Source organism: Haemaphysalis longicornis, unplaced genomic scaffold, assembly GCF_048455015.1.
Source record: "Haemaphysalis longicornis isolate Haplotype H1 unplaced genomic scaffold, Haemaphysalis longicornis Haplotype H1 scaffold_1, whole genome shotgun sequence".
In the NCBI taxonomy this organism is placed as follows: domain Eukaryota; kingdom Metazoa; phylum Arthropoda; class Arachnida; order Ixodida; family Ixodidae; genus Haemaphysalis; species Haemaphysalis longicornis.
In genome coordinates, this window is record NW_027526203.1 from 458,528,803 (window position 1) to 458,815,146 (window position 286,344).

The 286,344-nt window shown below is 47.5% G+C and overlaps 8 protein-coding genes across 17 annotated transcripts; 5 read left to right on the forward strand and 3 right to left on the reverse strand.

The window, feature by feature from the left end:
• Positions 1–25,067: 25,067 nt before the first annotated feature.
• Positions 25,068–77,114, forward strand: LOC144156112 (lateral signaling target protein 2 homolog). Of its 2 annotated transcripts, XM_077687935.1 has the most exons (16): positions 25,068–25,188; positions 26,357–26,591; positions 61,634–61,657; positions 64,066–64,212; positions 64,268–64,399; positions 65,446–65,595; positions 66,349–66,401; positions 66,482–66,571; positions 66,985–67,074; positions 67,139–67,240; positions 67,747–68,424; positions 68,511–68,671; positions 71,072–71,190; positions 73,041–73,224; positions 76,310–76,413; positions 76,480–77,114. In XM_077687935.1, the coding sequence occupies exons 2-16, from the start codon at positions 26,556–26,558 to the stop codon at positions 76,612–76,614; spliced, it is 2,205 nt and encodes a 734-aa protein (XP_077544061.1). In that variant the 5' UTR covers positions 25,068–25,188; positions 26,357–26,555; the 3' UTR covers positions 76,615–77,114. The 2 variants fall into 2 exon arrangements, with proteins under 2 accessions (XP_077544061.1, XP_077544062.1); XM_077687936.1 differs by lacking the exon at positions 61,634–61,657 and having other exon boundaries at positions 25,071–25,188.
• On the reverse strand, positions 77,047–131,040 carry Mms19 (MMS19 nucleotide excision repair protein). Of its 4 annotated transcripts, none has more exons than XM_077687931.1 (27): positions 130,818–131,040; positions 130,346–130,394; positions 130,177–130,280; positions 130,020–130,108; positions 127,589–127,733; positions 125,661–125,789; positions 122,869–122,933; positions 122,082–122,243; positions 118,570–118,647; positions 118,381–118,470; positions 115,531–115,570; positions 115,337–115,470; positions 108,341–108,425; positions 107,442–107,564; positions 105,166–105,373; positions 101,121–101,212; positions 100,898–101,017; positions 100,004–100,223; positions 99,884–99,938; positions 98,478–98,783; positions 96,205–96,279; positions 93,481–93,589; positions 92,867–92,949; positions 90,326–90,484; positions 85,436–85,596; positions 78,566–78,667; positions 77,047–77,221 (listed from the first exon to the last, which is right to left on the reverse strand). In XM_077687931.1, exons 1-27 carry the CDS (start codon positions 130,900–130,902, stop codon positions 77,191–77,193), a joined length of 3,099 nt encoding a protein of 1,032 aa, XP_077544057.1. In that variant the 5' UTR covers positions 130,903–131,040; the 3' UTR covers positions 77,047–77,190. The 4 variants fall into 4 exon arrangements, with proteins under 4 accessions (XP_077544057.1, XP_077544059.1, XP_077544058.1 ...); XM_077687933.1 differs by lacking the exon at positions 130,818–131,040 and adding an exon at positions 130,621–130,693; XM_077687932.1 differs by lacking the exon at positions 78,566–78,667.
• Positions 131,041–131,128: 88 nt separating this feature from the next.
• Positions 131,129–144,253, forward strand: LOC144156113 (ubiquitin domain-containing protein 2). Of its 2 annotated transcripts, none has more exons than XM_077687938.1 (3): positions 131,129–131,505; positions 132,224–132,451; positions 143,107–144,253. In XM_077687938.1, the coding sequence occupies exons 1-3, from the start codon at positions 131,424–131,426 to the stop codon at positions 143,478–143,480; spliced, it is 684 nt and encodes a 227-aa protein (XP_077544064.1). In that variant the 5' UTR covers positions 131,129–131,423; the 3' UTR covers positions 143,481–144,253. The 2 variants fall into 2 exon arrangements, with proteins under 2 accessions (XP_077544064.1, XP_077544063.1); XM_077687937.1 differs by having other exon boundaries at positions 131,153–131,505; positions 132,215–132,451.
• Positions 144,254–154,168: 9,915 nt separating this feature from the next.
• LOC144156114 (adipose-secreted signaling protein) lies at positions 154,169–165,044 on the forward strand. Of its 2 annotated transcripts, none has more exons than XM_077687939.1 (6): positions 154,169–154,341; positions 154,768–154,846; positions 154,984–155,096; positions 157,125–157,254; positions 163,331–163,459; positions 164,498–165,044. In XM_077687939.1, exons 1-6 carry the CDS (start codon positions 154,318–154,320, stop codon positions 164,596–164,598), a joined length of 576 nt encoding a protein of 191 aa, XP_077544065.1. In that variant the 5' UTR covers positions 154,169–154,317; the 3' UTR covers positions 164,599–165,044. The 2 variants fall into 2 exon arrangements, with proteins under 2 accessions (XP_077544065.1, XP_077544066.1); XM_077687940.1 differs by having other exon boundaries at positions 154,179–154,425.
• Positions 165,045–171,546: 6,502 nt separating this feature from the next.
• LOC144156115 (uncharacterized) lies at positions 171,547–178,137 on the reverse strand. Its single transcript, XM_077687941.1, has 4 exons — positions 177,864–178,137; positions 177,311–177,485; positions 174,594–174,775; positions 171,547–172,203 (listed from the first exon to the last, which is right to left on the reverse strand). Exons 1-4 carry the CDS (start codon positions 178,014–178,016, stop codon positions 172,009–172,011), a joined length of 705 nt encoding a protein of 234 aa, XP_077544067.1. The 5' UTR covers positions 178,017–178,137; the 3' UTR covers positions 171,547–172,008.
• A 30,925-nt stretch (positions 178,138–209,062) lies between these two features.
• LOC144156119 (uncharacterized) lies at positions 209,063–212,634 on the forward strand. Its single transcript, XM_077687947.1, has 3 exons — positions 209,063–209,234; positions 210,072–210,292; positions 211,571–212,634. Exons 2-3 carry the CDS (start codon positions 210,091–210,093, stop codon positions 211,897–211,899), a joined length of 531 nt encoding a protein of 176 aa, XP_077544073.1. The 5' UTR covers positions 209,063–209,234; positions 210,072–210,090; the 3' UTR covers positions 211,900–212,634.
• Positions 212,635–226,658: 14,024 nt separating this feature from the next.
• On the reverse strand, positions 226,659–247,112 carry LOC144156117 (BRISC complex subunit Abraxas 2-like). Of its 3 annotated transcripts, none has more exons than XM_077687946.1 (9): positions 247,046–247,112; positions 241,426–241,514; positions 241,269–241,359; positions 241,076–241,176; positions 240,209–240,408; positions 234,411–234,554; positions 229,007–229,070; positions 228,589–228,691; positions 226,659–226,836 (listed from the first exon to the last, which is right to left on the reverse strand). In XM_077687946.1, the coding sequence occupies exons 2-9, from the start codon at positions 241,504–241,506 to the stop codon at positions 226,784–226,786; spliced, it is 837 nt and encodes a 278-aa protein (XP_077544072.1). In that variant the 5' UTR covers positions 241,507–241,514; positions 247,046–247,112; the 3' UTR covers positions 226,659–226,783. The 3 variants fall into 3 exon arrangements, with proteins under 3 accessions (XP_077544072.1, XP_077544070.1, XP_077544071.1); XM_077687944.1 differs by lacking the exon at positions 247,046–247,112 and adding an exon at positions 241,782–241,943; XM_077687945.1 differs by lacking the exon at positions 247,046–247,112 and adding an exon at positions 241,667–241,782.
• Hex-a (Hexokinase A) lies at positions 242,109–278,593 on the forward strand. 2 transcript variants are annotated; one of them, XM_077687943.1, is made up of 10 exons: positions 242,112–242,289; positions 255,841–255,979; positions 261,565–261,727; positions 262,302–262,441; positions 265,996–266,211; positions 267,414–267,513; positions 267,731–267,923; positions 268,028–268,186; positions 269,323–269,596; positions 276,617–278,593. In XM_077687943.1, the coding sequence occupies exons 3-10, from the start codon at positions 261,574–261,576 to the stop codon at positions 276,713–276,715; spliced, it is 1,335 nt and encodes a 444-aa protein (XP_077544069.1). In that variant the 5' UTR covers positions 242,112–242,289; positions 255,841–255,979; positions 261,565–261,573; the 3' UTR covers positions 276,716–278,593. The 2 variants fall into 2 exon arrangements, with proteins under 2 accessions (XP_077544068.1, XP_077544069.1); XM_077687942.1 differs by lacking the exon at positions 255,841–255,979 and having other exon boundaries at positions 242,109–242,289.
• Positions 278,594–286,344: the final 7,751 nt, after the last annotated feature.

Below are 286,344 nucleotides of genomic sequence, written 5' to 3' on the forward strand. Positions count from 1 at the left end.
GCGAGTTAACAGCGCGCTGTAGTCTCGCTCGAATCACACGCTGGTTGCGGCCTGAGAACCAAATGCATATATCGTCTGCGTACATTGAGATTTTCACCGACTGCGGCAGACATCTCTCAAGACCAACCAAGGAGAGGTTAAAAAGAGTTGGGCTCAGGACGCCGCCCTGGGGAACACCGCGGGTAACATTGTGCGATGACGTCTCGCCATCTGCTACGCGCATGTAGATTCTTCTGCCGGAGAGGTAATCACAGATCCAATTGTACATGCGTCCCGAAATACCTGCGGTCTATTGCTCTGGGCTATCCTGCCTCGGCTAAGGTGGCTGGAATGGGAAGATGTGAAAACCGGCTGCCCGAAGCTGGCTCACTTGCGCGTGCCTCCCGCGTGGCTGCGCTGTAGGTATCGGCGTGGTTCTGCAGGGAAGGGGCGCGGGAGCGCGCAATCAACTAGAAAAGGGGGTGAAGGAACTTCGGGCGCTGTACCCACATGTGCAGGTCGTCGTGAGCACAGTACCCGAGATCATCGGGAGAAGGGTGCATGTGGAAAGAGAAGTTGTAGCGGTGAACCGAGACATTCGGGAGCTGGGAAAGGAGCTGAGTTTCACTGTCGTAGACAACATCAACAGGGATGTCCGATGGGTGGGCCGGGAAAGGGCGTTCCAGCGTGACGGAGTTCATTTCAGCGGGCAGGTGAGAGCAGCCATCGGAAGACGACACGCGGCGCGAACTGTGGCTTTTTTAGGGGGACCACAGGCCTTTGCGAAGATGGCGTAGACAAATGCAAGGAGCAAATGGAGATAGCTGGGTCGGTGAAGAATTGGTGCAGGCAAACGAAAAAGACGACGACGGGTGTAAAGAAGAGAGGGGGAAAACTGAAGATCGCATACATAAACATGCAGGGTGGCAGGAAAAGAGAGAAGTGGATGGAGATTAGTAAGCAGCTAGAAGATGAAGATATCCAGGTATACGCTGTGACCGCGACGCACCTACGGGACTTGGAAGAACCTCCGGTAATCGGAGAGTATGTATGGGAAGGTTGTAACAGGACGGCTGGATTGAGAAAAGGCGGAGGGGTAGGTATGCTTATACGGCAGGAGGCTAATTGAAAGAGAGTGAAAGAAGTCTGTAAAGAACATGTGTGGGTGAAAGGGATAGTTGAGGGTAGGGAGATGGCTTTAGGGGTGTCGTACCTGTGGACGGGTAAGGATAGAAAGAACAAAAAGCAAAAAAATTCCCGCGCCTTCCCGCGAGGGGAACACGAGTAAATGCAGAGCATTGGGGCCTCAGTACTGATTGAAGGCAGTGTTGCTTCCATCGCTTCTTCCGTGATGCTGGAGTAGCAGACACGAGTAAACGTGGGCACGAGCGTCAACCAAGGAAGGAAGGAGCAACGCAGTGACTGAAACACGAGCGACCGCTAGCCGCTATATTTGCAGCGCGCGCAGTAGAGAGAGAGAGAGAGAACAACATTTATTGAAAGCCTGCAATTAGGAGCGAGCCCAGTAGGGGCGAGCCTCTAAGACGCGGCCACGACGTCGTGCCGGCGTGCTCTTTCTGCCGCTGCCAGACCGCACGCCCCGAGTTCCGAGAGGCGTCCCGTACCCGTGGGTGCGATAGGCAGCTGGCGTTCGAGAGCCGCCTGCACTTGCTGGACGGCCAGGTGTTGGGTGCTGTAGTCCGACGAGGTCATCGCGTTCGTAATGTTTGGGGGAAGCTGCGTTTGTGTGGCAGCCTCCCGCGGGTTCAGTTCACAGTTCCACAGGATGTGGGCTGTAGTTGCTTTGGCACTCGCGCACAATCGGCACACATCTCCCCCCCCCCCCCCCCCCTTCCGTACTGCTCTCCCTCTACTGCGCGCGCACATCTGTCTCGAAGTATACGAGACAGATGTGCGCGCGCAGTAGAGGGAGAGCAGTACGGAAGGGGGGGGGGGGGGGAGAGCGCGCATGCGCAAGCAGCGCGCGCCCTTCCACGCCCCACCGCGCTGCTATCACGCACCTGTTACGCCGAGACCGCGACGGAGCGAACGGGCTGACTACGACGCATGCGCGCGCCAGCTGCTGTTGAGAGAGAGGAGGGAAGGAGAGGCGCACCTGCTGCGGACGCGGAACTGTTGACACCGTCCGACGCAGGAACAGGCGAGGCTAAGAAATGCTCTGCATTTAAAAACTGGTGGAGTGTCTAAAAAAGGACATCGAGGATTCGAAACGTTCCGGAGAGGTACTATTGGTAGGGGACATGAACGCCGCCCACATTGAAGATCTAGACGGGCACACAAACTTCAACGGAAATCTAATGCTAGATATGTGTGAGTACCAAAAGCTGATCATAGTAAATAGGGAACAAAAATTCGAGGGTCAAATCACGTGGGAGTGTGGTAGGAGACAGTCGAGTATTGACTACTGCCTTATTTCAGAGGGACTTTATGAATGGTTGGATGGAATGAGCATAGATGAGGAAGGGGGCCACAGTCTGGGCAGTGACCACAAGCGTATAAACCTGAGTTTTTGGGAAACTGGGGGGGGGGGGGGGGGGCGAAAAAACAGGTCGACCGGGGCAGCGCACAAAGTTAAACAGCAAACAAATTGCGGTTATAGCCAAAAGCATAGAGGCTGACATAGAAAAATCCTGGAGAAGAATGGGAATATGACAGGCTCATCAAAACTATGCAGGAAAAAATAGTCAAGGCAGAGAGGGCCAATCGATGGGGAGGAAGGAAAACACCCAAAAACTGGTGGAACGAAGAAATCAAGGAGATGATAGAGAGGCGTAAACAGGTGTCTAGAGAGCACAGGCATGCCAAGAGGATGGGGAGACATCAGGAGGAGGTGGACCTAAAATGGGAGCAATATAACAAATGACACAGGAAGTGCAACAATTAGTGCAGGAGAAAATAAAGGGGACAGCGAGCGATGGGTAGAGCGAATACGAGGTAGGGGTAGAGACGCGCCGAAAAGGTTTTGGAACCATGTGCAGGCATTAGGAAAACGCGCGAGTCCCACAGAAGGTGGTACTATAGAAAATGAGCAGGGACAGATGCTCAAGGGAGAGGAAGCATTGGCATACCTACACAAAATCATCACGTAGAAGTTCGGTAAGGTGGATGAAGAGGCCCCGCAGCGACACAGAGATGTCGCGACGGGTAGGCCGGAATGTCTGGAGATAGAGGGGGACAAGCTGAAATGGGAAAAAGCAGAGGAAAAGGTCCCCAAAAATACCGCGGTAGGCACGGATGGGATACCGATGGATTTGATTAACCATCATCATCATCACCAGCCTATCTACGCCCACTGCAGGGCAAAGGCCTCTCCCATTATTTTCCAATTATCTCGGTCCTGTGCCAACTGTGACCAATTTATCCCCGCAAACTTCTTGATCTAATCTGCCCATCTAACTTTCTGCCGCCCCCTGCAACGCTTGCCTTCTCTAGGGATCCACTCTGTTACCCTTAATGACCAGCGGTTATCTTGCCTTCGCATTACATGCCCTGCCCACGTCCATTTCTTCTTCTTAATTTCTACTAATATGTCTTTAACACCAGTTTGCTCCCTGACCCACTCCGCTCTCTTCTTGTCCCTTAATGTTACACCTATCATTTTCCGCTCCATTGCGCGCTGAGTCGCTCTCAGTTTAAGTTGAACCCTCTTAGTGAGCCTCCAAGTTTCTGCCCCGTAGGTGAGTACCGGTAAGATGCAGCTGTCATACACTTTCTTCTTCAGCGACAATGGTAGGCTGCTATTCATTATCTGAGAATGTCTGCCATATGCACCCCACCCCATTCTGATCCTTCTAATTATCTCTGCCTCATGGGCTGTGCTGTCCCAAGGTTATTGATCATTACTTTAGTTTTCTGCATATTAGTTTTCAGGCCCACGGTTCTCCTGTGTTCGCCCAGTGCGGAAAGCATGCTTTGCAATTCGTCCCCCGAGTTGCTTAGCAAGGCAACGTCATCAGCAAATCTGAGGTTACTGAGGTATTCTCCATTAACCCTTACTCCCACCTGTTCCCAATCCAACGTTCTGAATACTTCTTGTAAGCATGCTGTGAATAACATTGGAGAGATTGTGTCTCCTTGTCTGACACCCTTCCTTATAGGTATTTTACTGCTCTCCCTATGGAGGATGATGGTAGCTGTAGACCCATTGTAGATATCCTCTAGTATTCTTACATAATGCTCATCTACCCCCTGGTTCCGTAATGCCTGAATGTCTGCTTAACCAGTTAATTAACCAGTTAGGACCAAGAGCAAGGGAAAGCTACTACAAGCCACCAGAACAAGGACAGAAGAAAAGGCAATACCGGCCACGTGGCAAATGAGCAGGATGAACTTAGTGTACAAGGGCAAAGGAGTCAGGACAAACCCGAGCTCGTATAGGCCAGTAACCGTCACGTCAGTGCTGTACAGGTTAGCAATGCAGGCAGTGAAGTTCGAACTAGAACAGTGGGTAGAAAGAAATAGAATATTAGGGGAACTTCAAAATGGGTTTCGAAAGGACAGAAGACTAGACGACAACTTATTTGTGGTAAGCAAATGCATAGAGGTGGCGAAGATGTAAAACCGACCTTTGTGGTTAGCCTTTCCCGACATTAAAGCGGCGTATGATAATGTAGACAGGGAGCGGCTATGGAGTATCCTGGAGGACGATGTAGAGGGGGCAGAATTCATTAGCTTACTCAGGGAGCTATACCGGGAGAACCAAGTGCAAATAGCGTGGGAGGGGATAACAGACAATAGGCCTACAAGGGTTTGAAACAAGGATGTCCTCTCTCTCCACTGCTGTTCATGATCTACATGGCGGGGTTAGAAAGGAAGCTAGAAGTCAGTACGCTGGGGTTCCACTTATCATACATGATAAACGGGCAGGTGGTGGAACGACGGGTTCCGGGACTAATGTATGCAGACGACATATTGTTAATGGCGGACAACCGGATAAGTATGCGGGGCTTGATGGATATATGCGGTGAAGAAGCGACGCACCTAGGGCTATCCTTTAGCAGAGAAAAATCGGGGATCATGGTCTTTAACGACGGCGCGGAGCACAAAACAGTATCAGTGCAGCAAGTAGAAATACCATTGGTGAAAGAGTTTAAATATTTAGGAGTATGGCTGAACGACAGCGAAGATTACACGCACGCGCGTGAGGCTCACCTTAAGACGAGAGGAAGACGGAACGCGGCTATAATGAAGCATATATCCCTCTGGGGATACAGCAAATAAATGTGGTAAGGGGAGTCTGGAAAGGGGACATGGTACCAGGATTAACTTTCGCAAATTCGGCTCTGTGCATGAAACCAGAGACCCAAGCGGGCCTGGAGGTAAATCAAAGGGCGGTAGCAGATTGGCCCTAGGGGCCCCCCACAGCAAAACTACAAATGAAGCGATACGGGGGGATATGGGCTGGTCGTCTTTCGAGGCGAGGGAGGCGCAGAACAAGATAAAGTTTGAGGGACGACTTCGTGACATGGAGGATGAAAAATGGGCCGCGAGGGTGTTTAGGTACCTGTATAAGAGGAGCATGGACACGCGGTGGAGACGGAGGACCAGACAGCTGACCAAGCGGTACGGAAAGTCGGTAGGGGAAAGTGGGGTTTACACAACAGTTAAAAAGCAGGTAAAGGCAGCAGAGACGACAAAGTGGGCACAGAGAATGGAAGCGAAAAAAACCCTGGAGACTTATAGGGCAGAGAGACGGGAAATTAAGAAGGAGGGATTCTATGGCAATACGAGAGACAGTGCATTGCTCTTCGAGGCACGGGAGGGGTGCCTGAGAACCGGGGCATACACGGGTAGCCACAGGCAGCAGGATGAAACATGTGCATGCTGCGACAGTGATCGGGAAACTATAGACCATATTGTCAGGGGCTGCACAGAGATACGACCACCGCGGGGTTAGGTGGAAACGACGCTGGCGGAGGCTTTGGGATTTGGGGCGAGGGGGAACCTCAACTTCAAGGCCATAGAGGGGACGAAGAGGCGACTGGAGTGGTGGTGGAGGAAAAGTAGGGAAGGGATTGGGTACGGAGGTGGAGTAATCATAAGGATGAGAATCTAGAACAGCGAGGGGAGAAAAAAAGGGGGTGGGAGCGATGAGTTTAAAACAGGGAAGAGGGGGAGATGGGAGGGAGGAAGGAAATCTATTAGCAAAGTGCAGTATTGGGCGAGTTGGTTATCCATCATTACTAAACAGCGCAACAAAAACACGGACTATAGCTGAGGTACACAGGACGAGCGCAGCGCTCGTCCTGTGTACCTCAGCTATAGTCCGTGTTTTTGTTGCGCTGTTTAGTAATGACAAATCTATTAGGTTAGCTGGGAGTAGGGCAAGTAAGCGTAATAAAACAGGCAAGTCTGTTGCTGACAACCGACGTCCCGATTTAAAGGGAGAGCCACTAATCATCATCATAATCGGTATTGGACCCTGGGTAAAGTGATGAATTAACTTTGCGGTGGTCAACCTGAACCGGGACCTGGACCGTGCAGGTCTCAACGGGGCGTTTTTGTACGACGTGATCGCCTAGCGGAACCTATAGGGCGGCGACTGGCGGCCCTAGCAGTACCTTTTTTAGGGCGGCCCCGAGCGTTCACCAAGGTCGACTGAGTGGAGGAGGTAGCGAAAAGCAGGGAGGAGGGGGCACAGATGCACGGCGGCGGGTATATGTAATTAAAATTAGCTATATAAACATGCAAGGCGGACACAAGCAGGAAAAATAGATGGAGGTACAATCCCAACTCGAAAAGGAAGAAATTGACGTGTACGCCCTGAGTGAAACCCACCTGAGATATATGGATGAGCCACCAGTGATGGACAACTACCTGTGGGTGGGGTGCGACAGGGCGGCAGGAGAGAGGAAAGGGGTGGGGCAGGCATGTTGATCAGACCAGGAGGGAATTTGCAAAGGGAGAATCAGGGCTGTGAGGAGCACTTATTGGTTTGTGGTACGATGGGTGGAAAAAAGACACCGCTGAGAGTGGCCTATCTGTGGAGGAGGAAAGACGCGAGGGGACAAAATAAAGAGTGGGTATACTACCTCAGCAAGGACATAAGCAAATTCAAATAATCCGGCGAGGTGACATCAGTGGGAGACTTTAAGCCCACATCGAGGATCTAGATGGACATACACATTATAACGGCGCCCTAGTTCTAGATATGTGTGAAGAACAGCAGCTGGTGATAGTCAACCGGGAGCATAAATGCGGCGGGTAGATAAGGTATACGGCCTAGTATCAGAGCACACGAACGGGTGGCTGAACCAGATGACGATAGACGAAGAAAGAAAAAGCAGCCAGCTGCGTAGCGACCATAAGTGTATAATCCTGAAATTTGAAAGTGAAAGGGCTAGCAGGAAACAACCGAGGCCGGGCACCTGAAATTAGGCGAGAAACACATAGCAGACATCGTCAATAGCATCGAAAGGGAATTAGAGGCCCAGCCCACGAAAGTATGGGAATATGACGAGCTGGTGAGTTGCATGCAAAAAGAAATAAACAAAGTAAGGAATAAAAACACCTGGAGGGGTAAAAGAAAAGCACGAAGCTGTTGGGACACGGAAATCAAACTGGCTATAGAAGAGCGACAATGGGCTTCTAGATTGCACAGAAAGGCAAAGAATGGGGTACCAGGAAGAAGAGGTGCAGTTACGGTTGCGCAGGTACCAAGAAAAGAAATGAGAGGTGCAAAACTAGTACAAGCGAAAATTAAAAGTGCGAGTGAAAGATGGGTATCAGGTATACGTAAGAACGATAAAAGCGCCCCCCCCCCAAAAAAAAAAAAAAAAACTGGAATCATTTAAAAGCATTGGGAACGATGACTAAAGAGGTGCAGACTCAGATACAGGACGGTGACGGTAACGTTCTCCTGAGACAGCGCATTAAGGTACCTACGTGGAGTCATAGCAAATACTTTTGGCCAAACAAGCGAGATATCTGCTAACCGGAAACGGGTGGCCAATAGGAGCATTACAGATGAAAAAATTAATATGGAATTGTTGGACTGGAAAAAGGCAGAACACAATGTTCCTAAAAATACGGCAACAGGACCGGACGAAATCCCAATAGAGCTTATCAACCAGTTGGGACCAACGGGAAAGGCGCACTTGCATAAAGCCATCGAACGCGCCATAAAATCTGAGAGAATTCCAATTTAATGGCGCGAAAGCAGAATGAGTTTGATCTATATAAATGAAAGGGAGAGAAGGACAAGGTTAGCTCATACAGGCCGATTACAGTGACGTCAGTGCTCTATAGACTAGCTGTACAAGCCATCAAGTGGAGAGTAACGGTATTTTAGGGGAACTGCAAAATTTATTTCGGCCTGGTCGGCGCTTAGAAGACAACATTTTTGTATTAACCCAGACCATCGAAATTTTGGCAGCAAGGGGCAGACCAACATGGCTTGTTTCTGGGCATAAAGGGAGCCTATGACAACGTACATAGGGGATTTTTGTGGCATGTGCTGGAAGAAGAGGAGATTGGATTACAATTTGTAGGGCTGCTCAGCGCAATATATGAGGATAACAACTTCGCTCTCACTCTCCTTCGCGTCTGGAAGCACTGCGAAAGCTACAGCTATCGCCAGCACGGAGCGGCACTGCGTACAAGGCGCATATTACGTGGGTGTACGGGTGCAGAGCCCGTGTACATTCGAAGATGTTTGAAACAGGGGTGCCCCCTTTCGCCATTGCTGTTCACACTTTACATTAGAGGGATGGAACAACGATTGCAGGAGAGTGGATTAGGCTTTGACTTGTATACCGAAGCAATGGAGAGCTGGTGGAGCAACGGATCCCGGGATTGATGTACGCGGACAATATAGTGTTGCTGGCAGATAACGCGGAATACCTACAAAAACTGGCCGACATTTGTGGTGATGAGGCAACGTATACCTAGGCCTACATTTTAACCCACAGAAATCTTGAGTCATGGTGTTTAACGAGGAAGCTAATGCAGTGCCAGTAAGGATTCAACAGGAAGTCATACCATTAGTAAATCAGTACAAATACTTGGGTATCTGACTTAATGAAGAAAAAGGCTACCTGAATGCCCATGAAAAACTCCTCAAAATGAAAGGGAGACGAAACGCAGCAGTAATGAAACACAGAGCACTTTGGGGATTCAATAAGTACGAGCTAGTACGAGGCATTTGGAAAGGGGCAATGGTACCGGCGCTCACGTTCTCTAATGCCGTATTATGCTTAAAGTCAGATATCCTGTTGGGACTGGGGGTTATAACCAAAAGGCAGTCGGCAGATTAGCACCGGGAGCTCACTTGTAGTAAGACTACGAATGAGGCGGTACAAGACGATACGGGTTGGGCTTCATTTGAAGCGAGGGAAGCGCAAAGTAAAATACGTTTTGAGGAGCGGCTTAGACATTTAGGTGAGAAGAAGTGGGCAGCCAGAGTGCACAGGTACCTGTACTTTAAAAGTGTGGACACCAAATGGCGGAAGAGGACGCGAAAGCTGGCTACTAAATATAACTTGACCACGGCAAAAAAAAAAAAAATGGCTGTGGATTAACTCAGATATGCCTGGGTGTGCGTAGCGAGAGGTACGGTTAGCGTTATTGTTTAGCTTGGTTTTCTGTATGGTTACATCTCTATCACTTAGCTTCGTACGTCTGAGTGTTTAGGTTTGGTTGTTATACCTCTCGTTAAGTTACTGTTCAATACGCCGAGCACGTTCTTCTGTTCCCGCAGCTCGTTACCTCCTCCTGGTTTAATTCCATCGTTAATCCGTGGCCCTGGCACGAGATGCTGAACTAGACGACGAGCCATCCTCATCTGAATCCACTCGCCTGGCCGCTTCGTACTTACGACGCTTCTCGAGGCTTGCGGCTCGTTTTTCCTCCGTCTCCTCTGCTCGCTGCCTCATCTTGGTTCGTTGCGACGATGAAGCCTGGCTTCTTTCAGTCTCTCATTTTTCAGTCTCTCAGTCTCTCATTCAGACTCATTTTTCTTATCTGACGACGAATCCCACCGAGCCGCCCCTTCTCTTCTGTTGTTGCAACGCGGTTTCACTATGCTCCTCCTCTGAAGCCATGCCAGATGGCACGGCGAGCGGCGCTGCCAGCGGCGGCGGTTGCTAGGCGACCGCTCAGCTCGCGGTGCGACCACCGGCCACAGCGAAACGGCGAGAATACGGCTATTGTAGCTCTCGCTACAATAAACAATGAGGAGCAGTTAAAAAGAAAGTGAAGGAAACAGAGACGCTCATATATGGGGAGAGGATGGAAAAGAAGGAACCATTGGGAATCTATAAAGCAAGCAAACAAGAGATCCGGAAAGAGAACTTTTATGACAACAATATAGGAAGCGCATTGCTCTTTGAGGCCCGGGCTGGCTGCTTGAAAACTAGAACTATACATGAGCAAATATTCGCCCAGGATGAGACGTGTGGGATGTGGCAGGGATAATGAAACTATCGACCACGTAGTAATAGAATGTCAAAAGATTCAGCTAGCTAGAATTGGGAGGAAAGTCCTGCTTAGCGTCACTAAATAAAGGCTTATTTAGTAACGCTAGTCCTGCTCCCTGAGGCAGTGGGCTTCGCAGTTGATGGAAGCATTAACTGGCCAGCAGTAGGTATTACCAGAGTCCGGAGTATTCGTGGAAACAGGGGCCGGAGTATTCGTGGAAAAAAAGCAGGAAAGAAGTCGATAAAGGGTCATCACAACCAGAGATAGCGGCAGGGCAGAATTAAAAAGAAATACGAGTTGTGGGTTAACTAAATTTATAAAAAGACTAAGATAGGCGAGATGGCGCATGCAGTCACCCGGTTCAAATGGGGACCATTGATCATCATCATCATCATCTGCAAGAACGGCGTCTGCTGCGCCGCAGCACGGATGCGGCGATCCTGGCCGCACCGCTGCCGTGTTTCAGAGCATTAACTTTTTTCCCACGCTCTTCAGGCCGCCTAATGTGTAACCTATGTGCTATTTCGTCAGCGGTAATTATACTGAGCTTGCTTCTGAGCATTATACCCAGAGAAACTGCGTATTTTTGCATCAATAGAGAGTTTTAGCAGTCCGTCTGTTCCGTCCTGTACGTAGTTACCGGGTTGACCGGGACGCGACTGCGCCTGCGTGCGCGGAAGGGCGAGAAAGAAGGGAGAGGAGGCGCCCCCCACCGTGGTGAATGCGCGGACATGGCGAAGGCCGGCCCGCGGAACTAATACCCCTACCGCGACGAATGCCCAAGTGCCCAGACGGGTCCCGGTCAACACGGTAACTACGCACACGACGGAACATACGGACTGCTAAAACTCTCTAATCTTTGCGAACCAAGCGGAGTAGAACGCTTCTCGGCGGGGGAGGCCCTCACTTTAAACAAAAGAAGTTGGATAGAGGTTTGGTAAGGTGTACCTGTATTCCATGCAATATTACAGGGTCTCATTGGGGAAAGTGGTGGGCCCAGGTCTCGGTATGAAGGCTTCGAGAAGTGAACTACAGTAATCCTCTGTTAGCGTACTTGGCGCATAATGCAAATTCTACCTTCAATGTGTGTATTTTTACAAGCAACATACTTTAAGCGTTAATAAAGAAGTGAAACAAGTTCGTGGAAACCATTTTATTTGCAGATATTTACACCTACAAAATATTTGCACATTTTACAAAATATTTAGATATATATTTACAACTGAAGCAACAATGCACTTTTTCTTGAGCGCTTTTAAACTTCCAAGATATTCACAAAGCAATGTTAATTTACATGACACAGCCTCTTGCATTTCTTCAGCCCCTTCAGCCTCTTGAATTTCTTGGCATTTTCTTCTTGGTTTAGGCTCTTTAGCAGGGAATAAATTTTGGCAATGGAAAAAAAAAAATCGCGTGACTCAGTTTGTCAAAGAAACTTGCAGCCGATATGTCGCACATCATGCATGTTACGCAGAATTCCAGGTACTACATTAGCATGTTTCATCTTGTTTCATTTTAATACAATACGAGCGTTTGAATTGATTGTTGAAAGAAGCGCGGATTGCTAACGGATAAAAAAACAAAAACAAAAATTCAACTCATAAAAACATCTAAATATTTTATGAGGCACGTAGTTACAGAGGGTTATTCAGAGTGTATCAAAACAGCGTTACTGTACCGGTGTGCGCGGGGCCGCTGCGCTCCGCGAATTCTGGCGCGGAGATGTGGCGAGAATCGGAGACGTCCGGCGCATGCGCACTGACCGCACGAGGTGAGAGAAACTGCTCTGTCGTCTGCTACGGCCAACGCTACGGCCAGAGTCTTGCTACGGCTGTGGTCCCTAGAAGTATGAGTATGGTGGCTTCTAGCCACCGTAATATGAGCTAGTCTGCCGTCCGCGCGCCTTGTCGTGTCCGCGCCGCTGATGCGGGGGGCGCTGCGAGCGCGCGCAGCGAGCGGACGCATGGCACATCGGCTCCGTCAATTTTTGACAGGAGCCAAGGACCATTCGACCGGACCCTTTCAATACTGCGTCCTCCGGACCCAGCAAGTTACCCGGACCACGAAGACATCTCCTTTTGTCAAGGTGGGCCAACTTGACATCGAATTCGAGCGACGGTTCCGCCCCGCCCTATGGCGCCAACGCATAGCCTCATGGCTAGGCCGACGCCTGGCCACGGAGAAACCACCGCTCCTGTAAACACGGCTGTCTCTCCCTCTCAACGCGGCTACGACCCCGAGGAAATGGCATGGTCGACCATCTCGCTCGCCGGGGAAGACGTTTCGGCAGCGGCGGAGCCCCTCCGCAACGAAAATTTGTTCCGGCTCGTGGAGAGACGCTCTCAACGACGGAAAGACAAAATGGCGGCGGCCACTGCCCAAGATGCTCCCGGCAAGCAGCTATCAAAGCAGCAAGCTCCTGCCTCGCGCAGGGAAAAGGAGCCAGCCAAACCAGCATGGAAACCCAAGCCTCTTCCGAAATTTCACCCGGACGACTTTGTGGTTGTCTTAAAGCCACGAAGCGCTGTGGAACTCGGAGCCATTTTCCAACCTGGTGAGCTTGGTCTCTCTCTGCGCACTTACCTCGGCGCGCAGTTAGCTGCAGACTTTAGCTTTGTGCTCTCCCGAGAGCAAAACCTTATTCTCGCAAGCACCCAGAACGCCTACGTGGCCGACCGCATTCTTGGGGACTTCGTGATCAAATCTGCGAAAGGAGATGTGCCCCTCCGTGGCCACCTCAAACAAGGCGACGAAGAGGTTAGCTATGGCGTCGTCTCCATAGCTAATCATGAGACTTCAGAAACACTGAAGGGTAGTATCCAATGGAGGCAGGGTACTATCCTTGATATTCGAAAATTCGGAACGTCCAACAGGGCCCGACTCACCTTCGCCGGGAAGGTGAAGCCACGGACTGCGTTATACAATTCAGAGATAATCACTGTCCGACCCTACCTCCGGACCATCCCGGCCTGCGGCTTGTGTGGCACCGTGGGACACAGGGCGGACACATGCCCCAACCCAAACCAAGATCGTTGTGGTCTGTGTGGCCAACACGCGCCTTTTGTGGAGGGGATGCGGGCCCCTCATGAGTGCAACGCAAAGTGTGCGGTGTGTGGTGGCGGCCACGCCACAAACTCAAGAGACTGTGCGGCGAAATACCGCACGCTCACCAAACTGGACGCCCGGAAAGGCAATAACAAGAACCCAGCGGGGAAGCCGGCGAAACGTCAGCCGGCACACATCACTGGCAGCAGCGGTGACTCACCACGGCGCAGTGACGTCAACTCGACGCGGGCGGCACCCAGCGGGCGTGCCGAAAAGCAAGGAGCAGCGGCACCACCACCGCCCCCACACGGCGGCCAAGGGAACCCAAGCCGCTCCCAGCAGCAGCAAACCGAAAGGCAAAGCCCTGGTAACTCCTGGGCAGACATAGTCAAGCATGGCAAGGAGGGCAGCACGAGCACGGGTGCCTCCACCTCCACCTCTCCTCCCTCCTCCCCCTCCTGCTCAGCGGCTGACTCTGAGCTCCTCAACCTAGTGGCATCTCTCAAGGCACAAAACGAGATGCTTTTAGCCAAAATTGAAGCTATTGAAAATCAATCTACTCCGCCTCCACAGTCTTCCCCGCATGCAGAAGTCATGGAGAGCGAGGCGGCGGCGCCGGCGACTCTGGAATCTTCCATTAACGCCCTTGAGACCCGCCTTGAAACCAAATTTGCAGACATGATGAGCGAGTTGGGAAGTCAACTCTTGTCTAAGATCACTAAACAATTTCATGCCCAGATTAACGCTCAAGTAGCGGAGGCCCTTCCCAACATGCTTGCCCGGGCTGCGCGCAAAGGTAACCTGAAGGATATATCTGGCCGCCCAAGCAAATTTTCTCGTCGTTTGATCATTCTAGATGACGAAGAGGACAGTAGCTCCCTTTCTGGGACGGAGGTACAAGCCAGTGAGCTGGCTCCGGAGCTACAGCCCACTCAGTCGTAATTCTCAAAATCGAAAATGGCGGGACAACCTCCATATAGGCAATCCCTCAAATCTAAATTGACCTCCCCCACCCTAATAACCCAATGGAACTGTCGGGGGCTCCGGTCCCGTACCAAGCGGGCCGAACTCCGAATGTACATTTCAACTTTTGAGCAATTGCCCGCCGTGGTAGCCCTTCAGGAGCCAGGAAAGGGTGCCAGGTTAACAAATTATACGACGTTCCAACAGGACCCCTCATCTTGTCTGTGCGTTCATAAGAACTATACTGCCACCATAGTCAACCTCGACCTACAACTTGAGTACTCATACGTAATGGTGACTCTCCTCCCCATCCGCAAATCAGATCCACCGTTACATATCCTTAACGTGTACTGTACCCCAAAACTGCGTAATATTTCATTCTCGGACCTCTTTAGCCGCGCGCTTAGAGCTGCTGGTAAGGACCCTCTTCTGATTGTGGGTGACTTCAACGCCCCCAGTCGGGTTTGGGGATACCATCGTGAAGAGAAGCGTGGGCGCAAACTGTCGGAACTTGCGTCGACGCTGGGCCTCACTCTTCACACCGATCCAGTCCACCCAACTCGGATAGGAAATTCTGTGACACGAGATACGTGTCCAGATTTGACCTTTACCCGCAACATTCAGTATGCAGAGTGGATCAACACCGAGGAAAACCTCGGTAGCGATCACTGCATTTTGAACATAACAATCCGAACGAAACCATTTGCAAAATCAATATCGCAGGCCCGGCTACCAGATTGGCCGAAATTTAGGCTTAATTACAACAACGCAACACCAATACTCGAGCGAGGCTACGACAAGTGGTCCCAAGACCTGGTTAGTAACCTTCACTCCACTGAAACCAAAATTCAGCTCTCAGAGGCGGTCTCGGACGTGGACAACCACCTCCTCCACATCTGGGAAGCGCGGAATCGCCTTGTTCGTCGATGGCGCCGACAAAAGCGTAACCGCAAACTTAAAGCCCGAATCGCCGAGCTCACCCAGACGGCGGCCGAATATGCGGCCCAACTCGCGGACGCCAACTGGGTGAATAGATGCAACACGGCAGCGCGCCAGATGTCCGGCAAAAATACTTGGCGGCTATTTCGCGCGCTCATAGACCCAACGCAGACCCGCATCGAAACTCAAAAACATCTACAAAGGGCAATTCATAGCTTCCAGGGCAATACAACTCAGCTGGCGCACAAGTTAAGGGACCAATACTTGTTCTCCACACAGGACACCCGCGGATCGGCGTACTCCTATGCAGGTTCGGAGAACGTTGAGCTGGATCGACCGTTCGAGCTTTTCAAGCTGCGGAAGGCCCTGGCTAAAATGAAACGTGGCACCGCTCCGGGTCGGGACAAAATTACTGTCAAAATGCTAGCTAACCTTCCTGACCCGGCATATGAATCACTATTAGCTTACATCAACTCAGTTTGGTCAGGGGAAGCGCCACTCCCCATAGAATGGAAGACCGCCCTGGTCACATTTATCCCAAAAGCTGGCAAAGCCGTGAGCACGGACAGCCTTCGCCCCATTTCTCTCACATCATGTGTGGGCAAACTGATGGAGACCATGGTACGGGATCGGTTGTCGGAGTTCATGGAGAACCAATCTATTTTTTCAGAATCAATGCACGGGTTCCGCCCACATGGATCCGCGCAGGACATTCTGCTTCAACTTAATCGGGATATCCTAGACCCCGTCGAATGCCCCCACAACGACAAGGTCGTACTCGCCTTGGACTTAAAGGGGGCATTTGATAATGTAACTCATGAGGCAATTCTAACACACTTATCACAAACCGGATGCGGCTTGAGAGCGTTCGAATACATTCGGCAGTTCTTAACCGATAGACAATCTTACATCCGTATACAGGATAAGGAACACGGCCCTTTCCCGTTAGGAACTAGAGGCACACCACAAGGTGCAGTGCTGTCTCCTCTATTATTCAACCTGGCCATGATGCACCTGCCGGCTCGGCTGGCTGATGTTCCCGGTATACAACATGCGTTGTATGCTGACGACATCACCATCTGGGCCACGCAGGGCTCACTAGGAGACATTGAGGCGAGCCTGCAGCAAGCCGCGCGCATAGTCGAACGCTATGCCCGCCAGTGCGGCCTCCAATGCTCTTCCTCCAAATCAGAATTCGTGCACATACGCCCCTCGCCAAAGTGCACGGCCAAAATCGAACTCTCGCTGGAGACAGGACCAATCCCTGAACAGAAAGAAGTCCGGGTACTGGGGCTTTTTATTAATCAAAACAGACGGTCAGACACTACACTTACCAAACTCCGTAAGGTGGGAGATCAGGTAGGCCGCATGGTCCGCCGGGTCTCAAACAAACGCGGAGGGCTACGGTGCAAGGATGCCTTGCGGCTGGCACATGCATTTGTAACCAGTAGAATCTTATATTCTACTCCATACCTCCACCTACGGAAGCAAGACGAGGATGCACTTGAAGTCATCCTCCGCAAAATTGTAAAGCGGGCCCTCGACCTCCCCGTGAACACCTCAAACCAGCGCCTTCTGGGCCTGGGCATGGTGAACACGTTTCGTGAGCTCCGGGAGGCCCACCTCGCAAATCAGTACACTCGTCTCTCAAATACGGTAGCGGGTCGCCGCCTATTAGCCCGCTTACACATCCAACACACCACCATCACGGAAGATCGCGTTCAACTCCCATTCGAGTGGAGATGCGCCCTCCATGTTCGCCCTCTTCCAAGCAACATGACTAAAGAAGACCATAATGGCCGGCGCCTGGCGCGGGCGGAAGCCCTGGCCCGCCAATATGGATCGAAAACCGGCGTGTTTTACGTGGACGCCTCCGGCCCACACCATGGGGGATGGTATACAGCTGCTGTCGTCCACGAGAACCGAATAGTTAACGGGCTCACTTTCCGAGCCCGGTACATAACACACGCGGAGGAAGTCGCCATTGCACTGGCAGCTCGCCACCCCACATCGCAAACTATCATCTCCGACTCACGAGGGGCCTGTCGGAACATAGAAAACGGCTGTGTGGCGTACCTAGCGTACCGACTGTTGAAACATACCGACTATCAAGGGAACCCCGCAACCCGCCGTATAGTCTGGGCTCCTGCTCACATGGGACTAGAAGGGAATGAGGCAGCCGACGCCGCCGCCCGCGCGCTCTCTTACCGGGCATTCCCACTCGACTCCACCGAACAGGGAGACCTCGAATTCAATCCGGTATATTCCTTCCGAGAAATCATTCAGTATTATCAATCCGACCACAGCCTTTATCCACGCCCGTGTAAAGGCTTAAGTAAGGCGGAGGAGCGGCTTCTACTCCGACTTTACACAAACACCATGCTGTGCCCGGCAGCTCTCAAACACTTCGATCCCGCCTTTTCCGGCAGCTGCACGCACTGTGGGGAGAAGTCTTCGGACACCTACCACATGGTGTGGGCCTGCCCCTCCAATCCTGCCATACCCCCTATCCCTAACCCAACACGGGAGGACTGGGAGGCGACCCTGCTTGCATGCTCTGACCTTCAGGCCCAAAAGGCCCTGGTCGGACGGGCCCAGGCAGCGGCCGACGCCAATGGGGTTCCGTACTAGAGACCTCCACCTAGTATTTGTAAGGGTCGCCCCCTTAAGGAGTGGTCCCTGCATACCTCTCATGTATTTTCATTAACATACATAATAAATGTTTTTACCACCACCACCACCGCTGATGCACGCACAGCGCGGCGCAAAGGGCGCTGCAAGCAATCGGAGCGTAAAACTCCCTCCTTCTCCGCTGCCCTCCTCTTTTTTCTCTCCCCTCACCCTCTGCGCCGCGGTCCCTTCCTTTAAAGCGGGGCCGCCATTTTTGTTGACTTCCTCAGAGCAGACGCCCTCGCAACGCTTCGGGCCGCTCGCTGCAGTTTTTCGTGCAATTTGCTCTTGTTTTCGCGCCGCAATCGCTCTTTGGTAGCATTAATAGTATTTCTAGAGCCCCGTTTTACCAACACGCATTAAGTGAGGCTGTTTTGCTGTATATTTTTGTCTAGAAGGGGATATTTGCGGGGTGGATGCCGCGGGCGCATACGGGCAGCGCGGTGTTTGTTTACGTGTGCGGCATGCTCAGGATTGCTCGTGAACGCAAAATGATCGAACGGGGACGTTTCAAACTGCTCTGTTACATAGTATTTCTAAAGCCCCGTATAACCAACACGCCCTAAGTGAGGCTGATTTGTTGTATATTTTTGTGTAGAAGGGGATATTTGCGGGATGGATGCCGCTGGCGCGTACGGACAGCGCGGGGTTTGTTTACGTGTGCGGCACGCTCAGGATAGTTCGTGAACGCGAAAGGATCGAACGTGGACGTTTCAAATTGCTCTGTTACAGTAATTCCGTTCTTGCATTTGCGTGATTTGTTGTGGTCGTGCAAGCGCTGCACAGAGGGCTTGCGCATGGTTCGCGGTGACCTTGGTTCGCGGCAGTTCGAGCGCTGCGCTGGCTTTTTTGCTAAGGTCCCTCGGAGCGCCCGATTGGCGGGAGCGTGAGCGGCCGCCGGCCGTCCAGTGCCGCGCGCTACTGCCGCGGAGAGCGGGCGCGCATGGGGGTTTGACGGCCAGTTAGAGCGGTGAAATCCAGCGGCTCGGGGTACATCAGCTCACAATAGAAGCTGCGATAGAACTACTATAGGACCTTTTAATTTCGGCGGCCCAAATTTTTCGCCAATCGGGCTACGGAGCCTAGGCCATTTGCGGACGCTTACCTTCGCGAGTGAGACCGAAGGATGAAACCGCAGCAACGAGATTAGCTGTTTCGTTACCACGGCTGGAACCATTATTTCGCGCATTGTTGAGACAGTGAGATCCGTTTCAGGAAAGCCCGGTGGCGCCACACGCAGTGTTTGTGCTTATTGTGAAAACTACGTGGTTATCCCTGGACGTCATGTGTTGAAGGTGGTCTGCATGTACCCGTCCTGGCTGACTCGAGAAAAAAGAAAAAAGAATAGAATGCACGTCAGCATAGAGAGTCGCCATGACGCGGAAGTCACTACCTGGTCTCCGACGTTTCCTTCTACACTGCAGACCGAAGGGCCCGCTTGCTTATCCCGCCACGGTGGCACGGCGTGTCAGAAAATTTTGTAAAGCCCGTGCACGAACACCCGCCAATCGCCTTTGCGCACACAAACTACACATTTTATGCGAGACACCGCCAAAACAAGTGCACTGTGAGCCGCCGATAATGGGTGCACCGCCGGCTGGCAAGGTGCAGTGCGCGCACCACGAAACAGCCGCGTCGGCGGATTGCCTCGAAAGCGCGTCATCCCTATTTCATATTTGCCGCGCTTTCGAGGCGCTTTTTCAAAGAAAGTGCTACGAGTTGTGCCGCGCCTCCGCCAGATGGCGCCAGGGGTCCCGTGACCGACAGAAGACGCAGTGAAACATCCCCCTCGCGAGGGGCACGATCAAATGCAGAGCATTTCCGGGGGCGCACGACGTTAAGTAGTTTGCGTTACGTTAATGTTGTTGCACTTGTGGCAACTGCTGACGAGAGAGCGCTCGTCAGCAGTAATTTGATAAGGCGCGTTCGTAGCGTACCATTCTGTGTCGGCTTTGTGGCGCAGTGGGTAGAGCCACAGCCTCCTTTATAACGGCTTGTGCCTGCTCAGTGCCAGAAATTCCGCCGTTCTCTCTGGTGGCGCCCTAATCCCAGGTTGTCCTGTGTTGGCGAGGGCACAGTAAACATTTGTCTACACACCTGGCAACAATGAGTGGTTTAAAAAGAAGTTGTCAAGACCCTTTGTAAACAAAAAAACGGGTTGTATAAAGGTGACTCTGGCTCTGAAATTCACGAGGCCAGAAATAAAACCACCTAGCTAGGGTGACACTAGAACTTAACAGTGTAGTTATAAAACAGATGATCTTTCTCGGGCTATCTTCTTCGTTCGTAAATAATTTAACGCAAAAATTTTTTTCTCCGTTTCCCTCGATTCTGCCAGAAATTTTACGGGTGAGTTTACTAGTGGGTTTGTGACCCACTGGGAATTGATCGGTTATTCGGTATGTGATTGGTGAGGTAAGAATGAATGTACCGGGGAGAAGTAGCGAGAGAAACAAGCTAAGTGCATGCTGAATGTTTATCCTAAGTTTATATAGGGGCTCTCAAATACTGAGCATCGCCTTGAGCTAAAGATTGAAGTCGTCATTCTTTGTGCAGCAGCCAGGCATTGCCGATTACCGCGTCGTCAATATATCTACTACATGCGCGATGGCAACATTTCCTGGAGCCGCAGCGACGGAGAAATAGGGAAGGGATGGAGGAGGGTGGGCGCGTACCTTTTCTGGGACCCTAAAACGTATTAGCCGCAGAACAAGACTTAATGGACTCGTAAGTAAAAAAAGGGAGCTCAACTGTTTGGACTTCTTGAAACAAAATTTAATTAGTATGACTCAATAATCACTAAACATCGAATCTAGAATCATTATTTTTCACTTATCAACTTGTCACTTATCAGCGGGAGAAAAGTTAACTGGCTCTTATCGCAGTGACAACCATTAGGTCATGCATACATTTTGTTAGAAACTGCCGTAGCGAACCCAAAAGGGCGAGCGTGCAGGCGGAAACAGTACATTGAACGCAGTTTAGTAGGTTTGCGACGCCACCTATAAAGCTTCGGTCTTTAATACTGGCTCATGAAGTTCAAGCTCGCCGTTTTGCGGACTTTTGTAGCTGGAAGACGCCTTCGTGTAGCAGACGACGCCGAGGTGCGTTTCAGTTCACCTCCGCCTGAAACAGTAGTTCGCATCGGCATGGCCATCGAAAAACCTGGGAACTTGGCGCCCCCACAGTGAACGGGCTTCGGGGCGATAGAGCAGGCACAGTAGGTTATATAGGAGGCTATGGTAGAGCACCATGTACATTGCGTTCCGCCCGCAGGGTCGAGGGATCGAAACCGGCCGCCGGATAGTTCTTTTTTTTTTTATAGTAGGGAGGGGTTCGGTGCGGACTACGGACGTCAACGCGGGTGACATCGTGAGTTACTGAAATGCTCTGCATTTAAAAAAAAAAAGCTGTAGTGAAATGCTTTACCAAAAAACATGTTCCTAAATACTTCTTGCCGAGCCCTCCTACTTCCCCTAGGGAGGGGGGGGGGGGGGGGGGTAAAGCAAGGCATATGGTCATTGAAATAAATAAGCCTTAAGAGCTTGTGTTTTTAATTTCAAACAGCCGCAAGTAAAATGATTGGCCATAACACAGATGTTCTCCCTTGTTGTTTTCCCTGCGTGCGTCTCGCGATTCACTCCGAGTATGCGGGCGATAAAAAAGAAAAAAAGAAAGCCCTGTGTAATGAAGAATACAAGCGCAGTTACTGTTTGGCAGCCTGATTCTAGTGAAAAAGTTTCCCGCACTCTTCAAGGTAGCGAATTTTCCAAATCGTGGAATTCACAAAAATTACAGGCGCGCAAAATAGAAGCTAGTACCACAGTTTCTGTCTGTTGATTGAAAGGGCCAAAAAGATCATATGCGTGCGTACATTCCTATTACTTTTATTCGCCATTTACATTTAACAGATATTCCCAACTGAGGAGGCAGCGTTCTACGTGCGATGGGGCCTAATTAATGAACGATGCAAATTGGTCAGATTCCGTTCAAGCTTCAAAGCATATACAGTAATCCCTCGTTATAACGAAGTCAGCAGGACGGCGAAAAATTTTGTTATAAGCGGTATTTCGATATAAGCAACCGCTCGAGAAGAGCTTAAGCAATTGAGCTTTAATTGCACCACAACTGTAAGGAACCACAACACAATGTATTCAGAGAAGAACAACTTTATTCGGGTGCAAAAAGGGAATTGAGTTTTGGCTGTTTCGAGTTTTTGTCGGGCACGAGCAACCCCATCTCTGATTTGACCAGCAATGCATGAGGCCGTGGTCGTCGCCCATAAAAGTGGCAGTGGCTGTGGCCAATTTATAGGGAGGCGTGCGGGCGTCACGGAATGATACGCGAATTTCGCGCTGGAAACCGCCGCAAATGCCGTGGCTATATAGTCTAGGGTTGTGCTTGTTGCGCTCAAAAAACGATTACCCGCTCACTCTGGGCACACAGCGCAATCATGAAAACTGACGGTTTTCGCTCTAGAGGCTTAGCATGATCACTGGGCAAATTTTCCTCGAGGTGTGCAGCCGTGAAGTTTGCAAAACAAGCGCTTTTCGGCGTTCCCTCGTCAACGACACTGCTAATTCTACGGTTCGAGTGTCGATGTTCGCACACCGTCACGCCCACGCCATTGTCCAATGTCTAGGAACAAAATTTAAGGACCGTACCACGCAGTTGGACCGTTTGTCTAAAGTCGGTTGACGCAAATCGAGCATGAACTGACTCCAGAAAATCGCCCGGGGAAAGACCAGCTTGCGTTGACCGGCCATGTTGACCGCCGCCACTGGGCGGCGCCTCCGCTCGACACTTCGCTCTAAGCGGGTCAGGCTCTTCGAGCGCTTCGAGTAATGCGGCCTAAAAAGCATGCGTTTGGGTTGGGACCAGAATAAATTTCGAATAAAGCGATATTTCGAATAAAGCGATCTCGTTATAACGAGGGAATACTGTATTTGACTCCCAAGCAAAGAGAAGTGAGGATGGCTCCAAAGCGCATAAAAAAAATATGAAGCGCCCACACACAACACAAATATTTTCACGCGCTATATATCCACGAGGTCGCGGGTTCGATTCCGGGCCATGGCGGCCGCTTTTCTGATGGAGGCGAAAAGCAAAAACGCCTGTGTGTACGTGATTTCGGCGCATATTAAAGATCCCCAGGTGGTAAACATTAATCCGAAGCCCTCTACTACGGCGCGCCTCATCGTCTGCGTTGCGTCGGCGCGTTAAACCCTACAATCAATCAATTATATATCCACGGCAGTGTACGGCGGGGGTATACACAAAAACGTTTCTTTGTTAGGTAACTTAGTCGAAATACCGCGTGATGTGCCCCAGCTAGCAAAAGATTCCGTGCCGACAGTGTTTCCGATGCCCTTCAGAATGTGTCAAAACCTTTTCCCTTGAAGATGATATCGAGGATAGAGCGCAGTGACACGATTCCATGGTTTGGCGGCTCGATCGTTCTTAGTTCGCAGAAAACGTACTGGCATTAATTCATGCTTCGGTAACAAACTCTTCGTATTCGTAGGAACCAATTTATTTGGCTAATCTGTTTTGTAGAGGACGAAAATGCGCCCTTAAAATCGGCTGAAAGCGCCCATACCTACGAATGCAGCACAGCGAAGCGCCGTCCGCTGCACTGCTAGAGTGTACTAAAACCTTCTAGTACACTCTAGCACTGCTCCCCACGCCGACACTGGCCGGCCGCGCTCCGACTGCGTGCAGCGCCGCCGCTGCATGCATCACGGAAGAGCCCCCTTCGCGGCCGCCGGACGGCACACTAGCAAGCATTTCTAGGGACCATACTACGGCGCTTCGCCATCCTTCGACTCTCGAGTGCAGTTATACCACACGAGTAAGAAATAATCAATACAGGGCTGTGGGCTGATTGTTGATCGTGTAACAGTGCCTGCAAATTTTTCTTTACTTATGTTGTTGAAGAGGAGTTCTCTTACAAAAGAAAAAAAAAGAGCACAAATTACGTATACCACAGATGTCTAGACGTTCTTCCAGGCCTTCCTTTGTACGCTTTTCTTTTAGGCCAACTTTAACTGACATTGATGAAGAATGATCGTGGGTGAAGTCTTTTTAATGAACCAAATGTCAATGAAGTCTTTTTAATGAACCAAACATGTATATTGCTATAATTGTCTAAACATGTATAATGTATAATGAACCACCGCGGGAAAGGGGTTTCTATGGGACGGGTCATGAGAACCTTCGTCCCACTCGAAAAAAAATCCTGGCTACGCGCCTGGTGACGGCCGCCAGCCCGTCGACTGCACCGGCGTCTCTACTTACCGCGCCTCAGAGCCTTCGATACTACTCACCGAGGCGCCGATTGCTCCCCTAGCGGCAGGCCGCAAAATGGGACCTCGGCGGGAAAGAGCGCTGCTGCACCTTACATTCCAGCCACTCGAGTCACTCTACCTCGGCCGTGAAGTGGGCAGAGGGCGCTACATGACGAGTAAACCGTAGCGCAAGAGGCTTATACATAGAGAAATATGGCTTATACACGGAACATAGGTGAGGTGCGGGCATCGCCTATGGCGTCCATAGCCTAGGTGCTGATTTGAAAAGATAGATAAGATTGTTATTTACCTTAATCGTATGTTATGGCTGTCCTCATCTAGTTTGCCAGTGACAACTTTGTTTAAGCCATTCAAACAGTAGCTTCAACAGCTGACAGCGCTGAATTGTTATTCTCAAACCAGAGAGGCTCCGAGACGATAATGAGGTCCTGAATAAGCAACACATTATGCCTTGATGTTCAGCTCTAGTCGCTCTAGACCTAAGATATGGCGATTGCCGATGAAGGGGACTGTAGTGGCGACTAAATGACAACCATGATAGCGGTGACAGTTTTGTCAGCATTCTTAGCCGCACCCTTAATTAAGGATTTCAACCGTGAGTCGTGACCTACTACTAATTATCGAACGTACCAAACCTACTATTTTTTACTTGTTTAACAGGTCGCTTCTGCATTAATTCCTTGTATCCTTTTTTATTGTTTTTATGACATAGAGTAACTAGAGTTACGTCATGATGACGCATATCCGGCATAAAACGGACCCGGAAGCTTTGGGCAAGGATAACGCGCATGCGTCACTTTTCTCGCTCTTCGTGAGCGCGAGCTGCGAGCACTGCGAGCTACGCCAGGCCACAGAACAGGGAGGATTTTAGAGAAGCAAAGGTCTAGCTTTGCCTGTAGTGCCAGAAAAAGCGTAGTGGCGGCGTCGTGAACTACCCAGTACGCCCGCTTGATGGCGCTGTAAACACGGCTTTGTAAACATGGCGGATGCTTTTTGCACAGGCCGCTTGAGCTCCTTAATAACATGGCTGCCCTCGCACGGCGGCCGCCGGCTCGCTGCTCCACGGCCGGACTCGACTCTCCTCCTCCCGCGCGCGAAAGGGGCGTCGAGTCCGGCCGTGGCTGCTCCTGCTGGCTCCTGGCTGGCACGCTGGTCGCGTGTTTACTTGCGCCGCGCTAGTGAAGTGATGTTACGCCAGGTGACCAGATGGCCTCGACTGGCACAGACCACAGTGAGCAGCAAGTGAGAACAAATCGTTTATTGACATCCGCAAGTTTACAGAGGCCAGGACATCATTTCATTTCGATCGCTGCAATTGTACGTCGCTTTCGTGACAACATTTTTTTTTTTTGCCATAACAACTCGTTCACTTGCACTAAGATTTCGAACGAAGGGCACAAATGAAGTATTGACGGCGACAACGGTTTCCTTTGCACCGTCTTTCTAGCGGAGTGCATAACACTCACCTTCTGTTTGAAGAATCGAATATTCTGGCCTCGACAGCTGCCTTCCGATGCGGAATTTCCCACATTTGTCATTCCACAAGCACTCAATTCTCGTGTTTTGCCAGTCCTCTCAACAACTGATGGACGCAAAAGCACATAACAGCAATAACAGTCACGAAACCGGTGCTCCGCGCACATTGAAACGGTCGGCCGTTGCAGCGGTTTCAATTTGAATTGGCGGCTTTGTGGTTGCGAATTCAGAAACAAGGTGGTGCACCAGTCGGCTGTTCGTAAAAAGTTGCGTACATTTTTGCTCAACGGATGTTTGATGCGGAACTTGTTAATAGTATTTTTAAATAACACATTGTAAGCGAACTGTGTGGGCTCTTTGAGTCACGGAATGAATGTTTTGTATTCTATACCAAAAGTAACATTTTGCCTGCGCCGTCTGGTGGGCTTGATGGTCGAAAACAGCGCTTTAGGTTGGTCAAGGTTGGTCACGTGGGGCGTCGATTTTTACGCCGCCTATAGGGAAGACAGGGAACGTCCAAGCTTGCGAGCCCTGGCCAGGCCAGTGCCAGTGCTGCCAGAGCCTCAGAGCTGCTGGGCAGTGCTGTGGTGGCCGCGTGCGGGCGTGCCTGGACGTTGTGACGGAATCGAGCCGGGGTGTTTTTCTGGTTGGCGTCGGCTGTGGTAATAGCTGTTATGATTTCCGTCAGTCTTGTGGGTTAAGTCAACACGGATCAGCAACAGAACGTCACGCCGCACGATGAATTCTCTGAGGAAGTGGCTGTACAGACCGAAGGTGAGCGTTTTAGGCTTAATTCTTGGTGCACTTATCGTCTGCAGTTGCCTCCGGGGGCATCTGCATCTCTTTATCCTAAAAAAAAAAAAAGACACGGTGAACCATGGTTGTCGAAAAAAGAAAAAAAGAACGGTAATCGAATTGTGGAGGTTTTTGTGGCTGTGCCATTACAGCAACTAGAACAAAATCATTTCACTAGTTCAGTTTAAACGCTTAGTTTAGCGTGGTCGTCCAGTCGAATGCATTTCTCTGTCGCGCGGCAATATATGGTTGCTGCTGTGGTTTCACCAGGGCTGTCCGCACTGCTGGTGTCACTAGTCAGGTTGAACGATTCCCCCCGCGCGACCGTACCACGCTTGTTATAGCGCTGAGCCACGATTGTTCGCCGTTGCATCCCTATGCGTCATTCACACCCATTTGCTTTCGCAAGCTCTTGTGCAAGGACCTATTCAAATCGCTCGGCCGCGATATCCGGAAAATGTAGTTTTCGACATTGGCCTGGGTGCTGCGCCAACGCAGGATGCGCGGCCTTATTCTCAGTCGCGCTTCAGCGCGTTCGGCCAATCGCTTCAGCGGAGATAGCTGATGTAGTCCCGCGGATAGAATTCGCTGTATGCAAAACTGCGACTACACTTAGCACTTACACTTCAAGATGACATTTAGTGCTCACCTTCAGGATGACATTTAGTCATATGCTTATGGACTGAGGTCTTGGCTGCATGGTTAAAGCAAGCATGGATACTGTGGTCCGCCTGCAAACACCGCGCGAAACGTCAATGGTGTCTCTTCGGAGCAGCGGTGTCTGACGGTGCCCGATTAGATGTCAGCACCATGTATTTTACTTTTCCACGTGCATAAAAAGAAGCCACTTCGACGCACGCTGAATTTTATTCGCAACTTTGACACCAACAACTGAAGTTGGCGCATAAATTCGCCTGCGTCTGAGCGGTCTTTTGAGGTTCCAAAACACACAAATTCCGGACGCCAAAAGTATTCGTTGCAAGCGTGCGTTGGTTGCAGCGGCCTTTCGGACGCTCGAAACCCATAAACGCGATATGACAAAGCGAGCCAGCGGTCGCCTTCCGTGTTTTCAAGGAAGTGGTCGCGAGGAAATTCGGGGGGGTCGACGAGTGCGCGCTGTCCTCCTTCGAGGGATGCGAGCGCACCGCTCATTGGCACAGTTCTTCTTTTTCCCTTCGTTCGAACATTACCCTGGCTCATTTTCTTTTGACCAGGCACACTTGACTGATCACAGGCGTGCACGAGTGGAGGAAAGTGCGGTTTTCTGCGGCGGAAACACGCTGGCGAGGAAACCATTTAAGCTTCAGTTTTATTTGTCGGCTGCACCTGGAAGTGTCAAATGTCAGCCAACCCGAGGAACACCAAGGATCGAACAAACGTGAACACCTACAAAAGTGGCACAACACATTGCTGTCATTTCTGCTCATCTTCGTTGAGGAGCAGCTCTTGTGCAAGTTATAATACACCCACTAACACAGATTTGAGCCATTCTACAGTAATGTAAGCCGTGACATAATCGTGATGTTCTTCGTCTTTGTCCTACATCATTTCTGAGGTCCTCTCGGAAGCAGGAAAGACAAAAGTTACTGCCTCATGGGCACCCATCTACAGGTTATGGCCACTTTGCCTTGACTTCCTTACGGTGCAGCAGAAAAACTGAAATATAGTGGTGGCTTTTCGTTAGTCTTGGGCATTTGACAGAGCTTTCTCTGCACTAGGCGTGTGAGGCCTCACACAGGGCCTGGGTGGATGAGAGCTCTGTCAACATGCTGAATGTTTACTTCCACTCTAATTTAAGCTTGTGCAAAGCCATGATATAGTTGTTGGCAATTGGTGTAAACTGCAAGGAATGTCACATTACTTCCGCGATCATTACAGGGTAAGATTAGCGTCCAGTGGAGATTGTGGGCCCATTTCTTAATGCATCAGTTTTCAATGGTCTTTAAAACATAGCGAGTAGAGCACGAGTTTTGCAATCACAATTGTAGGTGCAAGCCTAGTTTCACATATACGTGGAGAAACGTAGAATATGGAATGTAGCATGATCATGTCAACCATGGCGGCGTATAAGCGAATGCACAGTCAACATTTCTGACCATTAGCATTGGTTTATGCTGCCATGCATGTTCTCATTTTCGTCACTCGACTACAAGATAACACTGATATAGTTACACTTAGAAACGTGGGTGCCAACTGAATTGCATTGAAAAGCTAGGCGCGAAATGTCTGAGAACCAGTTTCTCTCGCCGATTCTTCCTTGTCAGGGGCAGTTCTGAGACCATTATGAACCTGTTGATGCCCATGGCCGGATTAAGGTCTCTGCCATGGACTTTTTCTTTCGTGAGCAGCTTAATATATTATTTGCACCCGAGTGTTCAATATTCACCTTAGCATGGCCCCACTTCTAACTTTGACCCTTAGCACCCAATGTTTCTCATGTGGTTATCTTTCCTTTGCCTAGCGTGGCATGTGCAACTCTATTTTACATTTAATTTGGAATCTTTGCCACAGGTAGAAACATAATGGGGTTGTTGGGCTTTTAGCAATTGATGAAGTGAGGTGGCGCATAGCCTGTACGTGCGCACAGTGAGGAGGTCAGTAGAGCCGATTTTACTGGCCATCATTTGAATTCTATGTTTTAACACCTACGATGTTAAGAGAAATTCAAGACTTTTTATGGGTGTTATAGGAGTTGTATGTTCATTTCACACTATAAATGTGTTTATATGGTGGCTATGAGCTTCTGACAGCAGCTGTCATTGTTACTGAATGTGGGTACTTGGGAATATTATGTTGACACTGCAGCCATTAGGGAGTGGAGAAATTATGTTCAGTGGTTCCATTATGATCTGTAGTGTATTTTGTTGTCTATGAGTGTTTAAAAGCTCCGTAAATAGATTGTAATTCGCTGAAAACACAGATTATGGGACAGAGTGTACAGTACTCGGGCCAATTTGTGGCTTACCGCATCATGGCAGCAGTGCAAATCCTTTATAGACCCTTGCATGCTACAGCTTGTTTTCTTGCATGAAAACTTGTAGAGCTAGAAAACAGCTTGTTCTTGTTTGTTCAGCAATGTGCACCAAGTGTGCCCATTATCTTGTCAAATTCCAAAGCCCAAAAACCTTTCTGAATTAGTTTTTTTTTTATGCATATAAATTAATCTCAAAGCAAGAATCCACTACTGTTCTCAATAGCTACCCCTCAAGTAGAGCCAGTCTGTCATCTTATTTATTATGTTTTTTCTGTTGAAATCTCAATCCTCCCTGCTGAATCGTGCATCACACCGAACATGAAACTGCTGGTGTTAAACCTGTGTACTGGCGCGTCACCTCCGTACATTAGAAAGAAGCATGTTGGAATACCTGCGGTATTATATATTTTCAATCCATTGCAACTTAAGCAGCAGAATGTGCTTATGGCAACTACACAGAAATGTACCTATCAATGCAAATGTTTGGTAATCTAGAATAATTCGTGGGCATTCACCATCTGGAGGATTCAAGGTTTTTTTTTTTTGTTTTTTTAAGGTTAATTATAAGCTTGGCATGCTAAAAAATATCAGGTGGGGTTCATTATGGGCAAAAATACTGGTCCATTTCTAGTTTTTGGATTTGATGCCCTGTCGTTGTGGACAAACTTTTCACAGGGTTAGGCTAGCTTATTTAGTGGCTCTAGGTTAGGCTTTCTTCCCTTGATTGCCATGTTCAAGGTAACTTTGTGATCCAATATGTATTAGGCTCTGTAAAAACCAGTTGTATAAAAATAACTGTTCTGACGATGCTGCTGATTGTTTCAATCCCTACACACCTTTGTTACGTTGCAAATACTTAGATAAGGTTAGTTCAATGTACTTGCAATGCATCAAAACGCATAAGAATTGTCATAATTTCTGGAAATTCTCTCAAATCTGTAGTCGTTAGGTCGTTTTTAACTATGAGGGATGACATCAATGCTTCCAACCATATGGTAAATGTTTAACGATATTCTTTTCTGCCTGCAGCCTTGAGATGTCTCATCTTACATCTTTTGCTAGATAAGGAAGTGCATGACAAGGTGTCTGCTGGGTTCCTGCACTATTGGCATTTCTACAATAGAGAGAAGGGTGGTAGCTATAGCAAGATTGAAAGGCTGAAGCTGCATGCCTGAGGCATTCATTATTAATCTCCCACAACTTTTGTTTAAAACCAGCCTTGTGGCACTGCTTATGTGGTGGTCCTCAATGCCTCCCCTTGTTTCAATCCCTGTTCATATAGAGGCATTTGATTTTAGGCTTGATGTAGCCAAGATTCACATTAGGCCTCTCGCAGGCAAAATATATTGCTAGGTGTGCACGAGGATTGTGTACCATAGTTCGTACAACCCCTTTGAACCTAGAATACCTTTAATTCTTGAAAATCTATTTTAGGCATTCTGGGAAGCCGTCTTATTCGTACGATATTCAGTCATACCTAGTTCAGTGTGCTGAAATGAACTGAACATTGCAGGTAATGCAACCAATTTCGGGTCCTAATAATCAACGTGGATTATTTCTTAGCGCCTAATTTCGCCTTGTTCACGTTCTTTGTCTACTAAGCTGTATAATTCATGTACAACAACTTCCCCCAAAAGAGGTACTTTTGTAGACTTAAACTGTGGCAGCTTGACAGGATCATCCTGCTTGCACAAGAAAGATGGCTCTGAGCACTTTGACATGATCACCTATATTTAAGAAGACTGAAGTACTCTCACATGGAGGAGGTTTTGGGTGTTGTGTAGTGCTTGTGGTGGATTTCGTAAAACATAATTGTTTTTATTCTTATTGGAACAATTAGAACGATTACTGCTGCTCGTTAGCCAAGTCATGTCATTGTTGGAAAAAAGCAATGAAGGAGCAGCAAAGATAGGCTGTATCAATCAACAGAAAGTCAAGAACACAGCAGCTATTTCACACAGGGCATGCTGTCACGTCAAAAGTCGCGGTGTCAGGCGTCCTGGCGGTGAACGAGATAAAGCCATTGGCACATCTAGAAAAGTGACAATAAGGGGCAATAAGTGACAAAAAGTGATAAGTGATAACATGCATCTCTGTTTGAAACAAGAATGTGCCTCCCGAAAAGAAATGTTGAAGTGTGTAGAGGCTGCAAGAGACAAGCAGCAAGGCAGCAAAAAAAAAAGGGGGGGGGGGGACCCTCTAATTTCTCTGTAAAGCAATAGCCCTCTGAAGAAACCTTGGAATTTTCTCATGATCACCCTTGAAATTCTAGTATTGGTCTGACATTTCAGGTTGCATGTTTTTTAGCAACCTCTGTTTTGTGGACACGTTGTACTTATTTGGTATGTCGAGTAGCTGCCGGTTGTGAAATGGAGCATATACACAGGCCCTTGTGCATCTCAGAGCCGTGTGCGCAGCAAATCCTATCTGTATTTGCAACAGCGTTGTTTGTGGCTTGAAATAAATCGATTGGTTTAGCAGTTGAATATGTTCATCTCGACAGTGGCTTCAGACTGTTTTAACCGCGCCGGATGCTTGTGAAATGAGGAGGGCCATGTGTAGACTGGAGATGGAGAGGATGTACTACGCTATGAAGCGTGTTGGCGTTCCAAAATCGCGTCGCCCTCGCTTGTTGCAAAAGCTATTCAAGAGATTCAAGCGACGAATGCAGGTATGTGCCGCGGGACCAAACCATTGTCTGCAGCGCTTCCATGCAGTTGCGCGCACGAGTCGGCCTCCGTCTGCAGGCGAATGAGATGACTAATGGCTGCTCAGCGTCGCTCGTCGGCTGCGGACACAGCGTCGTGTTTTTTATAGCTTTTATCTCATTTCGTCGGAGCAAAAAAAAAATCCCAAATAAATGCACTTTTAGGCTCGGCAAACTCCGACAGGACCTCCTGAAACCACGCAAGACATTTCACACACCACGCATAGTGAGCGCTCTTGGAAGATCAACGCCTGTACGAGGAGAGTGAAAGGACACTGAAGTGAATTCGTCAAGCTCCTGTTTTTGCTTGCACTGCGTAGAATGGCTCAAATAAACGCACTTTTCATCGTTTATCCGTTCGATAAGACGGTATTTATTTTATAAAGCCGGAAAGAAGAAAAACCGCCATGCGTTGTTTGCGGCGGCCGCACCAACGTTGTGACGTCAATACAAAGTGCTACGTGGTTGGACGATGCCCAAGATTATAATTCAAACCAGTTTCGGTTCTGTGAAACAACATGCTTGGCATCCGACGTTATCGTTGGATGGGCATTCTTAATATCTCAGTTATCATCAGACCGCTCTTTTACCATGTTGTCGGCTGTAAAATGCGTCAGATAAGCCTACCAGCACGGCTTGGAATCCTAACAATCACTAGCCGAGACCGGAGACGCTCAACTGCGATGCGCTTTTCCCCCACCTTTGGAGCTTGCCTGGCTCGTGTCTGTATTACCTGTATTGTAAGAGGCGTGTTCGCACCAGGCCAAGGGTCAGCTGATTCGGGACTGTTCCCGCAAGCAGTCAGTACTAATGGCAACCCCACGCCAACGAGAACTCGCCAGCGCGTCAGTGTCAGTCTGCGCGCGAACTGCGAACTCGTTCGCGGAGGAATGAACGTTACAGCGAAAAAATGGTGAATTTAGTGTAGAAAACATTGCCCCAAAACAAATAAATCACTTCGAAAATAATAAAAAAACATGCGCTTTTGGTATTCCAACTTGCGAATTGCAAAACAATGTACCTAGTGCTCCAGACCACTCGGCCATTAATAAGTCAGCGCTCTCAGCGGTGGAAATATAAAGTATATAATATATAGGCAATTTACATTTTTATTTTGTTTTAGCCTTCCAAGCACGAGCGCTATTCAAGAATGTCATTTCTTGAATAGCGCTCGTGCTGCTGACCGCTGTGCTAGTTCACCCAGGGCAAAGCGTGCTTCCCGCACGCTGGTTTTGCACTGTACGGCGAAAGCTTCGGTTGATTTTAATTCCTTAGTACCTATGTTAACTTCGCTGGCTCTTCTCCGCTTTCAATTGGCTTTCGGTTTTTCTACTAGCGTACCGTCAGCGAAGCGTCGCATGTGCGCTTGTGTGGAGCGACTCGGACTTAAAGCTTGATCTAACAAACTAAAAGCACATTCTTCCTGGCACAAACGTGCCGTGGCTTAGTTTCAACTGAGCGAATGAATTGCGACGTCCCTCCGGCCGCCGGCTGACCAAACTCCTGGCCGACTGATTCTGTCGGAGGGTCGGCAGTCAAGCCAAGCCATCTTGTTTTGGCGTCATACGGAACGTCATAGGAAATCGGCAAGGGGGATGCGGAGAGGAGGACCGCATTTTCGAATTGATATTTTCGAATTGAAGTAGCCTAGACGCAGCGAGAGTGGTTGAAAGTTGAAACATGGCCTCGAGGCCCCAGACTGCAATTTTCGCTAGTAATCCCGCAATGTTTACAAATAACTTCAGTGACCCTTTAAGTTTTGGTAAACTACATTTATGTTGCCGTCGTCGTAGGTGATGCGCGCGGCTTCGCTCTCCAACCACCGTACTGTGGGAAGGAAAGAGAGCGCCGCGCGTATTTCTAACCACGCATACAGTTCGCTTCAATCAACAATAAAGCACGAAGCACGTCTCACTCCGATGATGGTGGATACGGCACTCGTTAACATGGAAGCGTGCAGCGATTGTATAAGTTGCTGCGGCGACATCCACTTTCGGCACAGGGGTACGTGAGTACCCGCACCCGTATACAGTACATTTGTAACCAAATTGCATTTTGCGATAGCGCAGTATACAACACACGGTGTGGCGTCAGAACACTTAATCGTATAAAACAGGACCTGCATAGGAGGATATTTCATTTGTACTGGGATGTCACCATGTGAAAGCAACGCATCGTTCAATTTCTGGGGACCCGCCGTGGTGGCTCAGCGGCTAAGGCGTTGTGCTGCTGAGCACGCACGAGGACGCGGGTTCGATTCCCGGACGCTGCGGCCACTTTTCTGATGGAGGCGAAGAGCGAAAGTGCCCGTCTGTACGAGATTTCGGCGCACGTTAAAGATCCCCAGGTGGTCAAAATTAATCCGGAGCCCACCACTACGGCGCGCCTCGTCGCCTGCGTTGCGTCGGCGCGTTCAGTCTATTTCTGGGTTTTTACGCGCCGTAGTAGCATGAGGGTTCCGGGTCATTTCCCACACCTGACGATATTTAACTTTCGCCGAAATCTTGACACACGGGCGTTTTGGCTTTTCGGCTCCATTAGAAAAACAACCGCCGCGGCCGGGATCGAACGCGTATCTTTTTGCGCAGCAACGCCACGCCTTACGAGCCACCGCGGCGGGGGACAACGCATAGGGAACGTCAATATTAGTAGCAGCGCTTAAGGAACTGGAGCGTTTAAGTTTTGGTTAACTACGTTCATTTTTCCTTGGTCGGTAATGGCCACAGCTTCGCTCTCCAACTACCTTCGCAATATAGAATGGAGGCCAAGTTTTTTTTTTTTTGCTTTTTTTGTTTAACACTTTTAAAAAAGTACGCATTCGATTGTCGCGCTTTGTGCGCGCGTGTCAAAGCTTGTTAGTTTTGAAGGCGCCGATGCTGATACTGAGTGAATATCGCGCGGTAACCGACTTCACCGTTGCCGTTTTAGTTAATCGGCTGGTTCTGCTTTGATGTGTTCCATTATGTAATTCATTCCTATTGTACCATTGTGATAGTAGTGCCATATACAGTGCACTTTGTACTCAACGGTCGCCAGAGTTGTTGGTCGTAAATATGAAGTCTTAGTAATTTATTTTTTATACAAAATACCCCTAAAGGCCCTCGCGCACGATTTTCTGATGGAGGCGAAAAACGAAAACGCCCGTGTGTTCGAGGTTTCGGCGCACGGTAAAGGTCCCCAGGTGGTCAAAATCGAATCCGGAGCCCTCCACTACGGCGCGTGCCTCATCGCCTGAGTAGCGTCGGCGTGTTGAACCGCACAGTCAAATCAATCAACTCTTCACGGAGGAAGGTATCAGAGCGGGTGGGTGACACAGCAGAAAGAAATTAATTCACCGTGGAAAAAAACTAAAAATAACAGTTTATTCGTTAAATCAATGTTAAATTTTCTTTCGCTGTCATGGTTGTCATGCTTTGTCTTATTTCAGTGCTTCCGCACGTTGTCCTTGCCATTTAGGTTCCTCTCCTGTTCTTTGAAAATATTATGAAGCTCCTGGGGGCTTTGAGGCCTATGCTCGATGTGTTCTGTCTCAACTGCACATACTGATTATTATGTAAATAGGGAGTTTCAAATGTCTAGCAACACCGGCTTCATATTGTTTTTTTTTTATCCTGCTTGAAAAGCTGCTTTGAAGAGATTTTTTTGTCTTGGCGATTTGATCGATTAACTATCGAGTAATTTACTAGTGGCCCATTGTCCGGTTCTCGGTAATGCCACTGGTAACCGATTTGTCACTGTGGCCGAAAATTTTGGAGACTCCTGGCATGTATCGCAGAGCGTTACACGTGTTACAGAACGTTAACGCAACATGATGCAGGTTTGCGGGGATCCACGTTTTGAACGGTTTGTTTTCTAGTTTAGTGGTAAAGGCTATTCTTTTAATTTTATTAGTGTGATTTTTCCTCTGTGGGACTGGATTCGCTCAGCGCGGCGCGTGCAAGTTGCTCAAAGTGCCCCCCAGTTTATCTCCGTGAGAAGTCGGGGTCTCGGAACAGTCTGACAGGGCAGCGCGGTGATAGTGAGCCTACGAACGTGACGCCGGAATGTACAGTCGGTAAAACGCTTGTCTATAACAGCGATTTCAACTTCAACCAGCTACATCCGAAAACTGCCGAAACATACTCGTTCCAAACATGTCGGAGGCAAAAGCGAAGGGCTAAGACTTCAGAATTCCGCAGTAGTTTTATTCAAATCTCGCTCCGGCGGGGCAGGATAGGGCTGAGAGCACGAAAGCTGTGTTATAGACAAGCCTTTTACCGACTGTACGTGTCAGGCAACTGAAGTTCACCCCGGCTCTCAGCCTGAAAAGTTCGCGACTATCGTTGTCAGAACAGGCCCTTCTAGTCGCACACTTCTGCGAAATGGGCGTTTAGAGCAGGGTGTGATAACGGGTACTTTCATAGCAAGTGAAAACGATATCGGCGAAAACGGTTCCATGTGGCCGGCACATGGAGGTGACGCGATGGGAAATTGGCGTGCTCCGATGGAAATGCCGTCAACGCGTTTCCGCGACGCCAGAGTTTCGGGGAACAACGCCACGGTTGCGCAAATTTCTTTTTACATGCTGCAGCAGCCTCCGTCAACTTTCACTTCGTGGTTGCAATTCTTTTCGAAATGTTGTCCGCGCAGGTTACAATGGATTGCGCTTTGTTTTGCTATTAGTATTAATTAAGGTCGGTATTAGTGGATCAGGCTAGAGAAGACATGGTTGCAGACGTCGGCCGCGATGAAAAATCACAATTTGACGTCTTGCGCGCCGAAGCTACAGCTGGGCTGTTGGGGGCGTAGCGGAGGGCTGCGGATTAAGCAGCAGTCCGCCCCTGCGGGTCTATGTATACGCGCTTTTTTGGCTTTCTCTTCTACCAGAAGAGCTTTCTCTTATGCGGCGAGACTGCGTGAACGCCATTTCCCGCCGAGTCCGTCTCCTTTTCCTCTCTGTCTTGGCCAATATTCGGCCTTAGCGCTAGGTAAGCTTAACGCTGGGTTTTAAACTATATGCTCGCGCATTGAAACGGCTGCCGCGGCCTGGAGGGTACTCAATCTCAGCAGCACAACGCCGACGCCACGGAGCCACCGCGGCGAGTAAATAATAGCGATGGCTGTTTTTCTTTTTGTTTTTTTTTTGTCCGCAGAAGCTGTTCTGTTTTTATGGAAGCGAGATACAAAAACTACTCCCTCCTGTGCAATATTTCGCCGAGCGGGCCCGTTGTCTTTCTCCAGGTGGAGGATTTGGAGTGTAGTTTGTCGTCAGGGTTAGGAGAGTTAACTCAGGTGAATACTTTCGGCACTCCTGGAAAAAGACCATACCGAGGCCGGGATGTACGTCTGAAGTTAGTGAATTTGTAAGGGCCATTGAACGTTTGGCGTTAACGAAAAAGACGCACGCAAAAGTTTGCGACTAGAGGTGCGAATCGCGATAGGATATATTTTGGGGGGATTCAAAGGTTGCAGAGTTTTGGGAGCGCTGTGGTGCGTTCGAAAAAAGATAAAGAAACCCGAGTATAATTACCCCCAGGAAATGGGCCATATGAGGCCGTCCTGGTTTCCTGTGAAGTCACTAAAGTGGCCGCGTATAGTTTCCTGGTCGAAACGGATGTGTGCATTCCGATATAGTTACGCGGGTGTAGTACAGAATGGTCTTGCGAATGTTTTAACATTATTTTTGAACTTTCAAGGTGTAAATGAAGTTGCAGCGAGAAGACAAGGCACAACTTGCGCACACACTGCATGATTTCATGCGGGTGGAGGCCCGTTCGTCATATGGCGTTTTGTCACGGCCGATTTGTAATAGGCCATTTGGTCACATGATCATTCGCCATAGGGCAGTCCGTCACGTGGGAGCGGGAAAACAAAACTCGTTTTTATTTCGTGTTTATTCTGATTTCTGAAAACGAAAGAAATAAAAATATAGTCTTCAGTGAGGTACAATGAGCCGCGATCTGCATTGCTAGCCTTCATTGCTCAGTTTGTTTGGCTGTCTGCGAGACAAGTCCTTCGTGCAAACCTGATTGTGCCTACGCCGCCCTGTGCCCAGTCTGCCATCTCTGGTGGCCGTTTTCCCGCCGCTCTATTCTTTCTTCTTTCGGAGTCGCTTTCAGGGGTCGGCAGCGTGGTTGAATGGAGGCACCGCGCAATGGCCCATTGGCTTGGCAATGTGTGTCACTGCACATGCGTTTGTTTTCTTGTCTTAGCTTCGACTTACGATTTTTCGTGTTCGCGAACGCTGACCGCAAGGAACTTCATAAGTCCATTCAGCGAGGGTCAGGGTCCTTTGTGTGTACAAGCCTTTCATGCTTTGGCAAATACCACAGCAGACGTAGCTTAATTTGCTTTATTGCCTGCGTTTGCTCCTCATATGGAACCACTCTTTCTCTTTCTTTAAAGCCGAAAAGAAAGACTAGCAAAAGCGTTCGTTCGCAGAGAGTTGAATGTGTAAAACCAGTCATTGAAAAGGGCCTATACATTTGTTGCGTGTACCATCTGTAGAGCGTTTGTTCGAGACGCTGTTTCAAGTAAACACCCGCATGCAACTGTGAAACCTTCAGTTCGCAAATAAAAAGGAAATTTGGAGCTTCTTCACGGGCCTATCTTAGGTGTGAAGTGCCTTCGAACTCGACCGCCACTGGTTCCAAAGCGAGGATCAGAACCGCTGGGCTTCCCATCAAAGCACAATTGCGGGGTTTTGTGTACAATGTTTCTGGGGGGGGGGGGGGGCAGGGCAGGAAATGGGAGAATAATTCTACATGGTGTGTAGAATTTCTGGAGTGGAACCAACAACGGCAGAAGGCTAGGTAGATATGGATGGTCACCTTGCCTTTAAACACGCCCATACCAACACAGCACAGGTCACGGCGGTGATTGGCTATGGATGTGGGCCAGTGGGTGGATTGGCTGTACGACGGTCACCTGGCAACAAACATGCCAAGATACTTACGCCAGGAATATTCTGAAAGTGAATAACTTCTGCTCATGTGGTCCCAGTAGTGCACGCTTGTTTGTTCCCTTCCCTGCTACCCCCGGATGAGTCGTCGCAGTTCATGCGCTCAACAACTTTCCCTCGGTGAGAGTTCGCTGGCATTTTTTCGAAATTGTTATGGCAGTTGCCGGCGGAAGCGCTCTCAACAGCTTGTGACTGGTCTGTAGTTAAATGGAATCTGCGTCAGTCCGCGCGGGGGCCAGGGATAAATCGATGCTGGAGCAGCTGCTTTGCACCCTTCAAAAACACTTTTTTTTGCTTCATTGTTTTTCTCGTCCTCCTTACTGCTGAGTATATTTTGTTTGGGTGCCTGAAAATCTGAAGCAGCTCCTAACTGCTGTCCCTACGAGTTCCTTTTGTAGCAGGGGCGGAATTTGTACGCCCATTGAGATTGGTCCTAGATTGAAAATACAAGGTCGAATGCGGGCTGATTTTTTTCCCCTCTTAATCACGTGATGATTAAAATAAGGAATTCCAAGGTTCAGATTTACACGTACAAGTTTGGCCCAGTTGGTTATTCACCGAAAAAAATATATACAAACGAAGCACGCGTGAGCGTACTGCTACACAGGCGAACGGATTCAGTTTGTAGAGACATGTTTCGGAAGGTTCCCGTTGAAAATAACGGCCTACGAACTAGCTAATGACATTTCGGTAATTTAGCGCACCCTGCGGTACGTAATTTGAAATACTATACTCATGGCGTGTAGAAAATCTTCAAATCAAGTGACGCCGCACTTGTTTTTGATTGATTGTAGGGTTTAACGCGCCGCGCAACGCAGGCGATGAGGCGCGCCGTAGCGGAGGGCTCCGGATTAATTTTGACCAACTGGGGATCTTTAACGCGCGCCGAAATCTCGTACACACTTGCGTGCACCTGTTTTTCAAAGTAAGACGAGTCATTGGAATATTTCGGGGCGCCCCTAACATAAGACGGTGCCAATGTTCATTTTACTGCGTCCAAGCACGTTTTTCGCCAAGCTTTCCGGGTAATTTTCCGTCTGCTGGGTGTTTTTTCACGTTGCGAAGATAGCCTCCGCGGGCGCAGATAATGTGCACAGCGTAGAGATGCGTCATTGTGCGGGCCGGCTTTGTTTTCGGCGCTGTGCAAAGTGCCCGAGGCAACTGGGGCGGGTGTTTTTTTAGTGGTATCTATTTTTCAGATTATCGTCCATAGCCCGTTAACCGATTATTTAAATCGAGCGAATTATCCCGTTTAATTCATTACAGCTCAATAAGACAGACTGCGCGACTGCCAAGAAGGCATTAGCTAGCATTGTTCCCATAGAGTGCCGAATATTTCTATTTAAAACTTCGTGTATGGTGCACGATTAGGCGCGCACCCAGGATGTCGCGTTACTTGTGCCCTCGAATCGTCATTACCGTCTCACCACAAGATTGGGTTTTCTTGTGGTTAGAAAGGTAATTAGAGAATATTAAATCTGATTATTTTTCTGAAAGCGGTTATTGTGGAAAGGTTTTCACTACCGAATCGCGGAGCAATAAAAACCAAAATGCAGCTGTTCCGATGGAAGTACTTTGTTGGCTAAGACGTTGCGCAATTGAGCACGAGGTCGCGGGTTCGAGCCTCTGCAGGCCCGATTAAGGCGGGAAGTTTTCCTGTTGCCATTCGAAATTATGTGCGCGAGGATGCCCTTTAGAGCAAGCATGGATTCGTTTCACACGCTCGACGGAATCGGTAGTGTTTTAGAGTTTCGGACTATTTCATTGTGCATTGTCTATTGTATAAGGTATCGTTGGTTGCTGATGTCTCGCAGAAAGCGCTGACGATCTTGGCTGCATGTGGGCAATAACTGGGGACTGTTTCGATATACACGTTTTTTTTTAACACTGCCTTTTACTTAAAAAAAAAAGAGAGAGAAAACGGGGGAGTTATGAGGCGCGCCGTAGGGGAAGATGCAGATTAAAGGGACACTGAAGTGAATTTGTTAAGCTCCCGTTTTTGCTTGCACTGTGTAGACTGGCTCAAATTAAGACACAATTCATCGTTTATCCGGTTGACAAATCGGTAATTATTTTACAAAGCGCGAAAGAAGAAAAACTACTATGCGCGGTTTGCGGCGGCCGCACCAACTAAAGGCTGTGACGTCAGCAGGGGGGGGGGGGCACCGTGATTGGACGATGCCCAAGGTTAGCAATCAAAAGTTTCGGTTTCGGTTTTGGTTCTGTAAAACAACATGCTTGACATCTGATGGCGTTGTTGGATGGGCATTCTCGATTTCTCAATTATCGCCGTACCGTTCTTCTGCCATGTTGTCGGCTGTCAAATGTCTAAGATAAACCTCCCAGGGCGGCTTGGAATCGTAGAAATCACTAGACGAGGCCTACGCAGTGGATGAACGCCCTCCGCGTCACCGCAGGCTCTCAAATGCCATGCGCTTTTCCCGCATATTCGAAGCTTGCCTCACTCATGTCTGTTCGTAAAAAGCTAGTTCGCACCAGGCCAAGGGTGTGCTGATTCAGGCCTGGGCCCACTGCCCGCAAGCAGTCGGTGCTTGTGGCAACAGCACGCCAACGAGAACTCGCTAGCGCGTCATTGTCAGTATGCGCACGTTCTGCGATCTCGCTCGTGGAGCAGTGAACGTTACGGCCCAAAAATGGTGAACTCAGTTCAGAAAACATCGGCCGCATACGAAAAAATCAACTTACAAAAAAAAATACATGTACCCCCGGGGATTCGAACTTGCGACTTTCAAAACAAATTCCAGCGCCTCAGAACGTTAGGCCACGAGCCGGCGATGGCCGGTTTGGATATATAAGGTTTATAATGTATGACCAGTTTACACTTTTATTTATTTTAAGCATTTTAAGTACTTTATGTGACTATTTGTTGTATATCACTCCGGCAGTAAGTGTCCCCCAAACTTCCACAATATCTAACGTCTAGCAATTGCATTTCTTTGACGGAAAAGCGTTCGCAGATGTGCGGTCGTGCTGCTGACCGCTGTGCTTGTTTACCCAGCGCAAAAAGTGCTTCCTGCTCCCTAGTTTTGCGCTGTACGGTAAAAGTTTCAGGTGATTTTATTTTCTTAGTACCTATATTGACTTCGCTGACTCTTCTCCCGCCTTCAATTGACCTTAGATTTTCCTACTAGCGTAAAGTCAGCGAAGCGTCGCATGTGCACTTGTGCGGCGCTTGTGTGGAGCGACCCGGACTCTGAGTTTGACACAGTGTACAAACTAACAAAGTAAGGAAAGGCACATTCTTTCATTCACAAAGGTGTTGTGGCTTAGTTTCAATTGAGCGAGCGAATAGCGACGACCCGTCGGCGGCCGGCGGACGAAACGCTGGGCCGACTGACTCGATCGGTAGGTCGGCTGGTCGGCGAACCGTGCAGTAGCGCAGCCATTTTCCAGCTCATCTCCTGCTGACGTCACACGAAAACGCCACAGAAAATGGGCGAGCGTAAAGAGAGGAGGACAGCATTTTCGAATTGATTTTTCTACTAAATAAATTCGCGTAAACGCGGCCAGAGTGGTCGAAACAATGCCTACGGACTCCGAACTACAATTTGCGCTAGTAATCCCGCAATGTTTACAAATCACTTCAGTGTCCCTTTAATTTGGATAGCCTGCGAAATTTTGACGTGCACCGAAATTTCGATACACACGTGTTTTCGTTTCCCGTGCACACATGCATGCGCACTCGCGTGCGTGTTGTCTCAGAGTTAATTAGTTCGGCGCAAAATCGTTCTTGCAATGGAAGCGCTGCTGAGGTGCCGATCGCCATGGATTGCAGGGGAATTCAGCGAGATCGTTGTGTCCGTGTTGCCATTTCGTTGTTGAAGTGTTGTTAGGGGCGTGAGCAGAGATATGTCGAGAGGCTGCTGGATTGTGAAATTCGCCGCCAGCGCCATATGCTCGACAGGTAACACTCCTGATGCTCGCGGTCTGGCGGGCTCAATTTTATTTGAACCATGGAGCCGCCAGCCGCATGACGCCGGTATCCTTCGAGACGAGCATGTTTCCGTCTAATCGCCCTTGAGTCGTGGCGCTGAAATTGCGTGAACAGCGTGTTAAGATTTCGACCTCGATCGGCCGACCCGTCGGCGTATGACGTCAGCAGCTGGGCCACACCTGCTGTTGCGTCAGCGTTGATTGCGCCGCGCGTCCTTTCCGGAAGTCGCGTGAAAGTGATACGTAGCTGCGGCAATCAAGAACATAGTCGACGTAAGGCGTAATAGGACCCTCGTGCGGAAGTCGGCCGCCGCGGGCTACGTCGGCAGGGGTGCATATCCACCCGGCAGGAAGGGCGGGTACACCTTTTAAGTGTCGTCACCCAATGGGCCATTGCGACTTTGCGGTAGAATGAAAAAGGCTGCGCTTTTAAGGATTTAGTGCACGAAATGGCACCGAAAGTAGCTGGAGGAGGTGATATATATACCGCCAGCCCGTTTTTACGTTTCGCCTTTAGAAGGCGTGTGAAAAATGTGAGCATGTCGTCGAAATGTTTTGCCACGTGCCCCTCGTTGCCTAGAGCCACTAAATAAAGCTACGCTTGATCTAGTGGCTCTATCGATGACGATGATGATGATGATGCTTAGTGGCTTCCCCTTTGTAACGGGGTGACGTTGCACAGCGGCCTTAGTCGCAACGCCACTGTACAATCACCTCGCCAAAAATACAAAATAAAAAGAAAATACTTTTACGAAATTTTTGTGCTAGTCTGACTTCTTTGCTCGCATGTCTTCCCAGATTGTTCTCTGCTCTTTTCCCACCAACATTCTAACCTTCTTTTACTAACCTCTACTGCTGTCCAATTCACTTTTCCGCTAACCTTAAAGCCAAGGGCCTCCGGAAGCTGGATGGCTCCCTCACTGAGGACTGGACGGTTACTTTTGCACTCCGTTACAATGTGTCGCATGGTTTCTGGCTCCTTTCCGCAGCCTGCGCATAGTTCTTCCTGTACCAGCTCGCGGATAAGCGGTTTTGTCCGCAAGCAACCCGCCCGGGCTTCCCGATCCTGTAGATATCTAAGGACTTCTTCGCATCCATCCTCTTTTTCCAGGTCGTTGTCTTTGATTCTTTCACTTCATTTTTTATTGCCTTGGTCGTTTCCCCTCACTTCCAGGTTTCATATACTTTGTCCTGAGCCTTCTGGTTCTTTTCTTCCTCTGTGTGTCCACGCTTTTCATGTGAAGATACCGTAACACTTTGGCCGCCCATCTCTGGTCATCAATATTTCTAAGTCGTTCTTCAAAACATATTTTGCTCTGTGCTTCTCTCACTTCGAAGGATGCCCATCCCATGTCTCCCTGCACTGCCTCATTTGTTGTTTTACTGTGTGCTCCTAATGCCAATCGACCTACCACCCTCTGATTTACATCCAGCCCTGATTGAATCTCTGATTTGACCCACACTGCTGCGTTTGAAAAGGTGAGTGCTGGTACCATTACTCCCTTCGAGATTCCTCTCACTACTTCATGTCTGTTATATCCCCACAGTGCTCTGTGCTTTATGATTGAGGCGTTTCTTTCGCCTCTCATCGTTGCCAAAGCGAGGGCGCCCCCTGGATATTGGCAAATGGTGGCAGACAGGAGACACGGTGTCGAGCACGCAGCATAACAGGTTGGGGCGACCTTGTTAGGAAGGAGAGAGCCGGTTTGTTTTCACTGCCGGGCGGAATTAGCGGTCTGGCGGAGCAGAAAACGCACTGAGGGGTTTGCCGAACCGTCGCGCGCCAGAGCACGCCTCGGGCATGTACTGGGTGATGTTTTTATAAGCTTTCGCTCAGTGCGCAGGATCGGAGCCGGTAAACAAGCCGCCTGTCGTCGGAGTTTGCCCCCGTGTGCGGTCGACTGTGCTTAATCTCTCGCTGTTCGCGGTGTCGGACCGGCAGGCGTGCTGGTGCTGTTCGAGGTCCGGGAGTCCGATAAGCGCGCTGCAGCGTCGCGCAGTCGGTGTAAACAGGCTGCGGTGTACGCCTGTCCGTCTGTGTTCGCGGCCACATACGGCTCCCTGGGCAGCTTCACTGTGGCTGCGACGTGCAGACAACGGGGTTCGTTTCCTGTTTGACAAGAGTTGGTCGAAACCGAACGTGACATCGGGCGTATTCTATGTATGCGCGCTTTCCCCTCCAACCACTCCTGATCGAGCGTGAAGAGCAGATGAATAGCCGTTTTCCTTGCTGGGGAGAGGACGTTAATTGTTCCGCTGTCGCTGTGTATCTCGCAAGGTGTCCCTCTTTCGTTACAAGCGGGATGGTGTCCCGTGCGGGACGCAGGAATTATGACGGTGGTGGGCCATTATAATTTCAGCCGTACGTCATGCTCTGTTACATAAAACCATGTGTACCGCGTGAAGCTTGGCCAATGAAACAAGGTGGTCAAAAGTAATCCGGAGCCCTCCACTACGGCGCGCCTCATAACCCGCGTAGTTTCGGTCTATGAAACCCCATAATCAAGCAATGCATCAGCTTCTTTACCAAGGTTTAGCGGTTAAAACTGTTTTTTTTTTAAACTATGTTCGCGCATCGAGGACGTTATATTGTCTCAGTGGTATACGTAATAGATACTTGTCTTTTCGGTGGAAGCAGCTAGTGGGGAATACCGGTACATGCCAACAGTGTCGAAATATGCGGCACAGGATCGGGAACCACTGAGCCTTCTGAGTACGCTCCCCGAAGCATTCTTTGCACACGTTCTTCAAACTTATCGCGCAAGACAAGTGTTTCAGATATATTCTTATCCCAGCCAAGCTTCCTAAACAATTTTGGAGAGAGAGTGGCTCCTTGTCTAACGCCCTTCCTGCTGGGGAACTTCTCTTACGAATGACTGTCCGCACATCCCTTGTATATGTCCTTCAAGAGCTAATGTTCGTGTTTTGTCTCCGTGGTCTCCCAACGCTTCCGTTATGTACCTGCTGAATAAAAAAAAGAAACTTCTTTCGTAATCCATAAATGCTATTTACCTGTTTGATGCATAAATTAATACCTGTTAGCCTTTCACAAATTCAGCGTTTTCCCTCGGTTGTTGGAAATATATGGGTTCGCCTACGCGGTTAACTCCATTGCCTTGTTGAACAGCCTATGTAATTCTCAAGCTGTTTGATGTCACGCTTCTTGTGAATTTGGTTGGAGTTCGTCGAGGCTGGCTAGCGGTACCTCTAATGTCCTGGGGCATTCTGAGGTTGTATTTTTGCAAGATTTCCTGTATCTCCACCGTCCTTTGCTGCATTCTCGGTTGGTTGTTCCGCCGTCTCGTGCTGCTATCCACCATGAGCAGTAAACTCACAACCCGGTTGGATGATTGTCATATTGGGGCCAGCCACAAAACTCGGCCGTAAAAATGTTACTTTCCCTTCGGAATACATGAATCAATGATCGAGTTCTAGGCCCCCCCCCCCCCCCCCCCTTTTTTTTTTTGTCGAGTTGCTTTGGAAGTACGCTTTTGACCCTTCAGTGCTACCGGTTTTGGGTCATTTTCGTTCTTTGAAATGGTTTAAGGCTGTCTCAGTGGGATGTAGGACAATTTTGTCCCGGACAGAACGGTCCTTGACAATGTGGTCCCAAGGATATCCGTCGACCCCATAAAAGTCGTCGATATCTGTAGCGATTGCTTTTTAGGTGAATCTTGGGAATGTTTTAGTATTAGTTTTGAAGCTTCAACGTGTTAAATGAAGGTGCAGCAAGATGGGCAAGGCATTTCGTCATGTATATACTGCACGTTTTCTTGCGGGTGTTGGCCCTTCGGCGTTTTGTCATTGTCCGATTTTTCATAGGTCATTTGGTCACATAGGAAACTTCGGCATATTGGCGCGAAAGAAGTTTGTTTTTATGGCATATTGGCGCGAAAGAAGTTTGTTTTTATTTCACGATTATTTTTATTTTTTAGGAGGCAAATAGTCTTGAGTGAGATACAATGAGCCGCTATCCGACGTCGCTCGTATTCGGTTACACTGTGCTGGCATGTACTATTGCTGAGGAAAACATTTCGTGACTGCTACTACAGTCCTGTAATTAACGTTAGCATTTCTTATGGACGAATGTGGAATGGCTCATGATTGCACGTGACTTATAAAAACGTTTATTTGTCAAAATTCTTGCAGGCTCAATGCAGCGTCCATTCGTTAACCACTTATACGAGTTTAGGCAGCCGTGGAGAACGCCAAGTCTGGAGAGGTAGTGGCCTGAAGTGTCGCCAGTCCGGCTGTAGGAAGTGATTCGCGCCGTGTTTCGTGACGGAGAGGGCTTTTACCCTGGGTGTAGCGCAGTCGACCACGTCAATGCGCCAACAAGGCCGGAGGAGCACAGGAGGCAAACAATGCAGCGAGGAGAGCCAAAAGACGAAGAAGGGAAAGCCGAGAGACGCAAACACGCCATAAGACCAAGAAAGGCAGTCGAAGAAATAGATGCAAACACGGTGTAGTGGTGAAGGCGTTGATAATCATGTATCGCCAGGGGAAGCCATCATGCTTTCGGTTTCAATGAAGTAGACTCAAGTGCGCCGAGGACATTTTTTTTTTCTTTTTTCGGCTGGTACCCAAACTTTCTAGTGTCACTAGACTAGATAAGGGTACAGCTCGATTAAAGCAGGCGTGTTCCCTCTTGTGGGAACTGCGTGACCCACACTCTCTGAAGCGGCTCGCACAAGCACCCATAGAAAAATGCCGGATAAAAGGAAGCGCGAATGCAACTAAGGGGGAACGCGAAGCTAAGTCCAGCACCAAGCGAAGCAACCCAGAAGCGAGTGGACCCTATTTATTTGATGGTCATCACGGTGGTAGCGCGATTCCTACGTCACGTGTAATGTAAGGTGGTGTGGTGTTCGTCCGCTGGGGAGGCGCAATCGGGTAGACGTCGGCTTCATAACGCGAGAGACCGAGCTCCAATTCCGACCACGGGAAGCGTTTTAATTTTTCTTCACTTCACCCACGGTCATTATCATCGTCGGAGAAAGTTGGCTTTCCTGCAGTGTGTTTTGGGTGGTCTACAGACGTCAGTGAGAGGCTGGAAGCTTCGCTTTTAAAAGAGAAATAGGAACGCTCACGAAAGGCTTTCCCGCAAATGGGGTATGCGCACTGTGTTGATGGACACGAGGTGAACTTAGCTGCTCCATTGTGAGGAGTACGAAAGGTAGAAAGCATTGAATCGTATGAACGTTTCATTGACGTCTTCACACGCTCTCCATCACGTTTCCTTTGATGGACGTGCAGTTTCTGAAAGACGCCTTGATCTGCTGTGTGAGCTTCAGGCGCGCTAAAAGATTACCGGGACCAGCATTCCCCAGATCTCCAGCAGTGGATATGAGCCCCAAGACCGGTCTCGTTTTCCCTTTTCTGCGCGAAGCGGGTGCAACAGTGAACTGTACCCACGGCCGCTCCATCCCTCCCCCCCCCCCCCCCCCCCCTGCTCTCCCCCCCGTGGCTGTACCTATCCAGGACATTTATGCCGTAAAAAGACATACGATGAAAATTTATGCCGCAAAAAGACGTGACATATACTGCTTCGCAGCAAAAGAAACTACCGGCTTTGTGCGGTGTGTGGAACAAGTTTCCCGGCAGCATCGATGTACCAGTAGGAAATTGCTTCTCGGGCTTCAGGAAGAATCGCATACCGGTAATGGACGTACGAGTCGTCGCCTGCTTCGTCTCTTCCGGCGTTTCGCATTGCCAGCCCTGACAGGATGCACATCCTGCGCGCATGGCGGCGGCCTTCCTTTGGTCGCTGCACGCAGAGCCTGTGTCGGCGCTTCTGTCCAGCGGAGCTGGGTTGCACGTTCGCCCACCAGCCCGCGCGCGCGCGGGTGCACTCTTGCCATCTCGCGATCGTGGCATGCGTGGCGGCGATTCGGGTTTCCTCCTCTCTGCGTGATCGCAAGGGGCCGATTTGCACGGCGGTCGGTTACGCGTGCGCTGACTAGCCGGTCGTTGCGTGGAAGTAGGCCTCCTCGTGACCACGTGGGCACCGCTGGCGTGTCCCTTGGCGGTGGAGCATTCCGGTGTTGCCGGCGGGGTTGGCGGTGCCGCACCACCACTACTGGACATGTGGGCAATCGCTGAGTGGGCATCCGCTGCCTTCCCATGCATCGGTGGCTGCTGCGATGGGGACGTGCTTCGTGCTGAAAACAGCGTTGCCGCCAAAATGCCTACAGTTGTCAGTGCCATCTGCTATCGCATAGGCCACAGCAACTTTTTGTTGTGTGAGCAGTAGATGGGACATGAAGGCAAAATCGACACGGCTCTGTCATTTCGATCTGTCAACAGAGCGAGCGATAGAAGAGCGCCGGCCGACAGAGCCTTCGAAACTGTGCCGACGTTGCCAGGGTGACGTCAAGTCGAAGCGCGGCGTGCCGTTTGCCCAAATAGGAACAAGGCTTTCGCATCGGGCCGAGCCTTCAGTTCGCGAGGGGGAGGGACTCGCGAACGAGTACCCATACTAAATCTGAACTCCCTCAAGTCGCATCGACTTCCATTAAAGCGGAGCTTTCTGTGCCTCACTGATGGCGATGCAGTTAGCCTAGATGCACTGCAGCAAAGCCACCACCCTTACACAACGGCTTTATACAAAGAAAAAAAAAAAGCAAACGCTTCCCGTTGTCGGAATCGAACCCTGCTGCCTCGCGTTATGAAGCCGACGTCTATCCAATTGCGCCATCATCCCATTCGGATCGCTCAGCCTTTCCTTTGGGTTCGTTGCGCGGGCGTTGGCTTTGGACTTTGGCTGAGTTGAAGTGGACTTTGGCTTTGGACATTGGGAGCGTGTATTTTGGATTTTGATTTGACTCAGTTTGCATAGAGAAAGGTTCGATTCTAACCGTCTAAAGAAGGGGCTTCAATTATTTCGTACTCAATCTGTACTCACTGATATGCACCATCAGTCTCTACCCAGTCAGCGTTCACTCGCTTGTCCTCGTGCTCAATATGTAGTGCTCACTTTTACCCATCAAATTGTTTCTAATTTGCACGCGAACTTAAGGACTTGTATTTACGGGCTGTACTAATTCTGTAGCCTCGGCTAATAAGCGTCTAACCACTAGAATTTGTGCACCGACTACACTCGGGCAGGGGCTGCTAAGAAAAGTTGGGACGATTGCGGATCTTTTCTTTTTCTTTGTAGTCAACTTCAGACGATCAGAGTAAACAAGCCTATTAGCATGCGTAAACACCGTCAAGTCAGCAATCTATCTTCAAATCTGCTTGTCCGCCTCCTCCAAACAAGAAAACTTTCTGAGGGGCAGTGGGAGGTTAGCCGATACACAATCGTATACAAGCAGCGTGGGCAACCACCGCGAGTAATTCTGCTACATGGAGCAGTGGCTGTCTACAACGAGCGCGAGTTCATCGCGTGAGGGCGCTGTATTAAGCTATAGGCCTAATATTTCTTTACTTCGCTTTCTATATACAGGGTGTTGCGACGATAACTGGAACACTTTAAAAATTTTTCCTGAGCGATCCGCCGCGCTCTGTTCGCGCTCAAACTTCACACAAAGGTCGCATTTTGTGGTCTATTTTGTTTGAAACCGGGAACAACAACGGTACTTACCTGTTTATTCTGAAAATAAATAAAAACGATTTTCGCCTATGGGAAAATGGCCGCTGATTTGGACGTGCGAGCCAGCGCAAGTTGATGTTGGAACGACGGAACCACCTGCAGAGTGAAACGCATGTTTGGGATTCACGTACGGAGCCAAATGGTGCAGCAGACGATCAGAAAATGCACCTAGAAATGAGCTAACAGACGATCAGAAAACCCGGTTTTCTGGCTCGCACGTCCAAATCGCCGCCATTTTCCCATAGGCGAAAATCGTTTTTATTTATTTTCAGAATAAACAGGTAACTACCGTTGTTGTTCCCGGTGTCAAACAAAATAGACCACAAAATGCGACCTTTGTGTGAAGTTTGAGCGTGAACAGAGCGGCGGATCGCTCAGGAAAAATTTTTTAAAGTGTTCCAGTTATCGTCGCAACACACTGTATAGTATACAGACTCGACTCCCGTCAGTACGAAGTCCACGAGGATCGCAAAAAACTTCGAATTAACCGAACTTCCACAGAAGCAAAAACAAAGGACGGCATTTTTATTAGTTCGCAACACGTCTGCCTTCTTGGTTTCGTTCAGAATCTCGACTTTCGTCGCCAAGTCGAGAGTACGACACGGAAAGTGCCATGATGTTGAGGCAGCGCTTAAATCGCAGCCTGAAGTGTCCACAAACTGCTCCCACGGCGCTGTGCGCAACAAAGTTGCTTGAGGACCTCGAGAGAGAGACTTGCGTACGCTGGCACGAGTCTGCCGCTTTACCAACTGTGTGCTGCCTCAGTGCGATGGCGCTGACATCAGTACATGCCACGGCGCTGCTTTCAATTCTATCGAGAAATGACGGTCACCTCGGTGCTTTTTATTCGAATAACTTCTAATTTACCGATACACAGTGAGTTTTAGCTTCGAATTATCGAGCAATTTCTGCCTTTGGATTGCGTGTAAAATTGCCGGATCCATCACACAACTTCTATATAACCGGAAATTCCAATTAAGCGACTTTGAATTATCGAGAATCGGCCGTATATTTTTTTCTGTGACGTGCGATGATTGCCACATTTGGCAGTCAGTTCCCAAATTGGGTTGACTTTTTATTTGATTTTTCTTCTACGGATATCTACATTTACAATATTATAACGGTTTAATGACCTAACTTGGCTAACTACTCATTTTTGTGCCCATACAGGGCGTTACGCTGTTCGCGTTTGGGTACTCAGCAAATAATTCTTGCGCGTAACATCTCTGAAAGAAGTATACAGCATGTTGCAACTTAGACAGGTGCTTTATTAAATTCATAGTTTACAAATGCTATTTAATCGCGATGAAATTGTCTTAGTATATACGATTGGGCCAAATTAGCTGTGCTAATGTGCTAATCGATGGCAGGGTTGGTTGCCAGATCATCCACCGAGACACAGCGATCGACTCAACCAACCAGCACCCACCGATGACCCTAACACCCCAGTGGTCTGTGCGGTCAGTTCAGTAGTTAATGTTTCATTGCTCCCTTCAATTCCGGAATTCTTCCCAGCTTCGCACTAGGTGTGAGCCACTCCTTTGAACGCGGTCGAAGCATCCGGCTGCCACCCGTGGAAGCCGGGTTTCATTGCCGCCGCTGACATGGTGTTCGCCGGCTTTCTCCACGGAGTAGTTTTGGAAGTGCAGAGAAACGGCGCTGCCTTTTCGCGCAGACATTTAAGACAACCTAGCGGCGTGATGCAGCGCCACGCTCCCATGGGCCGGCCGTTCGATGGAGCGTTAGCTGGGGTTCAGGCAACCTCAGTGTTCGTGAGTAGTTTCATTTTGAGAGAACGCACGCCGCCTACTCCTAGCGCCCGGAAGGACTTGTCCAGCGCGCGAGGGAACGGCGTTCGAGGAGCCTGCGCTCCTCGAACGCCGATATTGTGGACAAAGAGTGCGTAGTCATCACGCCAAGTTTTATCCGGCTGGCCAAGTTTTAAACGGTCTTAAAAGGCGTCGCCATGCCGCAGTTGGAACAGGGCTTGTCGGCGGCGTTTCGGTGAACAGGTTTCCTGCCCTCACAAGCAGCGCCCTTCAGGCACGTTTTGGGGGGCTAACCCGAGACGGCATCTCTTGGTGTCCTGTACTGAGCCTTGGCGGCGGGTTTTAACCCTGCGGGGCCTGCTGCATGCATGCAGTCGCGTCGATTGGCTGCGGAGGATGCTCGCCATGCTGCGTGCTGGTGTGCACGCGTGTGTCGAGAGCCGCGCTCATCCAAGCGTGCATGGCGTCGTGTGCGGGTGGAACGCCCCGCAGCGAGAGCTTGGCGGTTTGGCGCGTGCAGTCATGATTAGCTTTCGAGGTGATGTACTTTACCCTTCACCTGCAGTTTGCGGCCAAGTAGAGCCGGTGCACAATAAAGCCCACGAAGGCGAACGGGGAGGTTGCGGGCTTCCGGTGACGTCAGCTTTTGCAGACGTCGTTGCAGGCAGGTGCGCTACGCAGAGTCGCGTGACCGTCATGGAGGATGTTGCTAGGCGCTCTCGTTTTCAATGATTGAATCAGCGTTACCTCAGCTGCGTCGCTACTTGACGCTACCCGGAAATGATAGCGAATGGGCGTGCGGTTAACGGTTCAAGCGCCGCCTGTAAGGTGCAACTGCGTTAAAACACTTTGATGAAAGCACAACATTAGCTCGCTGTGGCGAGAAATGTTTGCTTAAATGTGAACAGCAACGTCACTGGCTTGGGCCAAGAGTTGGGATGGCGATAGTTAACGAAGGCGCAATTGGTGCTCGTGGCAAGTATAAGCACAGAAAAAAGACAACGGTCGATAATATATATGTAGTCAAAAAAGTGTGGAGATGAAAGCACCCGAAACAAAAGAAAGGGGCGTCTGTGGTAAAAGAGCGGAAGTTCCGGGTCGTGAGCTCCGACGACACGATCTCGAATGCGTAACCACCTCCGTCTGCCTGGACGCAGTTACGTCGACGGAGCTGCAGTCAAGTATAGCCCCGTAATTGTGTGCTGTCGGTCTTTCGGGAATTCGTTTAACCCACTCTGTTTAGTCGGTTTCGAGGGGGCTTCTGTGAAGCACTGAGGCACTGGTCTCCGCTCCAGCGCCGTATGCCTGGTGGTCCTGCTTGGGATTGAGGCTGCCGTAGGTCACGTGACAGCTTACTGTCATTCGTTCTGTTTTTGCAGTGAGCAGCTGTTAAATTGGGTGGGGGGTGTGGGGGGTGGAATGCTGTGAGTTGAGGGTCGGCACTCGAGAGTCCGGGACTGACGCAGTCTGGCGATTTTCCCCCTCTGTATTCCCATGAAATCTCCGTCTCCGAGGTAGTCCTTTCGCTACCTGCTGTCTATGCATGACTAATAACTGGAAAATGTTCACTTTGTAATGCCTTCCCCCCGCCCCTAACTGAGCTTCTGTTAACAGCGACAATAGCGCTTGCTTTTAGGGCACGTTTTTCACTTGCATGAGTAATCGCTGCGGCGGCGACTTTCATGGGCCTTTATTCTTAATATTCCGTGGCCTTTGTCTAGTCATGGGAAGCAAATGACGTCGTCTGCCTGTGCGATATTTCTTGGTTTTGCGCCTAAGTTGGTGGGGAGCTTTTTTTTCCCCTCCAATTTTGCGTTTCCATACGATTGCTAGGATACGGTTGCCCGACTAGGACAGAGCAGTTTATTTTCCTCTCCACGGTAACCGCACCGCTAGTTTGCAGCGCAGTTCTGTTATGTGGCCGAAGTGCAGACAGCGGTTTTTGTAGGCGTAAAGGAACACGCAACTCGGCTTGCCTTTGCGTGCAGGTCTGGTTTTGTTCTCATAGTTGACGCTGTGTGGAAAGTGCTGCTGAGTCAGCGCATGCTTCTGGCCGTTTCCGTGCAGGTGTGCCCCCGTTGGGAAAGCCAGGCGAAGTTTCGCCACTTGGCTGACGCATACGGGGCGAGCAATTTCAAAGTGCCATCTGCTCGCCGTTTGGCTGCGACCTTGGCACTGCGAACCTGTTCGACGCTGTCTCGCATGTGGCTGTGCTGCTTCCGGTCCACTTGCGTAATTTGCAGCCACCGACGAGTCGTGCGCAGCAATGTATCCTGCGGTCTCCTGAAGAGGCTGCAAGTGGGTCAGTGCGAGGTGACGGAAACGCACGGGACGTCTCTCGGAGTCGTTAGCGCCTTTGCTGTGCCATCGGCAGTCGATGGGCTGGAGTGGCCGAGGTTCGGTTATCGTAGAAGGCCACGCAAGTGCAGTATTTCGGCACATTGTGGGGGGCACAATCGCCCCTTTGTTCCGACGCCCCCGACCCCGGCCGATACTTGGCACGGACAGTTTCCCGCTGGAAAGAGAGAGATGGTGGAAGTATGTGGCCATCCAGTATGCCCCACGTGCTCAACGGGTGGTGTTCGGATTTTGAGTGGTAGGCGTCGTCTGACCCAAGGACAAACCTCGTGAGGGGAGCAGATTGTTTTACAGAGCTGGTTAAGGGAAATGCGGCCTTCGCAGTCCTACTCACGTTCCTTCCGCGGGGCGCCGTGGGGGCTTCGAAAAGCTCTTTCCGGCTTCGGCCGTACGAGTGCGACGCCTTCCAAAGCTCTCGCCAATTCACTGTGCGTGGCTGAACGAAACAAGACGTGCTGCCTGGTTTGCGGGGTCAGTAGGCGCGTGGCCCGAAAGGTCGCAGGCCGCATTTCCCGCGGGACCTGCTTTGGGAGGAAATGGATGCCGAAGGCTTTCTCTAATCTCGCTGCTTCGGCGAGGCCCTCAAGGTCGTGACCCGGGCGGAGGAGCCGAACAGGTACTGCCGCCGCCAGCCTTGGTCGGCGTCACCCGGTGCACGTGTCGGGAAGAGGGGGCCCCGTTGCGTCACGACGGAGTGTTGCGCAGTCCTCCCTCGCCCGAGATCCGTGCATTTTATCTGGTCCGAGTCGTTTTCGAAACGGCCCCGTAACCGCCGGGGGCGCTGATTGCGCGCAGCAGCCAAGGTTGCTGCACTGGGCGGCCTGCTGGCAGATGCCGGGGGTGGCCAGGCTCCTGCCGGCTGCTCCAATTTCCCCCCTGCTAGGCGGGGACTCTTGGCGCAGCGCCAGTCTCGGTGTTTTTCTAGCGGGTATTCACCCGTTGTGCCAGACTCACTTCCTGGGAGGAATAAACCTTGTTTTTGACAGCCCTTCTCGTGCCTCCCAGTCGGTGTGCGCACCTGCCCAATTGTTCACCCGGCTCCAAGGATGTGCTGAGTTTTGTACCGCGGCGCCACATACCTTCTTGTGTCTGGCTTGTTGTGGTGTCGCAAATCGTTCGATTCGAATAAAATCTGATGCTGGTGAGCACGACGATGCGGGCACGGTCACGGCCGCGGCGGCCTTTTTACTGATGGAGGGGCGAAAAGCGAAAAAGGCCGTGCGTCGAGGTTTCGCCGCAGACTCCCACTGCGGGGGCAGGTGCAGTCTCAGCGAGTAAGGCCCCAATTTGAAAATTCTTCGACGATTATCCGGCTTCGAACCGTCGCCGAAAGGAGTAGACTGGCGCTGCTATTATTTACACTGGGCTGGTGGTGCGCCAGTCTCTGTCGCACGCAGCCTGCCGCAACGGGCCTGCTCGTGTTCCGCTCGCGAGCGTTGCCCGCTCTGGAAGGGGAGGGAGGGGGGCCGGTTGGCCCGCTTTCGGAGTTCTACTGACCTGGCGCCTAGCGCTGCACAAGGTCGCAGTGGTCCGCTTGTCACGGGCCCGTTCCACGCTACCGGCTGTCCCCCGCAGGAGCCCCGTTTACTTCCACGCCTTCGGCAGCACTTCCGGATCGCGTTAGCAGCGCTGTCGGCGTAGCACTTGCTGCAAGGCCCGAACCCGCCGCGGCGCCTCAGTGGTTGAGGCGGCGGGCTGCTGGAAGCTGAGAACGGAAACGTCCTGCCCTATGTCCGATAGACGGGCGCGCTTCATAGGCCTGGCGCAGTTTCGGCCGTAAAGCCCTAATTTGAACTTTGGCTTAAAGGAGCCATGAAGAGAAAACACAAGTTTGGTTCATTAAAAGAATGCCTAGTTAGAATCATACTGACACCACTTTTAACGTAGACTTCGCTCAAATAAGCTACATAATTAGGAAAAAGGGGAATTGCCATGCGACCCACTAGCTTATTTCCCGCAACAGAACCTATGATGTCATACCAGACAGCTCTGCAATTGGCGGAGGGCGGCAAAAGCAAACGCAAATTAGGCAGAGCTTATAAGCTTGCCGAACGAGCTATTTGCGCTTAAATTTAGGGTACATTCTTTTTAAAGCCCTAAGAATGGTGGGACAAACAGTGGAAGTTACAAAAGCACACGTAACATAGAAGTACCGATGGCGTACTGCTGTTGGTACTGCGTGCACTATGCTTGGTTTAGCTGCACAGGACTGCGGGACTTTGGGGTTGTTTCAGGCGACACTGGCCGATTGACGCAAGTGACAATGTCTTACGTGACCGTATTTGTCGAGCGAGCACCATGTTTCACGAAACGATTGTCTCCATGAACAAAACAAGCCAGGTACAAATATCATTATATGTACACAAACCAAAGGCAGAAAACGGCTTTCCACGGTGTGGTGGCGCCATCTAGGTTAACTAACGGGAAACAAGGCCCTATGATGTCATTGCAGACCACGACAACGCACGATTTAGCGGGTAAATCAAAATTTTAACTTAAATTAATAAATTTCTCAGTGAATAAAGCATCGTTTGCATTCGGACAAGTGCTGGGGGCACTATAAAATATGAAATCGTTCGAATAACACAAACTTGTGTTTTGTCTTCATGGCTCCTTTAATATGTGGTAACAAAACGATTTTCTGTTTTACAATCCTCTGGAAAACTAAATTTTTGTCGGGGGAAAAAAATCCACTGAATTGCTCAGTAAAGCCCACTCGAGAAAATATTCAGAACTGTGCGTAAAGACGTCAAAAATTCTGCTTCACTGCTCTGGAGTGTTTGCTGGCAGCCTCTAGTACAGTGAAGCCTTATTTGAATTAGTGTTACTTTGAGTTGTGCAAGCTTTACTAACACCTGTGCCAGATGGCTGTTGAATCTTACATGGAGGTGACAGGTGGCGTCACACATCCAAGGCAATAAAATATAAACAAATCATAAAAAGACTGTTGCTATCGCAACAGCTCTTTACTTAGTCCTGTATTAATTCACTAAAAGGACCTAAAGCTTGATTTTTAACCAGTGTGACAGCTGCTTGCACCTTCAAGCAGTAGTGCAAGTGTTCAGTCTGCCAGCAGTGTGCACATGGGAATGTAAATTGGGGTGCACTAAGGCTTTATTCTGAACTTGGAAAGTATTTTGAATTCATTGTAACGTTCTGTATTTTTACTTTGTTTGTTTGTTTGCACCCTGAAAACGAGGCTGGCCATTTGGCGGCTGTGTGGTCAGTGACAGTTTCAAGTGTTCCATCCACTCTGTCGATGTCAAGCACTATCAAATGTGCAGTCGTTGTCGAAATAGCACGGTGTCAACACCCGACCACCATTCAGTTCGACAGCCTTTGGTTGCAATGACCATTGGGGCACTGGTATAAAGCTTTTTTACTACAACCATACAGGATGAAATGAGTGAGAGACAGACACACTGGTCGTTAACGCAAGTAAGGCCGACATGACACAAGAAAGAGGACACAGACGGGCACTTCAGTGTCCCCTTTTTTGTCATTTTTACTCCATAACATAACCAAATAAATATAAACATGCCCAACAGCCAAAAAACACACATTTCTTTTACACAGGGGCTGTTATATGGCATAATAATCTGATGCTCAAAAAGCTTTCAACTATAGTTTTTTTCTTTTTGCTGGGATTTTTAATGGCAGAGCTGTTTAGGCCGAGGTTTGTCCATCCATGGCTCCAAAGAACCTTGAAGCCTTAAGAAAAAAAAGGGAGGGGGTAAGGGAGGTTCCGGGAATCGAACCCGGGATATTTATGCGGAGAAACCGGCAACCTAACCACTGGGCCGCCCCAAAGGCCCAAGGGGTATGTGGTTAGCAGCGGCAGGGAACGCTAACATGTAGCCAATTGGAAAGAGAGAAAAAAATGCTTCCTGTTGTTGGAATCGAACCTGGGTCCTTCACAGTATGAAACCGGCGTCCATCCGATTGAGCTATTGTCACTTTCCGGGCACACAGCATTTCCTTTGTGTTCATAGCGTGGGCGTTGGCTTTGGACTTGGTCGTGAGGTCGCGTGCTAATGCGGTCCACTTTGGGCGAGGTGTGAAAGTCTGCAGACGAAACGATCCGGGCCTGCCAGTCATGGAGAACTTTCAGCGGCAAGTACGGAAATAAATGTGAGGTGCAACAGCCGGGGCTCCGACGAAGGGAGAGGGGCCGCCAGCTCTGCGGTTTCTCCAGCCTTGCACCACTAGTGCCAGCTGCACCAATTTTTTCTACATTCTTTAGCCACAGCTGGTTTGTTCTTGGACATGCTGCAGCACTGTGGCATCGAAGAAATGTTGTGTTGAAGCTATCATATTTTCAATTCATTCAAGCAGCATCTTGGTATTTGACCTGCCTCTGCAGAATATTTGCACATATTTGCACACATTCAGAGGATATATGCCTTTTCAACACTGCAGTTTGCAAAGCACAAAAGTGTCGCTTTTAGGAAATTTTCCTGTTGGTTTGACACACGATTGGGGATGTAGTCCTAATAAAATCAATGCTTAGCCTGGGGGCTTGTTCCTAAAAATAGTTGTTCATTTGATCTGCAGTGTGTGTGAGGCTGCTGTAGCTGAATCAAAGGCTCACAGGTGAATTTTTGCATGAGCACAAGACCACTGCTAACCATCCTGTTTATTGATTTATTCAGGCTACCACATTCGCACAGACTGGTTACTAAATTCGCCATGTTAGGCTGGTTTTCATGCTTGCTCTTCCACATGTTCAGTATGCTGCTGCATTTTCTGCAAAATTTCTGGCAAGGCTCTTGGAAGCAGCGTTTCACTATCATCTTTTCAGGTTGAGGAAAACTTGCCGCAAGCACACTCAAGTTTAACATATATAGAACTTAACAGAAACTTCAGTAAGAAGCACTATTCCTGTTGTAATGATGCTTCCGCTTCTAGTATAGTACCTTTTTTTTTTTTTCCTTGAAAAAAAAGCACATGCCCAAAATACAGGTTTTGTAGAAGCTTTGCCACCTATTTAGGATAGGGAATGCTTCTTTGTCATATCTACAGAGGTTACCATAAATATATTCGAAAATTCTGAGACACTTTTGGTAAGGTAGCTCTTAAGTAGGTAGATAAAATTTTTAGCCTTGGTCTATACCAAGCCTAATGTACTCGTACTTCTAGCAAACTTTAACACACGACGAAGAAAGCAAAGACGAAACATTCGCTAGTCAGTAACCAACTCACCCAACTCTCCGCTTTAACTATACCAAGCCATTCAAATGCAAGGCCATGGCTCCACAAACATGGGCACACAAGGCAAGGAGAGCTTAAAGGGGCCATGAAGGCAAAATGCAAGTTTAGTTCATTTGAAAGATTGTCTCATTTAGAATAAGTCACCACTTTTAATGCGAACTTCACTAAAATAAGCTGTATAATGGGAAAATACAGAATAGGCATGCGACACCCTACTACTTTTCCGCACTGAACTCGTGACGTATTACGGGCAGCTCATTGTGATTAGCTGAGGCTGGCAAAATTCAACGCATATTTAACAGGAACCAATAAGGACATTATTATTAAAAAGAATGAGCTATTTGACCTTAAATTTAGTGAAGCTTATTTTATAGCAGTAAGGATGGTGGGGTGAAAGTTTCGAACACGTAGCACCATTGCTTACAATGTACCCTGTGCCGGCTGAAGCTGCGTAGCTGCCGGTGCGTTGGGCTTCTCTGACATGAAACTGGCCCAGTGGCATAAGCGACGTTTCCACTTGCGTGACCCTGCTTGTTGAGCATACCGAATTTTTCACGAATGATCACTATCAACCATAACAAAAGTAAGCCAGTTGCAAATCCGTTCAGTGAGTGCAGACAGCGGGTCATTGAGCAGTATCGCCCTGCCATCTATGAAAGCAGACAGTAAACAAGGCAACAATTTAGACATATCGCCATTCGCAGCAGCCATAGTAACATTCGTTTTAGGCACATTCCCTGAATACATCATCACTGATGCCAAGAAGCATGATTTAGCGGGAGAATTGAAAATCTGGCTTAAAATGTGTGATTTCTCCGTTAATAAAGCATTGTTTGCTGCCGGAAAAGCGTTGGGGGCACTGTAAAACACCAAATCTTTCAAATAAAACAAACTTGTATTTTCAGTCTTTTTGGTCCCTTGGCTTGCAAGAATTGAAGAATTGAGTGACATCTGGGCTAAGATGAGAATAAGGAAGGGGCTTGCTGGCGGGTCAAGACTATGTTTATGGAAAAATTTGATCCATTGCATGTAAACTTTTTAGTGAAAAATTTAAGGGCAAAATAAACTCAGGAACCCACGGAGCGTGTTGAAAGTAGAGAAATTTAAGCTTGTGTTATAATGCAGAGGTGTGGCACATCCATATTTACCGTGGCTATTTACATGCCTGGTTTTGGAACATTTCTTTTTATAACTAGAGCAGTTTTTTGCAATAGTACATACTTTTCTCACCTGCACCAGCTCTAGCGGATAGCCGTACTATTTGCACCAAACTGTGCTAATGGCCACTGGCTGTAGTATGTTGCAACTAGGCATTGAGGGACAAACAATTTCCGCCATGCCTGTGTCTCCTCCAGTTGTTTTCAAGTTGCTTGAGAATTGCGTTTACACAAAAGTTACACATCTGGTCGGTTCTATCATTGCTATATAACCAAGAACTTTGCGTGTGGCACTACGAAATGAAAGCAGACTTATGTGGGCACCTATGATGATGGTTATGCGTATTGCCCTTTCAGGTTAAGAAACCATCCACCATACTCGTAAGTATTGGTGATATTAAGGTGATCATGAAAACAATATCCTTGTTTCATTTAAATGAGGTAGCCTCACCTGACGTCATTCCGGTCCTGAAGGATGCCGTTCTCACTTCAAGAAAAAGCTCTCGTATAAATGTTCAAACATTTCAGCGTCAGCAGTGACATCATTGGTGAGGTACCAGAAACAGAGCAATCAGTGTCAATTCCGCACTAGTGTCAAGAGAGTGTGATAAATGGAATCGGGAATGTCAGTTGTATTGTCAGTGCCTACCAGTCGTACAAACTGAACCCAGTGCTGGGTGTTACAGGTGGGTGTTAGAGACGCCATAATGAGAAATATCTTGAGCCTACGCCACCTTGGAAAAAGGTGTCTTGTGTCAGAGCTGATCTGTAGCACTCTTTGGCGTCGAAATTAGGCACTTTGATGCCTAAAAGCTTTTGTTACTTTCGAAAATGGTGTTGGTAGCTCTTTGAACCCTTTCTTATGCATTTGCCTTCCTTTTACAATGAACTGTTTTTCGGCGCATGCACACTGATATAGGCGTGCCATTTTTGTTTTGCCTGATTGTCACCTGGTCTGGCACTCCTCACCCAGCCCATTGTTCAGTTCCCCCTTTCTCACCCTTTTGTCGTCGTTAAGTGCATATTGTCGCCGTCGCCATAAATACCTTAGTTGAGTGCCAGCACTCGTGTTGTGTACTTCCTCCGTTTGTCCCCATTATTCACGCTGTTTTTTTTTTTTCCAACCAACCGAATTTTTATACCCTACTCCTTTGACATGGTCCTAATATTTCCCATGGTTTTCCAGTTTTATGTGCTCACCGAAAGGCAAGATTGGGTGCCTTGTAGAACTAATCTGCACAGTCACAAATTTTATCACTTATTTTGGGTCAGTTATGCATTAGAACTAAATCTCAACCAAATGCTATGCACTGAGTGCATTGATGTTATCAGTTCTGGTGGTGCACATAAAGTAGACTCACAGAAGCCCACAGCAGTACTCAGCTGTCCACCTGGCTTACAGTAGCGTGGCAACTGGTGTCTTTGCTAGCAGCAGGGCTCATCAGGGGGTGATTCTTTGCCCCATACCGGTATGCTGGTGGAAGGATTTTAGTTCTGTGGGAGCCATTTCGAGGAAGTTTTTGTGGAGTCCAAGATGAGGAAGTTGCAAGAAATGGCTTTTGTACCCGTGGTGTTTGCGTTGTTGTTCCCCATGATGTTTACCAGCTTGCCAACTCTGTCGTGGGGTACTCTTTATTGGGGAAGCTAATGAGATGAATTGATACTACCCCCACCTTTTTTTCATAGGCACTTCTGCCTTTGCAGTTTAAAATGCCACCCCCCCCTCCCCTCCATTTCTGGCCTGAAGTAGTGCGAGGCAAAGTGCCCTGACGTCTTCTCAACTTCTCTGCCCATTACTGAAGTGCACACGTGGCCACACAATGTGCCATAAAGCTGTGGTTGTGCCTTTGTGTCAGTCATCGAAGGCGCTGGTATCCAGACACTGACCATATCCCCCCTCACCCCTCCCTACAAGCAACAGGAAAGAGAGCAATGGACAGCGGCAACTGATTGAACATATTAATACGGCAGGTTGTGGTGCCCTGACTGAGGGTTTCAACTTTGTAATATCGATAAAGTTCTACTCACTCACGCCAGTACAGTTGACTTTCTACCCGCATTGTCTACAGTTCACGAGACTTCCTTTCAAAAATTTGCGGAAAAAAAAGCGTACTGTGAAGTTGAAGGGTTTTGTAGTAATTTGCATCATTGCAGTATTATGGTACTTTCATTTGTGCGCGTTGAAACTGCATAAAAAACATCTCAGAGGTTCAACAATTTTATTTATGGAAATCGCTGTATTGTGTGTTTTGGTAATCAGCCTGGCGGCGTGCAGGAGCCACCAAAATTATAAAGACTGACTGTAAACAGCGAAGGGCTCTGTAATCAGTGCCAATGTGGCCGTGTTGTGCTCGTGTTTAAGGAGCCAGATTTCAGCACTGTTTAGATTCTAAAAGCGGTTGCTTCCCAGCGAAAGTAAAAACTGGGTTTTAAGAAAAATAATTGGAGCTCAACCGGTATGCAGATGCCTGCAACTATGGTTGCCACATTTCTGTGATGCAGCTTGTACTGGATGAGTAAACTGGTTTTACATCATTCCTATGCCGGCTGTTAGGCTTTGCTGTCAGTATACCAGGTGTTTCTATGGGTGCATTAGTGCAATATTTAGTATTTTCTTGTATTTACCAAGTCCTTTGTGTGATGTGGTCAACTTAAAGTAGAATAATTGTGTCCCAAGTTTTTATTTCTTGCTGGCTTCATTTCATTGGCTTGCTGCAATTTTCTTTTATATGCATGCTTGGTGTTGCACATTCACACTGGATAAAATGCCCGTTCTTCTTTCGTTGCAGAAGGAGGATAATTCAGCCCTTGCACAGTTCTACTGGGCTGACCAGGAACTCAACCTTGTGGCCACTGAGCTAGACAGCTTTGATGGCCGAAAGGACCCGGATCGATGCTCTGCACTGATCAACCAGCTTCGTGTCTGCCAGGACAGGGTAAGGCCCTCACACCTCCCAAGGCATGCAGGCTCTCACCAGTCTCTGTTTCTAGGTTTTGGGTATCTGCCATGACATCATGGATGAAGCCATACCGGATTCTCGGGCAGACCGCGACTTCCGTGCCAAGTTTCCCGACGATGTGCTGCAAGAAAACATGTCCGGCCTTCTGTGGTTTGGCGCTGAGGTACGATAGTAGGAATGTTTGCATGTCAAGTTTCGCAGTTATCTAGAGGGGAATGTGGCACTGCAATCGTCCACCACCGTGTGTGGATTCAATTAGCCCTTTAAAGCACTACACATTGGGTTACTGGGTTTCTTCTACAATGTTGCCTGTTTCGTATGATAAGTGCAGGGATCAAACCTGCAGTACCTACAATGGTTTGGGCATAGGTAAAAGGCATGTTCTGCATGCATTTAGTTCAAGTCTACATTGAGGGGCGCCTCCCCGCACCTACCCACCTTCCACTGTGAGTAATGTTGCTCCATTCGAAGGAGCCGATTTCATAGGGAGAAAGCGTGCACTTTTGTACAGGCCAGTAAAAAAGTGCAGTGCATCACACTGTCGTGCAGGGATCAGTATTGCAGAGCTTAACAACTTATTGTTCACCGGCCGCTCATGAAGTCCAGTATTTCAGAAAGCAGTTGGCACATATGAACAACGTTCCTACTTGCAGTACAACAGGATGCTGCTTCCAAGGGCCCCGTTTGTGCTCAAATAATAATGTCTCATCGCTACCAGTTTGAGATTTGGTGGCAGGGTTGGGTAAACTACACTGACTGAAATCTTTTCAGTTTTCTTTTATCATTTTTCACAGATGTAATTAACATAGAATATAGAAAAGCACTTTGGTGGAACATATACCGCAAATGTTGCATTGGCTTGCTAGACTGTTGAAAACGTGGGGCCACTTATAAACTTTGTTTTTGTAAGTTGCGCATTCTAACCTTAACGGGGTGCTTGGAGTAAAGGGGGCACAGGCATTATAAGCAATGCAGCCTTTTACAGTGGCAATTAAGAGAGGGGGGGTGGGTTAAAAGTGAGCAAATAATTAGTGCATTCATGGGATTTTTTTTTTTTTTTTTGAGCTGAAGCAACTGGAATCCACCATTACTTGCGATTCCCACATCAGTGTAGACACTAGTGCCACTCCCCCCCCCCCCCCCCTAGGCAATTGCAAAAGCGGTATTGTTTGTAGTAATCAAGGTGTAAATATTCTGTCCTAATTGCAGTGCCTGGCTGCCGGCTCAAACATCATGAACCGAGATTTGGAGAGTGCACAGATGCGGCCTCTAGCAAGGGCACTCACGAGATCTTTGGATAACGTCCGCTGCCTTTTACGGGAACAGTGCCTTCGCAATCCACACGAGTACCCTGAGAAGGTGGGTATGCCGGTGTGGCAGTGATATCGCATGAGAGAGTGTGCTTTTTCTGTGTTAGCTGACCATCAGAGCAGCAGATAAACTGTTTATTGCATACATTAAACATACTTTGACAAAAGACGAGCAGAGTACAATGGCACCACAGACATCATGTTCTGTGGTTTCACAACGTGCTCACATTACAGGTTTAAATGTTTCATTGTAAAAAATTAGTGGTACTGCATTAAGTATGCCATTGACTTTTATTGACATTGATTGAGTCTATTTAGCGTCAAGTGAAGTGGCAGGCAGCTTTATGTATTGTCAGTGGTAGCCACTTCCACCCGATTTGCGCCTTCCTGCATCTCAAAGGAAGTGAAAATAAAGAAAGTTTATGTGCTTTGAGTCTAAGCCCATGTTGCAACTTCAAGCACCTGGTGTTAAACAATATAGGTGCTCATAATGTATAGATTTGGAATAAAGGACCTAGTGCAGTAGTTCTCACACATGGCCCCGCAAAGGTCTCCTCTTTCCTCCGCTTTTCTCTGGTTCCTGTGTTGCAAAGCAAAACAAATGCGGTGTGTAACAATCAGCCCGCAGTGGTGCTTGTGTTCACCTGTATTTCTGCGAGGACAAAATGGGCACTTGGTAAATAAAATCTACTGAACACCAGAAGGCTTCACGAGAATAGATAAATTTCAACATTGTTGGTGTTTTTGTGGCGCATATTGGCATGCTTGGTTGACAGACCTTTTTTTTTTTTCTTTTTTGCAGCTGAAAGAGGCTCTAAAGACGTTTGACAGGCTTTTTGCTGAATTCGAATTGAGGTAATGTCTTATCGTGTATTTTGAGAGAGAAAAAAAATAATCTGTTCTTTGCCCTAAACCCTTCTTGTTTAACTTTTCAGCTATGTGAGTGCTATGGTGCCAGTGAAGTCTGCCAAGGAGTACCACTTGCAGCAGCAAGTTGTGGTGCTGTTCTCTGAAACCTTGCAAAGGTGTGTCCTTGTGAAGCAACAAAGATTTGTTTACTTTATTTTCAGGAGCGTGGGTTTTGTGCAGCCTTCTGCACGCAGTTACAAAGGCTGCAGTGGGGGGGGGGGGGGGGGGGGGGGGGGCTAAAGTACCACTGCTAGGAATGCTGTTTCCATGCAAAAGCAGTTGTGGGACCACATGAAAAAGACTGTGCCTGACATGCATAGTGCTTCACCCTGCCTTTTTTAATTAAGCTGTACCATCTAGTCTAACAGCTTTAAGTGTGGGCACTTTTTTCTGTCATCGTCGAATGCAAAATCTGAGTGTTATTTTCATAAACTTTTTCTTTACCATGCAAGACCGCCTTTTGCCTCTTGGGACTGTTGGCCAAAGTGCTTTGCATGTTTCACCACCTTTTGTTGTGCCTTACTTTCAGAGCACTCAAGGTGAGGCTGGTGCCCCAGGAGATGGTGGACACCTATGACCCAGCACTCATGTTCACCATTCCAAGGCTTGCAATTGTGGCGTAAGTGATTGATATCAAGCTTTTTCTACTCCAAAAGGGACTAATGACATTCTCTGCTTACCAGTGGGCTGTTGCTATTTCCCGACGGGCCCTTGAACGTTGACAAGGATTCTTCAAGCCTTTCCGAGTTGTTCCGGCCATTCTACAGTCTTCTATGCAAAATTCGGTAGGTTGTAATTTCTCCCTTGTGTATTTAGTTGCACGCTATGCCTACTTTAAAAATAAAGTAGTTTAAAACAACTTTTTTTTTTCTGCAAAAGCCTAATTTCTGCACATTGACAACTAAAAAAGTCCTCCCCCCCCCTCCCTATGCAAGCCCCATTCTTTTGAATACAGCGGGCAGCAGTTTTAGTTGCAGATCACCTGCAGAATGTTAGAGACAAGTTTCAAAGCTGTTGTGAATGAGAAACTGGCATTGTTTGGGCATGCTAGGCGTCGGCAGGGGGTTGCAAAAGGGGAACTTGCCCCCCACGTTTGACCCCTTCAAGACAACATCCTGCCGATGCCCATGATGCTAGGTATGAATTTTTGATTGAACGCCGCTTCAATTCACGTCTTGATTTTAACAACTTTGTTGTTTTGGAATTTACCTGTACTGGTTGGTGCACTTAAAACATATGGACACGGCACTTCATGTTGCATTTATTTCACTTTTGTAATTTTTCTTTCTAGTGAGCTGCTGTGGACTTTGTCAAGAGAAGAGCTCTGGCTCCTGGAGAAAACCTTATGTCAGCTCGAAGAGCCCAAGAAGACCTCAATAGCTTCTGAGAAGTGCCCGTTTAGTGCCGACGAAGCACTGGACTCTGACGTGTACATCAATCTTTTCTACCGCAACTATAATGGCTGCAAGCAGTTCATCGAAGACTTCTACAATCACAACTTTGTGCCCCCTTCGGACAGTGAGGCCACCGTGCCGTTCCAGAAGCGCCTTCGGAGGCTTGGAATTGATCCGAGGGACCTGCTGCCCTCCAAGCGCTGCAGCCCCTTGGCCCAAGGGGTGGTTGTGGCCTCGCAGAGCCCATCGCGGCACTCCTCTCTGCCACCCCTGCTCGAGCAGCCGAGTGCAGCGGACAGTGACAGCAGTGCAAGCTACGATTCGGACGACAGCGCACTCTCCGAGAACTGGTGGCCCCTTTTCAGTGACACTCTGCAGCCGTCTGCCGATGCACTGGGCGAACAGCCGAGGCAGGGCTCGCGGTTGCTGGCGACACCCTCCAAGGTGGCCAGTGCTTCGGACAGGGCACCCGTCGTTCCACAGATTCGACGTCTGCAGAGTGAAGAGCTGCCATCGCCCTGTTTGAGCTGCAAAAGTCTGACCAGCCTGTCAAGTACCGACTGGGATTGCATCAGGTATGCTGATCTTCAGTGGCGCACTCCTGTGGGAAATGGTCTGATCTTCTGCTTGTGTGGGGTTCTGTTCCACTTTCATGCCTTAGTTACCAAAGCACCGACACCAGTTCCTACAACTCGGGCTGCCATAATGACGAGGAACTTGCCCTGGCCCTGCAGGCCGTGGAAGTGGCACTGCGCAACGAGGCTCGCTCTCGGTTCAAGAGCAGCGACGATCTTATCCACCGGCTCTTTGTGGGCATTTCTGGTGAGTTGCGGGTCCCATGTGCATAGCTGCCAGCTTTCTAAAGCAGCTTCGCTTTAATCGTGATGCAAGAGTATAGAACTTGAGCGAAAATTTAACTTCAAAATGGGGCAGTCAGTGCTTGGCTGCGGACGCCGTATTTCTGATGGAACCAAAAAACAAAATGTGCGTGTGCGGTTGCCACACTAAAGAACCCGAGGTGGTCGGTGGGTTCTTTATAAATTCAGAAATATTTTTCTTTTAGTTTTACACAGTTATTACCCATCAAGTTAACTAGCTTTATAAGAATTTGGACATACCCGCCGTGGTGGCTCAGTGGCTAAGGCGTTGCGCTGCTGAGCACGAGGTTGCGGGTTCGATTCCCGGCCACGGCGGCCGCTTTTCTGATGGAAGCAAAAAGCAAAAACGCCTGTGTGTACGAGATTTCGGCGCACGTTAAAGATCCCCAGGTGGTCAGAATTAATCCGGAGCCCTCTACTACGGCGTGCCTCATCGCATGCGTTGCGTCAGCGCGTTAAACCCTACAATCAATGAATCAAGAATTTGGACATAATCTATTTCATTTGCCACGACTGCAGTGAAAAGACAATGGCTTGCTCAGATGGTTTCACCAGTGCATTTGTATTGATACCAGCTGTTTTAGAATACCGCAAACATGCACTCAACCCGACTGCCCAGCGTGTGGCCTCATGGGGGTGGGAGAAGGGTTGCCTGATCAGGTTATTGAATGCCGAATTTTGGAGGCATTCAATGAAGTAAGAATGCATGGATTGGAAGTAGTGTTATGCACAGAGGACAACACTACTACTAAATACGTCTTGGAGACGTGCCCTCCAGTTAGTAGCCACGAGAAAAAATTGTGCAGATGCCTTTGTAGGTAAAATACAGCTCTTCACAAAAGAAGCAAATTTAACCCATTAAAGGAGCCATGAAGAGAAAATGCAAGTTGGTTTTATTCGAAAGATTTCGTGTTTTATAGTGCCCCCAGCGCTTGTCCGGATACAAACGGTGCTTTATTTACTGAGAAATTAAACACTTTAGGTTAAAATTTTGATTTTCCCGCTCAATCGTGCGTTTTCGTGGTCCCAAATGACATCACAGGAACCGACCGCTCTGCAGCCTAGAGTACCTTCATTCACGCATCCGCCGTACAGGGTAGAGACACGTATACGCTGGCGCCGCCATTTTCGGTTGCTCGCTCGCCGCCGAAGCAAGTCATTGTGTCAAAACCGCGCTAAAATTATCGCCGCAACGCGGTTTACTGAAGAAGTTTGAATCATATTGTCTGTTTCGCGTTGCTAGGTCTCGTGGGAAACGAAAAGAATAACGCGTTGAGCCCGTTGGCCCAATTGCGGCGGCACGGGACCGTTCAAAGGTTGTCTCCACCCTGTACAGCGGTGTTGGTTTGTTCCCGCGTTTCTTTACGTTCCGTAACCTAGATGGTGCCACCATACCGTGGCAAGCGTTTGGTTTGTTTTTGCCCGCATTTAAACCTGGCTTGTTTTTGTTCTGGGAGAAAATATTCGTTCCCTGAAACAGTGCTCGCTCGACAAATGGGATCACGTAAGACACCGTTGCTTGCGTCAATCGGCCAGTGTCGTCTGAGACAACCCCAAGCACCGTAGTGCTGTGCAGCTGAATCAAGCATGCTGTGCGCAGTACGAACAGCAGAACGCATCAGTACTTCTATGTTTACATGTGCTTTCGTAACTTCCACTGTTTGTCCCATCATTCTTATTGCTTTGTAAAGAATGTGCCCTAAATTTAAGCGCAAATCGCTCGTTCGTCTAGTTTGTAAGCTCTACCTAATTTGCGTCTGCTTCTGCCAGCCTCCGCCAATCGCAGAGCTTAGCTCATGTGACATCATAGGTTTTGTTGCGGGAAATGAGCTGGTGGGTCGCATGACCATTCCCGTTTTTCCTAATTATGTAGCTTATTTGAGCGAAGTTTACGTTAAAAGTGGTGTCAGTATGATTCTAACGAGACAATCTTTTGAATGAACCAAACTTGTGTTTTCTCTTCATGGCTCCTTTAAATAGCTGTATTTTTATCCCGAAAAAGTTTGATGGATGTGACAAAAGGCATTCCATTACAGGCACAATAAATTTATCCATCTGTCTTTCTTGTAGAGTTGTTTCATCCTTTATTTGATAGCAAATGGTGCTTTAAATGAGGTCAATAGATCATTTGAAAGTTCTGCTAAGCTGGGGCTTAGAATGGGAAAAATTTGTTGTTATAGCCTCCTTGACTTTTTTCACAGGAGCCAACTATTTGTTGTCCTTTTGTGACACATTTGCTGATGGAGGATCTGACCTTTAACAGCTGTCGATGCTTATAGGCTGTCTTTGTTGGTCGAAGCGAGGACCCAGTTATGATGGAACTGCGCATTTGCTGTTTTTCAAGGTGTGGCCGACCAGCTGCAGACCAATTTTGCTGGTGAGATGAGGAACATCCTGAAGTGTGTGTTTGAAATGAACAGCTCTTCCAAGCAAGAACTCCCCACCCCTCCTCCGGAAGCAGAGGTGGGTTTGCGTTCGACTCCTGACTCTTGTGGTACTGCTTGGCTTGCTCGCACAGGTCCATGATGGGGGTGTGCTAGCGTGTTCCATGACAGCATGGGTCTCACTCCGATTCTTGTAATCATTCTGCATGTTTCCTGTTCTGATCATGTCCTTTGCTCTCTGATGAGACAAAGCCATTGCATCTGAAAACAAATGCTGTTTCCAGAACAAGGGCTTTGTACCTCTCGGTGACACTAAATTAAGGGATCTGCATGTGTGAAGAGGTGTTAGTCTTGGCCTTATTTTTTTTTCTTTTGGTTTCTCAAGAGCACATTGGCACAGTTCTAGAAGTGTTGGCGAAGTAATTACATATTTGAATGTAACTTCATGTTGAAGGATTTCTTGGTTTTTGGAACTGATTTATGCCCAGGCAAGTGTTTGGCAAATGATCAAAGTATCACCAGTGCCTGTTTGTCTTTCGCACGTATCATTCAAAGCACAGGTATCCATGGTGCTCATGACTGTAACTGACAGCATTGCAGCTGCTGCGCTCTGCTCCAAGTTGCTCCAAAATCCTGGTGGCTTTTTAGTCATGACCATAAAGGCAGACAAAAAGAGGCCACTTCTGGAGGAAGTGAATATGAAAGTTCTAGTAGCACATCAGTGATACGATCGTGTCTGGTATGACCTAAGTACATCTTCTATACTGGGCTAAATTTCAAGTATTTTGGCATTAGGATGGATGATGTATATGAATCAGTGAGGGCTTCTTTTGGTCCTAGGTTATTGCTTTAACTTGAGATTTAATGCAGTGTGCCATATTTGACCACTACCACAACTCGCACTATTTCATTACAACTGTACCTAATTAGTAACTGCAGCTTTAAAATGAGCAAAGTGTAGCTGCCGCTTTCGCACTCATTAGTAGGCCAGGATGGGGTCAGTGAAAACAGTTGAACAAATTTTGGTAAACAAACATCATTTGCACTGGTTAGCTCAAAATCATTGCGAATATTAGAGTAATTCTGTATCATTCCTCTCAACTTTCCTTACTAATGACCCCCCACAGTCATTCCTCTTCGCACTTGGGCCTAAAGTGCACTGTTTGTGCCCTCTCCTCCCAAATAACGAGACCCTATGTCAGCCACAAAAATATAACTCCTCCGCACTGTTTACTTGCATGCTTGTCTCCTCCAGCTTCTGGCAGTGGAGTATCCGATATGCAATTGCCTTCAACGCAACTGTGCGACTTCAGAGAGTGAGATTGGGAAAATGATTGCATTACTACGTATGTAGGAAAACTCCGTATAAGCAAGTGGAATCTTGTTAGTGCAGTGTTGGTGCCTTTGTTTTCAAAAAGTACAAATTCTAGCTGAAAACTTTTCTCTGCTGCTGTTAATTTTCATTAGCTTCTTAATTACATTTTGGAGAACGTCATGATCTTTAGTAGTGCTTGCATGACAGTTTAAATTACCCACATTTTCCTGCACCAAAAGCTGAAAAGTTTTCTCTGAATCGTAATTTCGCCTCCTAAAAACTGCTTCATGCCCCTCATTGTTTGTTCCACCACCGAGCTAAATGCACATAAGCTAGGCTATAACAGTGCTTGCTGATGTAGCAGTTCTGCACTGCAGCCATTTCAGCATGACGATTTTGCAGTGATTTGAAGCAGTGCATCCGAATCCAGTCTACTCGGGATGTGGCTGTTTGTGGACTCCTCACATTTCACATGCCTTGTCTTTCTGCTGGTCCTGTGCTTTGTTTAAATGCTGCCCAACAGTCTATTACCGTGCAAGCGCTGTGGTTCATTCAGGTGGCACTGGCCAGGCGAGTGTTGTGAGGGCCCCAAAAAACCTTTCTCCCTCTGGCAGATCCCAGCCGAGAGGAGTGGTGCGGCAGAGCGCTCCCTCTTCTCACTTTCTTTCTTGGATGCGGTGGAAATTGAGGATGAAGAGGGCCAACACACCAGCTCTGGCCGCCGCTCAGTGGACAGTGCCCAGGAGGTTTTGCCTGATGACGTCTCTCTGGAGCTCTCCTCCGAGTCTGGACACGGAGGTAAGCTGGAGGTGTACTCCAGGGCTGTTTACATGAATGTCAGTGTGTTTCACATGGTGTACTAGGTTGCTGACAGCCCAAATCGCATTGGAGTGTCAAAGGTGAAGCTCCATGGAGTGAATTTTGACAAAAGTGACATGTGTCCTGCTTCGTTGACGTCACCCTCCATGCAATGAAAAGGCAGCAAACACCACTGGGTGAAGAAGCATGCATATGCTGAGAAGTGAGCCGTGATTGGAGGATACCTTCGGTCACACCTCCAGTCTGCAGTGAATGCTGCCACGCTGCTGAAGTACTAGCCTGGGTAGATTACCAGCCAACAGCCTTTCTTTTTGATGCCTGCCATGTAGTGGCAGCTGCCAGCCGTCATTCGGTACTTCTTTGCAAATTTTTGCATGCACGGGGTAAGCCCAACTTGACCGAACACACATTGAGGCCTTCCAGTGCCTTCTTTTTGCCTGTTACGATGCACTGCATGTTTGGGGCTTCTGTTGAGTGGCAAATATTGTTTGACATCGGTTACCGGTAATTTCTCCAGGTCTTTGTGTGCTCGGAATGAAGAATTGTCTCCATAAGCATTGAAGTGGGCACTTTTTCATATGGTACTGAAAAAGACTGCGTTTGCACATTTGACATTAATCCAGTGTGGAGTAACACACTTCCTTGGGTGTGTCTTGGGGTGAAGGTAGTGTTGCACATCTGATTATCCAGACGTAAGACTGGGGCCTGGTGTCTTGTTCCATTTTTCTTCAGCCAGTTGGCATTAAAAAAAAAAAAGGTGTTATTCTCTCTCTCTCTCGGCAATTATGAATGCTAAGGTGAGGCTTAGCTGTACGATACTGATAAAGGTGGAAACCTATGGGGTGGCACCATAAGAGCGAGGTGTGTTTTCAGCATATCTGCCAGCAAAAGTTGTAGGTGGCTGCTTATTAGTGATGTGAATTGTTCCTCGTGTGTGCATTTTGTGCCCCTGTGTTGTAACAGCACAGATGAGGTTTGCAGAAACCAGCTTAGGTTGACACTAAGGAAGGGACTGAACCTGTGTAAAGTGCACCCTGAAATTGCGTTTTCCCCGCAAGAGGGATCACGGTTAAAACTAATGTTGACAATGTACTTCTAATATTAATGTGGATTTCAATGTCTTGTAGTGCTAGCTGTTGTGCAGCAGGTCTTATATACAATAGTAAATGAAATTAATTACTGTAGACTGTTATCAACTTAGATGACCGTTGCAATATGGCTTAGTGGCTAAGACATTGTGCTACGGTGTACAAAGTTGTTTATTTGATTTCTGGCCATAGCAGCAGCTTCTATGATTGTGGTGAAAGCAAACTGCCTGCACGAAGGTTTGGTACATGCCGCTGAAAGAGCACAAGATAGTCAAAACAAATTAGTAGCTCTCCACTAAACTGCACCTACCACAGCCTAGGACGAGCCTCTGTTGTAGCTTTTGTATTAAAGATTACAAAAAACCGTGTGATCTGGTCATGGAAGCATTGCAAAACGAGGACATGGAGATTTACACAATACTTCACTTAAAAAGCAACATTATAAAGGGCATTTTATGAGCAGAGAAAATCTCCTGGAAGTTGGTTACTTGCTGCTTAAAACTAAAAAGCTTGGTTAGAACATTCTTGAGATATGTGGGGGTCAGGTGCATTGAAAACGCCCAAATATTCAGCAGCTGATGAATGCACGCTTTCAGTGGTCATGTAAGGTAAGAGGCAGTCACTTTGGGTCTTGCAAAGCATAGGCAAAAGACAGATGACGCACGGTTTGCTTTAACCAAACAGCTGGGTAAAAAGCAGATAACTACTCAGAGTGATGACAGAAACTGACATAAAATAGCAGTGGCTGGAAGCTGCAGGGAAGAGCCTGCATTTGGCATCTTGCCTCTGGCAAAGATTATTATGTTTCTCCTTCCATAATGTTCAGCCAGAAGCACATTGCACTCTGTAGAACTAGTTGAGCCCTTCCACTAAAACACTAAAATCTTCACATTCAGTTCTAGTTCTTGCTTAGTTGTGATGTGTGGTGGTGACCAGTAGTCAACTGCATAATGTGAATGTTGAAGCCAAGCTTCATCCATAAAAACTAAAAATGCTTCAAAAATCAATTTTGTAAGTCATTCTGCTTTAACTTAAACACAACTTTTGGATTCCGTTCTCCCACCACAAACTAGCTTCTCAATGTGAAGTGCTTATAGGTCCAGTTCATTTATTTGAAGGCATTACAAAGCCACCCTACCACAGTTACGTCCTTGTGTTTGCTGTCCATGCTCAGTGTGTTCAAAAAGGATGATAGTGAACTAAGTTTTTGTTACAGCATGAAAGATTGGACCATGTGCATGTTTTTGGTGTTCATTTGTCAGCAGTGCACAACTAGTAGTAAGACAGCTCAAATTGTGAGTGAGCCAGCACTGCTTTTCATCTTCTTGCCAGGCTTGTTCTTGACATGTTTGCAAACACTTGCGTACACAATTGTGACATAAAATGAGGGCTGTTCGCACTAGCTGTATTTGTTTTCATAAATTTCTAGCTTATCAGAGGGCTGTTTATATGGAGTTTGGAAGAAAAGCATTTGTTCCAATTCCTTCCTTTGTTGTGCCTATTTGAAAACTGACTTTTACACTTGCACAATGGATGCAAACAGCTGGGCTTTTAGCAAGATGCTAGCTTGCATCTATATTAAGGGAGTCTGTACTTCAACTACAGTTTGAGACATATTCTTGGTTAGTACCTGCCTAATCAGCATCTATTTCACAACAAAAAATTGTTCGTGTATGTCCACATATCCATAGCAGTATTCGGACCAACTGCCAGGTTTCGTAAATGTGTGTTGTCAAATTATTTATTTGCAGGGTACTGCCGACCTTTAGTACAAAGTCCTTGCCAGGAGGGGACAGTAAAAAGACAAAAAAAAAAAAAGCATTCTAACGAGTTTCAGCAGCTTCTTGAAATGAGCGTAAACATGTTGAATTGTGTATGATGGCCCAAATCAGCTCGGCACTTTGTTGTGGCTGACAGTAATGTGTGGATTGGCAGAGCATAGATGGGCCTTAGCCAAGCACCCTTGCAATGCCCAGGTAACCCAGTGTGGATGCCGGATGAGGTGACTGCCAACTGCATGGACTGCAATGCCCACTTCACCCTGCTCCGCCGAAGGCACCACTGCCGCCGCTGCGGAAAGGTGGGTGGCTCCCTGCCGTGGGCGGGCAGCAGCAGTGTGGCCTGACCGCTGGCGGGTGTTGTGCAGATCTTCTGTGCCCGCTGCAGCGCCCATTCCATCACGCTGCCCCGGTACGGCCACTACAAGCCCGTGCGCGTCTGCAACTCGTGCTTCATCTGCCGCGTCACTTCTGTGGTCGAAGAGCTGGTCCACGGCTGTTGACCTCTGCGCTTCAGCTGTGCCAGCTCACCCTGGTGTGCAAGGGGCCTGTGATGAGAACCTGCCAAGTACTGCTACACACCTGCCATTAGCCGTGCTTGAGTCGGTGTGTCCAACACGTTCATACTGCAGCAGTCGTGGAAGTTTTCTAGTCTTGTATTAACCGTGTACTAACGCTAGTGCTGACGAAATAGACAACTTTCGCAGTTGAAAGGCAGTGCGTGCTGTTGTGTGTGTGTGTGTGTGCGCATGTGTGTAGCCCCCCTTCTTTCTGCTAGAAGATACGGAAGGCTTTCATTTTGTAAGTGGAATTTGTGCCAAAGCTTTACATTGCATTCCCCCTTCCCCCTTGAAAACATCTTTTTGTTGTTGTAAAATAGCTTAGGTGTGCTTTATTTTTACACATTATGAATGAATGAATGAAAACAAATTAGGTCGCAATTGAAGCCCAACATTGTTCTTTGTAGTTGAAATTTAGTGACATAAAAGGTGTTATGCAATCACATTGACTTCTTGTGTGCACTGGACGTTGTCTTGGCTGTACTGCAGCAAGATGTGCTCTCTGGTGGGTAGCAGACGTCACACGCCGACAGGCTCTCCAATCAAATGCCTGCAGATTGAAATATAAGACATCAGTCAGCAAATTAAATTGCTTTTGATACTTCAATATGCATTATGAATTAAGGCTATAATGTCATAACTTTTAAAACAAACAGTCATTTTTTTTTTTCCTCTTCACTGGGAATACCTTGGGAAGACTTGCTCCTTGCATCGCACATAGTTGCATACTGTAGCATGTTCGAACAAAAGTGATGTACAAAGTTGTTGCATTCCTTTATAGAACTCCATAGCAAATAACTTAATAGCATAGCAAAAAATAAATTAAGGCTTTCGTGAGCCAGCACAGGTCTCATTTGACACTTGTGCATCTTCTACATGTGGCCACTCTTTGAGCCTTTGAAGGTAGCATCAGACAACTGAATACAACGAATGGGAGCTTGGAAGACTGTGATGGGCCCTGTTCATGGCTTCTTCTCGTGCCACATCCCAAATACTCCAGAACTGAATGTGCAAATAAAGTTTGTAACTGTAAGCCACCATAGAATGCAGGTAAGCATTGAGCAACTCTAGCAACCAGTCCAAACACCAGGCAGCACTGGACTACATTGCAGCGATCCCATTTGCATAGGTGCCCCAGTGTGGTTGCATATAATCTGAACATCCCCTTGAAAAACTGTGCAAGGTAAGTGTTCGTTTGGGAAAATCGTTCTGCCATTACCAGTAGTTTATATCCTCCAAGGGCTGAAGTTGAGCATATCTAGAAGTGAACTGCAGTGTGGGTCTTAATCAAGGAAGCTCTGAAAAGATTTTGCTGTGGCTAGATATCTATCATCGATGCGAATGTTTATATGCGAAGCCGAGTGGTTTGGGGCATGCAGTACACCAGTCTGGCCATTTCCAGGGATAAACAAACCCTGGACCCTTGTACAGGCAGGAGAAAACGAGCACCCCAATACAGGAAGGCACATTTGCCTCCGCTCCATCGTAAATGCCTGGAAATTATTCCTTTGCACTCTGCAACATGGGCTCTCAATGTCATCTGTACAAGCATTTCATTTCATAATACAGTCGAACCTTGTTATAAGAGACATGGATGGCTGCCCTATCTTTCCCATTAAATTGACCACTTTTATAACAGACATCGGATGTAGAAGACAGTTGGTTCTAAGGGACAAGTCATCCTTGAACTTTAATCAACAATCTCGCTTGTAACAGACATTTTAACTTCAGATGCAGTGCCACCAGTCACTAATTGCAGTTGCTTCCATTGTGGAAACACAGGCGGACGACAGACGCCTGCAGTCACTATTTATTTTAACTTCAGCAAACGCACAGTGGTTCAGTCAGCTATGAAATGACGATGAGAAGCCCTGCCAATGGAAATGCAACTTACAGAAGTGGTTGAAGCTTGCTGCCATCCCTTGAAGCGCGACTGCACATGCGGGCTCTCCCATTCGCGTAGCTCCCAATCAAGAAGCATCGCAGATGTTGAGTCCTGCAAGCGTAATGAATAGCCTGAGCACATAGCGGAAGAAGCTGTGCGCCCTGGCTATTCAACAGGCTTGTGAACTCAACATCTACGATTCATCTTCCACAAACAGTGAAAGGAAAGAAAGCTTGTCGAATCGGTTGTAAAAAAGCAGTGTAAATACAGTCCTGAAGCAAACAAAGATTCAGAACTGTTTCATAAATTCTGGGCACCAAACATAAATTAGAATGAATCTTTTGCAACATGCTGTAGTGTTCTTTTGAGCTTATTTTAGTCGTACGGTGCCCACATTGAACTAAGGTCCGATTAGTAAGTGAAAACATGGTTCCCTGCTTTTAAGAGACATCTCGTATGAGACAGAAACTGCTCCCCGGTACATGTCTCTTATAAAGGGGTTCAACTGTAGTGGCAACCCACAACTGACTTGCTATAGGGTGAGAAAAAAAAAGTCCTGTGAAGTAAGAAATGAAAAGATCTGTAATTCAATTGAGTGGCCTTTAATTTAATTAGCCTTTAATTTGGTGCTACCCAAAGCAGTTTCAGCTTTTGTTCAATGGTAAGCGACGATTGTTTTTTTAGAAATAAAGTTATCATTGCTCTCTTGGTTCCCTTTCATGTTTGTGTAACGCAGCCCACACATTGTGAAGGGCTGCATATAATTTAACTTTCGTTACCGCGAGAAATTGACCAATTTTGAGGGGTCTAACAAAAAGTTTTTCTGTGCTATACATACTGGTTAGGCACACATTGCAGTGACATAAAATGCAGATTATTCCACGCGCTTTCCAACGACATCAGTTTTAATAATGTTTTCATAAATAATGATTGCGAAAAAAATTATCAAAATCAAAATTTTTGTCCAGGCGTCGAAGAAAATAAAAAATGGGAAGTTGTGTATAATATACCACCACTAGTAGAAAAAATTTAGAATATACATTTTGTAGGTAAACATTTCAAAAACCCGTCCTAGAAAAAAGATTGCGTTGCACGGTACAATTTGTCCGATATAAAAGAAAATGTTAGCACGCGGGGTGCCCGTGCCTTGCGGTGAAGCCCAACCTCTATTTCAAATATTGCTATTTTGGATGGTTCTCTAGAAGAAATCTGGTGGTTTGACATCATTAAAAACCCCAATTAGCCTTCACGTGATTTATAAACACTTTGTCAATGATTATGACCAACACAATATTGAAGGCAAGCAAGCTATGCGAAAAAATCCGCTTGGAGTTGAAAACCAAACTTTGTGGTGGATGCGTGACGTTCTGATCATCGCTTATCAGTCAGAACTTTAATTTGCGGTTTATTATCATGTTCTGATTCGCTCTGGTAGCCCTGCTAGCAGGAATAAGGTACGATGCGCTAGAATCGTGCCCAGGAAGCTTTCACCAAGCCACCGTCGTGCTATGAAGAGAGTTCAGCATTGCAAGCCTACTACGTTGCAGCGCCACCTAACAATTTTGAAAAGAAACAATTACAAGGCTGTTGGAGACTTTGTCAGAATAGACAGCTCTACTAAGAAGCGACACTAGACTTCCGGAAATACCCTCAGACAAAACCGAAACTGGCCGGTGAGCAGCTGGCGGTGTTCAAGGCCGATTGGTAGCGTTCTCCTCGTCTGAACTGATATCCGCCGACTCGGTGTTATCTTTTGACTTTCACCTGAAGCTGTAATCACAGAAGTAAGGCGTGGGTTAAGTGGAAGCACGAGCGGCACGCCCGTTTCGAGGCACAGTAGTGGGCAACGGAGGCGCCATGGCAAATGAGCTTGTAGTTGGGTAACTGCGTAGTAGCACCAAATATGAATTTCGCAACGCAAAAACAAAACCGAAACTGTTGGAAACTGGCTGAAAATGCCAGGCACACTTGCTAGGCATGCGAGGGACCATCAGAAATAAGATTTGCCAGAATAAAGCTATCCTTTCTCCGAACCAAAGATCACTAGTGAATAGCTGGTGTCATTTTCAAGTAATTATCACCTCTCAACGCTGTCGGATTACAAAGCTGACAACATTATTTGGTACTTGACTTGCCAGGAGCCTTTTAACAAAAAAAAAATTATGGTAATGCAGCCTAACCACGAGCGGCATGTGTTTTTGTCAAGTGCAGCGGCCACGCCCCCTTCCTCAAAAACACACGCACCTCCCCTCGCAAAAAACGCTGTCAAAAAATCTGAATGTCGCCTGAGCGGGAAAATTTTAACTGATTCTAAAAGGGCAGTGCCTAGAATAACCACTGGCCGCATTAGGTGTACGAGAAACGAGTACGACGTGTCGAAATAGGCAATATAAATCATCCATCACCGGTGATCGATTTGAATAGGCGTGGTAACGAAAGAGTTAAAGCATTTGCAGCCAAGGAGGCACTGCTACCTAGAAGAAGCAATAGAAATGACCCGAGCAATTTCCCAGTGCAGCGGCGGACTGCCAGACACTTCGTTTAGCCTAATGCACCAGTAATTTTGGAGTTTTGCTGCTGGTTGTTGTATACTGTCGCACAGTGAAGGAGACAAAGTTCTCGTAGAAATAAACTTTTATTGAAGCGAACTTTGCCGTCAAGTAGTACCATACTGTAGTGTGTTCTTTTCTGCAAATTTATCTGTTGTGCTCTCGTTACAAGAAACATCGAATTAGGTCAAGAACATTTCTAATTAAACAAGAACACCATAATGACGGCAAAACATTTTTCAATTAAATAAGATGGCTCGTGTGGTATACAAAACAACCTGAAGGAAATGCACTTCGTTTCAAACACAGATAACAAAACACATAAGTAAACAAAAGGCAAGGTTCATGGCAATACAAATAGTCTGTCAGTAAAAAGGGTCCACTCTCTTAAGTCTTCTAATGGTACGTATGACTACAGGCTGAATTTTTAGGCATTAAAAAAGCGCGCTGTTAGGGTTTCCATCTGCCTTGTTTTTGACCGGCCTAACCAGTTTTTTAGACAGCAGGCCGGTTGCCGATCTGTACTGTGGGGACCCTTGTTTCCCTACGCCTCGCCTGCACGTTTTCGCGAGCCGGGAGCTGCCATTTTGGGCAGCCGGCGCGTCACGCAAGTCTTGACCTCTTCGTGACCCCATGCGACGTGCCGAACCGGCTTGCCGCGAACGTGTGCGCAAGGGAAGGAGGACCAGTTTGTCACCTTCCTTTGCGCCACCCTCTCCCCTAGCGCCGGGAGACCTCCTCTCCCCCCCGAGCGCCGGGTGACCTCCTCTCTCCCCCTCCGAGCCGACCTGTGGGATGCGCGAATGTTCCTCGAAGACTCTGCTGAGAGATTCTGCCCTGATCGGTCGCACGGGATGCCTCCCCTGCTCCTGCGGCGGTGATGACGGATATCGAGGTCTGAGTCCCGCGGCTTCGGTGGCTCAGTGGCTAAGGCGTTGCGCTGCTGAGCACGAGGTCGCGGGTTCGATTCCCGGCCGCGGCGGCCGCTTTTCTGATGGAGGCGAAAAGCAAAAACGCCCGTGTGTGCGAGATTTCGGCGCACGTTAAAGATCCCCAGGTGGTCAAAATTAATCCGGAGCCCTCCACTACGGCGCGCCTCATCGCCTGCGTTGCGTCGGCGCGTTAAACCCCCACAATCAATCAATCAATCAATCGAGTCCCGCGGCTTGAGCGAGCGACAGGAGCCACTGTCTCCCCGCAAGCGATAGTCATGTTGTCTGGTATATGCCCTGTATCTGCCAGGCAATAAAGCCTCACTTTGGATTGCCGGAGGCTGTCTACCGCATGCGAGTACCCGAACCCGTGCGTGAGTCTTCGGATTCCACAGCGTTCGGCGCGTAGCGTTCTCTAGTGAAGCTAGCCGGGGTCCTCTGCTATCCCGTACATTAGCCCACAGTACTTAGGGACACTAGAGGGTTACGGTGCCGAGAATCTAAATACACCATTCTCGCAACTAGTAGTTGTTCAATAAGGCAGAAAGCACCCCAGCGTAAACGTCGTTTCTCTCACCCTTTCATTTTTCCGTGATGTAGCCAAAGTCTCCAAGCCATGGCCAACTACGGCAACATTTCTCTTGTGAGGAGACTGGCTTGCACTTTTATGATTTTTCGCCCGTAAACATAGAAGCACTAGTGCTTACAGCGCACACTATGCTGGCCGAAGTTGCACAGCCGTCAAGTTTGCTCCACTTGTCTGACACGCCACTGGCCAAATGGCATAAGTGCCATGAGCATACGTTATTTTTCATGAATGATTACTATCAACTGTAAAAAAAGTAAGCCGTGTAAAAATCTGGTCACCAAAACAAAAAAGTGTGCGGACAGTGGTTCTTCAGCGGTATCGTTATGCCATCTATGAAGGCACATGGTAACCAGGCTGACAAAAAATGTTTTTGCCATTGGCGGCAGCCTCAGTCAACTTACTAACTTTTGTATGATAAACCTGCCCCGGATATGTCATTGCTGACATCACGAAAAACAATGATAAACCTGCCCCGGATATGTCATTGCTGACATCACGAAAAACAATGTGCTGGGAGAATTGAAATTATGATGCCACACCAAATCGCGGCTGCTATTCACTGCGAGGTCACTGTGGCTGCCCAGGTGACGCGGGTACAGGTGAGCCAAACTGCACCTGTTCAGGGCGCCCACTTAAACTACATGGCGGCAGCGGCAGCAGTGCAGCCCTGAACAAGAAAAGCACTACCCAGCCTCGCGAGCTGACCTCTCCAAACGACGCGGCCAGTGATGCTGCTTTGCGCTCACCTGTGGGCACCCCATTGTGAAGCAGCCAGCTCAACTGATAAGAGTGCTGTGTTCATTGGGCAGACACAATGGAGCCAGTTGTGTTCAGCATGTAGAGTAGACTGTCTCTCGTCCTCTTTGAACACGGCATTAGAGAATGAACAGATGGTGCTCTGCATTCAAACCTCTCATCAAGTACAGTGGTTTGTGTCAATATTTATTTCAGGGAGCAGCTCCTATGCTTCCAGTTGCACTGGTGCTTGTTGCCTGCCCCACAGTATCGCAGTAACAATGTGCTGCCTCAAATTTACGCACATCAGCACTGGGGCCTTCCTTGTACACCCATATTTTTATCACGGCATGCTCTCTCTGCATGTGGACCAGATGGCACACAAAAGTAGCTGCCTTAAAAAAGCACGAGCCTAAATAGAATTTTTCTCCAGCATTATTTATTTAATTACAGTTGAACCCCTTTATAAGAGATGTAACGGGGAGCAGTTTGTCTAATATTAGAGAGGTCTATTATAAGCATGGTACCACATTTTCACTTTCAATGTGGGCACCGTACAACTAAAATAAGCTCAAAAGAATGCTACAGCATGTTGCAAAAGATTTATCCTTATCCTAATTTATCTTTTGCCTCCAGAATTTATGAAATAGTTCTGCATCTTTGTTTGCTTCGTGACTGTATTTACACTGTTTTTTACAACAGATTCTGCAAGCTTTCTTTTCTTTCACTGTTTGTGGAAGAAGAATCCTAAATGTCAAGTTCACAAGCCTGATGAATAGCCAGAGCGCACAGCTTCCTTTGACCCGATTTAGGGGAAATCCCCAAGGTGGAGTTAGTTTCTGTGAAGGACAATTTGACATCCACCTCAATGCAGCCGTACGGCTACAAAGTAAAGCTGTACAGCTTTCTCAGAAACTTCGTAGTTGAAGAAAAATTCGTCCTCGTCGGTAGCCATATGGCTGCATTGAGGGGGATGTCAAATTTTCCTTCGCACAGCTTCTTCCACTGTATACTCTGGCTATTCATCACGCTTGCAGGACTCAACATTTGCGATGCTTCTTGAATGGGAGCTACGCGATTGAGAGAGCCCACTGCGCACTCTTGGTATTCTTGGCTTGTGCAGAAGCCCGCATGCACGTTCGCACTTGTATGCATGGCGGTAAGCTTTAACCACTTCTGTACATTCCATTTCCATTGTCAGGGCTTCTCGTCATCATTTCATAGCTGACTGACCCACTGTGTGTTCGCTGAAGTTATGAATAGTGACTGCAGCTGTCTGTCGTCCCCTTTGATTCCACAACGGACACAACTGCAGTTAGTGACTGGTGGCACCACATCTGAAGTTAAAATGTCTGTTACAAGTGAAATTGTTGATCGAAACTCAAGGATAACCTACATCCAATCTTATACATCTAATGTCTGTTACAAAGAGGTCAATTTAATGGGAAAGACAGGGTAGCCATCCATGTGGGTGAATAGTGTCTCTTATACCCGATTTCATCCATGCCACGAGGTTCAACTGTAAATATTTATGTAAAAAAAAATAAGAGTAAGTTGGGTTATTTTTACATCAAACTAATCTTATGCTTTAAAAATGTAAGAAACAGCGCAAAGGACAGGACGTAGAGTAGAAGACAAAACACGCCCTCTACTCTACGTCCCGTCCTTTGCGCTGTTTCTTACATTTTTAAACATGCACCAACCAGCCCACTTGCTCCCCGTTCTAAGATAATCTTATGCAGCACTCGAAAGCTAGCATGCAAGTTTGTCTGTAGGCTGTTTTCTTTTAGCACATGCTTTTGGCATAACTCAAAATAGCCTCACGGCCTTTTTAGTGGATGAATTTCCAATGGCAGCTTTTATTTTCCCACATACGGCTGACTCCTGGCAATCCAGTTGCCCTCATAATTTTATGTATCTACAAAGGTGTCCCATCATAAGGGTATAGGCTCTCCTCTGATTTAAACAAATTTCTACAGTCCTGCCAGGATCAAAAGCACGGCATGCTCTCCACGCACAAACCAATCCTGTCACGGTTTCCATGGCATTACTGCGTCCCCGTCAATGCACGTACCATGCTAGAGACGCCTGAGCAGCCGCTTGTCGCACGAGCCGCTTGTGGTCGGCCGTGCACTCTGCCAAGCCGCGCAGAACCTGCTGGCGGTAGGGCAGGAGCTCCTTCTGTTCAACGCTGGAGAGGCCGAGCAAGCACTGCAGAGCTGACTGACGCACACCCTGCAGCCAGAAAATGGGACAACAACAATTGGCTGCTGCCTACGCAGTGTAGTAGTAGTAGCCAGCACCTCCCGCAAGCCCAAATGTAGGGTCAGTAAGTTTATTTTAAACCCCTCTAAATGTTTCAGATGTCAGGCTGGATGTCAGTTGAACATTTTGCCCCAATCAAACTGCAAGTTGTAATCAATTAGCCACTTCTGTTGAGTTACAAAAATAGTGCTTATTAAAAGAAGAACGAAACTACATGGTTTTTACTATATTACACTATCGACACGCAGAAGTTGAAATCATTTTAGACATTGGCAGACAATTAGCCCGGTCTGCAGAGACGAAAAAAAACAAACAAAAAACAACCACTTCATATTTTCCAGCAGCTTGTTACTGGGCCAGTTCAGTCATTCTGCACAGATTGCATGGCACTGAGATGGTGGTGCGCATATTGCCATTTCTGTACCTGGCATGATTGGTGCAGGAAAAAGCTCACCACCATTATATGGGATCTGAATAATAGCCTTCCGAGAGTGTTATTTCCAAGAGTGGTGATGTGTACGAACGTGCATATGTATTGGTGCCGTTGGTGAGCTTGCGTTTACTAATAAAAATGAAACAGCCACCGTTCTTTCCACAACTGCAAGCTTAATGTTTTCATTGCTAGATTCTCTGAACACATTGTCAGACAATTATGCTGCTCAGTACATATTTCATGCTGGTTCACATGATAAAAATTCAGGGGCTTTCAAGGACCACACTGTTTATTAGAAATCTAAGTAAAACTGATGTTCATGGGAAGATGGAGGCTTGATATGATGGAAAATCATAAAAAAAAAAAAAAAGGAACTATGCTGCAGCCAACGTTTTAACAGGGGGACTTGTGCCACACTGAAAATGCTTATCCGGATAGTATACAGTCGAACACGGGTATATCGAACACGGGTATATCGAATTATTGTCTATATCGAACACATAAATTATCCCCTCGAAAATTCTGCGTAACAGTATAGGAATTCGTACGTTTATATCGAACAGTATTTTTCTCAACATTGGGTATATCGAACACCACGTGATCTGCAAGGTGCTCTTTGGCAGTCGCTTAGCGGGCGTAATCGCGCCTTCGCCGAACCCGACAGGGTCAGAAGCCCGAAACGCTCGGAAAATGTGACGGGGTGAGGTAGGGATGCCCCGACGGCGCTCCGACTGCATACGTTCTTCGAAATGAGGAACAGCTCCTTTTTTTAGGCTTCGTAAGTTCGCAGGCTTGCCGAAAAGATTTTTTTCTCTCTCTCTCTGGGTCTGTCTTCCCCCGATGTCGCCGCGAAAAAGGGAAGAGCAGGAAGGAATGGACCTCTCCCGGGGTACGTCACGCGGCGGCCGTGATGTCACGGAAAGCGCATGTGCTGGGAGTGGCCGGGAGGGTGGTTGGCAAAACATTCGGACCGGCGCGCGGGGCGTATGCAGTGAGGCTGCATTAAACGCGCGCAAAAGTGAAGTTTTTGTTTACGTGTTGGCTTTTCTGATGCCGGTGGGCTGCTGTGCTCTTGGCTACGCAAATTTTGCGAGCAAAATCAGCGGCATCAGACTATTCAGAGTCCCCAAAGAGGTAAATTCGGCGTGTATTGTGGATGCGCGCAATGTGCCGAAGACGCTGGTAGCCAAAGCAGCGACATAGTCTGCTCTTACTCGTAGCAACATTTCCCATTCTCGAACTTCACCTGTTCTCTAAAGCGCAGTCATACCGTCTACATTGGCAGTCCGCGCTGATTAGTGTCATGAAATGATACCGTTTATCAACCATCTGCTATCATGCAGCACCAGCAGAAATTTGGTCAAGTGAAATAGTGCCGGGGGTAGGGGGCAGACAGAAATTTTCTTGCTGCGAAATATTGTCATGTTTTGAGGAGGTAGAGCACTGTATTAAAAACACAATGAATGCCTAACCTGCTTAGGCGACGCGAAATAAATGTTTCGACGAGGGATCCGTGATAGCCGCCTGCCGCCTGATCGACAACGACAAGTTTCGTCTTTTGTTATGGGGGGATCTGTTCACGATAGCCACCTGCCGCCTGATCGACAACGACAAGTTTCGTCTTTTGTTATGGGGGGATCTGTTCAAGACGAACGAAATTCATTGCTTGTAAGTGCAATAAATTTTTACCTTGATCAATTATATTCTGCCTTGAGGATGCGGCAAAACAGAGATGCTTGCCGTGCTCACATGTAGCATCGTGCCTTCAGCGCGAGATGGGCCGCTCACGCGACTCGAAAAAACTCGCAAAATGTGTTTGCCCTTAGCGAACAGACTCAGTGAATGTATTCATTTGTTGCGGTCTCCCGACGCTGGCGTATGCAGCGGGCGTACAAGGACACTAACTTTAACTATCATGAAATAATGACTACCGAAAATTATTTCAGTGCACTGTCGCAAGATATACGCACTAACCATATGTGGCTGCTATGTTACTCTCACAATGACGATGAACCGTTTCGAGATTTCACTGGGGAAAAAAGTAACAAAACAATCGGTCAATCTCGTAGAGAACAACATCATCGCGATATTTTTATTGGAATAATTTTTGCCTTTTGCTCTTCATATTTTTGTTTCGCTGCTGCTTATTTTACTTTTTAATCCTTTCATGCTTTACCTTTCCTTTTTCCCCTAGACATGAAATCATCGTGTGTCTGTCTCCGGGCGACGCAAAGAGACCAAGAACAGGGAGCGTTTACGCTGCCTGAGGCACCACGCTTAGCTTAAGCGGACCTCAAAAGCAACAATAAATTAGCTTTCCTTGGTATGTGTCCGAACACAAAGAATCTTAAAAAACATTCTTGGAATGCGTCGCAACAGCACCAACCTTCAGAATGACTAGTTTAGGCTGTTCTGTCGCGCACTGATTATCTGAAAGCGTCGCCCTTCAGTTGACCGTACGGTAAACGAAAGTGTTGCGGAGGTTGTAGATGCGGAAAGCTACATGGAGGTGCGACGGCCACAGCTAGAATAGCTAGACCCCCACCTGCAATGTGGGCGGCCAGTGACGGCCCGAACCAACGGCACATCGTTCCTTTCGGGCGCCGCGCGACCAGGCCGGGCCCCCGGCGCAGGAGCGTTCTGCCAACCGCCACCGCACTTCGCGGCCGCCAGCGTGCGCCACCCGTCGCGCACATGCGCTTCGTGACGTCACGTTGTTTACATACAGGGAGAGGTCCATTGGCGCTGCTGGCCTCCTCCTTCTTTGCATTTTGCTGTTGTTGCTCTTTCGCGAGTTGTCCCGCACCTTCCGTAGATCGCTGTTTCTCTCGGAGGTGACCATCGCGAGCGTTTTTTGGAGACCGTTCAGAGAGCCTTGGAATCGTTACCATCAAAGTTCTTGTGTTGCGTGCGCGTTGCTCTTCTTTTCCGTGCGTGTTATTGGTGCATGGTGTGCGAAGGCGCAGCGGACTGCTGGAATTTTCGAGTAGTGCAGGCGTCGTGTACGTGTATCACGACACGTGTGACTGGCTGGTGGTGAACCGACGCGGAAGCATTGGCCGCTACAACTGCAGCCAGCGTAGAGAAGCGCAAGAACCTGGACTAGCGGCAAAGCTGAAAGCCATTCAGCGGGTTGAGGCGGGAGGGAAAAAGTCGATGTAGTGTCTGCCGACGACTTCATGAACGCTGACAGCAATGTTCAGGCTCTTTCGAGCCTCGGTGACGAGAATATCGTAGCTGCGGTCGCAGTAACCCAGGCCGATAGCTCGAGTGGCAAAGAGCGTCCGGACCAGGAGGCGGCTACGCGATCGTACTCCGCCGGTGAAGTGGCGGCTGTGTTCAGCTTCATTCGCCGTTGTTGCGGCGACATGGAAGGAACTGGGCTGTCGCACCTGGGCAGCTTTGAGAAGATCGAGACCAGCGTCTTGAATTTTATTTCCACGACGAAGAAGCAGGCCAAGATCACCGTTTTTTTTTTCACGCAAATAAAGCATCCTATTGCGTCGTGAGTGCGGAATTAGTTGGCATACTTGAATGCGCCGATCGGTAAGTGATCGTCCACCACAGGTGAGGTCTTAAAGCCCATATTTTTTGTATCGAATTTTCTATATATCGAACTATTCCGCGATCCCCTTGGAGTTCGATATATCCGTGTTCGACTGTAACTCCAACAAACACTTATGAGAAATTATCAGAAACTGTCCCTGGAGCCACTGTTCTAACAGGGGGACTTGTCTTCCGACAAGTTTTTTTGTCAGAACAGTGGCTCCAGGGACAATTTCTGATAATTTCTCATAAGAGTTTGTTGGAGTTATACTATCCGGATAAGCATTTTCAGTGTGGCACAAATGCAAACTTTGATTCACTAACGAGGATCACCCAAACAATGAGCACTCACTCAGTCCTAGCCTGATGTTGTTTTTATGCTTATTAAAAGGGGAAACTCAAGAAATTTAAGGTTTTTCAAGGCTCTGTAAAAATTTGAGGACTCCCAAGGTCTTTAAAACAAGCTTTCCAAATTCCGGGTTTTCCAGGACAAGCACAACCCCAGTCAATAAAGCGATTTACTTCAGAAAAAATGGAAATTATCTCAAACTCACGTAGAATTTCACTTGGTTCATTTGGCTCACATAAGATAAGCTGATTACGTGGTTAAAAACGGCACTGAGAGCACTAATCACTTAATTGGAAGGTTGATCACTGTAGTACAACCCAACTGGCTCTCACCGCAAGAATGTGTTGCCAAGCTCTGTGCTTTGGGCTTACCAGTGGGGAAGGTGGCCTTGCAAGCCGTAGAAGCTGCCCCAAGACTGAGTCAAGGCACGACACCATCAGGCTCACATTTTCAGTAAGGCAGGGCAGCACGCTGTCTCCAATCACAGATTCTTCAGCACTACTCAGGGCACTCACCAAGATTGGCAGGACCTGTGCAACACGCATTGATGGAGGAAATATAGCAAGCACCCTGGGCTGTTTTATCAATGCTGCAAGAACTGCCTGAAGGACATATTACCGGGTTTGCACTTCATTTGTTTGTTTGTGCAATATTTAAGGAGAATGAACGCAAGAGGAGAAAGTTCCTTGCAAACCACAACCTATCACTACATGCTGGTTTCCCATCCAAAGACCAGGCAGAATCCATTCTTTGCCTTTTAAATTTTGTTATTTTCTTTTCTTTAGTATCGACTCCAGCAAACGTTTTTTCCCTCCTCTTCCTCCTCCTCATAACCCTCCTTCTAACCCCATTTCTCCTTCACATGGACACAAAAGGTGAATAACTTAAAATTACACCTTATGTAGCTCTTTCTGCTTTTGGTTTAAACAATGCCTAGTTGGTTTAGGAACAAATAATTAAATATGGCATTTGAATATCCCATTTCTCTCACTTCTTTCACGACGTAAAAGAGTGCATCACAAAAGCTAGCCAGGAGCCTGTCTCTGAGAAGACTGAGCCAATGTAGTGCTGCCCACTGGGAGAGGGTCTACAAAATGTCCACACGATTGGTCAGCATGGCGATCAGTGAAGCAGGAGTAGCCGTGTAACGGATTGTGCTAGATCTTGTGACTTATGCCGCTGGCTGTCTTATGCACACCTCGACCTAAAGAGAGAGGCTGCTGCCATGTCAAGTGGACACTGAAGGCAACTAGCAAGTTTGTCCTGAATACAAGTTTGCCATAACCCACTCAGCGTTTATTCGGCAACTTCAATTGCTGAGAAATTCCAAATTACAACAAAGCATTGCCCTTGCCAATTTCCCTCAGGGATGGCACAAAGGCTTGCTGCCGCTGTTGGTGTCACGATAGACCTGAAGGCAGTGCTAGGCACAGTGGCAACTGAATGCCAGGCTAGGCAGACCCGTTGGTTTGGGTCAAAGCAGTCGTGCACTCCCAAATCTCCTCGTCCTTTGTGCTGCCCCAGTCTACAAATTAAGGTCCGCTATAAAGATTGATGTCTGACTTGAGAAGAGAGGACTGAGTCCACAGGAAAATTCTCATACAATGCACCGCTTGCGCATCTGACATCACCCACTGCGCACACGTGCAAAGACAGTGTTGACATTTATTATGTTGGAAGGAAAGAAGGGTTCACTGGAGGGGAAGGAGGTAAATAATACAAGTATTTACTTGGTGCTTTTCTGATACATGACCGAGTTGTCCTTCTTTCAGCATATGCACTCGCATCTGCTTGAAGGTCATTCATGCTAATGTTTTTGTTTTTTTTTTTGCTCAAACACCAAGTGTCTGCGCCATAATTGTCTTTTTTATCATCTCATTTAACTGTGGTTATGCCAGTTATTTCAACCACCATGTCCCCCCCAGGTTCCTCATGACCACAGAGACACATTTCCCCACATTACTGCACAAGAGCAAAGCTGGTCTGCATTATAATTCTGAAATTCGTTGCAGGAGGCGCTAGTAGTTAGCTCACTTGAAATGAACTACATGTGAAACTTATGACATCCTGCTTAGTTTAGTAGGCTAAAGGTGTTTGACAGACTTCCACTTTTTGCCAGACCGCATCCCTTTGCATGCAGTCAACGTACTGACTGCCCCCCTTTGTCTGCTATGCAGAGTAACGTCATTAGGCACTCTGGCACGCCTTGCGACTATATTTAGGAAGCAGTTGGCAAGGTTTCCTTAACCCTTACAACCATGATTTCTTTTTTCCGAGCAAAAAAATCTTTTCTGCGTGTCTTCCCAAATTCTAGGACCCCATGAGCCTAAAAACAAAAAATAGCACTTGTAGCACGAGTATTGACAGATGACAAATATGGCATATAACTAGGGCATCTGGCAATTAAAACTAGTACAAAAAAATACTTTTTGCATGTTTTCTTGAATTTTAGGACCCCATGAACCTACACGCAAGAAATTGAGCATGTAGTGCAAGTATTTACAGATTTACAAGCATAGCATTAAAATGAGGACTTTAGTTTTTTTTTAGATGGCACATTGCCAGTCTTGTCTTCAATGGAGCTTCATTTTGTAGCGTCCAGCTCCCATGAAATGCGACAATGGTGATGTCCATCGCAATAGGTATCCCTCAAGAACTACCTCTGCCAGGGCCAAAAGAGTGAAATGAGAATTTCTCTGTAATGGAAGCGTCATTTTGCACCAAACAAAACTGCAGTGAGTTATGAACTGCCAAACCTTTCAAACAAGGCAAAGTTGCATGTTGTATTCATGATACCTTTGGAGTAGCCAGGCTAGAGCTTACAAAGGAGCAAATTCGAACCGATTGCTTTAGAATTTTGAGCAAGACTTTGTAGTTGAGGCATATTTTAGCGTCAGCCCCTCATAACTCACCTTATCAATGTAGCTGCTCACCACTGGTTTCGGAACGTAGGCCAGCTGACCGCACAGGGCCATTAGGAAGTTGTCCTTCACAGCTTGCAATCATGGAACGAAACGAGGTCACATTCTGTTTGAGCTGCCCCCCCTCTCCCCTTAAAGGGGTGGTGAAGAGAAAATTCATTTGCTGCTTCTTAATTTTATATGACTGAACAACCTCGAGGAACACAAATCCAAAACACTTTCACAATTCATTGTTTATGGAATTTAGGAGACGCCTTTGAAAGGCTCGTTTTGAGGCGCATCGCAAGCGACCATGCAATATCGTCGGTTGGCCGCACAACTAGCAGTGACGTCATTTTAAGAACGTTCAAGAGTTAAATGATATTGTTTAACAGGCAAGGGTGAACTATGACTGGCTCCTTAACACGACATACTTCACGAGCTGAGGGGGAAAGGCTCGGTTAAACCGGAACTGCATTTTCTTACCTATTTGCCGATCTCGTAGAACGAAACGGCTATGCATAGTTTGTTTATCAAGGTTCCACAGTTCTAAATACTCACATAACACAATTTTTAAAAAAATCTCTTCACAACCCCTTTAACAAGCTGAAATGTCTGATCCCCACCTTTGATTGTGGCGCTGTTGAAGCCTTCAATGAGGAAGTCCACTGTTTCCACAAAGAAGCGCTGCTGGTACATTAGCTGCACCGTGCAGTGGCCTTCCACTGTCAGCACCTGGAGAGGCCGAGAAGGCAAGTCACCATTCATTGCATATGCCTGGACATCCTCCTTGCGAGCTGCACCATAACAGGTGTGCCAGGTTTCCCAGGAACAAAAAACATTCAGGCTCCAGTTCTTATAAGTGCTGTGTGCGTGGTAATACCATGACCAGCGTGGTCAATTTGTGGGGTTTCATTATGAAATAATCCCTTTTTTAGTACGCATAGATTCAAAGGTGCCAACCTTTTTAGTCACCCTATGTAAATGAATGTAGAACAACACAACTAAATAGGGCAGTTGCACTGCTGAGTGCTGCTTCCATGATGCAAAAGAAATGTGGCTACTAAAAGCTCTTGCTCTAGGCAGGTGTTACAATATATCAAATTATTTGTAACATAAATTCATTCATAGCTCTCTCTCTCTCTCTCTCTCTCTCTCTCTCTATATATATATATATATATATATATATATATATATATATATATATATATATATATCTATATAGAAGGTCCCCTTCTCCCCGTGTAGTCTGAATGGCGCTGGCGACCACCCTCAAGCGTCAGATACAGTTGTAGTAAATATAAATGCCCCAGAAAGTGAAGGAGAACACAGTCGCCCAGATAGCCGAATTGGTAAGGCATTCGAGATCTAATCAAAAGGTGTGGGTTCGGTCCCCACTCTGGGCGCGTGTTTTTCTTTCTTTCTCACGTAATTAGTAAAAAAAAATAATGTAACGTCACTAACGGTAAACAATAGTCTAACCATTCCCCTATGCCTTCTTTGGCATTGTAGACTGCGGGCATTTCTCTCTCTCTCTCTCTCTCTCTCTCTCTCTCTCTCTCTCTCTCTCTCTCTCTCTCTCTCTCTGTGTGTGTGTGTGTGTGTGTGTGTGTGTGTGTGTGTGTGTGTGTGTGTGTGTGTGTGCGCGTGCGTGCGTGCGTGCGTGCGTGCGTGCGTGCGTGCGTGCGTGCGTGTGTGCGCGCGCGCGCGCGCGTGCGTGCGTGTGTATATATACAGTCGAACACGGATATATCGAACACTGGTATATCGAATTATTGTCTATATCGAACTCATAAATTATCCCCTTGAAAATTCTGTGTAAAATTATAGGAATTCGTACGTCTATATCGAACCGCATTCTTCCCGACATTGGGTATATCGAACGCCGCGCGAGCTGGAAGGTGCTCTTCGGCGGTCGCTGCACCCCCGATTGAGGTTTAGGAGGATATGGAGGAATGCGCGGGCATGGCGAAGACTAGCTCGCGGAACTAATCCTCCCCTACCGGAACGAATTTGCGCTTGCCCAGTCGGGGCCCCCGCTACCGGCCGCCGTAGCGTTAGCGGACGGAGCCCAGTATGCTAAATCTCTCTAGGCACACAAGCCTGAACGCTCGGAAAATGTGATAGTGCGAGGTAGGGATGCCCCGAATGCGCACGTCATTTTTTTTTGCGGCTGCGTACGTTCCCCGGCTTGCCGAAAAAGAGTTTTGTTTTCTCTCTCCCTGGGTCTGTCTTCCCCCGATGTCATCTCGAGAAAGGGAATATGGAACGAAGGCGCTGGCGGCCTCCTCCTTCTTTTGCATTTGCTGCTGTTGCTGCTGTTTGACAAGTGTACGTTGTCCCGCACCTTTCGGAGATCACTGTTTCTCTTGGAGATGACCATCGCGAGCGCTTTGTTGGAGTCCGTTCAGAGAGCCTTGGAATTCTTACCTTCAAAGTTCTTGCAGTACGTGCGCGCTGTTCTTCTTTTGCGTGCGTGTTGTGCATGGTGTGCGAAGGCACAGCGTACTGCTGGAATTTTCTAGTTGTGCAGCCTCGAGAAGATGGAGACCAGCGTCTTTAATTTCATTTCCAGGACGAAGAAGCAGGCCAAGATCAGCGATTTTTTTCACGGAAATAAAGGGTCCTGTTGCGTCGTGAGTGCGGAATTATTGTCATTCTTGAATGCGACGATCGGTAAGTGATCGTCCGCCATAGGCGAGGTCTCAGAGCCCATATTTTTTTATATCGAATTTTTCATATATCGAACTATTTCGCGATCCCCTTGGAGTTCGATATATTCGTGCTCGACTGTGTCTGTGTGTGTGTGTGTGTGTGTGTGTGTGTGTGTGTATATATATATATATATATATATATATATATATATATATATATATATATATATATATATATATATATATATATATATATATATATATATATATATATATATATATATATATATATATATATATATATATATATATATATCTCGAAAATAACACCAGTACCATTTAGGAAAGTCACAAAACTTTTTCCTTGAGAAGCGCAATATGGCTGCCACACTGTGCTTCCTTCTGCCCTTGGCTGTGGAGCAAGGCACACAGTCCTGCATTCGTCTACACAAATAAAAATAAATGGAAGGCAATAATGAGCAGGCCGAGTCGCAATCAAAAGGTTCGCAGGCCGCATGCAGCCCGTGAGCCGCCTGTTAGGGACCCCTGATATAGGGTAAACCCTGGCAGCATACACACTTCCATGAGGAGGTCAAGCATTCAACACACTCGGTCAAAGTCGCAAGCCACCTTACTGGACCTTTAACGTGCACGAAAACCCATGCACATCAAAGTGTCCACATTTTTTTTCCTCACCGATGGTTGCAAGATTTCTTGGAAGCCTGCAGCTGCACGCCTTCCCACTTTTTCATCCTTCAGAAGCTCCTCCAGCTGTAATAAAAGATGTTTCCTTACTGTGCTATATAATTCAATAACTTGCAGTGAACTCCAAAAAGGTTAGCTGCAATCTACATACTACATAAAATATCTTACAGTTGGGCTGTGTTCAAATATAAATGTGCATTTTTTAAAGCTCCAACCTACACAACATAAAGAAAAGTTATGGTATCTCTGCTCAAGGGCATTGCAATGGAATAATAATAAAAAAAATACTGCTTCACTTAGTCTAACTAAATTTAATAAATTTCACTGAAGGACTCTTGATTTTGGCAAATTTATGCTTCATGTTTGTATTGCTTTTGATGTGTATTTCACTCAGGAAACAGCTAAGCGGCAGCCACCAAGTGTTATAAATAAAAACAACTGCACGTGCATTTTAGATGGTACTATACAAATGTTGTGCACGGTCATGTGAAAACAATGAAAATCTATTTATAGTAGCAATTGAAGATACTGCGCCACTTGCCACAGAGCACACAGCGTCACCTGCAATGCGATGTGAGCAATGGCGACTGCAAACAAAAGCTTGATGGAGCTCCTCCAAGGCCTGATCAAGAACTTCACCGTATTTTTTGTTTTGTTTTGTTTTGGCTCACCCTTTGCACCTTTCAGTCATGAAAAATTCATTAAAACTTATCCTAGCCATATTCATGTTTAACATACTGCAAGTGTAACTTGCCAAGAATATGCCAAATAATAAAGTGAATCAAGGTACACGCTTTACACAAGGTTTTGAACCTTCTTTTGCTTGCACCCCCTCATCACTGTTGAAAACCACGCCACTGCAACTAAGGGATGCTGCCTTTTTATGTTTTCTATGTAATGTTCTCCATATGGTCTTCATATGTTCTGTAACGTTCCTCATATGTTTCGATTTCCATCAAATGTTAGGCCTTTATGCGCAAGTTCTTCCAAATGTTCTATACTGGTGAACACCAAATTTATCCTCGCTTCTTAATGCCAGCATCGCACATACAAAAAAAGCCAGCACACTAGAGCCAGCTGTCAATGTTCCTGATCACCCCTGTGACCAACTGTGCACGTCTTCAACAACTTCTCCAAGGTGGCAGCAGCTCACAGCCTGCCCTGTGGTGTTCCTGCTCATTTGGCATTTGTTGTTGCACACTTCTAGATGTGCTCCTTTACGTTTGGGGGGGGGGGGGGGGGGGGAACGGGAAAGGGAAATGCCAGCTGAAATAATTTTTTCAAGAGAATAAACCATTGGACGTCGTCAAAATAAAAGTAAAGTTGTGACCCTTCACAAAAGTTATTTTACTTCCCTAGTATTGTTCCTCTAAGATGTGTTCAGAGCACAGCCAAACACATTTCTCTAGAATAAGCAAGCCAGAGCAGAACATAGATATATACCGTATTTACACGACTGCAGGCTGACTCAAATGTAGGTCGACCCCCCCTCCCCATATCGCACAATTCGGGGGAAAAAAGGACCACACAAAAGCGCATTCCACAACCAAAATATATTGGACACCTGACCTACAGCTCATCCTTGCTGTCATTGTCTTCACTAGTGCTGCTGCTGCCGTTCCAGCTGCTGCGGTCCCACAGCACGTGGTCGTCCAGTGTGAGCCCATGCTTTGCAAAAGATTTCATCACAACACTGCGTGCAATGGCCAACCATGCGAGAAGCCAGGGAGGCCCTCTTCACAGTGAGCCCGGTTGGTGAGAGTTCTCGACTGCACATCAACAGCCAATCATTGTATACGCGGTGCAAAAGGTCCTTGAATGACTTTATTATGCCCATGTCAAGCGGCTGAAGTTGCCCTGTCAGACCACCAGGGATCACTAGTACCACCACCACCACCCCCGGCGACACGACGCTGCTCGTGAGAGTGCCCCAAAACGGCCAACGGAAGATGTCACGTGTATTACCGTGAGCCCAGTAAGAGCAGAAAAAAAAAAGAGTATTGCGAACGCACATTCGGAATAACTACTACAAGCAGTAGGTAGAGTTGGAAACCAAACACACCGTTGCAACTACGCAGTTGCATTCCCAATTTCTCGTTTGGCTTGCCGTTGGGGGCGGCACAAGTTTTGGTTTCAATTGTAGGTCGATCCCCCCAACTTCAGATATTCAACTTTGAAGAAATCGGTCGACCTGCAATCGTGTAAATGTGGTGCTTGCATGCACACACGCGTGTGCATGCACGCACACGCACACAGTGTCTTACCAGCTTCGTGTAGGGGGCCAGGTTCGAGTAGCCCCTCAAGAGGAGGCCTTTTGTGACCCAGAGAACCATGTCTGTCTTGGCCAGTGTCCACTCCGGCTGAAAGCTCGGTTGCAGGCTTTCCAAGATGCGTTCCAAGACACCACTCTCCACCTTGTTGACGTAGCCAGCCAGGCACCACGCTACGACCTGGCTGGGGACCCCAGTGCAGGCATTGGCTATGGACTCCACCGAAGGCTGGGTGGAACTGAGTGACTGCGGCCGGGCGTGGCAAACGAGACACTGGAGGAACAGCAGGGGGCAGCTGGCCTGCACGTTGCACAGGGCCGGCACAGATATCACTGCACCTGCGGGCTTTGCACGTTCATCGCTGCATTGCTGCCTGGCTCCTGCCTTGCTCGTCTGCACTCCAGATCACATTTTCTAGTCTTATTTTAAACAGAGCTTCCCAATAGTAGCTTGGTTGGCTGCTTTTCAAAGAAACAAAACATGGTAAACCATTACTGGACGTTACAGTTAAGACTAGGTGAATGCCAAAATGGTGGCCACAAGACAATAGCTGTTGATGTACCTGTATTTATTAGCCGCTGCCATACCAACTATTTTGATAGCTCTTTCATTAAATATTGTCATCATCACAAGAAGTTTTACACCATGAAGCTAGGCGTGCAAAACTTAGGAATTCACTACAACGCAAACAGCAGCACTGATACCACGTTTGCTTGCGTTGCAGTCGGTGCCAAAATGGAACGATACCAATTAACCACTTTGATTAGGGTTGCCACCTTTCCCTAAATAAAAAACCGGCCCTTCAGGGGACAAGGGGGAAAGAGGGGAGGGGGGGGGGGGGGGGGGGCGTGGTATAGAGAATGTTTAATTTGCATTAAAAAACACGCCATGTTTTTGACATGCGGTGCCACTTATCGTAGCATTTTCTTAGAGAGAAATCAACATAACGTTTGTACTGAAAGTGATTGAGAGTCTGTTTTTATGCTCTGTATGTGCTTGACTGAAAAGTAACCGCCATTGCTGACCGCGGCAGCAGCATTTCGTTGTTTTGTTCCTCCCTTAGGACCCCCTCCATCTGAGGCAGCGCGCTCGCCCGCGTATTTTCTCTGCTCGCGTGTCTTTGCGCAGCTTGTCGACATATATTTATAATCGTAGTTATTGAATTGATGCTTATAAAATGCCAAAATAGACATAATCACGGCACGAAGGTAGGTCAGAAAACCGGCCAGTGATGGTCGGTTTTAAGTATGAACCGGCAACCGGCCCGCTGTTTAAAAAACCGGCGGGGCCGGTCCAAAACCAGGCAGGTGGCAACCCTAACTTTGATAGCCGTGCACAGTTACACATTTCTAATAACTACTTTTGACCACTTTTGACAACGCTGGCATGCAGTCACTTACGAAGGTTGTTCTCCTGCAATATTCTTCAACATGAAGTATTGTGTCCCGCGTAGTCCTGCAAAGGCACAGTAAAATTCATTATTGCCTGCACACACTCTGATGGCGGCAGGTAAACCTCACCCGGCGCTGCAAACTTGCACCAGCCGCTGCACCAGCTGCGCCATTGCGGCAAAGCTTTCCAAGTGTTCCACTTTGTGCCCCTCCATGGCTGCTTCAATCCACGCCTCTGTAACTGCTTTCAGAACTGCGTCGTTGCTTAAGCCTGTTCCGTATTCTTCTGATCGTCGACTTATCTCACAGACACATCTGGCCAGCAGGTTCCGGTGCTCTATCTCCATGCCTGGAATGTCAAAGGGGGGAAAAAAAAAAGGCAGAACCAGATCATCTTGGGGAGAAGAAAACAGCACAGAACTCAAATTGTCTACCTTTGGAGACAATGTTCACTTCTGCACGGTGTTCCCCACCCTGTCCAAAAGTAAAATTGCCGTTGCAGTTAATTTAGAGTAATTGCCCTGTGTGCCCTTGCTTGGACTTTTCATTACCTTACACTGTTTTCACAATTAACCTCGACTGACACAACAAAATTTCGGCCCTCCTGCTGCAGTGGAACTGATTTTCAGCTTCACAATAGCTTCACCTTTATGGGGAAAAATTATCTTAATTAAAAGAGTCCTCCATCACGGCATAGGTCATTTCCAGGGAGCAGACAATGGAAAAGACAGCATGAATGACAAAATTCATGTAATGAACCAACCAGTACAGTAAAACCTCCTCGTTACAAGAGACACTCAAGGGATCCAGGAAACGTGCCTCTTGTAACCAAGGTCTCTTGTAAGCAATATTGCTAACACGGGGAACATTGGAAAACCGACCAAACCGTCTTCATTCAAATGTCTCTTGTAAACAAGTGTCTCTTGTAACAGTGCCTCTTGTGATGAGGTTTCACTGTAGCTCAAACCAAAGCCTACACGAATAAGATGGGTAGTGATGCCTTAAATGTCTTGCAGGACTCACATCGTATGGCACATACAAAGCGTTCCATCACGTATGGCACCATCTTGAGCAGGTTCAGGGGACTACCAGTGCATCCAGCCGCCAGTGCCAGCAGTCGCTCCGTTTTACCAGGGTGGTAACCTGGCGGCAAATAACAGAGCAGCGTGAGGATCCACTTGCATGCATGGAAGCCCTTTCCACTGCAGTGGCAATGGTTCAGGACTAGAAAAGCCCACTTCCTCACCTTTCTGCATTTCACTTTGCAGCATTTCAAAGATATCAGCCACTGTGCCAGACGTCCGGCAAGCTGCAGCCAAGAGGGAAACATGCTCATCCCTGAAAAAAAGAGTCGTTTTCCAAGGTGGACTTCATGTACTACATCAGCGCATGCTTTTCGCAGAAGTACTGAAGGAGTGTGTCAAGCTCTGCACATTTTCAAACACAAGGCATCTGCTTATTTTTGCTGACACTGACACTAGGGTCATTTCATGCGATACATCTCAGCCCAAAGGTCGACCATCATGTCAATTTTATTGGAAAAATTTGTTCTAGTAAGGTGTAGGGAGTCTGCACAAAGTATTTTCGATTAAAAAAATTGTTAGGTCGTGTGAGCGCTCCTTGAAGTTTCTGCAACTACGCAAATTGTGCTTGGAGATAATAAATATTAAATAAGAGTGAAACTATGTAGAATGACAAGTGCTATTTTACAACATTTCACTTGCATTGTTCTTTGGTGTGGGACGATGACTGAAGCAGAGTAAGGATTTTTGGTGTTGCCAAGTAAAAACGCAAGAAATGTCGCGTTTTCAGAAATTTTTTGCAAAGGAACCGTTAAAGCTGCGACCGTAATATTTCCATCGTGCGTTGGCGCATGTTCCTTGAGTGTCTACTAAAAACAATTTAGGTCAACAACAGAGTGCGCTTCCTAAGCAAATTGCTTACAAAGATGCCAAAAAATGAGTTTTTTGCCATATTTCAGACCTAAATAAAGCACCAAGGCCCTCAAGGCAAAATTACATAAGGCGACTCATTATACATATCAACACTATAGCTTCTAATTTTGAAAATTTCATTTGAGTAAATTTTGCTTGAGGAGAGAAAAATATTTTTAAAGGTCACAATCGGCTGCACTTGTGTCCACTACGCGACTGTGTCCCCAACTCAGAAACCGCATGTGCACGCCTGGCTCTTCGCTAAACGAACATTGTTTGTGTCACTTGACATCACAAAAAACACACCATAAGTGGCATACTTCGGCCAGTTCGTCATGGTTTCATCTTTGGGACTTCGCACAGTCACTTAAGGGAACGCAGCAAGTGAGCGTTTTGTAGTAGCAGTTATCAGCGAGCTTAGCCAGACTGTGCCCGATGCGGAGGAAGGTAGATCGCAGAATCATTTTTCCTTGCGCACCGCACTTCACCTGGACCACTCACATTCACCGCAGGGCACCTTTTACTGCAAACATAAAATTTCTTGCAACATGTTTCTTTTGCCTTCCGTTTTTTTTTATCCACAGATGTTCAACTCTTCACCAGTTGAACAGTCAGCGTCAAAAAAGGCTGCCTAGTTGTTCATTTTCGTTTCTCTATCTGAATTTATTTGGAGCTTGTGTAGGATGTAATGGCAACAAGAAGTGTTGCAAGCGTCGCTGGTCTCAAGTGATGGAATTGTCGCGTTCCTTTGAATAGGATTGCCATGGCGAATCTTGCACCAAGTTATGCCCTTGTTTCTTGTATTCAGAACTTGGAACCCAAATTACTGTTATTCCTTTGATATTGTGTTTAGCCCAGGCATACAGGTCTTTTGGGGTCTGAATCTGATCTTGAAAAGGTCTCTGGAAACTTGACCTCGCTGCCAGACGTTCCAAGTGTGCCACCGATGCCGTCACCTGCGCTTTTGCCGTTTGAAGCACCAAAGAAATTTCATTCTGCTGACAGTGTATGGTCATCCTCATGGTAGCAGAGATTCACGAAGTTCTTTTTGTTCTTGTATTGCGAAGAAGTGCCGTCACAGAAATAATGAATTTTTTTTTAGTTGAGGCAGATCTGGTTTCTGTATTGCGAGCACTGCTCTCAGAAGTGTGTGTGTTACAACTGTGTCCAGCTCCAGACAGTCAGAAATAGCAACAGCATGCAGAAACCTCCGCAGGGTTGCTTTCCTGCTTGTGGAACTGCATAACTACGGGGTGGATTGGGGCTTGTGTGTTGACCCAGTGGTATGTTTCCTGAGCTATAAAGGTGTCATTTTCCCCCAAATCCAGTACCATGACGGCCTTGTAATGACTTAGGTTGGCCTTAAAGGGACACTAAAGGCTGAATAAAGTTTTGCTTTATCTGAAAAATCATACGTTTCGCAACTCTCTCAGCTTTTGTTCAATGTGCAACAACGTGTTATCTTCTGATAAATACGCAAACAAAGCTGGCATTTCTCTCACCTGCTTCCCATTCATTTTTTCGTGACGTAGCCATTGCATCACAAAAGAGGAGCAAAGCCCTGGTGCGGTCTAGAATGTAAACGCTGGCATCAGTAGCTTTTACGTCTCCAAGCCATGGCCGACTACGGCAACGTTTTTCTGGCTAAGGAGACTGGCTTGCACTTTTACGATTTTTCACCAACGTAAAGAGAACCGCACTTAGATACTTGAGCGGCCGGTGTGCCCGCCTACTCTGGCATCCAAGACCCCAGTGAGCCGACTGTGACCATGGAGCGCTGTGGTGGAGCTGCTTTTGAAGCAACAAGCGCCGTTTCGAATACCAATTGAGTGCGGCGTCCCGGGCTCCCGGCTAGCGCCGTTCAGGAAGGCGCCTTCACTTCACCCCGTCTGGTGATCACAGCCATCTCATCTTCTCTTGCGCGGCATGAACCTGGCGTGAAATAAACACGCTTCACGGCAGCCATGTCATGTAGTCATTGTTGCTCGCACTCCCATGGCTCAAACCTAACAAGGGCAAAGCGACGCACGCTTTACGAATTATCAATGCCAGCTCGAGGTGAACGGACGGATTGGTCAGCTAACCACTCGCCGCAAGTTCATTTCACAGGCGATTACGTTCGAACCGAGCGCACTCTACTGTTAGCACCATTTTAAAAGGAGCCATGAAGACAAAACACAAGTTTAGTTCATTCAGAAGGTTGCCTCGTTAGAATCATACTGACACCACTTTTAACGTACTCTTCGCTCAAATAAGCTATATACTAATTAGGAAAAAAGGGAATGGCCATGCGACCCACTCGCTCATTTCCCACAACAGAACCTATGATGTCATATGAGCCCAGCCATGCGATTGGCTGAAGCCGGCAAAAGCAAACGCAATTTAGGCAGAGCTTATAAGCTTGCCAAACGAGCTATTTGCGCCTAAATGCAATGCATATCTATTTTACAGCAGTAAGAATGGTGCGGCAAACAACAAAAGTTACGAAAATACACGTAAACATAGAAGTACCAATGCGCACTGCTGTTGGCACTGGGTGCACTATGTTTGTTTTAGCTGCACAGCAGTCCGCCGCTTTGGAGTTGTCTTATAAGACACTGGCCGATTGGCGTAAGCGACGCTGCCTTACGTGACCCTGTTTGTCGAGCGAACCCCATACTTCACGAAGCGATCACTTTTTACCGTAACAAAAACAAGCCAGGTGTAAACACAGTCAACCACAAACCAACGGTGGAGTGCTGTGTACGCGAGCGCCACCTGGGAGGTTTGACGGCAAGCAAGGCTGCAAGCTGAATGGTGCAGTGGAAGTTTGTATACGCGCCGTTATGACTTCATTGTAGACGTTACCAAAACATACGATTTGGCGGGAGAATCAAAATTTTAACCTGAATTGATTAATTTCTCAGTGAATACGACATCATTTGCTGCCACGCAAGCGCTGGGGACGCTATAAAACCCGAAATCTTTCGTATAAAACCAACTTGTATTTTGTCTTCATGGCTCCTTTAAATAAAGTGTTGCTCTTCCTCCTGCTCCTCCTCTTTCGCACGCGGAGAATAGGAGATTGGAAGCTCGGGTGGCTCGCTTAACCACCTGCCATGCATCTTGTTCCTCTAACCGAGTCTAATGAAGGGACTTTAGCTGCTTCCTGCCGGGTATATTGCTTGCAGAAGCTCGGTAGCTCACCGCCGTAGGTTACTGACTTCGCTAGTTGCGTACCAATGCTTTTCAAAAACGAAACTGTAAGCATGATAGCTGCAATCACATCAAACGGCACTCGATGTAATTGAAGCCCCTCCTATTCTCCACAGGAAGGATGCAATAGGCTTCCCTCATAAATGACTTAAAATGGCTTACCGTACAGGGGGACCATCTTCACGTGTTGCCATTTCTCTGAGCAGGCCCATTATGCAATCCAAGTGGCCCTCGGTAAAGAAGCCATGGATGGGAAGTGCAACACTAGCCGCAGCCGCAGCTCGCAGGGATAGTTCGTGATTGCTGCTAGTCAGTAACTCGCACAGCTCGTCAGCCAGCATGCCGAGCTGAAGTTTCAGCTCCTGCGAAGCTGCCCCGGCAGGAGTCAAGCTCACCATCAATGCTCCAATGAAAACAAAAATGCACAGCGACCCCTTGCATGCAGTTTAGCAATCCAACAACGGGTGCATTCAAATTAATGGTTTGGTTGACTGTCGAAGGAATTGGTAAGCACACACAACATGATGGCAGGTGATTGATTGGGTGTATGACATCCATTTATGCAAGCATGCACACACGCACACGCACGTGCCTGTCTACACATTTGTACTCAAACCCTCTTCCACATACATACTAAGGCTAGGAGCACCTGTTTTTGAGGAGTACTGACACAAATTTTGTTTGTTGGTTTTTTTTTTTGCTCTTATAACATACTAATTTTTTGCTCTTATAACATACTATAACATACTAATTAAGACTGGCCAGCAGATTGCTGACGATGAACTGCAGTGCTATTCATGCCATCAGCTTTGGTTTCTGCCACTGGGTGCAGGGAAGCAGGTTTGGGGGGGGGGAGGGGCTTTGTACGTTTGTACATCACTTTTTTTTGTGTCCAAGCAAGACACCAGTTGTGAAATAGGCTTCAAAAGCATCCAAGGCTTACACGTAGCTCTTAAAGATTAGTTACACAGCATCCAGAGGGCCTGAAACTGCCCAAAGGTGGCAGTGGTCCAGGCAGAAGGAACAAAAGACTCCACACGCCGCAACGAAATTTTTACTTTGTGCTATTACGTACTTTTGATGTGCACAAGCTTGCCAGTTTCCCTGCAAACTAGCATGCATGTCACCAAGAGGGAATGGCAGACTACTTCGAGTTTGGTACACTGGAACCTTCTCAGTCATGCACCCCCCCCCCCCCCCCCCCCCCCCATCTCGCCACCAGCCCAAAAGAGCCTGGGCCCCCATTTCCCAGCCTCTCTAAATTGCAGCAACAATACGGCTTTAAACTTGGTTCCAAACAACACTCGACACGCATAATTGCAGGAAGGCGTCTTGGCACCTTCATGAGTACGATGCAGGTTTTTTTAAACTGACCTTCGGCATCAGTACTTTTTTAATCCCTCACTACCCCTCCAAGAGTACTCACTGTAAGCAAGGGCTAGAACTGTTCATATAGTATCTTGGCAGAAACTAGCGTAACTGAAGTGCAGTTAGGAGCCTCAGATTTCCCTGGACTAAAAACAGACTTTTCGTAGTGTATACAGCCCTACGTAAAGAGTTAGCATATGCCCTTACCTTGCGTCATTTGCACTTCACGTGCAGTATATGCAACGCCGGTTTTGTGTTCAGGGAGCGTAAGATCAATGCACACTAGTGCAGCAAAATGAACCCATCAACAATGGGGATGCCGTGAGTTAAATACAGAGAAATGTTTCTTTGGAGCCCCGCTTGCAATGCACGTTATAATAGCAAGTGCAAAAAGCCGTTCTAGATGCAACAGAACTGACAGCACAGTGGTGCTAGCACCAATGAATGGGGAGATGGGGGGGGAGGCGCGGAAAAAGACGGTGACACAAAATTGAAAACACACAGGCCCACGCACTCTGCCCTAGAACATTGAAGAGAGCCCTTTGTACAAGAAAGTAAGTGCAGCACGATAGAAAGTTTCTTCTGTTTCTGTTTCTTTTACACTCATTACACATGCCCTTCATTTTGGGTATACTTCCCCACAAAGCTCTTTTGTTCTCAAGCAATCTGCTTCAGCCCCAAAAAGCAAAGCACTGCTTCTTGCGCACCTTCGGTGTTATGTAAAAAAGTCGACCAACAGGAGCATGCTGTGCAGTGAAGCTTGAAGCACTTTTTATTGTTCTATTATCCGTAAATTTCAATATTCAGATACTTCAAATGGTAAAATAGCACTGCGAAACAAATCAAATCGCAAATATTATTTGTGGAAGTTTCAAATACTCGCACACCTCTAGTAGAACACAATCACAGAAAAAAAAATACAATAAAGGTGTGGTGGCTGGCCATAATGAAGGACACACACACATATTTCTATGTTATAACTGCTCAGGTGCAGTTTGTTTAAATGTTCAATCAGGTCGTGGCAAAAAAAGAAAGCGAAAAAAAGAAAAAGGAGAAGAGGAGGCAAATACCTTCTGGCACCACGACTAAAGGGGCAAACGGCAGTGCGTCCACAAACTGGCAACCGCAATGTGGAGAACTTCCCGTGACTGGCAGAGATGATTCTTCTTCCATTGGGGCGTCCACTGGATTTGCTTTAGGGAGGGCAAAAAACGGAGAGGGAGAACATGAAAGGTGAGGAAAAGGTAAAAAAAGAGCAAACAAAACTAAAAAAGAAATCAGTTCAAAATTAAACTTATGTGGTGGGCCTACTCTACAGAACCTTCCGATTCATTTCTTGTTTCGTTTTTTTTTTTTTTTTTCTTCAGGGGTATTGTAAAATGGCTGATCATCATGCTGGGAGCAGGCACTGAAGTTTCTATATAAAGTTGTTGCATAGCTTGCGACAAAAAATTATTTATCGGTAGCCATCATTTGCTGCTAGGCCAAGACCGTTCATCCATTTGACCCCCCCCCCTAGCCGAGGCCTCTTGCACAACCTTGCAGGGGGGCTGCAGCCCCTGCGTATGCCAGTGCCTCTTCCCACAATTTGCTGGCCACGCAAGAAGGTGGCTTTGCAACATGGCATGTACCTTTATTCGACTTCTTTGCCCAACACGTGCCTTCAAGTCGGCTTTTTGCAACGCATGGCAGCGAAACAGAAAAGGCAGACAGAGAGATGGTGGATGCAAAACTGGTGTACTTGCAACTTAGGCTGCAATATCAAAATTCTAGACAATACTTTAGCATCAGTTGCCCTCCACTTCACCACGAGAAAACCTCATCACGCTGAGAGTTGGGAACTACTGATTTATATAAATGTGTACAACAAATACATGCCACAGAAAGCATTGGTTTGCTTCGAGCGCTTCTCCTGTTTGCACTAGCACAATAGACAAACAATTGGCGTAATGAGTCAACCACCACTCACCTGATGGGTCCGGGTGGGTGCAGAGGCTGACAAAGATCGACAGCACTCTGGTTGTGGTTTCCAGGACCAACACCTGCCTTAGGCCCTAGAGAGCATTCCACCGTTAATGCAAGCCCCCACGAACACAATGCAGACAAGCACAAAAAGCTGCAGTGCCCCATGCAGCCAGCAAGCAAGTTGCCGCCAACTGAAAAGGCACCTGGATATAGCATGATCAAAGAACAGTTCTTTGAGTACCTCAATAAGCATCAAAGGAAAAGCTCTTGGAGAAAAAGCTCAGGTCCCTCCAATGCACCTACAAGCATGCAAGAGACTTCTATGCCCTTCTTCACATAGCCTTCACATATCCTCCACCGGATGCAAACAAGAACCATTTCGCCACCCGTGCCGGCAGTGCATCACAGGGGGGACATTTGAACTGCATGGCCGCAGCTGAAACTATGCACTGCAATGGCCGATTTGTCACGTGATCTGACATGAACTGAAGCATTCAGTAATATGATTCATAGCTTGACTAGGGGCAGTAGCGATTCCAATGAAAAGGGTCAGAGGCAGTGTCGAACTGAAAAAAGTATCGTTTCGGTTACGGTTCGGGTTCGGGTGAATTAATTATATTGCGGTTCAGTTCCAGCTCAACTAAAAAGCAACCTGAACCGGTTTGCAAGCTTCAACCGGTTTGTTGACTGGTTTGGAGTGTCAAATTATTAGCGAAGTGTGAGAAAACGTCTTGTAGTTTAAAGCGACCGTAATAACTAAATACAATTCTGGTGCATTCAAAATACTGCTTTTTTCCTGTAAAATTTGTGCACTTTTAAATACAGCAGTAAGCAATTAGGCCATATATTACAGGAAAACAGACATAGTGACGATTTACGAGCTACTCTCCCACCCTGACCTTATGTCATGACCCAGCCAAAGGTCATGACTGTCTTTGGGATATACTTTCTCCTGCTTCCTTTTTTTGTTGTTGTTCTTGTTGCTGCTATTGAAATCACAATCATCTTGCTGGTATCGCCCATCACCTTGAATGCTAAACCTCTGTTGTACCGGCACGTCACCTCCGTGCATTAGCGGAGGACGTGTTTAAATACCTACTTTTTTTCATCAGTTGTAGCTTAAAAAAAGAAATCCCACGACAGCGACGTAAATGCTACCTATGAATTCGATTGTTTGGCCACCTAGGATAATTTGTTAGAAGTCACCTTCTCGAAAATGAGAGCAAAAAATTTGTTAAAATTCAGCTTTAGATAATGCTGTCACTCATTATCACTCTGATCAATGGAATGCATTTTCAGATAGATATTATAGATGTGTGCGTCACCATAAATACGTCCCCGTTCCACCGACCACCACCCTCGTTCCGTCCACTACGTTGTGGAATCTTATGACGGAGTATGCGATTAAAAATTGAAAGGGTGATCGGACGCGTGAAGCCCGAGATGGAACTCTTTTGGGAAGGCGCTCTTTGTTTTGTTAACAGCAGTACTCCCCCAGCAGCAGAGTAGCGAGATAAACCAGTCATTGAAGTGCATATCCGAAAACAAAGCAGCCCTGAAGGATTGATTGATTGTAGGGTTTAACGCGCCGACGCAACGCAGGCGATGAGGCGCGCCGTAGTGGAGGGCTCCGGATTAATTTTGACCACCTGGGGATCTTTAACGTGCCCCGAAATCTCGTACACACGGGCGTTTTTGCTTTTTGCCTCCATCAGAAAAGCGGCCGCCGCGGCCGGGAATCGAACCCGCGACCTCGTGCTCAGCAGCGCAACACCTTAGCCACTGAGCCCCCGCGGCGGGTAAGACACTCATTTACACCTCGCGTCAGAATGCTTCATGCTTCAAAGACACGAGACTTTTACAGCAAAGCTGTATGCCATCTACCCCCCAATGGTTTCACCTCCGTTGCGAAAACACCAAAGCGCGAAGAATACACTTGTAGGAAAGGAAGCCGCGGAGTCGGTGATGCTGTGGCTCTCCTACATTTATTCTTGGTGTGCAAGCCCCGGCCAGAACTGGAGAGCGGCGATGGCATGGGAGCGCAGCCGTGTTCGACCTCTGTCGCGTGGAACTGCTCACGAGCCAGGCACCGCTGATGATGATTGTGGGATGATGCAGGTGATGATAGTGGGGCCAAATGCAAATGGTGGTGCCGCCACTACAGGGCTCCCCCCCTAGCGCGAAGCGCGGTAAGTTGAATGGCTATTGCTCGCGAATAAAAACCTATATACAGCTATGTGCAGCTAAGAACAGGTAATTAGCAGGGTCCGTCCGCATTCAAGGTCCTTAGGTTGTCGTGGTCTGTCCCGTGAGAGCGTCTGGTGAGAGTTCATGCCATCGGGTGGTCTTGGTTGGAAGTGGCGCAGGGGTTGCGCGCAGAAACGAACGCCTTGCGATGTGGAAGCTGAGAGGCGCACCCGGAAGTACAGGAGATGCCCCGCAGATGGCGAGAGCACTGTCAGGATCACAACGTGGTCGAATGGAGACGGCATGTGTGGGTTTGGTGTTCCTGTCATGCAGGCAGCTCTTTCTCTGCACGGGGCACGACGACATGTGCGGCAAAAGTAGCGCCATGTCCGTTTAAGGTGCCGGGTCTGGCGAAGTGACATTGGCACTCGTGGTGGTTTCTTCCAGTGACAGATCTTTCCACGTTTGAAGGAACATGAAGCAGGTGAACGGGTGAAGAATGTCCTGCGCAGTCGTAGGGGTAGGTGTCGATAAAAGCACGTGAAAAGTTGTCTGTGCTTAGCTAGTGACGCCAGCACTGTCGTGGAGGTCAGAGCTCTTCGATGTAGGCAGTTGCGAAACTCCGCCTCAAAAAACGGCCCGCACCTGGAACCCCCCCATCTTTGGATCGTGCGTACAGTGGCGCCACTGCGGCCGCCGCACGCACTATCCAAAAAACAAGCTAATTATTCAAACAGAAAATTTAACGTTAAATTTTTTTTTCAAGTGCATAATTCTTTATTTTTGTGCTTTCATAAGTTATTCATTGATATCTTAACTCCGGTTTTTAGGCTGCGATTGTTGCTGCGTCCACTCAACTGCCTCGACCAATATGCGCTTGTGCGGGCACTCCGGCACAAGATAGGTTCGACCTGAAGTACTAAATTTGCAGTTATCGTTTGGCCTACAGCACATTGTATGCCAAAACTAAACAAGTAGCTGATCAAGCGGCTCTAAATAATCATTTTCAGCTTCCATAAAGCTGTACAGGCGACTTCTAATTTATTTTTTCACCAGAAGACCGAAGAGGATGCGCAGCAGACAACAGTGCACAAGCGACGGTTGACCCCACGGTCGCATTTCTTTTTGCTATTCTTGCTTCGTATGTATATAAAACACTTGCATAGTTGAACACATTGGGCTCCTTTGGCATTGGGCTCCTTTGGGCTCCTTTAGCACTCAAATACCATTTTTCGCCCAGGTCGTCGAGCAGCGAAGCAAGTTGTATAGTTTATTTTTTCACCAACAGATGGCGCCACTGTAAAACAAAATCCAAAACAGTGGACCAATCGTGAGTCACTTTTTGATGCATGGGGCCTATGGGGAGTTTTGCAACTCCTATATCAAGTAACTCTGGTGGAGGTAGCTGGCCGATGCGGAGGGACGAGCCATCCACGAGGTGCACGACGTTTGCGTGTTCGCTTGCCGCTGCGGCATCTCTGAGCAGAAGACGTGGCGTCGTTTCGCGAAGGAGCAGGTGAGAAAGGGGTTTGGTATTTATGAGCAGTAGTGGAGTCTCCGAAGTTTTGAGCCACTTGTGGTATGGTAACGTGTGCTCGTTCAGTGTCCTCCATCTCACTCGGTTCCTGACTGGCGAGCAGGTCACTCCAAGGGATGGCAGTTTCGTCCATAATGTCGTTGCGACTGAGGACGTCTTGTTCAAAAGACTCGTGCTGCTCCATTGTGTTCACCGTGATGGGACACGCAATGTCACGACGAGACATGGTGGGTGCGTCGATGTGTGTCCCATAGGTGCCCCACAGTGCCTGCCGGATAGGATGGCTTTGAGGGGGCCGCGTTGGGGTGGACCGGTCGTGGGGTGACGTCGCAGAATGGCTTGCCGCGGGTGTAGGTAGAGGTGGCGCTGTCATCCGAGGAGGAAGTGAGGTCGCTGCTTCAGTATTGCTTGGCTTACCAATGCCTGTGCGTGGCGTGGCATAAGCGGGCGAGGCGGAAGGTGGTCGGTGAGCACGTGCAATGTCGTCGGGTTCAAGTCCAGTCGGTGAAGGTGGGGCTGCCGCACTGCAGATGGAGAGCAGGTCGTCGGCCTTGGTGGTGGAGGACGTCGCCATGCTGGCTGGCCCGGAGGATACCGTGTGCGGCAGCGTAGCGTGTGCTGACCCTGCCAGCACCTCCCGTGCTGTAGGCCGAAAGCAGTCATCTCCGAAGTCGTAGTGTGCAAGCACGGCAGCGTGAAGGTCATCGTAGGGTGTTTCGCTGGGTGGTGGGAGGGCGAGGACGCAGCGGAGCTCTAGCGGGAGCGTCTCCCAGAGGATGGAGTGTTTGAGTGGCTGAGTGGTGACGTAATTCAGTGAGAAGGTGGCCTCAAGCTTGAAAAACCAACCTCTGAGGTGGCGTGCGTTGAACACCGGTATCGGCGGGTCCCCCAACGCTGCCATGTCGGTGTGCCGCTGGCCGGGGATCACATCCGGGTCATCACTTGTAGGAAAGGAGCCGTGGACTCGGTTATGCACTGTGGCTCTCCTACATTTATTGCGGGTGCGCAAGGCCTGGCCGGAACTTAGAGAGTGGCATAAACATGCGACCGCCCCGGCGCTCGGTCGTGTTCCATCTGTGTCCCATGGAACTGCTCATGAGCCAGGCACCGCTGATTATGATTGTGGGATGATGCAGATGATGATAGTGGGGCCTAATGCAAATGGTGGTGCCGCCACTACACACTAATACACTGCATGCTTCGCCCCTCCCCAGGTTTCACGTTAGTGGAGATGGCCTGTGATTTTTTTTATCCAAGACAAACTATGTAGCATCTACAAGGTTGAGGGTACAGTTTCTTGCAAAAGGAGAAAGTGCGTGCCATATGCTAAAAGCTTTCCACTCTATATCTATTATCATTATTTGGATATGTTAAAAATGCAAAATTGCCCGCCCTATGCGTCCTGAAAAATTGGCCGTGTATCTGCTTCCTTTGCTGCAAGTTTCGTCTGAAGACCATAGTCTTCTGCAGCTCCTACCGCGTAACTGCCTCTTTTATGTCCTGCCTAACTCTACCACTGTTCCCCTGCTGTCTCGGTCCGCCTGTGATAAACACCAGGACGGTTTGCTGAATGAATTTTGTGGGTTCGCACTGCTTCTGGGCCATCTGCAGTTGGAACCTTTTATTATTGTTGCGGGTCACGAGCCCAAAACTCAAGCCTGAGCCCCTTCTGCATTTTGTGGTTAAAATGTTGTTTTTTAAGCATTGTTTTTTGTTTGATTTCGCAAAAAATTACACCCAAGTCTATTATAAATTAAAATAACACTGCGAGTATCAGTTATGCATTATTATTTTGTCTCAAATATCCCTAATATTTCCTATTTGCTCAACAATGCTGACAAGTGTAAAAGCATTGTTTTAGCTTTAGTAGTTCAAATATTCTTTTCCCTATACATTCGTCTCATTCAAGAGTTCCCTTAACATTTACCCGAACGGTTAAATCTAGAGACAGACATATATAAAGACAACATTTTCGCATGCCATACAGCTAGCCCAAGGAAGTCTATAAAACTGACCATTATATCAGGCACCACGGTGCTCGCTGCCTTCTCCATAATGACACATTTGTATGTGTGTGTTAACTGTTGGACAAAAGAAGGCATGCCTGGAGCAAAATTTACCTTTTGGTGTTTTGCTTATTCAATGGCTGAAGGCAGCAAAAAATGGGAGCAATTATTCGTGCGGAAACTCGGTGCAGAGTAATTTAAAACCACGCGGGTTTCTTTTTCATTTTCCCCTGGACAAACTTCTCGTCAAATATTGGCACGTTTGACGCCTCAAAGCTACTCCTGTGCACAGAGGCATACCGTACATTGCAGGCTGGCTGAGCAGTTTAGACCACCTGGGGCTCGACAAAGGGAAGCTATTGTTTTTCCTATACGTCCGAGAAACAGCAGCTGGGTGCGGTGATCAAACCCGCATCCTTGGGGTCAGCATCCACCGGCTGAGCCCCCGAGCAGCTCTTTTATGAGCAATGGACACATTATACAGCAGCTACTGTAGGAAAAGTTTAAGCTATGACAACTGGATCACAGCAAGTGCACCTGGAAGACTAAGGGAAGACCACTGGAAGGCCACTTGTCAAGCCTTTACACTTTCCAGGTGCGCGACCTTTTTTTAAGCTAATTAAGAAATGCCACATGCATGGACATTTCGAGTGTTAGTCTTCGCCATTGCGCAGTGCAGCAATACTGTGGTCCGATTGTTCCCAAACAGTTGCAGTGAGGGAAGTGCAATGCCAATGTTTCACATCGCCTGCAGGCCGCCGAGACAGTGACATTTCGTTTGCTCAGCCTTGAACTCTGCTCGCGCTACCAGCAGTAAAATGCCATTGCAACATTGGTGCACATATGTGTCCTGTAACGACAAAGAGAGCGTTGATGGTGTTGCGACTGATATGAAAAGGAAAGTAGGCGACTAGTTACGAAGTTGATGGTGAGAGAAACAGAAAAGCCCCAAAATGCACTGACTGCGTACTACGTATAGTCAAACCATTTCGTCGTTTGAACCAGTAACTGTTATTTCTTTTTTCAGTTCAGTTCCGGTTCGGGTTCACCGGGCTCATAAAATAGCGGTTCGGGTTCAGGTTAAGTTGCAGGAAAAATACCAGTTTGGTTTGGTTCCGCTTCGACACCCTGGTCAGAGGCAAATCAATTGCTTTTTAGCTTCAAAACACACTGAATTTTGCTTAACTTATTATTAACTCGACCCTTCTTCATTTCATACTTGAAGGCATCGCCAGTTGCACTTCTCAATGTGTTCGTTCTCAATGCTCACATCATTTTTTGCGGACAGCAGCTTCAGAATGCTTGGAAGTGCCTCCATGAGGACCGTTGAGCAGGCTTCTGCTGAGGCCTTTGCCAATGCCTCCAGTACTTGGCCCATGCCTGGTGCTGCACCCTCCTGAAGATCTGCAGAAAAACATGGCTGCTTATTAACCAGCCTGGCCAGGCACCCAGAAAATGCCTTACCTTTCCAGACAACCTTGAAAAGTGCTGTCAACAAGCTGGCCTGGAAAAAAAAAGAAGAAATATGCACAATGCCTGCACTGACAGTCTTTCAGAATTGGAGCTGGACACAAAGTAAAAGTTTGCAACTCACAATGCTGTGTTACAACTGCCTAGTTACTAGTATTATTTTTAAATTACATCTATCTCTTTGTTGCACCTTACAAATGATGACACGCAACCCTACAGCCTAAAAAAATATTTTGTGGCTCTGCTTCACCACACTGCAGCCGAATAACCAGTCAGTGCATCCAAAAGAAACAATTTGGTAAATGGCAAGGCCTAACCTGCAGTGCAAGGCCCGATGTGCAGTGCGATTAAAAAATGTGCCCCGCACTGCACAATGCAGAAATGACATTTTGAATTGCATACTGTCACAGAGCAGACAACATCTTTGGAGTTGAAACTTTACATTGAACCTCATCATTGACCTGCATTGCCTCTTTCATTGCAGCAATTCAGGTGCACTGCAGTCAAGTGGACCCATAATTGTGTGCAAGAGCATTCATCAAACAAGCATTCTGCCACAAGCCTTTCTGATTGGTAATAAAAGGTGATTTTTCTAATTTTTGCCCCCCCGGCCAAATAAGGAGGCGCACTAGAAATGCTTCACTCAATGACTTCCTTGAAAACTGCATGGAAGTTCATTCAAGTGCTGATACTATACCTAACCCAGAAGAGGGGCTGCTAAGTGAAATTTACACTCATATTGAACCATGCTTGGGCTAAGCTGCAACAAGCATTTTTCTCCAAGCTGCAAGCTCTGGAAGCAATTGCTTCATAGCATTAGCAGCCTACTGTCCTGCGTCAGTTCAGCCCATTGCATTACCGTACTTACCCGATTCTAACGCGCCCCCGATTCTAACGCGCACCCGATTTTCCAGGCAAAAAAAAACAACGAAAAAACTTGCACCTCCGATTGTAACGCGCACGGACCTTTGTGAGCAAGAAAAACGAATGCAAAAAAAAAAAAACGGGCGATTTATTTTCCGAAGTAATCTCACTCATCTCACTCCTCGTCGCTCTCCGCTGCCCACAACATCTCGTCCTCGGTGCCGTCAAGCGCGTTCGCGATGCCACACTTCTGAACGAACATTGAACCATGGTCAATGGGATCGTGGCCCACGCCTCGCACGCCCATCCCACAAGCTTCTCCAGAGGCGCACGCTTCATCCGACCGCTCGTTTTGGACGCGTGAGAGCCGCTGCTGCCGTTGCTGTTATCAAGCGCGCAAGTGGAACAATTTGACGATTTGTGTGAACGCCGATAGAAAAGCCTAGGCGCCTATGCTTCCTGCGTCCGAAAAATCGTTGCTAAAAGCTTTGGCGCCATCTTGAGATGGCAATGGCGATGGGTGGGACGAAATTTCCACTGTTTGGGCAGTTTCGGTTTCGTATCCGATTCTAACGCGCATGCGATTTTTCGGCCTATTTTTCCGGAAAAAAAGTGCGCGTTAGAATCGGGTAAATACGGTACTTTCTCCCGTGCCACAATCCCACCCAAAGCCCGACCCCTTTGAACAGCAAGAGCCAGGGTTATGAAGCCTGACAGCTCGGCCATTTGAAGCCTGTGGCTGCACACTCTTATGTATGAGCAATGGACATATTACACAGCAGCTACTGTAGGAAAAAAGTTCAAACTATGACAACTGGATCATAGCAAGTGCACCTGGAAGACTAAGGGAAAATGAGTACGTCAAATTCTTATTTGTGACGGCATTGTGCAGTTACGCTCCGGAAATCCTTTATGCCTTTGTGTAGTGGAAATGGAGAAATTTGCAAAGCCCAGGAGAGAAGAGGACAACAGGTGCCCTTTACGGCCCCCTCACAAATTACGGCAGTGGCATTGCCCTGGCTTGCAGAGTAGGCAGTTCAATGCTGCCCCAGTCTTCAAAATTTTCATTTCCACCTAATTTATGTTCAACGTCGACCTTGCCTGATGATTTACCGTTTACAGAAGCTGGATGTGTTTACAGTCCGCTAAATCCATCCCAACCAAAGTGAATAAAGTGGCGAGGATCCTGGTCTGAGGAGAAACACTTTGGAGTGCACTTTTCTTGTAAAAAAAAAAAAAATCCCTACATTGGCCGGAAAATTTTGGAGGGTGACCTGCACATTGCAGAATTTAATCTTATCACGTGATCAGACAACATTTATTACTCATTTCGGTATCCCTTTAATGTACACCAAACTCTCATTGTACACATGGATGTTTTTGCATGTGGCAAATTGCATTACAATCGTGCAGACAGTGGCAAGACTCAGCTTTCTAGGAAGTACCATTCAATGACCCATGTAAGGTTGTGATTCTTTTTTAAATTTTTGCATGCCCCTGCGCAAATATGAAATTTAGAGCTGGAAGCATTGCAAAATACCTATAAATTCTGCACGGTACACCACAGCAACTGATCGCTGCAGACAAAAATGAGCCCAACGTGAGAGGTATCACCACAAAGCAGGATCAATACAGACTGATAAGAAAATTTCACATGAAGACCCAGACAGTCACAAAAAGTGAGGAGCTGGGACAAGTGGGCACTAGTTGCACTAGCGCAGCCGGGTGCAACGCCTGTAGAGTAGGACCAATGGAACCAATGCACGCAGGCAGTTCACGGATGCCCACTGGTGGAGCAACAAAGGAAGGGGCGCTGCACAAACTAGGATGCAAACAGAGACATGAGTTAGACAAGTCCACAGTTCATGTCTCCAACACTACTACTACTCTTGCATAAGTTAGCCCCATAAGCTTATAAAAACGCAGGCTTCACTGCAGAAGAAAAAAAAAGATGTAAGTATAAAAACAGTGACAACTCACCTGTTTCGGATGCCTAGAGATAACCTTTGCGACACTTGTGAGACATTTTAAGGCAGAGGGAATGATGGCTTCATGTCTATTTACAAACACCTGTAAGAAGCCATACATTTGCTTTGAATATATTGGCTGTCCTGTCCAGAACAGAAAAAAAAAAAAAAAAAAACCCGAGGTTAGCAATATATACTTTACCAAATTGTGTATTTGCTTCCATATTAATATTGCCTTGTCAGCAAAACAACCAGGGGGAAACACTTCAGCTCCACGAATCTGCAAAGAAGCAAAGGAAAGAAAAGTAATGTTATAAAGCCCTTTAAAGGGGACATGCAGAAAAAATATTTGTTTTATTAGAAAAATTTGGTGTTTTCTAGTGCACCCAGTGCTGTCCAACAGCAAACAATGCTTTATTCACTGAAAAATTAATCAATTTAAAAGTTAAAATTTTGACTCTTTTTCCAAATCGTGTGTTTCGTGATGTCTGCAATGATCCAACACGGAAAGGTCTTCAAGCGAACGTTAGTACACCGTTTAGTCTGCGGCGGACCCCGGAACATCTCGTTTACCGTCAGTCCTCCTAGATGGCACCACCATACTGTGCAGGACTACTGTCCGCCCTCACTTTGTTTCTCACCATATTTGCACCTGGCTTGTTTTTTGTTGCAGTTGGAAGTAACCGTTTTGTGAAACATTGGGTATGCTCTCGGCCAATACAGTGTGAGACAACCCCAAAGCACTGGACTGTTGTGGAGCTTTAAAGGGGCACTGACACAGAAATTTTGCATCTTGTTTTTTTTGTTGCGATAAGTAGCTAGTGACCTACTTATAACCTGTAGAAACCTCATTTGCTTCAGCGTGCGACGGTTGTTTAATTAGAGACATTTTCAATGCGGCCAGTCGCAGTTTCGGTTTCAGCGAGTGCCGCGAAACGATGGATTTTGTGGATTTTGTGTGAACAAAGCTGACCACGTGACCGTCGGAGGGATATCACAGAGCAGAGCCACCGTAGCACTGTCGAATCCGCATCGATGGCAGTTTCTGCGAATGCCCCCACGTACAGATCTCGTGAGGCGCTTAATTAAACAGCGACCGTGGATGTGACGCAGGCGCTGCGAGTGCAAATGCTACCGTGGCTAAAGAACGACGCGCGACGCTCGAGACGGTGGGTGGCAAGACGCGCGCTGGGAGCAGCCGGCCGGTCTGCCTACAGGTCCGCCTACAGATGTGTTCGGCTTAGCACTGCGGCGGATATTCACGAGTGGCGCTCTCGTAAGCGGTGCAGATGACAATTTTTAATGCAACCCGCCATCGCATCATTAACTCCTTTCTCATGTAAGCCACCATGGTCGGGACTTGGGGACAATTTCGTGCAGCGGTAACAAGCTATCACTCGAGCTACCTGCGCCGACCTGGGCCACTTCGCGGCCGTGGCCGCCGCCTGCACAGCGACCGTGCGGCTCGCTCAGTGGGCTTTTCGTGCCTCCGGCGCGTTTTCGCATCCAATGGTAATAAACAGCAATAGAAACAGAGTGGCTGGAATCGCTGTAGAACTTTCGTCGCGGCCAGCTGCCCGATGAGCTGATGAAATCACGGCGCCTCCGCCGCCAACGATCGGGTCGTTCGTTCTCGAGAGCAGAAGCTCCGCCCTCTGGCCCTCCGATTGGAGCGGCGAGCCGGGCGAGCCGGCGAAAAACGCCGGCAGTGCGGAAGCGGCAAACGCAAACTCGTGACGTGTTTGAATGTTGTTTATTTACAGTCCTCTGCTGGCTGCTCGGTTGCATTTCGCACACTTTAAAATTGATTTTAAAGGGACCCTGCAACACTTTTTGAGCAGTACAAGTAAACCTGCGCGACGTTTAGATTACACTGCCAGGAATACCTGAGCCAAATATTACACGTGCACGTGAAGCGGTGAGCGCGCAAATCGATGTGAAAGACACGGAAAAACAAACCGCTCTCTCTTCAGTTGTCCTCATTATGCATGGCCTAAGGGACATCACATAGGCCATGGCTGCCCGATCGGCTGTCACTGGTCAACTTTGCGGCTAGATTCTCCCATTTCAGTCGTTGTCATCGCTGTGTACGAACCTCTTCTATGCCTGAACCTGTAGGCAAAGTTTTGCCGTTTATTTTGTGTTTTGAGTGCGTGCGGAGTTTGAGTGATGAGCTCAATACTTCCCTTTCAACGGGACCACTCGACTACAAACGTTTATTGCTTCAAAAACGCCCTACCAGCCCGAGCGCGCACTTGCGAGCAGGCATCCATGCCTGCTTTTTTGTGGCACCAGACCGGAAATAGGCCCCTCCGCGTTGCAGAGAAAAGGAGAAAACTACCCGGCATGTGATATATCGAAGGCCGCCGAAGAGAACTCCGCGAGCCGCCCCTCTCTCCGGAAGAGAGCGCGCAGCTTTCGTCGCCTTGTCGCGCTCAAGTTGAGAGGGAACGATTATACGCGATTTCTCATCGCGCGTAGTTTCGTTAATTGTGAACGGATTTTCATAATTCTTGCGGGAGGATATTTCTGGGACAATAAACTTTATCCCAAAATACATTACTAGTAGTCGATGGCGAGTGTTGCAGGGTCCCTTTAAATATGCTCTAGGCTGTATTCGCCACTGATATTTTGCAGATGATGTATATGTGTTCCCGCCAATCTATCTCCGAAGTTATCTCGCCTTCAAAATTTTGTGTCAGTGCCCCTTTAACAAGCATAGTGCACGCAGTACCAACAGCAGTAAACACCGAGACTTTTATGTTTACGCGTACTTTTGTAACTTCCATTGTTTACCCCACCATTCTTACTGCTATAACATTTAAGTAAAAATAGCTTGTTCTGCAAGCTTATAATAAGCCCCGTATAACTTGCGTTTACTTTTGCTGGCCTCAGCCAATCGCACAGCTGTGCATATTACGTCATAGGTTCTAGAGCGGGAAATGAGCTAGTGGGTCGCATGGCCATTCCCTTTTTTCCTATTTATATAGCTTATTTGAGCAAGATTTACGTTAAAAGTGGTGTCAGTATGATTCTAACGAAGCAATCTTTCGAATGAACGAAACTTGTGTTTTGTCTGCATGGCCCCTTTAAAATGTGCAGGTCTAATCAGCAAGCATTTTCAGGCATGAAATGCCCTAGTCGGTACTCATCTTCAAATTTTCAGTCCACTGAGGTGCATTGCTGGGCAAGTTGGAGCCTGTCCTCACTATTCTGAACATCTTTTCAAATCTTTGTATTTGACTTTTAGTGCCAATATGAGAAATTTCATGTATTTCGGCCCTAGGGTCAGTTACGCAGAACTCTGAGATGTGACTTCACTTGTGCAGGAAAGCAGCCATTGATACCAGCTGCAGCAAAACTAACAATTTTGATGTCACCCAACCTCTCTCACGGAAGTCGCTTGCATAGTGTACATGACAGACAGCATTTTTTGCAAATGCAAAAAATGCACCATCAGTGTGCATTCTATATAAGAAGCTGCACATTTAACAAGTGCATTTTACCACACCATAGAGTTCGCAGACGAAAAATGTGCAACATATTGCAGCAGACACGCGTAACAAGCAATGTCTTTTGGTCAGCTTTCATTTGTGCCAGAGCACCATACCGAATGCTACCCACAGTACGCAGGCACTGCAACAAGCAGCAGCGAGCCCCAGAGCTATGCACAGCTTGTCAAATCTATCGCACTGCCTATGAGCAGGAACTCACCAGAACTTCCAGAGCGTCAGATTTTGCCTGAACAAGGTCAGAGCCCAACTTTTCCACAACGAGTGGTACGCAGAACTTCCCTAAGCCAGGTGCAGCTGTCAAACAGTTGAGCAGTCCTTCAGACAGTTCCTCTCGCGCGATTTGACCCACCTCCCGGCGCGGCTGCAAATGCAAGATCAGTTAAATTACTGTGAAGAAAAAACAAGTAAGCATCACTCGCAAGCAAATGTCTCATCTGAAGTGCAAAACAATTTCATGGCCAGAGGTGCCAAATGAAGGGGTAAAAATGCAGATTATGGTAACAAAGGGAAGGGCAAACCCAACAACCATCTTTGTCCTTTGGTGCTGTGCATGCAAGCTTCACTGTATCTAAATGAGCGATGAAATGGTGATCACTGATTGCATTCTTTGTGCTGATGTGACAGCACGGAACCAAGAAAGCGCCAGCTTTAAACAGGCGCATGCATGCTCTAAGAGTGAGCACTCCCCAACTGTGCCTAGACCTGGAAGCCTTCAGGAGGCATTCGTGCACTCGCCAAGGAACAAAGTGGGGTGTGAAAGAAATTATAGCTAAATTACAACTTCCTCTTTCGGGGCTTGTAGAAGCCGACCTGTCGTGTAGAGACAGATTATCCAAGACTACTAAAAGAGAAAAAACCTTACACAACACTGACCTCTGCTGACTGCCCCTTCACCCCGCAAGCCTCCCAAAAGGGACTCTCACAAGCCACAAATACTTAAGATGGCCATGCTCGGCATCTTTCGTCATGCAAGGATCAAAACTTACAGGGTTGAAGTCCACTGGAAAGTAGCACGCACAGACCTCGAACAGTGGCTCTAGTAGAGACGAATCTGGGGGAACAGCATTGAATGATATAATATAGAACCTGTTTAGGTACACTGTTGGCGCATTACAAGTTTCCAGGCATACAAATATGAGCGATGAAGCCTCCGGGCCGAATGAAGCAGCTGCACCAAAGCCCTGTTAGGAATGCACACACAGTGTGGGATGAGCGGAAAACTATGTGCAAAACAGTTCCCCTGACAACAGAAGGGGCAAGATCCATGTTGACGATTTTAGACGACACAAACTACCCAAGCCAAGACTTTAGCAGGTATATTATGATACAGTTTGAACATGCTGTAATAAAATACAAAAATGTGTCTGGGAATGTGCACAGTGATGTGATGGTCTCACTGGAAGTGGTGCCATCACAGAATGGCATTACTTCCCGTGATGTCTCTTCTAGCCACACCATCACTTGCCCCGAAACTTCTAGGAATTGCTTCGAATGCTATCACTCTAAAAATCCACACCTCTTTGGCTTGTAAGTACCGAGCAAAGGCAAAAGACGGCGGAAGGCAGTTGTTTGTTTTGTTTTGTTTTTTTGCTATTACTATTCACTATTACGATGAATAACAACAAAAAATGCAGTATGCATTTGGCGCCTTTGAGGTGTTTCAGCTGAACTCTAGCAGCTACTTTACACACTCCCGCATGTGCGCAGATAGCACACTTAAAGGGAAGAGAGTCAGAACACAGCATGCTCCAGCCCCACATGAGTGGTATATTGATCTGACTATTGTGTGCTCTGAACAAGCCAGGCCAGTTGTCTAGTGGCTGGCACGTATTTCGTTACCAAACAAAAGAAGTTTATTTTGCCAGAAACATGTTTACGTAACTAAATGTACAGAAGCAGGTCCCAGAGCATGAGGCCGGAGGGGAACCTCCTAATAAAAACAAAAAAATCAATGCAGCAGCAAGAACAGCAGTGAAAAATGTACCATACGCTAGTGTGAAAAACAACCGAGAGCTTTTTTTGCACATTTTTCATACGATCACCATCCTGATCCCGAGAGATCGTAAGACATAACGTTACAAAAAATAATGAGGTGAACAACAGGTGAGGGATGTAATAACAAATAAAACATGAAAACATTAGATTCAAGGAGTTTAACAAATTATTGCTTGTGGTTCAGTAAATGTTCACGGAGGTTTTTCGTAAAGCCTGATAAAGATTGCGATTGTTCCACTTCTATCGGGTGAGAATTCCAGTTATTGACAGCCACAAAAGTAGTATTCAGCTTGCCATAATTGGTGCGTATTTTTGGTAAAAGTAAGTTGCTAGCTGAAGCGAATCTAGTAGGATTCAAGTTCTTGAGTGAATCACGGTTCAGACTGTTAAATGGAGTGAGGTTATTCCCAGATTTATACAGGTAATTAAGTAGGCTGAATTTTGCAACTGTGAGTATATGATATTTTGTAAGTAACAATGAAGCGTTAGTCCAGCTTGGACTGAAAGTAATGGCACGAATGGCTTGGTTTTGCAGATGTTATAGAGGCATTAAATGGGTTGTGTATATGTTACCCCAAGATGCAGCACAGTAGGTGAAATGGATGTGAACAAATGCAAAGTAAAGTGAGATTAGTGAGAGTGTTTTAGAGAATGGGTGTGCCTTTAATAGGATGCAGATGCCGAAGGCAGCTTTCCGTTTCACATGGGCAATACGGTCAGTGTACTTCAAATGATTATCGAGCAAAGCACCCAGGAATGAAAATTGGTTAACCGTAGGAATTGAATAACTGTTGGACAGAATCACTGGGTTGCAGGGAAGTGGTTCATGGTGTGAATGGAAAACCATAAAAGCTGTTTTAGTTGGATTAATGTGTACACTGTTTCTCCGACACCAAAGTGAAATATTGTTAAAATAATTGCTGAGAGTAGACGTGATTGTAGCAGCAAGGAGTAGGGATTTGGGTCTGGTCACAACCCAACAACTTTTTTCTATTGTTTTGGGAAGCACATCCGGTGCTTTGTAACATGACACCACATAAACATTTTGCATAAAAGCAGGCTTTTACTGAATGCACTTAAACATTAGTAAGTACTGTCTTCGTGTCCCTGAAGTTACGCTGAAACACCCTCATTAAAATACTTTAAAAGATACATAATAACTCCCCAGGATGGGAGACTGGCTTGTCCAGAGGTACCACACTGCCCTGACATGGCCCCAGATTTCAGATATGCTGCAAATTAGAAGTTTAACTAGCCAAAAATGCACTGCGATATATACAACATTAACCGAATCACCAAAAACTGTTACAATAAACAAAATGGGCAGTTGTCTATTGCTAAGAGAAATCTTATGATGTGCGAAAAAGTTTGTGAACAAGCATTATCTTTTCACCAGCAGACATCGCACCAAGGGGCGAGGGGGAAGGGGGGCCAGGGTGGCATAGTCATCAAATTTTGGGGTGGACTTTTGCCACTGATATTTATTGATGAACTCTGGCCCTGTTCAGTACCTTCCTTTTGACTTGGCCGGCAAACACCAATCCTTTTTTTTTTTCGTTTCATTGGTCTGCTACCAAATTGAACAGGTAAAAAAATAAAGGATAAAAAAAACAGTATGTCTTCATTCTTCTTTTAAAAAAAACAAGTAGGCTCTCTATGACAAAGGTCCCCAACAAATCTGAAGATTCAAATGGGCCTAGAAAAATAAATATTGGTAGCAAGAGGGGCAAACAAAGACGCTTGCTCACTCAGTCTGGCCCCAAACTAGAAGACGACTACTCACCCAAATGAAATTTGCTGCACATCATTGGGATAATGGAAAACACCTGCAAGAGGCACCTTGGATCCCGTTCACCTTCAATGGCCTGAATGCAGCCGAGTACGAACGGGGAGGTACCCATCCTGCGCAGCGCTGAAAAGGAAACCAGGGAAGGGAAGAATGAAAACTCTGCACGACTGCCTATGGTGTGGAGAGAGCACTCCGGGCTTGGTACCCCTGCAACTGCCTGCCTTGCCTACCTGCAGGCATTCTTCCTCTCATTCTCTCTCTCCACCTTTGAGAATGGCTGTGATCTTCGTTCACATAATTTCATAGTGGAATTTTTCAGCTGAAAAAGCTTTTGTACATGGCGTCTGCTCGCACCAGAATGAAGACTATCAACAAAAATGTGTGGGATTTACCTCCAGAACGGGCACCAAAACGAATTATGCAAGCTGTGGGGCGCATTAACAAGTGTGCTTGAAAAAGCAATAAGCACCGAGTGTCAGTATGGAAGGGGACACTGATAAAATGTCGCACTCCTATTTGAAACTTTCTTGAGTAGTTCAACCAATGTAATCTCTTAGCTGAGCCTTTTGCGGAAGTCTTCAGGATTAGTATTGCTGTAATGCGTGGTAGAGATGTTGGATCATGTTAGATCATGCACCCATAGCAGTTAGACCCTAGATCATGCGGTTAGACCCTTAGCAGTTAGATGTAAGCATGGGCGCCCTTAGCAGCTGCTGCCTTACGAACTACTACATAGTGACATCGCAGTGGTTGTCAACGCCTTTTGAGGAAATATCTGGCATCAAAATGTAGCTTTCCCCCCTGTTGTGTGGTGAAAACTAACTTTTTGCTTGTTCCCGCACCGGTCATAAAGGTTAACTTGCTTGCAATCCGTTGAATTTCACCCTACAAACCCGCAACCCCATCCCTGCCGATGTCACCAAATAAGCAAGAAGAATGGTGCCAGGGAAGCAGCATTTTTTAATGCACTTTCCAATTTCAAAAAAATTGTATGTAAATCAGCTGAATGAACTCGAAACACGGCCTATGCATTCTAGTCTACAATCTGGTCAGGTAGTTTGGGAAAGGCTAAAATTCCCTACTGTTCAGCAGGTTGATCATTTGCAGTCTGCGTGTCCATCTGCAGTGTTAAAGAGAGCACTCTGACCTTGGTCCCCATCTCTGCACGCCCAGCCTGTCTGCTTCTAGCATGTCTTACAAGCAGTGAGTCCCAAGCGTGCTTGCCCCAAAAAGGCAGCCCACTTTGTCATGCGCTTCTTGTGCAGCCAGTTGCTACATCAGGCAGTGGACAGTAGCTATACTGTACAGCCAACCAAACTGGAAGAAACCCAGAAGTCGTCTGGCTGTGAACCTGACTGCTCAGTGCCATGGGGTTGATGCAATGTGACCACTACTGTTGTGGCCTACCTGAAAGTGCAACTGATGCAAAGTGGACTCAAAAAACCAAATGGTCCTGCCAGTTTTCTTTGCAGCCACTATAATTCTCCATCCTGCCATGCAGCTTTGCACTAACTGATTCCACGTAAGTCTATTCACACAGGATGACTCACATTTCAATGGCAATTGCCCCAACCTGGTACCCAATTGAGATTCCCCATGTTCGAACCCAGCTCACTCTAGTCTTTACTGTTATGTTCTCTCACACCATTGTTTCGAGTCGTTCATTTGATTGATTGATTATGAGGTTTACACGCCGATGCTACACAGGCGATGGGGGCGCCATAGTGGAGGGCTCGATAAATTCTGACCACCTGGGGATGTTTCACGTCCGCCGAAATCTCGAACACACAGGCGTTATCGATTTTCGCCTCCATCGGAAAAGCAGCCTCCCATGTTTCGAGTCGTAGAAGAGCCCAGCTTACTCTCAGACAACATGTCAAAGTGCCTGCCTTTGACACAGATGACTGTACACAACTGCCCACCTGGTGTGCTATTAATCAGCAGGTGTGCCAGCATTCTGTAGATCATGTAGCGCTCAGATTGTACCAGTCCAGGCATTCCCACACCATAAAGCATGGCATTGAGCAGGCTCTCGATTGCATCATCCTCCGCCGGTTCATGGTTCACCTGTAAGAAGACATATCACCACAAAATTACAGCATCTTCCAAGTACTACGCAAATGTGAAGAGGAATAGATTGGTCTTACTCTTGCACCTTGACCAGGGCAGAGGAGGAATGGCAAAGGCATGCCCCAACTCATCACCTTATGTCCCAGATTGCTTACAATTCAGGTACACAGCAAACAGGCAGAAGAGGTGTCCTCAACAACAAGAGCCAAGCAAATATTTAGACAATGCAACGAGGCACACGAATGAGTACCTAGATTTCACAGGAATACTGTGATTGGCAACGTGCACACCGCCGTGGTCTGTGCCAAGCTGCTTCAGGGGTGGGGGAGAGTTTGCGATGCCTGATGCAATGTGACAAACGCACCACGGTTGAGACAGTTACCAGCAAGGGCTCGCTACTAACCACGCTTTGTTGGACTGTTTACAAAGTCAATAGGCCTTGCCAAAAATCAGAAAATGCCAGACCACACCAGGAAAAAGACAATTGTGTCTGCTAGTGAAAAAGTCGGTTACCTTGCCTCTTGCAGAGTTTGTAAACAAAACCCGTTCTTCTCACAGATCCCGATAGCGGCCCATTCACACTTCTTGCCATGCCTCATTTTTTGCATCCCGTGGCTGCAGTGCTAAGAACGTTTCTTCGATAATTTGTTGTGCCCACAGTTCCTTTGCTTGTTCCATGTTTCACTGGCATCAAATGGCACCAAAAAACAGGGTGCACTGTCACCTTTCACTATTTCCTCAAAAAAAAAAAAATGATAATTGAAGTTGAAGGAGTGATTTTGTTCATAGATTGAGTTCTTGAATGCACTACACCCTACAACAAATTGGGACTAATAATTTATTAATAAAATCTTAAAAATCGTAAAACTGGGCTTTGTAAAATTGGAAGACATAAGAACTGCCAAGTACCCAGTGCATCAAGGATATGATGAGCATTCTCAACAGATGGGCATGAACCCTTCACGCACATTTCTTGCGGGAGGTCACATTATTTGCTGCGTGTCACCATTTCAGTGGCTTTTGTAGGCTTCTTTTCTTTTTTTTTTTTTGCATGTTTTTCCTCATTTCGTCCAATAAGCATCACTTATCAGTCAGTAATGAGCCCTTGTCTGAGTATGCCCTTTTTTCTGTAGCATGCGTAAGTTGTTCTTTTAAGCTATTTGTCCAGCATTACATACTTTTCAAGACCAACCAACCAGTGGGGCTGCTTCTTTTGACAAGGGCATCAGACAGAGCCCTGATAAGGATTAGGAAGAAGAGGCTTGAAGGAAAAAAATAATGCAGATTTAAGCAAATGTAGCCCTGAAATTAGGGAAACAGCCTTCATCACTGCAACAGCCATGGACTTAGCCCTAAATATTCAAATTCAGGACTCAATGTGCTGAGGCTACACATAGGTGACAAGGCAAGCCATAGTAGAGGGCTAAGATTGTGCACACCAAAATCTAATATAACAGAATTTGAAGCATGCCTGGTAACAAGCTGTATCATGACATGTTGTCACAGTGTGCCTCAGTTGCCGATGAATAGAATGCTAGTACTACCCAGATACATTCAGATATGAGCAACGGAGCGCAAGACTTCCAGTAGACCCTGGCAAAGGGCTGCACATACACAGTAGGAATAAGTTACAAGAGTCCCACCCCATCCTTGGCATGGAAAGACCACCGTTTGGCGTGTGAGCATTTTCATTTGGCCCACTGCCATGCTTGGCACCAATTCACGCTACTGTTACCTCGGCACCATGGCAAGACAACTAAACAGCATTGCTTACGCAGTAAACTCGTGAACGTTCCAGAGAGCTTTACTTTGTTGGCTTCTAAGGCGTGGCGCTGCCGAGCACGAGGTCGCGGGTTCAATTCCCGGCCACGGCAGCCACTTTTCTGACAGAGGTGAAAAGCAAAAACGCCCACATGTACGAGATTTCAGCGCACGTTAAAGATCCCCAGGTGGTCAAAATTAATCCGGAGCCCTCCACTATGGTGCGCCTCATCGTCTGCGTTGCATTGGTGCGTTAAACCCTACAATCAATCAAGTTTCACGATATCAAGGTACGTGCTTTGGAAAGCCTTACAAGCGTGCACTCCTTCCAGAAGTGGAGTCCAGTTTAGCTAATGATAGCGGCCGACACGTGCCACCTTCATCACTCTCCTTGGATGTCTCAGTAGAAAACGAATGCCGTAAGAGCAAAATAAGCTCAAACGGAGAGCAAAGTATGCATCTGAAAGGCTCTTCTCTCCACGCTAGGCGCACCACCCAAACCATGGAGGAAACATCTCTCACCACCAACTCGTACAAGCTTCGCACGACGAATGGGGCCATCGACGGGTGGTCGTCCAGCTTGCACACGTAGAAACGGAGCAAAGCAGTGGCTGCATATCAGGAAGGGGAAACAGGTTAACACGATGGCACACAAGGAGGGCCCTGCAGCGTCTTTTACTTTGCTTTGTTTGTAAAGTCTTGGGCGGAAGGGCTTGGATGACAGCAGTGATAAACTTCACACCAGCGACCCTCTCCTCGTGCTTTTCGTGCGTCAGGCAGTGTCTGCAAGTGGCAAAGGAACTGTCAGTGCACGAACTTCACCTTTGTCACAAGGCATGTGTTCTTACCCCATGCTTTCTAGCATCTCCAGGAGCAGCCCTCCGTCTGCTTTTATTACTGCACAGAACAATTAAAAAATGCGCCCTCAACGTAAATGTGCACCACAAGTGCATCAAATCTGAAGCTGCACATCTGCAGTAAATTATACGGTACACTTACGTCATACATTTATAAAAGGTACGGTCATGAAAAGGTGCATTAGCATTGGTTTGTCTGGTTTGAAATTAACGACTTAATAAAGAAACCCCAACCTTTGTGAGTTATTTTCCCGACGGTTACTCACTTGTAAATTGTGCTATGTACACTGCTTCGCGGCAAGTACACAGCTTGGGGAAGCTTAAGAAAGTAGATTATAATTAAAGAAACGAGAACATCGCAAAAGCAGTGCACGAACAGCAGCTGACTCTCACTTTGCCGTAATTGTAAAACATATATCAATGCAGTTTATAAAAGCCGCGCATAACCTCGAAATCATCGTACCATTAGCAAAATAGGATACTTTTTCCTGAAATTTGTCGTCACTTTCGTACAGAACGGAAGCATCCATGGCAGAAGACACTTCCATTCTTCCCTCTATGCCATGCGTCTAAATGACGGTACGGTCTAAACTGCCCGTAAAGTCTCTCCGAGTCTCCGACTGCTGCCTGCCGACCACGCGGCTACACAATCACCGCGAGCTGCAGTTTCGGGGTTTCGGCGTTTTGGCCATGTTCAGGCCGGTTCAAAGCCAGCTTAAGGCGCTTGTGGCCAGCTGTTAAACTAAAAATAAAAACATGTATAATTCTCAAGTAAAATACATCGCGCGCAAAAGAACGGTTTTGTTTAACTTTTTGTTTGGTTTTTAATTTACAGTCTTGCTCACTTCACCAGGCAAGGATAAGAAACGAAGGAACGATGGGAGAAGACAAAAAAAATGAAGAAGGGAACAAAAATTGCTCGACTGCTGCGGTGGTGGTGGCGGCACGGCGGTGTCAGCGGTGTCCCTAGGGTCAGCTGCGCAAGATGAGGGGATGGCGACTATCGCTGGAAAAACTATGCTCCGATGAATGTTAGAAGTAACAATGTTTGTTAGCGTAAAGTATTACGATGGGTGGTTGCATTGGCACCAGAAACAGTAGACCCTCGTCCGGCATTGAATCGACTGATGAAACTAACTTGCAGCAAACTGGTATGGACTTCATTGTTTTGGTCTGTAGTCGGTAGAGAGGCATTATTTCATGAGGTGCAATCTTCTGCATTCGTTCTGTAGGCCACACTTTCTGCTTGACGAAAAATGTCCGTTGAGACGCTAGAAAAAATACCTCCAAAAGCAAGTGAAGTCTTCAGTTAGTACAATTTCCGCAGGGTTATTTCGTTGTGCGTTGGTTTAACCCTAAATGCCGAAATCCCGCAGTAACTGGTCGATTTCAGTGGTGGCTATTTAATCGGCTATGTGGTGTCACTATAGGGTGATTGCAGAATTAAGTTTCCCGTTAGCAGTGGCTTTCGTTTACGTATTGCCTCTAAATTCAATGAGCGCGTTGTTTTCCTGTGTGACAATATCGCCACAACGCACTTTCGTATTGAGTGACTTGGCCTACCTAGAGCTTTTAACCAATGACACTAGTCCATCCCGCAAACAATCCCAACATCAAAAACGTCCAAGTCTGGGGAATTGGGACGAACTTTGCGTATTGGTGCGGGTCTAGTTTTGCTGTTGTCTTCCTTGATAGCGTGGAGTATGTCCGGCATAATATGCCTGTAACTAGATTAACGCCACTTAGTGTGAGCTAGAAAGGTTTCGCTGTGTACAGTGGCGGAAATCTGTTCAAAACTGCTGTTTTGTGAGGTGCTGGACACGCACTGAGCTGTACTTAGGAGTGCATTAATTCTTGTAGTTTCTATAGGGAAGAATCAACCCCTCCGGCATGAAAAACCACGATGGAAAAGCGATGTGCCCCTCATGGAAGGCCAGCTGCGCAGCAAACGGGACGAGTTTTGGGACACCGCACCAGCCTTCGAGGGCCGCAAGGAAATCTGGGATGCCCTCAAGGCGGCCGCCTACGCCGCGGAGACCAACGACTTCACTCTCGCCCAGGCCATCATTGATGGAGCGAACATCTCGCTTCCTAACGGTACCCGATCCTTTCCTGCATGGTTTGTGAAACTTGTCGTCGTGAATGTGTTTGTCTTGGCAGCTAATTTAGCCCAAGGCACAGTATGGTGAAAGTTCCCAAGCAGCCCAAAAGCATTTTGGAGAGTTTGACATGAGTACCCAAGCGATTCCACTGACAGCACTTAATGTAGACACTGAAGTGAATTTGTCAAGCTCTTGTATTTGCTTGCACTGCACAGACTGGCTCAAAAAACACGCTTTTCATCGTTTATCTGGGCAATAAGGCAGTACTTATTTTATAAAGCCCAAAAGAAGAAAAACTACCATGCGCGGTTTGCGGCGGCTGCGCCAACTTACAGCAGTGACGTCAATAAAAGGTGCTACGTGATTGGACAATGTCCCGGATTAAAATTAAAACCAGTTCTTGTTACGGTTCCGTGAAACAACATGCTTGGCATCCGGCGTTATCGTTGGATGGGCACCTCGATATCTCAGTAATTGGCATCCGTCATATGTCATATGAGCCTACCATATGTCATATGAGCCTACCAGCCCGGCTTTGCGCTTTTCTCCTGTCTTTGAAGGTTGTCTGGCTCGTGCCTGTATTGGAAGAGGCGTGTTGGCACCAGGCCAAGGGTCGGCTGATTCGGTACTGTTTCCGCAAGCAGTGGGTGCTTATGGCAACGAGAATTCACCAGCACGTCCGTGTCAGTCTGCACGCGTTCTGCGAACTCACTTGTGAAGCAATGAACGTTACAGTGCAAAAATGATGAATTTAGTACAGAAAACATTGCCCAAAAACAAATAACTAAAAAAACGCACTATCGGGGATTTGAACTTGCAACTTGCGAAACAACATACCTACTGCTCCAGACCACTCACGTCATAAGCCAGCAATGCCAGGGTTGGAAATATAAAGTATATAATGGAATGCCAGTTTACATTTTTATTTAGTTTCAGCATTTCAAGCAGCTTAGATGACTATTTCCTGTATAGCGCTCGTGCCATAAGCGTCCCCGAAATTCTCACAATATCTCGTGTCTAGCGACGGCATTCCTTAGACTGAAAAGCATTTTCAGATGTGTGGTTGTGCTGCTGACTGCTTTGCTAGTTCACCCAGCGCAAAAAGTACTTCCCACACCCTGGTTTTACGCTGTACGATAAAATTTTCGGTTGATTTTAATTCCTTAGTGTGCTGACTCTTCTGCCATTTTTTATTCTGATGCTTAATACTTTTTTGTTGCAGAAAAAGCCCCTGAGCTTTTGGTTAACAGCAAAAGTGTTTAATACGCCTGTAATACACCTTTTAGATTTTGTCAGCAACATTGTATATTATCCTAAAAACAGTTTTATGCAGTTCCGTTTACAATATGTATAATGAATTTTTTTGGTTATGTTGAGTGTTTTTGTTGTATATAGTTATTTCAATTATGTTTTACCTATGACGAGTGTCGCACCGCCGACACTGATGCCATTGTATACAGGGCTGGAGCCTCTGTCAAGCTGGATTCACAGCTTATAGCTCCAGCCCCCTCCTCTTAAAGGAAAATAAAGAAAGAAAAAAGAAATGGCCTTGCATTTTTCTAGTAGCATACCAGTCAGCGTAGCGTCCCGGGTGTGCTTGTGTGGAGCGACTTGGACTTAGAGCTTGATATAGTCTACAAACTAACAAACTAAAGGCACCTTTTTCCTGGCACAAACTGGCTTAGTTTCAACTGAGCAAAACACTGGGCCGACTGATTTTGTGGGAGGGTCGGCGAGCTGTGCAGTAGCGGAGTCAACTCGTAAGAAACATCATAGGAAATCGGCAAGGAGGATGCAGAGAGGAGGACAGCATTTTTTAATTGTTTTTTTTACTGAATAAAGTCTCCTAAACACAGCGAGAGTGGTCGAAACATGGCCTAGAGACTTAAGATTATAATTTGCTCTAGTAATCCCGCAGTGTTTCACTTCAGTGTCGTCGTTCAGGTATAATGTGTTCTGCATAGCATGGCATATGACAAATGTTTGGGATCTAAACGACTTTTCATTGCCATGCCAAGGTCGTGCTTCTGGCTTGGAGCTTGAGAACTGTACTTGTGGACAGGTGAATCTGTATGCGCATTGTCTTGTCAGAGTCTTTGCTATTGTTATGTGCAACAAAATGTTTATCTGTTGTGTGTATGTTGCTTTGTACTCATGGTCAAAACATTTCTAAACAATCAGAACTTGGTACTGCTTTGAACCTTGCGCTGTTGAGCCCAAGGATGCGGGTTTGATTCCCGGCCGTGGCAGCCGCTTTTCTGATGGACGCAAAAAGTGAAAATGTCCGTGTGTTTGAGCTTTCGGCGCACGTTAGAGGTCCCCAGGTGGTATTCCAGAGCCCTCCACTACGGCGCGCCTCATTGCCTGTGTAGTGTCGGCAGGTTAAACCTCATAATCAATCAATCACTGCTTTGAACCCTGCAACTTGTGGGTTGCACACTTTCGCATTCTTAAGGTAATTCTGCGTAGTTTGGTTTTCTTATCTTATCTTTGCTTATTGATTACTCTGTTTTCACGGCCAGTGCCTCCTATGTAAAATTCCTACCAAGCAGCTCGCTAAATTTAGCGTTGGAACATTTGCTGTTCACGGGCTGCATGTAGAGAAAAAATATCAGCGGCCTGTGCCACTGCATGGCCTGCATACATTGTGAGCAGGCGCAGCTGCCTGTTCACTATAGCATACATACTACATTGTTCCAAACTTGTGTGATTCAAAATAAGTAGCACAAAGGTCATTTTGCAGCACTTCTGCAGCAGCCATGACCCTGACTTGTATGCTAGCTCTGCTGATGCTACCTGTGATAAAGAGCTGCAACTCGGGCACGGCATCTAGTTAGACAGTTAAACTGTACCAAAAGCTCTCCCTTTCCTTTTCTGCCAACAACATTACCCCACCAACTTTTCTTCTGTCATTGTCAGCCTATTTATATTCACTGCAGGACGAAGACCTCTCTCACAGACTTCCAGTCACTCCTGTCTCGCAATGCTTGACTCAATTCTTTGCACCCGCCGCAGTGGCTCAGTGGCTAAGGTGTGCTGCTAAGTACGAGGGTGTGGGTTCAATTCCTGGCCGTGGCAGCCGCTTTTCTGGTGGAGGCAAAAAGCAAAAATGCCTGTGTGTTCAAGATTTCGGCGCACGTTAAAGATCCCCAGGTGGTCAAAATTAATCCGAAGCTCTCCACTACGGCGCACCTCATCGCCTGTGAAACGGCGGCGCGTTAAACCCCACAATCAATCAAATAATCAAGTCCATTCTTTGCCCTTAAGTTTTCTTTTTTCACCCCTCCATCAAGTTGTCTTTTCCTATATGTAGTCTTGTCTCTCGGCAGCTATTACCCGGATGGTCCACCCGTTGTCAGTTCTCTGCACGAAAGGACCAACCCAAGCCAAGGCCCTTATTAACCCCTATATTCACAAACCCAGCACAAGTATTTAAAGGCCAACTGCACTCAAATTTCCGACAACGTAAACATGATGTCACCTAATAGTACACATAAAAAAAGTGCGAAATGCAAAATACTACATCTCAAACATGAACGCGAGCGACGCAAACGGCTCACGACATTGGCGTTTTCGGAACTGAAACTGTATAGAAAAGGCGGCCATTACCAGCGGCCAGACGGGATGTACGTGATGTAACGGAAGCGGGCGCACTAGAACCGGCGGCCGCTCAGAGCTGCCTTCAAATGTGAGAGTTATTTTTTTAGCAGAGTAACGGCCGTTGTAGTAATCCTTGGCATTGCGAGTAAAAAAGCGGGCCCTGATTTACAAAGCTAGCTGTTCGTACGATATCGAAAAGCAGCTTTGGTTAGCTGGCGCCTCGGCTATCACATCGCTCCCTTTGAAGAGAATAAACCGCACACAGGCAGAGATCAATCAGTATTTTTACTAAACAATTACGTGCAAACAGCTTCGTGAATATCAGCCCAGTATTTTTCGCCTTGCTGCAAAGAGGGATATGAAACTTTAAGCCGGCTTCCACAGCTGAATGACGCACTAAAACATGAAAAAAGGTACCTATCTACCGCTGTTTTCTACTTTCACGAGAGACATGGGCTGTTTAAAACATTTTACTTTCAGGTAAACTAAATCTAGCACTCTACAAAAATAACTACTGCATCTGGGAATCTTAAAAAATCAAGTTTTTTCAGTAGAGAAGCAGTTTTGTTAGCTTTTGCACTTAGCAAAGACGGTGGCTGATGTTTGTGTGGATATGTATTTGTTACCACAAGCAAGGCTGATTTTGATTCACTTGTGAGGCAAAAGTCTCACAAATGTTTATACCCGTGTGTACAACAACTCTAGTTAGGTCGCAAAACTTTGGACTGGTCGAAGGTATGGAGGTGCGTCGGCCCAGCCCAAATATTGCAAATAGTGGACGTGGAAGTGCAAGTGGTCAAGAATTCATAAAAGATCCTTTTTTCTGTGATGGATGCAATAGGAATGACAAATGTATGACAAGTGCACGTGTCGCGATATTTTAGCAGAAATATTTTTATGTAAAAACGTTTTGCTAACTCCAGAACGTTCGCAAGCGCGTGAATAGTTTGTATACTTCTCACCCCTTATTGCACTGAGAAAAAAATTGCGGATATTGCTATTTATATGGTTAGTTTTAAAAATGTAATGGCGATGGCGCTACAGCGTGGTGGTGTAGCAGAGAAACCCCGGGCAAACGCGTCCCTGTTCCCGGCGGACCGCCGTGCAAGTCGCCGGATCGAGGAGCGCGAGCTTCACGGGACAGGTTCCCCAACCTCCGTCACAGGCCGCTCGGAACTTGTTTCGGCGACTCTCCGCCAGGTGCACACGTCGTCCGCACGGAGTGACTTTGAATGACGTGCCTAGTGTGTTCTGTGCTTACGGAGCTCAGGATTTCGCCATGGTGATTTTAACAGCATAGACTACTTATTTGGATCAAATTTGGACAAAGAAAAATTTGAGTGCTGTTGGCCTTTCAGACACTACGATGCCCTAACGGATTTCAGAAACCAAACTTATGCTGAAAGGGCGCCTTTTCTTTTCTCTCTCTTACCCGCCGCGGTGGCTCAGTGGCTAAGGCGTTGCGCTGCTGAGCACGAGGTCGCGGGTTCGATTCCCGGCCACGGCGGCCGCTTTTCTGATGGAGGCGAAAAGCAAAAACGCCCGTGTGTACGAGATTTCGGCGCACGATAAAGATCCCCAGGTGGTCAAAATTAATCCGGAGCCCTCCACTACGGCGCACCTCATCGCCTGCGTTGCGTCGGCACGTTAAACCCCACAATCAAATCAATTTTCTCTCTCTCTCTCTCTCTCTCTCTCTCTCTCTCTCTCTCTCTCTCTCTCTTTTTTTTTTCTTGCTTTCAAAAAATTTTTGCTGTTTTATAAATAAGCTTGAATCCACTTTATACTATTTGAGTTAACATCAAACTTATGTAGCTTTTAAATAGCTTGTTGCCGAAGGCTTTATAAAAATCTGTTGCAAAAATTGAAATTTGGGGGGTTTTTGTGGGCCAAAGCTACACGTGGGCTATTGGAGGACTACAAAGACCACTCGGAGGTCTTTAACCCTTTGAGGGTCGAATTTTTTCGCCAAATGCGACCCCCCCAGGGTCGATTTTTTTTGTTGCTGATTTAAATTCTTCGGATGAATCTATTTTGAGGAAAAATTATCGCAATTTTTTTAGGGTGACCATAAAGTGACAAAAAAATTGTTGTTGTTGTTGCATATATGTGGTTTATTCATGAGTAACAAAAGAAAAATTCAAAATAAAAATGAGAGAGTAACAAGCCGGCACCTTTTGAGTGAATCGAAATCAGATAGACAAGTTTCGCGGGCGCAAAAAGCGGGAAGCGCCCGGAGGACGATACCAAAACCAGCCGCTGCACGCGCCGGGCGCGTGCGAGCGCGCGTGGCCGGATACGAGAGCGATAGACAACGCACCGCTCATAAAATACAAAAAAAGGAGAAAAGAGCCTCATCAGTTTCGCAGGCGACCTTGGCCTGTGGCAGGTGCAAGAAGCAAAAGGCGCCTGGGCGCCTGGTGGGCGATACCCAGCGCGCCCCCTCGTTAGCGGATGCGCAAGCGATAGCCGGTGCGCTGCTGAAGTAAATCACAAAAAAAAAAAAAAGAATGGCCATCGGCGCAAGAAAAAAATTGACGTATGTATTTCCCAAGTGTGGCAGCACATGGCAAGCAAGAGAAGTTGGCGAAAACGGCGTGCTTTTTAAAGATACAAGCAATATCGTACATGTACGTCATTGACCATTTTGAAAGTGTCTGCCAATGCCGTACATGTACGGCCGTGACCCTCAAAGGGTTAACTCACGGACATTTCTATTTTTTGCCCTCCAGAAAAACAGCTGCCGTGGCCGAGATCATATCCTTATGCTTAGCACTTACTTAGCCTTAGCCATTATCCTTCGAGTTTAGAGAATACTTTTCTAAACCAAGCCTGTTCCCTGTGTTGTCGGAAATCTAGATTGTCGCTTATGCATTTAAGCTGGGAGGCCACATTAAAAAAGTTTTTCCTTAATTCACAAGCCAGTATTGTAATTTTTTAGTGCTGAATAGGCATGCTTTTTTTTTTAACTTGACCAACTCTTTAGAGTACAAAAAAGAGTTAGCGTTAATTTATAAAAGTTAATTTTTCTCAAAATGTTTGTTTTTTCGTCATTCATTTAGCACTGGCCACAGCGTGCTGGGCATTTTGAGCAAATGACAGCATCATTTCTTTTGACGTACCATCTCGTAATACATAATACTTAGCCAGTGGCTTAAGGGGGCAGACTGGTCTTAGAGCTATATTTTTTATTTACCAACCAATTTTAATGAAACTGCACTGCATTATAGAGTTTTTTGTGCTGATTTCAAAACTGCCATTGGATTTTTTGTAAGTTGATTATATTTTGAGTTAATTAATGATTAATTGTCATTATTTTGGGTCACAGTTACAAAATAACCACTCCATACAGAATGGCAATTACCACGTGGCTAGGCAGACAAATGATTAAAGAATACAACGTAGGAAGAATTTTTTTGATTCAGCTATTTTTGGTCGTTTTACAGCACAGTGAACTTAGCTTCTCCCGCGCTGTGCCAGAAACGACTCGCAGGTGGTGCCAATGAACACAATAATAATTTTCCAAAGCCTCCATTTGAAAAATTTGTTTCCAACATTGTATCCACACATTTCAGTATCAGAAGCAAAAAGAATTACAGTTGTACCTGCTCTGGGTGCCGAGATATCTGAGGACGAAATGCTAGCTTTGCATTACAAGAAAAGTGCCATTTCACCATCGAATTTTCTGCGCTAACTGAGCTGTAGAGTGCACTTTAAACAGCTATTATAATATAACAATAACAAAATATGGTGCCTTTTGATGAGGAAATTTACAGACTGATAGAAAAATGGCCGTGGAGGCCGAAAATGCCATTTTTCAGAAAACGCTTTTCTTGACCGTTTTTCGGCCCCAAAGACCCAACTGCCCCCTTAATGCATTTATTTAACTGTTTATGCATGTGGTGATGCCAGTTGCGAAAATGCCTCATGCCGAGGATATAAGCACCGAAGTTTTAATATTTAGTATTTTACCCACTGCAATGGCTCAGTGGCTAAGGTACTGTACTGCTGAGCCCAAGTGCTTACTGCTGAGCCCAAGGTTTTAATTTCGATTCCTAACTGTGGCAGCCATTTTTCTCATGGGGGCGAAAGCCTGCCCATGTACCGAGATCCTGGTGTACATTAAAGACCCCGGGCGGTCTAAATTAATCCATAGCCCTCCACTGTAGTGTGTAAAACCACAATTTTTTTTAGTATTTAATATTTCAGTTTTACCCAGAAAAGAAAGCCTTCTGTTTACACAGCCAGTGGCAGAGCCGTGTGTTGTAATTTGTGTCAATGTATCCTGAGGAAAACACGTTTTTTTATTAAAGAAGAATTGTATCCCTATTAATCACTCGAGTGCAAGGTTTGAGAGGCCATCTCTCAGCATAGTGGCCAAATGCAAATTATGGGTTTGTGAAATGCAATCAAAAGTCTGGCTGCAAAAGTCTGCTGACATTCATTCATAGCATAAAAATTCTGTAAACACTTTTAGAAAGCTCTGTGTAGCAAAAAAAAAAAAAACTGGCCATAAAATGCAACTTTGGTGCACTGCACACTCTGTATGTTATGACCTCGCCCCTTGCACTTATGTCAAGGCCTTAGCCACTCATCCAGTTTCTTTTGTAGTGTCTGCTATTTCAAGAGAGGCGAGGCAGAGGACAGCCTACTTGTTCCGTTTACCTTTGTTTGCGTGGACCCAGTTATTTCCTTCCTTCTTAGTTTGCCTCGGCAGCATTATAGAAACTAATTTACCATGTCAGTGGAATTACTTGAAAAGCACTGCAGGACTCCTTTAACCTTTTCTTCCAGCTTCATCCTGCAACCAAGTAAGCACACGTTTTGTGAAACAAATGTTGGTATTGCTCATCAATCTGCTTGAGGGACAGTGGCATTCCATTAAACTTGGGGAGGGTTGTTCGCAACAAACGAGTGACAATGCTTAGAGTACAATTCAACATTCTCCCTAGCAGGTACAGAGCCACACAGGCAATCAGCTAGGCTTCACGATGTCCAGAGTGAATTTTTACATAGTGCCAGAGTCCTTCAATGCTTTTCTGGTCACGAAACTTCTCCGTAACGCTATGGGAGAGCTTCATATGGGGACCAACGCTCCCGCGCGGTGGCGCTACGAGTCCGGTGAAGGCGGCTTGGACGGCGGCGGCCGTATTTGCAGTGCGTTGGAGCGCGAGCTTACTGGTGTTTGTTGTGTGATATAGCTTTCTAAACTCATCACGAAGGGCAAACTATGTGAACTAACATGCCTCTGACATGCTGTGTACCTGGTTGCCGCTCTGGCTATCGGAATACAACGGAAAAGGCTTCGTTGTTCTGCCTCCCAAGCGACCGCGAACAACGCGACAGGTGGAAGCGAGCCATTCCACGACAGGAGACGGACGCTTTCAGCTTCGAGTCCAAGGCCGTTCGTGTGTTCGGGAAATATTTCGACCCCACGGACATTATTCGAGCCGATGAGTTCAAAATAAATAAACAACCTGTGCTTCTGCAGCGCGAGAAGCTCAAGCTCCGCGTCGCCCCGGATATTTGAAAACTGCCGGCGTATCTTACGAAGCCCAAGCCACGATCGCGCTCACGAGAAAATCCGTCTGCTAAACGTCGCCGCGTTTCGTCGCCGCACAAAGATCGGACTGCAGCTATACTGTGATTTTGGTTATCCAGCCAGATATTTTGAATTGGGAAAGCGGAGCATGGCTATCTTTGCCTGCATATATTTTTTTTATTTGCCCGCCGCGCTTGCCCAGGGGCTAAGGCGTTGTGCTGATAAGCCCAAGGACGCGGGTTCCCAGCCGCTTTTCAGATGGAGGCGAAACGAGAAAACGCTTGTGTTTTCGAGATTTCGGCGCAAGTTAAAGATACCTGAGTGGTTAAAATTAATCCGGAGCGCTACACTACGGTGCGCGCCCCATTGCCTGTGTAGCGTCGGCACGTTAAACATCATAATCAATCAATCAATGTTTTTTATCTTGCCGTTTGGGTGGGAGGGGCGTGACAGGCACTGAGCGGGCGAGTTTTTATCTGTTGACACCCTATGCCTATGAGAACAGCCGAGAAAGTAGCTCGAAACTGTAGCATTTACTCCTACCCTGGCCCCTCCGCGCGCCCATTATTCTGCTTCCATTTCGTGAGCGTTTTTTCCCCTGCTGTCCACGCTAACTTTCCGAATCTCGATTATTGTTTTACATTATTAGCGCGCTATAAAATAGCGCAAACACAGCGCTAACCCAACGTGCTGTACGTTTGCACACCTATTTGCTCAGCGCAGCATGTCGCGCCCAGGGCTGAATACAGATTTAATTCTGGCGCTAGTTCACTCAAATCATGCAGGCGGTTGCAAAGGCTAGTCAAAAATTGAAAACGCCAGATGTCCGCCTTTTCGAAGCGAGAACGTAGCGGTGCTTGCCGGAACGAACGAACACTGCAACATATGCGCCTCAGTAACACCCGTGGTCTTGCCTCAGTTTCACAGCTGAGCTACGGGACAACAACTGACTCAAAAACTTCGCTCGCATTTTTACTGGTGGAAATGAAGAGCAGATGAAAGTAGGTGCGTGCCGACGGAGAAACAGCCGACCGCCGGCGAAGCCTTCACGTTAACAGGGGCGATCCTAGCGGCAGCTTTTGTCCCCGACTGAAACTTCGGCCGGAGTTTCGTGACCAGAAAAGCATTGAAGGACTCTGTTAGTACTAAGCTGTCGAAATAACTGTGCAAAGCGCCCTCCGGGAAAAATTCTTCTGCCATGTAGTAGCTGCTTCCTTGTAGCAGCGGTGGATTGTAGTCTCAGCCTGCTGTGTAAATTGAATCTGCAGTGCCTGTTTTATTGGCAGGAAAATGCTGACGTACTCCTGGTGTCCCTAATACGTGTCGACAGTCTTCCTGGAACTACGCGGAAAGCAGGTTACAATTCCGTAAGATGAGCGCACTCATCCCTTGTGGCGGAACTGGCCCCCACTTTGTTGCCGTAGCGGCTTGGAACGACGACCTGGCCGGTGACAATGCGAACCAGCGATGCTGGAGGGAGCGTTCCAGAGAGCCCTTCCCCTGTGCAGGGACCCTGCTGGACTGCTACGATGAGCTGGGCAACCGGTACCAGCTGCCCGTGTACTGCCTGAGCGCCCCAGGCAACCTGGTGGAGGATGCGAGCGACGCTGAGTCGCCGTCCCCCGAGAGCGAGCCGTGTGCGGGCCAGGAGATTCTGCTCAAGGTGCGCCTGTCCACCACGGGCAGGGACACCAAGATGGCGGTGCGCACGGGCGAGACCATCCTGGCGGCCAAGCGGCGCCTGGAGGCCCTGGAAGGCATTGCGGCCGCCCACCAGCGCTGGTTCTTCGGGGGCAAGCTGCTGGCGGACCGGACGCGCGTCGACGAGGCCCGGCTGCAGATGGGCTTTGTTGTCCAGGTGGCCGTGGCCACCCCCAGCTAGCCCCGGGCAGTGCGGTGGCGGGGGGGGCAGGGCAAGACCCCGGCGGGGAGCAGCAGCGGTGCTCGCAGCACGACGGACCGCCTCGTGCGTTGGTTTCAGACGATTGGGGGAAGCCCGTCTCCAGGCACGTCCGGGTCGGGGTTGCCCACGTTCGGCCTGGCCACGGACTGCATTCAGCACTGCAGCATGGGGAAGCCCAAAATTCACATTGCCTCAGTGCACTACTTACTGGCTTGGGCCAGGGCAACAAATGGCGCCTCGTTTTTTAGCTGCTACTTTTTAAGATTTTACAGCACATCTAGTTGTGGTTCAAGTCAATTCAGCCTCACGCATGATTGAAGTGTAGTCAAGACGCAGGGGCGAAGCCTAGCAGCCACGTGTGGCTTCCAGTGCCGGGCTGCGTCCAGGAGGTCCTCTCAAATGAATCATTTGCGATAATCATTTTAAGCATGGTTTTATGATGCCCAAGTCGACTAGGGGCACGAGGTTGCGTGCCAGAGCGTGATATGATTTCTTTTTTAGTTTTTCTTCCTAGGCTTTCTTTTTTTATGCATTTACGGCGAGTCATTTTTCTTTGCTGTACATACAAATGTGTATATATTATATACAAATGCGATTTGTATTTGTTTATACAGGCACATACTGTTTTTAATATTGCCTTTATTTAAGAGCCTACCAGAGGGTTATAGGATGGCTTAAATTAGGTTTGATTTTGCACATGTGCACTTTGTGTTTGCCTGTCAAAGACACAAATAAAAAAACATCCTATCTTTGTGTAGTGCCTTCCATGTTTTACTTGAACAAAGAAGCATTTGCCGTAAAAAAAGAAAAAAAACTTGTTTTGCACTGCTGTAGGAAGCGGGCAGCTGGACGGGTGGCGCCACCACTCGGCGCTCCCCTCGTTAGTGGAATGAGCCGGTGCATTGGACTACGCAGCGTTTCCCGAATTTTCCCAAACGAACGGACTTCCACTTCAAGCTGTACCTCCAGCTTGGCGCATTGAGCGTCGTCTGCTAGTTGTAATTACTGAATATGAGCGTAAATCACACACATGGCATGCCTCGTAAATGTCGCCTCAACGCTCAAGATTGACCGACCTGAAAAAAAGTCCTTGTTATCTACGATTTGCAAACCGCACCGCAGCAGAATGACAGAAAACCATGCACAACTGCGCTGCGCTGGCCGCCACCGGCATTCCACTGACGAGCGGTTCGCCACGGGTGGCGCTGTTGGTTGAAGCAATGGTGGTGCCATACAACGGCTGCCCGGTCTCTATACATGGGGTGAGAACTGCCTCTCACACTAGCAGAAACAATTCAACTTCAGGGAAAAATTCTATTACGCCTCAGGCTTCACGATTGCTGCGCCGCCTCCCGCCGCATCTCCGCGACATTTATGGGATGAGCGCTGTGTGGCTGATGGTGACTCGTGCAGTGTTTTAGTTATCTTCACTTTTTGCTTTTCGGCGCCCTCAGCAAATTGTTATGGTGACACCTGTAAGCAAATAGTACGTTTTGGGCACTTCAAAAAACAGCTGCTTCTTGGTAGAGTGCTCAAACGCCAACAAGAGCTATCTGGGGATGCGGTTCTGCGCGCTTCTTTGCTGCTCTTGCAGGCGTTGACGATGGCAGCAGTATGTCACCACTGTCACCTCCGAACACTTCAGCACAAGTTAATTCTATTGTTGCTGTGTTTGGACCTGATACTGGCACAGTGGGAGGTTAGTTCGTTTTGCAGCATGGAAAACAAATGCAGCTTTGTTTCGAATATATGCGTCGTAGAAAAATATGATTTGGGCCTGTAATTACCCAATACCTGACAATAACTTGTGCCTTTAATGGGAATATAAGCCACTCAAAAATCTTAAGTACATTGCATTGTTAATTGCGAATAGTTAATTGCCAGTAGTGCATTGTTAATTTATGTTCCCACTCGCACCTTCTAGCAACAACCAAAGAAGGTTTATGAAACCGTCAAACCGTGGAAAAATAAATGGTCTGAAAGTTGAAAAGAAACAGAATAGCTCGTACAGGAACGAAAAAGCCTAGTGCAGCTTCGGGAATGCTAAAGACATTTGTCTGGTAAACCAAATATCTGGTAGACCAGCAGAAATTGGGTGTGAAATGCGCTTCTATTTCGCAAGACATTGGGGGGGGACGATTAACTATCGTGTACACATGCGAAGCGAAACCAAGGATTGAACGTTTTAGTAATCACACAAAAGCTGCACGTTCACTTTCCTTTTGTTTTTCGACTTCAACAAACAGCTCATCACTCGGCGGACGCATTTTTTGAAGTGTGCAGGGTAGGCAGTTCGAAAGTGATAAAAGTTGTCGTTGGAAGAGTGGTATCTGATAAGGCCCTCTGATTTCAGTTTGTGCTAGATTCTGCAGGCTCCCTGTGTCATATGATGTTTCGAAGAAGTGTTTTGTTGTAGACGCAGGTTACGCTATAAGCCCGTCTCCGTGCTGCTCGCGGAATATATGGGAATGTTTGTGAGCGCTCACCTCGCGACAAAACGTCCCAGCATTAAATTTTTTGTCGTGTGCTGATTCCCGAGTATAATTTCGCATTATCCATTGTGCTTGTTTCGTTCAATATTCATGAAATTTGTGCCACATTGGCTTGTCCAGGGTAGTGATCAACATCTGAGGTATGATATTGGCAAGCATAGCTGGCGTGCTGTCAGGTATGAGTGCTCCGCTAGATTATGTAAGCACACAAAACTCATTTACATTGTAGTGTATAGCCGTAGCATGACCATTTAAGGAAACGCTGCTTACGGAGACACCGTTAGTAAATTTCAGAGCAGTGGAATGACAATCAGCTCCATGCACATGCCGCTTTCGTGACGCTGGCCTGTGACTCACACCTGGCGCTTATATGCAAACCAAATGTATAAGATCGCGTCAGAAACATTTACATTTTCGTAAATACAGCACATTTGTGAAAAAAGTGGCTGCTCCACATAAATATGTATTTCCAACGAATACAAACGAGTCGCGAACATGCAGAAAAAGAAGCGATGATAGTGGGGAGCGGGCCGGAGCCTCCCGGAGCTGCTTTCGAAACGGGCCGCTAAGGGGATTTTAGTGGCACCCCTACAGGCAGCGCTCGAGGTGACACTACCCCTAGCAATTTCACTTGGATTCTCGTTTCAAACATTGTAATTGCTGTAGCGAGTTCTCCCAGCATTTACAGAGGTTTAGATGTGTTGTTTGTAATTGCAGAGTGAATCTTAATTGTTCAATGCCTGTTTTGGATTTGGGGGGGGGGGGGGGGGATTGTTTTCAACAAACATGTAAGGCCAGTTCTGCACTAAACAAACAATGCATTCTGGAAACAAATAATGGCAGTTTGCACGCAGATGATTCCATTGTGTGTGTGTGTCAGTAAATACATCTATGCCAAGGCTGTTCTAGTCGACTCCGGTTTTCACAAAAAAAAAAAAAATTGGAAGATATCAGCTCGTGGTACATCGGGCATCACAACATGAAAGTGACCTGTTTGGGTGAACACCCATCCTGGGGGACACAAGTACAGTCTGGAGTCCAAATTGCGAGTTGCAAACCGGCATGAGGTAACACAGTTACAGGCTGTGTCTTTTGCTAAACATTAAAGATAAATCGTGCAGCTAGTCTGAGCTTATTCCAATTTATTGATCATGCTCACTTGATGTGGATCGCAGACTACACTGGCGCATTCCAGTGTGGGCCATACAATTATTTTGTACGCCTTGAGCTTTACGTCGGGTGTAGCATCTTTCAAGTTTTGTTTAAACAGACCGACTTCGTGTTGGGCATATCCACAAATCTCGCAAATGTTTTCTATGTGTTCATTCTAATTTCGATTAGGAATAATTGTCCCCCCGAGATACTTAAGCTTACTGGCATGTTGAAGTGGGTTATTATTTATTCTGCAAATAAAGATCAATGGGGTTTTCTTGTTAGATACTGTCATATAAGCCGGTTTATCAAAATTAATTTTCATGTAGTACCACGTAATGCTCCAGTCGTAATAAGTTCTTCGCAGGCATTCATTTAACAATACTTGGGCCTGAGCATTCTTAAGGTGACAGTAAATAAACACAAATAGATGTATTTTAATCTTAGGATGCAAGCCATCAGCAGTGCCATTTACGTACAACAAAAACAAAATTGGTCCTAAAACCGAATCGTGTGGCACACCAGATAAATGCAGTAAAAAGGATCACTCGCTCTCTAGCTGTGAGGTATGCATGAATTCATTTAGCAATTTGTGTGTTAACTCCTTAGATTTGGGTGTGGGTATATAAGACTATTACGCAGTTTCCGTTTCACTTTGGCCACGTGGCTCAATTGAGTCGCAGACATACAGACCGACCAAAATTTCTACTATACATTTCCTCAATAAGTTTAGTGTGACAGACCTGATCAAATGCCTTGGAAAAATCAGTTGCTATGACATCAACTTGTTCTTTGTTGTTTATTGCGACGCTGAAAGCATGAGTTACTTCAAAAAACTGTGTTGTCGACAAGTGCTGGCGAAAACCATGCTGCTTGCTTTAGCATAAGTTTTTTTTTTTTTTTTCCAATGTGCTATTCAACCAAATGTTTTGATATTTGGTTGATATCAAAATTGAATATTGGCTGATAGTTTTATCGCAATGACTTATTGCCCACTTTAAAAACGGGCAGAATGCATGCAAGGAGCCAGTCTTCTAGCACACTTCCAGTACGCAAGGTCACCGCAAAAATTCTAAACAAGAAATGTGATGTGTGGTTATTTCATCAGGGCACAAGGTTTTTTGATATCCAGTTTTAGCAACAACACTACAATGCCATCTTGAGAATAACCATAATTTGTATATTCACAGTGCAACAAAGGGTCGCTTGCATTAGGCGGTGCCTATTGCTGCCATTTGTAACGAGTTAACATGCTGTTAAAAGCCTGTGCGATCAAGGCTGGCATGCTACAGACACATCTGCCTACCTTAATTTTGTTAATTGTGCACTTACAACTATACCTTAATTTTGTTAATTGTGCACTTGCACCCAGATAAGTACGTCCAGAATTTTTGAGGCAAGTTTTGCAAGCAATCCACCAGCATTGTTGAAAAAAGTGCCGCCTTTGCATCTTTTAGTTCCTTTCTAATTTGCGAACTGAGAGTGGCTATTTCTGCGCATCGCCTTCTTGGCATCCTTTTGCGTGCACAATTCAGTCGCTGCTTCATGAGTAATGCAGTTTCCCATGGACTAGGTTTTCCTATGCGTTTGACTTTCTTGGGTATCCAGGGTGTCCCAACTATCATGCACCAAGATTTTAATAAACAGCAATGGCTACCGAAAGTTCGCCGGAGGCCACTGCAGTCTCCCTTCTCCAGGAGTATTTGGGAGCTGCCGCCACTTTGGGGTGTGCTTTTTGCGCTGTGCACGTGCTGCATTTCTCACGCAAAGATGAGGGCCGGGTAAAATTTTCTTTCAACTTATGAAATTATACGCCTTAGCACATGTCCAGCAAGTACGGTTAACACGTGGAATAGCTACCGAGTTCATTTTGCGAGCGCTTTTCTTGTCTGCTAGAGACGTGTTGTCTGCTACACGCCACTCAGCCAGCCGAGTGCCCTGGCAATTTCACGGGATGAAACGTGGTTTGGCGGTCGTTGGCTGCCATCCTTTTGTCAGCAGGGTGACAGCTGTTCAATTTGTCACAGCGCATTTTTCTCGTTTGCTACTGCCATCACGTGTTCGCACTTCGGACGTCTGGATTTTATGGGCTGCAGAAACATTGAGGCTTGCAAGAAATGTGATACAAAGGTGACTGACCCCAGTTAATGTATTATTTCTGACCGTTGAAATAATCAGCTGCCCCCGTGAAAGACCCATTGATGAGGCACATGGTATTAAAGGGATGCGCTTGCAACACCACATTTCCATTTTGCTTGTCTTTGAAGGAATTTTTGTTCGCAGCGTTTGTCCCAGAGATTGACCCACTTGAAGTGCAACTATGTGTTAGAGTGACAGTGCACGGGGATGACAGAACAGCTGGCAGTGTATAACTTTTAATTACTAGTGAAAAAATGAACAAACAGCAATCAACTCATTTTAATCCCCTCCAGAACACAAGTTACAATAACACGACTGAATGCACCAAAAAACAGCCAGGTAGATCGGTAGAAACTTTTTCTTTTTTTTCCCCATGCAGAATGTGAACCTATTTGTGCCATGTATGAATGTTATTGAACGGCACCAGCTAAACAACTCCCATGTTTATTTATCATAGCAAAAACACTCATTGGTACACACATTTTTGTGTGAAAATGGAGGAGAGGGGAATCGCATCAATTTTAGAACACTAGTTAGCATTTTGAAAGACTGGAAATGTAAACTGAAAGAGCAGAAATAAAAACAAAAACGTGCGAGCCTATTTCCATCTTCTAACCACAGTGATCCATGCTTGCCGTCTTTCCTTTTGGTGTCGTTTTGCCAAAATCTGTAGAATTTCACGGATGGATTCTTCTCTTTCATCTTCTTGTTACTGTTGTGGCAGCCGACCACGGAACAATATTGGGGGTTAGCCTTGGCTCTCGGTTTTACCACCTTAGACATTGCAAAACGACTGTGAGGGATTGTTAGCTCTTTACAGCACTTTGAACCGAGGGAGACGCCTGACGGCCCGACTGGTGGCCTCTGAAAAACAGATGTGCAGCTCAGTGTGCACGCTGTCGGACTTCCTGATACATTTCTGTCTCCCCGCACCGCCTGAGTCACCTGTCCTTGCTACTCACGAATGCGAACAAACCAGCCACCACCTGCACGAACCACTCAACTCAGCACGCAGAAACCGTAGCAGAAACCCCTCTCACTCCCGAGGTAGGGACGAGTCGATTGGTGGGTTCAGCTTACCTCTATCCCCTTCCGTGTTCACATGAACTCCATCCAAAGAACCGCGGTGAGGGGACCGGAAGGATTACCAGAAAAGGAGCCATTCAACCCCTCAGGGCCCGCCGACTCAGCTCAACGAGGGTGTCAACCCACAGACTCACCCCTACAGCTCTTCGACTCCCCCAATACAGTAGCAGTAGCAGACCATTTTCTCGGACTCTAAAAATTCGGACTTGCTGGATATGTCGGACTTTCCCGAGGAACCGCCAGTTGTCCCATAGGAGTAATGACTCACGGATTTTTCGGGCTGCTCTTTTATTCGGACTATTTTTCGTTTTCCTCCAGGTCCGAAAAATCGGTCGGCTACTGTACATAGGTGGGTCAAGTCGAAAAAACCTGAGTTTCTCTACTCAACTGTCACTTGACGAGTCCATGTATACAAGGCTCAAGTTACATTGCGAAATGAATTGCTAGAACACAAAGGCGGCCAAGATAAGTACTGTATTTTCGTGCGTACAACCCGCACAAAAAATGCAAAAATTTCAGTGGCAAAGTAGGGGTGCCGATAATATGCGGGGATTTTCCTTTACTGCAGCTTCACGGCAATGCGCATTGTGCCGTGAAGCTGCACTGCGCGTTGCGCCATGAAGATGACGTTGTACGACAGTGAGAACTGCGACTCAAGTGATAGCTCTAGCGAGAGCAGTGACACGGAGTGAATTGTGACTTTCGCTTTTCAGTCAGTATATTCTACTTGCTAAATATACACTTTTTCTGTCTACATAGTATGTGATGTGTTGCTTGAGCAGTAGCTTTGGTGCAGGTTTTCCTGTATCAAATGGGAGGGCAATACGCGATGATTTTTTTTTAGGGCGCAGCCCTTTGTCAGTTAGGTTAGTGGTAGAAAAGAGGGAGAGATGGGAGGGAGGAAGCAAATCTATAGGTTAGCTGGGAGTAGGGCAAGTAAGCGTAATAAAACAGGCAAGTCGGTTGCTGACAACCCCGATTCAAAGGGGAAGCCACTAATCATCATCATCATCATCATCGTTCCCCAGCAGAAATTTTCATTGCGAAAGGGACCCCCCTAATCAGCCCCAAACGACGCACCTCTCTCTTCTAGTTCACTGGAACTGCACTATATATGTATGTGCCGAATGTGCGGAGCCCAGGAGGAGACTATCAAACATGTCATCCTCCGGTCATGGCCTCTGAGACTGGATGAAATGCACTGGAGTAACAAGCTACAAGAGGAAGCTGCGGATGCTGGGGAGATGCTATGGCCAGAGGTCAGGATATGCGGCCTAATAGCTTTTAACCCAGCGCCCGGGCTAATTCCGGTATTAGTGCCATATTCTCCCCTAGTGAGTGGTGAGCCTGGGGAAACATTATTGCGTTGCTATTGTCATAGCAATGCCGCCGCCATGTTGGCCTTAAAGGCGTTATAATTGCCATGGCAACAATGCGAGTAGGCGCAGCCTGCATGGGGGAGAGGTTGGGAGAGGTGGCGCTTTGGCCCTCTCATAAGGGAGAGCAGGCATTGGCATACCTTCATGAAATTATTACAGAAATTCTGTAAGGTTGATAGAGCGGCCCCGCAGTGCCACAGCGATGTCACGACGGGGAGGACCGACTCAAGTGGGGAAAAGCAGAGGGAAAGGTCCCCAAAAATACTGCAGTGGGCACGGATGGGATACCAATGGAGTTGATCAACCAATTAGGACCAAAGAGCGAGGGAAGGCTACTACAAGCCATTAGCACGGGGAGCCAAGCTCGTATAGGCCAGTCACCGTTACGTCCGTGCTTTACAGGTTGCGAATGCAGGCAGTGAAATTTGAACTAGAGCAATGGGTAGGAGAGAATAGAGTGCTAGAGGAACTTCAAAATGTGTTTCGAAAGGACAGAAGACTAGATAACAACCTATTTGTAGTAAGCCAATGCATAGAGGTGGTGAAGATGCAAAACAGACCTTTGGGGTTAGCCTTTCTGGACATTAAAGCGGCTTATGATAATGTAGACAGGGAGCGGCTGTGGAGTATCCTGGAGGATGAGGGAGTCGGGGCAGAATTCATTAACTTACTCGGGGAGCTATACCGGGAGAACCAAGTGCAAATAGTGTGGGAGGGGATAGCATACAGTAGGCCTGTACACACCTACAAGGGTTTGAAACAAGGATGTCCTCTTTCTCCACTGCTGTTCATGATCTACATGGCGGGTTTAGAAAGGAAGTTAGAGGGCAGTAGGCTGGGATTTGATTTATCATACATTAAAAACGGACAGGTGGTAGAACAGCGAATTCCAGGATTAATGTATGCAGACGACATATTGTTGATGGCAGATGACTGGATAGGTATGCAGGGCCTGATGGATATATGTAGAGAGGAAGCGACACTCCTTGGGTTATCTTTTAGCAGAGAAAAATCAATTTTCAACGACGACACGGAGCACAAATCGGTATCAGTTCAACAAGTAGAATTACCACGAGTGAAGGAGTATAAATATTTAGGATTATGGCTTAACGATGGTGCAGATTACATGCACGTGCAGGAGGCCCACCTCAAAACAAAAGGAAAACGGAACGCGGCTATAGAGCACTGTGGGGCTACAACAAATACGAAGTGGTAAGGCGAGTCTGGAAGAGGGTCATGGTACCAGGATTGACGTTCGGAAATTCGGTGCTGTGCATGAAGCCAGAGCAGGCCTGAAGGTAAATCAGAGGGTGGTAGGTAGGCTGACCCTAGGGGCCCATCGCAAAACTACGAATGAAGTGGTGGGGATATGGGCTGGTCGTCCTTTGAGGCAAGGGAGGCACAGAGCAAGATAAAATTTGAGAAGAGACTGCGTGACATGGAGGAGGAAAAATGGGCCACGAGGATGTTTAGGTACCTCTATATGAGGAGCATGGACACGCGGTGGAGACAGAGGACCAGACAGCTGACCAAGCGATATGGAAATTCGGTAGGGGAAGGTGGGGTATGCACAACAGTTAAAAAGCAGGTAAAAGCAGCAGAGACGACGAAGTGGGTGCAGAGAATGGAAGGGGAAAAAGCCCTGGACACTTTTAGAACAGAGGAACTAGAAAACAGGCAGGAAGGTTGCCATGGCAATACGCGAGGCAGTAAATTGCTTTTTGAAGCACGGGCGGCGTGTCTGGGGACATGGGCATACACGGCTAACTACAGGCAACAAGACGAAACTTGTGTATGCTGCGGCAGGGATTGGGAAACCATAGGGCATATTGTCATAGACTGCACAGAGATACGACCGCGACAGGGCGATGGGGAAGCGACGTTGATGGAGGCTTTGGGATTTGGTGTGAGGGGGAGCCTCAACTTCAGGGCCATCGAGGTGACGAAGAGGCGGCTGGAGTGGTGGTGGAAGAAAAGTAGGGAAGAGAGTGGGACGTAGGATGAGTAATATACCGAAATAGAATCAGAAGTGGGGAGGTAAACAGGGGTTCAAGGGCAGGAAGGGGGGAGAGTGATGGGAGTTTAAAACCGGGGGGGGGGGGGGGAGGAGGGGGGGATAACCCATTCCCACGTCCCGATACAAAGAAAGGGCCTCGTTTGATTCTGCCACCCCCCTCTACAGTGAAGTAGAATTAATGCTATAGGCGTTGGCGGCGTTGCCTCAAAATTTTGTTGTCGATGTCAATGCCGTTAATTCAGTTTATTTTTGTTGAAATAATAATAAAAAACAACGTCTGAACTTGTTTTTACCCGTTTCTCAAATTTACTTCACTCAATGGTTTTAAAAATTGTATATGTTTCAACAGTGCGGGCTTTGCAGGTGATTGTAGTTAAATATGCACTCTGAGCATCTGAGTTGTCTGAGTAGCAGACAACCAGCTGAAAACAAAGCCAGCCCCCGCAGAGCCAGCAGAGCTCGCACTTACTCGCGCGGTTTATCTCGCAGTTAGTGGTTCCTGCAATTACCGCAGGAACGGCTTTTAAATATGCTTCAGAATCAGAGGTAGGATGAGCAGCCGGCAGACTTTTCATGTGAGCGATTTAATGCCTTGAGCTTGTACTCGTTTAATAAGTGCATCTGGAGTCTCCGCGAGCCACTCTGCTTGGTCCCTCACGGTAATGTGCCTGCGATGTTTCTCTGCGCACTTACTGCGTACTCAGCTGTTAGCACCAATAGTACTTCGAATCTTACGCAGCTGGCCAGTGATACATTCGTATTCTGACCTGCCTTTATGCTGGTCTCCCGTACGCCGTGGCAGATCCACACCAGATTTTATGCTAGCGTAATCAGTCTTGGCCCACATTCTACTCTCGGTTGCTACTCGCCTCGCGGAGGAATGGAAAAATGGGGTTTTAAAGCGGCGTATTTTGGCGCAATCTTGTAGGCAATAACGTAATTACGCTGCTTCTGACTACCTTTGTCTCTTCGCGCAGATAACGAAGGTCGCTTTATTACAGCCCACCCACATCCCCGCGCAAACCGTTCCCGCTCTAACGCTGGAGGAAAGCACCATGGAAGTTGATAGCGGCACGTCAGGTGAGATTAATTTTTTGCACTTGTTACGCTGAGCAAGGGCCCAGCATCCCTTTGCAGTTGTTTAGACCGTAAGAGCTGTACAGTATGCAGGAAATGCGGGGTAAGAGACGGGAAGACGTGAACACATTGCATTTCAGTTTCTCACAAGGTGCACTTTCCCGACTCCCTGGACTCTTTCGGTCACGACTCTGGCATAGTGGTGCAACCACTTAACGAGGTCCTCATCAATGCTCACCTCGGCTTTATTCAGGTGAGACGTCGTACAGTTCAACTTCCTCACGTGTGCGCGAAGTGGGGCTACAACGTCTTATTGTCAGCTTTTCTTGATAATCGTAGTGATTGTTGGCCCGCTTCAATCACTGAATTAACTCGCACTGCAGTCAGCATTTACAAGATGCGTTCCCGCAGCATCGGCATGGGTTACTGGTGTGCCAGAATTAAATATCACTACTTCCAAACTTCAGTATTTTTTCTCTCCAAAGAAGTCAGTCTCTTCACTATTAATCTGTTCCACTGCGCAATAAGCTCTGCAGTTCCAATTTTGTTGTTGTTGTTGGCATTGGGGCATTTTCATGCGCAGTAAAAACACACGAATTCAAATTCTGCAAACTACCTAAGAAGGCTCAAGCTGAAAAAGCTCAGACGAATGAAAACTGGAAACTTAGTGAGCACTCGGGAATGTCAAATAATAAGACGAAAATTTGCTATCACCTTATGCATCTTACCGTTAAAGTGATGAGAAACATTGGTCAGTGCGCAACTGAAGCGAGAACATACACCAAAAGTTGAAAAACAAGCATGCAACGTTGAATTAAAAACTGGCCAAGCTTATGTTTTGCAGTACCGAGCTCGCAGTCATGGAAACATCCATTCTGCAATGTTGCTAGCCACCTCTGTGGCTGAATCACTCAAGCCATATCATTGCTTCTCCGACTTTATTCCAAACACCCATCAACATAAATGCTAGTTAGAGTGACATGTTGCACTTCTGCAGACAGTTGCAGTATTCTTTTGCAAGGTACGGTCCCACTGGCGTGATGAGGTTTGATACACCTGTGTCGTGTGGTGATGTACAACATGAAATATGAGTAACGTGGTGGGTAAAGCTATCCAGAATTTCAAGTTACTGAGGTTTAAATTAATAGCTGTCACTGTTTTGCAAACAAACCTTGCTACTAGTATTCTTGTCAAGTTGGCTCCAAAAAGTATGAAATGTGATCCTGTGTGAAATTAAACATTGATTAATTGATTGTAGGGTTTAACGCCCCGATGCAATGCAGGCGATGAGGTGCACCAATGTGGATGCTGTACTTAAATTGCGTACAAAAGTAACGAAGACTGGAGAGAGACGAACGAGACAGAGTACACTTTCAACAAACTTTATTAAGAAGAAGTCACAAATTTATACTGCCCACTCTCTCTCTCAGGTGTATCAGTGATCGACTACGCGAACATGCCAACAACGTAAAAAATGCCAACTCAGGCCATTTGGCAATCCACTGCCGGGATTGCAAATGTACCCCCATTTTTGATAAGTGTTATATTATAGCGATGAACAGGAACCAAACGACCCACGAGATCATTGAGGCCAATGAAATTGCACGTGCTGGGGACTGCTGTGTAAGCACTCCCTCCCTCGCACTTGTGGAAAAGGAGATGCACTTCCTTGGGCAAGACAACGGTTTCTCGTGAAACCGCAATCGCAGTGGCACGTGCCCTAAGATTGTGGTAATGCACAGAGGGGAGGAGGTGTTTGTTCCTTGTTTTTTGGATGAGTGTGTATGAGAGAGAGTGGGCAGTATAAATTTGTGACTTCTTCTTAATAAAGTTTGTTGAAAGTGCGCTCTGTCTCGTGTCGTCTCTCTCCAGTCTTCGTTACTTTTGTGCGCAATTGAAGTACAGCATGGATTACCAACTTGCCCAAACCTACAGCCTACTAAACCATAGTGGAGTTCTCCGGATTTTGACCACCTGGGGATCTTTAACATGCGCTGAAATCTCATACATGCGGGTGTTTTTGCTTTTCGCCTCTATCAGAAAAGCGACCGCTGCAGTCAGTAATCGAACCCACATCCTCGTGTTCAGCGGCACAACCCCTTAGCCACTGAGCCACCACGGCAGGTTGAATTTAAACATGCTGTGCCTCTTAAATATTGCTCGATTAAGAGCTAAGAACATACACATACAGAGGTAGCTGCTGCTCAATACTGTGCATGCTTGGGCATATTTGAGACACGCGTCTGAAGTAATTGACAATATCATGTTTGAACTATTGCAGGTCAAGCATCGTTATGAAGTTCGTTTTCAGTTTGACAGTCCTCCACATCTAGGCAGCCTTTCAGTAAGGACGCACGACCCTCCCAATTTTAACCTCAGGGTGCTGGAACTGAAACCAGTGATTTCTACAGGTGAGCTGCCTTGCCATGTTAGTATTTGCTACTCCAAGGCATTTGCCACTTGATGACTAGTGTGAGCAACTGCCTAACAAAAAATGTCTAGTTCTTTTCTTCTCTGTGACAGGCAATGGATGTTTCCAATTGCACTTAGAAAGTTATCGTAAACCATCTGCAGGAAGGCTTGAGGATGAACCAAGTAAATCTCATTGTGCCTCTCAAAAAGGCACAGTGAGAACTTCACCAACTCGCCCAACTTTCAACCCTTTCCAATGAGTAGTGTTCTAGTGGAAAGTCAGAGGTATATTTCTGCCTAGAGAAAATTTGCTGTTCACAGGAAGCACATTTAAACACCAAACAAGCAAACTTCCTGAATTGATACTTCCTGTTTAGGAGAGGCAGAGACATCTGTGCTCACTCTTCTGGCGGTGAAGTGATTATCGCCCAGCAGTCTGTTCCGTGTCAATTTGTTCCTTCACTCACCACCCTTGAAGCAGTTGCTGGCCAAGCTATCATTTCCAACAGGTTAATAACACTATGCTTCATATACATTCCTCCTGATTTCTGCTTACCAAGTTCAGAAATTCAATTTCAGTGACTCCCAGAGCCATTCACATTGGTGGGCAATTTAAATGCACACAGTAAACTTTGGGTATTTGAGCGCACAGATGCGCGGGGATGCTTGAGTGAAAGATTCGTGGTATCGCCAGTAGTGTACCTTTTTAACAAAAAGCTAGTACAAACATACTACACTGCACCATATAGCACTTACTCGTTCATCGACTCCTCTGTTTTTTACCATCTGAGAGGAAGGTGGACACTTACCCTTTTTTAGGTAGTGGCCACTTCCCTATCATCCTGAGATGTTAAAATTACAGCGCAATAAAAACACACACAAGGACAAGTAAGGGACACACGCAGCGCTTATGCATATGTCCCTTAGCGCTTATGCATATGTCCCTTACTTATCCTTGTCTGTGTTTTTATTGCGCTGTAATTTTAACATGTGGAACCAACTAGCCCAGACGTCAGCCTTACTAAGTTATACATCCCGAGATGTGTAGATGCCCCCACCAATTCCATTTACTGTAAATCGTTCAAAATACTCATCAAAACTGCGAAGTTCAAGAAAAATCACAACTACTATACGTGTTCATAATACACTTGGGGACTGATGGGCTTGTAGCCTCATCACGTAACTTGTCTTTGCTGCAAACTATTCCTCAGGCCTTCCGTTACCACGTAACGTTCAGAGGCCTAATGGAATAAGAAGTGTAGACAAGCAGGTCAGGTACAAAATAAAGCCTGGGTACTCGTATATGTAACCAGCTGTGGACAACCTTGTAGCTTTCAACTGTGCTAAAGTCATGAGAAAGTGTATCTGCCGTTTAGCCCAAAGCAACAGCTGGACGTCCTTTGTAACTTCTATAAGTTCTTACACAGGTACACACAAGGTTTGGGACAGCATAAGAAAACTCAAATGGCAAAACACACAACTTACCGCTCGTTAGCATTGCTTGCAACACTTTACAAGATTAGGCAAATGCATTGGCACGGCACTTTGAACGTGTCTAAATTTTCACACTACACAAGCACATTTATACAGTACCAAGTCTGCAGAGCAGAAGTTTATATGAGACACAAGCGATTGAATGACTCTTGCAACTCTCCACTCTCCCTCCAGGAGCTTGTGGTCAACTGTAAGCTCTTATAATTGCAAGGCTTCAGCACCAGGTGCAGGCCAAATTACGTACACAGTGATCCAGCACCTCCAGGCTGACATGTTCGATGCTCTCCTTTTTTTATTTAACAAAACATGGTGTGCTTCCAGGCTTGGAAACAGACTATAACAGAACCCCGCTTATGCGTTTTTAACTGGGCCACGGAAGAAAAAATGTAGTGGCTGGGAAACGTACATCATAATCATGTTGTTAGTACCGCAAAATCATACTGTTGAACATTACAAAAAAAAAACATAAGCCGTGGTTCAAACACAAAATTAATTTACTTTGCATTTTCAAGGTTTAAGAACATCTCTCCCTAGAGAAAACATAGATGGTCCCAGATGGTTTATGGCCAAATTCCCTGCTGGGCGCTGTTGGTCCCAGTTGGCACTAACTGGGACCAGCAACTTGTATTACAAGTTTGGCGCTTCTTCCGGGCCCGTGGAATGATGTTGCCCTTCTCCAGTTGTTAGATTGCCTTGTGGCTGTCTTCATTGCCGAAGTGGCTCGCGTACCTTTGTACAACATCCCATTCAGTTGGGATCTGCACTTTAGTTCAAAGTCAACCATGGAAGTCCAAACTCGGGATACACTCAGACACTCAAATTGTAACAGTTTACGGCAATGTATGCTCACTTGGGTGTAGAACTATAAGCATGCAAAGAAGGAATAGAAGACATATTTTGCTTGCTCAGAGTGCATGCTGCCTATTTTGTTGTCCACTAGACATAGCTCGAAAAAAGTCCATGGTGCTCCTTTGTTTCGGACATCGCAACCAAAAGACTTCCTTTTCACCAGTGGCCACCGCATTGCTGCCATTTTCGTTATCGCCATGGGTGCCGAAGAAACGACATGGAAAGTCAACCCCATCGAGTGCCTGTGACGACATTCGAACATGTGTGCATGGGAGACCACAGCGTCTTCGTCGTGGCTTGCGTCAGTTTGTCTGGTGACATCTGCGACAATAGCATCGTCGGTTGGCTCCTCCGCAGTGGTGCATCGGTGTCAGCGTTGACATAATTGCAAAAAAAAAAAAAAAAAAAAGTCATCTGCCGCAACAACACCGCAGTCTCCAAGTGCCGTCCACGACACTTCAACTTCAGCCATATTCTCATCCACGACAACAATCCCATCAGATTCGGCACGAGTGGAGTCACGTGAAAGAGAGAGAAACCACTTTGTGACACTTCTCACTGTTGTCACGCAGCCCGCCTGCTTGCTCTGCCCTGCTGGCTGGGCGAGGAGGAAGGCTCGCTTGGCCGCGCATGGTCGTAAGGTCGACGCGGGAGTTTTCAAACAGCCGCACCGCATGAGTGTTGAGCTCTGCCGAATACTTCATGCACCGTGGTCGGACTTTGGAGGGAGAGAGAGAGAGAGTAGTGTAGTTCGTTATATCCATTAATAGGTCACTTTTATTTCGTTACAACGATTGTTGTATCCATTATTTCGTTATATCCTGTTACATTATAACAAGGTTTGAATGTACATATTTTTTCCTGTGTGAGTTCCTTATTGACTGCCTGCAAAACGCCAAGTGTTTCTTTAAGGTACTGACAACTATGACGGTGGCAATGATGATGATGCTTACAGGTGTTGTGCCGTGCCCTCTCGTTTCCAGGATTTCAGTAGTGCGCAAACAACGCTAGTTGGGGGCTACGCAGTTCAGTGTTTTTAATTTTTCTGTGTGCTTTTATCACTTTAGCTATATTTTCTCATCATTTCTGCCCTGTAATCGCAACATATAAAGCAGGAATGTTGTGGTATGATGGCACATTAACTTGGATTGTAATACATGGTTGTCTATGGACATTTTAGTGGGACTGCACTGACACGATGAAATAGGCAAAAAAATGTATTAGTGAGGAAACGTATAAGCGGGGTTGTTCTGTATTGTGGTACCAGTACTGAAGCAGGGAAAGGATGCCTCGTGCACTACCAATTATTGGCCGACTTTTTTGAGTGGCTTCTAATGCTTGTGTCAACAGCACGCCAACGAGATCTCGCCAGCGCGACAGTGTCAGTCTGCACACAGTCTGCAAACTCACTCGTGGAGCAATGAAGGTTGCAGCGCAAAATGGTGAATGCAGTATAAACGAATTTCCTAAATTTAAAAATAAACTGTAAAAAAAAAAGGCCCAATTGGGGATTCAAACTTGCGATGCATTGCATCCAATTCTTCAGACCACTCAGCCAAAACCCCAGGGATGGCAGGGCAACGAAATACAAAGTGTATATCGTGTGGTCTGTTTATTCTTTCTAGTTTCAACATTCCCAGCAGCTTAGATGAGTACTCCTTGCATAAAGCTTGTGCAGTAAGCGCCCTCCTATTCCCCACGAATATCTTATTACTAGTGACTGCGTTCTTTAGGCAGGAAAAGCAATTGCAAATGTGAGGTCATGCTGCTTACCACTGAGCTAGTTCACCCTGCGCTAAAAGTGCTTCCCGCGCCTTGGTTTTACACTTTACCACTGAGCTAGTTCACCCTGCGCTAAAAGTGCTTCCCGCGCCTTGGTTTTACACTTTACAAAAAAATTTCGGTTGATTTTAATTTCGATTGCCTATGTGAAATTTGCTGACTCTACTAGTGTGCCAGTCACACAGGCGCATGCAGCTTTTACAGCTCCAGTGAAGCAAAGTCAGCAAAAGCGTCGCATGTGTGCTTGTGTGCTTTATTAAGCTTGATACAGTCTACAAAATAACAGACTAATGCCACATTCTTCCCGGAACAAATTTTGTCGTGGCTTAGTTTTATATGAGCGAACGAAGCACAACGACCTGCCAGAGGCCGGCGGACTGACCCTGTCGAAAGGTCAGCGAGCTGCACAGTAGGCGCAGCCAAGCCAAGCCTGCAAGAGTAAGCGTCACTTGAAATGCCATAGGAAATCTGCAAGGAGGGTACAGAAGAGGACAGCGCTTTCGAATTGATTTTTCTACTAAATTAAGTTGTGTAAATGCACCCAGAGTGGTCGAAACATGGTGTAGGGACTCCAGACTTCAATTTGTGCAAGTAATCCCACAATCCCTAGTCGCTTCTGTGTCCTTATAACAGAAGAGTGTGTGGGAAGCTATTTGTATTAACCCTTTGAGGGTCAAATTTTTTCGCCAAATGCAACCCCCAGGGTCGATTCTTTTTATTGCTGATTTAAAATTCTTCGGATGAATCTATTTCGAGAAAAAATTATCGTAATTTTTTTAGGGTGACCATAAAGTGACAAAAAAATCGCTTGTGCTGTTACATATATGTGGTTTATTCATGAGTAACAAAGGAAAAATAATAAATAAAAACGAGAGAGTAACAAGCTGGCACCTTTTGAGTGAATCGAAATCGGATAGACATCAGTTTCGCGGGTGCAAAAAATGGGAACCGGCCGGAGGACGAAACCAAAACCAGCTGCTGCACGCGCGCGAGCGCGCGTGGCCGGAAGCGGGAGCGATAGATGGCGCACCGCTCATAAAATTCAAATTAAAGGAGGAAAGAGCCTCATTAGTTTCGCAGGAGACCTTGGTCTGTGGCAGGCGCGAGAGGGGCCCGGTGGACGATTCCTAGCGCACCCCCTCATTAGCAGATGTGCAAGCGATAGCCGGCGCACCGCTGAAAAAAATCATAAAAAAAAAAGAGAGAGAATGGCCATCGGCGCAAGAAAAAAATTTGACGTATTTCCGAAGTGTGGCAGCACATGCCAAGCAAGAGAAGTTGGCGAAAACGGCGCGCTTTTTAAAGATGCAAGCAATGCCGTACATGTACGTCATTGACCATTTTGAAAGTGTTTGCCGATGCCGTACATGTACGGCTGTGACCCTCAAAGGGCTAAGGGTTTTTTTTTCTATTTCTTTCTTTTGCATTGAGTCAATGGAAAATGGAATAGTTCCTTTGTTGGGCAGAATTTCGGCTTAACTGACTGGAGTGTACTGTATTTTATATTTTTTTTCTATTGGTTCTGTCGTACGGTGGTTTCAAGGGTACAGCACTCCAGTATACCTACTAGTTTTGCATCCTTTCATGTGCAAATGCCATCTGCTGTTGGAGTGCGTACTTCGAGTGAACCTGATTGGTTTTGTCCTTTAGGTAAAAGGAAAACCACTTCAGTATAAAAGACAGCGGAAGAAGCACCTGATATAAATGAGTAGTTTTATTTTGACCTACATGACAGTACTTGGGTGGGAAAAAACTGTTGCCATTTCCCCTGCCCCCGTATGGTTGGATTGTTGAACTGTTTGGAGCGAACTCTAGAATGCCAAGAGATCAGCTGGTCTCGGTGCTTTCATAACAGAGTTGAAGCTTTCTCGGCTGCTCTGGGAGTGCACCCCACCAGCCAATGCCGGCTCACGGGCCTTAGTACCGTTCTCTTCCTTGCTTCCCCCACAGGGCTCAGGTATGAAGTTGTTTTGGAATTGCTTGCCTACAAGGAGAAGCTGCTCCGAGAACAGCTTGTGCTTCAGTCCTGCAGCAACCCGCTGCTCACCCTGACTCTGGTGCTCAATGCTAGAGTCCTAGGTAAGGGATCTTGTCTCCTCAAGTGTAGCAAGCAAAGGGACCACGGAACTTGGAGCTTACCCATCAGCGTAGCTTTAAAAAAAAAAAGTTGGCAATTATTTTTGCATGTGAGCTGCCTTGCTGCCAGCGTTTCTAATGCAGTGTCTTCTTTTCTCGGTTGCCCTGCAACTGCTGCCTTTGTTCTGTCCATTTCGCAATCCAGTTATGTGAATGGAGCCGTAGAGAGTTTCATACCTTGGGCATAGCCCGTCACACGTGCGCTGTCCTTTGGCCAGCGTGAAAATAAGTGCTTCAGAACAGCTTCAGGGCATAGTCTCCTGGCTCCTGTTAGGGGCACCTGGTCAAATCTGGATTGTGTGCAAGGCACGGGACCGTGTGGGAGTGTTGCAGTGCTCACATTGAGCAACACGCCAAGAAGTGGAAACACTGGAAACGGATCACTTTGTGCCCACTGACGGCAGCCCCAGTGCAAAGCCACCGAGAAGCCATGCTCAAGGAACTCTTTTAACTCTTTTAGCAGGAGTAGTGTGGAGTGGAGCAGTACACAGTGGGAAAATAAAAGTGGGGCACATGAGCACAGGAGTTGCACGAGTGTCTGCGAAAATATAGCTTCGGCATGTTGCCCATCTATCTGGGTGCCCCAATAATCACAGATCCTAAGGCAGACCTGCAGTGCGAGCAAGTTACTCTCACCATCCTCTGGGTACTGTACTCGTTAACGTTGCACTCTGGCCATAGTTTTGGCACTGGTTTCCAAATAGTCATCTTGAAGGCTACTGTTGCGGTAGTACAGAGCTCTGGGCACTTGCAGCAGGTATGTTTGCCACATTTGATTTCCTGGCTCTGGATTAATTTCAACCACCTGGGGACCCTTAACATGCACTGAAATTTCGACACACGTGCGTTTTCGCTGACCCGTGTTTTCAATCTAGCTACAGGTACTAGGCGGTCAAGCTTTTGCATAATGGCATGTGTCACTGTGACAATAGCATTTACCGTGCCGTATTGCTCTGACGATTCTGTACTAATAATGCCCAGGGAAAGGAAAAGGCACACCGTTTCTCAAGACTGGGATTCACTGCATTGGCGTTGAAATGGAGGAAGAATCGGACCAAAGCGACTGGCAAGGGTTCGACTAGGCCAGCGCATGAAGCGTTCTCTTGCACATGGGGGCCATGCCAGAAGGGCTGCCCTTGTGCCAATGGGACTGTGCGTCATTCAAGGCAGTGGCTGGCCTGACCGGTGATGCCCCATCATGCAACAGACGGTGCCAATGTGCGGGGATGGGAAGAGTTTTGGCGCAGATGTATGCCTACACTTCCAGGCTAGCCCAAGCTAGCTGCGGCAACTGCTCACTTAGTCATTGCTCTTTGGTGCAAGCAGCGACCGCAGTCGTGAGCTGGACTGTTGACGTGGCCGCTGTCTGCCCTCATTTGCAGTTTGGCGTGTTTATATTTACATAGTTGGCTGGCCAACATCTTGCAGCATTGTCCCAAGCGAGACCAATCAGAAAACGACTTTGTTAGTAACTTATGCAAGTTTCAGCACTTGAAAAAACAATAAATAATAAAATGTATACATTTTATTTACTGTTTGTGCCACTTGAAATTGGATCAAGCTAAAAGATGAAAATGTCCCCCGTCTTGTTCTCATTGCTCCACTTCACAAGCATATCAAGCTGGTAAATGAACTCCCAGTGGTAGTCACCATCATCATCATCACCAGCCTATCTGCACCCACTACAGGGCAAAGGCCTCTCCCATTAATCTCCAATTATCCCGGTCCTGTGCTAACTGCGACCAATTTATTCCCGTCCAGTGGTAGCCTCCTGAGACCCGACACATGACGTAGCAAAAACGAGTTAATTTTTCTAAATAATTTAATTTATTAGCGTACAGAGATAATAGTGATGCCTTGCTTTATTTGCTATGATGTTGAAAATTTATCAGATGTGCAATACATTACACACTGGGACTAAGTTGTCAAAAAACCATGAAACATAGTGTCAAGACTGTGTGTTGTGTGTGTGTGTTTTGTGTATGTGTGTGTGTTGAGTTGTGTGCGCATGTTTTGTGTATGTGTATGTTTCATGTGTGTGCGTGTGTGTGTGCCTCGCTGTTTCCGATGAAGATAGAGAAGCCGATTGCCTATGGAAACTCCGTCCTCTTCTTGAGATAATTAGAAACACTTGCCTCACTCTGCCGTGCTCACCAAACATCTGCGTAGACGAGCAAATTATTGCCTTCACCGGTAAGTGCCCAGTTGAGCAGTTCGTTCCTGGGAAGTACAACCGGACAGGCCTGAAGAACTTTATCTTGGCAAGCCCTTACGGCAATGGTCATAGATTTTGAAATTTTTCAGCGGAAAGGAAGCCTCGCATAAAGGAAACAACAACGTGTTATCGGTGGTGATTGTCCCCTTTTGCCACAATCCTCTAAAGAATTTCGAGGGCAGAGGCCTCGGCGACATCTAAAAAGGTTGCTTATTATTTATTTGAAAAAAAAAAATCCCGGGCCATCTCCACTAACGTGAAACCGGGGGAGGGGTGAAGCATGCTGTGTTGAAGTGTATTCTTGGCGGCTTGGGGTATTTGCCAACGGAGATAAAACCGTTGGGAGGAAGAAGTATACAGCTTTGCTGTAAAAGTCTCTTGTTGAAGCATGAAGCTCCCTAGCGCGAGGCGTAAAGAGTGTCCCGGTGTTTTTTTATTACGCATTACGTTCTAGCGCGAGGCGTAAACGAGTTTCCCGGTGTTTTAGTACCGTGACTACATCAGACGACGATTGCAACGACGACAACAGGAGACTCCAACAGCCACAGCCCCTAAGGGTCTTCACCCCTATAGACCCCTAAGTTCAATAGAAAGAGCAAATGCAAATAATGGGTTCTGCCACATGTAGTCGCAAAGGTTCAACATTGTCCTGACGTCCAACCCGTCACACATCAAATTTACGAGTGAATGAAGAAGAAAAAAGAAATGTCAAGGCAGAAATATCGGTGGCGAATGATACCTTAGGCTTTCATGAGCTCGTAAAACGAAAACCCAAAAGTGTCAGCATTTTTAAACACATGAAAAGGATTTACTTTGGTGGCGGCGATAGAAAACCTCCGGACCGAAAAAGGCCATTTTTGTTTATTAGTATGACCGCAATCTGGCACCTACAGTTGCATGAAACACCGACAGGTTGCACCACCAGTCTCTACTCTACCTTTGAGAGACTGTTTTGGTTTCACTTTCAGCAAATTTTGTTTACGGAGCCCTGAAATCTGAATGTGCAGTATGTTGCACGCGGGGTCTTAAGAGGGTAGTATAGATGGTTTTACATTTTACGGTGAAGCGGTAAACAAATACCCCTCAATGGCTCAGTTGTATCTGGCATCCGTAAATGAAACGTAAACGGAATATGCTTTGCGGCAAAGGCAACTTTCCCACGAACGCTCTGCAGCTCCCAGTCCAGATATCTTGGCTGGAAAAAATCGTACTCCATTTGGCCGCCGAGATCACTCTATCATTATGTCAGGTCTCATTTACTGGTAATAATTATATTTATTGTAGAGTTGAAACAATTCGAAATTCCCATCGGCTGTGTTGTTAGATAAGCTTCTACTGGAAAAGCGTGGTTACAGAAAATGGCTGCAGCTCGTGCTGTATTGGAACTATCTCAATACAAATTATGACATTTGACTGCTTGAATCGCCACATAACTGTGGGAAGTTCAGTCTCTGCACATATCAGGAATAACTCCGTCGTAGTTTTAATGCAAATATTATGAAGCTGCTGCTCCTAAGCCATTCCAGCAGCATCACAAAGGTCGTGGAATGGGCAGCCTCACGAGTGACTGCTAGGATAAAACTTTAGGCCTTCAAAGTTTCATTAAGTTAACTGAGAGGTATGCCAAATTGAAGATTAGAAACAACTGTTTTGTTCCTTGCACTCATTTGAACTGTATGTACGCTCTGGTAAATTGTATTGTGTGCCATGCACTCCTTTGGCTTCGCTGCCACACCGTGGATTAGGGGCAATTTTTTTTCCCTCATTCCCAGCCTGCCACGCACACACCTGGAAAAAAAAAAGCCATCCATCCTTCTTTGATGGCAGCACTAAATGTGTGCGCACACACAGCCAGCCACGTGCCACTGATTTAAGACGGCAGTGTTCTGGTGAAGAACGGAAGATAACCTGATGAACGACCGTATCAATAGTATTTCATGCATCGGCCCAGGCAGTGGTCGTGTAACAAGGTGAGCGACCACGGCTGCCGGTACAGAGCATGAACCCGGGCAGCGCAACAAGAGACCTGTTCGAGAAAGGGTCCTGTAGGGCATGGTCGTTTGGACTTGCAAGTGGGTAGCTCATCAGACTTCTGCGAAAGCCAGAGGTGGTACGGCCCGCATTTGTGAAACTCAAAGGCATTGTACTATGTAGACAGCTTATAACATGTTTCGCGGGAGCCGCGAAAATCCTCCCTATAAGTGGTGCAGCACTAAAACAAAACATGCCCAAAGCCAACCATATCGCAAGCTACCTTTCAGTCATTCTTTCTTTATCATCATTCAAACAATGCCACTTAAAAACAGAGGTGGGCTGTTTATTCTGTCTGTCTTTTTTTTTTTCCGCATCAGATGCTGCTGCACGGTCTTGCAAACCGCAAGCACGGCTTTAACTTCTACTTTGTGTTTATATTTTGAGGGATCTGTATTTATTAATGTCTGAAAGAACGGATGCTGCCGGGAAGGAAGAAGCCTCGCTTATGCCAGCGAGAGAACGAGATAAGAACGCAAGCCACATTATCTGCGCCTTGCGTTCGCAGTGCCAAATGCGGTTGCTTATCAGCACAACGTACAGGTAGTGGAGACCTCTAGCGTCGCAGCTCGGCTTGCTATCTCCAGATGTTTGAAAAGGGATAGGGTGGTTACGCACAAGGTTCGACTTTCAATAACTTACCGCGCTTGGGAGGGGGAGAGTGGCGGCAGTGACGGGCTCGCTATTTTCAGAAGTGTGCCAAGAGCAAGGGCAGTTGTGGTTATCACACGAGTGCAAATGGAACATGCAAACTAAAGGGTGCTTATTTCTGTTATTTTTATTTATATTTATTTTTATTATTATTATTATTATTAAAGGGGCTGAATCTTTGGAGGGGGAGGGAGAGGAGGGACCCTAAAACGATGCCCCGGCTGCACGGGTGGATCAGCAGATCCGCCAAAAAACCGCACTATAAACGGTATTGTGCTTTGGGCAACCGTATTATATAAGCGGACGCTTATGCATTGAGTTCTATGGAAGGCCTACCCATGGTCAGTAAAACCTGCATTATATCCAGTCGCACACTATAAGTGGTTACGTTATAAAGGGTCTACACTCTAGCAGGAAAAGATTTCATATTTAGGTGAAAACACTCGCTCAAGAATTGGTCAGGAATGACCAAGTCAGAGACTTGTGAATGGAAAAGTGCCCGAAGGCACAGACGCATAAAACAAAGCCATATGCCACATCTTGCATGCTAGAAACGTGTGCCTCGTGCATATCAAGTGTTTGCCTACAGATTACCTATGCTCTCGTGTAAAAAAGCTCCTTTTGTTTTGTTTTAACTGCGAGGTTGGAGTGCAGTGAAGCTCTCGCCTAGACAAGTTGCATCGAGGTACATATTGATTGAATAATTTAGTGTGGCTGTGACCCTGGCACATATTAGTTTGGCACGTGAAAAGAAAGAAAAAAATACTTAGAACACAGTCACGTTCCAGTGCAGATGGAATACGGCCACTGCTCAGTATTATCTTGGACGCTTTGCTGCTTCGTTCTGCTGATTTCCGCAAAGGCCACATACCCGTGTGCCGTGCGTTCTTTTCTCGACAGGGCACCTCTTCCTTCCAAGCACGAGTGGGAGAGCAGCTATGGTGCAACTGTGCAGTAGCTGGCTTCACTCTGCTCGGGAACTTGTGTGCAATTTTGCGAGGAACAGCATTTACGTACAATTGTTTTTCCTTTTGTTCTGAGGATGTGGCATGAGCACACATGGCATTTTTATAAACAACCTGCAAAGGCTCACCCTCAACCCGGAGGTTGCAAGGAAGATGCTTGGTCATGGCTGGCATAATGACAACTTGTTCTGCTGTGGTTGGGCCCACATGCAAAGGGGAAGGCAATTTTGGGCTGTCCTGTTCAGATGTACCCCATGAAGCAGCCCATGGGCAGCCTGCTACATCTTTTATAGGGAAACCTGTCGGCAGTTTAGCACGAGTTGTAAAGCACAGCAAAGGTCTGCTCCTGCACCATACCGGGCCACCAACCTCGCCACTTCCCCTGAACACCTCCTGCAAGTTCCTGCAGCACCATCCTCCACAAAGGCTACCACCCCAGCTACATCATCCCATTCACCCCCTCCCCACTATGGCCATCCTAGTTGGCAAAAGTTTCCAAAAAAAAACTGGTGCTGTTTCTGCCATTACGAATACTAGATTGTCTGAAAGGCCAAATCTTAACAATCATTGTCATTTCTTTGTCGATGCACAGGATTGGCTGAGAAGCTAAAAAGGTCGCAAAATGGGGATTTCATCTGGCAGTTTCGTCATGTTTATCGGTGCAGTGGATTGGCCAAGAAGCTTATCTTAAACAATCACTGTCTCCTTTGGCTCAAGGAGCTAGCTAAGTCACTTGCCTCCCATTTGCACCACGGTCACTAGAATAAAACAATAGGTGCAGTCAGGCAAGGAATGGTGTGGGTCGAAATGGCTTCTAGCATAGCAGGGCAGACTTGCAGAACAGTTTTAATGGACTGTAGTTGCAACTGGGCTTCATACGGATTACTGGGCCCTTTATACCTCTTAATTTGTGTTGACCGGTGTGCTGCCTTTCTAAAGGTTAAGCTTGGTAGGGCATTTTTGTGAGCAACAGTGCGACTGTTGGCTCTATTCTTGATTCAGGCAATGAAGCCATGCTTGGGAATTAATGGGCTAAAACTCCCCAGCTCGGGTCAAACCAAATTCCAAGTGCTTTGGGCGGCACAGGTGGCGAGAGTTGGCTGGTCTTAGATCGCTATTTTGATTTTGAACTTAATTAGTCAGTTTTGCAAGCCCGTAATTTTGTAAAGTTTGAAGGTGCTTGTTAATGGCACTGGTCAATCACATTGTTTAACATCTTCGAGACCACTGGGGAAGTTCTGGAATGTTGCCAGCCTTTTTCTTGCTTTCCTAATTATGTACCTTGCTTCAATGCAGTTTCTATAAAAACTAGCAGGTTTGTTATTTTGACATGGCACCCTTTTGCACGAAGCGAAGTTTTATATCTTGTTGATCACTTTAAGGTTGGCTATGTTCAGAGAATCGAGTTCAGTTGCCTTCCTTTTCTGCTAAACTGCTGTTAAAAGTATTGGAGCTCTGTTGCAGTGATGTGCACGAACCTCTTAAACGATTGTTACTTTGTAGTCATCAGCATTTACGTTCTTTCAAACAAGCTTTGAAAAGCACAATTTCGCAGCAGGATTTGTAGATAGTGGTATACAATGATTTGTAGGTCTTGCATACCTGTACCTGGGCTATGCGGTGTGCTGTGGTGGAGCAGTACCAATAATTTACACCACCTGGGGATCTTTACCATGCGGTAAAAGCTCGACAGACGGGCGTTGTCGTTTTTCGGCTATATCAGAAAAAGAGGTTGCTGCAGCCAGGGATCAAACCCGCAATGTTGCGATCAGTATCGCAATGCCTTGGCCACTGAGCCACTGCCATGGGTAAGGTTCATAGAATTGTGTCTGTTCATGTAAGTGGCGACGATTCTATGCCAATGAGCGTTCTCACTCTCGCGATGCCACTGCACGAGTTGGTTAATGGCTGTTTGGAAACATGTTGTGGGGCAATGAGCACAGCACACAGGGCTAGGCTATCCCCCTGTCCTTATCCGTTACGTGCTGTAGGGGGCTAAAGAATAGCACGCAGGCGCAGAGTTGGTACCCATTGTGTTGTGGCACCTGTCGGCCTGTGCAAGACAAAGAGGGCCACTTTGCTTAGGAATTAATGTGTTTGTGCATTGCCCCCCATAAATGTTTCTCTAAACTCGCCAAAACAGATGCCCAGCTTTCGGCAAACATTCATTCGAATGAACACCCAGAACATTTATTACAGGTATAGGTAACAGTTACGCAAAAGTGCGTCAAATAGACTTCAAACAGTGAAAAAACTTGTTCATCAGCAATCACTGTGCTATTTGTTCCCAAGAGGGCGACCCGAAGCACCAAGACACGACAGCGCACAAAAAAGCTGGAATGATGAAAAAGAAAAAAAAAAAAGAACACTGGACTGGTTAGCTACACTGGTGGTTGCGTACTTGTGCTCGCTAGGCTAACCGAAGTGCAAGGCTTAGCACACCACATGAGATTACATTTTGTACTCTAGTAAAGCATCACATTCTGGCCGTCGGTACATTTCTCTCAGGGGTCTCTTCAATGTCCATCCAGTGAAACCAGGCAGTTGACAGTGATGTGTAGCCATGCTGACACCAATGAGCGGCATAAGTTGCACTAGGCTAGATACGTCTTGTTAGGCCTTTGCCGAGCTCAGACAGACAACACAGGGATGCATTCACGCGAAAGTTGGAGGATCCTGCGCTTGGCCTCGGCTACAGTGTTCTGGTGACTAGAGTCTGAAGGCATCTGTAGAGGAAGAATGTGGACATTGAAGTTCTGTTTCCTTAGTTCATCCAAGCCAAGTGTGGCTGATATGTCTTCAACCGACTTCGCTCCAGGCAGGTCCTGGAAAATACACCGCACAGTCAGCATTTCGTGATCGGGTACTTCAGAGAGTAGCGATTACTGCAAAATACTTAACACTATCACTTGTCCAAGTGCTATTTTATATCTTCCAGAGAGTATTCAACTTTTGGTGCTAACGAGGATTCAAAGCCCCTCAACCTTTCCCCCTCCCCACATTGATTGAGTACCTGAGAGTCATAGGTGCCCAACCCTATCTCACCGTCGTACAAGAACAGCTCAGCTACACAGCTCTGCTGTCAAGTGGACTTGGAAAAATTTACTAGAGGATTACAAAAAAAATTCTAGTGGCGCATGTGCTTTGCACCTGCTATGCTGCTTCCTTGAAATGCCGGCTGTAGTTGCATGCAGGTAAAAAATAGTCTGTGCACTTCGAAGCAGTGTGCCGTTTGAGGCCCTCAATAAATACTGTAGCTTGTAAATGGTGTTGGTGCAAGATGCTTTCAGCAGTGTGTTCAACTTGTCGCGCCCTCCCAGATTCGTGGCCTCCAATGGGGAGGAAAATAGTGGGCCGTGCTAGTTCACGAGCTGGCAAGGTATACAGAGTTCATACTATTTGGCTGCCATTCCGGCCACCTCTTGCTTTAGCACCACTGCTGCCCATTCATACCACAAGGGGATGGAGCGGCAATGGTTCAGGCTGAAAAAAATTTACACCATCTTCCCGCGAGGGGAACCATGGGTAGATGCGACGCATCGTGGGGTTTCCGTTATGTTGCTCCATTTAGCGTGTCAATTTGTTGTTGTTTCCATTATATTACGTACGGTTGCGCCGACCATCGTGATAGCAGGCCTGTTAGTCTCCATTCAAATCATCGGTGGTCATCGGATGTCATCGGAGCGGCGGAACGACTGAGCGGAGCGGCGCAGTTACCGCGTTTATATGTACCGTGCGTTAACGGTGAGGGGAATGACAGAGAGCAGCGCATGCGCATGTGTTAGATGTTTAACCGAGCGCTAACGCACAACTGGCACGGCGACGGGAGCGAGTGTTAACACGCAGATGGCGCTGCGGTGAGAGCGGCGTTAGCGCGCAGCTGGCGTGGCGAGGAGAATGGGGGAGGGCGCTGCGGTGAGAGCGGCGTTAGCGCACAGCTGACGCGGCGAGGAGAATGGGGGAGAGATGCGGACTACGGACGCTGAAAGACGCCGGAGGGACAAGGCGAGTTAAAGAGATGCGTTGCATCTAAAACAAATTTTATCACCAGAGCTTAGTGGAGGCACTCGTGCAGTATTTTAAGGTGCTTGTGCTGTGGGCTAACATACGAGATAAGGGCTGTCAAACCACCGCATGCCAGCAGGAGTGGGATAGCTCCCGTGATTCCCCTGCACGGTGAGTCGGTTAGTGGAGAGATCAATGCCACCTCGACAATGCTCTGGCGTAAGCATAGTGGCAGACAGCAGCGGGTTGACAGAGGCGTCCTGCAAGCCGTTCGAAAAACATACCTGAATGTCGAAATCAAGCAACAAGAAGTACGGGTACCGGCCTGTCATCGCAAAAAATCTTGGTTGGGCACCAATGTGAGCTAACGTACGGCATAACAGAGGACCCCGGCTAGCTTCACTACAGAAAGTGCTACCAGCCATACACTAGCCCCAGCAGAATCCAAATACTCGCACGGGTGCGAGTATTCACATGCAGTAGATGGACTACGACAATCCAAGTAAGGTTTTATTGCCTGGTGAATACAGGGCGTGTACCAGACAACAGGACTGTCACTCGCGGGGAGACAAGGGCTCCGTTCGCGCGCTCAAGCCGCGGGGACTTGGACTTCGATATCTGCCATCGCAGTCGTGGGAAGAGGGGCTTCCCTTGCGACAGGTCAGGACCGAATCTCCAAGCAGAGTCCCGGCGGAATGCTCATGCGCACCATTCATCGGCTCGGGGGGGGGGGGGGGGGAGAGGGCAGCACGAAGGAAGGCCACAAACTGGTCGCGCACACGTTCACGGCGAGCCGGTTTGGCACTCATGGGGTCATGAAGAGGTCACGACTTGCATGACGCGCCAGCTGCCCAAAATGGCGGCTCCCAGCTTGCCAAAACATGTGCGGACAAGGCATAGCGCAACAAGGCTCCCCACAATGTCCAACCAATTCTTGCCGAAAGCCGAGCTTGTGCAGCTATGTGTCGATCCACAGATAGCTGATGGCAGAGATGTCGCAGCTGCCATGAACCCATGTGCCATAAATACATTGAAGGCCGGCATTTATCCATTATCAACTGTTGTCAAATTAAGCTTTGCAAGCAGAACCCCGCAGCGACACCTGTGACATTGCAACACAAATTTAGGCAACGAGGGATAAATGACTGGTTTATAACTCACAGATTAACAGATTAACACAATATACAAAGCTGACAAAAACAAAACCAACCTGCTTATTGGCAAGCACAAGGATCGGCACATGCCTGAGACGCTCGTCTTGTAGGATTCTGCGGAACTCGTGTGCAGCTGGTCGCAGCCGTTGCGTGTCCGCAGAATTTACCATGTAGACGAGCACACCAGTGTCATGCAGAAAGTTGGGCCAGTAAGGCCGCACCGTTTCAGACCCACCCACTGAAAGGCGAAAAGAAAAACCCCACATGAAGTTGTCAGCTGATAGAATCTGTGTGGCAGCTTCCAATTCCACAAATTCGCCCAAGGGTCATACATTTGCCTGCGGACACGTACTACAGTTCAATGAAAACTTCTCCCAGGTATGCTTGCGTGCTTCAGCATTGCATCAGCATTGCATCAGCATTGCATCAGCATTGCACTGCATTGCATCAGCACAGCAGGTTGCATCAGCATTGCACTTCTGTCAGCACTGACCATTTTCTTTTTACTTCCCCCAGTAGCATTGTGTACGTTGGTTTCCACACTGCGGTTGCTACATTTATGCCATAGATGTGGCCTATGTCATGTCAGCTTGCCTGGAACCTGTTTTCGGCACATTCAAGCCACTGGCCTTGCTACCCTTGTGACCTACAAAGCTGGCATGATAAAACCATTTTACATCTCCCTTGTCCTTGACTTCTTCAAAGACACAAATCTGTCTCTGCTCCTGCAGTGTTATTCATTAATTGCACTTTAGCTTTTCACTGCTAATCCTGAGGTAAACCCGAGACCTCCTGAAGCACACCATCGCTATGCTTGGGAATACTCATTTTATGCCCACTCCCTGCCTTCAAGATTGGCTCACTTTTCTTTTTTAACCAGCGTAAGAAGTGCCACCAAGTGAACCATAAGCAAGGCTTGGTTGAATGAAGAACTCTTTTGTGTTTTATGCGGCCCGTGCAGTGTGCTGGTTACTGCAACCATTTCTATGGCAGCTTTCCCAAGAAGCGTCCTTCATGCCAAATAGTTACACTGCCCAGCTGGGTTCATTGTTATGACGATGATTGTAGGGTTTAACGCGCCGACGCAGTGCAGGTGATGAGGCGCGCCGTAGTGGAGGGCTCCGGATTGATTTTGACCACCTGGGGATCTTTAACGCACGCCGAAATCGGTTCATTGTTATATTGAAGTCGATGAGGGTTTACTGTACTTACCAACTTCTGCCTCGACCACATCACACACTTGAAATCTGCAAGGGTTACAGTCTGGGCTAGGGGAAAGCTAGAAGGCGATGCATTGGGCATCCTGAGCTTCTCGTTCAGCATCTTGCTCAAGTGTTCCCTCTCAATTTGCAGCCAAGTTCCTCACTTTCTATGGGATCAGACTGCTTGCTATGCATCAATAGCTGTGCACACATTGTCTGTCCCACAATAAAAAAACCCTCATTTGTCTAGACGACCTCAAACTCGCCTTCCTTCATGGTTTTCTCAGTGTTAGTACATAGCAACTTTCTCCGGGTTAAAAAATACTCCTCCGACTTCATTATGCTGAGACTTGCAGGTACTCGCATCAAGCCACGACAGGTCTCGGTGAACGAATTTGTGGTGGTAGGCAATCCAAGTACCCTCTCAATTTGCTCCCATTCTAGCCTACTTTTCAGTAATCCACCCATTGCTGGCTGGTGAGTTGTTTGTTTACTGTACAGTTTGGCCAGTTGTCCGTTGGTACGATACTTTATAAAAACAATATTCTTAATATTTCCTCATTCCTCTCGGTTATCCTGCACAGTCTGCGTTGCCCTTAAATAGAGTTGGAACACGCGAGTGCATGGTTTTTCATTCAGCGTTGTGCCTGCTGTGGACACTGGCAAGAGCTTTGCACGAGCATAGAAAAACTGCCTCTACTCTTGCGAAGCTAATTAAACAGAAGTGAATCGCACACCAAGAAGTATTTCGGTGGTGACACTCGCCGCTCGTTTTGTGGCAAGAGGCGTCCACATATTCTCGCCTTGGTGCAGCGCCTAAAACTACACATTGACACGAGGAGAAAATCTCATGCTCTCAAAGGGTCGCCTAGTGACCAGAGCGTAAGTCATACTAAACATACTACACTCGGGGGGCACCATTCGTTGTTACATGAGCGATCCTTCATGCTTTGTGCTGGGCCGTGTAGGTCACTTGGACGCTCTTTCAAGCGGAGCATCATCACTGAACTTCTTTTGAAAATGCAGTGTGCCAGGGTTAGAAGTGCACAGCATATACCATGCAAACAACAGTTCAAAGAATGCAAACCTAGGTTGAGTTGGCAGCAGAGGCTTTCAGTAGCCTGCCGATATCAGCAACTACGGCATCCTTTTTTGTATGTTCAGATTGGGTGACTGTTATTTTACGTAAGCCAAACTACATCTTTTGGAGAAAGATGGAAATGCAGAAAGGCCATTCTCACTGAAGGTACACTGTACTCAGCTATTCAAGAAATTTTTGTCTTTTTGATGCATGCTCAGACAAATTAATAGTGACAAAGTATGTTGTTTGAGCAGGGGAATTTCGTACTTCGTTCAATAAACACATCAAAGCAAAGCAAGCTGGGCAGGAGTTACTTTTGACCTCATGGTTTCTGAAATACTAAGTAAATAGGCCTCCAATTCCCAACAATTTAATAAGTTAAGCACGCTACATTAATTTGCCTTTTGTATGCGCATATTGCATTGGAAATTGAATTGACTGCTATTACTATTACCATCACGGTAATGAGGCAGAAATGGCCTAAACTTACGTTCCCAGAAGTTCAGCGACGAGCCATTTTCCGAATTGATGCAGACTACATTGAAGCCTTCAGTTGGAGGAGGGCGAGTCGATGCCGCATCCGGCCTTGACAGGTGCAACAAGAGGCTGCTCTTGCCAGCATCATCTAGTCCCAGAACAAGGATTCTTTTTCCACCATCTGAGCTCTGAGAAAAAGGAACGCCTCTGTAAAATGCAGCGCAGCGAAACACAATTATTACCAACGCTTTCTTTTTCTATTACTACATGTCCAGGAAACAAAAGCAACCTGCCCTGTTTGTGTAAAGTAGTTTTGCTTAAGAATGCGTCTGAACATGAATTGTACGAAGCTAGGAAAGTTTACGTCCGGCCACGGCTATTCCAACAGCGGTTAACTAGGCTAACGTTTACGCTTGGTAACACAGGCAATATTTAAAGTACAGGCTGCATTTTGATGCATGTTACTCCGTCATAGAGACATAGCATTTTTCACAACTAGATCATGACAAATTTCATTCATTTGCAGTTTTTAGGATACGCGCTTTTTTTTTCTTTTTTTTTCTCACCGTTTCTTCCACACTGCTGTAATATTTTCGGGACTTTCGCTTCCAATAGTAGCGCAAAGTAAAGCACGTAGCTACGCCGACAATAACGCAGCTTCCGATTACAAAAGATTTTCGCGGCATACTTGTGATACCAAGATTGAATAAAATTCCCATAAAAGCTCGTGCGCAGCCGCTCTTTTCCTGGCGACCGTTCCGATACGCTACCAGCAGAGGAAGCACTCCTGTTGAGCGGGCACCCGAAGGCCCGATGCGAAGTCTATGGCGAAGTGAACGAAGCAGATTCCGCCCGATTCCGCTGTTGCCGCTGTGGCGCCACTGTTCGATTCGCCAGGATCACCAGATTCGATTTGATTTGGGTCGTGCAGCCTGGGGCAGCGCTGCCCCATCCGTTAGTAATAGAGTTTCATATATATTAGTAGGGTTTTAGAAGACCCTATGGTTAAAGTAATGCAGACATGAATGCAGCTCGAGGTATCAGAGCCTCTACACCGGAACATCGACGTTCGATGCCGGCGGTGCACCGAGTGCAGGCTTTCCGTAAACCGGAGAGGTGCAAGGAAGAGCTTCATTAGTTTCAGAGTAGTGCTAACCTGTGGTGCGAACAAAGTGCGCGGCTGTTCCGTCTTTAACTATGAGCTCCATCATGCATGCCGGACCGAGCAATACGCCTAGCAGGGAGATAGAGCGACTCCAATTCTCCGTCACGGATCATACCACGGGCTGTCCCAGACACCATAGGCGTCAACTACGTGGGGGCAACGGGGCGCGTGCCCCCACCGAGCTTCCCCGGTGGGGGCGACGCCCCCACCGGGGAAGTTCGTGTGGAACTCTCTCCGTCCGGCCAGCCGGGGCCATCCTATTGATAGTTGGTGAAACCTGTAATGACCTCGCAGCTAGTGTAACTATACCGACCAGTACGCACCCGCTCTTTGCACGCACTAAAGCGGTAACTACCCCTCACAACTGACATTTCGCCGGCGTTACAAGAGAAACATCGACGTCTCTCAGGCCCCTTCGACGCAGTCGCACAGGAAAACGCGTCTTTCAATACTCCCATACAAATTATCGGCCTTTCTGCTGGCAAGACCGCAAAGGTGCGGCTCTCCGCCCGTTGTGCGCTTAATTAAATTTGCGACATCTCTCGGTTTTCCCAGAAAAACAATGAAAGCGTGAACGTCTTCCACACAACCCTGGCTGGGTGCATAAGCGGTCCCAGAGACTGTTTTTTTTTTTTCCTCTTTTTTTTGGGGGGGGGGGGGGTGCGAATTTCGATACCGAAAAAACAGTAAAAAAGCAGTAAAGAAGAAATAAGAGGGCACTCGTCGTTATTATTTGATGCTCCGCAGCATGCAGGTGTAGCGGTCCCCTTTTCCGAAATCAGTTAGGGGCGAAGAGGCTTTATTGCACCTCTGAGGATCTTTGACTTGTTCCCAAGCCTGCGCTCCGCGCATAAACGTGACGTCAAAGGTCGCACCCCCACTACAAATCAGTCGATGGCCTAAAACCGTTCGTCGTGACGCACGCGGAACGTCCCGAAATGCCGCATGCTGACAGGACCCTCCGATACCCAAACGGCAAACGAACACGCACCCGTGATGCCTCGGAAGCTGCCGGCGCACTGTTCTCGGAATGCGTCCTGAGCCGTGCGCGCACGCACACACACGGTTCGTAGAAATGGTGAGGAAGCTGGAAGGGAGGTGGCCGGTGGGGAAGCGTGCGGCCTTCAATCCAGTGGGACACAGGGAAGCCGCAGTAACCCAACGCTCCAGCCTCCACGCAGCGTAGGCATCGGCAAAGGCGGAAAATGGGGCCGGCCGGCTGTTCAGCGGACCCCCCAGTCGTCGGCAACTAGTAAAGGAAGCGACTTCTTCGAAACAAGTGCACGTGGTTCGGCGGCCACGGTTGCAGCCTCGATAAAGAACCGCTCCCCTCCTTGCGCCACTTCTGCGGAGGAGGCGATAACCATGCCGGCGTGTGCGCGTATGCGGTGTAACCTTACGCGAGGGCCGCTAACCTCGCAACTACGAGGTTAGCGGCCCTCGTCTTAGAACTAAATTCATTTGAATTCAACAATGAGTACTTTCGGCAAGTTAGTGGAACCGCCATTGGAACCAAGATGACACCAAGCTACGCCAACCTGTTTATAAGTTAGAGGCCACATTCCTGTCTGAACCAACTTAAAACCCCTCCTCAAGAGAGCATAAACTTCCTGGATGTGACCGTGAAAATTGAAGACGGTGAACTCACGACAAAGCTGTATCGGAAGCCAACGGATCGCCAGCAATATCTGCATTACCAAAGCGACCACCCACGTCACTGTAAAAATAGCATTCCTTATAGCCAGGCCCACCGTTTCAAACGAATCTGCTCAAAATCGGAAGATTTCACTACCAACGCCAAAAATTTAAAAACCATGCTGGAGGGGCAGGGGTACCCAGCGCGTGTAACTGATGACGCCATAAAAAAGGCCGACGCACTCAACCGCGTGGACCTAATTGCGAACCGTCCCCCACAACGCGGCTTACAACGAACAGACCTATGCTTAACGTACAGCACCAACTTTCCTAACGTAAAAAACATCTTGAAGCGGCACTACAACATTCTCGAACAAAGTGAACGCCTCAAACGGGCGTTTCCGTCCGTTCCAGGCGTCGTCTACCGACGATCCCGGAACCTCAAAGACACACTCGTGAACGCAAGGACAAATTCATTGTCCGCGCATAATGAATGCCGGCCATGCCTGAAACCGCGGTGCCTTGTCTGCAAGACAATGCAACAGACAAGCACTGCTCAAAGCTCCAACTCAGAGTATTCTTTAAAAATTCGCGGGAACATGATGTGTGACACTTCCAATGTGATTTATTTGATTGAATGCAATGTGTGTCGAATGCAATATATAGGGCAAACAGGGACCTCTTTCAGGCTCCGGTTTAATAATCACAAAGCGCACGCCAAAACGCGCCCGACCCTGCCCATCTCCAGACACCTCAGCCTTCCAGATCATTCTTTCGATAAACTAAGCGTCACGCTCTTAGAGACGGGGTTCAGGTCAAACCGGGAACGAAAACAACGTGAATCATACCTCATATACCGATTCAATATAATCAAAAAAGGTATAAATGAGGACCCAGGCACATTTGCAGCGATTAAAACATTGTCATCTACCTAACCGTATCAGTGGCGCTGTGTATGTAGCCGGAGCCGGACTCTCGAAATCACATGCACGTGAGCGTTTGTTCAGTGAATTTTTCCCACATTGCTGATGTCTTTCCGTTTTTGTTTTCATTTTTCTTCCTTCTCTCCTTTTCCGCTCTTCGTGTTCACTCCTATCCTTTTCTCGTTTTTTTTTTTAATTCTCTCTTTTATAATATTGTGTTATAACTTTGGAAACCTTTTCTAAATCTCCATCACAATCTTACAATTAAGAATTTTGCTTAGTGCCGGTGCTGTTTCAGCAATAACTTCTGTTTACCTTCTCCCCAAAACACGTGTTCAAAAATTGGTTGGGAGATTTGAACGTTCAATTGGATATGGCGCATAACACAGAAAATAAGCAATACAATTCTCTCGAGCGCACATATCTTTGCCGCTGTGATCACTATTCGCCCCCGCGGACTGGTTACATTTTTGACGGCTAGCAAATCTATTTTTCCCTCCCTTGCACCTACAGTCGTCTTCTAAGCCGGGCTACCGAACCACGGCCGCTGGATGAGAGCGCACGCAGTGCGCCTTTCATCCAGCGGCCGTGACGGAACCATCGGGGTTTATTTTCTCCGTTTTCCCCTCCATCCCGTTGAGCAGCTTGTGTTCTGGTTTGGCTGTTTCCCCCCCCCCCCCCCCCTCCCGCATCCCCCACTCAGCGGAGGGGAGACACCGACGACGCACGGGTTGTCGCTGAGCTGCAAAGTGGCAGCTCTTAACAAAGACCTGAAAACTCGGTCTAGCGCCCCGTTCTCGGAAGGCGTCCGTCCGGCGAGGGAACGGTGGAATGGTGGCGGACCGTTTCCTTCTGCACGACCACAAAACGTCTCAGCTCCGGGAAAGGGCCCATAAACGGGCTGTAAAATGCCTTGTTCGCACTTTCCGAACATATGGCGGGACACTCGCTTTCAATCAACGGAAACGCGATCCCTCCGAGCGTCTGGGCGTTTTCATGGTGACGGCTAGCGGCGGAAGATGTATTGCCTTCTCTCCTTTGTTCTACAACCCCACTTTCGGGCGCTGTTGATCTTTTCGCGTTTCCGCCACCACTCGAATGCCTGTTCAGTGCTCTTTCGTCTCCCTTCCTTCCTTTTTTTTTTCAACTATCTTGGCGTCTCTCTCTCTTCAGTGTTCATTTTTTGTTCATTTTTTGTTCATTCTTATAATAAGGAAGATTCCCGCTTCGTGTTTGTGTTATTCACGTATTTTTGTGTGTGGTATCGTTTTCCATTCGTAAACCTGGTTTCCACTCTCGACATATATGCTCTCTTCCGAAGCGACCGAAGCCATCATTCCCGTAGAAGACTTGTCTCGAAGTCGAAACGTCGAAATAAACCCTCCGCTATTGCTGTTACCGAGGTTTCTTACTTTGTGTTCACCACGCCCTCGGCCTCATCGCCAGCATGCCAGTTATATATATATATATATATATATATATATATATATATATATATATATATATATATATATATATATATATATATATATATATATATATATATATATATATACGTGTATTTGCCCCCACCGGGAAATTGAAAACTCTACGCCTATGCCAGACACAAAGCGCCATTCGATTGTACTCGTCAGACGTTAAGGAAAAAATTTAACAGCAGAGCTGTTTAAGATTTTACTTCCGCCGCCCAGCGTTACCAGAAAAAAATACAAAGAAAAAATACCGAGCGCACGTGAGCGTGCGCCTTGTTCACGAGGGGCGCCCGGCGTCAGCCAACTTGCTGGTCGATCGAAGTGTTCTCGAAGCTCGATGACACATCGATTACATAGACCTTCGAGAACACACTGCCCAGCGTTCGTGGCGTGATCTCTCGCGTACTGTTCTCCTCGCCAGGTCACGTGCGTTCGCTCCTGAAGTGGGGAGCACAGGCGCCGAGTTCGCGAAGCCGGTTGCCGCGGATTTTAGCGCGTTGACGCGGTGCACTTTGGGAGAGGTGTGAAAGCCTGCGGACAAATTTAACGGGCCTGCCAGTCATGGAGAACTTCCAGCGGCACGTTCGGAAATCCATGTGAGGTGCAACAGCGTCTCCGACGAAGGGAGAGGGGCCGCCAGCTCTGCTAGCTGTTTCTCCAGCTTTGCACCACTAGTGCAAGCTGCGCCTTTTTTTTTTTTTCTCATGTTGCCCAGGCGCCCAGCGGTAGTACATGCGTCCACGTTTCCTATGCATCTGCTCTAGAGTTCCTCTATATAGCTCCCGCTTCGGGAGCTATATAGAGGAACTCTACTCTGCTCTTCTTGGGCGCGCCACTTTCGGCATTTTTACTGCACGGGCTGGCAGCCAACGTGGCTGCAGCCGATCATCAGTGGAATATTTTTTTTAGGAACTAAGGAAATATAATTTGGCGCGCGGATTAGTTTATTGCTTCGAGGGAACGGAAGGTGTACGTGGTAATAATTAATTTTCACTGTCCAGGGACAACTGTGAGGTCTAAGTGCTGGCACATATTAACCCTTTGAGGGTCGAATTTTTTCGCCAAATGCGTCCCCCCAGGGTCGATTTTTTTATTGTTGATTTAAATTCTACGGACGAATCTGTATCGAGAAAAAATAATCAAAAATTTTTTTGGGTGACCGTAAAGTGGCAAAAAAAAATCATTTGAGTTGTTACATACATGTGGTTTATTATGGCGTTACACAAGAAAAATTCTAAATAAAAACGAGAGAGTAACAAGCCGGCACCTTTTGAGTGAATCAAAATCAGATAGACATCAGTTTCGAGGGCGCAAAAAGCGGGAAGCGCCCGGATGACAATACCGAAACCAGCCGCTGCGCGCCCGCAGGCGCCCGCCGGCGCTCGCCGGCGCGCGCGGGCGCGCGCGGCCGGATGCGGGAGCTATAGACGGTGCACCGCTCATAAAATACAAAAAAAAAAAACGAGAAAAGAGCCTCATCGGTTTCGCAGGAGACCTTGGTCTGTGGCAGGCGCAAGAAGCGAGAGGCGCCCAGGTACCCGGTGGGCGTAAAATGGGCAATACCCAGCGCGCCCGCTCGTTAGCGGATGCGCAAGCGATAGCCGGCGCGCCGCTAAAGTAACTCATAAAAAAATAAAAAGAAGAGCCATCGGCGCAAGAAAAAAAAAATGGACGTATTTTCGCAGTGTGGCAGCACATGCCAAGCAAGAGAAGTTGGCGAAAAAGGCGCACTTTTTAAAGTTACAAGCGATGCCGTACATGTACGTCATTGACCATTTTGAAAGTGTTTGCCGATGCCGTACATGTACGGCCGTGACCCTCAAAGGGTAACGAAAGGACAATTTTAGCACAGCGGCTAGCGTACGCAACGCTACGGCGTTGGGTTAAGGACCACACTGCGCATGCGCCCGCGGGGATGGCGAGGAGGTCGCTTCGCACCGGAATGAATGCGCGGGATCGGCGAGGCATGGGCGCGCCCATCCCCGCGGAACGAATGCGCACCTGCCCTGTCGGTTCCCGGCTAGAGCACTGCACGAGCCTGACTTTAAGGCCCGGGCCTGGCCCGAGCTCACTTCGCGAAGCCAAGCCCGACCCGGGCCCATAACACCTAGCCCGGCTCGGGCCCGGGCATCCATGAGTGAGCGTAGGCGGGCCCTGTCATTTATTTCCAAACCTGGGGAGGGCATGTGTGTGCGCGGACAGGCCCGGGCTTAGATGCTGAATGAAATTTGTTTATTATATTTGGTAGAGTGCCCTTCGTAAGCGTTTGTATGTACAACGCTCATGGATTGAATGGCGGCTTGGAGTTCTGCCCGTATTGAGCTAGAGTTATATAGTCCGATCATGTACGCGCGCGTGTAATTATAAATAAGGATTAATAAATGATATATTGCGCTTGTCCCGTCCACGTCATGTCCTCTGTTTTTTACTGCGCTTGTTTTCTCTGTGGCCAGGCACATCTCCACTTGCGGCTTGGCACGTCGCGCGACGTCGCAAAGCGATGAGCCGGCACTTCGCGACTCGTCGCGCGACGGGGTCGCAAAACCGAAGCGGAGCGGCCAGTGCGGCGGCGGGCGCGGCGGCGGGCCAGCAAACAACTGCCCGTGCACTTCTGTTCTTTGGTCAGTAAGCTTCCTGCATGGTCAGTGGCGTCAGCGTGCGCGCGTACGAATCAACGAACAGCGTGGGACTCATCAGGGAGGATAAACGTGTTTGAATTGTAGAAGCAAGTAATCTTTGTATTAGCTATATGGATAGCGGGACGGTAGGCTTACTTGCAGCCTTTTCGTACCTCTTTTGGCGAGTGGTAAACACCGCAGAGTTCAGAGGCGTTAGAACTTTTGCGTCTTTGAAAAGCAGAGAAATTTGCGGGCCGGTATGCGAGTGTTGTGGCACGGCGCCGTGGTTGGGGCGTGAAAGCAAACGTGTGTATTTGTTTCTGCATGTTGAAAAGAGCCTGCTCGAATTCGGTATTTTCGGCTCCTCCCGCCCCCCGCAATGCTTTCCGCACTGTTCCAGGTCAGTAGCATATGTGCTTCAGAGTGGTTTCTACCTGTTTTATCGCGCCTATAGAGCCACTAAATAATTAAGCTACGCTTTAGTCTCGCCAGTGTTGGAGTGCAAATGGTGGAAGCACCGAGTCGTGCAGGTCGGGTAACAGCTAGAGGCTGATCCACACGACGGACCGAGTCCACGGTCTGATCGATTCGATCCAGCCATAAAGAAATTTTTTCTATATGATCCAGCGCAAAGCGCATCCACACGGTGGACGGCTGAGCGGACTGCGAGTGGCCGACCGTCTGAACTCTCAAACGAGAAGGTTGAACACGGGCGCCGTTTGGCCGCGACAACATGTTAATACGAACAAACCTACACGAAACGCTTCAGCTCCACAATAACAGCCACCCGCATGCATGTTGGGCATGCTCACGCAGCCGCTGGCGTCACGAGCGGCGACGACGAGGTGAACCTAGAGTTCGACCACGGGCGGCGCTGCGAAACGCGTCTTCGTACTTCGATTTGCTCAGGGTACTTCGATTTGCTTCGTACTTCGATTTGCTCAGGGTAGGGGTAGAGTCGGCAGCATCGGCAGCGGAGGTGACGGCGCGGAAGACGAAAACGATAAGTTTTTGATTTTTTTCGTTCCTTTTTTGTTTGTGATAATGTTGCAGAAGTAGGACTCGACTTAATTAATAGAGGTTAGCAGGTAAAAGAGCAGTTAGCGTGAGTTAACAGGAATATAGATGTAACAAGTAGTAAAGCCACGTGGTAGCAGTTAGTGCTTTTTTTCTTGTTTTGTTTTGGCGCAGCGATAGGGATGTTTTGAGGATTAGGAGCAACGTGGGTGACAGCACAGGGGCGACGCGACAGGCTTTTTGGTGTTCGAGTGGAGAAAAAAAAAAACAATTCTAAGCGGGCTTTGTTTGTGTGACGGGGCGACTTAGACCTAGGGGTTGGCCGAACGATGGCCCCGAGGACTAGGGATGAAGACCAAGTGCAGTGCCAAGAGCAGGGTGTCGGAACGAAACGAAAACCGGAAACGAAAAACGAAAAAAACGATATTTTTGGCCGGAACAAAAACGAAAACGAAAACGAAACGTTATTTATAATTTCGTTCCGGAGCGAAACCGAAAAAAAAAAAACGTTTCGGGCTTCGGTTAAAGTACAAAGTGCGTTCGAGTACGTGCGCTCTTGAGCAGATGCTTTGAGGCTGATTGAATGGAACTTTCCCAGTAGCGATCTCCGCATGCTTTGGCTGCCGGCCGCCATTCTTGGAAGTAGCCCCTGGCGAAACAAACAAAATGGTGCCCCCTGAGCTTGCTGCTTGGGGAGCGGCTATGCTTCCTAGGGCTGTACGTTTTTATTTCCTCTTTTCGGACAGTTCTCAGTGAGTTCGTTTGTGCACACATAAAAGGCTTTCAAAGGAAAGGGGCAAAAATGTTTGAGGCTGACCATGCCGCGAGCACGTAATTGGCTTCCAGTGAGGGCGCGCAACGAAAATGAAAAAATGAAGAAAAAGCGGCGATTCGCGCCCACTGCTGATTAGTCACAAGAGCGTGTGGCTGCTACCGTGACATTCATGTGAAAGGCAGGGGTGACGATGGGTAGGGTGCGTGTGGTAGTGCAGGACCAGGATATTTCGTGAACGGGTTCCCCGAAAGCCACACATTTATGGGGACACGCGTTAGGTTCGCCGTGGCGACCGCTCGGAGGACCGGTACTGGAACAAAGGTACATTGAACACACGCACTCGCCCTTGAGTGCAACAGCTTGATTTCCAGCACAACAGTAGCCGCACCACATTACGATGGGCGCGACATAACATATCGCGCTCGAAAATTTTTCGTTTATGAAAGCATCTTGAACAAATATACGTCCCAGATTAACGACTGCCAGCATGTAGTTTCTGGAGATCACGGTGGAATCTTGGAGCGGCATTTGGTGCGGCGCCATCCAGAGGTCTACGACACGTTGAGCGCCGAGAAAGCCGTGTCCACAAAGCGTGTTGCGTCCAGCGGGGATGAAGACTTCTGTTGCAAAGCTCAGGCAAGTGGAAATATCAAGCATGCTTCAGCCGACTTCGTCAAGAAACGTTTCACTTGAAATGACAGAGGACGGCCTAATGAAAAGCTGAATCAAGCATGTCACAAAGAATGGACGCCCGTTTCGAGCGCAGGTAGCCCTTGGTGTTCCAGCCACCGAGGCCAGCGTGGAGCGGGAATTCTCGTCGCTAAAGTTTATTTTATCTGACCAGAGGTCTCGCCTTTCCCCAGCACACTTGAGGACGTGCTGCTTATGAGGTCATATTCAATGCCGTGAGATGTATCTGAAGAAATGCTTCAATTTTTGTGTGCACTTGTGAGTGACATTTGAGGACGTGCAGTTTCTGAGGTCATGTTCAGCGCCCTGAGATGTGTCTAAAAAAGTGCTTGATATTTGGTGTGCAGTTGTGACACTTGAGGACGTTCCGCTTCTGAGGTAATGTTCAGTGCCATAAGATTTGTCTGAAGAAGTGCTTCAGTTTTTGTGCGCAGTTGTGAGTGCCCTTTATCAACTTAAATTTTTACCAAAAATCAATAAACATCTCCTTTTGTTTTTCTTTTTAATTTTTGTTCTCATTTTTTTACGCAAACGCGAACCGTTATGAACCGTTACGAACCGTTATATTTTTCGTTCCGGAACGAAAACGAAACGGAACTTTTCTCTGTGGAACGAAACAAAAAACGAAACGAAAAATATTTCGTTCCGACAGCCTGGCCAAGAGTGCCTGCGCTGGTGCTACTTGGGAGAGACCGAGTTTGAGCGTGTGGCCGACGCTAAGAAGGCGCCCTTCGAATGTAGGCCTTGCGAACGAACAAGACAAGGCTTCGAGCGCCTCGAGAAGCAGTGTAATGCTAGGGTGGAGGAGCTGGAGGGGTACCTGAGGGAGGAGAGAGAAGCGCGGATGGCTCTCGAGGCGCGGGTTGCCGAGCTTGACAAGGAGGGACTGGCGAAGACCGCCCAGTTGGTGCGCACGATGGCCGAGCTGGGCGAAGCGCGAGAAAGGCAGGCCCAGTTGGAAAAGCGGGTGGAAGAGCTCGTCACTCCGACGTACGGTAGGAGACGACGTGAGTGCGCGACATCAGCACGATGAGCGGCACGCCGGCAAGAACGCAGAGCCACAGGGAGCGACTGATGCTGCGCGCAAGAGCGGTGTCCGTCAACGCCGAACGGACTCGGGTCGCAAAGAAAGCACCGAGGCTTCGCCGGAAAGTGGTGGACCGCCAGCCAGGTCGTTTGCTGCCGTGGTCAATGACAGTAGATCCCGAACACCTGCAAAAGTGCCGGTTAAAGGCGAGAGGAGGCGCCAAGTCATCGTTGTCGGCGACTCCAACATGGCCAGGGTGGGAGGTGATTAAGGGGAGGGTGGGAGACGACGGACGCGTGAAGGTGAGCAAGCTTCCCGGAAAAAGAGTCGGGGAAGTAATGCAACAATCAAAGGGGCAACTGTGGGATAGAATGGAGGACCGCAGCTTGGTAGTGATAATGGGAAGGGGGGGGGGGGGGGGTGAACGATGTGTTGCAGGGACGCGGGGGAGGGTTCGCAAAGCAGATTGGGAAGGGGGCCACCGAGCTGAGGGCGGTCTCGGAGGATGTGCAGATTGCGGTTTGCACGATGCCGGAGGTGCAGAAACAAGGGGTCCACGTAGAAAGGGCGGTGGTTGCGGCAAACAGGGAGCTTTGGACCCTGGGTAAAACGATGAAGTTTGAGGTGGTCAACCTGAACCGGGATAAGGTGGCTAGAATGGGGAGGTGTGAGTACCGCGGCGCCTTTCTTCGGCCGCGCGTGACTCCCTTGCGCACGGATGACACCAGGGAAAATGTACCGCTGCCCGTCGAGGCGCGGTAGCCGCAGCCGGCCGCGCCGTCCTGCCCGCGCTCGCCCTGTCCTTGCCGCGGCCATCTTTGTCGTGCGTTGTGGACTGTCTCGCGTCGTTCTCCCATTCTTGGCGTGATGCAGTCGACAGCAAAGAAGACGGAGCAAACGAAGAAAACAAGCTAACTCGCGCATTCAGCGTAACACTCTTGCATGCTAAAGCGGCGGCAGAAATTCGCAGTCAACGGGTGATGTGCCGCAGATTGCCTGCCCAGGGCATTCTGGTGCCCTGACGGCAACTGTTGTAGGTTTTATTGCATTACGAGGATACACTTTATACTGTAACGGCGTATTTTGGTCACATACTTGCCGCTACTGTAGCATGATGATTGCAGTGAAGAAGTCGAAACGTTGAAGAAGTTTTAAAGTTAACTTGTTTAATTTACTGGTGACATTCATGACATTTAGCACATACAAACGTGAAACAATTACACTTATTACATAGATGAGAAAGACAGTCGATAGATCAAGAGTACTTAGCGGGACATGGCTGACTGGATCTCGGTCTCCCGGCGGGAGGGTACGACGACGAGCGGCAGAGTTTCTGACGTGAGCCCTGGTGCAGGCCGCCGCTCCCCGCTGCCCTCTGCTCTCCGCTGCCAGCGGGGCCGCGTTATATTTGCTTCAAGCGGTCCGGTGGGGGACGTATTGGGGGAAAAAGTGCATCCTGGAGAGTGCGGACGCTAGGGAACAAGGCTAAGGCACACCCGCAGCCAATCAGGAAGACGCTTGTAAACACCAATCAGCCATGTTCCCGCCAAAGTGAAAAGGACCAAAAACACAGACACAAGGTTTCGACTCGAAAACGCGCACTCGGAGAACCATGCGTGTAAAGAAAGTAGTTTAGACAAAACGCACTAAAGTAAACAGGGGAAAAGGGAAGGTCGTCTCAACTAGGCCGAGGGTTCCGGAGCACAGAGCGGCCCGCGTAGACGCAACGGGGGGTCGGAGATGCCAGTGCGGTAACCTCCTGGTCGGCCGACGGGCAAACCACACGCCGGAGCCGTTTCTTGAAAAAATTCCCCCGCACCTCCCCGAGGGGGATTGTGAGGATGCAGAAATGCGAACGTCGAACGCAACGTCCTCGGGTACCATGCGAGGAAGGCACCGCACAACCTTCGATACGTCGATGGGCACGTTCACCGCCTGTCCCTTGATTCCAAACTGCCCGTTGCCTCGAGTCAGCCGCCTGATGCTCATGAAGGGGAGTCGAGGCGCGATGAGCCGCTCTTCGACCGGGTTCAGATCGGGAAGATGCGCCGGCCGAGGAGGATAACGGTAGCCAGAACTCACGCAGCCCTCCTCTTCGCAGCTTTGTCTTGTTGTTGTTGTTGTTGTTGTTCCTTTGTATATTGGCGCATACCCAATCAGGGGATCGTCCAAACATCAGTCGTTAATTCGAATGAGATTCAAAGAAAATTAGAAAATTAGAATGATTCAAAGAAAATTATAAAAATTTGGAAGCTTTTCTTTTTCTTGTGTTGGAGGAATTGAGTTTGGAATTTAGTTATATTGAAAAAAAAAAGGAAATAAGTAAATAAATAATTAAATAAAGAAAAATAAGAAGAGGAAGAAGAAGAAGGAGGGAGAGGAGGAAAAAAAATCAGAAATGGATGCTTTTGGAGGGCTCAGGTGAGGAGCCAGAACAAGATACGAATTAGGTTGTAAATCTTTTGGAATTTTCAATGAAGCGCAGAAGAGCAGAACAAACATCCCGGCGGCAATATCCCGTTTCTGAAGCCCCAAATGATAAAAGAGCCGGCACTGATAATACCAACCCCAGGCGATGAAGCGGCACTTCAAGGAGCTGACGTCTGAGGCTTGAAAATCGCCGACATGACAAAAGGAAATGGTCGACAGACTTTTCTTCATTACAGTAACTGCACATGGCAGTCTGCGCCAGACGAGACCTGTGGAGGTATCTGTTCAACCGGGGCACACGACATCGAAGGCTCGTTACAATCGCCTCCAGGTCGCGTGAGGGGCACCAATTCGGATTCCAGGAGAATTTTAGATGAGAAAAATCTCGCATTGACAATAAGACTGATTCGTGCTGCCCTTGCAGCTTCAACAATCTACGGAATCTTACAGCGGCTAATAAAGGCGTTGTCTCAATGACATCGACAACAGGCCCGGAGAGTGCTACTCTTGCCAGTGAATCTGCGGTTTCATTAAAGGTGATTCCCGCATGCCCAGGGACCCAAAGAAGGTCAATTTCAGTAATATGAGGTGGTAGAAGGGATCGAAACGTCCGTAGAAGAGGTGAGTCTTTCGGAGAAGAAAGGGCTAAGCCTACGGATAGGGAATCTAATTATAAGTGGAGACGACACCGATATGTCAAGCTTTCGTATTGCCAAGACAATTGCCAAGAATTCCGCATAGAATATAGGGATAAAATCCACCAGACGAACCGAAAAGTACCAATTTAAGGAAGGGGAAACTATACCTATTCCGGATTTTTCATCTCGTTGAGAAGCATCTGTATATATGATAGTACCTTGCTGAATTGAGGCCAAATGATCTTGTAGGATACTATTGAGCAGTCTGGCAGGTAGCATTTTAGCATTTTGGGGAAAGATGTTCCGGAAGTTGACCGTTATCGTATGACCCCTATCAAGAGATGGAAGTACGTTATTGAGCGCAACCCCTAATGGAGACACCAAGCTTTGTGCTAGAGTAACTTGCGGTCGATAGGACCTGGGCCACTGGGCCGCCAAAAACACAGCTGGCTCAGCTACAAAGATAAATTGTGCCCTGTTAACCCCCGCGCCATAGGCTCTCAGGAAAGTGTCCACAGTGAGTATTCTAAAGCGGTGTATCAGAGGAGGAACTCGGGCTTCCAAATAAAGTAACGCATTAGATGCATTTTTAGGTAGCCCTAAACAGCAGCGAAGAGCCTGGCGTTCCAGGAGAACTAGGCGATGGAGCTTATACGCAGCAGCACCCGAGAATATAACACACCCGAACTCTAAAATAGGCCGCACGTACATACGGTATATCATCAGAAGAGATTCACGGCGCATTCCCCTCTTTCTATGGCTGAGGCGCCTCAACATGCCAACAGCACGTGCTCCTTTAGTAGCTATACGCTCTATATGTGGACTCCAGTCAAGTTGGCTGGTGTATACTACCCCAAGGTATTTTAAAAAATCAACCTGGGGTATGATGTGCTGACGGTAACAGAGAGTGATATTAAAGGAAAAAGTGGACTGAAAAGCTAGCACAGAGCATTTGCTGGCATTTATTGTGAGAGAGATGCTATCTAACCAGGAATCTAAAGAATTCAGATATGACTGCATTAATACATACAGTTCGTGTATGTCAGAAGCTGACGCGAAAAACGCGATATCGTCGGCATAAACATAAGTCTGGACACCCGAAACAATAGGGACCGAGCTTAACAGGATATTAAAAAGAACCGGCGAAAGGACAGCTCCCTGTGGTACACCTCTTTTCTGTGAGTGCCGAGAGGAACAAATGTTACCCCTCACACACCAGAACTGCCTGTCCTTTAGGTCTTCTTCTCCTTCTTCTTCTTCAGCGGTTCCCCTACGGGAAGATGACGATGGTGGTTGAACGCGAAGCTATCTCGTGATGGATTGTCTGGTGGTTTGGTTGGCCAATCCCTACGGGCATCGACAACCCCCGACTATAATGCATTTCTGCATAAAAAGTGCCAGGGCCCAGCCGCGTCCGAAGCGCTTTCACACAACACACTTGGGAGGAAGAGCCCCGGCAGCGGCACAGAAGTAACAAACAACCAGAAAACATCAAGAGACCTCCGCTTCGCGCAGCAAGGTAATTACAAGAAACTGAATGCAGTGAAGCCTTGCGTGATGTAGGCTGAATTTCACAAATTCTTGTTTTTTTTTTTAATTCTTCACCTGTAAAAAAAATTCAAGGAAGCTTGCCAGTTTGTTACGGTCGGGTAGCAGAACGCGTTGCAGTGTCCGTCGAGACGCCTTCAGTTCGCAGGCTCTACGGTAGTGCCGATCTGGAAGATGGCGGCGGTATACCGAGGAAGGCGAAATGCATGGCGCCCGTGTACCGGGTGGTGTCAGTGCATATTATACAAGCCCAAGCTTTTTTTTTTTTTTAATAGAACCCGGAGCCACTTCACGTAATGCGCAAACGCTTTTGAAACTGCAATGCGAACTGGGCCCATAAAACTACACTTCACGGGTGCAATGAAATGGGCTGACAAAAATTTTTGAGTGATAAATATTCGTTCTTTTACTCTTCCAGAAAGCGCGCGATACCGCAACGGGTTAGTTTTCACCTTGATGGTAGAAATGCAGCCGACGCGATGCCGGCGGTGCGCTCATTCCAGCCGCGCACCTTACCGCCTCCTACCAATGATGATGATGATGATTAGTGGCTTTCCCTTTGAATCGGGGCGTCGGTTGTCAGCAACCGACTTGCCTGTTTTATTACGTTTACTTGCCCTACTCCCAGCTAACCTATAGATTTGCTTCCTCCCTCCCATCTCTCCCTCTTTTCTGTTTTAAACTCATCGCCCCCACCCCCCTTATTTTCCCCCTTCGCTGTTCTAAATTCTCGTCCGCATGATTACTCCGCCTGCGTACCCATCCCTTCCCTACTTTTCCTCCACCACCACTCCAGTCGCCTCTTCGTCACCTCTATGGCCCTAAAGTTGAGGTTCCCCCTCGCCCCAAATCCCAAAGCCTCCGCCAGCGTCGTTTCCCCCTCACCCCGCGGTGGCCGTATCTCGGTGCAGCTCCTGACAATATGGTCTATAGTTTCCCGATCACTGCCGCAGCATGCACACGTTTCATCCTGCTGCCTGTAGCCACCCGTGTATACCCGGGTTCTTAGGCACCCTGCCCGTGCCTCGAAGAGCAACGCACTGCCTCTCGTATTGCCGTAGAATCCCTCCTTCTTAATTTCCCGTTTCTCTGCCCTATAAGTCTCCAGGGTTTTTTTCGCTTCCATTCTCTGTGCCCACTTCGTCGTCTCTGCTGCCTTTACCTGCTCTTTAACTGTTGTGTAAACCCCGCCTTCCCCTACCGACTTTCCGTACCGCTTGGTCCGTACCGCGCCTTGGTCAACAGCGCCGCCCGTGGCATCTGCGCGCTGTGGAGTCACGTTTCCTCCGCCGGTACTCACACCTCCCCATTCTAGCCACCTTAACCGGGACCTGGTCCGTGCAGGCCGCAACGGGGCGTTTGTGTTCGACGGCATACACTTCAGTGGCCGTCTAGCTGAGCCTGTAGGGCACCGACTGGCAGCCCGCGCAGTGGCTTTTTTAGAGGGGCCCCGAACGTTCAAGAAGAAGGCGGACTGAGTGGAGGCGGCAGCGAAGGGCAGGAGGGAGGGGGCACTGAGGCACGGCGGCGGAAACGTAAAGCAAAGAAAAGGAAAATAAACGGCGGAACTAAAATTAGTTATATAAACATGCAAGGCGGCCGCAAGCAGGAAAAATGGATTGAGATACAAACCCAACTCGAGAAAGAAGAAATTGACGTGTACGCCCTGACTGAAACCCACCTGAGAGATATGGAGGAGCCACCAGTGATGGATGACTACGTATGGGTGGGGTGCAACAGGGCAGCGGGAGAGAGGAAAGGTGGGGGCGTGGGCATGTTGATTAGGCGAGGAGGGAATTGGCAAAGGGAGAATCGGGGATGTAAGGAGCACTTATGGGTTTGTGAAACGGTGGGAGGAAAAATCACGCGGTTGGGAGTGGCCTATCTGTGGACAGGGAATGACACCAGAGAACAAAATAAAGAGTTGGTGGACCTCAGGAAGGACATAAATAAATTTAAAGAATCCGGCGAGGTGATATATAGTAGGCGACTTAAATGCCCACATTGAGGATCTAGATGGATATACGGACTATAACGTTATAGTTCGTATATCTAGAACCATTGAGCCGTACGGCTCAATGGTTCTAGATATGTGTGAAGAACAGCAACTGGTAATAGTTAACCGGGAGCATAAATGCGACGGGCAGATAACGTGGCAAAGCGGCAATAGACAGATCTTGCATAGACTACGGCCTGGTCTCGGAGCACACGTACGAGCGGTTGAACCAAATGACGGTAGATGAAGAAGGAGAAAACAGCCTGGGCAGCGACCACAGGCGTATAATCCTGAAATTTGACAGTGGAGGGGCTAGGCAGGAAACACCGGAGGTTGGGCTCCCGAAATTGAGCGAAAAGCAGGTAGCAGACATCGTCAATAGCATCGAAAGAGAATTAGAGGCCGAGCCCACGAAGGTGTGGGAATATGATGAGGTTGTGAGTTGTATACAGAAGGAAATATACAAAGTAAGGAAACAAAACCGCTGGAGGGTGTGGGCTAACGTACGGAATAGCAGAGGACCCCGGCTAGCTTCGCTAGAACGCTACGCGCTGTGCACTAGCCCTGCGGAATCCGAAGACTCACGCACGGGTTCGGGTACTCACATGCGGTAGACAGGCTCCGGCGATCCAAAGAGATACAGGGTATATACCAGACAACACGACTATCGCTCGCGGGGAGACAGTGGCTCCTGTCTCCGACTGTTAGTGACTCCGACCAAATCGCCCAGTCGACTCCCCGGCGGAGCGCTCGTTCGTCCCGCAGGTCAGCTCGGACGAGAAAGGAGATCTTCCCCAGGTCAAGGAGAGGGTGGCGCGAAGGAAGGTGGCAAACTGGTCCTCCTTCCCCCCGCGCCCTCGCGCACACGTTCGCGGTGAGCCGGTTCGGCGCGCGCACGGGGTCACGAAGAGGTCACGACTGACGTGACGCGCCGGCTGCCCAAAATGGCGGCTCCCAGCTCACGAAAACATGTACAGACGAGGCGTAGGGAAACAAGGGTTCCCACAAGGGGTAAAAGGAAACCACGAAGCTGGTGGGACAAGGAAATTAAACTGGCTATTGAAGAGCGACAACGGGCTTTTAGATTGCACAGAAAGGCAAAACGAATGGGATATCAGGATGAAGAGGTGCAGTTACGGTGGAGCCGGTACCGAGAAAAGAAATTTGAGGTGCAAAAACTAGTACAAGCAAAGATTAAAACTGCGAGTGAGAAATGGGTATCAGGTATACGTAAGAAGGATAAGAGCGCCCCCCAAAAATTCTGGAATCATTTAAAAGCATTGGGAACAACGACAAAGAGGTGCAGACTCAGATACAGGACGGGGACGGTAACGTTCTTCTGGGGGACAGCGCATTAAAATACCTACATGGAGTCATAGCAAATACTTTCGGCCGAACACGCGAGATATCGGCTACCCGGACACATGTGGCCAATAGAAGAGCGACCGATAAAAAATTTAATATCAAATTTTTGGACTGGAAAAAGGCAGAACACAGTGTTCCCAAAAGTACGGCAACAGGACCGGATGGTATCCCGATAGAGATTATCAACCATTTGGGAGCAGCGGGAAAGACGCACTTGTATACGCCTCGAACGCGGCCTGTAGGGGCGCCACTGAAATCCCCTTAGCGGCCCGTTTCGAAAGCAGGCGCGGGAGTCTCCGTCCCGCTCCCCAATGCCGCCGCTGCTTTTGCGGCATGTTCACGACTGAGATTTAGCGTTTGCGGGCGTTGTAAATCCATAGTTATGGGGAGCAGTCACTCTGTTCGCAAATGGGGTGTGTTTACGAGAGTGTACATGTTTCTGACGCGATCTTAGTGAGGTATATTCGGTCTGGTGTGTGTCACAGGCCAGCGTCGCGGAACCGGCGTATGCATGAACCTGATTGTAGTTACACTGCCCTGAATTTACTAGCAGTGTCTCCGTAACCACCGGTTCCTCAGATGTTCATGCTACGGGTATACACTACGATGTAAAACAGTTTTGTGCGCTTACATTTTCAGCGGAACACTCATACCTGACAGTACGCCAGTTACCTTAATTTTTAAATTTGCCAATAATATACCTCAGATATTGATCGCCACCATTTACGAGCCAGTGTGTGTTTACGAGCCTGAAGAATAAAGCACAAACTGAAATCACAGGGCCTTATCACAGATACCACACTCTTCCAACGACACCTTTCACCGCTTAATTGTTGAACAGCCTACCCTGTATACTTCCAAACATGCGTCCGCCGAACGATCAGCTGTTCGTTGAAGTCGAAAAACAAAACGACAGTGAACGCGAGATTTGTGTGTGTGATTACTAAAACGTTCATTGCTTGATTCCGCTCTACATTTGTACACAGCGTCCCCCTCCCCTACCCCCCACCTATGTCTCGCGAAATAGCAGTGCATTCCGCATGTAGTACGTTGGTCTAGTGAGCCCTACCTGGCTTAAGTTTCGACGAACGTCTTTAGCATGTCAGAAGCTGCACTGTATTTTTTTTTTCATTTCCGTTAGAGCTATTATGTTTCTTCCGCACTTGCGCAGCATGTATTTTTCCGTGGTTTCATATTAGATTGTCTTGGTTCTTGCTATAAGGCGTGCGTGGGCACATATTTAACGAATATACTTAACATTTTCGCATGGTTTATATTCTTATACAAGGCATAAGTTATTGTCCGCGATTGGCTAATCACATCCCCGAAACACATTTTTCTGCGACGTATATATTCGAAACGAAGCCGCATTCGTTGCCCACGCTGCAAAATGAAGCCAACCTCTCACTGTGCCAGTATCAGGTCTAAACGAGGCGACAGTAGAATTCATTTGTGACTGGCGTATTGGTGGTGACAGTGGTGATATGCTGCTACCGTCGCTGACGCCCGGAAGAACGGTGACGATGCGCGCAGAACCGCGTCCCCGGGTAGCTCTTGCTGGCGTTCGCATGCTCTACGAAGACGCAGCTGCTTTTTCAGTGACCTAAACGTACTCTTTGCTAACAGACGTCACCATAAAACAGGCGAAATGAAAAAACAGGCGAAAAGAAGCGAAACAGAACCAAAACTGCATGAGCCCCTATCAGCCACGCAGCGCACATCCCGTCAACGCCGCGGAGAAGCGGCGGCAGGCGGCGCAGCGATCGCGAAGCTCGAGGCGTATTATAGAGCCATCGAGCGCGCTATAACATCCGAGAGGATTCCCACGCAATGGCGCGAAAGCAGAATGAGTTTGATTTATAAAGGCAAGCATAGGCGTGCGCACAGGGGGGGCAAGGGGGGCGGCCGCCCCCCCTAATCATCTGAAGGGGGGCGCCAAATTTGCCCCATACCTTGCCGATGTAACACATGAAAGTAAAAATTCCTGCTCAGGTTTCGTGTGTTGCAATTCCATCGCATTGAAATAAAAATTTTATAACCATCCCTCTTTGCACTGCATTCGGACCGCTAGGCCTTCAGTGGGAAGAGGTCGGGAGTTGCTGTAAGGGGGGGGGGGGGGGGGGCGCAGTGGTAAGACTTTGCCCCCCCTAAACGATAACTCTGCGCACGCCTATGAAGGCAAGGGAGAGAAGGACAAGGCGAGCTCTTACAGGCCGATTACAGTCACGTCAGTGCTCTATAGATTAGCTATACAAGCCATCAAAGTCGAGTTGTTGAAGTGGGTGGAAAGTAACGGTATTTTAGGGGAACTGCAAAATGGATTTAGGCCGGGTCGACGCTTAGAAGACAATATTTTCGTAATAACCCAGACCATCGAAATTTCGGCAGCACAGGGCAGACCAACATGGCTACTGTTTCTGAACATAAAGGGAGCCTATGACAACGTAGATAGGGGAGTGCTGTGGCATATACTGGAAGAAGAGGGGATTGGGTCAGATTTTGTGGGGCTGCTAAGGGCAATATATGAGGATAACAAGGCGCATATTACATGGGAAGGGCGTACAGGCACAGAGCCCGTGTACATTCGAAGAGGTTTAAAACAGGGGTGCCCCCTTCCGCCATTGCTGTTCAGACTGTACATTAGAGGAATGGAAAGACGATTGGAGGAGAGTGGATTAGGCTTTGACTTGTCGTACCGAAGCAATGGAGAGTTGGTGGAGCAACGGATTCCGGGATTGATGTACGCGGACGATATAGTGTTGCTGGCAGATAATGCGGAAGACCTTCAAAAACTGGCCGACATTTGTGGTGATGAGGCAACGTACCTAGGCCTATTAGTAAATAAGTACAAATACTTGGGGATCTGGCTTAATGAAGGAAAAGGCTACCTGAATGCCCATGAAGAACACCTCAAACTGAAAGGGAGACGAAATGCAGCAGTAATGAAACATAGAGCACTTTGGGGTTACAATAAGTACGAGGAAAGGGGTAATGGTGCCGGCGCTCACGTTCTCTAATACCGTATTATGCTTAAAGTCCGATATCCTATCGGGACTGGAGGTTAACCAAAAGGCAGTCGGCAGATTAGCACTGGGAGCTCACAGTAAGACTACAAATGAGGCGGTACAAGGCGGTATGGGTTGGGCTTCATTTGAGGCGAGGGAAGCGCAAAGTAAAATACGTTTTGAGGAGCGGCTTAGACATTTAGATGAGAAGAACTGGGCAGCCAGAGTGCACAGGTACGTGTACCTTAAAAGTGTGGACACCCAATGGCGGAAGAGGACGCGAAAGCTGGCGACTAAATATACCTTGACCGCGGCTAATAAACAAGGGGGAGCAGTTAAAAGGCAAGTGAAGGAAACAGAGACGCTCATGTGGAAAGAGAGGATGGAAAAGAAGGCATCGCTGGAATCTACAAAGCAAGCAAAAAAGAGATCCGGAAATAGAACTTTTATGACAACAATAAAGGTAGTGCGTTGCTCTTTGAGGCGCCGGCTGGCTGCTTGAGAACTCGAACTTACATGAGCAAATATTCGTCCCAGGATGAGACATCTGTTGTATGTGGCAGAGATAAAGAAACAATCGACCACGTAGTAATAGAATGTCAAAAGATTCAGCTAGCTAGAATTGGGAGGAAAGTCCTACTTCCTGAGGCACTGGGCTTCGCAATAGATGGAAGCATTAACTGGTCAGCAGTAGGTATTACTAAGCAGCGGCTAGAGTATTGGTGGAAAAAAAACAGGGAAGTCGATAAAATAACATCCCAGCCAGGGGTAGCGGCAGGGCAGAATTAAAAAGAAATCCGAGTTGAGGGTCTAAATTTAAATTCAAACTACTAAGATAGGCTAGATGGCGCACGCCATCACCCCGATTCAAAGGAGAGGCCTTTAATCATCATCATCATCATCGTGACGTCGGATTCTCGCATTTGTCGTCTGATTCCTCTGATTCTATACAAGTCGGAACCCATATCATCCGGACCCGGCGCTTTCCCATGTTTTAAATCATCAATTGCTGTTTCCACTTCTTTCAAACAAATGAGTTCTTCGAGTATTTGCCTAGTCTCTTCATCTAACACTGGTAACAGTGAAAGAAACTCTCGCTCAAAAACATCTACTTTGGGACTTGCAGGGCTGAAAAGTTCTGTGTAAAACCGCACAAACTCTCTTTTTATTTGTTCCTCCTCGCGCATAGCAACACCCTGACATGTTATTTGTTCAATTTTGTTGGCCTTCACATAACGCATCTCATCTTCTAAAGCGCGCTTTGTGGGCGCCTCCCCTGCCAGCAACCTTTCTGCACGTGCTCTAATTGTTGCCCCCCTGTAGCGTTCCTGATCGATCGCCTCAAGCCTGCTTTTGATGGTTGCGATATCGTCGCCGAACAATCCTGGCATCTGGCACTCTAGCTTCACCATACGACTGAGATTGCGACGTACGTAGGGTATCCTCTTCCTCCTTTTCAGTTCTTTTAATGCAGACCGCTCTTTCAATGGCCTTCATTTTTATGTCCTGCTTGAAAAGCTCCCATTTTCCTCCCCACCCAATTTCAACTTCATCTCTGCACTTAACGAAAATCTCCTCCACTGTTCTATTGAAAGTGTTGTCCTTTAGTAACTTAGCATTTAATTTCCGCAACTCCCAACTAAATTTCTTGCACCCCTTCCCCTTCCCCCCTAGAAAAAGGGAGACAAGACAATGATCACTAAATGATACCTGGTCGACTGCATAATTATTGCACGTCGACAAAAGCTCCAGGGAGACGTATATCCGATCTAGGCGCGCATGGCTGCTTCCCTGAAAGTGCGTGTAGCACACCGTGCTCGTGTTACCCGAGCAGTGGGCCACATCTGACACATCAGACTCATTTAGCATATGAATAAGGGTCTCTACACTCTTATCGTTCCAAGTCCCCGATCCTACGCGGTCTTCCCGTGTGCACACGCAATTAAAATCACCCAAAAGAATGATATTCCTATCACACTTCAGATGGTTAGAAATACTTTCAAAAAACTGATTCCTGTCGTTCACAGGATTAGGGGCGTAAATGCACATTACTCTAAATTTACCGCCTGAAAAAGAAAAATCACAAAGAACTAGCCTGCCATTGTCGCTGGACATGACACTTTCAATTTCAATGCCTATGGCGTTTTTAACAAAAATACAGCACCCTGCCGATGGAGCGACCGAGTGACTGACACACACACTGAAAAGATTTGCGAAGGGGCGCACCATGCCATCAGTACCTTCCTCAGTCCCAATTTTGGTCTCCTGCACAGCCAAAATATCTAGTTCCTTTTCATTTATCAGGCGATTCAGTTGGTACTGTTTTCGCCGACTACCAAGGCCTCGTACATTTAAGGTGCCAATATGAAGTGGCCGTTCAAGTTTAACCATTTTTCAAATTGGTACTACTCCGAAGGCGTGGCAGTAGACCTCCAATAGCGCTCACATTGTTCATTTTCGTCATTACCGAGTACCTTGGACGGGGTGCACGAGGGCACTCTGCATTGCGCTCTCCAGAATGCGGTGTAGTAGCTCCCGGGCGGTAGCTTGGTACAGCCTTCATGCTTTAGCAGGTGCACCAAACGCGCGTTGCTCCTCCATCCCGCCACCACCACACACCCTTTAGGGACACTCAAGTCAGCTGACCGGTTCCTTTGTGCCGCTCAGTCTCAACGCTGGACTTGAGCTTTGTCGTCTGCCGTCGCTGAGCGGCCGCCTTTGCAGGCGGTTCTCCCAGCCCCGGCGTTCCGTTGCCGTCCCCGTTGCTGTCACGCAGACGCTTGCTCACGCCCGCTGATTTCGCATCCATGGCGTCTGTGTCATCCTCAAACTTGGTGACAGGTGTTGAGCTGACGTCTCCCCCGTGGCCTTGCCCCGGGTCCGAAACACCAGCTACACCTGGACGTTCCTCCTTATTTTCTGGTGGCCCTTGGTCCTCTTGCCGTTGGAGATTCTCTTTTGGCTCCGGCAGCACCGGAGGACGCATCTCTTCCTCCATGGCGTTCTCCGTGCCCCTGGCCGCGTCCTCGGCGTCAGCTTCATCCATAATGAATTCGGACGCTATCTCTCCTTGAGACGCTGGTCCCGTGACCTTGGCGTACGTACGCACACACTCGCTGGCCTCGTGACCACATCATTTGATGTTTACAATAGTTTCCGCCAGCCAAAACATGGCAGGCGCTTTTTAATACATCGCTAACTTGTAAAAATGTTAAAAAAAGGAAATAAAGACAAAAAAAAAAGATTCCTCCGTTTCACTGGGGCTCGCTCTCCCTACTGTTTCTTTGCGCGCAGTTGACTTTTGATGCTTGTACGCAACGATTTTGTGTATGCGCAACTTCTTATCATGATAAAAAAACTAAAATCACATACACTAGCTGAAGGCGTGTTTTAAAGTATAGTTTTTGATACCGCTCCGGAAGAAACATTGCCGGCGTCGCCCCATTTCTGCGAAGCCGGTCCTGTGCGGAGCTCGAATAGTTGGAGCTAGGCGTCAGCTTCTGTATCGAGCAACGAACAAAGGGAACGACAAGAGTCTAACAACCGACAACAGCGAAAACACAAGACCAAAAATTTACACCATCTTCCCGCGAGGGGAACCATGGGGCAGATGCGACGCATCGGGGGTTGCCGTTCCGTTTCCGTTGTGTTAGCGATGTCAGCGTGTGGATTGCTGTTGTTGTGTATCCTATTTACGCAGCATGTTCACCCCCGATGCGTCGCATCTACCCCATGGTTCCCCTCGCGGGAAGATGGTGTAAATTTTTAACCGAGCGCAAGCTGCGCGCTAACGCACAGCTGGCACGGCGACGGGAGCGAGCGCAGCCGAGCGCAAGCTGCGCGCTGACGCACAGATGGCGCTGCGGTGAGAGCGGCGGAGCGCGCAGCTGCCGCGGCGAGGAGAATGGGGGAAGGATGCGGACTACGCCACGACAACGACGCGGGACAAGGCGAGTTAAGGCCGACCTCCATGCAGCGAAATGTAGGCGAAAAGGCGGCGAACGTCGCCCGGCGGCGGCCGCTCCGCCGCCGGCGTCGAAAATACGGCTGTTCGCCGGCGACCTACGCGAGCTAGATGTCGAACGCGCTGCGGCGAACGCGACCGGAAGCGGCAAACTGCATTTTGAGGCCGCAGCCAATCACAGCCTTGTACCTCCTTGTATTTCCTGTCCTGTCTTACATCGTCGGCGTTCGCCGCATCACGTTTCATGGAGGTTGGGGTGGACGAAAACTGAGCGGCGCGTCAAACCGCGGCGTCCGTCGAGAAACTTCGCTGCATGGAGGTCGGCCTTTAAAGAGATGCGTTGCATCTAAAAGAAATTCTCGGCCTTAGGCGCTGTCGGCTTTGGCAGAATGCATTACAATTCGCGGTAATAGTGTGTAAGGTAAAACAGCTTTTGCAACCTTGCCGAACACTCCAAAGTATTGTATCACATCACTTTATTTTGTCATGGCGTGGAATGAGGCCGACATGCACTATGGGGCGCAAAAAATGTAGGTTGAGTTTTATCCCAGGCTTCTAAACTGTTTATATGGAGGCTTAATGAGCAAAACGAGTGACGTCTATAATAAAAATACAGTAACACTATGTTTGTTCAGACCTGGAGGGATATTTCGGTACATTTACCACAGCCATATCTTCCAAAATATTCAGATATGCGTTATAGTAAAACTGCACTCAAGAGGAGGAGGAGGAGGAGGAGAAAACTTTATTGAACAGTAAAATCGAGCTAGTTAATGGGCGGGCTCCACTTTGTTTTTTACGCCTGAAGGGGTTGGAAAAGACGTTCAAAGACAAGCAAGAGGTACTGGCAAATGCAAAAAAGTTAAAGGAAACTGATTTCAGCATATCGGAAGATTTTTCACAAAATGTGCGAAACAAAAGGAAGCAGCTGTGGGAGTACGCGAAGGTTCATCGAACTGATGGCGATAAAGTAACCCTTAAGTATGACACACTATATTTAAACAAAAAGAAGTATATGTATGATGAGTCACTTCAGAGGGTTGTACCATCCGCCTGACAGTTACGCCCACAACCCTCCCCCTTCACTGTACTTGCAGTAAACTGCAGAAGTATTCTGAATAAGACAGACGAGTTTTCCAGTCTCCTGGAAATGGTTAAGCCAAGTGCAGTTCTTGGAACTGAGTCTTGGTTGGACGGCGACGTAAGAGATAATGAAGTATTTCCCGAGAGTTACGTTTGTTATAGGAAAGATCGCGGTAGTCGTGGAGGAGGCGTTTTTATTTTAATTCACGAAACAGTTGACTCCCGGAGGCTGGAAGTTCAGGTCGGCCAAAGCGAGTCTGTTTGGGCTCAAGTTAGACTGAAGAATGGAAAATCTTTATCGTTATGTTCGTTTTATCGCCCCCCTGGAAGCCCTGTGAAAGTGCTTAGTGACCTGCATGATTCTATCGAGACCATGGACACCGATGACTTAGTCGTCGGAGGGGATTTCAATTTGCCTGAAATCGATTGGTCGCAGCCACACAATACTGAAACCTCGGGAAATGCATCAAGTAAAGAAATGATAAAGATATGCCACTCCTTTGCATTGACTCAGCTGGTGTTACAACCCACACGTGGAAACAATATATTAGATCTCGTTTTCACAAACTTTCCCATGGCCGCACAGTCTACGGTGGTTGTGCCAGGAATAGGGGATCACGATGTTATAGTTTGTACCATGGACCTCAGATACGCTAAAATTGCAGATAGCGGCCAACGCCGCGTATATAGTTACAAAAAGGCCCGTATACATGATATATCCCGAGCATTAGAGGCGTATTTTACCGTTTTTGAAACCTTATCGGAAACATGTGACGTACACGCGTTGTGGCACATATTTAAAAGTAAAATTTATGAGCTTCGCGAACGTTATGTGCCATCATGGGTGATGACGTCACGTCGCTGCAAAAATAAACCGTGGTATACAAAGGAAGTGCGCAAAATCGCCAAACGAAGGCAGTATGCTTATGCAAAATACAAAACCAGTCGGTCAACCGAAAGAACGCTTAAATTGCGGCAGCTTACAAAAGAAATGAAAACTGCTGTGAAACAGGCTAAGAACAAATTTTTCGGTTCTTTTCACTCGCGTATTAAAAGCCAACCTAAGTTGTTCTGGAAGCTCATCAAAATTAAGACCACGTATCGATTCTCCGGCAGCATTGTTCATGACAACCTTGCCAAAGCAAACTGCTTTAATTCGTTCTTTGCTTCCGTGTTTTCGGCACGTGGAAGTGCCAATACTGTAAACATGGATTACGGCAAAATGGGCGGCCAACCCATGGAAGACATTGAAATAGATCGGAGAGGAATTGAAATGTTACTGAAGCGATTGGATGTAGGGAAGGCTTGTGGACCTGATGGTTTACCGGCTGCATTACTGTCCCCGTGCGCTGAGTCAATTTCGAAGTATCTTTGCATTATTTTCAACAAGTCCTTACAAGAAAGTGCCTTACCTGAAGATTGGAAAGATGCAAATGTTGTTCTTGTGCACAAGTCTGGACCCCGTAACAGAGTTTGCAATTACCAGCCGATTTCCTTGACAAGTATTGTGTGCAAAGTATTTGAGCATATACTCTTTACTAACATTATTAATCACTTAAACAGATTCTCCTTGCTAAGCCCTTGTCAACACGGATTTCGTACCGGTTTTTCCTGCGTTACTCAGCTAACAGAGCTTACTCACGATGTAGCAAGTGCATTAGATAACGGCTGCTCGGTTGATTCAGTTTTCCTGGATTTTAAAAAAGCTTTTGACGTTGTTCCGCATGATTTGTTAATACAAAAGTTATCTTGGTATAATTTGAATAAATCAGTTATTTCTTGGATTCAGGAATATTTAACCTCAAGGCACCAGAAAGTAGTATTAAACAGTCAACACTCGCACGAGATAGAAGTAACATCAGGTGTACCCCAGGGATCTGTTTTGGGCCCTCTGTTGTTCTTAATTTACATAAAGGATCTAAGTGTTCACATCTCATCTCATGTCAGATTATTCGCTGATGATTGCGTGTTATATAGAGTTATTCATAATACGAGTGATTGTTTTGCCTTGCAAGATGACCTAAATAGGGTTGCAGAGTGGTGCAAAAAAATTGGGTATGCGTATAAATTTGCAGAAAACTGTACATTTATGTTTTTCAAGAAAACGTACTCCCCATCAAGTTAAATACACAATTAACTCTGAGCAGCTTTCACATGTACCTGAGTTCAAGTATCTTGGTGTTTTCTTTACCTCCACTCTGTCGTGGCACCGCCATATTGAATATATTTCAGCCAAGGCATGTCGAGTATTAGGATTCTTGCGACGCAATACAAAACATTATCCAAACTAAGCAGCTACTGTATATTATGAATGTTCGCTCTATTCTTGATTATGCTTGCACTGTATGGGACCCTTGGCTAAAGAATGACATCCAGAAATTAGAAAGAGTGCAAAATTTAGCGGCCCGTTTTGTGTTCCGAAATTACACTAGGAATTTCAGTGTATCGCGTGCGAAAGAGATTGTTGGATGGGAACCATTAGAAGAACGTAGAAGGGCTCTTAGGCTGAAGTTATTTCATAATATCTTTCACTCCAGGACTGGCATAGAGCGAGAAAAATACTTTTTTAGGCCTGATTATGTCTCTTCACGCTTGGATCATGGGAATAAGGTAAGAGAAGTGAAGTGTAACACAGATGTCCTAAGAAAGTCTTTTTTCCCCAGGACCATGTCGAATTGGAATCGGCTACCTCGAGATACTGTGACAGTCATGTCTAACGATGCATTTTTTTCCATGTTATGACCCAATTTGTTGTAACATTCAAGTTGTGTATGTTGTTTAAGTTTGACTCTGCATTTATTGTTAAATCCCTTGCATTGATTAGTGTATATTTCCTTGTACCCCCCCCCCCCCCCCCACTGTAATGCCACAGGCGCTGTGGGTACTGAATAATAAAAAAAAAACAATAAAGAGCTGCTGGGACATGTATTCAACGGTTTCGATTCTTGTTATACTGAAAACCGGCACGTATACGATCTATTGCGTTCTTTATCGAGTATATGATCAAGCCTTCGACACCGTATTCATGTCATAACTGTTCAGGTAGAGATTCAGTTCGTTGCAATAACGACGGTTACGATCGAAATTCGGGGCACAAAAGCCGCCTTCGAGTACTCGACAACGTTGTCTCCGCCGTTTAGCGGTGGTGTAGCACGAACCTTATCACTGCATTTTCATGCGAATAAACAACGCACGCTGTGCATATGCACCTTCTTGTATGCGGCCATAACGAAATCCAATTTCTGAAGACGGTAGTGTATGCCTTACAGCCCGAATAAAATGTCCACCTGCCAAACATCCCGATACCTCCTAATAAGACGTTTGGTACGGTGCAAAAATTAACGCGTTGGGCACAGAAGAAACATTCATCTAATACAAGTCAACGACAGCGAAGGAAATAGAAAAGAGCCGTCTTATTTCCTGTTGTGGAATGCGCGTGTGCTACCCGCTACTTGGTGCTTCGCATTAGACCGTTGAGTCTTCATAAGAGCATCTCAAAAATACTTCAGGGAAGCCTACGCATTTTGAATGCTTGTCAAGGAGCTCTGAGCACTGAAATTCGCAAATAAGTTAGAAAGGACGCGTTACACACGATCTTCTAAGCGATGGTCTAGGAAAGCTCTCTGCTCGTGTGTTGTGCACTTGTACGGGATACAGCTTGAAATTATTCACGGGTGTCAGAAATTATCGAAATAACTGAACTACTGGAAATGAGCTTTTTATTGCACTAGAGCATCAAAGCGGGCGATTTCTAGCACAGGCACTGCTGCCCGTCACAAGCGCACGACAGCGGCGGGAGTGTAGCAGGGTGCGAGCGTAGCAGACGACAGCGGCGCGAGTCCCTAACGACGTCAGTTCCAGGGTAGGGTGGCCAGGGTAAGGTGCCACCTTAGCCAGGGGAAGCCACTCAAACATCTCACCGCCATGAACTCTGGGCGAACCCGCCTGCAAATACGGCTCGTCACCGCTCGCCACCGCTTGCTCGAACGGAACTCTTCCCGTAAACAAAGTTGCACATGCGTGAAAGAAATGTATTATGAAGGCTCTAGTAAGAGGCATACCAGTCGCCAGTAAAAAGCATTCTGCCTAATCCAACGGGGGTGATTGACATGCTCCTTTGAGCACTTCGAAACAGCCGCGCTGTCTGCGCCGTTCTCTATTGGCGCAACTGAACCCAGCTCCGCCCACGTGACGCGGACGTTGCCAGACCATGCTGCTTGATTTTTCTTCCATGGATATCGCGGTCCGCTGATCGCCACCAACGTCAACACGCGCGCACAAATTTTTTAAATTTATATTAGTATGACATCAAAGCAGTTTTATTTCATAAAACTTGTGGAGTTATTTGTAAGCATATAATGCTCCTTTTTTTTACTGGCATTAAAACAATAAAAGAGAGTCGCGTATGCTGCGCAGTGTGCCACCTTGTGCGCCTTTGCCACCTTTGCGGCGCATAAATTGCCATCGACAATCGAAAAATCTCGGGTAACTTCCTGGCTATGCTGTTCGTCAAATTAATAAGAAGTCCTCGTCAAATAATGAAGCCTTACCGGTAGACAAGCATGTATCACCTCCACAAGACATTGGTGAGTACTGAGAAAGGCCCCATTTGTCGCAGATTTTGTTGGCTGGGGATTCTTAGCTGGGTTAATTTTTTTTGTTTCGTAACCCTAATCTTCCATTCCATTCGCATAAGAAGATAAGCAAGTGTTCGCTGTTCCGTTTTTTGTTTCCACTGACGTTATTGCATCGCGTGTTATGGTGCTGATAAGAGTAATGTTTTCATAACGAGCGGCACAACTGCTAGGCAATGGCAAGATATCAATGTGAGAACTTTAGCTACGTGATTATAGCGTAAATGTGCATATGGGCTGTAACTCGATTCCTTCGCTACCCTCGCAGACCGTGATATCGTGTTTCATTGTAGAACTAACGAAGCTAGGCGTCTTTGGCCTAACTAGCACGCCAGTTTTGTGGCACATATGCTGTTGACCTTCACATAAGGTTATAAGTGCGCAGTTGCATACGTGCGTGCACGTATGCAAGTGATGTGAGACGCCTGGCTTCTCTTTCTTGAGGTTCACGTTACTTCGGTTGGTATGACGGTTCATTTTCATTTGCCGCATATAGGAGAATAATTCATTCACTCCGACGGTAGGTGTTCTGGCCGCCCGGGCTCCTCTTTACTGCACTCGATGTCGGGTTTGCGCAGACAGGTGCGAAGAGTGTGGTATTGCTTAGTTAACATTGCTGAAAGGCGTGTTTGTAATCCTGCAAATGTTGCACGGCACGTGCGCTCCGAGAATAGTGTGCAATTTTTGCAATCTCGCGAATGTACCGAAGTAGCGCGCGTTTCTTGGAATCCGAAAGTTGCGGGCCTCAGCTTTGCGTGCGTGCTAACGAAGAGTGCCTTTTGAACGCAGCATTAACAGCACGCCAAACATGAGCACCGAGGCTGGCCAGCAGATTCCAGGCCGCAGGGCCCTGATGCCTGGCTGGATGAAGAGCCACATGGACAGGCTGAACACCGTGGCCAACCTGGATGACATGTGCAGCTCCCCACCAGAGACCGAGTCGGGCTTTCTCCGCGACCTGCCGCTGTCCCGCCTAGCTACTTCGCACCCACCACTGGCCCCGCCTGCTGGTGTGTACCCCAGTGGGGCTGCGTGTAGAGGGGGGAGAATTAGTCCGTTTGTTCAAAGGAAAAGCGAAGGACCTTGCCTCTTGAAACGGTGAGCAGTGAGACAGATGCAGTGGTAATGTAAAGCAAGAAAAACGGCACCAAAAAGAAACGATGTAAAGAACGAAGTCCTGGTAGCTTCTTTGTATACATCGTGTACTTTGGTGCGGTTTTACGTGTTTTGAACCTGTTTCCTCTTTGGCAGGATGCTGAAGCCAGGCAAGCTGCTGAAAACGCATGACTTGAGTCCTTGTGTAGAATTTGCTGTGCAATGTGCAATTTTTTTTTAGCCCTTTATTTCTCGGGTATTATGCAGGTGGTGGGGGTGATAATGTTGGGGCCGTTTTATTCTTTGCTGCTGAATGTGCACATTTTCTTAATATGCCTGCTGTGACCCTTTTGCTTTCATCCAAACTGACCTAGCTTGTTAATGTTCTGGGAGGGGCGGCAAGAAGGCCCTAATTCCTCATGCGGTAGTACTTGTAAGATAAGGTTTAACCACTGCATAGTGTTCATATATAATTTCGTTGTTGCAGCAGTCTGTAAACCTGCTAGTTATTGGATGCAAGAAAGGAGACGAGGTACTCATTATGGCCCCTTGTGCGTGTACTGTGAGGTTTTTTTTTCCTGGTATGGCTTCTCTCTACAGGCATGCAGGAAGTGAGGACGAAGATGGCAGGTGCTACATGATGGTACTCTGTTGAAGAAACCAACCTTGAGCCTCCTGGCCTGTACTGTTTAGAATTCTTGCTAAGGCTAACGTGCAGAAGGCAGTGGACTGCGCTGTGAAAATTTGCAGTTTGACACACCTTGAGGTACTGAACAGGTGTGCACATGCACTTCTGGGGATGCTTTTGGGACGCACAGGAGTCATCCGCGAGCATCAGCCATGTGCTTCCACATTCCTTCTAAGTGGACTGCACTGTGCAAGGGCTCCTCCTCTGTTAGGCTGAATTGTTTTCCACCGCTGACTCATCTCCACAATGGCTCTAGGCAACCTAGCGTGCCCATTAATTCAATACCACTGGCAACTACTACTGCACTTAGTTGTTACGGTACATTTAAGGTACAAGGTCTGTGAGGCTTTGTGCCCACTGCTATTGCAGTTGTGTGAATGCAGACCTGCGTTGCCCTTGCTAATGCTAGTGCTGATTGATCGAGGGGGCTCGAGTGCTTCTGTGCCCCAGTGGCGAGCAAAAGAGTTGCCTGGGCCATGATGCCACGGCGTGCATGTGTGTGCAGGTGTTCCCCAGACGATCCGGGCGAGTGGTGTAAGCAAGTGTGAGCGGCAGCGGCTGGCCCCGGACGATGCCCTGCTACAGCATCACGGCCTGCAGAGCCTGCAGAGCCTGCAGGGTTTTGGGCGCGACAGTGGATCGGGCAGCGAGTCTGCCCACACGACTCCCTCGGTCACGCCCCAAGGCTCGCCTTCACTGGTCAAGCGAGTGGTGGCCGCAGACTTGACGGCAGTCGGTGTGCCTGCAAACCGGCCCAAGCCTAAAAAGAAGCCAACCACTCGCTACGCTGTCACCAACTTTGACCTTAACGCGGTCAGCCCTACCTCGTGGTGAGGGCGTTGTAGTGCGGTCGCCGAAGTATGATTCCAGCGTGCGGTAGGGGAATGCAATGGAGTAATTGTCGCCACCAGGATTACAACCCTGCTTCAATACACTGCTTGACAGGCTTTCAGGCCTAACTGGTTTTTTTTCCCTCTATCTCTCTCTCTCTCTCTCTCATTTTTTTTTTTAACATTCAGCGGCAAGTGCACATTAACGACGTGTACCTGTTGGCATTGTGCTGAAATGGGGCTTCATAATTGAGCTCTGTGGTGAACCTGTGAGTCAAAATTTCTCAAATACCGTGCACTGTGCACAGCAAATACCGGGCTGTGCTCGAACAGCGAGCTAATTTTTCAGAAATCTGTGTCGACGCTTATGCACCGCCCGGTATTTTGCTGTGAGCATGTGCACAACTTGGAAAGGTAGAAGCCACGCTATTGGCAGTTGCTCTCTTGCATTCCTCTATTGTGACCCAGTTGCCTGGAGGATGTGGCCCGCCTCGGTTACGGCATTGGTGCCAGCAGCTGTTGACCACCCCTGCCAGCTCCCTTTCTTTTTTTCATTCCTCCCCCTCCCCCCCCTACTTGCTTTTGTTGCTTCAAAACTGACCACGGCAACTCCGCTGCAAGCACCAGCCTTGCATTGAACTACCCGCACTGCTTTTTTTCTTTGTTGACTTTCTGACGATGCTGCTTGCTGCAAATTGCTGCATTTCACTTGGTGAATAAACAAGTCACTTACTCCCCACCTCGATGCATTCTCATTTTTGCCCGTATTGCAGCATTGTGGCTCGGGCTTTTTTTTTATGTTGCAGCATACTTGTTCCTCTTCCGAGATGCTACCTTAGCCTTGGCTAATTCTATTCGTATTCATAATGATGCTTCCAAGTTTCCCCTCCCAGTGCTATTGGTTTTACAATTTCGGAATGTTCATTGTCATGCCATGATTTTAACTGTCTGAACAAAATGTGCCTAGTGCGTCATTTTTGGTTGCTTCGCCAAATTGACTTGCTTCTGGCATGAAATGTGCAGTAAGGACAGGAATGCTAGCCGAATGCGTTGTCCCCGTTCATGTTGTTTCCTAACCACAAGCAAAATGTGAACTGCTTTACAGAGGGGCTGTCATTTCTCTCCCAACACGTTTTCCTGCTGTTCAGCTCCATTGCTGAGCTGAGCAGGAGTTTAGTGCCTTGCTTAAATGAGGTTAGTCCTGCCTGCTGAACATCTTTCATGGCTGCACAGTAGAGTGCACTGGGCTAGAAACGGCAGATTACTGGGCTGAAAATGCAAATTGACTGCTCGCAGCAATTTTTTAAAAACTCTGGAAAAGCCAAAAGTGAAAATAAGCATCACCATCTTGTGCATGGTCTTGCACGATGAGCTTTGATTTTGCTAGTTAAGAATGGTGAAGCAAAATTGGCAGAGCCTGTTTATGAAACATTTTTAAACAGCGAGATAACGGACTATGAATGTAGGCTCATCTTGTAACATTCAAAAAATCTGCAGTGTGCTTACTATCACAGGCGGTAAACTTTAGTTTGTATTTCTGTAAAATGGTTTCCCTTGGGTGTATGAAAGTCGTGAAAAGGCGGGACACACGAGACCTTTGTTCCTTGCTGCCGCCATATGGACAGGTTCGTTGTCATAACTTGGTGAAAGAACTAAGATGGGAATGTTTCGAACAGCGAAGTTAACAATAATCATTCAGGGTGGTGTCTACCACCTTGAACTATTTAAAAAATTTTGAGGAATAAGGTAAAACTAACTTTTTATCGTGTGGATTTGGCTGCAGATTCTTACTTGCAGAGTTTTTAAGTATCAAAAGATATCTAATGCAGAAGTTCCCATAGATATTCCTGTAGAGAAGAATTTTTCAATGCTTTGGAGATAACCTTGGCGAGCTATTGCACTTGTCACAGGCACACAGCCCCCATTATCTGTGCAAGCGCATGCCCACAATTTCATGTTGTGCTCCCGTTTTCCGCCATTGGTGCCGTCAGTAATCTCCCACGCTGGGCATCCTCGCAGAAACTGAGATGTTCATGGCATATTTTTGGACACCCTGCAACGTTCTTTCACTTGTGATTATTTTATCAATTCGCTCCTTTACTCAATGTAAAAATAGGGTGATGTGGCCCGCACCCCCTGTAATAATTATTGATTACTTTGTTGCTGGAAAATTCAATATTTCCCATTTTAAGAATTGGCCCAAGTTATGTGAAACACTGTGCTTTGCTGTTCACCATTCTGGCCATTCTAGCTGGCACTTCGTGCACCTTCTCCTAGGTAGCAGTGTCGCATGGCCTAGTAGCAGTTGAGGACCACTGGTCACTGTTAGAAGGAATATAGAGGGGAAGGGGCAATCGGAAGGTGCAGGAAGTTTTTTGTGTTCCTGATGGCTCAGGAGGCCTGTTGAAGGCACAAGGGGTGGATATGCGTCCAGTGTAGCTAGCAGGACGTGTTGTAAAAAAATAAATGGAGGGGAGAAATAGCATATATTTTTTTCTCTATGGAAATAGCTTTAATTCATTTATGGTGCACAAATGGTGTTTTTAGCCATTGCGGAAAAGGGAAAAAGGTTTGAGGGTGTGCTGTTTGGGCTGAAAGATTAAGTTCTTCAGCTTTTAGGCCTTCTATGACACTGTTATGTCACAAAGATGTCGTGGACCATATGGGTTAAAGGATCGGGTTTTAATTTATGGAAATGTGCTCAATGTAAAGGGACAATTTTTCATTCCGCTCTGATCTTGCCCTAATGTAGCAGTCCACTGTTTCCTCCACTTGCGGTTCGATTCCCTACCTCTGTTGCGGCAGATTTCCATCCACAGCTCCAGCTCGCAACCCTGCTTCATCGGGCTGTCGGCTGGTGGCTATTTTCATGACGCTGCTAGACCTGCACTCATTCGGGCTTGTAGGAGCCCAGATGTGTTGCTCATGATGATTATGAAAAGATTGGAAAGGAAGGCCTTTGCATCCTCTTTTTGCTTGCTATTGAGTTGGGTGTAAGCAGAGTGTCCAGTGGAGTGATATATGCAGCCTTTAAGGCCGATTGTGGCTGCCATAGCTACCTTGCAGGGCATAACTATGAAAACAATTTAGGATATGAAAAGAGATATTTTTTGATTAAATATGTTGCATGGGAATAACTTCAAATATTTAATTTTTGAAAATTAGAGAATGCAGCTCACAATAAGATGAGTGCACAAGCGATATCTATGTAAGCCGAAAAGAAAAAAAAATGCTTGAATCATCTGTGACACTTTGCACACAAACGGGGACGAGAAAGGAAAACATACGAACACTTGAAGCACGTGAAGCTAAGGAGGTTAAGACTGAAACAAAGGTACTGAATGTAACGAAGAGATATAGACATATGGAGCGTATAGATATTAGAGAAGAAAGACAAACGCAGCTCTAAGTTTGTCTTTTTTGTTTTGTCCTGCCCTCACAGTTTTTTTTTTTTATCATATTTGTAAAGATACAATGCTCCGGACAGTTGCCCTAAGTAATTGCTTTTCCTGGTTCAGCAAAGTCACCTCCCTCAAAAAAAGAAAATCCCAGCATACCTAAATAATCATAGTAAGCTTGTATAGTTCAAAGTACCTGGCATAAAACTCTCATATCAAGTATTAGAATACCCATTTTATCAATGCATTCAATAGAGGTAATCAAAAATCACCGAATATTTTTCATCCGTGTGTTTGTGCATTCGTTTGCTCTAGTCGCCTCCGTGGCTCCCCTAACGCAATTTCATTCATTCCCAAGTCCAAACTGATTCCCCACAGGTTCCCCTACCTAACTATCCACTGCACTTTTTCCCCTCGACCTTTTACACCACATTTGTTTCAAGCATAAGATGCCTTCATGGCAGACATGTAGGCACCCTATGCTTAACTGTTTTCTCACATCTTGGCTTTGCACTTGGGTAGAGGGGGTGTGAATTAAAAACTCACTAGTACCATGTTGCAGGAGTATGTGTGTGTACCACACGAGGTGCACAAAATGTGGCAGTTGACCTTGCTCTGTGGAAGCTGTTGAGTGCATGAAGTGCAAATCTGAACCTTCTCAGTGGGCAGGCAAGGAAGGAAACAAGTTGGCATTCCTAGAGCACGGCAGGCTGATTTCGTCCGTTCCCCGGCTTGGACGTGTTGTGTGTGTATGTGGGTGTGTGTCTGAGGAGATGACCCTCCAAATCTATCTGGCGTATCTGTATTGTCACTTTGGCCCATCCTTCGCATCCCCGATGGGTTGGTGTCATGTGCGAGTAGAAGGCACGAAGCCATGGCACTGTTTTGTTAATGCGCAAGCATTATTTGGCCACTCGCCCTGGAATTCTGTTCATTCGTAACGCATGACACGAGATTTAATGAAAGGCCTTAAAGCCTTAAATACAAGGCTGCAGGGTTGTCGAGGCCAACATACGTAGAGCTGTGTATGTGGAGATGAGCCCCTGGAGAACCACTCAGCAGTTTCTAGATACTTTTTTCTTTGACGTTTCTGTTAATGGCAGAATTTATGAGTATGGTCATTTTTCTTCCGCCTCCAGGTTATTCCAGGTCACAAAACTTATAGGTAAAATCCACAAACTTATCAGCAAAGAGTAATGGCCAAGTGGTTACAAGTTGAACTTCAGAAGTGGTGGTTTCTGGGTTTAGTGCCCAGAACTTGCAAATGGGGAGATGCATTTTGTTTTTTTTTTTCCACACCTGTGCTTTGGTTTCAATACATGCACACAAGCACAGAAATTTGAAGACATGATGGAAGGGATCCAATGTTTAACACAGGCTGTGCACAGTAAATGCATCAACATTTCTTCCAATCAATCCACCAGCATTCAATGGGAATTATGATTGCTTCACAAGTGTTCTGCAAACTTCTTTTAGTGCCTTTTTAATCCTAGTCACTCCATATTCATGTCTTGTGCTCAGTACTGCGGGCATTCTTTGCAATGCTTTAGTAGATAAATAATTTCTGCATTTATCCATAGATTAGGTGTATGCCATGTAAAGACCAGTTTGCTATTGTAAAATTATTTGTGTACTTCAAATAAAAAATGGTGGACCATCGTTATCAGATGCTGGGTTGGGTAAACGTGCATGCCAGAGCACCATACGGGATTTTTGTTACTGTGGCAAAAAAGAAAAAAAAAAAAGTGAAGTTGTAGTACATATATATGTAGTGCAAACTTCAGCTTGTTCCTGATGTAATGATAAAATATTTTGAGGGATGTATCTTTTATTATAAAATTTTTAATTGCTCATATTTAAACAATATGTGCAGCGGCGTCGTAGAGGTAGATTATCCGCCTCGCATGCAAAAGAACCGTGGTTTGAATCCCGGTGCCGGATAATTCTCACCGGAATAAAAAAAAAAAAATCTGTGTTGTCAGAATTGCAGGAGGCTTGGGGTGCGGCCTGATCCCGGCGGCCATTGCCAGTAACGCACTCCCCAGCGTTTTTAGAAAAACGTTGGCACTCCCTCACCAGAGCAGGATTGGCCACCCTGGTGTAGTAATGGCCACAACCTCCCACAAATAGATCTATGGGAGAGGCCACCCTACCTTTGCCTTGCAGTGGGCGTGGATAGGCTGATGATGACGGTGATGATGATTTAAACAATAAATTTCGTCGAGTAAAATCAATTCTGCTTCAGTATAATTCAAACCAGCGTGTTTTTTTTTACAATAATTCATTTTATGGCAGATTCCTAAGGCTCCATGCTCTTGGCATTGTATGTTGAGCAGTGTAGAGCATTTAGGAAACAAAGCAAAGCCATTAATCACTGTACAAATATGTTCTGACCATTTATGGACAGGCATTAAGAAGTTGATTCCAAAAGAGATTGGGTGTGTGTGTGCACGCTCATATTTAATTCATAATTTTTGATGAGTTTGCACACACCATCTACTAGTGCGTCAAGCCAATTTTGCATCCTACAACGAACACAGAAACCAAAAGACGAATTGGCTGCATAGCTTGCTTCACTGCAAATTATTCTGGAAGATTTAGCGTTTCTGCCACCCCTGTCAATTAACGCCGTCACCCACTTCCCCCTCCTTCATTCCCCTGCACTCCCCCCTTTTGCTTTCCCTCCTATCTCTCACCTTCCCCATCCAAACTATTCAAACCCGCAGCGGTGGATCAGCGGCTAAGGCGTTGTGCTGCTGAGCCCAAGGACGCGGGTTCGATTCCTGGCCACGGCGGCCGCTTTTCTGATTGAGGCGAAAAGCAAAAACGCCCGTGTGTACGAGATTTGGGTGCCTGTTAAAGATCCCCAGGTGGTCAAAATTAATCCGGAGCCCTCCACTACGGTGCGCCTCGCCGCCTGTCGTCGGCGCGTCAAACCCTACACAATCGTGCAAATCAATCCAATCTATCCACTGTCCCTTTTCCCCTCACCTACCTCCCCCTCTCATACTCTTCCTCCCCCTACTTCACTTGAGACCTGTGATCCACCAGTGGATCTCTGGTGAGCAGTCCTGGCAGACCTACGTCTGGAGGCGCCCATGGCAAATATTTTCTGCGTGCCCTTCAGATCAGGGGGACATTTATTCTTGTTCTTATTTTTATTTCATGTTCTATGCTTCGTGGCTGTACTGGTTTGTTCCCACATCATACCTGTGCACCGCGCGTTCCTTAAATGCTCTCTTTTTGCATATTTTTTCTGTTCTGCACGACTGCACGAAGGCGAGCTGGCGGCTTTTAGGCACTCTAAAGATCAGCTGATTGACTGATTGTTCACTGCAGTGGACTATAGCTGTGCATCCATGCTTCTTACAGTACACCGGAAGTTCACTAAGCTAGAAAAAAAAAAATCTGTGAAAAGGCCTCATCAACAATCTCTTGAGAATGAGAAAAATCATTTTAGACAGCACAAATTGACCCTCAAAAATGGCTCTAAAGTACACAGAAGGGACGTACGCAGTATGCAGTAAATGTAACAGTTCTTATCGTTCCTCGCTCTGTTCCGTAAAATCTATTGGTCAGTTTTTTCTTGCATAGTTTAAATTGACCTACCCAATCCACAACTTTTTATCAAGGCTAATGATGTTTTCAAAAATTTTCTTCAGCAATTCCTGTTATCTCATTACTTGTGGCAACAGCACTGACACTTTGCAAGAACATGCTTTCAATGAATGCATGTGGATTTTGGGGATGTTTTATTTATGTAGTTACCTATTTACAACACAAGTATAAGAAAATTGTAAGCTTTTGACACTTCGTAAATACTGCAGAATAGCATATTGCTTGCTTTTGCTGAAGCCAATTGGTCCAACGCGTCTTTGAGGTTCTTTTTTTCTTTCCAGCTTCTTTTTTGTGTGCACTCAGCACAGCAAAATCACCAAGTCGACCCTGGGCCAGTGAGGCCTGCAAGTGTGAAAGTAACAGTTGCAGCTTGCTGAATTGTCCCTCACAGCCAGCAGTGGCAGTGCAAGGGTTGGGGAGGATAGCCTCGTATCCATAGTGAAAGCAAAATTTTAGAAGTTTTTCAGGCCTTGACACTTTCAAGTCAACCTGCCTTTGGCAATTTTTCGTTAGAGGAGAAAGCCAAAGTTAACATCAGTGTCCTGCAGGCAAGCGAACTGCTTGCAAATATCATCCACATAAAGCTTACAACAGCGTGAACTGTTTATTTGCCGATTTGTTGTTCTCATCTGCAGAAATGAACTGTTAGTGCACATTGTACGATTTATTATGGCTCTGTTATCCCAGAAAAAAATGTGTACAATACACATACTAGGGTCACGCTTTTGGTGTTTTATTCTTCAACATGTAGAGTGCCGAGCAGCTGGACGAGTGGCGCCACCACTCGGCCCTCCCCTCGTTAGTGGAATGACCTGGTGCATTGAACTACGCAGCCTTTTGTTGTTTTTGCCATGTTTGCTTAGGTGCTTTGAATGTTTTGGTGATGATGTGAGCGGATATGTGCGGTGAAAGGTGAAACGAAGTCTAGACAGATGTGTTGGGTTCTTGGATGCAGTAACGGCTACGTACACTGGTCGGACGCTTCTTAGGTTGGGTATGGGCTACAATGATATGAGTGCTTTTAGATGGGACGCATCTCTTGCTCCGAGGCATGTCCCTCCTGCGTCGACGTAGTCCGGCGTCCGCACGCCAGCTGCGCATGCGCGACTCTCCTCCCGTCTTCTCTCCGACAGCTGTGCGCGCAACGCTCTCACTCCGTCTCATTATCATAAACAACAGCTGTGTGCGCGCGCTTCACTCACTTCGCTCTACTCCCGTTGCGCAAGTGTGCGCATGCGCGACTTTCCTCCGTTGTCTCCTCTCCTTGAGGCGCTGTGAATATAAAGCGGGTATCGCGCTGCGGTGGTTCAGTCAGCGCTCGCTCTCGTTCGACTTCGCGTCACTTTGCTTGACGACTGCGTGCTTGACTTGATTCTTCCGATGAAGACGTGATGGAAGCGACGGTCCCTTCAGCGAGTGGTGTGACACAATCCAATACCAGCGTCACTCCAAACGAACCCCCCGATGCGTCGCATCACACCAGGGTTCCCTCGCGGGAAGATGGGCGTAATTTTGCAGCGATCTACGCTTCGCTCCACCTGATCTCAGTACGAATGAAACTACTATTATAATTATTCATTTCTACTTGAATGCACTAACGGCTATGTAAACTTATTGGATGCTTCTAAGGTTGGGAAAGGGCTACATTGACATGAGCGCTTTTTGCAGTGCTCTGCGCCTGGCTTTACGCTATCTGAGTAGAAATAAAAATATCATTATAAAAACATAGAACATTATTATAAAATATAGAAACATTATTATAAAATATAGAAATAAAACTTTTAATTTTCCACGCCAACTTTAACGGTGGGATACCTCAATACGTGTGCTTTGAAGAGAAATGCACTTACATACGAGATCGATTACCGTGTGGCTGTGGAAACATCGCTGCAGTTTGCACTTTCTTTCTGTAACCGTGAGCTTTGTGCCTTCGGTTTTCTTGAGTGACAACATGGGAGCCTGAGAGCTGAAGCGGAACTCCCACGTTTGTAGTGGTCATTTTGTCAAGAGCCAAAGTTATTCAACCACCCAACAGCACAAGCTACAAACCATCCCCCCTCCCCTTCCCATTTTACTGCCTGTGTGGAATAAAGGCTGGCACGGATAGTTAAAAAAATGTGGCAGTGTTAAGTTCAGCCCGTGTTTTTTATTGCTTAATAAGTATTCTTGGCCGAGTACCTAAAAAAATCGTGTAATGCCTTGTGAAGAAACCAAAAACGCAGGACTAGTTGCCTCAAATAGGGGTGCATCATCAATTGTCCTCCGGCACAGACGCATTTCCAACACACTGGAAGCAGTTACGATTTGGAGAAGGGTGATGGAAGTGCAAAATTAAACAGCAAAATCATCCAGCCATCCATCTAACGGTGACGATGGTTGAGCGCAAAGCTTTCTTCGTGCAGAATAGAATGGGAAAGGGTCCAAGACAAAGACGCTGCGATCAAAAGACTAAACTGTGTGCTGGACAAATTCAAAGCTCAACTAGTCAAAGTTTAAATCCAGAATGCAACCGAGGAAACCCACACGAGAAAGTTTTGGGATAAACCATCATCGTCGTTAGACGGAGGAGTGCATGATTTTTCAAGCGGAGGTAGCAGCTTGTAAAACTGGACTGCAGCATTCAGTTGTGAAACTGAAGGCAGGTTTTTGGTACCCTGCTGTCTCTCGTCCCTCAGCCATGCAGGTATTGTTTTTTTGAAAAACCATTAACCAACTAGCCAGCAACCAATGCAAGTCTTGTAAACCAATGCTTTTCCATGTGCACGACAAGCAATAACGTCCTACTATCATGCAGTATTTATTCTGTAAATGATTCCGCATGGCTGAAGTAAATGTTTTCTGTAAAAATTAAACACGTTTCTATCCTAGTTAATGAAGTTACCGAGCGTCGTCTATCACGATTTCTGTTTTATGGCAAATCTTAGAAGGCACACCCCCAACTTTGTCTTTCACTTGTGCACGACGCCGTGTCGTCATCAGCTGTCAAAGGCCAGCACCACAGCATTCCTGAATCGGCTGCACACGCTGGCTTTGTGGGAGCATTCAGCTGCAATATATTCCTCGATACGCCAAACTGCATACAGGCATGAAAAATTTGCACGAACGAATGAAATTCCACTTCCAGCTTGACTTCTGGCTAGGCGCATTGAGCGTCATCTGCTATTTGTAATTACTGAGTATGGGAGTAAATAACACACATTGCATGCCTCGTAAAGGTCACCTCTGCTTTCAGGTTTTACTGATCTGAAAAAAAATCCTTGTGATTATCTACGCTTTGCAAACTGCACCGCAGCAGAACGACAGAAAGCCATGCACAACTACGCTGTGCTGACCGCCACCGGCATTCCACGGACGAGCGGTTGGCCATGGACGGTGCTTTTGGCTGAAGCGACGGTGCTGCCATACAATGGCCGCCCGGTCCCTATAGGAAGTGACATGTGGAGCTGCTACAGCGGGTAGCTGGAACCAAGATCACTACTCGGCTACTGGACATTGCAAAGATTGATCGCCTCACTGACCAACTGTTCATACAGTTGCAATTTGCAATTATGGTTGTGGCTCATTATACAGGTTTTTAATACCTCCTTGCATCACCTGGGAGTCTTCAAGGCGAGCTGAAATTGCACAAAGGCTGATGCTTTAGTTTCTCACCTCCGTTGGAGTACACACCTAACACCTGGTGTTTACAGTACGTAGTTTAGTCGATGAAACGTGACCACGAAGCTTTCGTGTGTAGAAGAAGGAACTTGGATTATCACTACAAGCCTCGGCACATGGTACACCGTGTTTAGAAAGAACTGCTAAACAAGAGCTCAAGCACGGATTGAAGGCAGAGAACAGTAGAGAGGAGAAAGGCACCTAAAAAACACACAAAGACAGGGGAACACATGCACGCACATGTACACATATGCTGTCATCTGGTGTTGCATCCATTAAATTTTACTTCTTTGCTGAGCTTTGACATCCAGGTGGGGGAACTGTTTCAGGTGAGAGTTTAACGGCTCCACGAATTCTTCCTTCAGCCACATGTTGGCCGTCAACCCTTTCCCCAAGCAGCAGATAGGGCCCGTCCCAAGCATGCCAAAACATCAGTGGCCCATGAAACCAAGCTTGGCAACATCTCAGCCACCATTACTGACTGGGTTTAGGAATGGTGAAAAGACCACAACTGGCCAAGCTCTGCCTACATTGTAGAGTGCTTGCCAATGTTTATTCCTACCATGCTACATGCATGCATATTCATGTTTTTCTGAACATACATATTGGGCATGCACGCCAATTTTATACATGTCATCATTAAGAAAATAATTTAATGCATGCATTAAATTATTTTTTCATTAAAATATTTACTTAATGATTTCAGGTATGGAAATTTCTGAGTTACTGCATAGAGACCTATGCCTACATGCGATAAAATTAAAGTATAAGCTTTCACACAAATTCAATTACAACAGTTAGCTACTTAGTTTTCCTCAGATTATATCATTTTAAAAATTCAAACAAACTTACGGGCGCAATGTATTATTCTGAATTAACCTAAAGGGTTTAAGTTTAGTTGGTTAGCCGAGATAAATGCACATTTTTTATCCACATTTCTGGCTTCCAGGCCATTCATATTGGTCAATACCTATTCAATGCCTGGCTGCCTGCTTTTTGTTTGTACATGCCATTATTACAAAAATAATTTAATATATTGCATGCATTAAACTACTTCCTCAACGAAATGCTTACTAATGCATTTATTTGAGGTGGAGAAGTTTTCAAGTTACTACTAAAGACAGAAACGTTCACCTTGTGTATGGCTCACTGTACATAAGTGTTGGGTGTTTGTTTGTTTTTCCTTTTATTATGACCTTTTTCCTATTATTATATTGGATGTTTGTTGATTTGTTTTTCCTTTTATTGTGACCAAGGCTCCCGTGGGAGAGCCGAAACATTAATTTTTTACCTGTGTGGTTGGCGTGCTGGCCTCTTAGCAATAATATTAGCGATTTATGAAATCTGACATGCGTGGTGGAATAATGAAGCGATCCATTTAACACCCCTCTCGGTGAACAGTCCCTGCACAGAATACCTTCTGGGTTGAACACTCAAGCTTGAACACAATTATAAGATGCTGTCTTCGTAACTAAGCTTAAGCGTTAAAACTAACAATAAAGAAGCAAGCCTCACTGGAGCATTACTATCCCTGTTACTTTTACAGCTGTAAAAACATTGCACTGATTAAGTTTGCATGCACAAAAAAATTTAGCCACCTTCGCAACTGAGATGTAAATACTGAGGAAACAGCGGAGCTGGTGGTCTTTACAAGCCTTCACTTGGCTTAGCTCAGGTCTGCCCATCTCATCAGTAGATTCCTAAAGTTCAAAATCCAAACCGCCACAGTTTGAAGCCAAAGTCCACTATGACTCAGCCAAAGTCCAAAGCCAACGCCCGCACTACGAACCCAAAGGAAATGCTGAGCACTCGAATGCGATGATAGCGCAGTCGGATAGACAGGGCCGTACCCAGAGGGGGGGTTTGGGGGTTCGAACCCCTCCCGAAATCTTTCCCAGGCAGCACGTAAACAATACTTACTGTTGCTTTCAGCAAAACTACCCCCTTCCCAAAATTCACACTTTGGCCAATGTGAAGAAATGAATTGTTACATAGACAAAATTAATAAAAAAAAATAAGGAGACTTGCATCAGTGATGCCATGGTGGTCTGAACGGATAAAGATGATCAGGTTTTATCTATGTAACTTTTATTTCTTCACGTCGGCCAAAGTGTTCACGGGAATTGCATACAAATGTCTTGTTTTTTCCTAAATAAATCAGTTGTTAGTCCAGCCACCTTTTAGTGTTCCTTCTTTTCGTGTCTTGCATCCTTTATCGCTGGTTATTTTTTTTATGCACGGTTTAATTCTAGTGCTGCTATTATGGCAAGATCAAAATAAATTTTGTCTGTTACAGGTACTAGTAGCTGTCCTAGGCAATATTCCCCTCTGCTCTTCTTCCACCACTTTTATAGTAATCTTCTTTTAGTCACCTTTACAGCCTTGAAATTTACTCTCTGTGCTACCCTTAAATCCTAGGGCTTCGGGAAGCGGAATATTTCTCTCATATGGCTTTGGGTGGACACACTCACATTCCAGCACTGCGTGCCATATAGGCAGTTTCCTTCAGAGACCAACGTGCCATCTGGTGGTTTTGTGAAAAACCCTAAATGCTCCTTCTTGTCACAGGACCGGGGGCGAGTCGCCGAGCACGAGCAGCGCATTAGGCCAGGAAAGAGCACAAAGAGCATCCCCTCAAAAGCCGCGAGAGGCATATAAAGCAGAGCTTCAAAAATCCCTTCAACTCAGCTCGCTGATGAATGCCACGGCATGCTTGCATACGGCCGTGAAAAGGTGACACCTGGCCTAGGCTTGTCATTTTTCGGTGGGCGACTGTTTAACCAATAAGCTACGAAAACTCATCTAGTGGCTCTAGTTGAAGCCATGGAGGAAATGTTTTTTTCCCTCCAAGATTGAAGCTTCAACTCTTTCCCCATCACTTGTCCTGTCTAAGGCCCCTAAAATAGCTTTAAGGGGCCTTAACCCTGTCTCCACCGCAGTGCCTCCTTGCAGCACCTCTGCTACGCAGTAATTCTTGTTCCGTGGGCGCCGCCCAACACGTGACCTGTAGAAAGGTTGTGTTACACCTCCACGCTCTTTCCACCTCTTCCCCTACCCACAGCGTTGATTCTTCCCCACGGTACGGACAAAAGCCGCCCAGGATACCCCTCCTGGGAGTGCATACAGGAGTCAAAGGGAAACAACCTCAGTGGAAAAAACACTCAGCTCAAACTGCACTCGCGAGTGGCGGGGCCCCGTCACTGTGGCTAGTTTTCTTGGCCCTGAAAAATAATTTGTTCACAAATCATTTTTCTTTTCTGTCAAATGCTGTAAGAACAACAAAAGCCCCGCACTCAAGTAGCGCGCGCAGGCCAACAGAGCAAACGCACCACGGAGCGCCCTGGGGCCAACTTAGCCTCCTTTCCCGTAGTGCCACCTCAGCAGCGCAGAAGGCCTAGAGACTTCAATGTTATACCATGTTCATCTTTTCTGACAGGATGTCCTGAAATGAGACTCCGCAATTTTTTTTGGCTCATAAAGAAGCTTATTTTCTCTGTTAGGATTCATCCACTCCTCCATCTTCACTTGTATTCAACATACGGATGGACCTACCGATTCACTTGGCACAGAATTGGGCCCAGTGTTATCACAAGCTGTTCACTCAGCAGGCACTGGGATTTTGTTGTGTATGCAATCAGCACGGCTACTGCAGTCTTCTAGCCCCTCCCTCGTGGAAAATCTCTAATACCAGCTGGCAATACATGCAAATTTTCAACAGCCGTTGCTTTCCCGTTAGATTGCACCGATTTTTTAGCACCGAACAATATGCCTGCAGGAAAGATCACATTTCCTTTCTTTTTAGAAAGGGTGGACAAATGACCACCAGTTTAAAAGTTCTTCAGATACTATTAGGCAGGCCACAATTCCCGATTTTTGGGGCGCACTGGGGAATGCTCATTACTGTCTGGTTCTTATTCCACTCTAGCTTTGACTGATTCCCACCAGTGGGCAATATAGCGAGCAAATTTTCACTGGTTTAATGTGCTGCAGTAGTAGTATAGAGAAAGAACTGCAACCTCTACACGTTTCACATTTGTCTATTTATATGATGCAGCTGTACGATATGTGCCACTTTGCTAAACAAACAAGAAACAATTACAAAAAAGCTTTAATTAGATGCAAGTGGGCAGATGTATGTGGTTGTCTTCAGCGTGCTCAAAGTAGTCCATAAAATGTTTGTCTCTCTCTCAAAGTACAAATGCACACACATGGTGTCTACTTTGAAGTCGACGATATGCTTTCTGACGCAGGTGCCGACGTACTTGGCCCTTTGAAGAAGAAGAAAAAAAAAAAAGTTGCAGTCAGTACACCACAACCAAAACAGACACATGCACCGTTGCACCACATTATTGATGGGCTACTGCAATCAGTGGCATACATAGGTTTGACTGCGGATATGGCAAATATTTTTTAACATCCGCTATGGCTGATTACTGTTACATTTTTCTACGCAAAAAACAAACGCCCTTTGGCTGTCAAAATTGATTTGCTAGACGTGTGCAACCTGTTCTTTATAGGTGTTCACATATTGTTAACATTTGTGTGTTGTTTGCTCCAGCATAAAAGCCATCTGGCTGTTTCTGAGTGCACTACTGTACTTACTCTATTATGTGCTGATACTTCTTTGAATAAGTGGGATACAGAAGTCATGGGTCATCTCACATTTGAGGATTTATGCTAAAACACAGAGAGTACTCATGACATACGAAAAGTGACAACGGCATACCACGGCAGGTATGAAAACCAGTGTTGCAGCAGCGCACCAGTCAACTGCTGTGTCCCCTCATTGTACTCGCTACATTTCCCTTTGGTACATTTTAACAGCTAAATTTCTGTTTAAATTGCTGCTTACATAATTGTTTTCTTCTTTTTTCTTAATAGAAAAGCGGAAAAGTAGCATTGTCTGCTTGCTGTAGTGAGTAAATGATTATGACCGTTTGCAGTGCTATTTACGCTTTCAAAATGCCGACCAAAACTTACTCAAGCAATAAAAAGTAAAAAAGAAATTGTCTGTTCATTGCCACATTCAGTAATGCGAAATTTGTAAGCAGTGCAAACTACAGTATTCTTGGTCACGGCACAAAGCTGATGCGTCTCAGGAAGTGATCGCGTAATCAGCGAACACATGATGGCGCACACTACCTTCGTGTTATGTTGCAGTGCATAACCGCCGAGCATGTGGTCGTAACTAGTGTTTGAACGCCCTGCACAAACGCCATCCCAACAGATGGCGCCTTTGTGAAAAAAAAAAATAGACTAGTGAATTAAAAAAACGCAAAGAAATAAGAAAGCCTGTGATTCACAGTTTTTTTAGCTGGGGACAAGTTTTTAAATATCGCTTTTCATTTCGAATACAGACAAAAGTATGGTGCCGCGCTATTGTATGTCATGGTTGCCAGCATTATTTTTGGGAGGACACATACGGCTCGTAGATCTAAAAATTTCGATTTAAGAAGTTCTAGGGCCTTATGAGCAAAACCGTTTCTCATTAAGGTGCATTAAGGGATACCCTTTCATTTGGAATAGAGAATATATACTCGACAAAAATCGATTGTCTGCCCCTTTAACGGGTTAAATTGACCAGTCGGCCGTACTGAGCACTTACCAAAAAATGGCATGACTGCTCATAAGCTCAACCATTAACCCCCTCACCAAATTTTTAGGGTTAACACACCGAAGTCACACTGGGCTACGAGGTGCACCATAGTGGAGGACTCAGGATTATTTTTGATCCCCCGGGGGGATCTTTAACACGCACCGAAATCTCAACACACAGGGGTTTTCACTTTTCGCTTCCGTCTGAAAAACAACCACTGCAGCCGGGATTGAACCCGCATCCTTGAACTCAGCAGCACAATGCCTTAGCCAATGAGCCATGGCAGCAGGTAAGCTCAGCCACAGAAATTTGTCATAAAATGTATTTTAGACACCTGCACGGTGTCTCGAGAGCAAACACAAGGCGCTGCTGTCGTTTAGTTGCTCCAGTTGGGTATCGAAGATTGTAGGCAAACACTCCTCACCTACAACCTTTTTGAGCGAGGCACACTTTTCCCTCATTTGATTGATGTCATCTGCAAACGTGGCCACATCCTCTTCAGATTCTGCCACAGCATTCACCACTTCCTGCAGGGCAAACATCTCATCAGTTTAGCTTACGCGTAAGAAATGCATCCACGCCTTTTATAAGGTCAAATTCCCCGTGCAAGGTTGGAAGGAAAGCAGGAACAGTGTGTCCGCACAGTACCAGAGGTTTAGTAGGATTGCAACGCACTGTCTCTCAGCCCGATTAGCAGCACAGGCAACCATACCCTGTTGTCATAGAAGAGGTGCTAGTGACATGCGCAGTAATTCATGCACGAGAAAGCAATTTGAAAAGGCAACAAAACTTAACAGGGTGGATATAGTACCATTTTGAAAATTAGATGCAGATGAACTTACCCTTAATTTGGAGTGGAGCAATTTATGCAGTTTGTGCATATGGTTCACCATTTCAAGGGATCCGCTATGAAAGCAGATAAAAAAAAAAGTTCATCCTCGGAGAGGGATCACGGCACAATAACAACGCCAAAAAACTAGCCTCTGCTGAAAACTAGCCTCGCTGAAACAGGCACACTAGAGGCTTTTTAGCTCAAAAGGCTAGCTTTTTCATTGAACTGAATGACAACAACTTTTGTACTTCTGTTGTCTCTTGTTTTAGCAAACAATATATTGTTTACATAGGTAAAATAAAAGGTGGCCTTCCTCTCTACTGTTTCCTTTATATTTTTTCATGACATAAAACAGCAGGTCCAAAAGTGAACCCAATTACTGCCTATCAAGTTGACCAAGCTGTGCAGTGCATCTACCACGTGTACAGGTGCCCCAAAAAATAAACGGAGCACGGGTTGGTGACAGAGGATTTGTCCGCCATGAGCCTAGCCAGCCCCCTCTAAGTGACCTCACAAGAAAGTCATTCTATAATAAAACCAGGCCGCACATATTCTATTCATGCTAGCAGGCGCATGAAATATAAATTATTCTAATTTCACGAAGACGTGCTCCATTTACTTTTTGGAGCACCTGCACAAAATACCACGCATGGTGACCACAAAAGCGACTCAATAGTGCAGTCGATTACACTAATAATCGCCGACTTTTGGTCCTGGCAGTAGGAAGAGACAATAGCTCTAACATTTACCTGCATAAATCATTTGACTACACTGGTGTATACGAAACATTTGACTGAAATCAAACAAAGCTTATGGTGTGCAGTAGTCTGCTTAAAAGTGCTCGCTGAAGTTTCTGCCTTCTAACAGCAGAAGCTTCCCGATAAGTTTATTTTCCATCCACATGTCTTTACTTTGCTGTCCTTTTCTTTTTCTCTATAAATACATTCAGATCTGCTCTTTCAATCTAATTTCACCATTCAGAATTTATGGCGTCAAAAATAACGCTGCAGAAAAGTGTGTGGGACACTGACCCCATTTTCATTCCTATGGCATTTCTGTTACAGGGATACTAAAGGCAAATTAAATGGCAAGATCATGCATTTCATTGCTTTCTTGGCTTTTGTTCAACGACCAGCAATGCCTTGTTGCTGAGAGACAAATCATTAAAGTCTGCATTTTTTTCTCCTGCTTCTTTCCCATTTTTTTTTTTTTTCGTGAGGCTAAATAGCACTCGGAAAGCACCCAGTGCAGGCCAGGATCTGATTCTTCTCGACTTTACTTGAGCGTCGCCTTCTTAGTAAAAGTCTAATTAGTTTTCACTACAGGTTATAAGCCAATCAGAAAGGGTGTTTTTGACACCGTCTTGGAATGGCGGAGCATGGCAAAATCAGCCATGACACCCTGCACCCGTAGCAAAAGTTTCCTGTGAGAAGCCGCTGGCTGGGAGAAGGTGTAGAAAATACAAGTGCAATTGGCCATAAATGACACTGACGACTGTATATTGCGTCCCAGCGGCGTAACCAATTGCGCTAATAACCTGACTTTTTGAGTTGGCTGTTCTATGTATATATGCACTAGTGGCAAGCAGGCACAGTTCACTCCCACGTTTGCCTGCACGCACCTTTTACCTGCTCTTGTACCGCAGTGATACATTCCATGAAACTGAAACTAAGCCTACTGCTTCTGGTGAGCCATCTTATTTTCTTAATGTCTTTATAAGTTTGCATCTCCAAGAAAGCATGTGCTCAGCAAAATACGTTTATTTTCAATTTACATGTCCCTGCTGCCAAGGGCGTCCGCAGAACTTTTTGCAAGGGGGGGCATCCATTAGCGGGGGGGGGCGTGTGTACGGTTGGATAGCACCAAAAAGGCGCTATTTGTGGTTACAAAAATTACAAACAGCGAATTAGAACCAGACTTGGAGAATATACATTGGATTTTATTACCGAACAAAGAAATAAAGTTAATAAAGAAAATGCGAAAAGTTACTGTCACTTTGTAAAGAGAGTGGCCAGCCTCGCTGCGTGAGGGTTCTTGACTTACGCCACCTGTTCGCCAGCACACAGCAAAATACGTTCACATACATACAACTGCACTCCGTCAATGTTCTTTGAATAGCAGCTGCAGACCCCTCGAGTTTTTCTGGGCAAATTGCGGGATGGCATGTGTGATGAAGTCTGTTGAAATGGCTCACACAATAAAGATACTAGTGGCCTCCCTCACTTTCAATGCAATAAAGGCGTACAAGCGTTTTGAGGGGCTGATTTACAGGTTTTGTTTCGGGGCTTGGGTTGTGCCGACATTTCGCAATTTCGAAGGAAAGGGTGTACAAGGTGATGGGTCGGGACGGGACATGGAGGAAAAAAAAGGTTCTCCTCCGTGGCCCGGGAGGATGTTACAGTCTCCCTGTAGCGGTGAAGATTTTAAGCTAGATATAGCTGCAAATTTGTCCGAAAACTGATGTTCTTGCGCTAAGACTGCATAAATCTAGAGCTAAGAGAAAAAAAAAAGTCAAGCCTTTCAGAATTGTTCGCTATCTTAAATAGCCAGCACAGGCAGTCTGTTTCACTGCCGTCACATGACCGGCAATGTCAGTCAGTGGGGCTCTTAGATTTACTGTCTCGGACTCACCGTGGAGAGTCCGCGGGTAGTCCGAGGATTCCCCGAAGCCATAGGTATGCATGGGAAAATCTAATGCCGGACTGCTTCTCGGGGAGTCGGTGGCGAGTACGAGACTGTAAATCGAAGAGTCCCACCGTCTAAAGTGCAATGTTGACCGCAGTCCTGAAGGGCGTTCCATGCCGATACGCAGGACCTGAGTGTTCTAATCATTTGAGTAGCATGGATTGCTGGGCAAGTTGGTACATGTGCATAATTAAAAAAAACTTTGGGCTAAAGGGCGGAACAAAGGAGATAACGTCGGCGTCGTTCTCTCTTCTCTTCCGCCCTTCAGGGCAAAGTTTTTTTAATTATGGGCCAACCAAGCTGTGCAGCTTTTTTGTAGTGCATAAAAATATCCGAATCTCCAAGGGGGGGCAGTTGCCCCCCCTTGCCCCCCCTTCCGGACGCCCATGCCTGCTGCCCCAGTGTTTAAGAAAGTGTTTGCACAAACTTCTTCAATCCCGTTTCACCATTCGTGACTAGTGATCTCACAAATTGTAGTGCAGGAAAGTGTATAGAGGGGACGATACCCGTTTTCATGCTTTTGGCATTTCATTCAATATTGAGCACCTGCTGCTGCTGCTGCTGCTGCGAGTAGTATATTTGTATTAACAACACTGTAATTTACCAACATAGGCTCGGTATTTGTGCATGCAACCGGTACCGGTTAACTATTTCCAATTATCCACGGCGTACATTTGTAAATAGCAGCTTCGAAGGAACACGTTGGCTATAAGATTACTTTAAAGGGACACTGAAGTGATTTGTAAACACTGCGGGATTACTAGTGCAAATTGTAGTCTGGAGTCTCTAAGACATGTTTCAACCACACTCCCTGCGTTTATGCGACTTTATTCAGCAGGAAAACCAATTTGAAAATGCTGTCCTCCTCTGCATCCTCCTTGCTGATTTCCTATGACGTTTCGTATGACATCAAAACAAGATGGCTTGGCTTGACTGCGCCCAAAAGGACGTTGAATGGGGTTAGTTGGTGATGCTTCATATTGAATTGCGCTATGCATACAGACAAATAGGACGCTAACGGGACGCTTGGCCTCGTCCCAGTTCCGTTAGCGTCCTATTTGCTTGTATACATAGTGCAATTCAATATGAAGGTTGACTGCACTACTGTATGGCTCGGCGACCATCCAACAAAATCAGTCGGCCCAGCGTTAAGTCAGCTGGCCGCCGGTGGGTCGTCGCAGTTCGTTCCCTCAGTTGAAATGAAGCCATGGCACATTTGCGCCAGGAAGAATGGGCCTTTAGTTTGTTAGTCTGTAGGCTGTATCAAGCTTTAAGACCAAGACGCTCCACACAAGCACACATGCGACACTTCATTGACTGGTGCACTAGTAGAAAAATTTAAGACCAATTGAGGGAGGGAGAAGAGTCAGCGAAGTTAATGTAGGTACTAAGAAATTAAAACAACCGAAACTTTTATAGTACAGCGTAAAACCAGGGTGCGGGAAGCACTTTTTGCACTGGGCAAAATAGCCCGGCGGTCAGCAGCAAGACCACACATTTGCGAACACTTTTCCATCTAAGGAATGCATTCGCTAGACATGAGATATTGTAGGAATTCGGGGGATACTTACTGCACAAGCGCTATACAAGAAATAATCATCTAAGATGCTTGAAATGCTAAAACTAAATAAAAATGTAAACTGGCCATACATTATACTATACTTATTTTTCGCCCCTGGCAGTGTTGGCTTATGGCCAAGTGGTCTGGAGCACTAGGCATATTGTTTTGCAAGTCGAAAGTTCGAATCCCCGAAAGTGCACGTTTTTCTTTTTTTGAAGTGAATTTATTTGTTTCGGGGAAATCTTTCTTATACTGAAATCACCATTTTTGCACTGTAACATTTATTGCTCCACGAGCAAGTTCGCAGAACGCGTGCAGACTTACACTACGCGCTGGCGAGTTCTCGTTGGCATGGTGTTGCCATAAGCACTGACTGCTTGTGGACGCAGTCCCGAATCTGTCGACCCTCGGCCTGCTGCGAACACGCGTCTTACGATACAATGCTAAATTGCACCCTGAGCTAGGCAAGCTCCAAAGGTGGAGGAAAGGCGCATTGCATTTGAGCGTCTGCGGTGACGCGGCGGGCATTTACCCACCGCGTACGCCTCAACTAGCGATTGTTACGATTACACACCATGCTGGTAGGCTTATCTGACGCATTTTACAGCCAACACCATGGCAGAAGCGCGGTACGCCGATTACTGAGATATCGAGCTGCCAAACCAACGATAACGTCGGATGCCTAGAATGTTGTTCCACAGAACCGAAACCAAAACTGGTCTGAATTCTAATCTTGGACATCGTCCAATCACATAGCACCTTGTATTGAAGTCGCTGCTGTTAGTTGGTGCGGCTGCTGCAAACCGCACATGGTAGTTTTTCTTTCAGGCTTTATAAAATAAATACCGCCTTATTGACTGGATAAACGGTGAGCCAGTCTACACAGTGCAAGCAAAAACAAATTCACTTTACACTTGACAAATTCACTTTAGTGTCCCTTTAATGAATAAGAAGTGTTTTGGACAGGCTGTACTTAAGTGATTTCTGCAAGAAAATTAACTACTAAGGCTCCTCACCCAATGAAAGTGGGGCTAATGCATGCACACGCAAAATTTCATCCTTTACTTCTTACGCCCCACCCGTCTTTTGATACTTCCCAAGCCCAGCCACAACACAATGCTAAAGTTCAAAAGGTACCAAAACTGACACCTCATCCAATGCCACTTACTCCGGGGGCAGAGAGTTGAGCACTTCGCAGAACGCTCCCTGGTGGATGCTGGCAGCTGAACCAGGGTACATGTGGTAGTCTGAATGGCCCGGCTCGCCGAGGTTGACTATGCGCAGGGGAACTGCAGAGTAATACTTGAAGGCACTGCACGAACAAGAAGAGGCAGATTTTAACAGCTGTCTTTATGGCACAAGGCCGACTAAGGGTAAAAAAAAAGCTGGTCTGGACTTGCTCCAAAATGAAGGACCGGAGCCCGTTCGAGCTACGCAAGCAAGTTGAAGGCTGGAAACAGGTTCAGGTGGCTCACTGTGAAAACATTCTGCATTAATGGCATAAAGCTTTGTTGTAGCACCTTCCCCATGCCTGCTTCATTTGTGCGGTATGTTTTTCACAACAAACAGCCTTGAATCATGCTGAAAGATATGTGCTTGCTGTAAGCTATACGCCTCGAGCTTCACGATGGCTGTGCCGCCTGGTACCGCTTCTCCGCAGTGTCTATGAGATGAGCGCCAGATGGCTGATAGGAGGAGCTCATACAATGTTTTGTTTCTCTTTCACTTCTTTTTGCCTTTCCGCGCCCTAAATAACTTGTTATGGTCCCGTCTGTAAGCAAATAGTACGTTGAGGGCACTTTCAAAAACAGATGCGGCTTGGTAGAGCGCCCGAACGCCAACAAAAGCTGTTTGGGGACGCAGTTCTGTGCGCTTCCTGACCGTTCTTACGGGCATCAGCAATGGCAGCAGCATATTGCCACTGTCACCTTCAAACATGTCAGGCACAAGTGACAGCTATTGTCGCCTTGTTTGGACACGTTACTGGCACAGTGAGAGGTTGGTTTCGTCTTGCAGCGCGTGCAATGAATGCGGGTTCCTTTCAAATATAAACGTTGTAAAAAAATCTGCCTCAGGGATGCGATCATCCCAATACCTGACGGCCACTTGTGCCTTTTAAGGGAATATAAGGTACACGTAAAATGTTAAGAATAGTGCAAGGCCCTGCGTCATTAAATATGTGCACACTCGCGCCCTCCAGAAAGAACCAAGGAAAGTTAATGAAACCACTGAATAATAAATGGTCGGCAAGTTTGGAAGAAACAGACTAGCTCGTATGGGAATGAAAAGACCCAGGGCAGCTTCAGAAATGCTAAAGACGTTCGTCTCAGCTTAAGCCAGGTAGGACTCACCAGACCCAACTAGAGGCAAAACACACTGCTATTTCACGCAAGACATGAGGGAGGGGGGGGGACAGGCAAACGCTTAACTATTATTGTGTCCGAATGAGGAACGAAATTAAGGAATAAACGTTTTAGTAATCATACACACAAGCTGCGCATTCACTTTCCTTTTGTTTTTCGACTTCCATAAACTGCTGATCACTTGGCAGATGCATTTTTTGAAGTACAGGGTAGGCAGTTCACAAGGGATAAAAGACTTGGAAAAGTGTGGTATCTGGTAAGGCTCTCAGATTTTAGTTTGTGCTAGTTTCTGAAGGCTGCCTGTGTCATATGGTGATGTTTCAAGGCATTTATTCGTGCAGGCGGCTTACTCTATAAGCCCGTCACCGCGCTGCTCGTGGAGAGTATACGGCTCGAGCTTCGCAATCGCTGCGCCGCCTGCCGCTGCTTCTCCACGGCATTTACGGGATTTGCGCTGCGTGGCTGATAGGGACTCGCGTAGTGTTTCGGTTCTGTTTCACCTTTTTTCGCATTTCTGCGCTCTATAAACTTGTTATGGTGACGTCTATAAGCAAAGAGTACGTTTAGGTCACTTAAAAAACAGGTGGGTCTTCGTAAAGTACTCGAACGCAAACAAGAGCTACCCGGGGACGCGATTCTCCGCGCTTCGTCGCCGCTCTTCCGGGCGACGGCAGCAGCATATCACCACTGTCACCTCCGAATACGTCAGGCACAAGTTGCCTAATGTCGCCTCGTTTAGGCCTGATACTGGCACAGTGAGAGGTTGGTTTCATTTTGCTGCACGGACAACGAATGCGGCTTCTTTTCTAATATATACGCCGGAGAAAAATATGTTTGGGGGATGTGATTACCCAATCCCGGACAATAACTTATGCCTTTTATAAGACTATAAGCCATGCAAAAATGTTAAGTATATTACAAGGCTGTGCTCCGTTAAATATGTGCCCACTCACGCCCTATAGCAAGAACCAAGAAAAGTCAATGAAACAACGAAAAAATAAATGCTGTGTAAGTCCGGAAGAAACAGAATAGCTCTAACGAGAATGAAAAAACCCAGTGCAGCTTCTGATACGCTAAAGACGTTCGTCGAAACTGAAGCCAGGTAGGACTCACCTGACCAACTAAATGCGAAACGCACTGCTATTTCGTGAGACATGGGTGGGAGGGGGGGGGGGATACTCTACGCGGACAAATGCGGAGCGAAATCAAGCAATGAATGTTTTAGAAATCACACACACAAATCTCGCCTTCCGTTTCCTTTTGTTTTTCGACTTCAACGAACAGCTGATCGTTTGGCGGAAGCATTTATGGAAGTACACAGGGTAGGTGGTTCACAAGTGATGAAAGGTGCCGTTGAAAGAGTGTGGTATCTTATAAGGCTCTATGATTTCAGTTTGTGCTTTATTCTGCAGGCTCCCTGTGCCATATGACGATGTTTCGAAGAAACGTTTGGTCGTGGACGCGGATTATACTTTAAGCCTGTCTCCGCGCTGTTCGCGGAGGATATATGTAGCAGATGAATGTTTTCGGGCGCTCACCTCACGACAAGACACCATTTGTCGTGTGCTGATCCCCGAGTATAATTCTGCATTATCCATCGTACTTTCGTTGAATGTTCGCGAAATTAAGACACACTGGCTTGTAAATTGTGGTGATCAATATATGAGGTATATATGATACTCACAAACGTAACTGGAGGGCTGTCAGGTATGAGTGTTCCGCTAGATTATGTAAATGCCCAAGACCGATATACATTGTAGCATATAGCCATAGCATGAACATCTGAGGAAACACTGGTTACGGAGACACTGTTAGTAAATTTCAGGGCAGTGTAACTACAATCAGCTCCATGCATACGCTGGTTCCACGACGCTGGCCTGCGAAACACACCTGGCGCTTATGCAGGTTGAATGTACCACACTAAGGTTGCGTCAGAAACATTTACACTCTCGTAAACACACCCCCCTTTGCGAACACAGTGACTGCTCCACATAAAAATGGATTTTTAACGCCCACAAACGGCAAATCTCAGTCGTGAACATGCCGCAAAAAGCAGCGACGACAGTGGGGAGCGGGGCGGAGACTCCCACGGCTGCTTTCGAAACAGGCCGCTAGGGGGATTTCAGTGGCGCCCCTACAGGCAGCGCTCGAGGCGTATATGAAGCAGATGATGAATGTTTGCGAGGGCTCTCCTCAGAACAAGCCAACCCAGCATTAAATTCTTTGTCGTGTGCTGATTCCCAGGTATAATTTTGTATTATCCACCGTACTTCTTTCGTAGAATGCTTGTGAAATTTATGCCACATAGGCTTGTCTATGGTAGTGATCAACATCCGAGGTATGATATTGGCACGCTTAACTGGAGTGCTGTCAGGTATGAGGGTTCTGCTAGATTAGGCAAGCACACAAAACCGATATACATCATAATGTATAGCCGTAACATGACCATCCGAGAAAACGCTGATTCTGGAGACACTGTTAGTAAATTTCAGATCAGTGAAATTACAATCAGCTCTATGCATAAGCTGACTTCGCGACGCTGGTCTGTGACACACACCTGGCGCTCATACAGAGCGAATGTTCCACACTCATATCGCGTCAGAAACGTTTGCCGTAACGTAAATACACCACATCTGTGAACAGAGCGACTGCTCCACATAAATACGTATTTCGAACGCATACAAACGGTAAATCTCAGTCGTGAACATGCCCCAAAAGCAGCGGCGACAGTGGACTAGAGTGTCCCATGGCTGCTTTCGAAACGGGCCACTAGGGGGATTTCAGTGGCGACCTTACAGGCAGCACTCGAGGCACATAGGACAGTTACCACTCGTATGAGGTCTGCATGACATCAAAGGTCACGATATTAAATATGGGAGCAAGGCATGCATTAGGCTGCATTCTGTACTGCCCCACCTCCTCCCTCCATATGCTTTGTCCTTTGTACATTTTTCATCTCCACATACTTGTAACGTTCACCTATAAAAAAAAAAACACCACTGCCGTAGGTTATTGACTTCGCTAGTTCAGCACCAATTGCTTTTCGAAACGAAACTGAAGGCATGATAGCTGACGAAATAGTGAAAGAAGCAGCCTGCCTCGCAGTGCAGGAAAGGTGTAGTCTGCGTTTTTAGATACGAAGAGCTCACGGAAAGCTTTGATTTACGTTTATTTCACATGCTCTACCACTTCGAAACTGGTTGTTCAGGAAAACATCTATACATGCTTCTCCATGAGCTCTCTCCATTTACCATATTTGTGACGTCACAAACCGTGGTACCCAAAAGCGTATGGGGCGTCGTCCCCTGTTTTGATGTTTCTGGCGTTTTCTGCCTCATTAAGCAACTGCTAGTTGCGAGAGTGGTGTATTTAGATCCTCGGCACCGCAATCCATCGATACAGGCCAACTTGTTTCCACCCTTTAATGTCCCTTTAAAACATATTTCTGTAGCCATACTCTTTTTGTAGAGGCAGCAGACGGAAAGTCTGTAACATTTACAACCACGCTGTGAGCTATCACAAGTAAATTAAACTTGGCATAATGATAAAGTTGTCTTCTTTAAAGTGAACACAAAAACCTGCATATACAATTGAACCTAAAAAAAAAACAAAACAAAGAAACACAGAAAAAAAAAAAGGACAAAGAAATGGTAGCAGCCAAACGTTGAAAGACGGATGCATACCCTGTTTTATACAGTGTGCAACACAGAGGAAGCTACGGAAGTAGTCCACAGCAAAAAATAAACCAATTGTGCCATTCTGCCTCACATCGGGGTTCAGTGGTACGTGGCACGTGCCGGGAAATGGAACACGTTTGAAGGATTAAACAGAGATGAGGACTTTCTCAGATGAGAATGTTTCTTAACAAAATGAAAAAATGTAAGAAAGAAAATAACCACAGACAAAACATGCTGCCTACATAACTGAAGGGAAATACACAAGTGTAGTATCAAAACTGGATGTGTTGTGTGTTCAAATTTCTGGTGCGCTTGTATCCGGACTCCACTTGAACATGTTGCACCATCTCGTGGTTCTTCATACAACAGATACTGAAAGCAAAATGCTGTCCAATATTGCAGCAGTAAACATACGTAAACTTAGCCTGTTCAAACAACACTAAGAAAACTAATTATAATAATAATTGTGTTCACAGTATTATCAATTTTATTGCTTTGATCAGCCTTGCGCTCTGCTTTTCTCGTTGCAGGAAGCACCCAATTATGCTCTCCAGCCTTGGCAGCATTGCACACTATGTATGTAGTGGAGTAGAGTAGCTAGCAGCGTTTTCTCTCCGCACCTTCCGATAAAAACCACCAGATTTTACAGAATCCAAGCTGTGATCAGCAAAGGATGATATGTTAACAATAGTGGGCATTAACTTTGAAGTATGATATTAAGCATGCAAATGGGAAAGAAAAGAGGATGCAGAGCCAGATTAAATTCAGCATGTGGAACAGAGAAGACAGCAGCAGAAGCTGGACCTCTAGTTTCCTGTCGCTTTTTCCCTTATGAAGTACCAGCATAGCCAAGTTTCCACGATATTACATGCAACGCTGCTTGCTGTTGGAGGAAGCGCCAGCTACTATTTCCCAAGAATACGCACGGGTCTGTGGAGCGCAAGAAGACATGCTCCATTGAGTGTGTTGCGTCGTTGGATGAAGTGCAGCCCCGGAACAGTGCAAGCAGGAAGAAGTTGCCGTATCCCTGGCCTAGCCTCCGCACCAGCCGCTGGTGGAGCACCTGCTCTCGCAGGGACGTCTGCAGGCCTGTGTTGCGCCTGAACCGGTACCATCCGACCACTTCCTAGGGAAAAAAAAACGGCGAGTTATCATCACTTCACGGATGGCCAGCATTCGGCCACGTGTGACTAATGCAATGCGGCATTTGGCAAGCTCACGAATATTCAGAGTGCAGAAATTTCTGAACTGGTATAATTGGGAGGAAAGGGGGGGTACACCTTTGGGAGGGGAGGCGATAGGGGTACGCCTCTGATGTGCACTGTTGATAAAGCGGAGATTAAACTGATCAGATTCGATTGAACTCTTCTGTCGTGCCAAAAATACATTGTGTTAATATCTTGCCCCGATTAGAGGCACTGTTATGGACAACCACACCCTACATCATGCCACCAGGAAGCCTCCTCACAAATTTTAAGTCAATGCCTGTCCATCGGCACCTGACATGCAAAAAAAGAGAGTTCAAGCAGCAGGATTTTTTTATTTCCGGAAGTTTAATGGTGGAAAGAAGTTGGTCGCGGCATTAGGAGGGTCTTATGGATGAAGGCAACACCGATGCGTGCCTTAAGAAATTAGAAAGTGAGGGTGCTGCCTTCAAATGTTCTTTTTGCGTTGTTCCAGTCCTGAAAAGCGCGAGTTTAGCATGCAACACTACCTCAGAGTAATTACCGGTGACTGTTTCTCCATGATGAGTTCTTGCAAACTTCCCCATTTCTCGCTCTAGAGTCGTTTACCTTTTGCTTGTCCCGAAGCAGTGCCGTCAGTTTGTCCGCGATTAGGTGACACCTCTTGTCGTAGAATTCAAATAGGTCGCACGAAATAATGGAGCATATTTCTGCAATAAAGACATTAAAGGCACTTACAGTCGAAGAGGCATATCTTGGCGCCCACCTAGGCACTGCATCTCAAAGAAACCAGGTAGCTTACTAAGGTTGGTCTCCTCTTTTTCACCGTGCAGTTGAGAGTCGCTGATTGTATCCGTGATTCGGCTGGAGATCTCTCCCAGGAGAAATCCTTCCTGAAACATTACGCGAAACATTACGCGAATGTTTGACGCGCTCACTGTGGCCACAAGGGCTCCCACCTGATCGCCAGGGCTGTTGCAGTGCTCGTATATCAACGTAGACAGCAAGGGACCACTGATGGTAACCGTAACCGTAGCCATGAGTTGCGCTGGGGACAAGAACACAGACGGTTTTCAACGGTAAAGCTGTTTGAAAACAAGCAGGAAGTACAGCAATGCTGCAAACAGCAATGAAAGCTACGGCAAAAAAAAAAAAAAAAAAACAGAGCTGTCTCTCGTCACGTTTGCAGCGAATATTTACATGTTCAACGCAAAACTAAGCTGTCCTATTTCGCGCAGGGCAGTCATCAGCTGACAATAGGCACGAGCCATGAAACGGCACAGTTGTTCACAAGGGATAACGCAAACTTGCATACCTGAGCATGAAACCGTTTGTGGGCTTTATTTCGCTTTATCGGTTGTTCAAGTATTCTCGCAATCAGGATACGCGAACTCGAAAAACGCCCCAGCGGGCAGCGCACAGCCAGCGACGCGCGCGGCGTAGAGCCCAACCATCGCCTTCTGTATTCTTTCCCAACCCAGCAAGCACTAGAGAAGGAAAAAAGAGAGAGAGAAAAAAAAAATAACTCGCACGCTCTATGCTTGCACGCTTCTCGGAAAGCCGGAAAAACGTCACACGAGGGCGTGCGAGCGTCGGCCAATGGCAGGCTACTAACGTGACGTAAAGCCGCACGCCCTCGGTCGTCATCATTCGCGTATCTGGGAGTCTAGTGGACCGGACGGTCACCGTGGGGTCGCCAGTCAAAAAGGGGAACCGCGAGCTCGACGGCTGCAAATTCGGTGCACAGCGAATAGACCCCAAGTCCCTCAAGCACAGTCACTTCCCATCAAAGCCAGGCAATCATGGCCGATAAGAGAAAGAAGGTAAGCCTTTCCTTCTGGATGTACCACTGCTGTCCGCGGTACATCGTGGGTTCCTCTCGATGTACGGGCGCCCACAGGCTACTTTCGCAGATAAAAAAAAAAATATTCTCCGCGCTTCTCTTCGCGGCGCGATCTTGTGTGCGGAGCTATCGTGTTGAGTCTATTCTGGTTTACGCAATCGCAGACCGATCTTTGATTTTTTTCTCGTTTCATTCATTGATAGCGTAATGCCGGGAGAGATTGCTCTGCTTCTTATCTTTCGTGTTTCGCGGCGTTCCTGTGCGCGGAAAGCATTCTGGTTGTTTATTTGGTGTTCAATGTGGAGTTCAAACAGCGACGATGTAGCAACCACGTTCGCTAGGGTCACCTTCAGAGTTCATAGCCCGGCACATTATTGGCTTGCGCCACGCGCATATTACTACAGCGCGCGGTGTTTTAATTGTGTAAGTGACGACTGGGCCAGCAATCCTGATTCCGCTCGCCAGCTTAAAGCAACGCTAGTGTCTCAATAAGAAATAACGACTACCAGACTGTTTGGAAATTTGGTTTTCAACTCTTTTTTTTTTCTTCTGTGACTTGTGCATCAACACTCGTGTTGTGAAGGCGGTCGGCTCAACGTGGTGGTGGACTATCAATCAGCCCGTCACGCCTAGCTCGAGGAAAACTAGTAGCCCGGAATGCATTTTTCATATTCGTTGTACCCGTGCCGCACTTTCTGGGAATCTGGCTTCATTGCACGCATGCGTTGTGTATGAATGGACGGGCGAGTGGCTGCTTGAGGAGGCTTTTTCCCTTTTCCAATGCGTGGTCCAACCATCCACAGCAGTGCATTCGGCGAAAGGAGTGTAAATGCCCCGCTTCGCGGCCTGCGACATTTCCTCGGTCGCGGGGGAGACGTGTGTATGCCACATTCTTCTTTTTCGAGGTTACACGTTTCCTTTAGAAACGTTTACGCCACAAGGTTCTGTTTTTCATTGTTAACTCGATTCCTCGTACTTTATTTTTTTTACGCGCGCGCGATTGTAAAGAGGGGGAAGGAGAGCTAATTGTTCAATTTAAAGGAATCTTTTTTTTCTCTGCCTCTATGAAACGCACACACTGAGGAACTAAATTGATGAGTACATTCTGTCCAGATGCAGCGCTATGTTTCGCCGCACCTGGTTTTGGCGCTGCGGGGATTAATTGCTCAGTCGTGTGTATCAGTGGTCGCGTGCGTAATGTTTGTTGTTCTTCAAACCGGTCCTGCGTGGAGGTGCTCAGTATTTTTTTTCTCCTGCTTTTCTACGCCTTTTCCTTATCTTGATTTTCCTTGCCGAGCAGCGGCCTTGCCATTTTTTTTTTTTTGCTTTGCCTCTATACTTGCGCTTTCACCTTGAGCTTGCCCGAAGGGATCATGAAAACAGCGTGTAACTCTTTGTCAGAACGTACTAGTCCTTCGGTAGCCATCTCGGTAAACTTTATTTTATCCCTCAAATTCTTTTTTCCCTCTAAAAATACAAAGATAAGAAATGTATGATTATACAGAACGTCAGCAGTCGCGTAATAGGGGAAATACTAAGAAAAGTTATCAGCGGGGCTCTTGGATGACCATTCCGGGATTCGCCACGAACACTCCGCGGTGAATCTAGACTGATATAATTGAAGAGCGCCAGTGTGTTAACTCAGTGTTAGCATTCAAGGTGACTTAAACGTAACTTAAAGCACCACCACGACACACAGTGATGTTCCTTGGCGGTGGCTTTACTCGACGTCCGCCAATCCAGGGATTTATACACACCCCCCTAACACCCCCCCAGAAGCACTTCGACACCCCCCAAAGAAGATTCCACAAGCAGCCTGCCTAGGGATTTATACAACCCCCCAAACATCCCACCGACACCCCCCCAAAATCGAAGTTCTGCATAAACCCCTGCGCCAATCGCATCAACGAGCCCTTGTGACGTCATAAAGTTTGGGCGCGAAAGTGACTGGTGAATCGCCTCCACCTCATTTGTTTTCCTTATTATGGGGATTAATTCTTTGAAGTTTGTGGTTAAATTGGCGTCAGTGTTACTAAGCCGTAGTAGTCTTTGAAATGAGCCAAACTTGGTGCCCTTAAATGAAGGATGGAATTCAAGTCCCCTGATTACTATTGTAGCGTTTCAAGGACCCTGTGCACATCTCCTACGGAGTAGCAGTCTTTACACTGACTTGACGTCATTGAGAAGAAACCGGTTGGAATCGCCGACCACACTTCCTAGCGGGAAGATCCATGGGTTTGGTTCTCGTTGTGGCGGGGAAAGGGTAACCTGAGCCCGCCTGAACTCTCAGCGCCATCTGGTAAAGCGGCGGGCGCGATTTGTTCGTAATTCATTCTTCAACAGCTGTCAATATATTGCGAGAACCACCCAAGAGGTGGCGCCGCTCGTTGAGATCGCCTCTGTTAATTCCCACCGTTACGCGCGGTAGCCGTGTGCCAGTCACCTTGGAAGCTTCGCCACAAAATTACGTTATTTTTATTTTGAAACACTACAAACTTCCAGCTGCAAGCTCGCAAAACTATTTCAACATTTGGTTGATTGGGTCGGCATGAAACAATCGGCCAAGTTGGGTCAGCGTCACTATTTGAGTGAGGGGAAAGTAGGTGGCAGTTCGCACCCTTCGGTTTTCCTCATTATGTAGCTGGGTTGATTGAATCCCGTTGTTTCGACGATTTTGTTTGGAGCGAAGTCATGGTTCTTCTAAGCTTTCTTCAGTATTCGTCATCGGAGGAAATACCCTAATAGGGCACTGTCTCCAACCAAATGCTTCAGGATGAGGTCAAACACAGGATGAGCGTGCACAAAACTGGCGGCACCGCAGCCCTTTCATGTGTCGGAAACGTCCACCACTTAGCCGCAGGGCTGTTAATCGACGTTTTTCTACCCTGGTTACCAGCGAATAGAGGATACCTACATAAGACTCCTAGACGAAATATATAAAGGATGTACGGGCAGCTTAATCATTCACAAGCAAAGCGGCAAATTCACGACACGAAAGGGAGATGCCATCTCTCCAAAAACTATTCACAGCATGTCTGGTAAGGGTATTCAGGAAGCTTGACTGGGAAAACACAGTATTAAGGACAAACGGAGAATACTTGAGCCATTTGAGGTTTGCAGACGACATACTCTTGCTAAGTGAGTCTGCAGAACACCTGCAAAAAATGCTTGAACTGCAATCAGAAAGCGTGGCCGTGGGGCTAAAAATAACTGAATTAATCTAAAGTATGCCGAAACCGCCTTGTTCAGCATATGTAACGAAACGATAGAACTAGTGGAAGACTATAATTACCTTGACAAATCCCTACGAGTATTGCTGACACCGAAAAGCGATTGTTGTAACCTACCGTCGTTGCGTTGGAGGTAATTTACTCAACGAAGCAGTGGTTTTCAAAATCTACCTTTTAGCGTTATCGATATGTACATTCAAATGCGATAGTAAATGCGTGCGCGTAGTTGTCGCACGAGCGGAGAAAAGCAAGAGGGCAGGGAAGAAAAGATGCGTACTTGGCCCGTGGCGGGTAAAGGAATTTTGATGGCAAGATAGTCGCGTGACGCTAGATTCTGTGTGTGCGCGCGAACGGGTGAGCCGGTTTAGCCTCGATAAATCCCTTAGTGTTGCCGGGCAGCTGCCTGAGTGAAAGTGGAACGAGCGAGTCCGAGCTTGGCTCCACCGACATTCCAAGGTAGTCAATTTTCGCGCCTGGCGCTTTCAAGCGAACCGCGGCGCGGACCACTTCGCTACCGAAGCCTGCTGTTTCGAGCTCCACCGCGGCTAAATTTTCTACGTGCGGGACCAAAACGGAGAAATGAATCGTTTCAGAGCGGAAGCTATAGGGCTTCTGCATATGAACAGCTGACAACTTGGAATACATACTAAAAGGGCGGCACAACAAACGGACCTTTCCCTTTCTTGTGTCGTCTATTTGGACGATCTTTTTAATTCCATCTTTAAGAGTCTCCAAGTAGCTCGCATGTTCTGGTTTCGTCTCTGACCGGTGGTAGCTCTTCAGCTGTGGCGGGGTCGTCCTCGGTATGCAAAAAAAGTTTGTTTCTGCTCTATCTACTGTTGCCGCGAGACCGTCGATAAGGGGATTGCTTGCTTCGCGCGGTGACAACGGCGCTTCGGGAAACCTAGGTAGAACGGCTGCGATAAAAGAGTGAACATTTCAGGGTGATGCAATTGTTGTAATCATTGCAGTGTTCTGGAACAGACTGCGGAGATTGTAAGCAGTGAGCAAAAATAATCTTGGGCGTGCACTGGGACATACTCTATCGCTCGGTTCTCACCCTGCGACCAATACCGATTGTTGAGTGCACTGGGACATACTCTATCGCTCGGATGTCACCCTGCGACCAATACCGATTGTTGACAATCATATCTTCCATTCCACGCCTAATGCGCCGGTTCACTGGGAACGTTTTAGGGCTCGGGCTGTCGGCGTCTTAGGTAGTCACGGTACTAAAATACCGGGACACTCGTTTTCTAACGCCTCGCGCTGGAACGTAACGCGTACCAAAAGAAAAGTGTACCGTGGATAAAACCGGCTCGAAATAAACCAACATGATTTAAAGATTTGTGGAACGCTCCCTGTCCGCGTCAGCAATCGTCAAGCACAAGCAGAGGCTGTTTGGAGACGGGTTATAATTTGTGTTACACTCGGGTACCCACCGGCTCTCGACACTAGGCCTGATCGGATGGGGTGGTTGGTCGAAGCATGAAAAGGGATACTTACCTGCTGCCGGGACCTCGTTGATCAGAGGACGAGCCCAGGGCGAGGCGCGGGCATTGCACTCGCGTTGACCCCTGCCACTACCCCAAACTGGGACAGATGGGGCATGCAAATTGCTTAAATCCGGTTCAACGCAAGAGAGGGCGCCACTGCTTCAGCAAGCGCGTGATTTCTTCTCCCACCGGCGCTTCTCCGGCGCCCAATCAGCACGCGCCGTGTGGCAAGAGGCTTACTATCTTTGAATACACTTATACACTGCATGCTTCGCCCCTTCCCAGGATTCACCTTAGTGGAGATGGCCCGTTTTTTATTTCAACTTCACTAGCTGGCAGGTGCTATTTTAAGACGTCTTTCTCATATTTTTCAATACCACGTGAGCGCTGCAGGGCTTAATGTCGGTGTTAGCGACCTTTGTTTGATTGTAAATAGCTGAGCAAATACGGCGCAGTTCTCCCACACCTGGCTGTTCTATAGCTGTGCCGCATATCCCGTGCACTTTCCTCGGGGGAAAAAGGGATGAACAACCGCAGGCGCGTGGCAACGGCTGCAAAGTGTTTGCACACGAGGTGCCCTTCACATAAATGCGGCACGCATAACGTCGGGCATGTCCTCTTTGTTTTCAGACTCTCAGCAGGAGTCGCTTTTTCCCATTTTTTTGATATTGATACCCCTTTTTTTCCTGGGGATGGGTTGGAACCAAAATCCGGTTCACGGTCAGTTTTTTTTCTTTTTTTTTTTTTTTTGATAGAGCCGTGCTGATTAGCTCGAGAAAAGGAAGAGTGCATGGGGGTGGGGTTGTGACTTCTTTGCCGGAGTGAGAGTTTGTCTTGGCACACGCAGGGCTCCTCTTGAGTTGCCGTCTCTTTCAGCGAGCAGTTGTAACGTTGGCTTGCGCTCCCAATCACTTCGGGGTCCCACTGCTAGATATGGAATGCTGCCTCGTTGGCATATAGGCCACCGGGTTTCGTTTTTCTTCGGCTATCTCTGGAAGCCTGCCTCCGTGGCAACTTTCAGATAACCACGGAAAAAACCCTTCATGTTCTGGGGGGGGGGGGGGGAGGGGGTGCACTGAACTGTTGGCGTACTCCTTGAAAGGGCGGAGGAAACGAGCGAGAAACCGGTTGCGTTTCGCAGTGTAATCTGTCCCAATGCGGTAGGGTGCAGCGCGGCGTTTAATGTTTCCCGTTCCGAAAGCGCTTGAAGTTTTCAGAATCTTAAGGCGATTTCGAATGCTTGCGGCGGTTTCGGTTAAACAGAACACGCTTTCCGAGGTGCGAGATAAAGCAGAGAATCCAGCTGGGGTCGTGCGATGCGCTACCGCGTAGGCACCTCTCCTTGTAAGACTATTTCACTCTTAGGCGCATGGTGTTGGTGTAGTTTTTAACTTATGCCTAGGCTTGGCGAGTCTCACCGCCAGTGCCTCTCCTCAAGCGTATGCTGTAGTACTTCTCTGTCTCACAAGCAAGCATTGTCAGGCCGATTGTTGTCAGTTGGTTTCATGTTCCTAGGGCATGTCACGTTAATTCTTCGGGACATTGCATAGCTATGAAAATTGATTGATTGATTGTAGGGTTTAACGCGCCGACGCAACGCAGGCGGTGAGGCGCGCCGTGGCGGAGGGCTCCGGATTAATTTTGACCACCTGGGGATCTTTAACGTGCACCGAAATCTCGTGCACACGGGCGTTTGTGCCTTTCGCCTCCAACAGCAAAGCGGCCGCCGCGGCCGGGAATCGAGCCCGCGACCTCGTGCTCAGCAGCGCAACGCCTTAGCCATGAGCCACCGCGGCGGGTAGCTATCAAAATGAAGTCTGGTTTATTAAAAGCATCGTTGGAGCGATGTAAGTGCGCCGACTTAAGTCGTGGCGCGTTCATTTGCGCACGCGTTTCCAGAAGGTAATCATGGATGTCGTGTATATGCAGCCGACACCAGCTTGGATTGGAGCATTTCACTGGAGGTCCCGCCCGCCCAGCCTCGCCCTTGACAACGAGGGACGCCGAAGTTTCACAGCCCGTTATGTCTGGCAGTGCGCGAAAACCGTACCGCGAGGCCCTGCAGTTTCTCATTTGAATACCGGTTGTGGTAGGCTGTGGTCCGTATACGCGCCAACGTGACAGGGCGTTTCCTATTTCTTGATCGCGCTCTCACCCTCGCTGTTGGCGCCGTTCGCTGGGCACGAAGCGAGGTAGTTAGAGCCCTTGCTCTAGTTTGTTCGAAAGCATCAGGGCCGCAGGTATACGAATAGCCCCGTGACCGCGCCAGTCTTTACTCGCCTAGGTCTAGCCCTTCAGGAGCCGCGCCCGGGGACACCGCTCGTCGTCGCAACCGTACTGTTCTTCTGATGGGGCTACGTAGCCTCGGTGAGGGCACGCACTGCTGTAGGTGATGCAGCCAGCATGTGGTTTTGCACCTGTTTTGGCGGGCTGAATTCTTCCCGTTCAGCGGTACGTACGTCACCATTTCCCTCAATCTCGACTTTCTTCCTCTCGATGCACAATATCCTCCGTGATGGCTAGAGCCCAAAGCAGAGCGGGTTCATGACGAGGTATCCTGCTTGTATTTGCTTGCCCGAAATCCCGATTACTTCTTTCCCATTTGCGAGAGAGCTCGGCTGGTTTGGAAATAATAATAATAATAATGTTGCGAAGCCCTTAGGCAGCACCACAAGCGCTGCGGCGGGCTTTGTTGCTCTCTTGTCGGCAACTGTTTGCCAACGAGCTGTCCAAAGAAGTGACTCTGTGTCCACAACTTCCTCGACTGGGGCATGCTCCGCACAAGGTCTCGTGTTCGCTGTGCACGCGTTTTTGTAGTGGCAAGAACAAGCGACCGGAAGGCGTGAGATAACAGCAGCTCGCTGGGTAAACAGATCCCTGCGTAACGTCTGCGATATTTCCTTTCTCGACTCCATACCTGTCGCGTCTTATCGCGCGGCGTGCGGGCAAAGCATTGTTTCAGTTCCAACTCGCGTTTTTTTTTTTTTTTTTTTTTCTCGTTTTGTCGCGTGCAGTGGAAAAGCTTACTATCTGCAAGAGGTGAGAGGCTGACGCGAAGGTGCGCACCCGAAGACATCGCGGTTTTGTCCCGGAAATTTATATCGCGTAACGCGCTTACAAAACGTGCGATCATATCAGCTCCTAAGTGCACCCAAACTACGGTATTATTTTGTACCCATAGGAACTGATTGTTCGCGTATGTTGAATAATGGGCTAGTTGGTATTTCGGCATTCTTGAAACGGACTCAATGGGTTGTCTTGTATAAAGTGAAGTGCGCTTCAAAAACGAATCAATAGCTATAAGACAAGTGCGTTAAGATTAATATTTTTTCTCTAGCAACACACTAGAACTAGGAACGTAGCGCAAAGTCACATGCGTTCTTTTTTCCTGTGTAGTGTTCCGCGCGCTTCCTTCAGAATGAGCCTTCACCAACCAACCCCCCCTTCAGCTTCCTCTTCTTACGCATACCTGCTTTGCTTGCCCCCTTCAACCGCGTGGTAAATTGACCCCCGGATGGTTCTTTAGCACAGTCCAAACCCGCCGCGGTGGCTCAGTGGCTAAGGCGTTGCGCTGCTGAGCACGAGGTCGCGCGTTCGATTGCCGGCCGCGGCGGCCGCTTTTCTGATGGAGGCGAAAAGCAAAAACGCCCGTGTGTACGACATTTCGGCGCACGTTAAAGATCCCCAGGTGGTCAAAATTAATCCGGAGCCCTCCACTACGGCGCGCCTCATCGCCTGCGTTGCGTCGGCGCGTTAAACCCTACAATCAAATCAATCTGGCACAGTCCAAGCTATCCTCAACCCTAACAGCGTAGCCAGCGTTCGATCCGCAGTGCGTACGATTTTTTTACGTTTTTAGAGCTAATCTAAAAACGTTGGTTGGTAATCCATACCGCTACACAAAGAAAAGACACACACACACACACTCAGGCGCCTGTGTGCCTCTTTTCTTTGTCGGTTTGTGCGCTGTGTAGCAGTTTGTGCTGATATGTAGCGTCTTTGTCTTGCTACACTGCATCCTTATTTTTGATCTCAATAAACGGCTATCTGCTGCTTGCATTCGTTGTATACGCGCGCCCTGCATGCGTGTTTTCTAAAACGTCGTCCCCCGATAAGACTCCCTTGAAGCTTTGCTGCTTCGCTGTTCGGCCTCTGAGGACGTGCTTCCGCTTTTGTCCAAGTAGCATTGGCAGACCACTCGTCGTCGGGGATACTAATTGCCGTTTTCCTGGGGGAGACTGCGTCCACTTTTGGTCTTTTCGAGCTTTCAAAAACGTGCCTGGCGGTGGTGTCTAAATAAAGCGTCCAGGCGCGGTTGACGCCCGTGCGCATCGCTGCCAGGAATCGAACCTCCGACCTTGGAACGCTTCACCGCCGCGGCGGTCTGGCGCCTTTTCGCTCGCAGCTCTCGACAGCTCCGCGGTGCGTTTGCCAGCGTTCCATCTCGGGCGATCGCAGCGAGCTTCGGCTGACGGCTGATCCGTACCAGTGTCGATTTCTCCCCCGGTGGCAGTATCCGGTGGACAGAAAGGCGGCCCTCAGAGCGTCCGCTTCGGGTGTCGTTTTCAATGCGACCGGATGCAGCCCGTACAGCTGATGCCTTCACTGTGTCGCGGTCTTTTTACGCCTAGTGGCTGCAGCATAGGATCTGCGATTTCGGTTTACACATCTGACGATACAGAAGCTTCATTTGTTTTTGCGGTAACTCAATGGCAGCAACGGTTGTGCGTCCGCCAGTCACTTTCCGCAGCCGAGCGATCCTTGTCGATACCATGAGGAGACTCGCTGTGCTACCTTCTCGGTGCCTGTTCGCAAGGTCTGGGCGAACATTTTGCAGCGATCCGCCCAGAAACCTTCGCAAGAACGAGCTGGGAATGATGCTGGTTGCCCGTCGTGCCGTTACTAGGTTCTTGGTCCTGTGCTTAGCTGGCGCACGTCTTCCTAGGGCGCACAGCCGAGAATGCAACGATAGCAGAAGCCTGGCCGCTATAAAGGCTGCACCTCCGCAGGCATGGCCTTACTGCGGGAAATCAGTTAGACTTGCACTTGGACTGCGCATGCTCGGCTATAATGTCGGCGGCGTCCACGTGTATGCTCCCCGCCGGCCCTGGCCGTACAAAAAAAAGTGCATTTAGTTTTGTACGCTTTCCCAGGGTAATTCGTGCTGAACAATAATTGTTTCGAATAATGCATTATAAAGTCGAATGGCCTATGACCTATCGCAACTCAGGTGGACAGCACCACAAAGGAGCGTACATATTCTGCTCTTATTTCCTCTTGGCTTTCCTTCGTACCTGTATGTCGCTGTAAAAGCACCTTCGTGCAGCTTGCTAGTAGATGTGCGGAGCTTCGGGTTCGTACTCACTACCGCTCCCGAGCCAGCCGCCCCGTCAATATCGTACGAACATTGGTCAGGTGTTCGATAGCTGTGTGCGTAAAACACAACGCCGCGCAGAGGTGTGTGTAGCGGGGCAACAGGGTATGCAGTGGAGTGTGGCCTTCTGCAGTTTCCATGTACCTTCCCCACCCGTTCGGAATATGTCGACTTCGTAGCGTGTCCAAACCCCCCTTCCTAGCTTGCCGCACGAATTGCACCTATTGTGCGTGCACGCGGTGGCGTTAAAATTGGTCTGTAATTCACTTCTGCGGCGTACTAAGTGAGTCCGCGGATTTCGCTTTCACTGGCTGCAGTTTAACGTATACCTACGTGTTTGCAGATTCTCTGCATGCTGTGCAATCCGTTAGTAGGGTGCTTTCACAATCTCCTACATCTCCAGCCGGAATTTAAACCCGTGGCTCGCGCGGGTGACGCCTCTGTTTCATTGCTCCTGACGGCATCGCTCCTGATTAGTCGCCTTTGCCTGCCCCTGAGGCTTGAATGCGGCCGTTTGTGGGCTTTGGGTCGTAGACGATATCATCCCGCTCGTCTCCTGGGTGTTTGGCTCATTGAGCTCGTCGGGACGTCGTTTGGCGTTCCGTCAGCTCGGCGGCTTGCACTGCCGCGGGCGTCAGGCGACCTCAACCGGTCTGCTTCGCGCGAGCACGCTGCAAAGCGTGCCGTCGGGAGCCCGCGGGGCTCGTTTTCTTTTCTGGCCCGCGCATACCTGGGCAAGCTTCCAGCGGCCACCTGCGACCACTCGACATGCTTTCTTGGCCGCTGCCAATAGTGCCCTTGAGCGCTACCGCTGCACTGCACCAAGGAGAGCGCTCTGCTTTCCACAGCCCGTGTACGTGGCGGCCTCCCGTCTGGCCGAGCCGGTTGGTTGCGAGCGCTGGACACCGTGGAGGTTGTCCGCTGCCGACACTTGCGCGCGCCGCCGAAACGCTCGTGTCGACACACTGTCACATCCGCTGGGAAACGGTTAAACCTTCTCGAAGATACGTCTAACAGCACGCTGGGTCATTCGCACGCGGTTGGCCGCGAAAACTGCAATCTCCTTTTCCACCGAGTGCGAGAAAATTCCTGTTATCCTATAAAACTCAAGGCCGCGGTGGGGCTTTCAGCTTTGGAGCGTAAAATTCGTATTTTAGGGAGGGAGTCCTCGCTACTCTACGCTACGCGCTGCCCCCTTGACCTGGTTTTGCGAAGAAACGTCTCTCAGCACTCGCTCGCGCGCTCTGCTCGTTCGCATTCGTGCTCCTACTCTTCAACAAAGTAATGGAATTAGCACAGGCAAACCCAAATTGGCCAACCACCCAACCATGTAAAGCAAACAACGGCTAAGGAAATGCGGGCTGGTTCGAAGCAATGATTTTCGAGGTAATCTATATCGACCAACGTCGTAATACTTCAGCGGCATTCATACCACGAAGCCGTGGTATTCCACATTGGCGCGTAAATTTGGCTCGTATACTGGAAACACAGTCCGACGGTTGTGATGCGAAACATCCCTTGTGTACAGCAGCGACGTAGCGGTATCTGGCTGGCAATCTTGGCTATGCAAGCCAAATCTGCAACCCTGCAAGCGACCATGAACTGGGTTTCACAGCCATTGGGCTGGTTGGAGAGAGAGCGAGGGAGAGGGAGGGTAACGTTTGTACAAAAAGCTCCCCCTTGCGACCTGGAGGCCTTGGGAGGTGACTAGCACCTGGTCCGAGACCTCGGAGCTCCGCAGGGCCTGATCCCAGGCCTGGGGGGTGGGGAGGGGTGACCGTCAAGCGCCTCCCGTTGTCAGCGTCCACAGGGTCGGCTGTTCGTCTGGACCATTTGCTACCGCACAATCTTTTTCGCGTCATTCAAATGCTGTTCAAATTCCTCTGAGCAGTGTATGTACGCGATATGGATAACTGCAATGCCAGACCCGATAAGCCCGCCGAGACATCTCTGCTGACGTGATTACTTTAGACCCGCGCGTTCCTTTGCTCTGCATTTTTCTCGCGGACTTTGCGTCAAAACTGATTATGAGGCAGTCAAGCTAAACGGTTCCTGAAAGCGCACCAATCATGGTAACTCTCGTCGCCGCGCGGGTCGTGACGCGTGGAAATCTGCCACACGTGGTTTCGTGCGTGCGTCGTTCCCATTGTCTAATTGCGCCCTGCACGCGTCGGTCAGCCAAAACGTCGCAGGTTCGGAAGGACGTTCCCTGGAAGTGGAGGGCGAGAGAAAAATTGACGTTGCAGCCCCCAGTCGTTAGGGCCGTGTTTCCTTGTGCAGCAAGCACGCGGCGGGGAGCGGCAATACGTCAGGCAGGGTTTTCTTGTTGCGCGCTCTCGGGCGGATGGCGCCTCCCTCGTCGGCCGTCGCGTGCTGGGGCCGACAGCCCCGCCTGCGGCCCCGTGTGTTGTGGAAGCGAAGGATGTCCGACTGCGATAAGCGGAGAGGCGGCAGTGTCGGCTGCGGGCACTGCGGTTGTTGCGCCAACCTCGCGTTCGGCCTGGCGGACCTCTTTCGGCCGTCACAAGTAGCTCAAGGGTGGCGAGCGGGCCATTTGGGCAGCACTGTTGGTGCGTCTGCATCAGATGCGGCGCGCAGAGTTGAATGAGTCTTACCGCGCCCGTTGTCAATAGCAGCGAAACGCTGCCGTGCGGCGAGAAGTTGATATAGCGGCCAAGGGCGCGTTTAATCGCTGGAACTGTGCAAGGGCCGTGTATTTCGAAGGCTCTGTGAAGTCTCCCGCCTGGCGTGTCTGCGGCAGCCTCGTGCTGGGTTCGCCTTCGTCGGAGCGCTCAGGTTAACGACACTGCCTTGGAGCACCCATTTGTCTCGCAGCTGGCAAACCAGTTCCTTCCTACAAGCCGCGAGCTTTGCAAACGTGAAAAACGATCGCCCCGTGTGCCGTCCGCCGATCCTCATTTGCGCGCCGGGCTACTTACTGCCAGCGTTTTTTTTTTTTTTTTTTTTTGAAAACGTTGCTTTCTTCTCGCCCAAGGGAAGCGGCGCATCGCGTCGCGGCCCGGCGTTCCGGCACGTTCCTTCGCCTTGGCTCCTGTGGCGTCCCTAGAATATATTCTAGGGACCGACCTTGGCGTCACCACGGCTCGGTCCGTGTATCGAGCGCTGCACCGATCGCCCAGGGTGACCCGTAATCCGGCGTCTCTGCGTTGCGGTCGATGATCCTTGTCTTTCTCGATTCTAAAAAGGAGACAATGGTTTCGGTCCATTGCCGGATCGCATTGAATCCCGTGGTGCAGTTACGCGAGCGAAAGTAAGGCGCAAAAGCTCTTCCGAGCCGATGATCTGGAATACTCGGCGGTAGAGCTTCCGAGGTTCGGCTTTCGTGTAAGCCAGCGCGCTGCTAAGCGTGCGAGGCCGGCAGTGATGGCCTCTTGTTATTTTAACTAACCCAGTGTAACCTCTAACCGCAGGTAAGCTGATGAACTGTGCATGGTTACACCACATCCGGCGTATTTCCCGTCACTCGTTTCCCTTCAATGCGCATCAACGCCGAAGACAAGGGACAAATGGTCTGGTTCCCCGAGCACGCAGTCAGAGCAGTAACTTAAGGTACGTGATACGTAAAAAAAAAAAAAAGAAAGAAAAACTAACGGTAGACATTGAAGTATATTTTCTAACTTAATTTTGGAGTCGTAGCTTAGGCGGTCGTATGGTGTAAACGAAATCTACAGCCAGTACCTGAAAGTTCAGTCGGTACCTTTTGCTGTTCAGAAGCTTTTATTGGATTCGCAAAACTCGGAGCAATAAAACTTGTCGTCTCGCGTCCATACATGTATTAAGCGGGGGACACATGGCCGTCCGGGCAATCCCGTTTCCGTCGCGGCACGTCAAATAGAGAGTTATAGCATAGCGTGCTCCGTCCGCTAACGCTACGGCGGCGGGTAGCGGGGCGCGACTGGGGAGAACAAATTCGTCACGGTGGGGTGGATTAGTTCCGCGCGGCCTGCCTTCGCCATGCCCGCTCTTTCCCTCCGCTGAGGGGCAACCTCCTCGCACTCCCCGCGCGCGCATGCGCAGTCCGGTCCCGCTACCCGCTAACCTTAGCGTAGCGTACGGGAGCCGCTATGCTAAAACTATGCTAGCAGGTTGGATGCGCGCGGGAGCGGCCGACGCGGCGGGTCATACTGCAGCCAAAGCGGTTCTCGGGGCGGAGACGCGTGCGTGGACGCGTGCTTTTCCGCTCATGTGTTCTACCGTTTAGGTGACGCTTACGCGCACGTGCCTTTCATAGCTCGCTAGTTCGCGGCTTTAAAGAAAGGTACGGGGCACAATTCTTGCTTGGCACTTCGAACTAGGGAGTCGTAGAATTATGGGCACTGAAGAGGAGAATTGTAAACATTACCGTGCGAAATCAGTTATGCAAAGTCCAAAATGCACAGGCCAACTTCTGGACTGGAATCTTTCTCTCAGCCGAACAAGAGCGTGCCTCGCACCTTCTTCCCCGCCGATCTGCTAACGTCGGCTATGGCGACACGCTGGCCAGTCCGCTGGGCTAAATCTAGCAGATTGTTAGCGTGTTTCACCTGCAGAACCTGTGCATGTACAAAGCGAAATGAGTGAAAAAGCAATTTTTAAGACTGTTGTCGCATGCAGTGGCATAGCCAGGATTTTTTTTTTTTTTTTTCAGTGGGGGGAGGGGGCGGGGCTTAGGCAGGCAAGGCGTCTTGTGCTGTTTCTGTCCAGCAATGAAGTCCAGTCGAGTGCGATTTGAAGGTTCTCGCGCGAACATCGGCCAGCCAAGCGCACTGGGGGCCTAGCGGTTCGTTTCGGAACCCACGAAAATCGAGATTTTTGCGCTCTCTCCCACGTTGGCTGTTCCATGTCACAACAACCCCCCCCCCCCCCCCCCCCACGGCCAACTTGCCACCTTTCTGTTTTAAGCTTTACATTCGTTGTGACGAAACACAGACTTGGTGGCCTCTTATATACGCCGACGATAACAAAATCGGCGGGGAAAACCTGCTAAGGCATGCTGAAATTGGGGTGAGGGGGGGCACATTCCCGGTGTGCACCCTCTCCACCCCCGGCTACGTCCCTGCACCCACTGTGACGTCATTGCGGTAGTCTGTGCGGCGGCTGCGGACGGCATAATAGTCGACCAGTGTGGTTAGACCACACAACACAGCCGCAAAAAGGCTTCGATAAAGTTCATAATTTAATTGGAGCTTGGTTATAGCGTGTTCCCAAAATCTTATCGTATTGCGCCTCATGAGCAATGAGACTGGCAATTCGTTGGTTTCATTTTCCCACCCCCTTCACAGTAGCTTGGAACCAAAAGGAGGGGTAACAGCGCAAATTAGACAGACACGAGAAGAAGGAGACGACACGCACAGCGCTGACTTACAACAGTTTATTCCTTTTAGTCATGAACCAACAGTCCCTCCTTTTAGTCATGAACCAACATGCCCAAGCCTCAGTACTTGCAAGCTTGGAACCTACTCTTTGCTGGGTCTATTCTCCACTCAGAGGGGTTGCAGCATTTCAGCTGTCACCTGCAAGCCGAGTGCTTGTCTTGTCGTCCTACTTTGTCGTCGTGTCCTTGGCGCGCCAATTTTGAAAACAGTGCGCACCAACGTGCCCCACAGCGTGTTTATGGGAGCACCTGCAGCCGAGCATTACCCGGCGGTCGCATTTAGCCGAGCCGGTGCGCGCCCCTGTGCCTTTTCAGGCCGCACAGGTGGCTCCTTGCCGCCCTGACCTTCATTTGACTTTGGCGCTTAGCGCGGGCGTCACGTCACGGCAGACAGCGACTCGGGCGTTGTCTCGTCTCTCTAGCTCTGCTGCCCCGTCCGACGTGACTTGGCGAGTGTGCCAGTTGCGACAACATTGCGCGCACGCAGCCAGACTGTTTGGCAGCGGCTCCCGAGATCGCTGCACCCTGCGGCGGGGCCTTTCCCCCGCCGACGGGAGCGGTTTCCCACGCGCCGCTTGTGCCAGACACGCGTTTTGCTTCGCCTGCCGAATAAAAACTGTGTTGTTGTGGGGGGGCCCTCGGCAGCTTCAGGCTATATATATATATAAAAAAAGAATCGCGGCGTCGTTTGGCTACAAAACGCCTCGACAAAGCCCACCCCTCGTGAGTCATGCCGCGGTTCACTGACCGTCGGCTTCTGTTCACGCATGTTCAGGGAAATCGATTCACTCGCCGCTGCGACTGTCTAAGCAGCGACGCCGGAGTGTGCTGGTGCGCCCTGACAACAGCTGTGAACTGGTTTCATTGCAGCTAGCGGCGTCAATGTTCACAACAAGAGCATTTAGAATTACCCGTTGGCACTGTCCTGCGATTGATCTAGGGACATATTGCGCACCTTATTGCACCTTGTGTGTACCGTATTGCGCAGTTGGATTGACGGTTCCGGTATCCTAGAGCCGCTATGTCGTCTGTGTCTATTTTACAAAGATATTCTAGACTATAGGTTAGTAATCCGATAGTGTACGTGTCACGCCGCTATTTGCAAAGGCTGATCTGCATTTGGCGCATTGCAGCGACTTGGAGATATTTCCGCGCCATTTTGCAGCGCGCCACTGCTGCGCAGTACGAAGGCAGGACCGTAGAGCTAGAGCCACTAAATAAGCTACGCTCTAGTGGCTCTACGTAGAGCGCCGAAGGTCAAGAGCCGGCTGTGCGAGCTGCTGCTGCTGCATCGACGGCGCCGACGAACCTCGTGACGTGACAACTGTAGCTGCGACTTCCGTCATGAAATGCGCGATTCCCGGGCGGCCAGTGGATTCCTTTCAGGCGTTCCCGATTTCGTCGTCGCTGTCCAGCCAGGCCTTTCCGGCACTGTCTTGCGCCAGCGCGAACAATTTCTTCGAAAGCTACGAGCATAGAGAGAAAAAAATACGAGCAGTATGATGGCCCCTTTCCTTGGCTTTCCATTGCCCGTAGCGGCTGCGATGCAATGCCAGCGGTGGCCCGTGACGTCAAAGGGAAAAATGCCAACGTGCGGCAGCGCCCGTCGTGCCGCAGTGCTGTCGTCACGTCACTTGCGCCACTCTTCGGCCCGCTGGCCGCGAATAAATATCAATTACCAGTCCGTCAGTCTCGCGTCCGAGGAGTGCCTCACTTTTTAGGAAGAAGCGGTTCGCTTTCTGGCTGCCCGCTATATGTTTATGTCGACGGATCTCCGAGGCTCGTTTCGCAAGACTGCGCCGCCGAGGTCGTTTTGTTTTGCCTTCACGGCTTGGCGGCGGCACGTGCTGCTTTGCCGTGCTCTAACCTCGAAACAATGTGTTGCTGGCGAACATCCGGTTTTCTCCACACTGCCTGTCACGAATGTGAAGCTCGCGACCGCTTTTCTCGCGTGTTTGACGAAATCGTATTGGAGAAGCATCTCTTCAATTCAATTGGCCTTTTTTATTATGATCCTTACGCGAGGCAGAATGGGTTGCACACAAGAGTTGCATGAGCATTATTACGTAGGGCGTTGCTTATCAATGGGAGTTAAAAATCAACTTCGTGGCGGGCCTGTCCTTTCGCAACCACTGCGATCACCCGCGTTCCTGCTGATGCTATCACATTCGAAGCTGCTGTTTCTTTCTTTCCTTTTTTTTTTTTTTTTTTTTGAGGGCAGAGTAAAGTAAGTTTTTCGCCATTTGTTACAGTCCAACCTCGTTAATTCGAATTCGCATCATTCGAACCAATAATTTAAGGATTTTACATTGCCTTTCTCAAGTTGTATTTTTGCACCTGTGGGCCCACTCAAAACTCGGTAGCGTTGCTGTTCTTCCTTGGCAAGGATTCTACGCTCAGGTGTCCTTTCGCATCATTTACCAACTCATTTTTTGTTTTTTTCTGGTTTGCGTTACGCTGCCTCCGGCCCTCTACATCCGCACGCTTTGGTACTTAACACCCAGCGTCCTACCCTCCGCGGTGGCTCAGTGGCTATGCTGCTGAACGCAAGGTCGCGGGTTCGATTCCACTGCAGTTTCGGCGCGTTAAACCCCACAATCAATCAATCAACAGCATCGTATTTTGACGCTCTTTGGCCACGATCCATTGCTTCTCGAAGCAGCAACATCGTTTTACCTGAACTTAGCCGACATTTTTAGAGTTGTAGAGAGTAAAACAAAACCGCAAAGCCCCCAAGGTGTCGGCGGCTAAAATTTCTTGAAGAGGTAATTTATGGCTCCTGAAACTGCGAAATGCGTGGAACCTAGTCTATTTGGCGGCTGCGGTCTGCGCCTCCAAGCCTCATGTCTGCCTAGTGCGACAGACATTGAGCCAGCACACGTTTATTTTAAACGCAAGATTCGTTGCCTTGATTGCCAAGCCGCACGAATGGCTTTGACGGCGACGGTATGCTTCCACCGAGCGGATGACCCGCCGAACACCTATCTTCTTGAGTCGCTCGGGAACGTTGAAGAGGCACGCAGCTGGCTGCTTCGTATGCGTGGTGAAGGTGGCACACGCTGCAGCTCCTGAGCCCTCTCCCCTCCCCCAACGATCACACCTCCGCTTGAAAACCTTCGGAGTGCCGGGCAGTTGAAGCCACACACGCGCGCTGATAAGTTTTAGCAGCCCGTCTGTTCCGTGTTGCACGTAGTTACCGTGTTGACCGCGACCCGACTGTGCCTGCGCACGCGGAACGGCGAGGAGGCGCACCCCACCGTGGCGAATGCACGGCCATGGCGAGGGCCGACCCGCGGAACCAATCCCCCTACGCGACGAATGCACAGTGCCCAGACGACTCCCGGTCAACACGGTAACTACGTACACGACGGTACAGACGGACTGCTAAAACTCCGTCCGTCTGTTCCGTCGTTTACGTAGTGTTTGAGCTTGTTTGTCCTGCTGTGGTCAGAAATTATTGAAAAGTATGAATAAAAGCCCTGCACAACCGCGCTAACAATGATGCGCTAAGTTGTTTGCCATAATAAAATGTCAAGTGAAAATTGTTCTCAGGGAACTTGTGTAAAAAGCTGCTCGTTTGTGGGCGCAGCTTCCAATAAGACTGCATTTTGTTGGACATCAGTGTTTAGGTTGCCATCATGCAAGGTATCCAGCCACCATGTAGGAATTCCTTTATTTTGCAATTTTTATGGGATAATTTCCTGGGCGCGTGCATTACAGGATGAGTACTTCACGCCATGCGTTGGTAACCGTATCTCTTCCTGCCTTTTCCCTCTTTCAGGTTGAATCTATGACTCGTGACCTCGAGCTCCCCAATGATGTGTTGCAAAAAGTGTCTGCCAAGCTACTGGACGAATTCAACAAGGGCCTTGGAAAAGAAACCCACAAATCAGCCGAAGTTAAAATGTTCATTACCTACGTAAGAGATGTGCCTAATGGGTCAGGTGGGTTTATTTTTCAACCTTGCTAAACTATGACATTATCCTGGGAAATAATGAGCATTTTGCGTAGAGCACTTGTCATGCCGTAGAATAGCCATCGGTAGTAAAATTTTGTGCCTTTTAAACAACAAAAAACACTTTTTAAAAAATAAAACTTTTTTTCGCGGCAGTGTCTTTTGTAAATTACAATCGCTGTGAAGTCGGTGAATGTGAGAGAATTACTGGTAGCAGACACTTTTTTTTTTCTTACTGCACGAAAATTCATCAGGCTCACTGAAAAAGCCGTTTTGGGCTTCTGGATAGTTTTTAAAACAGCCTTTCAATTTTGAGGATGTGTGAAGATTTCTTTTAATTGCATGTGCTCTTCTTTTGTTGAAACAATGAACAGCCCCTACTACAGGAAAATTATTCTAGGGTCGTAGTTCGATCTAGTATTTTGAACGCGATTTGAACATGACAGTGCAAGAACAAAGATAAAACAGCAGTGTCTGTGCCCTTGTATGTTTTTGTGCTGCTGTCATGATCTGGGGTGATTTGGGGCAAGTTTCATTTGGAAAACATCTACTTCCACTTTCAGAAACTGGGACATTCTTGGCCTTGGACCTGGGTGGTACCAACTTCAGGGTTCTACTTATCGACATTGATGGGGACAAATTTAGCATGCAGAACGAAATTTTTGCTATCCCTCAAGAAATCATGCTGGGAACTGGAGAACAGGTTTGTTTGATCAATGTTTTGTGTTGCCTAAACAGCACATTGTGGCTAGTGTGTGCGTGCACATATGTGTGTGCGTGCATGCGGGGGGGGGGGGGGGGGGGGGGGGCTGTTTTCAACTGTATATGTCTGCACTCCTGTGGACTGGCGAATGGGATGGGAACAACACAGGAAATATGAAGAGTGGTGGCCTGTCGGCAGAAATTCAGCATCAGCGTTGTCGGCGTGCCTACGGTGGTACTAGAAACATCCCTGGCCGAAAAAACATACCCACCCACAATTCCCACCTCATTGGCCATGATGTTGGCATACCCGCCCAGCCCACAAATATTGCACACCTACCACCCACAATTCCCACCTCATTGGCCATGATGTTGGCATACCCGCCCAGCCCACAAATATTGCACACCTACTCAGTTTGATTGACCAGTTTTAACGACAGCCGCTGTAAAGGGTGAACCGCATGGCGCGTTTTTGCACGCGAATCGTGCGTGCGATTTTTTGACTCCCGCGTCGACGATTCCGCGCGCACGGCAACATCTGCCTTGCATAGAAAAGGCCGCGCGTCGCGCGTGGCTGTGGGAGGAGCCTGGCGACTTGCGCCAATGGGGAGGCGCGCGCCTCATGGCGGCAGTTTCGAAGCGCTCGAGATGGCTCGAGACAGGTCACAGCCGGCTGGCTTCGCCAGGGATGCTTAGACTTACCACCCTGGCAGATATTGCATGGGCGCTTTCACTAGCGGCGCGGATGATGTTTTAAGGTACGTCCTCACTTGCGGCGCCGCGCGCGCGCAGCGCCGCGCTCGCAAAAAGCGGCGCCGCAAAAACCCGTTTGCGGCAAGATTCCTCTGCCGCAAAAAAATAGCGCAGGACCCCATTTCTCGCGGCAAGGCGCTTTGCGGCAAACTCGGCGAGCCAATCAGCGCCGGGTCACGTGAGCGAGGTCACGTGAGCGAGGTCAGTGCTCTCCTTGGGGAGCTGGGCCGGCGCGGACAACCGGCGAGCGCGCAGAAACGTTCTTCCCTGCTACACCCTGCTACACCGTCGGAGAGGGCGAGGACCGGTTTGAGCCACCGCCGCCGCCGCCTTTGCGCGCGCGCGCTCCCAGTAGTCTGGCCTCCAAAAAGCGGCGGCGTTTTTGCGCGCGCGGCCCTGCGCGCGCGCTGCGCCGCAAGTGAGGACGTACCTTTATAGTACCGTTTTCGCCCACATTATAAGCTCCTTTACCGCACAAGCAACTTCTTGTGTGCCTTGAGCAGCATTTTAGAGAGTTGTTAGACGCAGTCGCTCGAGATCCCCACACCACTTCGCGACCGAAGCCGGCGCCATGTTGCCGCCGCCGGCCGCGCCGCGCGCAGCGTGCGGCGTGCGGGTGGACTTTACCGCTTCAGCGTCAGCGCGCCTGTGGCGTGCGCGGCGCGTTTTCGCGAGCAGAAAACGCTCCATGCTTGCAAACGTCAATATATGTTAACAACGTGTGAGTTTGAGCTAGTTGGTACTCCATTATACGAATTTAAAGCGCAGAAATTCAGTCTTTGTCCTGGGGCGGTATTCTCGAGTTTTGTCCCTTTTGCGTCCCTTTCAAAAGTGTCCCTTTTGGCGAGCCCTGATTGGCTAAAAGCAAACAACCGGAAGTGACGTAACGCAAGCGCAACAAACCTACTGCCAACGCGTACTGCTTAACCGGAAGTACATCACGATGAAAGGGACTCAAAAGGGACGTTTTCAAAAGGGACAGTTACGAGAATACCGCCCCTGTTCGGAAGGGGAGGGGCTAGTGACCATGAGAGCTGCTATCAAGGCTCGTGACAGGTTGTCTATAACACACAGTCATAAGTGTGTCTGAATTTTTTTTCTTTGCTAAATCATGTTATTTTTGCTTGTTTTATGCACATCTAAACTTCATCACACAGACACAGACATTCAGACATCACACAGAAAGACAAATATTCTGGCTCCTCAGTGCACACTGCCTGTGCTTCAAGGAAGAGACGAAAAGTGGGCTTTATGGAAAAATCAATGTTCTCTGTTGTCTAGTTTGTTTTATTTATTGTAGGTTTTTTCGAGTGATGTGGTTTTATTTGTTAAGGGGTAGACCTGCGGAGCACAAGGTCGGGGATTTGATTCCCAGTTATGGCTGCTGTTCATGAACTAGCTGATCACCAACTTGCCTGAGTCAACCTTATTTCTATATTGGGGGTCAAGTTCAGTGCAAGCCTTGCTGGCTTGTCTGATAAGGAGAGCAGATAGATGTGGAAAATAATGGCTTTGCAGGGGAGTTATGACGCAGTCTTGTGAATCCTAAAATGCCTTTGCAAGTGGGTAGTCCTCGTGGCCTTTTTATAAGCTCTTCCAGTGTGCTAAAAATGCCTCCCCAGCTAAATAATGGTCTGCATGTTTCTTTCAATGGTGCCATTACACAGACGTACTAGGGGTTCACCTCCTTTCGAGCAACTGCAAGATCTCGTGTGCTGTACATTTCTAGTACTCTAGGGACAGTATTTTGTATAATGGAGTCAATTCATTTATCACTGGTGGATTTATTCTTATTTTTTGATTCATATAATTTAGCCTGCGGTTCTGCATCCTTTTCTTCAAAGTACAGCATATTGCATGTTAGCTCCAGTGTCAGCTTCAGCGGCCACCACTGTGCTGTGCGCTACAACTGTTCTTGTAGAGGAGGTGTATTCATGCTGGAATTCCTGCTCCAGGGGTTGGTCAAAGTCGCCTAATTTGCCTTTTTCTTGGTCTAACAAAATTTTCCAGAAATGGGCCTTTGCCCTATACCAGATGGGCTATTGGGTCATTGTTATGGCAGCATAATGAATGTTTCTTGAGATTTAGGTACACTTACGGTTGTGAAGGTGTCCTGTGCTTTTTTCGTTTCGGTATATTTTTGTTTGCTGTATCTGAAAACCTTCATAGGAAGCAAATCTTTAGGTTATTCTTTTTTTTTTTTTTGAAGACTCAGTGCAAGGGGTTCAGGAGTTAATTCAACACGGTAGTTTTTGTGGGCAAAGTGGCTATAAGAGCACTCAAATGAATGGAGAGTTCTGCTTTGCTGGAAAGGCACAGAAATGTCGCTTAGCTTAACTTCTTGTCTGCACCTTCCATAGCATAATAGGGGCTGGTCTTCACCAATACTCCTATTTTTTGCCCAAGGCAGTTGCTATTGTGCTTTCCTTAGTCTGGGCCACTGCCAGGCAATATTCAGTTGGCTGAATTTGCACTGAGGGTTGACTGGCCACGGTGGCACGATTGCACTCCTCTCTCCCCCTTTCCCTGTACAGAAGCTGGCCACTTTCATGACAAAAGTGAGCGTGCACAGCTTTGGGTTTATCAGTGAGCTGTAATAAATATCTCCACACGAATGTTCACGCAGATGTACTGGCCCTTAATTAATGGGTTGGGGCCAGCTTCGGTCTTCCAGAGAGTTGTCTAGCGGCCACACCTGCTGTGCATCTGCGCTGTGGCCAGCAGTGCCGACGTCGTGCTCTCCTTCATTCTCCCTGACCCGCCGACCAGTGTGCCAATGTGTGCTCCGTTTCTCCCTTGCAGCTGTTTGACCACATTGCTGACTGTATGTCCAATTTCATGGACAAGTACAAAGTGAAGGGCAAGTCGCTTCCCTTGGGCTTCACCTTCAGCTTTCCCTGCCGTCAGGAAGGCCTCACAGTGGCCCGACTTGTCACCTGGACCAAGGGCTTCAAATGCTCTGGCGTGGTGAATGAAGATGTGGTGAGCCTGCTGCGCAAGGCCCTCGCCAAGCGAAAGGTTGGTAATGCAGTATTGATATTGCCATTCCTGCCAGGAATCTCTTCAGATTGTGGCCTTTTCTTGGGGGTCAGAATGGGGCACGAGCCTGTTTACTTGTGTGTTACCTACCCGCTGGAAGCCATTAGCAGCTCTACCCATAAACATGATCATGGGGGACAGGTCAAGGGGCCGTACCACCCCGGGACCGCTGAGAAAGAATGTAAAATTTGGGATTTCTTATTCTAGAAATGTAAAAAAAAAAGTAGTTGTGGGACTGTCACTTTGCTGGTGAACAGACTGCGGCGGACCATTCTCTTATGCACTCGTGTATACATATTGGGAAGGAAAGGGCTGTGATGGGGATCGGCCCCTGTCGTGTGGACCTGCGCACGCTTAAGGCCTTACCTGCCACAGTTTCCCAGCTGCTTGGGTGTTGCACGGCTGAGCATGAGGTCATCGGTTCAGTCATCAGCTGTGGCCTGCGTGTTCACAATTTTGACTCTTAGTAAAGAACCTTAGTTAGCCTAAATTCATCCATAACCCTCCACTGTGACGTACCTCTTAAACATTGTAGTTTTCATGCATAAAATACCAAGTTAAACAGCCATTAGCTTTGTCCAAACTAGCCAACTGGAAAATCTGTGCAACATAAAGGGGTCAACTAAAACCTTGTTTTTGAGCACCAACCAACCGCCTGGCACTGCATGGCTGTACCTGGATGGTAATGCACGACTAAACCGTTAGCACAAAGGCAGTAGCTGCAAGTGTAATGCTCGCCATTTGAATTTCCAAGTCTCGTTCTGTGCACGAATTTGTGCTGAATGCAAAAAGGAGCCTATTCAACAAACTTGTGAAAACGGCGTCGGATTCTGCTCTTCCAACATATATAACAGCTTCTTATTGTTCAAATGGTGTCTCGAACACAGGGCAATTCTGTGCTAAAAATGGACAGTTTATGCAGGAGGGCGTTCTACCAAGCCTATGTTCAGTTTGCCATTCATAAGTGATTGGTATACTTTAGCTATTGTAATTTCAGTGGGGGCAGGGCAAGTGGGAGGGGGGGAAGGGGAAAGTTAGAATAATTTTACTGCTGCAGATAAACGACCGAGAAGCATTGTGTTTTTTGTATGTCCTAGGGGCACCTACTGTCCATCGCAGCCATCGTTCCTATAGCCTATTTCTGCTGCAGTATTATTAGACGTGCTGTCTGTTTTTTTCAGGACATCCACATTGATGTGATGGCAATCGTGAATGACACAACGGGAACACTGATGTCGTGTGCTCACAAGAACAAGCAGTGCAGACTTGGGCTCATTGTTGGTAAGCGAGGCCTATTTGAATGACTTGGGAGAGGCTTTCTGTCAATTCCACCTTCTACTTTCTTCTTGTAGTCGTTGTGCATTTTCCCTTCAGTGCTATAATTGACACTCTTCTAGATTGTTTTGCAGTAGTCGGAAATGTCCCCTCCGACATGGTGACTGGCCTCCATGCTTGCTGCGGGTTGTTAAACTCTCGTCTCATTGTTCTCCTTTTGCAGGTACTGGAACAAATGCATGCTACATGGAGAAAATTGAAAACGTGGAACTGTGGAATGGCGACAAAGACGAGCCTAGGCAGGTGATAATCAACACAGAGTGGGGCGCATTTGGCGACCATGGCTCCTTGGAGTTTGTGCGGACTCGTTATGACAAAGAAATTGACATGGCTTCGCTCAACCCCGGAAAGCAGCTGTGAGTAGTGCAGGCTGAGTGTACGCGCCTGCTACATCTGATTGCTCCTCCACAGCTCAGCCTTCTCTTATCGTGGCCCTTGCCTATTTCGTTTGTTTGTTTAGGTTTGAGAAGATGATTTCTGGCATGTACATGGGTGAACTTGTCCGCCGTGTAGTGCTCCACATGATTCAAGAGGGTCTGATGTTCAATGCCGAGAAAATTTCCGAGAAAATGAAAACTCCCTACCTCTTCAAGACAAAGTACATTTCCCAGATTGAAAGGTAAGAAGCCTTTTTACGACACAAAGTAGTGGTATAGACACTAATAGTAATTGCAGTGCCAGGTTTATCCTCAAGTGCTAAGGCTTTATATTGAAAACGCTTACAGATTTTCCATATTTCAAACCTGAAATTTAAATGATCAAATTTCTGCTTCATTAGTCTTATTGCACTGTTTGACTTGTGCTGAGTTCACTGGTACCATGTTCAGCTACATCTCTCCAGTTGGTTTTTAGGGGCGAAGCACCTTACGGGCTTGTGCTGTCAGCGTCTCCTGTCGTCTTCTGTCGTCGCGCAAATAAAGTTGCCAAATGATGGTCAAAAAACAAGTGTGCTCGGCAGAAATTTTTTTTTAATTGTGGAGTTGCAATTTAAATTGTGGAGAACCTTGAAGGTTTTGGCGGGACTCGGATGGCATTTCAACCCAATGTGCAGGAAAAATGTAGCAGCTCAATTTCTGCATTGTAATCGAATGGTGTGCAGTTCCAGTGCTTTCAAACCACCCATTAGAAGGGGTTCGGTGAACAGCTACCACAATGTATGAGGGGCAGCGTTCGGTTTTCGATGTGCTTGTAGTGTCCCGACATTGTGCGAACCTGAGTGGAAGTGCTGCTTTTTTGACATGTGCAGAAACATAACTTCAGTGCATCCTTCATTCTTTTTAGATGATGTCTCATTGTTTAGTTTTAAACATGTCCTTTCATTTCTGTGAAATGTAACTTTTTAAAATGCATATATAATGCAGTGTACAGCAAAAGGTGATGCCCCTTAATTGCTCTATACATCCATACTCTTAATCGTAATCATCATCAAAGCACACCCTGTGACATAGACCACGAAGACTGTTAGCATGGTGCTCTTCGCCCAAGCTGGCCTTGCACCATTCAAATATATCAAACAAATGAACATTGCCGCAATCAAATATAGCAATGGAACATATTCACCTTCCTCTGCGGTTGTTCTCAGCTTGTATTTTGGTTTATTTCTTGTCATTATGGTTATCGATTTGTTTGAAAGTTAAACACTGCACTGATGTGGACAGCTTAGCAAATTCTGGATTTCTGTGGAGTAGTGGCTGGTATTAAGTTCACTGGCTTCCGGTTCTCAGGTTTGAGTTAATCCTTTTCCCATGATTGCAGTGACCCCCGGGGCGTTTACGATGAGGCGCAGAACGTGCTGTTGAAGATGGACATGGTAGGCACCGATGAGGACTGCGAATGCCTCAAGTTGATCTGCGCCCGTGTCTCATCTCGGGCCGCCCACCTTGTGTCCGCTGCTGTGGCCACCATCCTGAACAAGATGAAGCGGCCCCACACCACTGTCGGGGTCGACGGCTCGGTCTACAGGTTCCACCCCCGTTTCCACGCACTCATGGAGGCCAAGATTGCAGAGCTTGCCAACCCGCAATACAAGGTGAGGAGATCCCCTTCCAATGCATTGTAGCATAGGCTCCCAAAACCCCCGTTCACTCATCCTCGAGATGCATTAGCGTCTCCCTAAGCATTGAAGCCAGGAGTAACTCCATAAAGAAAAACACCACGGACAGAAAAGGAAAAAGCTCATGGGGCTTGTGCAATGCAAGTACCACCTGCAGTAGGTGTCTCTAATGCATTTGCAGGAAGGCCAGATGGTGGGTGGGAAGCGAAAACTGCTGCTGTACAGTGCGTCAGAAATTGATTTTTTGGGGGGGGGGGGTGTAGGATGGTGAGAAATTTCAGTTCGGCAACTGGATTTTCAAATATGGGTGAAAAAGTCACTGCAGTTGAATTGTGGGAAATAGTGGGCAATCATATTGGTGGTTAGAGCGTTAACGGGGGTTGTTAAGATGTTGCACAAGACAAGAATTGTGTGCGATTCCTGGACAGCTGCCTGCCAGAAGAAACACCTGCCTGATATCACTTTAGCAACAATTTTCCCCTGGTATGATAGTAACCAAAATGCATTCCAGCCTTCTTCTCGGGACCTTTTGTAGAATGCCCTGCAGTAAAAAAGCAAGTTGGGAAACAGGCATACCAGCCTTCATTTGGGGGATTCTGTGCCAAGTCTGTCTGAGCAAACATACCTCTCTGTTTGTATACATCTCTTCAAACCCATTCTCCTTTCTAATTAGGAGATTGATATGGGCTACAGGAAATGAATGTATAGCCCTAATGTCAGTCTTCACAACATTGCTTGCACTTGCATTATTGGGGGGCGCTGCGATTCTTAGTTTGTGTCGTGTAGTATAAACGAGATGGGAGAGGAAACGTCGCTTCCTACTGCGGCCAGATAATGTCACAAACGCTTGGCTGAGGTTAAAGGGACACGAAAAACCGAGCAAAATTTTGTTTTAACTGAAAGATCGCTAGTTCCGTAGCCCTCTCAGTTTTTGTTTCCCCCTGCCACTTCCCTTCCACTTTTTCATGACTTTTCCAAGCACGTCACAAAGTGGCCGGGGCGAGCTAGGCCCGGTATCATTCTATCATCACCATCTTCCCGAAAGCCTGTCCTCGTTGACTCAATTTCGTTGCACCTGATCGGGAAGGGTTTATTTGGTGCCATCTTGCTATGGCGCCGTACAGCAAATTCAGCCGCCAAGCCCCCACTTTTTATTGGCGGGGAACAATGACGTAGGCAAAGCTTTCTCATAAATGCCCAGGACATGCCTCCACTTGGTAGCAGATGTTGAAAATGCGTTTGGAATTGATCAGTTGCATGGCCATCTTGTTCCTGGTCGATTGTACTAATGATATCTGCCTTTGCCGCTGGCTGTGTCAAGTATACATGTGCTAATGGTCAGTAGGTGTGGTAGGTTGTCGCGTTCACCCGCATCCTTGCATGCAAAGCGAAACATTTCAATGAAATCAACTGAAACAAAACCTACTGCCTGGGATGCGGCATCATACCCAGTGGACCACAGACGTCCATCGAACATCCGTTGGACATCTGGTGTCGGACATTTGGACGTCCGTCAGACATCCGCAGAAAGCCAGCGGACGTTTTACAGACGTCCGTGGGATGGTCCGATGCAAAGGAATTGCTCATCCTACGAACGTCCGACAGACGTCCCAGCCGGATTTCCCGACATCCGGCGGATGTTCAAAATCGGATATTTCCAAACCGAGATGTACAGGGGACGTCCAGGGGATAACAAAATGCGGATATTGGATGTCCGCCAGACGTCCGCTTCTAGTCCAAAATTTTTCGAATCAGGGGGAACCTGTTCTTGCTGTAAGGCTCAGTGCCTTATTGATAACATGCCTTGAAGCACTACTCCAGCTTTAAGAATACTTGATACAAAAGCCCCTTCTGTACCTTGTTTTGGCACAACGCTAATTATAAATGCTTGCACCATGCACTCTGTGGATAGACAACTCCACACCCTATTCATATGTCTTTCCAAGAGCACAAACAGTGATGTTACAGAAATATAATACAGTAGAACATTGCAAGCTTATCGTCACGACTTTTCAATTCACGACTTGTTTGCCTCCGGGCTTTGTGTCAGCATAAATATGAATAAGTTGTAGTAGGCAGTTACCAACTCGGTGAACAGGATGCTTCAACATGACAGCCCGCAGTGTACACATGGTTCCGTATTGAAAAGCGGTCACGATAATAAGCTCTCAACTTTCCACTGTATTATGCTACTGCAAACATCACTGCTCCCACTCTTGCCAAGAAAAATATGAATAGGGTTTGGAGTTGTCGGCCCACACAGTGCGTGGTACAAGCATTTATAATTAGGGTTTTGTCAAAACAAGCTACAGAAGGGGCTTTTGTATCGAGTATTCTTAAAGCTGGAGCAGTGCTTCAAGGCATGTTATCAATAAAGCGCTGAAATTTACAGCAAGTACAGATTCTCAAGTTTATTATAGAAAACTGAAACCTACACTACTCATCTTTATGAATCTATACCGAGTATGTTTGGGATATTTCCATTAAATTTGTAAGACAAAACTTCCAGGAATGCACGCTAAAGAACAAACAGTTAGCTTGAAAAAGTGAAGTATTTTGCTGAATGAAATAGATCTGAAATATGCTGAATCAAATAGATCTAGCACACTGCAGATTACATGTTGCAAAGTATGGCATGCAAACTAGATGAAACGAAGTCGCAAAGCTTGAAAATTCTTTATTTAACACTTTATAACCTCCAATCTAAATACAACCTTTCACGTGCCCATCGTGCTTCATGCCAGGAATATCTTGGCTCAAAATTTTCCCCAACTCCTCGGTCAGCACCTGCGAAACCAAAAGCAACAATTTCAGGTTTTTGTCCTATATACGGCTACATTATTAGACACAAAAAAAATTTTAGCCTGCTTTTGAACTATTTTGGTTGGCTCGACTCTACAGCTAATGTAGTGGCATGCCAACAAATACCAATGATGTTTGAAGTACTTTTGACTGCACCCTTCAAAAAAATTTTACGAGGCATTGGGGATTCTTTACTGTTGTGGTTTTATGTCGGAACATGCTTCTGTCATCACTTCATGGCGAACTAAATTTTTGACTCTTGAAAACCTCTACAAAGCCAAATGATAGCTGAAACTGGTAGGATTCGCAGTGCTTCGCTAGATTCCCTCGATCTCACTGACAAGCTGTACTGTCTTGCGCACTAGCATAAGCAGTTTGCGGATAGGGTACTACAGAACAAATGCCTAGCCTAATTTAAAAAAAGAAAAACTGCATACCTCGGTTGCATCGAGCAAAGCTGTTCTATGCCCGCCGAATATTCTACAATATAAACATACGTTTTCACCAACGCGGCATCTATCAATTATGAGGTGTGCGCGCCGTAGTGGAGGCCGCCGGATAAATTTTGACCGCCTAGGTATCTTTAACGTGCGCCTAAATGTCGTACACACGGGCGCTTTCTTTTTGCCTCCATCACAAAAGCGGCCGCCGCAGCCGAAAATCGAACCCGCGTGCTTGGGCTCAGCAGCACTACGCCCTAGCCACCGAACCACCGCGGCGGGTATTGACGGATACGTGCGTCTACAATCGCACACAGCAAGCACGGTTAGTATACTGGTACACGCTTCATTCTCACGTCAGCAAAATGCATTTACTTCGCCGCGTTCGCCGGCATAAGCCACACTATAGGGCACCTCGGCGTAAACACTACGGCCGCGTCCTCTCTTCTAGGGTCGTGAAATCGGCCACCTAAAACGCACCGTACGGCTTTTTACACGTTTCGCAACAGCGTGCCTACATTTCAACTCAAGGCCAATGCATATCGCATCTCCGCAACGAGCTCACACAGTAAAAATTGTTACAACACTTTCCGTAAACTTGAGTGGACGTAAAAGTAGCCACTGCGCACACCACGTCGTAGGTAGCGCCGGGCTGAATGCGAACGCCGGCACACTCAACGACTGTCTTTCAACGAGAGCACGTGCACGCACCGCTGATAGCTTTACGGAAACGGTATAACTAATTTATCGCGCCTATGATTGCGAAGAAAAGATGATTCCCTGAGCGCGTTGGCACTGTCATTCAAACCGCGCTAAGCCAGTTATGCCTAACTTCGGCACAGCGTACAGCGTTTGCAGTACACGGAAAGCTAAAGACGATTTCCCGCCCCCTCCCCACTCACCGGCACTTATAAAAATTTCTTACCTTTCATTGATGACGCAAAAAGATGTCTAGAAGAAAGCAGCAGGGAAGCTAGTTGGCGCTTCGCAACTCGCACACATAAGCGAATGGCTATGGCTATACGGCTTGACGTGGCTTGTCACAGTGTTGGCTTCGCATCGCACAAAAGACAAACAAAATTTAGTTACTAAAAGAATACATTTTAGCCTAATTATCAGCAAATCAAACAACTGTTTTTATGAAACTTTACGAGATCTGCTGTCCTTCTTTTTTAATTCGAACATAACTATATCCAGAGTCCGTCAATGCTTTTCATTGACGGACTCTGCTATATCATATATCAAGTTGACTTGTTCAGCCCGCATCGAGTGTTTTGTGCGCGAGGGCTACAACTTTGCTTTCTGAGCTGGCAAATTGTTTGCCTCCCGCTGCAGGAAGCAAGAATATGGACAACATAACTCGGGGCTAATTACGATAAGTTATTAACATGATTGCGGAATATTGCTTCAACCATGCAGACGTACGATGGGCGTCCAGCGGACTTTATTGATGGGACCACAGTAAACGTCCATGCACAAACGTAGCTCGGACGTCCGTCGGACCAAATTGAACGGACGTTCACGTTTCCCAGAACAATACATCCGAAGTACGTCCGCCAGACGTCGAGCGCGGGACTTGGACGTTCGGCTGTAAAACGGACATCCTACGGATATCTGTGGTCCAATGGGTATATTATGATGCATGGTTGCTGTGGTTTGCTTCTATTCAGAGGCACGTGACCATCAAAAGTTCCAGAATACATTTTTTTTACATTTGCACTTCTCTGCTGCCTCTATATTTGTTTCAGAAAACGCTTAGCCAAGCTCCACCAATCCTGTTCACCAGGCATTCGTTGTTTGTGATGTGACAAAGAGTAGTGCGGGAAAGTGGATGGGGTGTCGACACTTGTTTTTACATTTTTGGCATTTTCTGTATTGATAAGCTGCTGTTGCCACTGTGAGTGGTATATTGGTATTCACAACACTGTAATCTATGCATATAGGCACTTGCTTTTGCACCTTAGTATTCCTTTAAGCAAGTAGCATCTGTCGCAAGAGAAAAAACTACGGTACGGCTGCTGCGATTGGCATTTAACTGTGCAGCCCCGAAATGAATTTTGGCGCTGTCATTTCATCTACCAGGTGCTGCTACCCTCTCTTTTGCCAATGCCGCTACGAAGCTTATAGTCCGCTTTTGTTTTCATTGTGCCATCTGGTTGCTCACCTTTGCCCGGTGCAATGTGCTGTTCTGCCTCCTATATATATATTCTCTTGCTCTGTGGTTTGGGTTTACCATCTGGCAGGTAGCGCAAGCATCTGAAGCTTTAGGTTTGGTTGCTGTCCTCTCTGCAATACATTGCTAATGCAGTGGTTGCTGTGGCTGTTTCTGATCGCAACAAGTGAACTGCGAAGTTACAGTACCACCACACAAGGGCTTAGGGACACAAAAGCCCGCTTTGAGTGGTTGTCAAGGTGGAAATGCAGCAGTACGAACGTATGAGTAGCCCTGAGTAGCAAACGGTTCTCTGAGAGTGTTAGACAAACTTTATAATTTGATGCGAGTAGCAGTGAGCACAGTAGTTTGCTGGGAACACTTCGGTGAGGATGAGGATGACTACATACCACACTTCAGTCAGCTACGACTTGCTTGATAATGAAAGTAGATTCCTCCTTGCAATCATGCATTGGCATAATCTTTGCTTCACCCTAGCACACCTGTTGTACCTGTCATTCCTTCTCTTCTTTTTTTTTTTTTCCCCCAACTATTGCTAGATGCTGATCTCTCATGAGTGCTAATCGTTTGAATTTAAGATGTTTGTTTGGAATGACGCATGCTTGCATTGGGCCATTGGGGCTGGCAGTCGTGTGCAAAAACGAGCCAAGGTTCAAAATGTGAGCGCAGGACATTGCTGCATTGCATGTTCTGTTTCTGTCTAATGTGAACCGTACGTGGAGGGCTAGCTTGCGGGGCTAGCTTAGTCATTCTCTGTCAGATATGCTTGATGCATGCACACCCGTTCCATTCCGCAAATAATTATGGAGCTTCAACATGCTGTTGGTGCTGAGCGTGTGACCCGAGCAACGAGACTTGCCGTAGTGGATTGCTGCATATTCATTTGAATTGCACCGGAGTATCGGACAAGTGGACATTTCTAAATTTTAGTGTTAAAAAAAGCTTCGGAAAACCATGTGCTGGGCTGCACAGTCGCCAAGCCACCACTGCACATATAACTGAAACATGCGCTAGCAAGCAGCCTGCAATGTAGAACCCAACAAAAATGACCACCAGTACTGTTCCTACTATGCTATTTCTATTACAAATAAGAACCTGAACTGCAGTTCGCATAGGAACAGGAACCAAAACTGTTCCTGTTCCTAGTATCAGTCGCCCCCAGCAGAGAGTCTTTGCATTCCGCTGTTATTCATGGTAGACCGTCAAACTGCACTCTCACATTGTGCAAGTGCCGTCTCTTCCACAACGTCATGCTCAGCCTTCCATCCTAATCAATATCATGATCCGGATTGATATTGTCGCTGGAGCAGCCCTCGGAAGCCGCTCCAGTTGATTTGGGGTTTGAGGTTGAGTGCATTATGGCAAGTGATAATTCACTCTGCCTCTATGAAACATGGCATAAACTTGGGAGTCGCGATTAGCCAGCTGCCACTGCTCAGGGCAGTATTTGGTCTTGCTCATTGTGGGTGCATGTTTGCCTAGCAGACTAGATATCTGTGCTGGTGTGCCAAAGCTTTCTGAATGCAAAATAAGGTTGCTTAAAGGTGGACTCTTAGGAAATGTTCTCGTTTCTCTTTGCAGTTTGACCTCATGCTTTCAGAGGACGGTAGCGGTCGAGGTGCCGCTCTGGTCGCAGCTGTGGCTACACGGCAAGTCAAAGAGAAGATGGGGAAGAAGTAGAGCCGACAGTCTTCAAGCAGTGCTGAATGCCTGTTATGATGGTACATGCTATTTATTGGACAGCACATCGAAATTTGACCTTTGTATCCAGAGGGCTTCAGGTTTTCGTGGCGGTTCATCATTGGCAAAGTGGGATTCCTGCCATGGGTACTCATGTAAGCCTTTTAGTCCTTTTATACAACCGAAGGAGGGCCAGAGCAAGGGCATGTTGTATGTGATCTGTACAGAAATCAATGGCAGAAAGTGTGCAGTGCATGCCATACATGTTATCAAGTGTGAAAAATACATCCGCATCAAATTTAGGTGCCTTGTATGACCTAGGGTCACATCTGGGAGACTGCATCCACTTCTGCCAGTCATTTGGCAGCTACTGCTCTCTTGGATGCCCCACATCCTGGTCTGTCTTGCACTGGGCAAGGGGTGCTAATAAAATTGCCATGGCACACAGCATGTCTACACTCATGTCATTGTGATCATCGTATAAATCGTGCTTTCGTAGCGTTTCCAGCACCACGTGTTGAATTTTCTGTTGGTCACTTCTCTGTTAGGACCATCATGGCACTACAGTTCTTAGCTGGTAATCCTTTGTTCTGGTTTCGTGCACAGTTTGAAACACCGGCACCTTTTCCTGTTGGGCATGGGGGGATCACTAGTCATGAGCATTTTACAACCACACATTCTTTTCTTTAACCATGGCACATTGGTTTTTTAAAGGTGCTATCGAATGTGGGGTGCCATTTTTTTATTGCAGTAAAGCCTCGTTACAAGAAACTCTTAAGGTACTCAAGAAACATGTCTCTTGTAACCAAGGTCTCTTGTATGCAATGTTGCTATCATGGCGAACATAGGAAAACCAACCAAAATGCTATCATTCAAATGTCTCTTATAACAAAGTGTATCTTGTAACGAGTTTTTGCTGTAATGCTTTATGCTTTCTGAGATGTTTGATTTTAGTTCATTTTAAGGATATCGCCGCCGGATGTCTTGTCAGTTGTACAGTTAATTTAAAACTGCAGTTGTCATGTGGTAATCTCTTTGCAGTGTCCTACGTATATGCGTATTTTCGTGTGATATTTTTTTGTGTGTGCATGTGTGTACCTGTGGTGCTTGTGTAGAGAGTAATGGCTTCCAGGTGGACCTAGGCTGGAATTGCTGTTCGAATTTGTTTGTTGCAGGACATTCCAGAATGAGGTTAGAAATTCAGCTTCGATTTCAAATGTAGCACATTCGTGTGGTAGCTGAAGCGCTAGCCATGTTATGCAGTGCATGACCCGCCTATATATACATATATATACAAATATAGTATGCATACACAAGATCCTGCTTCCAATATGCATTGTTGCCATGTCATCTCCTTGTTGCAACTTTTTTTTTAATGATTTCGGCACAGTTGATCCTTCTGAAACGTGCCAAACTAAGCAGTGAAAAAAGACATGTGCATCTAAGTTGTTTCAATGTTATGGGTGCTTTCTAGTAGTGCATTTGTTTTATACTACTAACTGTACTGCTGCGTTAAGTTCCAGGCACGACTTCATGGCATTTGTCTTTCTTTTTAGCCAATTTTATCTTGTGAATTTATCATAACATTCGAGTTTCAACACTTTTCCAGATTTAAGCATTGTGACATGGGCCTTTATTGTTGGTAATGCATGGCCTGTAAATAGCATTGTAGGTTATTGTGGTAGATCTAAGATTTGGATTAGATTTGCTTTTTTCTTTTGTGCATGTGTGTGAAAAGTTTAATCTTGAAGAATATTCTGCATTTTGTGGACATGAAAAATGTTTAAATCTCATAGATGCATTTGGCTTTATTTTTAGTGCTGTACAGGTAATATTTAGAATGACTGGAATGTTTCAATAAATAGAGTACAAAGAGTGTTCTGATCTGCTCTTTGGGTGGTAGATTGTGTTTTGAACAATAGGGTATGGATGGTATGCATAACCTCCCTAGAAATCCTTGGTGGTTGTAGCAGGCAGTTTGAGGGCTGATACAAATCAAAATAAAATAGGTAAGTGTAAGGGAAATGGGGATTTCATTTCTTGAAAGAATTATTGAAGGCAAAATTGTTCACACATCGTAAGTGCAGAATGTATGTGCACACGAGCAGGGATTTGTACATCCCCCAATGCCCCCTGACACTCCCTAGAAGGATTTCGATGCCCCCAAAATATTACAAACAGCCCCCACCACCCCCAGTCGTCAGATCACTCCTGTTCAGAATTAGAGCAGGACTAATTCACAGTTCAACCATTTATTGGCTCGTGAGTTTTATTCAGATACCATATGTTTCCCCGGTCTTGTACTAACCATATGGCATTGTGATAAACAGCTAGGTATAAATCGATGAATAGCGTCCTTGATTTACGTCGTCGGTGCATAAAGCTCTAGCAACAGCAGTTTAAGTTGAAAGGCAAAACAAGACATTTTCAGGCATAGCTCTCTGAACTGCAAGTGGAAGTGTTTCACACATAAAAGTTTACCTCTTTTGTGCTAGCTCAGGCCAACCTTGTTCCAATAAAATATATCTGCCTATCTCTATAATACACTTGCTTAACAGCTATTTAGCATACTTATACTAATTAGCAGCTTTTCAGTCATTATTTGTTGATGAAAAGACTCCCCTGCCTTTCCCATATATATATGTGAGCTCAGTGGGAGCCTCGTTTGTGACTGGAAGTTATTTGTCTCCGAGGAATGAACCCCATTAGCACTGCTCGTTTGCAGCCACGGCTTCTTCAGCTGTACATAATTGTCATCAGTAACCGGTTTCGATCGCCATCTTGCCACCTATCTGCTCAGCCTTCGAATAAAGTGATTTCAGTGCGACGGTCTGAGGCACGGCAAGAACAATAACAAAGTAATTGCGTATCGGCAAAGGGTCTTGCCTTCATCAGAGTAAGGTTTACATCGCATTACTGCCAGATAGACTTAGATTACATTCCTTATTATACCTTCACAGAAAACCGGGGTAGAGAGAAAAAGATCTTTCGAAAAGGGTGCTGCATGTATACAATTAAGTGAAATAATTCTCAATCACTACGAAACTACCTCCCATTCCCTCCAAAAGGAAGAGTAAATAGTCAGGAGCTAAGCAAAAGCGATCTAGTCAGACCTTTTACGTAACGACAAATCTAAGAAGGCTTCCGCCATATCCCAAACAAAAATCTTTAAGTTTTACCGAGATAAGATTTCTATCACTGGCTACACGCGTAAGAATACAGGAAGCGCCAACACTAGTAACTGTCCCCACTCTGGTCAGCACAATCGAAAACATCACCGCGAATATGATAAACGTTTCGAGTACTTCCTTCCCAAGAGCTCAGTTAGACGCCAGTACTAATAACTGTGCCCCGTCAGTCGGCACAAAGGACAATATTACTGGGAATGTGGTGAACATTTGAAGTATTTTTTCCTATCCCTAGTTGTGTTTTAATCTCATCAAGTTGTTTGCGTAATTCTGCATTTTGCTCTTGTAGAATTCTGTTTTGCTCTTTAAAAGCATTAATCATTTCTGCATTAACATCCTGGGAGACCTTATCTACCCAATCCACCTTTGATCCAGCAGACTTTGGCTTTACTTGGGTGCCACAACCACTGTCCTGGGGTTCCTTGCGGTGGAGCCCCTGTGTCTTAAGCGATTGCAGTCGAGGGAAGGATTTCGAACAACCTCTCGAATGGCTGCGAATCTTGGATTTACTCAACGAACGATTTTGAAACAGTCCTTCCTGCTGCGCGGTTGATTTCCCGCGTCAGCCTTGAAACGTTCTTCTTGCTTCCTTGCTTCCTCTTCCAGCTTCCTTTCCCACTGTCGCTTCTTGACAATGTAGAGTGTTCGGAAAAGTGACTTGCACCTCTTGTCCGCGGTTACGTGATCCTTGCCACACAGTCGAACCAACAAGTAAACCGGAGCCGGAACCGAAAACACCTCAGGCAAGTAGCCCTCCACCCTTAAAGAAGAAGATGGCAAAGGAAACAGAAGACGGGAAAATCACGGAGCGAGAAATGTAGCGCTAGAGGCTGAAACACACTCGTTGCATGGAATGCCTCGGGCTCAGACGGTACTTGAGCAGCTGAAACAAGTAGGCAATGTTATTGAGCAGATGAGGGGTGAATTCGAGTTTAGGGACAAGCAGATACAATGGCTTTACGAAGAGGCTCAAAAACTCAAAACAAGATGGCTCTGCACCACTGTAACAACACGGTTTGGCAGTGGAACTGTAGGGATTTCTCACATATACGGGCGGTTTTACAGTCCTCTTTGAACAATGGCGATCGACCTGAAGTTATTGCGGTCTAGGAGTGCAAGAAAAATGCTAAATTAGCGGGTTACAAATCCTATACGGGGTCGACTAACGATACCCAAATGACAACCTTTGTAAAAAGAAACATTACAACGCTGCAGCACGAGACGGGGAATGCACAGATCGATCATGTTTTCGTAGAACTCGTACCTCGCAAGCGCAAAGACGAGAATCTCTTCATCCTGAACGTGTACAGTTCACCCAAACAGCACAAATGTGACTTTGGCGATCTTTTTACGAAAACCGAGGTTATTACAAAAAACAGTCCACTTTTGATAGTGGGTGATTTTAATGCGCACCATTCGGCATGGGGTTATAAATTGACACATTAAGGGCAGAAATCTATGGGATACAATTCAACAACATGGATTGATCCTCATTACAGACCCGATGAAGCCGACGAGGCAGGGAAATAGCATATTCGCAGACACGACACCAGATCTAACCTTGGTCGGTAGTGGCATCAAGGCCACGTGGTGCAACACCGGGGAAGACCTAGGTAGTGATAATAGGATTTTAGAGGTCATAGTTAGGAATGGCCCACCAGTGGTCAGTAAGAGGAGAGTTAAGGCCACAAATTGGGATACATTCAGAAGAATAAGGTCGGGACAGGACCCGATAAATAATATTCAATCTGTTCAGGACGCCACCGAAGAGATTGAACTTGAAGATGATCAGGACGTGGTTGACAGCCATCTTGTGAGTTTATGGAAGAAAAAAAAAAGAGTTTGAGCAAAAGATCAGCAAGAAAAGAGGTGATTCCTGTCACCTCTTTTCTTGCTGCATTAAACAAAGAAATCGAAGAGCGTGCTTTAGAACTCACTAAGCAAAATTGGGGTAATATTTGGGATAAAATGAATATGGAAATTAGCAGTGCCGGGACATGGCGGCTACTCCGACATCTATTAGATCCAAAGAAAACCAAGTCGGAGGCTCGGCAGCAGCTCCAAAAGCTCGTGTATAAATAACAGGTCCGACGAAGAAACTGCATGCTAACCGAGGTTAGGGATCGATACCTCAGTTGTGCTAGAATTGAGAGTCTTCCTGACTATGCGGGATCGGAAAACCCGGACTTGGACAGTCCCATCACGGTCGCAGAAGTGAGGGCTGAAATCAACCGCCTCAGAACCAAAACGGCTGCCGGGCCGGATAAAATCAGCAACAGAATGCTCAGGAATCTTGACGATGGTTCCATTAGTAATCTAACAACGTACATGCAAAAATGCTGGGACAAGGGAGAGATACCGCAAGAGTGGAAAGCTGCAAACGTGGTCTTGATTCCGAAGCCAGGGAAGAAGCTCAACTTTGAGCACCTCCGACCAATTTCCATCACATCTTGTCTTGGAAAATTGATGGAGCATGTAATCCAAACTAGACTGAATAGATTCATGGAAGATCAAAACCTGTACCCTGATAGTATGATAGGCTTCAGACCACACCTGTCGGTATGCGATGTCATGCTGCAGCTGAAAGAGCCGGTTATCGACAAAAAGACTGTTGATACTAGGGTAATTGTGGACCTGGACGTCTCCAAAGCTTTTGATAATGTAAAACACGCAGCGATACTCGAGAACCTAAACGTATAGGCGTGAAGACGTATAACTACGTAAGGGATGTTCTCTCCAATCGGACTGCAACCATCAGCTTGGGAGGACAGTCGCTCGAAAATATTAAATTAGGGAATAGAGGGACACCGCAAGGGTCGGTCCTCTCTCCGACCTTGTTAAGGGGTATTCACACGACGGAGCGTTTCAGCGGAGAAATCCGAGGGAGGTCGTGACGTCACCGCAGGCGGACCTTCGCTCGGCTAGCTCCTTCGCTCACACGGAGGATGCGACTTCCGGACGGACATCACTGTTTGCAGCCGCCTATCTCGAAAGCATAGCTGCCGTAGCACCGCCGATTCCGCGACGGCGGCAGTTTCTGTTAAGCGCATACGTACTGATCTTGTCAACCGACCAAAAATTGGTCGTCGACGCGATGCAGGTGCTGCCGCGCGGAGAGAATGGCGCGCGACGTAGTAGCAGCCGACCGGCCAACCTACAGGTCCGCATACTGATGTTAGGCTTAACACTGCGGCGAATATTCGATCGCCGCTCTGGCAAGCGGCTCAGGTGACGATTTTTAAAGCAACTTTCCATCACATCATTACCCCATTTCTCGTATACGCAGCTTTGTTTGCGCCTTGGGGAGCAATAACAAGTTGTCGCTCGAGCTACCGGCGCCGGCCTGCGCCACTTCGCAGCCGCGGCCGCCGCTCGCCAAGCGCCCGTGCTGGTGGTATACGCGGCTCCCTCAGTGCGCCTGTCATGTGCGCCACGAATTTTCGCGTCCAATGTATTAAGAAGCGATAAAAATAAAGTGCCTGCAACCGCTCTAGAACTTCAGTCGCGGCCAGCTGCCCGACGAGCAGACGAAATCCCGCCGCCTCCGCCGCGGAGCGTCGGAGGGTTTGTAGCTCGCGAGCAGAAGCTCCGATCTCCCATCGGAGGCGGTGCGCCGGAGAGAAACCGTGACGTAGGGGTCACGTGGTGCGCACTCCTAGGAGCGAAACGGCGGATTTCTCTCTCGTGTGAATACCCCTTTAATGTAGCGATGATCGGGCTTCCAGGGCGGCTGGATGAAATAACAAACCTGAATTACACCATATATGCGGATGACTTGACGCTGTGCGTGAACAGGGATAGCGACGGTCAAATTGAAAGTACACTTCAGAAGGCCATAGATACAATAGAGAAATATCTTGAGCCGATCGGGTTGAAATGTTCGGCAGAAAAATCAGAGGCTCTTTTTCTACCATCTCCAAAGAGGAAAAGGAACAGTCCCCCTTGCAAGAGCTGCGACACTGATTTACGAGTGAATGGCAATGTCATTCCGACCGTAGACAGTATTTGAGTCCTAGGGTTCAGGCTCATCATAAGTCGTGTACTATTCATTACCCCCTATCTCAAGCTTGGTAAAACAGAGAAAGGCAAAATTGAAATCATACTCAGGAAAGGGATCAAAACCGCACTAGGTCTACCTCCGAACACCCCGACGGTAAAGCTTCTAAGACTAGGTGTATCTAACACTCTGGATGAGCTCATAGAAGCCGCCACGGTGTTGCAGCATCAAAGACTTTTAAGAATTAAAACTGGAAGGAATGGAGCGCCTGGGATTCGAACCCTCTCAGTGTTTCAAGCAGACTGATATCGTACCTAGACCAACTAGGAATAGACTCATGATTATACCGCTGCTTCCGGTTATATTATACCGTTGGTACAGCGCTATGCACCCACATCCAGCCACGACGACCAGCTGGTTGAGCGCTTCTATGAAGATGTGGAATCGGCAATGGCTAAAGTAAAAACACAGTATACCGTAGTTATGGGAGACTTCAATGCTAAAGTAGGCAAGAATCAGGCTGGAGACAAGGCAGTTGGGAACTATGGTCTGGGCTGTAGAAATAGCAGGAGGAATGCAACTGAGGCAGAAGAAGTTGCTATTGCTCTAGCAATAGCACAAACCGGTACAAGAGTGGTTGTTAGTGACTGTAAGGCAGCCATTAAGAATTATGATATGGGCAGGGTCTCTGCTGCAGCCGCCAAAATTCTCAGAGAAGGTCAAGTACCAGCAGAGCAAATCTCACTGATCTGGTGCCCGGCCCACCAATGGCTGTGGGGGAACAATAAACGCTAAAAAAAAAAAAAAGGCGCATGCGACCGCTCGAGGTCTCACTTGCCGGTCGATCGCAGCTGACTCACCGCCTCCACTCGAGGAACCCCTTCCTTCAGGTGACGAACTCAGGACATTTCAAGAAATAATTTCTCATTATAAGCTCGGTCGCAAGACCTATCCAGCGGCGGATAAACAGCTCAGCAAAAAAAGAGGAAGTCATGTGGAGGAAATTGCAAACCTGGGTGTTTCCGAACCCTCAATTGTACAGCAAATGACACCCGGAAGTCTTTACTCCTAAATGCACTCACTGTAATAGCATTGCAGACCTAGTCCACATGGTCTGGACATGGGCTTCCGATAACGGCCCGAACAGAAATGTGGAATCTTGGGAGATCTTATTAGAAGAACAACGCGAAGTCATCGATCTGGCCCTGACCGCCGCCGAATCCCAAGGGGTTCTGGCCGACGGTTAGGGGGTGAACGGGGGTCTAGGCTAATGCCCTCTCCCTCGTCATTTTAGACGGGTGCAAATAAAAGTTATTTTTCTCTCCCTATCCCTAGCTCACGTGAACTTATTATCAAAGGGCCTAAGTTTTAGCCCGGCTACTGGTGGTTTTGATGAATTTCAACTTTTGAAGGACTTAGATAATTTCGCAAGAAATATGAGGCCTTATGGGAGTAATACGGTAGTACTTCCACGATCATTGGGCGGCGGACGGAGCCCGCATCGCCCTACCTAGCCCCTCCCACGTCCCAGTTAACGCAAAACAAACCTGGGTAAATCCTCAGGATGTCCGGCTCTGGACATTTCAGCATCGTCAGGTTGTCCAGATCTTATCCTCAGCCAGTCCAATCAGGGTCCGTTTGTCCGTCCAGTGTACATCCTCAGAACGTCGTCAAAATGATGCCGCTGGACAATTTTCGCACACTTCCAGGACAAAATCTAATGTTCGTTTTTCTAAGGCTGAAGTTACCTACAAGCTAATGCAACAGGCCTCACTACAGAAATCAGGCACGTCCTAAATGATTACAGTAGAACCTGGGGAAGCCGTGCTAGGAAGGGAGGCAAAAACACTGCATCTGAGAAGACGGCACGGGTAACCCAAGAAAACTAAAGCGGAATATATGTGCTAGCTGAACCCCAACAGACGAAGCCTGGAAGTTCGAGCAGAACCACATTACCAGTTCTCGGTGTCAAATTTTGTTTCAGTTTCACGCAAAGGGAAGAATCTTTCAGGTGCCCCAGAGAGGCGTGGCTTGTACGAGCACAACCTAAACCTCCTGAAGGTGAAAGGCGTCACGGGACTTCTCTCTAAAAGCTTTGGAGAATGATGGCAGCTGCATGAAGAGTTGAAGTGCTTTTCTGACTTTTTGAGTAGATTCCAAGATATAGAAATGGTAGCTGTCGAACAGGAAGAGTACGGATGTTGCGAAGAAGACACTTCTGTCCGCATCTAGTCGTGCTCTCAGCACCCAGTGACCTCTGTTCCAGTGCAGCAAGGGATTGCAGCTGAAAAATGACAGTCATATTACTACTTTTACGCAGGTTATTTTAAAAAGTCCTTAAGTGATACTTTTACAGCCGTTTTAAAGCAAAGTTTTTTACCTCTACCCCCCAAGGGTTCTTTCGCGACCGTTGGTGTCACCAGAAAACTCCAGCGAACAAATAA

Bases quoted from the DNA above. Each gene is read 5' to 3' on its own strand.
- LOC144156112 (XM_077687935.1), top strand. From the start codon at position 26,556: ATGAATTCTCTGAGGAAGTGGCTGTACAGACCGAAG. The intron at 64,213-64,267 runs GTAAGGCCCTCA...CTCTGTTTCTAG, and splicing joins TTCGTGTCTGCCAGGACAGG to GTTTTGGGTATCTGCCATGA. The intron at 73,225-76,309 runs GTAAGCTGGAGG...TGCAATGCCCAG, and splicing joins CTCCGAGTCTGGACACGGAG to GTAACCCAGTGTGGATGCCG.
- Mms19 (XM_077687931.1), bottom strand. From the start codon at position 130,902: ATGGAAGTGTCTTCTGCCATGGATGCTTCCGTTCTGTACGAAAGTGAC. The intron at 107,565-108,340 runs GTGAGTGGTGGT...CCCTCCCTAAAG, and splicing joins CACCCACCCGGACCCATCAG to CAAATCCAGTGGACGCCCCA. The intron at 98,784-99,883 runs GTAAGTGACTGC...TGCAACGTGCAG, and splicing joins ATTGCAGGAGAACAACCTTC to GCCAGCTGCCCCCTGCTGTT.
- LOC144156113 (XM_077687937.1), top strand. From the start codon at position 131,424: ATGGGTGGTTGCATTGGCACCAGAAACAGTAGACCCTCGTCCGGCATT. The intron at 131,506-132,214 runs GTATGGACTTCA...TAATTCTTGTAG, and splicing joins AACTAACTTGCAGCAAACTG to TTTCTATAGGGAAGAATCAA. The intron at 132,452-143,106 runs GTACCCGATCCT...TCCCCTGTGCAG, and splicing joins GAACATCTCGCTTCCTAACG to GGACCCTGCTGGACTGCTAC.
- LOC144156114 (XM_077687939.1), top strand. From the start codon at position 154,318: ATGAGCAGCCGGCAGACTTTTCAT. The intron at 154,847-154,983 runs GTGAGATTAATT...ATTGCATTTCAG, and splicing joins AGTTGATAGCGGCACGTCAG to TTTCTCACAAGGTGCACTTT. The intron at 157,255-163,330 runs GTGAGCTGCCTT...CTTCCCCCACAG, and splicing joins GAAACCAGTGATTTCTACAG to GGCTCAGGTATGAAGTTGTT.
- LOC144156115 (XM_077687941.1), bottom strand. From the start codon at position 178,016: ATGGGAATTTTATTCAATCTTGGTATCACAAGTATGCCGCGAAAATCT. The intron at 177,486-177,863 runs GTGAGAAAAAAA...CCTTTTTCTCAG, and splicing joins ACAGCAGTGTGGAAGAAACG to AGCTCAGATGGTGGAAAAAG. The intron at 172,204-174,593 runs GTTGGTTTTGTT...TGTATTTTCCAG, and splicing joins TTGTGCTTGCCAATAAGCAG to GACCTGCCTGGAGCGAAGTC.
- LOC144156119 (XM_077687947.1), top strand. From the start codon at position 210,091: ATGAGCACCGAGGCTGGCCAGCAGATTCCAGGCCGCAGGGCCCTGATG. The intron at 210,293-211,570 runs GTGTGTACCCCA...ATGTGTGTGCAG, and splicing joins ACCACTGGCCCCGCCTGCTG to GTGTTCCCCAGACGATCCGG.
- LOC144156117 (XM_077687946.1), bottom strand. From the start codon at position 241,506: ATGGCTACGGTTACGGTTACCATCAGTGGTCCCTTGCTGTCTACGTTG. The intron at 229,071-234,410 runs GTAAGTGGCATT...CTGCTTTCATAG, and splicing joins CTCAACTCTCTGCCCCCGGA to CGGATCCCTTGAAATGGTGA. The intron at 226,837-228,588 runs GTGAGGAGTGTT...TCTTCTTCAAAG, and splicing joins CTCGCTCAAAAAGGTTGTAG to GGCCAAGTACGTCGGCACCT.
- Hex-a (XM_077687942.1), top strand. From the start codon at position 242,269: ATGGCCGATAAGAGAAAGAAG. The intron at 268,187-269,322 runs GTAAGAAGCCTT...CCATGATTGCAG, and splicing joins TACATTTCCCAGATTGAAAG to TGACCCCCGGGGCGTTTACG. The intron at 269,597-276,616 runs GTGAGGAGATCC...TTCTCTTTGCAG, and splicing joins TTGCCAACCCGCAATACAAG to TTTGACCTCATGCTTTCAGA.